Here is a 217,951-nt window from a genome sequence, read left to right on the forward strand (position 1 = left end):
TTTTTAACACAATTTTTCCACAAACCTTTTGAGAAAATATTCTAACAACAGAAACCAGAACATGGCTACTATGACCAGAGGACAGTCTCAGTGTTTGGTCTCTCTCTTTTTTTTTTTTAAGATTTTTTAATTTTTATTACACAGTCAGATATACAGAGAGGAGAAGAGATAGAGAGGAAGATCTTCCGTCTGATGATTCACTCCCCAAGTGAGCACAGTGGCCGGTGCTATGCTAATCCGAAGCCAGGAACCAGGAACTTCCTCCAGCTCGCCCATGCAGGTGCAGGGTCCCAAAGCTTTGGGTCATCCTCAACTGCTTTCCCAGGCCACAAGCAGGGAGCTGGATGGGAAGTGGAGCAGCTGGGATTAGAACCGGAGCCCATATAGGATCCCGGTGCGTTCAAGGCAAGGACTTCAGCCGCTAGGCCATGCCGCCGGGTCTGTTTGGTCTCTTTTGATCCTACTTCTTGTGAGACAGCACAATTGTAAGCAGTTGAGTGGTAGGGAGCTCATTGTCACCCAAGGCCTGAGCCTAAATATCTTACTTTCCAAACAGCCCTTGTTGCCTTTGTATAAATAAAGAAGTTCAGAAATACTTTGTGTCAAAGTCAAGCAACCAGGTGTCATTAAATAAACAGAAAGGAAACCAAAAATCCAATGGTCACTGCAGGCCTTATGACCAAGAGGGTTAAGTAGTGGCTTGGGACACCCCCCTGGCATCCACTATTGGAATGCCAAGTCACATCGTAGCTACTCTGCTTTCAACCCAGCTTTCTGCTAATGTATCCCGGGAGGCAGCACTTGGGGTCCCTGCTAGCCACGAGGGAGCCCTAGATGGAGTTCTGGGGTCCTGACTTCAGTCTGGCTCCATCCTGCTCGTTGGGGAATGAACCAGCAAAATCAAAGATCAATTTCAATCTCTCTCCCTCCCTCCCTCCTTCTCTCTCCCTTCCTCCCTCTCTCTTCTTCACTCCCTCTCTCCCCCCTTGCTCGCGTGTTCTCTATATTGTTCTGCCTTTTAAGTAGATGAAAATAAACAAGTATTAAAAAGTAAAGGTCATTTATTTCCCAAGTATGGTGCAAAGGCCACTTACATCAGAATCACCTGAATAGCCTGATAAAAATGCAGCTGCAGCGTGCTGTTCTCTGAATCCACTATAGCTTATAAATGATTAAATTTTAGCCCAAATATATCAAAATGCTGATCCTCTGTGGGCCTGGGCTCAGTCAGGGCCGAGCCAGGCGGGGCTCTTCCTCCACCCCACAGCTCTTGCACTGGCTCCTGCTGCCTCTCAGGCACCGAGAAGGGGAAGAAGCAAAGCCAGCTTGAGAAACTGTTTTGCTCTTCACCATCTGTTTACCATTTTCAAGCCATCTGTCCCTCTTCATGCACTATTTTGGCTATTAAGGCACTGGAAGGTGATGATTCAAGCTGGATTCTAGACCCAGAATACCAGGATTTAATTCTGACTTTGTCACTTCCTAGCTGTAAAAGCCCAGCTAAGTTATTTATCCTCTCTGCGCCTTGGTTTTACCATCCATAGTAATAATAGCTCCTGGAGCACAGAATACATCATGCCTAAATATAACTACAGCAGACCAGAGTATAGTTCCCTCAATATGAGGGTACTTTACAAAGTTCATGGAAAATGGAATCAGATAGTATGTACATTTTTGTACAAAAAAAAATCTGAGGTCCTCACATACAAAGGAGCCTCTTAAAGTTCATGGGAAATGAGTTTTCCCAAAGAGTCTATGTGTGGACTACAAAAAGTATTGCACCAAAATGAACATCGCTCCTAATTCTATCATTTTTACATGAACTTTTTAAGTCCCCTGGACAGCTTCTTTGACATCTTGATTGTTTTGAGCTGATTATTTTGAGGAACTAAAGCTACAGGAGTAGCGCTAAAATACTGTTTAGAAGATCAGTATTTATAAGGGTGTCTTCCTACCTCTACTAGGAGAGAAAGGGCACATAAACCCAGAGTCAATCTGTGCAGAAGGCAGCAACTTAAATCTGCATGCCAAACTTTATCGTGGTCTGATGGTACACTTTCTGGACCTCATGTCTTAACCAGGACTTTCTCCATGTCTGTGTCTTTGTTTCAGGGAAATGATGGTGCTTGAGCCTGAAGTTTAAACGCTTTCTTGGAGATCTCTCTAGAAATTTACTCAAGGTCTGGGTTTTCTTATTTGTATAAACAGGGTCTATATAACAAATTTTTATGTTTTTATTGTCATTTCTTCTTTTGTAACATGGTGTCCCAGTTAAAAAGAATTGGAAAAATTTTTTCTTTTCCTGTATGTCTACTCTTGTTAGAAAGATTATGCTAAATAATATTAAGTTGCATCCATTTATCTAAAATGGTTCATGAGAATTCAAATAATAATGCACAGATGATAAGTGATCAGAAAATAGGAAATATTAATTACCCTTATTACTGACATGCTCCTTATGGTTATTCCTTTAAATAATAGCTATCATGTGGCTAATACAGGAACATAATGGTGCAGTTACAGTCTTAAGCTACTGGCCCAAAACTTCACTGTTTGGCCATATGAGTCGAAGGTCACTTGAAGTGCTGCCCAATTTCAATGAGAACTGAACTTGGCTAAGGCAGAACCATACAGCAGAGGCATGAGGAGAAGCCAGCCGTGCCTCTCTAAGCATGCAGTATGTCATCCAAGGGTGGTTTCACCTAGCTATCTGACCAGACAATTAAAGATAACACTTTAATAATGCTTCCCTCCCCAAAAATCAGAGAGATACCAAAACAGGTCCTGGGGTTCTCAGGAAAGAGACATCTCCCTGCCACCCCCATCTGATTTTGTTCTTCCATAGTGCACCCCAAACTTGCCTCTGAGAGCTCTAGTTAGGTGACTTTTGCCGTAGAAGTAGATACTGACATCACTTCAGCACAGCTTGCTACAAAAAGGGAGAACGCGATTTCTCAAGCATTTATAGCATGAATCTTGCCTCCTTAACAGAAGATGACATTCAGAAGTGGTAACTACCAAGCTGAAGTCTGTTATTTAAATAAAGAGCAAACGTTACTTGTCACGGAGCTGAGTGTGTTGAAGTGTGCCCTGAAATGAGAATCACTTTAGATAATTATTCTTGCTTTTAAGAACTCCTGAAGCTCACCATGCATGCTGAGTTGGTAAGTCATTAAAACCGCTGAAGCTTGTCATGTAGCAGTGCACCTCATACCACAACTATTTGTCTACCCTGGGGGACAATGTACCTAGGTTAGAGCCCCAAGTTTCTGAAATGCTGTCTACTTATTAAACTGGTATTTGCACTGGAGGCCACAGGGCCTGTACAAGACACTGCTCTCCTGGGGTACTTGCTACCTGTCTGACTTAGAGCAGTCCTTTGGCAGTTCAGTTGCTCACCAGGGACCAAGGGAGCAAAATACTTAACCACATGAGTTAGGAGGCTTTCTCTGGCTGTCAGTTATGGGAACAAAAGTTACCTAACAGAAACTCCTCAGGTGTGAGCACAGGTGTGCCAGGCATCCAGGGCCTGCTCCTGCTTTGTTGGGCTTTCTTCACAGCTGTAGCAATTCGAGAGAAACATCCAGACACCATGAGATCCAGGGTAAGGAAGAGGGGTGTCTTTCTGCCTGGCTCCTTTGCATTCATGGGGAAACTTGCTCTGATCCCCTGTTTCTCACACAGCAAGGTGTGGAAGGAAGCAGTAGGTGGCTGTTGTGTAGGCAGCCAACCCTGTCTACCACACTGCCTTAACCAACTGAACAGATGAAGTTGTGAATAAAAATAACCTACAGTGGCACCTGGCACATGAGAACAATAATAGCAGTTAACACTTTTGAGAACTTGTAGTAGTCACTCTGCATTAATTATATAACCTAGCCATTATACCCATTGCACAGATGGAAATGTAGAGCACAGGTGGGTTCAGACATTTGACTAAAGCAGACTCTGCATTCAAGCTCAGCAGTGTAATGTCGAAGTCTTCCTCTCAGGTATTCATTCTCTCAGACTTGCTGCATTGGAGTGATAGTTAAATCCATCACCCACCTTCTCCCTAATCTCAAGAAATGTATAAATTTCAACATAACTGATGTTTAAAAAAATAAGAAAAGCAATATAAGATAGAAGCTCATTGTGACAATCATAAAAACAGAATAGAGAAGTAACTGATGCACTGAGTTAGGGAAAGTAAATAGTGTAATGCTGTTACTGTTCTCATGTGCCAGGCACTATGAGTCTTTTTGTTCTCAACTTCATCTGTTCAGTGCAAGAGCTTGGTAGAGGACCAGCATTGTGGCACAGCAGGGTAACTTGCCACTTGCATTGTGGATCCCACATGGGAGCACCAGTTTGTGTCCCAGCCATTCCACCTTCCCACCCAATACGCTGTTAGTGAGCATGGAAAGGCAGTAGAAAATGGTCCAAGGACTTGGAACCCTTCCACCCACACGCGAGACACCCTCATGGCCTCTCTCAGCCATGTGAAATACCCACGTCAAGTTCCCGGCTCCTGGCTTCAGTCTGGCCTAACATTGACTGTTGTGGGCATTTGGGGAGTGAACCAACAGATGGAAGTTCTCTTTCTCTGTGTCTCCCCTTTTTTCTATGTCACTCTGCCTTTCAAATAAATAAAATTTTATCTTAAAAAAAAAGTTTGGTATGGTGGTGTTATGTTGGACAGAGGACCCTGTCAGCAAGGCCCAGGACCTGGAGCTGGAGCTTGGGAAGGCCATGAAGGACATGCCAAAGGACTGTGATACCCCATGGTTTCCTAAAAGGAAACCTACCCTGCTGTGACTTGGGCAAAAGGAAATGGCCTCGGAATCCAGTAGTTGGGACACTGGAAAATCACAGGAGAGGCCCAGGCATGTTAACCTTTAGAAGCGACTAGAAGAAGATGTGTTGCAGTAGATCTTAAGAGTCATTAACTCTGTGCATGACAAACCTAAGTCCATTGACAAATTTAAGATTTAAAATTAAGGAGAATCAAGATGGCGGAATAGGGTAAGGACACGTTTATACAGACGGAAAAACATTTAACCAGGATGAAGCAGAGAGGACATATTTCAGGAAATAGGAGAGGACAGAACAACAGCAGAGGGGTACCTGGAGACTGACAGACACAGGAAAGCAGCGGACACAACGGTGTGGTGTTGCAAAGACTGATATTCCAGCACGGTAATCTGAACTCCACAGCAGCCAGAACTCCTCCAGCAACCAGGTGGGAAGAGTCTTTCACTGGGAGCTTGGGTGGTGAACCCAGACAAAGAACTGTCCGTTCTGCTGGTCCGTTTGATTTGACCAGGAGCAGAGACAGAGCAACAGATCTCAGACGGGCAGTGCAAGAACAGAGTGGATTTCACAGTCCAGTCAGCCCCCTAGAGCTGAATTGGGCACCATTTTGCATAAGGAGGAAAGGGCAAGGAAAGGGACGGAGCTGGGAGTGAGCTCATTTCTATCTCAGTGAACTGCAACGACGTGGCATTCCACAGGTTCCACTCAGGGCAGGTCTGGGATAGCCCTCGGATCTGACGGCCAGCAAATCAAGAACCTTAGTGGTTGTATGGCAGGCGCCATTTTTGGCACTGTGGCAATAGCTTTGGGACTGCAGGGACAACAGTGAACTGCGCATGTGCTGATCTCGCGAGAACTTGCGGAGGTCCGAGATTGCACTAGTCCCGCAGGAAGATAATACTGACGGTGTCATTGTACAGTTCAAAATAGGTCCGTGTGGCACCCAGACCTAATGTCCAACAGGTTCCGACAAGATCAGCGCCACCAACAACCTAATTATATAGGACACCTGGTGTCTCTCTAATCCTGGGACCTGCTCCAACCGGAAGTGGGAGAAAGGTTGCAGAGACAACGGTGCAGCCTCAGCACGGTATCACAGGAGGTAGAGAATGGTGAGCCAAGAGCTGGGGCTGTGGAGACCACAGTGGAAATCTGACATAAGAACCCAGACCTGGAACTTGCTGGAGGTTGTGGCACAAGTGGATGCAAGAACAGTTGTGTGCTAACGACAACAAAGAAAATCGCATCATAGACCTGTGGGTGACACAGCTTAGAAACCTACCCCAAGGAGAAGACTCTGCTAACCAGAAGTACAATAATCAAGAGCAAAAGAAGAGACAAAGGCACAATGAATATTGCCGAAAACTCTCCTGCAAGGGAGCAAAACCCTATGCCAATCTCAGAGTTAACTGAGGGAGACATCGAGAAAATGGGGCACACAGAATCCATAAGACTCATTTTAAAGATTCTGATCAACAATGAGAAGCTTATGCAAGAGTTCAAAGAATTTAAGGAAGCAATAAAGCAAATCAAGACTGGTATATCAGAAATTAAGAACACAGTAGAGCAAATTAAGAATACAGTGGAGAGTCTCCAAAATAGAATGAAGCAAGCAGAAGAAAGAATCTCAGAATTGGAAGGTATTTCCTGTCACCAGGGGGAAGCAAACAAAAAGCTGGAAGCAGAGCTGAATCAGGCCAAAAAAAGTATTCAAGAATTGAAAGACACTATTAAGAGGCCAAATCTAAGAGTTATGGAAATCCCAGAAGGTGCAGAAAGAGAAGCTGAGTTTGCAAATGTATTTAATGAAATAATAAAGGAGAATTTGCCTAATCTAGAGGAAGAATTGGGAAACAAGTTCCAGGAGGGGCACAGAACTCCCGACAGGCTTGACCAAAAGCGGTCTTCACCACGACATATGATCATCAAGCTCTCTTCAATTGAACATAAGGAAAAGATCCTTAAATGTGCGCATGAAAAAAATCAGTTGACATATAAAGGAAAGCCAATTAAGCTTACAGGATATCTCTCACAGGAAACTCTACAGGCAAGAAGAGAATGGAGTGACATATTCCAGATTCTAAAAGAAAAAAATTTTTGGCCCAGGATAACATATCCAGCAAAGCTTTCTTTTGTCTTTGAAAATGAAATAAAATTCTTCCACAGTAAAGAAAAGCTAAAAGAATTTGCCTCTTCCAAACCTGCCCTACAAATGATACTCCAAGATGTTCTCTTGGCAGAGAAGAGGAATAGCACCTACCAAAACCAAAGGCAAACGGGAAGAACATCCCAGTAAAATGACAACAGAAGACTAAACCAATGAACAACCCATTCCTAAAATGACAGGACCAAAGTACCACCCATGTATATTAAACTCTGAATGTAAATGGCTTAAGCTTAATCAAACATCATAGAGTAGTACACTTGATTAAAAAACAAAACCCATCTGCTTATTGTCTGGAGGAGACACACTTCAACAAAGATTAGCGGAAACTGTATCACATGGGTTTTGTTATTCTCTGTTAGTTTCATCTCTTCAAAACACTTCTTTCGGATTAAATCATTCAGTGACTCGTATATCATACGGTAGCATCATTTTCTTCAAGAAGATTCATGATTTTCATTTTTTCAGCTACACATTAGTCATTTAATAGCATGTTATTTAACTTCTTGGTGTTGTTAATTTCTTTTTTCTCCCAGATGTTGATTTTGTTTTGTGGCTCTTCATTTAAGAGGTTGTATAGTAGCTGTGTAATGGAGACTGTCATATCTAGTAACATGTCATTTAACTTCAGGCATTGTAAATTTCTATTTGTTGATTTTGTATCATGACTTTTCATTTAAGGGGATGCACAGTAGTTGTGCAATGGAGACTGTCATATCTAGTAACATGTCATTTAACTTCATGGCATTGTAAATTTCCTCTTTTCTTTCTATTGTTGATTTTGAAACATGACTTTTCATTTAAGGGGATGTACAGTAGCTGTGAAATGGAGACTAACATTCAGATGTGAGGATGTAGTGTGGTATGCATTTCTGCTTCCAGACAAAGATGGACTTACAATGAAACTGTTTACTATATCTTGACAATGGGATTCTGGACTCTCTGCCATTGTCCAGGCCCACAATGATGGACATATGACTGAGTATGAAGAACTATATGTTAGTAATGATATAGAGGAACTGGGGGGGGGGGGAACTGGGGAGGGGATAAGGGAATATGAAACTGTACTATAAAATAATAATAAGAATAATAAAATGTATTTAAAAAGAAAAAAAAGAAAGTAAACACATAGGTATCACCTAAAAAAAAAGATTTAAAATTAAGAATTATTCTAATGTCCTCTTATACTTACAACTCCAAATCTGTAATGTTAAGAACATAAAAATGTTTAATCTTAGTGGGTAAGGTCCAGAATTCCTCAACCCTAATTATGCCACAGTTCCTTTATATACGGATCATACCCACATACCCACAGTAATGGTGCCCAAGCTTTCTTCATGACTTGGCATGTTGACCTAAAACATGATATTCTAATGAAAAATACTGAATTTCCAATCAGTAAGGACATGAAAAAAATGGAATTTATAATACATGACATTTCTCAGAGGAATAAGTAATGAAGAAGGTGATTTCTCTTTATATCTTTTTACCATTTCCTATAGAACCACCTTTCCTGCTAAGCACTTATTCTGGGCAGGGTCTGGGGTTATGTTCTGGTCCTACACTGGGTGTGTGTATTCAATCCAGTCTTGTCTCTTAACAGGTTCCAGTTCTTATTTGTTATGTACTTTCTTTAGTCTTTAAAAAAAAAACACTTCCAGATTTCTCTGAAAGTGATATTTGTGTATCAGGTACTTTCCTGGGTTAAGAAAACAAAATCAAGTTGGGGAAGGGTGGTCTGTTTAGAACCCGTGATTGAGTTCAAATCGTAGCATTGCTTCCCGTCATGGGTACCTGTGGGCCCAGGACTGAACTTCTGGGGCAAAGTCCTCACATGGGCAAAATACTCACATTCTGATGAGAGCCAAAAAGTAAATACCAAAAAGTATAGGGACAATTTCTAGATCCTTGTCTGGCACATAATTGGTGTTTTCAATGTTAGTTTCTTCCTTCCCTCTGCTCTTTTCCCTTTGTGGGGATGGAAGGGAGGTTCAGACGAAGTGAAGAGCACTTGTAGAGTTTTCATCTTGTCTCATCGTGCCCCTAAGGACCTGTGTTATTTGAGCCTTTAGCCTTTCCTAGGTTCTACTTTCCCATCTGTTAAAAGAGGAAGTTGGATTTGATATGCTCACGTTCATTTGTGCATTTAAAATTACATTTTTATTCTATACTATCTACCTTCCCCAACTTCCAAGTCACAGGAATTTCCCCAAAGTTTATCTGCCACACACAGGCTCCTGGGTCATCTTCAACTGGGTGTGGTCTGATTTCTTCCTTTCGGCTTTACCTGCGGGTTCCCTCCTGCTTCTGATGTGTTGTGAAATGGCTGCTATCTAAGATTAACAACTACCTACTGACCGCTTAGGAAGGGAGGGTGGCAAGGACCCAGAGATAGTGATCTCCCAAGGACCAGCAGCAACCAGCCCTGTCTAGGCAGCCAGCAATTCAATCAAAGCAATTAGTAGCCAGCAGGTCAGTAGAAAGAGCACAAGCCAGGTCACCTTACCCTTGGGTTTGTGCCTGCACGACTCGCAGGCTCCCCGGAGCCCCTGGCAGAGGAGGGGGAAGAGAGGCAAAGAAGAGCCCAAACTGTTCACTGCTGCCTCACTTCCCAGGCTTTTCCCAAAGGTTATACTGGAACAGTCTACTGGCTAAAAAGAAAAAGGAAAAATCTTGGACAAAAATTCCTTTCTTCCCAGCTTCCTTGGAATGATTCCCATATGCTTTAGGTTCAACAATTCATCTTTAAGTTATCTTACAAAAGTTATCATGAATTTGTGAAATCTGCAAAAATTTTGCTCATCATACTATGCTGTGCCATACAACAACAAAAATAATAATAATAAAAAGGATGTACTAGCAAGAGACAGAAGGCGTTGTATTAATAGTCTAACCCCAAACATGGAAAGTTATTTATCTGGGGAAATCTTCACAATCATGCTAAGTGGCACACACACACACACACACACACACACACACACACATTTGTTCTGTCTCTAATATCTCTTTTTGAGTCACAAGAGGACCTGTTGGGAACCTGTAATGGAGCCTTTCTTGTCTGTAATGACCTCCAGTTGGTCTGTGGGGTTCACTCATCCCTTCTGTCACACACCAGCTCTCTCCGCTGCCTGACCTCCACCTCCGCCGTAAGAAGTCAGCATGGCCAGGCCATGCTGTCCCCTCTAGCTGTTCCATTGCATCCATCCCCAGTACATCAGGACTGTGCTAACCTCTTGGCAAAGCAGGCAATCCTAAGTCATAATCTTCTCTGAGTTTGAAGCAACCGTGCATGTTCTGAGAGCCACATAATCTTTCTTAGCTGGTCCCTTTCATTTCTGGCCATCAACTCCTATCTAGAAGGTGTGAAGTTCAGTTCTTTATCATTAACTAGAATAGACACTACAGAACCTTCTATTCTGCTTCCTGCTTTTGTCTTTTTCTCTTGCAAAACAAACTTTTCACTGTCCTTGACAGTAAGCATTGGAATGAATGCAAAAAGAGGTAAACCCGTAGTGGAATGTGTTTGAAGGCTGGGAAGTGATAGAGTAATAGATTCTGCCAAATGTGTCCACTTCCTAATGTTGGGACCTGCTCTGTTTCTTACAGGTAGAGGGAACTTTGCAATGAAGGATCTTGAAATTGCCAGTCTCCAAGCTGACCCCGGGAGACCCAATGTAATCACAAAGGTCCTTCGGAGAGGGAGGCAAAAGAAACCAAGCCAGAAATGGGAGCTGTGATGAAGGGAGTTTGAAGATGGCAGAAGGGATTGCTAGGCCAGGAATGCCAGCCTCTAGAGAGATCAAGGGAACTGGTTCTCTCCTACAAACTCCATGGGGAATGTGGCGCTGCTCCCATCTGGACTTTGGTCTTGTAGGACTCGTTGCTGACCTCTGACCTCTAAATTGAAAGGGAAAGGGCAGACTGGTTACAGCACTAATGAAAAGCAAATACGTGAAGACAGGAAATGGTTGTTGTTTTTTGTTTTATTTTATTTATTAGAGAAACAGACTGATAAAGATGGACACAGAGCTCTCATCTCCTAGTGTACTCAAATGCCTGTAATGGATGGGGCTGGGCTAGGCTGAAGTTGGGAGGCAGAAATTCAGTCTAAGTGTCCTACATGGGTGACAGGGACCTAGGTACTTGAGCCATCATCTGGTATCTCCCAGGATGCACATCAGCAAGAAGCTAGAATTAAAAGCCAAACCAGGGCACACACGGGCAGTTCAGTATGGAATACAAGTGTCTCAATTGGTTTCCTAACTGCTAGACACAGCACCTGCCTGAATTGTCATTTATTCCAGAGCAGTCAAACCTGGCTGAGGTGTAATGGCTGCTGATGGTAAGAATGTTTTTCTTTACCTGTACCCAAATCAACACACATAACTTCTGTAATAAAAATAATATTACTATTTTCTACAACAAAAAGACAAGTGAATCACAGCATGAAAATCATAAAATAAATGGGCTTGAATCAGGCCTCTGTAGCTTCGGGAAAATGTAGTGTGAGATGCTGCTGACGTACACTGGATTGAACCGGGCCGTGATGTCCAGGAACACTTAGAGCGATTAAAGCATTAGTGAGGAACATGGGGTTGCACATCATACACTAAGAGAATGAATTTAGAAGTAAACAGAGTTGAAAACATTTTTTTAAGATTTATTTTTATTGTAAAGTCAGATCCGATTTACAGAGAGAAGGAGAAACAGAAAGATTTTCATCTGCTGGTTCACTCCCCAGATGGCCAGAGTTGAGCTGATCCAAAGCCAGGAACCAGGGGCTTCTTCTGGGCTTCTTCTGTGCATTCAAGTACCTATGGACTTGGGCCATCTTTAGCTGCTTTCCCAAGTCATAAGCAAAGAACTGGATCAGAAGTGGGGCAGCCAGGACATGAAACCATGCCCATATGGGATGCTGACACCTCAGAGTGGAGGATTAACTTGTTGAGCCGTGGTGCTGCACTGGTCCCAGCCTTTTTTTCACACATCAATAAAGAAAGCCCCACTGCAAGTCACATGCTTACATAGGGTAAATAAAAAGCTGCATGGAAATGAAATGAAAAGATAGGTTTATTTTGGTGACAAAATTTTTTTAAAGATTTATTTATTTTTATTACAAAGTCAGATATACAGAGAGGTGAGACAAAGAGGAAGATCTTCCGTCCAGTGATTCACTCCCCAAGTGAGCTGCAACAGCCGTTGCTGTGTCTATCCAAAGCCGGGAACCTGGAACTTCTTCCGGGTCTCCCATGCAGGTGCAGGGTCCCAAACCTTTGGACCATCCTCAACTGCTTTCCCAGGCCACAAGCAGGGAGCTGGATGGGAAGTGGAGCTGCCGGGATTAGAACCAGCACCCATATGGGATCCCTGTGCGTTCAAGGCGAGGACTTTAGCCGCTAGGCCACCGCGCCAGGCCCAACAAAATTTTTGAAATCAGTGCATATGAGCTTCAAAATAGTTCATGGAAAAATGAATATTTTGAAAAACAGGCATAGATAAATTTTTTAGTTACATTTCCCCATGAATTTTTTGAGCACTTTATTTGGTATTATTATTATTTTGTTTAGAAAGCCAGATATACAGAGAGGCAGAGAGACAGAGAAGATCTTTCATCTGCTGACTTACTCCCCAAGCGGCCACAATGACTGGTGCTGTGCTGATCCAAAGCCAGGAGCCAGGAGCTTCCTCTGGATCTCCCATGTGGGTGCAGTTTCCCAAGGTGTTGGGCCGTCCTCGACTGCTTTCCCAGGCCACAAGCAGGGAGCTGGATGGGAAGTGGAGCTGCTGGGATTAGAACCGGTGCATGCAAGGCAAGGACCTAAACCACTGGACTACTGCGCTGGGCCGTTTTTGGAGCACTTTAAATGTGATTTTTAATTTTGGAAAATGAGCGGAAGGAAACGAAATTAGTTTTAACAATATATGCCATTTAACTTAGTATAGATAAAATATTATCTCAGCACATATTCAACATTAAAAAATATTAATGAGGTATTTCACATTCTTTATTTCATGCTACATCTTCAGAACTTGTATATATTTTACACTTAAAACCAATCTCAGTTTAAAGCAATCCAATGTGTTTAGCCATATTTAAAGTTCTCAGACAAAAAGCTGGCTAGTGCTATTGTGCTGAATAATGCAATTCTAGATTTAAAAAACATTAGAAAGCCTTAATTACTGAATCAGGGTATGGTTCTAGACAAGATCATAGTTCTAAAGAAACTACCTATAAAAAATTTTTAGAGAAGCAGGCGTTTAGCCCACCAGTGAAGTTACTACTGCCCCACAGCGGAGAACTCCAAGTGGACTCCTTCCGACCACAGAAGGCAGCCATGATGCTCCAGGCATTGGTTTCTTGCCACCATATGAGATGCTAATTGCATTGCTGGCTCCTGGTTGCAACTCAGACCCAGTCCTGGCCATTTGGAGAAAGAGAGAGAATGAGTGTGTGTGTGTGTGTGTGTGTGTGTGTGTTCCTTGGCCTTCCAAATATTTTTAAAAATCATTTACTTATTTGAAAGGCAGAGTGAAACACAGAGAAGGTAGCGGGTGGGGAGACAGAGAGGGAACGATTGATTTCCGTCTGCAGGTTCACTCCCCATGTGGCTGCCACAGCTGGACCTGGGTCGTGCCAAAGCCAGAAACCAGGGACTTCATCCGGTCTCTCACCTGGGTGCAGGGACCCGATAACTCAGACCATCTTCTTCTGCTTTCCCATGTGCTTAAACAGGGAGCTGGGGTAGGAGTGGAGTAGCGGGGAACTTGAACCGGTATACATTTGGTTGCTGATATTGCAAGCAAGAATTTAATCCATTATACCGTAACACCAGCCCCTCAAATAAACTTTTTTTAAAATGAAAAAATGACATTTGTGGGGCAGTTGAGAATATTTGAATTTGGATTAGACAAACGGAAAGATAATTTTTCTATGGTTATTAGCTATTCTTATGGCATTAGAAGTTAGCTCTGGGAGGTATGTGGGAGGTTGCCCACGCACCTTGGAGATTTAGGCTGTAGTGTGAGGAGTCAAGTATCTTGGTATCTGCATCCCATTCTTGAGAAGGATATCAAGAGTCTGTAAATACAGGAAACTGAGTTATTGGCTCTAAGTGGAGGATAGTTCAACTTCTGTGTCTGAAATTTATAATAAACTAAACTCCAAAGACAGGCCGTTAACCTGTTGATGCAGCTAACCTGCTCACCGATTATGCTAACACATTTGTTAGGAGTGAATATTTATGGATGAAGCCTGATTAGTAGTAAACACTGGATCTGAAGGATGACCTTATATTGACCTTATATTGACCTTATATTGTTGCACAAAGCAAGACTATGCTGGCTTTTTTTAGCAGTAACTTTGTATGTCTTAACTATAGGCCTGTTCTGTAGGAATTTGGGTCTTTGAATCAGTGAAGGAAGGAGCTATCATTTGGAGAATTCTATCAGTTTAGTATCTGTCAACTCCTTGCAAATCCTGGCATCTTGAAAAAAGAAAGTCTCGCGGACTCATGTCCCCAGCTGTGTTGCTCCTGGACCCTGGTGGAAAAGTCTTTTTTCCAGCACAGGTGTTGTCACGGCCACTCCAGGGTTGATGTAAAATGACACAGAATGATTGGGAGGCTAGCTAGCACTGAGAAATAGCTCTAAAAATATGAAATGTAAGACAATATCTCAAAGTAGAAAAATCCAAATGATACTTGAACAGATCATCCTCATGAGTGAAGAACAATGGATGCCCCCAAAACTCTGTTCTGGAACAGTGTTCCTTTATCCTCAGAGACAAAAAGATAACGGAACTGCACTGGGCCACTTGTCAGCTTAAACTCTAAAAGTAAGCAAGTTTTCAGCATTAATGGGATAAGTAAAAACAAAACTCTGTTAGCCCTACTAAAAACCCAAGGGAAGAAGGACCGGGTGCATGTACTCAGCAAATCCTGGTTGGATTGCATTGACTTTTCTGTGTGTTCAATGACAGTCAGGAACAGAATATAAATTTCTTGTTCCAAGACACAAAACTCAAAATTCAGTTGTTCCTAAACATAAACACTGTGCAAATGGAGAAATGACCATCTGTCTGAGAAATTCTATTCTGGTAGGTTCTACGTTTTATTCTGCCAGATATCTTAATATTCACAAGGAGGTGGCACTGGCTTCTTGTACCCCCTTTGTTTTTCATACTGCGAAGTCTCTTTTCCTTATGACTACTTAACCACAGAACTCTGAGATTGTTTCTCCTTTTGCATTTAAGTAACGTCTATCCCCCTTACTCATTTCCCTGAGCTGGCTTCCTAAAACCCCTTTGATACTAAAAATTTATTACATATCTGCATGCATACACACACAGATTCAAACATGCACCTAAATACACCACACCCAGGAAACCCACGCCTAACTCCCAAATATCCTTAGATTGCCCTCCAACTGCTATGGTTTCATCAGACTCTGAGCCTCACAACCTAAGAACATCTCATGAGTCTTGTCAGGTTTGGACCAACTAGTGTGAAGAAAACCAATGTCATCTTTAGAAAAAAGTCAGTTCTTCTGAATATCTTTAAGTTTCTAGATTGTATGCCACAATTTTGATTTTTTAGCCTCTCGGGGTGTGGACTAATTGGTTCTTTCAGAGTGTCACTCAGTCTCCCCTGCTAAATTCATCTATAATTAATAGCAGCAGGGTTCTGAAAAGCATGTGAGTCCTCAAAGTAGCTTTCTTCTTCGCAAGTTAACCATTTGCTGCTACAATCGTAAATGTAGGCTCAATCAATCCTTTCTTCATTTGTATATTAAAAATATACAAACTTACTCTCATGCTTCTAGAATTACTGATATCTAAAGGTACTGAATGTGGCTCAGGGACATTTTATTCCACCAGTTATCCAGTTTAAAAGCATCATGCTCAGTCATCATGAGCTGGTGAAAATGGCCTCAGATGCCACCATCTGGGAGTACCACTGTGAAGGCCTGGGCTTCAGCTATGAGTGACTTGATCAGTGTATTAAGAAAATAAACAAAGAATTAAACCAATACCTTCAGCATTCAATGTTTACTTTAGTGCTGAGAAAAGCTACAAAACCAAAAGTTGAAGGATTCCTTACCCCTTTCCAGTTCCTGTCGCCTTTGGAACTAGTATCCCTGGCTGGGGCAGCACCTAAAAAGATGGAAATGAGCAGGCCATAGACCTCTGAGACCTTATTCCTCCAGAAATTCATCAGACCACTCATCAATGGGCTTATGATTCTGTTCTCACTGTAAAATGAACTGTCAGAAGTTTATTGACATTTATGGTCAAGGTAAAAATGGGTATATGTTTTCAATTTGCACTCCAAGTCCTTGGTGAAAAAACCAAAGTTTCCTATTCAGGGCCACATTAAAGCTCTCTTCTGGATCTAGGCAGTCCTTCCCTCCTTAAACTGTGAGATCTGGCACAGCTCAGGCCAGGAGATGATTTCTAGGGCACAACAATGTTCACTAAACCATCTTTCAAAAACTACCCAACTTCCTGCCTTTTGTAAGTAAGTCAAATATCGCAGCAAAAGGGTAATGATGTCAAAAATAAAATTCCGTAATACAAATCAACTGTGAAAGCTAAGCAGGCATTTTAGAGAATCTCTGTTAGGAAATCAGGAAACAGAAATGGGATGAGGACAGGCAAAGCCAAACGCCTTCATGCCTGTGACATAATCATTTTGAGAAAGTCTTGATGCTCTTTTGGCAAGTAAGACTCTCCATTTGCTAATGACTCACCCTATGGCACTTACTTCTGTGCCTTGGGGAGGACTCTGCTGTAGAACAAACCATGAACAGGCCTGGATTGTCCTCTGTGGACTCAGAGGAACCAGCTACTCAGCTACTTGTCCACTCCAAGGTCAGGAAAAACCTGGAAATATTTGGAATTTTCCAGTCCTCTTCTCTGAAGGTCTGGGACTGCCTTGTTCCAGACAAACTTCCAATTAGATAAGCACATGACCAAGGGACTGTGCTGACCACAGATCTCCAAGAAACCGTCTTTAGATGTCGACAGAGGTCTAGGGAACTACCCAGGCATCATGAGACAAGTTTCACTTTTAAAGTCAGTGCTAGAATTGATAATGCCCTCCCATGTCCTCCAGGTCACTGCAGACTGAAACCTGAGTTACAGCTCCATGAAAAGCAGCTACAATTCTGTGTTTTCAAAAGGAGTCAAGACAAAAAAAAAAAAAAAAAAAAAAAACAAGATAGAAGGAAGAAGGGAGCTGGTAAATTGGCAACTGCGTGCCTGAGTTGCATTCCTGTCCAATGATGATACGGCTGTGTTCCACATGAGGTACACCTGTAGCTACAGCCATGTCCTCATGAGGCACTAGCTGAGAATAAACGTTAGTAAAGCTGGGGAAGGGAAACTTCTTGCTTCCCTTCCAGACAGACCTCACACCTAGCAATGCTCACTAGGTGTTTTAAATGACCACTGACCTGCCAGTCAAAGTACAGTGCTGCCTGTATGCCAGACAGCACATTTTCACGTGCTTTCTCCCTGAAAAACGAGCCGTTCAGAGAGGGGTGAAACTGAATCCCAGGGGCTGAAAGGACTTTTGTTGTAGACAATCTCTTGAAACCTTAATTTTCTTTAGCTCTGGTTTCTTTCGTGTTACTTGACAATGACTTACTGTTCAGAAGGAATTGCATCTGCCAAAAACATTGGGCCTTCAGAGACGGATTCAACAGCCTGCCCTGGATCTTGGAAACCAACTCCAAGGTTTAGAATATCCATGGTCTTAGCAGAGTGTTCACACACAAAATGTTAAGAAAGTTGTTAATCCTGAGAAACTCAACTTTCTGCAGTTCACAGTAGAGGAACAAAATCACCTATCAGAGGAAGAATCAGAGTGAGATATACTGTAATAATCTCCAGGAACCTGGGCCTATCGTGCTTCTTTTTAGCAAAATTAGAGTAGACAAACCATCTCTCTTGCCTAATTTTCCTTGGATTCCCTTATGTCCACCCTGTGTCTGTTTTGTAGGCATGCTTGGATGGTTGACCATGTGGTCCTTCCTTAGCATAGCAGCCATAGTTGTAAAGACAGGTTTCACTCTCAGAGCTGCCAGAAGTAGCCACATCCACACTGTGTATATAGTAAGATAAAACGTGGTACACAGATGCTCCTAAAGAACACAAAGGAGTTTGAGACACTGTGGGAAGAGCAGTATGTAAGTCCATATGCCACTTGTGAGTCTTCCAGGGAAACTAGAGACCAGGAAGGAAAATGGCACTGCTGAGTCAGGGCACTTTCTGGAGCATGACTTGCCCTGGGTGGACAGCAGGTGCGGGGGCTTTTCCCTTCAGGGTCCAGATCTGTGTTAGAACTATAAGCAAGCTGGGTGGTGTAACAACACAGGAAGATCCCAAGAACACCAGGTTCGGGGGATAAACCAGGGAAGAAGGGTCTAGTCTGGGCTGGGAATTTGAAAGACTGCATAAAATCATCCGAAGGTGAGAAAATGCAAGATTAATCTTAACTCCTAATTTGATCAATTCAGGCCACATGCTGAATTTATGTCTGTAGTTCAGAAAAATAGACACATCTACTGAAAGTAGATTGAGATTATAGCATAAGGTGATTCAGAGTTCCATCCTGGAACCCCACAAACCATATTAATAAGCTAAACTCTCTGCAAACAAAAATAACTGAATAAGTAGAACTTATTGGTTTATACTTACAAGGATCTATGACTGAGGCTTGGCTCACTTGATCTAATAATTCTCCATTTTTTAAAGGGACTCCTTTTGGAAAAGGAGTCAGGAGATTGTAGCAAGAACCACATTTCTGGCCCATTCTGATAAGGAAAGAGAGATATAGACATGCTCTTTCATGAAGCATAATACAGTCAGGTTGAGACAGGCTAGAAACAGTCAGCAAAGCACCTCCTGATTGGGCACTTACTCATTTCCTACCCTGTATATCTAGCCCCAGTTCCAAACCAATTGGCACAAGAAGCTTGCAGACCATAATTGCAAGACTGCCTGCTCCCCTATTAGGGACTTAGCCAATCTGTACACATGCTCAGAATAGTTGCATGTAACCAAAAGCTGACCTTCCTGGGAAGGCAGTAGTGATTGACACTGCTGTGTTGAGTGCATTGTGTACAAAACAAGGTATGGCGCCTACGCAGAACACCAGGCTGAGTGCAAACTGAAGTGTGTTGTGCCAGAGGGGGATTTTCTACTCCTCATCCTCCCCACCCTGAAAACCCTGCTCAGAAACCTTCACTGGTGCAGATGGCAAAAGCTCTTCCTGCCCCCACTGTCTCCCTTGTGTTCTAGCATAAGCCCCCAATCAACTTTGTCTGGCTTGCAGATCGACCTCTTGTCAATTTCAATCTGCAAGTGGGCCAAAGAACCTCAAGTTTGGAACATATTAAAAACTACTATATTAAGGTAACATGGCTCTAGCCAACTTATTAATAGCTCATCAGCAACACTTGTGCTTTCACTTTTCAAACAACTTGAAAGTGAAAACTTGAAGTAGTGCCAGAAGTCTCAAGCCAGTAACTTCTCAGTCATCTTAGGACAGCTCTAACTTGAGTGAGGCCAGGAAACTAGACCACAACTCTGACTGCTAGGATGCTCGAGTTTGTGACTTACAGATGTTACGACAATTATAAATGGTTACATTACATGAAACATCGGCAATCGAAGTGTAGTTAGAGCTGACTGATCTCCCTTATCCCACCCAGGAAGCACTTTATACCAGATTATAACCAGCAAACAATGTTTTAAATAAAACATTGAATGTATTGCAAGAGGGAAGAGTAGCAAAGCCGGATTCGCTCGAGCGCCACTCTAACTTCTCAGTGGCTCTGTATTCTTGTGTGAGTTTCTTAACCCTTCTAAGCCTTAATTTTACATCTATATAGCAGGGAAGAAAGTAATGATAAGTTGTGCTAAAGTGAAATTGTGTATACCCATTTATAAGAGCCGTGCTTGAAATATAGGAAATAGTCAATAGATTGGGGCAAATAAGCACCATGAAAACTTAGGAAAACAGAAAAATGCAGAGGAAAAGGTTAAAAAATTTTCTTCAATCACAGAATTTAATTCATCAAAAGTTACCGTGTATAACCACCCTTTATTTGCTTGCTCGCTTGTGCCTCTGCCAAGTTTGCCAGGCAGTCTACTGGATTTCCTTTGTAGCCCAAGGGCTGTCAAGTGCTTTATGCTGGGCCTCTGGGTATAATAGTTCCAAGTTTGATTCTAACATGGGGCGATAAGGAAAAGTATTTCTTAGTTACTATGCTGACAATAGTTGGACAGTACATGCTGCTTTTGGGACACCTCTGTGCTAGGTCCTTTCACCTCAAATGACCCCTTTGGAACCCTGATGTATTCAACTTCTGCTTCTTGTTTTTTAAATAGATTTTAGTGTTTAAAACAATTTTAGGTTGCAGTAAAATAGAGCAGATCAGAGACTTCCTCCTGCATATGCTCAGTCTCCCCATTATCAACCCATGCTGAAGAGTGGGACATTTGTGCCCAGCAATGAACCTACACTGAGACATCGCTATAGAGTTCAGTCTTAGTGCTGTGTGCTAAGTTTGGATGTTTGGTGACTCGTGACCATCAGGATAACATTGTTCTAAAGAGACTCCTGCATTTATGTCTCCTCCCCAGACAAGCCTTGACTTGACATCCCTCTCCACCCACCCTACCCCAACAACTGACCTCCAGGAGTAATTGTCCCTTATCACATATCCAAAAGGATATGAAGGACAGGAAGAAGCTCTTCCTCCAAATCCACCTTTTTCTCCTAACATTTTTTTAGAAATTTATTTAATTTATTTGAAAGAGTGAGATTGGGAGAACCAGGAAAAGATATTATCCATGTGCTAGTTCACGCCCCAGATGGCCTCACTGGCCGGGGCTGGGCCAAGCTGCAGGCAGGAGCCTAGACATCCATCAGTGTCTCTCCTGCATGATGGCAGAGGCCTAAGCATCTGGGCTATCTTTTCTAGGTGCATTGGCAGGGAGCTGGACTGGGAGTAGAGCAGGCCGGAACAGGTGGATGTCACACACTGCAGCTTAACTTGTTGCACCACAATGCCAACTACTACCGCAACATTTAAAAACAAACAAAACAAAATAAAGCCAGCCAGAGGTAACTAACTCCTCTGGATTCAAGAAAGGGTGCTTTAAGTTTAAGAAAGGAGTAAGCCTAACCCCCCAGGGCCAACTCACCCAGGAGGCACAGTGCCAAATCCCCCACCCCAAAATCTTTCATGTTTAAAAAAATCGTAAGAAAACTATGATAATACCAGATGTATAATTATGAGCCCAATCTGAGTTCTCATCATCTTTATGCAAATCATAAAATGTCTATATACATTTTTGTGCTAGAAGGGGCACAGGGATATCCAAATGTGGCCCCACCATCCCTGCTGTAGTTTAAAGTAGTCCTAATGAAAGACCTGAGATAAACTCCCGCACCTCCCACCTCCCCCTCCACCACTGGCCCCTCCCCACTCCACCTGTTTACTTCCCCCCTGCTAGCACAGGATGAAAGTCACAAGCACGATGATTTTCCAGAAGGTTTTTAAAACTGCCACCAACATTGATTATATATAACTTGTTTATTTCACACACACTTCATAAATCTAACCCAGATTTCTCCACACACCCCCCAACCCTAATCCAAACTACACAGAAGCTAGCACAACAGCAGGGTCACACCTGCAGGCACCAAATTAAGATGTAGCATGTGGCAACCTTCCGCTGGCAGCACAGTCTCACTCCTGGGGCACTGGAAATCACACCTAAAAGCACTCTGGCTCTAGTTATTACAACACGCGATAAGGCTTTTTACAGGTTAATTAACCTGAAATCAACAAAGCTGAAGACTTGCTTGACTCATCAAGGATGAGACCTTGGTGTATCTTTGTGAAATCACAACGGTGATTTCTGCAGCTGCACACTTTGCTCAAGTATCTGTCATTTAATGCAAGGTGCAGGCAAAATGGGTGGTGTTTTCTTTGATGCTAAGTTTGGCCTATCCAAGCATGGATACTGAGAGATGACATCCAACCAGCTGCAGATTAGAAGTGGATACAGACCAGTCTTGATTCCTGCTTGTAGCAAATTTCAGCTTCATTTCTCAGGCAGTGGTTCCCATTTGCATGATGCTTTCATGTGACTATTATTTGCGAAGCATGAACTGTCTCCACAGCACATGGAGTTGTCTGCAGGATCAGACACAGCACCCTTAGCCTGGCTAACAGAGCCTCATTTTCCACTTCCAAAGCCAAAGGGAGATGCTTGCAGAAGACAGATCATTCCTTCCCAAGTTATACGTTCTTAAGGCTGCTCTCTGTCTGGGAGACTTTTACTCCCTGTTCCTATAACAAAGAATCAGACTGAATAAAAAGATGCTTAAGCCCTGTGTGGGATGTGGAAGATTATACTTGGTACGGGGGCAGTGGGAGGGGGTGTTGGAACTCCATCGTCAAACTCAAATGTGAAATGTTTGTAACTTAATGTGCAAAATGGACTACATTAAGATTCCTTGAGTGTGAGTAAAGTGTAGCTGCTTTGCAAAGGAAAACAATTTCTTGCAGACCTTACGGAATGTGTCTGTAGATGATCCCAGTTTGAGAGACACCCACCCACATTAACTTGCAATGAGTTTTCTCCACTGCTTACATGGGAATTTATTAATACTCAAAGGCTTTCATTTCAGTACCATGCTTATCACAGTATTTTTAAATGCATATTTAATTAAATAAGTTTTTTTTAAACCCAGAAAACCACATCCTTTGGTCCCACCATTTGAATCTTTCTATGAACTGGTTTTTTGGGTTTTTCTTCCAGCTTTTAATCATGTATCTTTGTAGGTGTCACAGTATTAAGAGGTACTAGTGCAGAAGAAAAGTGCTAGCATTATGAAACTGGTTTTAGCATTGAAATTATTGCTGTAGAGATTGCCACGCCAGTCTTCTGAAAAGAAGCCCTGAGTTGAATTTTAATTAACTCAGCTGCCTTTTCAGAGCCACTCATCTCAAGCCCCCGAAGGCAAGCTTGAGGAGCAGTGTTAATTGAATCACATCCAGTGTGGCCCCAGGGACTGAAGGAGCTCACACAGGGGACTTTTCAAGGTGTGAAATCTCCCGGTAAGATCATAAGATCGAGGCAGGCTTGAGAACCTTATTTATGCATTGCTAGGGGTGGGAGTGGAAGATCAAAGCTCCTGAGTGTTGTGGTTCAGCAAAGTTCTCCGCTCTGGCTCTGCCGTCTTCACCTGTGCTGAGTCCCCATCTCTAAAGCACCCTGCCTCCCTCTGCCCTCACTTGCGCACAGCTTGCTATGCTTCATCAACCCAGACCTGTGGCAGGAGCCCCTTGGATGAGACTGGATGGCATGTAAGGCGGTTACTGCGACAGGCAAGCTGATGGCCCCGCAGCCAGCACAGGAGATACTCGCAAAACACTGGCTTCAGTGCTTGCCACAAGCAGACAGAGATCATGCTGTACAATCACCAGCAAAGATCTATGAGATAGGGAGATAGGCCTTGTCTGGACCCTTTCTTTCAAACAGGCTTAGAAAAGCTGTTAACATGTTTGCTACACACACATCTGGAAGACAAAGAGATACTGTTTGATAAACTTGAAGGAAGAAGACTCACCTCAAACTGACCTTTGTTGGCTCCTTCCCCTCAGCTGCTTGTTATGCAACTCATTCTTTAAGCATCAGAAAATTCTGGGCCCAGTGGGATGGCTCAGTGGCTTATCCTCACCTTGAACACGCCAGGATGCCATATGGGCACCGATTCATGTCCTGGCTGCTCCACTTCTCATCCAGCTCCCTGCTTGTGGCCTGGGAAAGCAGTCAAGGATGGCCCAAAACCTTGGAAGACCCTGCACCCACATGGGAGACTGTAAGAGGCTCCTGGCTCCTGGGTTCAGATCAGCTTGGCTATGGCCGTTGAAGCCACTTGGGGAGTGAGCCAATGGACAGATCTTTCTCTCTGTCTCTTCTCTTTGTGGAGCTACCTTTTTGACCAAAATAAATAAATCTTAAATGCTATTTATCCGTGAAAACAGAGGTGTACCAAAAAAAAAAAAGAAAGCAAAACCAAAAATGACAAAAGGGAGAACAATGAAAAGTAAGAATCCCTCCGAGCCGCACAGTTCTCTTTTTTCAGAAGCAGTGGTTCAGAAGAGGTAGATCTGGACCTGTATTTGGTCAGCTATGATCCGAGTCCAGGAACAGATCCATGTGGTGGGTTCTGACCAGTCTTATTTTTTAAGGAAAAAAATGTTTTTAATATTTTGTCCATTTGAAAAACATAGTGACAGAAATGAGGAGAAAACTTCCATCTGCTGGCTCATTCTCCAGATGCTCAGAACACGCGGGCTGGGTCATGCTGAAGCCACGAGCATGGGATGCATACCAGCAGGAAGCTGGACTGGAAGCGGAGGTTGAAATGGGAGCAGGATGTCCCCAGCACTGAACCTCTGGCTCTGGGTAGATGCCATATAAAAATAACCTATTTGAAGGGCCAGAAGGAAGCCCACAGCAAGGGTAAATGCTGTTTCCTGCTGTTTTACAGATGGCACAAAGATACTTCTGACAGGGTCACAGTGTTGAATGGCTTCCTGCCTGGGCAGCCAGGTCCAAAGCCATTTGAAACCACACAGCTGGCAGGCCCTGTTATGTGGCTCCATTCTACTAAGACTCTCCCACTCTTGCCCGTCTAGTGGCTGGAGGAACCCTACTAGAGGAGGAGTCAGATCCTCCCTTCCTCTGCTCAGAGTGGTTGGAGAACCTCCCTGTCACAGCGAGGAAAAGCCACAGGATAACACAAGCAGGGTTTTCTGTTTTCTTGTGTTAGCACCCTCAAAAAACAACACTAAGATCAGAATTCTCCAGATATTGAGAGCCAATTTGGGCCAATCCAACTGAATATACAGGCTCTGTGATGTCAATTTATGTGACACGGCGGGGGCGGGGGGTGGGGGTGGGAGGCTCTGAGAATGCAAAACACCCAGGGGAAGGCAGCATCCTTCAGGTGCAAACAAAGGATGGGATTGTGCATATAGGGTCTACACTGGGGCGGATTGAGCCCAACAGACAACTTGTATGGCGTTCTTAAAATTCCCCTTGGAGAATCCTGGTGCTTTGGGGAGAGAAAATACTTCTGAGAACAGCCTGTATACAAAGATGCTCAGAGTGCTGCACCCAGGATGGAAGGACAAGCAGAACTTAAACCACAGCCCCACATCTGATGGCACAAGGGCCAGAGAAGCCACTTCTCACGGCCTTGGGCCAAGAGGAGCCATGGCTGGGACGGCGTGCACTTAATGGAACGTTGTGAGGACAGCTCATCACAATGATAAAAATTATGAAGCCTGTTCTCCGCAGCTCAGCAACAGGAGCAGGGCTCAGCAGGAGGGGGAGGATGGGGCCACAACCCTTCCCCTCCTCTTCTCCTTGTCTCTCTCCCCATCCCAGATGTTGGGTGCAACTAAATGTGGTGGCTTTGTCCTTACAGGTTCATGTAGAAGCCTCATCTGGGACACCCCAAAGGGTCTTTCGATTGAAATGGCAGTTCCTGGAAACTGGGGCACAAACTGCAGGCATGTTTATTGTTTGTTCATGTGGTTACTCTGCCAGATATATGTGTTCCTGTGCATGAACATCTCACCTGCTTTCTTTCTGACCAAATTGTCTGTGGAAGAACAACACCTAACACCAAGGGGACATCCAGTAAAATAGGACTGGATAGGAATAGTAAAGTGGGCCAGGCAGTGGAAGCTATGTAGCCGATTGGTTCTCTAGATACAGGTCAATTCTAAGAGGTCCATGTGGAACCTCAAGCCTTGTTCATGCCCTGCAGGGTGACCCACTGGTTTAAAGGTACTTGGTATGACTGGCTTTGAGTGTCTTTCCCAAGGGAAGAGATGGAAAGCAAAAAGCAAAAACAATGCAGGCTTGGAAGGGCATAGAATGAACAGCAATCACCAGGCGTAACCAAGGAAGTTACTACCTAGGAGGGCAGCGAGGATGTGGCAGGACTGGCTACGTCCACCAGTGATGATTCAGGATGCAAAGACATCTGCACTTTGGCCACTGGAGATTTCTAGGCAGTTTGGAAGTGGAAAAGTATGGAAGTCTTATGACATAAGGATCAAACAACAGCAGGATCTATACTGAGGAAGGCTGGTTCCAAGAGATGTCATGGGTCCAGACCCCCCCGTGTGGTCTTAGAGATGGGGAGGAGACCTTGCGGGACAGGGTAAGAAGGTAGCAGACAGAAGTGTGTGTCTGAATCCTAGATGTCAAGGGTAGATATTCAGACTGGAGAGTTTTATATGACTGTTGAAGCCATGGAAAGAAGGGAGAACAACTAATTTGAATAATGGATCATGTAAAACCTCTGCTGAAACTTAATAACCTTTCCCTTGGGAAAAAACTATATACAAAATTTGGGCATCATTTCAGGGACCTCCCATACAATAAACTCCATCCTGCAAATCTAATTAAATGGTCTATGCACATTATTAAGAGCCCTTGATTGAGAGAGGAAAGAATGGCAAAGATACCAAAGGAATGACCTTAACCCATGGGTGGACAGAGAAGGATTTGATGGTCCCCCAACCAGTTGCTATAGCAAAATCAACTATTATCTATCATAAACAAAAGAGAAGCAGAGGTGGGCAGTTCAGATGTTTGTTAGGAACCTCACAGACCACATCAAAGTGTCAAGCTCAATTCTGAGCTCTAGTTACTGATTCTAATTTTCTGCTAAGGCAGACCCTGGGAGGCAGTGAAGATGTCTCATGTGGTTGAGTTACTGAAGTGGGAGAACTAAATTGGGTTCCTGTCTTCAGTCTGTCCATCCTGATAAGTAGAGAGTGAACCAGGAAGTGGAAATTGTCTCTCTTTTTGTCTACTATAAGAAGGGAGGGGAGGGTAGAAAGGATTGTGGTACAAGGACTGGGACTGGAATTCTGGTGTATCAGGTTAAGCCACTGTCTGCAACACCAGCATCCAGTATGAACACCAGTTCAAATCCCATCTACATCACTTCTAATCCAGCTTGCTGCTAATGCATCCTAGAAATCAGGGGAAAACAGCTGGAGTGCTTGTTCCCTGCCACCCATGTGGCAGACCTGAATGGAGTTGCAGGCTCCTGCATACAAACATTTGGAGAGTAAATCAGTGGCTGCATGATCTCTCCCTCTTTGCCTCTCCCTCTGTCTGTAACTGTCTTTTAAAGAAAAAAAAAAGAGAGAGGACTTCATTGTGGAGATCTGAGGTGCTTGCATGACATCTGGGAGACAGCACATGGCAGAGGAAAAAACATGAGGACCCTTAGATTTGGTAGATGCTTGGGAATGACTGGTGGTTGAGGCAGGAGCAAAAGCCCCACAGAGCGTACAAGTGGGCCTAGAAACAGCATCCTATGCAGGTGGAAGTCGGAGTTCTCAGAAAACTCAAGAGGAAGCATCTGGCTGGGAATACACAGGCCTTTTCCTTTAAGAACACACTTGGCAGGGTTCAGTTCTGGAATGAATGCATAGTGCTCGCTTCAGCAGCACATATACTAAAAATGGAATGAATTTATAACCTCTGGTTCTTCTGATGACATGCGCTATGGACTTCAGATGGGAAGATTCACCTGAAGATGTGTTTAGTATTATGTATGTATACTATTTGCATATAAAACACATACCTACACAGCAATATAATTATGCACTTATAGAAAAGTATATATTTATAATGTGTTTACATATTCATGTACAGCACAAGTCTCTACCACTCCCATGTCAAATTTAAGGCCACTATTGTCCAAAGACTCTTGCTGTGTATGGAACACAAGGGGCTCAACTGTCAAGGGTGAAGAAATAGAGAAATGCAGATAGGCTCAGATAGTCCTCATATAACCTCAGAGAGATCATAAAAGCTACACGGCATATGCCAACAAGCTTAACTACTGCTGTCGACTGGGAACTTAGGGGAAAATAAACTTGTACACTGTCTCCAGAAACAATTTGGAAAGATCTGATTTTTCTTCTTTGAAGTTACCATATTCCACATCGCAAAATCAAATCAACAGCAATTTATTGGTAATGTTCCATGGGTAGTGCCCAAAGTGGATGTTCTGTGGAAGCTAAAGAAGCAGAAGGCCTGATCTTGACCTCAAGTAACTTATAGGTAAGTCATAAAGCACAGGCAAGGATACTGGATATGGCATGACAACATAAGGCGTAAGTAATAGGAATATACTTAAAAGTGTTCCTGGAAAATGGAATTAAAAGTTAAATTTATTCATTTTGCTGCAAAATACTTTGAAATCTCATGCATAGGAGAAACCTTCAAAAAGTTCATAAAGAGTCTGGCCTGATGGTTCAGTGACTAAATCCTCACCTTGAATGTGCCAGGATCCCATGGGTGCCAGTATGTGTCCCAACTGCTCCACTTCCCATCCAGCTCCCTGCTTGTGGTCTGGGAAAGCAGCAGAAGATGGCCAAAAGCCTTATGACCCTGCAACTGCATCGGAGACCTGTAAGAAGCTCCTGGCTCCTGGGTTCGGATCAGCACAGCACCAGTCATTGCAGCCACTTGGGGAGTAAACCAGCTGATGAAAGATCTTTGTATCTGTCTCTGCTTCTTTCAGTGAAATTGCCTTTTCAATAAGCATGAATAAATCTTAAAGTTCATTAAAAACACCTATAAAAAATCTGCATAGATTTCAAACATTTTTATAATAAAAATGAATGTAACTTTTAAAAATTTTTTTACTTTAAAAAAATGTCCAAAAGACAGAATGACACAGAAAGATATATAGAGCAAGAAATAGAAAGATCTTGATTCTGCTAGTTCACGCTCCCAAATTTCCACAACAGCTAGAACTGAGCCAGGCCGAAGCCAGGAACTCTATCCAGGAGTGGGGAGTTCTCCCAAGTACTAAAGCCAGCATCTGTTTGAACCAAGTATGTGTTAGTAGGAAACTGGATAGGAAACAGAAGCAGAACTCCATCCCAGGCATATTGATATGGGATGTAGTTGTTCCAAGTGACAGCTTAATTTGCTGTCCCACAATGCCCACCCTGAAAAGAAACTCATCTTTTAATTCCATTTTCCATGAACTGTTTAAAGTGACCTCATAGCTTTAAGATTTTAAGAGAAGAAGTTCTTTCTGGGATGGGTAGGTCAGTACAAGATTCACCTGGTAATTAGAGATTTCCTTTATAAACAAAAGCAAAGTTAGGAGATTGAGAACCAATTCGTTAGAGACATAAATGTGAGTCTTTGCCATCCACAGACATCCACAGCAGGGTTGTTTTAGGTTGTAGGGTTTGGCCAAGGGAACGGTTATAATAGATGGCCCTAAATCTTCCTGAGCCTTAATGCCTTTGAGCAGGGAAGAGCATCATTACTTACCATCTATCCAACACCCACCTGCTGCTTCTCTCTGCCTGTGGTTGAGACTTCAGTTGCTTATACTGCCAACTGATCATCAAGATACCCCTAAAATTTTCTTTCTGCTGTCTGGAAGGGAAGACTTTCTTTTGAGTTGTTCTTTGTTTTGCGCGTGATATGACTTAAATGTTAGGCAAGGATCCTGCCCCACTCTGAGTTTGATTGAAAACCAGGAGACAAATTTCGGTTCCATCGAGAGCAAGTACATCTTGCCCTCAAATGATGTTCATTTCAGGCTCCTTATTTTTCATCTCACACACTGGCCTTTTGGGCTTATGTATTATTGTAAGTTATCTTTAATTCTCTGTCTAGAACAAGGTGGTGAATGAGTAAGAAGTGAAGTAGGAGTCTATAAAGTGTCCAGCTCTCTGGCTGGACAGGCCACTGCTAGAGTTAGGAGGTGTGCGACAATGATAATGAGTGTTATTAGGACAGTCCTTCCATGATGACATGGAGGCAGACAGAGCTCTTGCCCAAAACCATAGGTCTCTCTGCTATTTACTACTTGTGTGGTGTGAGGCATACTATTCTCTAAACCTTAATTTTCCCCTCTCTTCCGTGGAGACCTCTTTGCCTTGGGGGAATGGACTCAATGAGATAATACATATAAAGCACTGCACCACGCACTCCTTCGACATTAGCCAATGTGATTATCACCATCCTCCCTTGGACAAAACCAAAGAGGGCAGCCCCGTCAGCTGGGCACCTTGGCATTGGAAGCCAGTTGCCCCCACCGCCCTTACCCCTCCTCCTCTGCCCTCAGGTGCCAGGCATCTGTCTCCCTATGCGGATCAGGCCTCCGGGCGCCCCTCCACCCCCACCGCCCGCCTTCAAGGCTCCCTGCACGCCTCTTCAGCCCAGTCTTGCTCACTGCCACCAGGAAAGCCAAATGCGCAGGTTAAGGCAACTAACTCCTCGCTGTGCCTCATTTCCTTACCCCGACCACGACCCCGCGCTCGGATGGATAACTGCGAAAAAGGCCTGCGGGCGCGAGCGGGTCCCAAAAGGCCCCCGAGGTGAGCCCCCACCCCCCACCCCGAGCTCTCGGCCCAGGTGGAGGCAGCCCGGCTCACAGCTGCTCTACGAGGCACGGGCTTGATGGGATAAGGGGAGGTGCCCCGCTCTACGGTTCGGGTTGGCCTCCACCCTCTGGCTGGGAGAGGTCGGCGACAGGCAGTGGGGGAGGAGAGAACTAACTGCAGGAGGTGCAGCTGAGGGCGCTGCGGAGTTAAGGGGGCAGTTGCCTGCGAGGAGCTGCTGGGCTCTCGGCGCTTCCCCCAGCCGCAGCGTCAGGTGGTGCGCCCGGCCAGGGAGCGTGCGCGCGCGGAGGAGGCGCGCTCGCACAAAGTTTGTGCCTGCGGGTGCGCCTCACTCCGGCTCGCCCGGCTTGGTGAGCGGCGGCCGGGGGGCGGCGAGTGCCCGCGGGAGAGGCCCGATGTGCCGCGAGTCGCCGTGCCAGGTGACCAGCTCCCGGAAGGCCGGTCGCGGCCATGGGCACTCTGGGCAAGGCGAGAGAGGCTCCGCGGTGAGTACTCGGCGGCCACGGCCGCCCTCGGAGTGCCAAGCTCCTTGCTTGGGTTACGGGCCACTGCGCAGGCCGCCCCTGGGATCCTCTCTTTGATGGCCTGATGGCGGGGTGGGGATGAGGGCTGCAGGCGATGGTACTCCAGCCTGGAGAATAGGGCCCGGGGTGGGGGGGTCTCTGCGCGAATCGGATCTCGGTTAAAAGTTGGGCGAGGAGAGCGCGCGAGGCAAACGCGTTCAAGGGTTTGATGGTGGGGACCGCTGGCACTGTGAGGGCTTCGCGGCAGAGTTCGCTTGGCGGGACTTGAGCCCTTCACTGACCCGCGCCCACGCGCTGACCTCCCCAGGACCCGCCCGCCATGCACCTAGGGCTCCGACTCGTGGACTTTCCGCGCCTCCCGCACCTGCAGCTGCGAGCGCGCAGAGCCCCTTGCAGCGCCCCCTGGCGCTCCTCCCGCAGCCCTGCCCAGACGGCTGACCGGGTTTGCGGCGAGCGAGCGCGCGCAGGTGGTACCACTTGAACGCCTTTGCCGGAGACGGTTCCAGATCCGTAGGTCAGCGAACCATAGAACCTTCTGGGCGGAAACCCGCGCTCTTCTCCTCCCCCATTATGCATCTAGGGAGATGTTTGCGGAGGATCTTCAGATCCAGAGGAAGGAAGAGTGCTGGTGAGGGAAAGGGCTCTTGGCAGGACGCACAGATGGGGCAGAGGGGCAGGCAACTTTGAGTTTATCCCCAGAGGACCAGAAGCAGGCAAGGAGCTGAACACCCGCCTAGCCGCGGCGAGTGGCTGGGTAAGTGGTTCACTAAACACTCGGCCCCTGCAGACTGGTGTGATGCCGCCGTGCCCAACCTGCACAGCCATACCCGCTGGAGGCAGGAAGCTGGGTGCGAGCCTTCTGTGCCCGGCTTCCCTGGCCCTCCCTGTGCTCTGCACAAGGCTGAGTCTGATTTACGCCGAAAGGGGAGGAGAGGCCGGGACTGGAAGGAATCCTCATTAGATGCTGATGAAAGTCACCTGCACTGCAGAGATGGCCGTGGAAGATCTAGTTCTCCCTTTTCCAGGCTCAGCCTGGAGTGGGACTCGCCCGTTAGACACTTGTGCGTGGAGAGAGGCTCTCCCCACAGTCAGTTCGGGTTTAACTGTGGGCAAACCCCATGGAGCTTGGCCGCCTTGAAACTCAGGAGACATTTTCAGGTGAATGTGTTTCTGGGAGGGAAGAGTTTTTTATTTTAGTTCACGAAGAGCCGTGCCAGGAAGGCTTTGGTTCCCTTGCAGACTTAGAGGCCTTTCCTCCTATGGGTTGTTTAAACACCCCCAGTTCCACCTGTTAAGAAAGCATTCTTAAAGAGACAACGATTTGAAGTTCTGTTGCAAGGGAAGCAGTCTGTACAGTTTATCCTGGTCTATGTAGGGGGTGAATAATGCCCATCTTCCTAGACTTCTTGGGTCGCGGTTCGGTTTTTAATTTTTTTTTCCTCTCCGTTGATTTTGCCTGAGCCAGCTGTTTCCCTGGCCACCGTACTTCCAAACCTGCAATTCTCTCTTTCCTAACCCTAAATGTCTGCTTCCAGTTCATCCTTTCCACCCAACTCTACCCTAGCCTCTCCCAGCTCTGGTTAAAAAAAAAAAAAAAAAAATCTCTTTCTGAGAATTGTCTTCTAAACCCGAGTGGGTTATACCAGGAAACACAGCTAGAAGCAGGGCAGGCCCTGGGTCCCTGAGGGTGATTGCCACCAACCAAGAGACAAAATGCATTTTTTTTTTCCTCCAGTGGTCTGTCTCCCCAGCCCCCACAGGAAGAGTTCTGCCTGTAAGTACAGCCTCTCAGTGTAGTGGCCTCCTCGGCTTCTAGGAAGAAGGAAAACAGAGACACTTCTACAAGGAGTGACTTTGTTGTTTCTGCTGGGTTTTGGCTAGGGCCCTTGGTGGTGAGACAGCAAGCTGAGTAACCTGCAGTGCTGGCTGGGCAGCCGCACTGTTGGCATGCAGGGACGGCAGCTCTGCTGTGGGGTACGATGTGGGGCACGGGATGCTGCTGCCGACTTCTCTTCCAGTCGCCGCTTGGCTGACCCTTCCAGGCCTGGTCTGTCCCATCTTGAGGCAAGGGGTGTAGAAAGTGACCACCAGAATCCCCTAGATTGCTGGCATCCTGGTGGCAGTTAGGGGACCTGCAGAAGGAGCCTGGGCTTAGTCCACCTTCTGGGATCAGCTCTGCTATGCAAGGATTTTCCATGGGTCTCCAGTGGTGCTGGCTGCTCAGCCTCCATGTCGTGGTCTAGCCTTGCTGTACCCAGTCAGGCATACAAAATGTTTAGCAAATGAATGCAGCCAGAAAGACACTGGGTACAAATCCCAAGTCTAGCAGAGAGAAGTTGTACAACCTTGACTGTGTCTTTGAGCCTCTTGTAGTTCATGTCAGTATCGTGAAATGGATATCATAGCTTTGTGGGCTGCAAGCTCAGAGCTGGTGTAAGCTTGCAGCACACAGTCCGCTGTAACATAGGTACTTGGTTCAAGGTGGCCGTTCTAATGTTCTCCGATGCTGATCTGATTCTGAGGCTGTCCCACAGCTTGGGTAGAAATCTCTCAGGGCCAGAGACTTGAGTCTTGTAATAGCAACTTGGTGGTTCAGGAGGCCTTGCACTCACAGATGCCCAATAAGTGGTGGTTGGTTAGATTTCATTGGTAGCACCCCAGGTTGGAGCAGAGCTCAGGGACCACTGCAGGCCAGCGCCCAGGAGGGGTGGGAAGCAGAAGCCCAGGGTTGGAGTGCTGCTTCTTGGCAATGGTCACCTGTGGAGGGGCCCATCGTCGAGTCTGGTTTCCCAAAATCTGTGTGTCTGGTGTCTGGCCTCTTGCTGTGCTATTAAGGAACCTCCAGGTTGCTTTTATATCACAACAGAAAAATGAATAATGAATATGTTTTATAGTTTGCCAAAGTGCCTTATCATAAACGCTATGGTTCCTTCTGGCCCATCACAATGTCTTGATCAGAAACTAATTAATGAATTGATGACATTTTGTGTTTGTTCAGTGAATAGCTAATACATGGAGTTAGAGTAGATTTCCTTTCTCTCCCATCTCCCTTCTTTAGCAGTCAACTATTAAATAGCCACAGCAGGAAGAAGAGATGAAACACTACATTCAAAAAAAAGTTACAGCAACAGCACCCATCACAACTAAACTTTCAGGAATATAGACATGTGTTTGTGCTCTGTGTGTACTTTTAAAATAGAGACCAACATGGAATGCTTAGCCTTCAGAAGTCATTTTGTAAAATGACTAGTGCCAATGAAAGCATAACAAAAGATAAATGAAAGTGATGAAGGCCCCAAGCCATGGACTCCTAAGCCATTTCTAGATGCACCCAAACTTTTCCTTTTAATTCAGGCTCAGAGTTCTCATAGCTTTTTTTCTTTTGTGATTATTTGAGGATCCAAGTAAGGACTGGATAAAGTAGTGGTTAGTGATAAAAATGACTCAATGTAACTATGTGTATGATCACCAAGGAAAAACTGAATCTGAAAAGCCACCAAGATTGTAAGAAAGGCAGGACTAAGTTAAAATCCATACACCCTCAACTTAACCTGAACCTCACTCCCTAGTGAGTCCCAATGGGTCTTCAGTCTTTAACTTCTTTTCCAAGGGTCTTGAAGATGCTTCCAGTGCTGCCTGATCTTCCATGGTAGATCTGGGCTGGCTTGAGATGAGTGAATTTAACTGAAGATGAGGCCAAATTGAAATAGTTCTTAAGGTCTGAAGCCAATGATCTGGCAGCTAAAATAAAAGGTTACTTGGCGCTAAGGACTGCCAAGCTATACTCGGTCCTCTACCTCTTCCTGGTGAGCCATGGAGCCATCCTAACGCCAGGGTGAGGAGCCTGAGGCGCAACCCTGAAATCTCACCTTGTCATTTGCTGGGGAGATGTCTCTTTAACAGCCAGCCAGTCTGTTTGGTGCATTGGCCAGGTGGGAGGGATATGTCTTCCTAGCCAGCTCCTGGGAATAAGTGTCTTATCTGTACCCCTCTGCTCTCCCAACTGCCTTTCCAGCCTCAGGCTGCTCTGTGTGCCCTCACTGCCTTCTCTCTCTCCTCAGGAAATCTTCCAATGGCTGCAGAGCTGGCCCTAAAGCAAGACTAGAGGCCAAGCCAGCTGCCAACACTCTGCCTTCCCATCCCAGCCTGGCCCAGATCACCCAGTTCCGAATGATGGTTTCTCTGGGACACTTAGCCAAAGGAGCCAGCCTGGACGAGCTCATTGACAGCTGCATTCAATCTTTTGGTGAGTTGGCTAATTGCCCACCTACCTAAAAACTGCTACAGTATTTTGTTCATCCTTCAAAAGTGCTTTAAAAATAGCTCGTGAGCCTTGGGCTTGTTGGAGACAGTCAGCACTGTCTGTGGCACATGACTGTGTGGGTGTAATAGGTCGTGATGAGAGGTGCGACTTAAAGTGAGAGAAGTTCCTGCGCGGAGTTTGCCTTTCCAGTTTGTCTTAGGATGGAGGTTTGCATGGTGACAGTAAGGATCATAAACCGACCCTGTGCGTCTGGTACTGCAGCACTTGTCTGTCCTTGTGTTGTTACGGCTTCCGAAGACAATACTGTGTGAGCGCACACTGCTGTGAGACAGACATGAAAGTCCTCACATTATTTTGACAGTGATGTCCATCGAGGGGTAGTTGGGTTGGGAGAGGGGAGGACTGTGTCAGGCCAGAGTGTTCCCAACTTAAGAGGTATTGTGTGGTGGTTAATAGGTGGAGGAGCTGGAAAATACATGTGCCTTATCTGTGCGCTCCCAGCACCTGTGCTCACCAGGAAGGGTGCAGCCGAGAAGCAATGGTGTGGAACTCTTTTAAGTTCATCAGTCCTGTCATTCTTTTGACCATTGTTTGCAAAAGGATTGAAAAGTATTAGATGCATGCTTCTCGCCATTAAAAAAATGATTACAATGGATGGATTTCAAAGAAATCCTGTATTCAAGGATTCCCAGTGCCCCACTCCCCGTATACCCCTGTTTGAGTCCCACCTGTCACAGTGACACAAGTGAACTTATGGCTCTGCTCAGAAGCACCAGCCCCCCTGACCCCCCCAGACCTGGAAGCTGCGAGAGGCCTGGCCAGACTCCAGCTCATACTAGATTTCTTAGATTCAGGACTTGGGATTGTTCAATGCTGGATGTGCTGTGTGCTTAGTTTTAGAATGGGGAAAGACTTCACATCTTAGGAGTACCTAGTTTTTGTGCTTTAGTATATTGAATACTTCTGATTCTCAAATGCTACTGTGCCAAATCATGTGCAGGTGTTTCCCGCCCCCCCCCCCCCCGCCCCATCTTGTAATATAGATCACTGGGCCCCACTCCCAAAGTTTCTGCTTGATTGGTTCTAGGCAGGGCCCAATAATTTGCATTCTAACAAGTTCCTAGGTGATGCTGCTGCAGCTGATGCAAGAAATGTTCTTTGAGAATCATTGCTTTAATGTTCTGATTGTTGTAGACTTAACTTGGCAAAGAGGGAGAATTTTTTTGTTGAATGAAATATTATCTAGGATTTATTTTTTTTCACATAAAAATTGAATTTATTTTTTTTAAACTTTACAAATTCGTATAGAGTGGGATTTTCCCCCCCAAACTCCCACCCCCGGCAGATTTTCCCCATGTTGCTACAATGGTATAGTCCTTCATAAAAAGAGGAAGAATTTTTTATTACTTGCTTAGCATTAATTCTCTATTTGAACATTAATCTTTTGTTAAGGATGAATTTGGGAGCAGAATAAAATAACTTTCTATTCCAAAATGATGTTCAGGAGCGTACACACAGGTAGATGAGCTAGAACACAGGGAAGGCCAGTGCAGCCAGGCCAGCGGTGATGAACGTTTAATTGATCATGGTCTTCTATGGGTGTCTGCTCTGCAACCTAACTTAACAGTGAAGTTCCTGACCGCAGGTTTTGGTAGTCATATTTACTGGCCCATTGCAGAGCCCTGCAACTGGCTCATAAGAAGGAGCTTTTAATTTCTGTTTCACTCTTGAGACAACTCAAACCTGAAATGTGTTTCTCACACCTCTCTTCGTTGTGTTCTGATCATACAGAGCTTGGGCTGTATGAAGGCTGTTATTCTAACCTTTCAATAATCATAGTATTACTCTGAAAAATATTTAACTGAAGCCCTTCCCCAGAATTGCCAAGCCTAATCTACTGCCTTCGATAAATTCATACAAGGGCAGTGCTGTGTTAGTTGTCGGGAATATGTTGAACTGGAGAAGAAAATAAAAAACAAAAATCCCAAAGCTGGACCCAGTGGTAGCTTAGTGCGTACATCCTTGCCTCGCATCCACTGGAATCCCACATGGGTGCTGGATTGTGTCCCAGCTGCTCCACTTCCCACCCAGCTCCCTGCTTGTGGCCTGGGAAGGCAGTATAGTATAGTCCAAGTTCTTGGGACCCTGCACCCCCGTGGGAGACCTGGAGGAGGCTCCTGGCTTCTGATTGGATTGAATTGGCCCCAGCTGTTACAGCCATTTGGGGAGTGAACAGCAGATAGATCTTTGTCTCTCCTCTCTGTAAATCTGTCTTTCTAATAAATAAGTCTTTTTTAAAAATCCCAAAGCCATAAGAATCCCATTGTTTCTGATTGTCTTCTATTTATTATCAAGATGCATTGCTTAAACCTTTAATTGCATGTGACACTGTGCTAGCCATTGGACCAGGAGAATCAAGGACCCAATGTGAATACCATCAAAGATCATAATACCTGAGAAATGCCTGAGAAAATATAGGGAGAGAGGACAGGGCACTAATCAATGAAGGTAAGCAGGAAGAGTAAGTTCTTTATACCATGGAGAGTTCCAGTAGGCCCAGCACATGCAAAGACCCCGATTGAGAATAGCACTGTTACTTTTCTCTAGTCGTGGGGATGCTGTAGGAAGGAAGGCAAAGTCTCAGGGTTTGTGTGTTAGGCAGTGCGGAATTCTTCTCGCGGAATTCACCAGAAAGAGGTAAAGGTGAAAGACATTCTGTGTGCAGAGGAACTGGGCGACGGCACCTTTCATCTGTGATTGTAACCCTCTGCTTCTCTCATGTTGACTGTGCTGATCTGCTGGCCAGTGTCAGGGCTGCAGTGCGCGGGGCCGGGCATCAGCTGGTGTGCTCTGGCGTTTCTATGAGATCCTGAAGAGGTGATCTGAGGATACGCATGAAGAGACAAAGGCTCCCCTTGAACCTTGCTGAACTGGTTGTTTCTCAGATTTGTATAGAAAAGTGTTAGTTTTAAACACTGCCAGTTAGGGTCAGGCATTGCGCAGCAAATTAAACCTCCTCTTGCAACACCAGCATTCTGTATGTATGTGAGTTCAAGTCCCAGCTGTTCTAGTTCCAGTCCAGCCCCCTACTAAACAACCTGGGAAAGCAGTGGAAGATGGCCCAAGTCTTGGGGCCCTGCGACCCATGTGGGAGACTCAGATGGAGTTCCAGGCTCCTGACATTGCCTGGCCCTGCACTGAGTGTTACAGTCACTTGGGGACTGAACCGTGGATTGAAGATTTCTCTTTCCATTTCTGTCTGTAACTCTGCCTTCCAAATAAGCCTTACAAGAAAGAAAAGATTAGAAAAATCAGCTTAGCTTTTTGCTAATGAGGTTAGCTGTCTTCTCATTTTAATACCTATCAGAGAGGGAAATGCTGCAGAAATATGGGTGATAATAAATTTTATTATTACTACTTGTAATCTCTTGCTTCAGACTTGATTTTAGCTTCTTCTCCCATCAGTGTGGGATAAATGTATTGGAGATAAAGAATGACAATTCATGTTCTACTGCCTTTTCCACCTTACTATGTAGAGGCCGTAGGAGGTTTGCATTGGCTATAACTGCACTGCCCAGTATAGCAACCTATAGCCAGCCACATTTGGCTATTTTCATATACATTTTTTAAATTATTTTCACTCGAAATTCTGATTTTACAGCAAGAAAAGAGGGGGGGTCTTGTATCTACTGGTTCAGTCATCAAATGGTCACAGTGGCCAGAGTTGAGCTAATACAAAGCAAGGAGCTAGAAGCTTCTTCTGGGTCTCCCGTGTGGATGCAGTGGTCCAAGGAGTTGGGGTATACCTCTGCTATTTTATCATGTCACCAGCAGGAAACTGGATCAAAAAATAGAGTAACTGGAACACAAACTTCCCATTTGGGATACTGGTGATGCAAGGTAGAGGATTAGCCTGTTGAGCCACAGTGCCAGCCCCTTTCATATTCCTTCCAGTGAATGAAAATTAGATCGAGTATAAAAGTTAATCCCTATGCCTTGCCAGCCGTACTTGAAGTGCTCAGTAGCCACAAGAAGCTAGTTGTTGAACACAGTAAACAGTGTTTTTATTGTCTGTATGTTGGGCAGTTATAGAGAGGCTGGTTGGCTTGAAGAAAATAATCAATAGGCTTTTTGGTAACAGTGGGCTTTGGATTTAGCTAACATTCAGAGGTAAGAGTGAATCCTATTGAAAGCATCATGGACCTGCAGAAGTCTCTACTGATGGCTGTCTTGTTAACATTATTAACCTGTAATTACCACCCACACTGTTCCCAGAGTAAGACGTTAGAGTACTGTTCAGGATCGGGAGTTTGTACATACAAGTTACAGGTACTGTAGAAGATCTAGCAAGGCTCCCAATGCCACGTGCAAGGTGATAGATCTGTGGTTAGAAACTCAGAGCCTTGAGTCATAGTTCATTGCCTGAACCATGAAGCAACCCACTCCCACCTTCTGCTTTGATCAGAGGTCATGCTCAACACTCTCAGAACATTGCTGCTAGAGAATGGACTCCTCAGCTAAGCTAATGAGGCACATCATCCCAGCCTGGTCAAATGTATGTGAATCACACCTTCTGTTTCATGGCAGGGCAAACCTGTGAGATCCTCTGGGTTTTTCACTTCATAAGAGGGCTGCCATCACTGGGAATTCAAGTGGAGACCTCAAACATTGAAAGAAGGTCCTTCTCCTTGTCCTTGCTCAAAGCTAGAATGTTGTGGGCCAAGGAGTTGATTAGCACCCGTTAGGCTGAGCAGGAACTGGGCAGGAACAGGAACTGGCCTTGTGGCTAAAAACACCTAGACTAATTGGACTCATCTTTATCCAATATCCTGCTAAATGAGGATGTGGGGGGAAGAATATATGAGGAGAGGTGAAGGAGCAATAAAGGGAGACTTCCCAGAGACTTCTACCATCACTGTCCGTGCTTCCTCCCAGACCCTCTCCGTGTCCATGTTACTGGCTCTGCTGGATGCAGCACCAGAAAATTTCTGATGGCATCAGAGCAAAGCAGTGAGAGGTGTCCCAGGAAGCCCACTCTGCCAACATCCCTCCTTGCCCCCAGGTGGGGTATAGATGGAGACCTAGCATCTTGCCTTGCCTGTTGATGGAGGGAAAGGGTATCCCAGTATCCTATGTTTATATAGACTATTGCTTATTTTTTTTTTAATTTTGTAGGTGTTGATCTTCTTCTTCAGTAAGATAAGTTTGAAATAGACAGGTCAGGTGTTGTTATCTGCCCTGAACAGAGAGGGAAATAAACCAAGCCTGTGAGAATTGAAACATCTTGCCTCAAGCCCCCTGTCTACATAGGGCCCATGCTACTCGAGTTCTCCTTGCCCTGCCCCTAGCAGTCACTGCAACCTGAGCTGGCGCAAGCTCAGCTGTGTGCCTGTGCTCAGAAGAGGTCGGCTTGCCACATTGGACTGGCCTGCCTCCTGGGCCCAACACTGCAGGCAGGTTGGATCTGCTCAGATTACAAATTGAATCCTTTATTGTAGGAAATACTCATTTAACTCATATCTGCTCCAGGTGAATGTCTGAAATTCTGTGCAAAGCTTAAGTTCACAGATTACTGTGTTGTACTAATGCTACCCACAGGCAACCAAAGCTAAAAGTCCCCCAAGTCGATACCTGTGTACTCCCCATCATGGAACAGTTGAATGTTAAAATCAGTTAAGTGTGAAACACTACACCTGTTTGTTGGGACCATAGTTCCTTGTGTGGCAAAGGGATGGCTGGGTCTTTCTCATCACTCTGCAGCCTTGAGCCTTTCAAAGCAAGTAACATGTGCAGAGGCAGCAGAAGCACACGACCAAAGTCAAGGGCCATGACAGCAGTGGGCATCTAGTTATAAGATCAGGCAACTCTGGGCCTCATGCAGTGGTGTAACAGATTTGCTGGCACGGGCTGCTATGATCCAGCCACCTGTTTATGGGCCTGGGAAAGCAGTGAAGGATGGTCCCTACATCCACATGGAAGGTGGGGAAGAAGCTCCTGGCTTCGGATTGGTCCAGCTCTGGCTGCTGTGGTCGTTTGGGGAGTGAACCAGTAGATAGAAGATCTCTGTCTGTCTCTCTCTGACTTTCCAAGTAAAATAAATATTTATTAAAAAAAATCCTCTAAGGATCAAAGTCAAATGGTATCAGGAAGAAGCCTCTGTCTGACCCACTGCTGACAGCTAGCCGTAGGTACAGAAACTGGAGGCTCCCTGTCACGGTGAGTCGTGGCCACCAGAGTTCATTTGGACAGGCTATCTGTCAAGGTGCTCCACCCGGTGGCATCGGGCCTCGGCAGCTCCCAGAAATGGCTGTTCTTGGTCCCATGGAGGGAATTGGTGTTACCTAATGGGGATGCTGCAACTTTGACAGGCTCGTTTCACCCAGAGCCCCAGGCAGGTGCATCTGCCCTCTGGTGAGCAGGAGTTACCATCACTGCCAGGCCAGAGGAAGTGGGACTTCCCTCTGCTCTTCTCCACTCTCCTTTGTGGTGCCAGTTATAGCACATCTCCCTGAGCAGTGGAAAACGGAGGTGGTTTTCAAATGCTTAAAATGTCTCAGGAACCCTAAGCAGTTTTTCTGAGCAGATCCACCTGGTCAGATGAGTTTTCATGCGAGAGAAGGAGGCAGGTTCAGGCAGCGAGCTGACTGTGGTGCAGCATTTAGTGCCAGCTCTGTAGGGGGCTGAGCCTTCTCCTGAGCTGACCCAGGTCACTTTCCTGGATGATGTAACATAATGGTTAGGGAATGAGGCTCAGGGAAACTCAATGGCATGTGAAAAGTTGTCCTGGTCGGTGGGAGAGCTGCTAGATGGGAACCCTGATCAGTCACCCCTGAGACTCATGCTCTTGGCACGGTCCCCGAGAGCCTCAGCTGTAACAGGAACATTCGTCGCCATCAGGGGAGTGGGTTTAACATTCAGATTCCTCATGATCAAGCTGCGGTTGCCAGCCAGCCAGCCAGCAGTCACTGTGGTGCTGCACGGTGAGCCAATGTGGAGTAACAGCACTTGCTTGTTGGGCTTCTCCCTGCATTGTGGCAGGCCCTCTAAGAAAGCCCGACAGGTACACTTCTCTGTAAAAGCATTGGAGTTGGCATGAGTTTTTCAATGCAGTGACTAGAGGAGCCTGGGAGAGGGGACAGGAGGGGATGAGCCTCTGTACACACTGCTGTCAGGCCTAGGAAACATCAGCGCCATGGCCACACAAGGCTGACGGCAACATCATTTGGTCTGGTCCTACCATGGCAGCCTTAGGCAGGGCTTGAAATTCAGTAAATCTAGAGCAGGCTGATTTTTTCAGTTTTGTTTAAGGATTGATTGATTGATTGATTTTAGAGTTACAGAGAAGAGGCAGTAGATGGAGGGCCTCCAACCACTGTTTCACACTGCAGGTGCCCATACTTCCAGTGCTGGGCCAGGCCGGTGCCAGAAGCCAGGATTCAAGAGCTTCATTTGGGTCTCTGACATGGATTCAGAGACCTAGGCACTTGGGCCACCTTCTGCTGCTTTACCTGGCCAATAGCAAGGAGGTGGATTGAAAGTGAAACAGCTAGGACCTGGCGCAGTAGCCTAGCAGCTGAAGTCATCACCTTGCACGCACCAGGATCCCACATGGGCACCGGTTCTAATCCCGGTGGCTCTGTTTCCCATCCAGCTCCCTGCTTGTGGCCTGGGAAAGCAGTCGAGGCCAGTTCAAAGCCTTGGGACCCCGCACCATTGTGGGAGACCCGGAAGAAGCTCCAGGCTTCAGATCAGCTCAGCTCTGGCCATTGTGGCCATTTGGGATCAATGAATCAATGAACGGAAGATCTTCCTCAATATTCCTCTCTGTCTCTTGTATGTATATCTGACTTTCCAATAAAAGTAAATAAATCTTTAGGGAAAAAAAGAAAGGAACATCTGGGAGTTGAGCCAGTGCCCGTATGGGATGCTAGTGTGGCTGCATGTGGCAGTTTTACCTGCTACACTACAGTGCCTGCCCCCAGCAGGCTAATTTTTAAGCTGGTAATTTTATATGACCCACAAATGATGGTGCAAATACTGAAATGGCCTTAGCAATAAAATAGGTTCCTCAGCTCTGCTTTAGAGAAAGTAATTCAGCCAGATCCATTGAGAGAGAGGCCCTGGCAGTAAAGAAGTTTGCAACCACTTCTACTGGGTTTTCCTTGCTTATTGTGTAAACCAGGCGTGAGAGTAAGTCGTAAAACTGGAGGGCGAAAGTAGTTTGCTGTGTGCTGAAAACATGAAAGATGATGGGGATAATGAGGATGCGTGTCTTACTTGTGTTTTTTTAGTAGAAAAGTGTGAAAACGGAATTTTCATTGTCCCTAGTATGTATTGAAACTGGCTTGCACGAACTCACAAGAATATATTGTTGAATTTTCACTCATTGTGCAAGCTAGTTTTAAACATAACCATCATCAAAAAATAAAATAGCTAATCCAGTCCTTGCTGTGACACCACAGGTAAAACTACATCGTGCAAGTCTGGCATCCCACGTGGTGGCTAATTCATATCCCAGTTGCTCCACTTACAGTCCAGCTTCCTGCTAAGGGCCTGGGAAGATCAGTGGAAAGTGACCCAAATGTTTGAGTCCCTGTTCCCCATGTAGGAGACCTGAAAGAAGCTCCTGGCTTTGGTGGGGCCTAACACTGGACATTTGTGGCCATTTGGGGTATAAATCAACAGATGGAAGCTCGATCTATTTCTTCTTATGTATCTGACTTTCAAATAAGTCTTCAAAAGTTAAATATAGATTTATAATTAGGTTAAAGTAAGAAATACTCAAAAGTCATCACTTTCTGATACAATAACACACTGTGTTGCCTGGCTTGGAGGTTCTGTCTGCTCGGCCTAGGGTAGATGGAAGCCAGGCTGCCAGGTGTCTGTTCTCAGCTGCATATTCAGGGAAGTCCTATATTGGGTGTGTTTGTGCCAGGAGAGTCAATGACATGGGAACGTTTCTTCTTGACTCCCACCCCAGGGAGCCCATTGTGCCAGCACACCCGTGTGGCAGGTACAAGGCATGCTGACATAAACAAGGTGTTGAGGTGGGAGTGAAACCTAATAACTGGAAGTTTACTTTTCATCCTTGAACAAGGGCACAGTCACAGTTGGAACATAGTTACTGTGTCGTCTATGGTATCTTATAAAATGAGGTTCTTCGTGTGTTCTTCAAAGAAGAGGAACAATGCACCTTGGAGATAGGGAAATGCATTATCAGTGAAGCTGAGTTTCCTTTAGGAAATCACAATGGAATTTAAAAAGAGAACAGATTCTTCTTCTGGAATTGAAATTGTCACTCTGAGTGGTTTGAATGCAAACTCTTGGAATCTTCAGAAAACTGCCCCTTGCTCCTGACCAGCTAGCCCGGTTCTCCTGTGCTCTCTGGGTGTCTGACACCATCATTTCCCTTTTTCTGCAAGCAGGCACTACTAATGATGAGGAGTCCAGAAAGTTTATGGGAATTTTTAATTATGAAGAAACTGCATGGATTTCAATTTTTTGCATCAAAATGGGCTTTTATTTTCATTTCTTTCTATGAACTTTCGGGAAATACCCTCCTGTGTAACCCAGCTTCTGTTGGAATCTTTCCTAAGTTTCTGTATTAACTCAATGTCTAATCTTCAAGTTTTTCATTGTTTGCCTGTGTATTACTTGCTACATAATGCTTTCATTATAGAGGTTCATGAAAGATTAAATTATTAAAAATAACTCTTTGAATATTCTGTGCTTTTGGCATCTTTTACCCTAGTCTTGATTCCATTTTTAGGCATGTATTTTACATTATAATAGGTAGACAGTTTACATTTTATGTAATTGTATAATTTACCTTTTCATTAATTCTAAGCTCTTGAAAATTTTTTTTTAGATTTATTGATTTTTTTTTTTTCATTTGAAAGGTTAACTTCACAGAGAGAGAGAGGGAGATTCTTCCATCTGCTTGTTAACTTCTCAGGAAGCTGCAATGGCCGGAGCTGAGCTGATCAGAAGCTGGGAGCCAGGAGTTTCCTCCTGTCTCCCACAGTGATGCAGGGTCCCAAGGGGTGGGGCCATAAGGAGGGAGCTGGATTGAAAGTGGAGCAGCCAGGACTAGAACCAGCATCCTTGTGGGATGCCAGCATTAGCAGGAGAATGATTAGTGTGCTACACTGTTACACCAGTCCCCAGATTCCACTTTTCTGAGATTGCCATTGCTTAAAATCACAGTACTCGGGTAGCTCACTTTATAAATTCTAGTCTCCTTTACCATAGGTGTGATATTGTTTAAATGGTTTTTGTTTTTAAAGACATACTTATTTAGGGCCCAGTGTAATGGCTCAGTGGCTAAATTCTCACCTTAAGTGCCAGAATCCCATATGGGTGCCAATATGTGTTCCTGCTTGTGACCTGAAAGAGTAGTCGAGGACAGTCCAAAGCCTTAGGACCCTGAACAAACATGGGAGACCCAGAAGAATCTCCTGGCTCCTGGCTTCAGATCAGTCAGCTCTGACCGTTACTGCCATTTAGAGAGTGAACCAACAGATGAAAGATCTCTCTCTGCTTCTCTCCATAAATCTTATCAAGGTCCTGGTGCAGAAACCTAGTATCTAAAATCCTCACCTTGCATGTGCCAGGATCACATATGGGTGCCGGTTCTAGTCCCGGCTATTCCACTTTCCAACCAGCTCCTTACCTGTAGCCTTGGAAAGCAGCAGAGGGCAGTCCAAAGCCTTAGGACCCTGCACCATTGTGGGAGACCTGGAAGAGGCTCCTGGCTTCAGATTGGCTCAGCTCTGGCTGTTGCAGTCACTTGGGGAGTGAACCAGCGAGTGGAAAATCTTTCTCTCGTCTCTCCTCCTCTCTGTAAATCTGACTTTCCGATAATAATAAATATTTTTTTAAAATAGAGATGTTTATTTGAAATGCAAGAATTGCAGGAGGGTGGCTACAGAGGGAGAGAAAATGAGATTAATCTACCGTCTGTTGGTTTGTTGTGCAAACGGCCACAAAAGCCTAGTTTTTGCCTGGTGAGGACCAGGGGCCAAGAACTTCATCCAGAGCTTCTGTGGAGGGCGTGGAGCAGAGTCTGGAGTGCTTGGACCATCATCTGCTTTCCCTGATCACATATTGATGAGCTGCGGCTGAGACACACACCTTCATTGCAATATGGAATGCCAGCGTTGCAAGCGAAGGTTTAACCCTCTGCCCCTGTAGAAATGATTTCTAAGACTAAAAATGTCTAAGAAAAAGCATAACAAGTCTCAGTGGTGGTATTGACTGTGAACCTGAAGCGAGTCTGGAGATTTTGTGTATTTACGGAAAGTGTCTTTGATCTGAATCCATATCCTCAAGGTAAAGACTTTAAAACCCAACCAGATTTAAACTTTTTCTTTCTAAATTGTTGATAATCAACTGCTTCTGTTATTTTTACGTAGAATTGTTCCGTTGTGATAAAATAGGCATAAGATGAAGTGAATATTTACATAGATTTTTAGAATATTGTTTGGTGATAGCTGACCTTTTGAGTGTTTGCTATGAACAACCCAGGGCTTATACGAGTATTTATATACATATTCTCATTTAATTCCCATTATAAGTTCTTGCATGCACAAAGATCTGTCAGTTCTTATATTTTTAAAGTTTTAATAACTTAAAATTGTTCATGTTGACTATAGAAAATAATAGAAAAAATTCCAAAGGTTGTGCCACCCAGAGCCAGCGGTGCCCAGGCACCATTCTGGGTTATTTCTTCCTCTGTTCTCTTCTGTGGGTACTTCCGTGTACCAAGGGTGCATTAACTTTCTGATGACAGAGCCACTGTAAGCAACTCTTTGCTTTCCATAATGCACATCTTAAACACTATTGCCATCAGCATTCGTGTTTACAGAGGTATGCTAGCACACAAGGTTGCTATTCCCTCCTAAGAAGGATTTTTTAAAAATAATTCTGGTGTTAACTCCTTCAAATGTCAGACCTTAAAGGAAAGGTTGCTTGGCAACTGAAGTCATGCTAAATAGGAGTTAAGGGCAACTGGAGTACTCAGTCCTTTGCAGTGCTACACGCTAACTGCACTAGCCATGATTGGTTAGAGTTGTAATAACTGAAAAACAAAAAAAGCTACTTCTGCTACCTTAAAATTCTGGGTATGAGTTTATGCCATGTATAGTGAAGGTGAGATTTTTTTCCCCCTAAAGAGAAGCTTTACTTTTAGAAGCAAAGAAAAACTCTTTCAAAGGGAGTCCTGATTTTTCAGTTGCTACATGCACATTTATTGATTCTATTTTAAGGGCAGAGAGACCAGAGAAAGCTCCCTCTTACTTGCTGCCTCCAGGCAGCAGCAGCTGGCGCTGGGCCAGGCCAAAGCCAGGAGCCCAGAAGTCCACTGGGCTCTCCTGGATGGGTGGTGCTTGACCCTTGCCTTGCTGCTTGCCGGAATGTGCACCAGCAGGAAGTTGGAGTCAGGAGCAGGATCAGGACTCAAAGCCAGGCACTGGATGTGAGATGTGGACCTCCCAAGCACTGGGCCTGCTCCAGGGATCTGTGCTGTGACAGACAATGGAGGTGCTGTGTTGTCTAACTCAATTGGTTATTTTTTTCCAGTGTGACCTGAAGTCCTGGGGCACTTGGCTGAGGTCCTTACTGTCATCTTCGAGCAGGATTTGCTGCCCTGATGCAGAATGGTTGGGATGGACCCCAGAGATTAATTCAAATAGACAAAAGGGTGGGGGTAGAGGGAAGGCAAGGTTGGTGATATTCCAGTGGATCTGATATTGGGATAAACAGGGTGGCAAAGCAGTGAGGATGAAGCAACACGAGAACCAGGAGTGGTACACCCTTGGCCCAGAAATGTACACTTCCTGTGGAAGAGCAGAGGGAATTGTGTCTGTCTCCACCTCCACTGATGCATTTGAAGTGTCATCTGTGACTTGCCTTTGAAATTTGTGAACAGCTTTGTTTTAGGTAAGAAACAGAACATTCAGGAAGCCAAGAAGTGCCCCCAGAACTATCAGAGGAGTACACTCCATCCTGTTGCTGGCACCTCAGGTCACACTACAGCCTTTGGAGCATTCCTAAATTAGATGAGCAGTCAATCGTTTGGGTTAATTGTTCATGCACTTATTTAATTCCAGGTGCCTAGGGACTATTCCTGTGCCCTGCCTTCCTCCACTCATCTCTTTAGCACCTCAGATTACGGATTTACTCCAAAGAAACCTGCCGTGGGGGCTCATACTTGTCTTTCACTGCCAGGCTGGGGAGGTCAGATGTGGGATCCTCCCAGTTTCCTAGGGGCTGTCTGACTGGCCCAGAAAGTGCTCTCCACCCTTAACCGTGGTGCTGCCCCTTGTCCTTTGAAACCCAGTGGTTCAGGGTCCTGTCGGTAGTTGTCAGCAGGTGCCAGTGTCTACCTGAGATGGACTTGGTTTCAGTTAACTGAGAAGGTGCACCCTGTAAATAGCAACCAGAAAGGGGACAGGAGGAGACCGCCTGCTTAAGAGACACTTCAGCTCACTCATATGTGGGATCTTGCTTTAAATATTGTTCATGTGTGTGTACACATGAACATGTCTTGTAATTAGATTTCATTATATAAACTTATATATTTGGGAACTTGGATCTGGGTCTTGTTAAGGAATCACGCTTGGTTTTATCTTAAACATGCTAAGGGTGGAGTAGTTCGTTTCTTATTTTTAAAAAAATCTGAGATAGTTACTGGTGAAATGTCATGCGTGAGATTTGCTCTAAAAGTGCATTGGGAGAGGGTGGTGCGGGCACTGTGGCTGTGCAGGTTCAGCTGCGGTTTAGGATCCCCGCATCCCGTACAGCAGTACCTGGGGTTGAGTCCCGTCTCCTCTTGCTTCTGGCTTTCTGCTAATGCGTCTGGGAGGCAGCGGATGATACCCCAAGGACTTCAGTCTCCACCACCCATGTGGGAGACGTCAATGGAGTTCCTGGCTCCTGGCCTCAGGCTGCCCAGGCCTGGTTTTGGGGACGCTTGAGGTTGTGTAGCAGTGACTAGATCTCTCTGGCTCTCTTGGCCTTGTGTTTTTCAAGGAGATGGATAAGAATGTGGGGGCAGCGTGACATACATGAATCTGAGTCGGCCATGTTGGGATCATTGTTAGCACTGGGTGAGCACCTGGGAGAGTCCCTTGTAGTGTTTGTTTACTGTGGCATATACACTTACTATATTTCTTACAGTAAAACATCATAAAACCTAGGAAAGATGACTGAAAGTTGTAGGAAGTTCAAAGGAATTGATTGCTTAATATTTTGGGAGAGTGAACAATGGTCATGTCTGTTTTGAAGAGGAGGAGGGCAAGTAAAGAATGAAAATGGTGTACTTTAGTGGCCCAGCATTGAAATAACTTCTCTCTGTCCTGTTGCTGACACCTCAGGCCACATTCAGCACATTCCACGCTCAACACTGAGGTGTTGGGTTCGTGGATGTACACACACACACACACACAGTCTTAATCTTCAGTCCTACTGTCAGCACTAGAAGTCGTAGTGAAGGAGCAGTTCAGTGAGCGGGTACCCTTTCCTCCCCACCCCACTCCCCACACACAGCTACTTCTCATCAGGGAGATGTCTTAGCCTTGGCCTAGCCTAGTCTAAGCCAGGCAGTACACAGGGCACAGCGAGAGGCCCAGGAGGCTGGTTAAATGGGGTTCTTTCAAATTCTTAGCCGAACTCTGCCATTTGTCCAATGTTGGCCTTAGGCAAATTGCTGCAGCATTCTCAAGCACAAAATGGTTAGTAACAGCAAGGTTGTTATAGGTTGTTCTGAGTTTGAGAAGCAATAAAGCTCTCCCAGTTTGGCTTTCTCCGGAAAGAGCTCCTGAGGCCAGGAAAGCTGCTCCTAGGGAGTTGGGGAGGCAGCTTCCTAAGGGCACACTGTCAAGAGGTGACTATTCTGGGAATTCCAGCTGGGGACTCTGCAGAACTCTCCACCCAAAGGACGCAAGCAGGGTGTCCCGCACTCCGTCCTGTTTGTCGTTGACTCATGGCTCTGCTGCTAGTGGACAGCACTTCCCTGGCACATCTATCCTGCTTCACACACAGGAAGGGCCAGCAAGGATCTCTCAAGAACTTGCCAGTGGGTGGAAGTTGATGCACACAATGATGGGAGAGCCTGAGAATAAGTGGGTGGGTACAGGCAGACTGTTACACAGGCCAACACTCAGGGGCTGGTGTAATGGCCGCTCTTCGTTTCACCAGCATCTCAAATAGGCACCAACCCAAGTCCCAGCTACTCCACCTCTGATCCAGCTTGCTGCTAATGGTCTGGGAAAGAACAAAACTAGCCCAATTGCTTAGGCCTCAGTACTCATGTGGGAGACCTGGAAGAAGCTCCTGGCTTCTGTCTGGCCCAGCCCTAGTTGTTGCAGCCATTTGGAGAGAGAACAAGCAGATGCCTTTCAAATAAATATTAACAATTATTTTCTTGTTTTTAAAAATATGTTTATTTGAAAGAAGGGGAGCCAAAAGGAGGTCTTCCAACTGCAGGTTTACTCCCCAAATGGACATCTGGCTAGAACTGAGTAGACCCGAAGCCTGAAATCCAGGAGCTTCTCCTGAGTTTCCCACATAGATTAGGCATCCAAGACCTTGGGCCATTTTTGTGCTTTCCCAGACTGTAAGCAGGAAGCTGGGTTGGAACTAGAGCCTACGAGACATGAATCAAGGCCCATATGAGATGTTGGTGCTACAGGAGGAGGATTAGCTTATTGAGCCACCATTCCAGCCCCTCAAATACATTTTTCAAAGTAACTGTTAGATGGGCAGACACTCATAGGCTACATAACATGCAGATAAAGAGATCCAGAGCTGGCTTACATGAAACCTATCCATATGGATAGGAAAATGGGCAGGCATGGTTTGTAGGTGTGACTGCCTACAGTGGCAGTGGACATTCTCATCAGATTTAAACACAGTCCATGTATTTGCTAGCTGTCGCGGCCACTGCAGCATGAACCAGGGTTTGAACACGGGACGATGTGTAACAAGGAGAGACAGAAGTTGTTGAAAGTGAGCAGGTCATAGAGGAACAATTCTGTGCCTGTCCCAGCAGCTTTTAGTCCTCTGGGAACGATTCTTAATTCTCATGTAGGTGTTTTGTTTACTGGCTAATCACTGACCCAGCCAGAGGCCCTCAGGTGAACCCTGGCATGCCCAGAGAGAGGAGGAAGACCTTGGCCATGCGTGCTGCCTTAGGCTCTGGCCCTGCCCACTTACCTTCTCACAGTTTCTCCTCTCAGACACCCGAAGCTGGTCTGTGTCCTCTGCTGGCGAAGACTTGCCCTAGCGACTTCCACAGCAGAGCATAAGAATAACACCTGCCTCGAGGGCTTCAGCTTTTGGCCGACTGCTGCTTTGCATGCAGAACGCCTTAGCAGAGCTCTGTTCTCAGAACACTTAGGTTCTGCCATTAGTTAAGACACTGATGGAAATCATAGTAACGTAGATGGACATGATTGATCTTGCTGAGTTTTTACTTCAGACAAAGAACTCGGATAGGAAGTTAAGGATGAAATCGTACACTGAAGTTTAAAAATATTGCTTGCTGTGCATCCTGGGTGAGGGGAAGCTGGATCAAGGGTAGCTCTTATGAGAAACACCAAGCGATTTTCATAGGTTGTTAAATTCAATACGAGCCGGTTGTGTCACATGTCTTAAAAAGTTGAAATAATTGGAGATTTCACTAACAGAAGTAGACACCCCGTGTCGAGGGAGGCATGCTGAGAGGTGGTTCTAGTTCTGGCACACAGTAACTTGGATCTGTAGTGAGCTTCTTACAGCTTCTAAACATAATTTCCATCAACACAAAAATTACACCTACTTTCCCTGACTGTTATGAAGCCTTACTTGCTAGAAAGTTAGAACTTACGTGAATAATTTCATTCCAACAGATACTTAAAATATTAATATATTTGTTTGCAAGGAAAGAATCTTGATTGAATTTGAACTGTAATACTGCACCAAGGTGGAGGAATCCACCAGGGGAGAGGGGCGTGGGGAGGGGGGAATTCCCAGAGCCTATGAAACTGTCACATAATGCATAATAATTAAAAAAAAAAAAAAGCAATTGCAGGGGCTCGGCAGCGTGGCCTAGTGGCTAAGGTCCTCGCCTTGATCCCATATGGCTGCTGGTTCTAATCCTGGCAGCTCCACTTCCTCTCTGTCTCTCCTCCTCTTAGTATATCTGACTTTGTAATAAAAATAAAATAAATCTTTAAAAAAATATTAATATATCACTCCCTCACATCAGTAATGCACCTTTCTGTAAAATTCAAAATCATAATATGGAGTTAGTGGATAGAGATACCCGGTTAGATTGGCAGCATCAAAAAAAAGTGGGATTTCATCAGAAGATGTAAAACTGGGCAAATATGTAAAGCAACCATTTCCGGGTTTGGAACAACAGGATTGACTTGAGGTTATGGACAGAAGGAAAAGATGCGATGAATTCAGAACTTTAATTTTCTGCTGGGGGCACTTTACTAACCCTGGTGCTGGGAACGAGGCCCAGGGAGTAGCATCCCCCCCCGCAGAGGAAGCAGTGTGTGTCTATGGCTTCTAGGGTGGATGGATTTGTGCAGTAGTGTATAGGAGAGAAGGGAGCACCAGAGACTAAACCGCATGTGACTGACGGTGAGACTTCATGACACTACATAGTTTCTGAAGTCTTTGAGTCAAACGGAGTCCTCTAGTCTGGGAAATCCTGTTGTTCCAATCAGCCAGAAGGTGTGGTGGCACACTGGGAGCATTCAGGTGCAGGTCCGCCTCCTGGGAGCTGGGCTGCTTTAGCACTAGATTAAGAGCTCTTATTTCATTGTTACATGATGGAACTGCCCAAACCCAAGTCTGGACTAGTTTAGTCTAACATTCCCATAAATTAAATGCTACTAAAAAAGGACCTAATCTGAATTATTAATGTAACATCCACCATGCCCAGCATGTATATAAAACAGGAAAATGAGCCCTATAACCAGAAGAAACAAGCTCATAGAAATAAACTCAGAGATGAACTAAATGTTAGAATTAGTAGAGAATTTAAAGCAGCTATTATGAATATGCGGGGGGATTTAACGTAAGATGAACAGATGGGTAACCACACAGAGGAATGGAAACAATAAAGGGAACCAAATGGAAATTCTAGAGCTGAAAAATAAGATGTACCAAAAGAGAAAAGTCACTGAATGTGCTTGGTACCATGTTGTTCACTGAGAAAGAGAAACAGGATCAGTGGAGGCAGGGCGGGTCGGTGTTTTAGAGAAGACTCCAGGAGTGAGAATCAGTTGGAAGTTTCAGGTGATATAACTGAGGTACAAGGAGCTGAAAGGGATCAGAATAGCCACAGCTAATGTGAAAAAAAAATGAAGTTGGAAATTCTACACTAATTTTCAAGACTTGCTATAAAGCTGAATTAATAAGATCAGGTTGCACACACAAGGGACAGATAAAAAATCAGTGGAACAGATGTATTCATAATCAGTTTATTCATAAACTAACATCTGTAATTGATCTTCAACAAAGGCATGAAATCAAGTCAGTGGAGAAAGGAATGTGCTAGGAGTAAATAATGATGGGATAAATTGCATCCATGCAAAAATAACCGAAATGAACTGTGGCCTGTACACACAACATATGCAAAAAAATAACTTGAGATGCGTCAAGTTACCTGGCAAGCTGAAATGACTTTAAGCTAAATATAAATTTAGAACAATAGGGTCTCTAGAAAAATACTTACAAGATTTTTTTTTAAAGATTTTTTTATTATTATTATTGGAAAGCCGGATATACAGAGAGGAGGAGAGACAGAGGAAGATCTTCCATCTGACGTTTTACTCCCCAAGTGAGCCGCAAAGGGCCGGTGCGCGCCGATCTAATGCCAGGAACCAGGACCTCTTCCAGGTCTCCCACGCGGGTGCAGGGTCCCAAAGCTTTGGGCCGTCCTCGACTGCTTTCCCAGGCCACAAGCAGGGAGCTGGATGGGAAGTGGAGCTGCCGGGATTAGAACCGTTGCCCATATGGGATCCCGGGGCTTTCAAAGAGAGGACTTCAGCCGCTAGGCCATGCCGCCGGGCCCTATTTACAAGACTTTTATAAGCTTAGAGCAGATATTTAAGAAGAACCATAAGTGATCTATATTTAATAAACTGGACTTCATAAAAAATGTATTAAAACATACCACGAAGACGGTGGCTGCACAGGGCACAGAAGAGTGTGCCTGGGCCTCTGTGTCTGACAACGTTTCTTTTTATAAGAACGTAACATAGGAAATTTCCCACATGAATTAGGGCCGTCCGGCCTGAGCCAGATTTTCTGATGTGCTTCTCAGTGTGCCTTTTAATTGCAAGTGACCAAGCCCCGCCAAGGGGGCTGGCGTTTTGGCACCCGATCACCTACTTACCTATTACATCCTTTGGGTCTAGTCCTAAAGGCAGCTCCGAGACCTCACTGCTGATAGCCCTACTCCAGGACAGGGAATGAATGGGAATGAGCCTGGTGAAAGGTGGCTGACTTGATTGACAATCCTGAGGAGGTCTGAGCCATGTGCTTGCGTCCTGTGCTTTGTCCCTGACTGTCTTGGTGCGTGAAGGAAGACCTTGGAATTGGTTTGGGGTTTTGTGGGAGGAGAGGGAGATTGGTTTGTTGTTTCTTTTTAAGCTACTCAGGATGTCCTGAAAAACTCAAGTTTAATAGCTCCATTTACTTCTGGAGAAGCCTGGACCTACTCTGGGGGGGGGGGGAGAGGAATCTCTCCCCCTTCTCTTAATAACTCCACCTTTCAAATAAGTATTTTTTTTTTTAAATAAATGGAACATTAAATCTTGCCCTGAAACTCTCCAAAGGGTAAACAGTAGACATAAGGCCTCTTCACTAGAAAGAAAAACATTCCCCCACTAGAGCCCCACATTTTACCCATTATGAATTCTCTTTCCATTATGTTCTCTGTTCTCATAATGAAGATTGTTATGCAAATATGACTTGTTTTGACCTCTCAGCCTTTCCTGTTGTTTACTTAGGTGATCAGGTGTCTTCTAGTGCTGACAGGTGGAAGAGAGGAAAAAACGCACAGTGTGGGGAAGGCAGTGAAGTCCTTAGCTACTTCACACTCCACTCTGTCTTGGCTGGTTGCAGGGTTGTCCCTTTCCGTCAGTCACTTGCATGGATGGGGCAGATGTGCTGGCAGCTGTATATGAGGCACAGAATGAGACAACCCTGTTTATTTCCCCCCTCCCATGATAAACTCCTTAGCCATGCGGGTGAAGCCAAAGCCTTGCTGGCTTCTGAAACTTTTTGGAGGGAGCAGGGTGTGGGTCTGCGTTTCTTCCGCAGGAAGTGAAGGATCCAGCCTCCTGTGACAGGTCTGGGAGGCCCTGGACTCATGGCTCCTTCAGCCTAACAGGTGTCTTTTGAAAAAGACGTGGACTGGGAAGGCAACTGAGGGGGAAGGTGCTAGTGATGATAAAGTGAGGGAGGAAGAATAATACCTGCGCATCCCTGAGCTTGCTGGCCAGATCAGTGGAGTTGAGGGAAAGCCTGCCTTTGTGTAATGAAACCTCAGGTGTGACCTTGTGCCGCCATAAGTGTGCATGTGTGGATGGACTCGCACTCACACCATAGCTCTTCCACGGAGATGATGTCCACAGGGGCTGTGTAGCAGGGAAAGGAAAACAAGGAGAAATTAGAACAAAGCTCTAGGTTTTTCAGAAGTGACCTTGAAAAGAGCCTTTGGGCATAAATACAACAACTGGTGGTTTTAACAGAACTTTGGGCAGGAAGTGCTGCTTTACCCTGTCTACATATGACCTGCTTTTGTGATTTGTAAGAGAATGATCAGAGGTAGGGCAGCACTCCAATCTAGTGTGCGTGGTTACCAAAACCATGACCCTGTCTTACCCTGTCTACCTACTGGTGCCTTCTAATGTGACCAGGCATCCTATCCCCAATATATACATTTAACTTCCCCATGTCAAAACCTGAAATGACGCCTTCCACAACTCAGCACACCCTTCCCTCCATCTTAGCCTGTTGAAGTCTGAACCCCTCACCCTAAGTGCCACCTTCTGGCTGCAGGTTTGGGTGATTCTTCTGGTCAAATGTGGCCTTCCCCTCCTAGAAACTTAGTGTTGTGTTTGATTTGCCCCATCCTGTATCATTATCTTGCCTGCTGACATGGGGACAGGATCCTGGTTATTTCTACAATTCCTACAGCTGCCAGCACTGTGCTCTTTGACAATAAAGAACACTGTATGCATGAAGAAAAAAATCCGAGTCTGGATTTTCTAGCTCTGGCTGGTGGTCATCCTATCCATGGGCCAGTTATTTCTGCAGAAGTGATACTCGAAAGTTAATGACGATGCGGCACAGGTTTTCATCACAGTGAATGGTGCCAAGTGGACACAATGGATATCATCCTGTCTTTGAGCCGAGCCGTCTGTAAGACACATATTTCCCTTCCTTATTCACAAGGTGGTTGTGGTGACCAAATGACAGAAGGCGTGTAAAACTCTTTTGCAAAGTGTAGCAGGAAATGCAAATATAAGTCAGGGTTGTTTGGTGGGTTTTCCGGTACCCGTATGTGGGACTGGCTGCAAAGCCCTCAGCCTTGCCTTGAGCCCTGTTCTGCCTGCCTCAGCTCAGAGCAGACTTCCAAGGGCACACCCAGGGCTGATTAAGCAATTGAGCAGAACACCACAAATTTGTGAAACCCTGGAGTTGACCTACTAGATCCCACAGGAACTTCTTCAAGCGTGGCCCCCTTGCCTTTTTATGCCTAGAAAATTCTTAAGTGAATAAGTTAAAGGTGAAAAGCCTAGGAAGGCTTTTAGAGCTTCAGTCTTAAGTTCTCACTTGAAGGAAGATGTCCGATTCTAGTGCACAGTGACCTTAAAATTCAGCATCCTCCAAGGTGACTGGGAACCTCAGCTGCCTGTGGTTGTCACGTGGCACAGAGCTGCTCCGTGTGTATTTGCAGAGGGAACGGATGCCAACACATTCAGCTGAAAGGATTGGTCAAACCTTAGTTCCTGCCTTGTCCCTAGACATTCTTGTCTCCTCTTTTTACCCTCTTTGTCTTAAAAACTGTGTTAATTTTCTCACTGACATCTCCCTCATCCTCTCATGTCTCTGGATTCTGGGGCCACAGATCTTGAGCTGCTGCTGCTCCCTTCAAAGGCATTTAACACTTTCCTCACTCCTAAGCACCAGTCACTGCTGATTGCTTATTGGTAGTTGGTAGTTGATGTATGTTCTCTATAGATGGAGACAGTGCCATTGTGGTATCTCCAGCGGGGTCCTAGACACTGCAGGAAATAGGCACAACCCAAAGGATTCCCACGTCAAGGCCAATGTAGGATGATCAGAAATGTGAATAGCTCTAAAACCTACAAGCGGGAACAGCATTGTGGCACAGAGGGTGAAGCCTGCACTTGTAGTGCCAGCATCCCACACGGGCAGCAGCTCAAGTCCTGGCTGCTCCACATGCAATCCAGCTCCCTGAGTGTTGCCTGGGAAAGCAGGTGGGGGATGGCTCAAGTGGTTGAGTCCCTGTCACTCATGTAGGAGAAGCTCCTGGCTCCTGGCTGTGGCCCGGCCCAGCCCTATAGTGATCTCTGGAGTTAACCAGTAGATGAAAGAGCTCTCTTACACTCTCACTCTTTAAAACACCCACCCACACACAAGCAGAATGTGAAATTTCCCGGGACAGTCATTTATAGTCGTTAGGGTGCGCATTGGGCGCCATGGGTACATGCTTCTTGGAACATCCCCTACTGATGTGTCTGTCTTCCAGGAGGAAGCAGATGGTGGCCCAAGTACTTGGGTCACTGTTACCCAGACGGAAGGTCCAGATTCGGTGCCTAGCTTCTGGTTTGGCCTGCCCAGCCCTCAGGGCTGTAGTTACTTGAGGAGGGAACCAGCAGGAGGAAGATCTATGTCTCTGGACTTTCAAATAAAATTAAAATTAATAATAATTTATAGTCTCTTCCTGCTACTTCCTAGCAGTGGGACCATTGAGCAATTATTTTACAACTGAAAAGACATCTCCATGAAATGTTGTACTAGCGCTAGAGAATCTATCACAGGGCCAGCCCACCTCTGGCCCAGGAGAGGTTTGCCATGTGTAGTGGAGGTGGTTCCCATTATTGCCTCGTAGCTTGCAGGCTTGCTGCAGACACCCTTGGGTGCTGAAGCAGTGGATGCACTTTACATCCTCACCGTGGGGCAAGGTAGGAGTCTAGAGACTGGAGCTCCAGTCCTCACATTGTGCTCGTCAGATGTGTGGCTTTAGGCAGGACACAAGCCATCCCCTGTGTGCAATGAAAGCGTTCTCCATCTCCCAGAGGTGTCGTGGGCTCAGATGAGGTACCTCATGAGCAGAGAGCGGCCATCCGTAAGACACTTGCACATGGGGGTCATCAGCATTTGAGCATCGGAGTGAGAGTTTCAGCTGCCTACGTGATCGCTGTCAGGCAGCCCAGGTATTGGGACCCGCAAGTCAAGCAGACATCACAGTGTTTGAACCCAGTTCAGCTGCTTGTCTCCCCAGAAGATATCAACACGGCTTCCTTATCTTGATTGATCTCCTGGTGAGTTCTCTGCTAGTGAGTGGAGCATGGAAGGAGACTGTCAAACTTCCCCTCTGCTGATGAGCGTGCCCAGAAACGATCAGGGCTCCCCTGAAAGGGTGAATTGTAAAGGTGACTGTACTCCTGGAAGTCTGGGATCTCCAAAGGGACACCTGCATCCTGTTAGGAGAAAAAAACTCCTGCTTCCTAAAACATCAGGAGGCAGACAGGAGAGAGGGAGAATCTTGGAGTTTTGAGATTTTAGGAAAGACGGCTACCTTCGAGGCATATTGTTTTGTTACTGTCTATATTGAAGTGATATGATCAGGACCCCCACCTGATACATTGTAAATTCCTATCGCTTTCTGTTTTGGGTCACTGTTAGCACCTAATTGTGTACTTGCTCACTGTCAAGTAGCTTTTGATTCTCTTACTATAAAATTCCCACAGTTATTTCATTCAGGGCGCTTCTTGCTTATGGCAAGAGGTGGCCCCTGGACTAGAAATTAAAATAATTTCACTCGCCTTGGAGTCTCGCTCAGATTCATTGAACCCCAACATTGCCCCAGGGCCAGACATGCTTGGTTACAGTCCCAGGCTTGCCATGTGGCCTTACCCCCTCACTTGAATTCTTCTGTCAGGAAAAAAAACCAAGAACACCCAACTCACAGAGCTAATATAAATAAGGGCTATCTTGGAGCAGTGCCTGACACACAGGAAGTGGTTCAGGTATGTTAGCAAGCAGGTAGCCTGTGACAGGACATACTGCATGTCTTCCAACCGTACCAAATACTTCTGGTGAATTGTGATCGGTAATCACTGGTGAGTTTCATTGTCGCCTTTTGCCCATGTCTGTAAAGTGGTGAAGTATCAGCTCATGGCTTTGGATGTTTGGAATCACATTTGGGCTCCTGGCTTCTGAGTAGAGGTCATTTTCTTCTGAGATTGTAAGGCTCCTCACCTGCTTGTGCTGTTGTACAGTACTCTCTCTGAAGGCACTGGCCAGCCTGTCATACAGATTTCTTTCTAGTGCCTCTGTAAGCTGGGAAAAACCCTTTGGTCTTGAGAGTGCAGTGAGGACGTCTCTTGAGACACTTGCGCCCCATACTGAAGTGCCAGGTTCAAGCCTCAGCTCTGTTACCAGTTACAGCTTTCTGCCAGTGCGCATGCTGGGAGGCGGCAGGTGGCGTACTGGCTTCCCTGCCACTGACCTGAGTCCTAGGCTCCTGGGCTCAGCTAAGTCCTGGTTGTTGGGGGGATTTAGGAGATCAGTCAGCAAGTGGGGAATCTCTGTCTTTCTCTCTGCTCTCATATTTATGCCCTTTTAAAAAGCAAAACACTTAGTATTGGAATGAAGCTTGGAAGAATACCAGCTGAATACCATGGAATAAGGCCAAACTTGAGGGGTTAATTAGTTCTGATTTCGTTGGCACAAATGGTGTGGCTGTGACAAATCACAGTGGACAGCCACTCTTGGATTGTGGTCAGGTCAGTGATGACAAAATCCAGTGCTGGCAGGAATAGCCAAGGACTGATAGAATCAAAGGGGGGAAAAACACGAGATAGTGTCCTAACCCCAGTGAGAGAGCTAAGAACAATTGAACAGTGTCATGATGCTTTACAGTTTATTAAGCACTTTAATATATTGAATCAGACATCATCAAATCCTGATGACAGCTAGAGAAAGGAAGGGGAGACTTTCAGAACCATTTCTGGTTACAAAAGTCTTCTCAGTTTCTTATGTGTGATGGTTTGATAATGTTCTGGGGACAGAGCTGCTTGCAGAGTTAAAAGCAAAGCACCTTTTCTGTGGTGAAAAGCTATTTTGAAATAAGGCACTCAGTGCATTGAGATTTTATGTCAGCATTCACTGTTTACTGCACTTGTGTTGTACACTGGAATGAGATTATCAGTAAGCTAGGCTGACAGATCTAATAGGATCAAATCCTGCACTGGGATAAGTTTTCAGGAGACAGCTGAAGCCCCGTTAACTAGTTCTCAGATGAGCCTTACATATTTCACTCTAAGTAGTTGGAAAAGTCCCTCCAAGTTGCCTAGTACCTATTGGCCTGCCGCCAAATAGGCCAGAGAGCCCCAGATTTTAAAGATGAGGACATAGTTGATAGGGATGTGTTCCCACAAGCAAGGTAAGAACACTGTCCCAGATTTTCTTCCTGCCTTTTTTGTGCCTCTCTTTCTCAGGGGACATGGCCCTTTGTTAGCCTCTCTCCCAGCCACCTGCTGGCAGCTCTGTGTATCCCTCTGGGAAACTGGACCAGAGTCCTGCCCCTCCTCCCCCCCCTGTTCCTGTGGTGCTGTGGTGGCAGTGGTTAAGGTTGGGGAGCCAAGCAGGCTATTTAGATGACAGCTCCCCAAAGAATGAAGTGTAGCATAAATACCCAGCTAGATAATTAGGTGGTTACCCTGGGGGTTGGTGGATGCCAGGAAAAATAGTCTCCCGGATCTTCTGCCCACAGCTCTGAGAGTCTGAAGCCTTCAAGAGGGAGCTCCCTGCAACGTGCCTTGGGCCTGTCATTCCCCCTGCCTGCCTTTGCCTGTGGTGCCCGGCCCCGCCCATATAATTGTGTCCAGAGTACAAAATGAAAGGGGACAGCTTCACCCATGACTTCTCACACTGCTGCTTCTTCAGATGTGACAGGTGCAGAGCCAGGCAGCCATCCCCAAGGACGGCCGGCTGGCTTGCCCAGCAGAGCCAATGCAGCTAAAAGCTCTTTCTCACTTTAGGCGATTCATGCACTTGGTTAGACATTTATAGATTGCAGTCACTCATCCAAAAAATCTAGGTCATACTTTACATAGAGCTGCACGCCTCAGAAGGAAAGCCATGCCCAGGGAGGAGCGTTTCTGTTGACATCTGGCTGGGCTGCAGGAGTGGCCCGGCACTGCGAGCGCTCCGGGAACTTGGCATTTTCCGCTCTGGCTGCGAGCTCATTGGCTCTGCAGGTCTTGTTCCGCAGGCCAAGCGGTTGCCTTGTGCTGAAGCCATTAAAAGTGGTGAGTTAAGGGTTCAGAGCTTCAGGGCAGTTTAGAGCGTGTGCCACGGTTCTGGTAAGAAGAGTTGGGTTCTGTGTAGGGCCTCTTGGGAAGAAAAAAAGAAGCGCAGGTGTGGGCAACTGTTTTAACCTTATTCAGACAGCTGACAGTGGAGTTCTGCCTCCTACTAATCCCCAAGAAGGAGGTGCCAAGGAAGGAGCCCTGGGCACGGTGCTTGGGGGTCCTTCTTGTCCAGGTACTTCCAGTCCGGAGCTCTGCCGCCTTGGCCGAGGCAGTCTATCTCAGCCCAGGTTCCTGCTGCTCCCTGGAGTCGGAGAGCTGACATGTTCAACAGAGGTTCAGCTTTGTGTTGAACCTCGGTGCCGTAGAAGGGCCACCTGTTAGCAGGGAGAAGAGTGCAGCTCAGCTGCTGCTGTCCCACCCCAGGGGTGCTTTCTGGGGTGCACGCTCCTTCTGTGCGTGTCTGCAGGGCCGTGTGTGCACCAAGCCTGCACAGCTTGAGAAGCCAGATCCATGTTCCTGTTGCAGCCCTCTCAGCCGGTGGGACAGTAAATACACATCCACAGGCAGAAGGGAGGAGATCCAGGTTCTTTCGCTTCCCCAGTGTTTTTCAGGCTGGCATTTCTGGAATGAGCCTGGAGGCCTGGTCAGAACTCCACTTTTGTCCGGGAGGTAGTTTAGCCAGGTGTTCCAGCCTTGACCGTAGCACTACTTGACAGTCTCATTCCCCCGGGGCCTGGGTGGAAGAAGGGAAGAGTGAACCCTCAAGGTTTGTTCCACTTTGACAAGATTGTGCTTTAAGCCCTGTTGCAGAAGTCTGAAACTGCAGGTCACAGTAATATTGAAGCTGTGTGTGTTATCCATGTCAGTCGCATCGCAAATAAATAAAACAAGAAACAAGGTGCTCCACAACAGTGAAGCTTCCCTCCCCTTAAATTCTCACCTTACTCTACCATTGCTGTCCCTGGATTAGAGCACCAACTTTGTAAAGGAATCTCTGCCGTGATGCAGGTGTCTCCAAGAGGATTCACCCTTGAAGCCCTTCTCTCCTTCAGAGGAATTTGTGGACCTGAATGAATGATCCAGGCGAGGCCCACAGGGCATGAGATTAGGAGTAGAATTGTGATCAGTGGTTTCAGGAACCCCCGGGGAGCAAAGAGACCAGGCAGAAAGGAACCCAGCGGACACTCAGCAAGCGGCAGCTCCCTGGAGCCAGGCCTGCGGAGGTCTGTAAACAGGCTATGTGTTGTCGGTGGCCCATGCTTGTCCCCAAAGCTGTCTGCAGGCCAAGATGTGCCGCCTCCCCGCCCCCACCCCCGGCATTAGCAGGCTTCTCTGATGCTGGAAAGCCTAGACAGACTCGCTGACTCCCAGGAGCTGCCCTTTCGGTGACCTCATTAGTGTTTTGAGCTTAACTGTAGTGGGAGTATTTACGTATATATAAAAATATATGTGTAGACACACATATCTCTGTGTTTATATATATAACTATGTTTATATTATAGAATGTATTATATAACATGTAATTTATCATGTATTATATGGTATAATATATTATATAAAATTTAAATATATATTTAAATTATATATAATATATAACATATTCACACAGAGACCACAGACCCAGGGTTTCCTTATCCCAAGAAAGCTGCTCATTAGGGTCATGTAAGCATACAATACAGCAACTGTACTTGAACTTGTCCCATGAGGTGCTTTCTGCCCACTGTGCTCCGCAGCTTGGGGGCAGGAAAGACAGATCAAGCAGCCTTGGCTTTGCATCTTCGGCTGCTCAGTAGCAGATGGCAGAGTTCAAAGCACGCTTCAACCATTTCCCCCCTTTGCAGGAGCTTCCTGTCGCCCTTGCCACTGTGGGCACCAAAGTGAAAACTGAACGAACAACAGCAGCACCAGTGAGGCGCTGTGCTGCTTTCCGATTTAGTGTGTGCACAGCCGTGCTGTCCAGCGGGCTTTAGTTTTCAGGACATGTATTGTGTTGTTTCAGCTGGTGTGTGTCTGTCTATCCCTGCCTGGATCTGTGGTCTCTTCCTGAGACACGAGCCTCCAGACACAGCCTTATCCCTGTGCAGGCTCTTGGTCCAGTCCTGTGCCCTTGGCTTGCTGATCTGGCCTTCCAGGCTCTGACTGCAGCACACTCACGCCCCCAAAGCCCCCTGCTTACCTGCTCTCAGTGTACTCTCTAACATTCTGCCTTTGGTGCACTCAGCAACCAAAACGAAAGGGAAGAAAAAGACTGTTCTGGAGTTTGTCTGGTGTTGGACTTGGTCTCCCATTTCCTAGACATTGTGCAGCTCGTGCAAGCTTCACTGCACAATAGTCCCTACTGTTTCTTCTAAAGATTTATTTATGTAAAAAGAGAAGTGGGGTGGAGGGAGTCTTCCATCTGCTGACTCACTCTCCAAATAACTGTGTCAGCCACAGCCAGGACTGCGCCGGGCTGAAGCTGGGAGCCTGAACCTCCACCTAGACCTCCCATATGGATGGCAGAAAGGAACCCAAGTACTTTCGCCGCCTTCTGCCACTTCCCAGCATGTTGGCAGGAAGCTGGATCAAAACCAGAGCAGGCCACAGGTCAACATGGGGGTGTGTGCAGGCTAATCCTCCACCTTCAGTGCTGCCATCCTGTATGAGCTCCAGTCTGTTTTCCGGCTCCACTTCCCATCCAGCTCCCTGCCTGTGGCCTGGGAAAGCAACAGAGGATGATCCAAAGCTTTGGGTCCCTGCACTCGCATGGGAGACCAGGAAGAAACTCCTGGCTTCGAGTCAACTCAGCTCTGTCCATTGTAGTAGCCATTTGGGAAGTGAACTAGCAGAGGGAAGACCTTCTCTCTCTGTCTTTCTATCTCTGTCTATAAAATCCACCTTGCAGATAGAAATAAATGCATTTTAAAAAGAAGGAAGGGAGAGAGAGAAAGAAACCTGAACTTGAACCTGGACTCTAATATGGGCAGCCAGCGTGGCAGGCAGCAGCCTAGCGCACAGCACACAACCCAATCCTCCTGCTCCACCTCTTGTCAGCAAGAAGCAGAGTCCAGGATGCAGAGTCTGTCCTTGGGAGATTCTGAGTACCAGGGAATAGCAGTTTGCCTCTGAGAGGCAGGCAGTCCATTTAAGATCATGACACAGAAGGGGAGAAAGGTCCATGGCTGCGTTACAGGCTGAGTGGGAGCAGGTGGTCCCTTGGGTTTCTAAGTTCCATCCTTCTCTGTATGGCTGTTGGGAGCCCCTGCTGAATCACACAGCTGGACAGGATCCATGCTTCTCTTAACCTTCCCCCCACTTGGCAAGTTCTTCGTGGGTCTCCGCTGTTGTGGAGTGTGTGTCTTATTCCGACGCTAGAGCTGCCAGTTCCTCCCTCACAGATCTCCCTTAGCACCTAGAACAGTGCTTTCCTCAGGCAGATGCCACGTTGGTACTTGCTTGAAATGGAGGAATGAAATTGTGCCATGCAGAATAGCAGGGGCACCACAGCCTCTCCTTTAGGGATACGACTACTGACCTGTGTGGCTTTAAGGGAAAAAAAAATCACACATTTCATAGAAGGTAGAGGTAGAAGAGAGCCAGTGTCTTTCCGCTATAGATTTTGTGATTGAGCAAAGCATTGCTGCTGCCAGCATGGGACCTAGCGGTGGAAAGGGGCTTTTGGCTCCTAGAAGCTGATCCTCCAGAAGCCACCCGGCTTTTCTGCTTGCTGTGTCGACCAGGTGGAAGAGCCTTCAGTGAGCTGACTTCTCCAGCAGTGTGCGTGTGCTCCCAGTCAAGTGGCAGTGCACTTGAAACTGGCATTGTGTACCTCCCTGAGGCTTCAAATCTTTTATTATTATTTTTATTGGAAAGGCAGATGTGCAGAGAGGAGGAGAGAGAGAGAGGAAGATCCCCCGTCCAATGATTCACTCCCCAAGTGAGCGCAACAGACGGTTCTGCGCCGATCCAAAGCCAGGAGCCAGGAACCTCTTTTCGGGTCTCCAACATGGGTGCAGGGTCCAAAGGCTTTGGACTGTCCTCAACTGCTTTCCCAGGTCACAAGCAGGGAGCTGGATGGGAAGTGGAGCTGCTAGGATCAGAACTGGCGCCCATATGGGATCCCAGCATGCTCACGGTGAGGACCTCAACCGCTATGCTACTGTACCAGGCCCAAGATCAAATCTTCAGAGAAGACTTGCTGAAAGTGTGAGGGGAAGAAGGTGGCAATAAACACAGGCTTATTTTCTCATGCATCACACACTTCACTTAATTCGAATTCTGAGTATGACACCTGCAGCTCTAAAAGCCTGAAGTGAAATTATTCATTGTCATATTTAAATTGGCTTACAGCAGTTATATCCAAATAAAATCTAGCTGCCTGGGAGGCAGATTCCTCCCCCCACCCCCCTGCCAGGTACTCACTTTGATAACCTGTTTACTAAAGGGAGGCTCTTCCTCTGCAAAGGGACAAGGGAAGGAGGGAGAAGCATCCTTAGCGAGGTCATGTGGCGGCTGATGGTCTTGTTGGGGAGGGCTGGTGGTAGGGATGGGGGCAGGTTGCTACATCGAGCCGTTGTGTGATTGAAAGAGGGGCACCAGGAAAGAAGTGGAAACGGGGTTGGGGACGAAGGCTGGAGATGTTGTTTTTCTCTGCTCCTTCCCTTGCCATGTCTCTACTGAGTGAGTCACCCCCTCCCAGCATTCCCAGCAGTTGCCAGCGCTCACCCCCATGGAGAACATGTGAGGATGAACAAGCTGCCCCGTGGGACTGGTGCTGAAACTGTGCCAGAAGAGGTGCCGGGCCCGAGGGACGTGCGAGCATGCTGCCGGGCCTTCGGCACAGCACCCCGGGCTCCGAACCTAAAGGCGACTGCAGGATCTCTGTCAGTCTGCCCGGCTCGTGAGAGCCTCTCAGAAATCGCCAGAGTTAGACATGATTCTGCCCATCGTGCATTTCCCCTTCACAGAATCCTGCCAGCATGCGTTAGTCTGTAGCCATAAGGGAAGGAGGAATTCGTACGGCACATCAATCTTAGCCTTCCATTTAATACTTGAATGAACCTTTTAAAATTTTTTTTTTTTTATGCATTTGAAAGGTAAGAAAGAAAGAGATCTTCCTTAGCTCCCCAAATGGGTGCAGTGACAGCCAGGTCTGGGCCAGGCCAAAGCTGCAAGGTAGGAATGTCATCTGGGTCTCCCATTGTGAATGGCGGGGGATTCAAGCTTTTGAGCCATCTTCTGCCTTCCAGGCTCCTTAGCAGGAAGCTGAATTGGAAGTATAGAGTATGCAGGATTCCAGTTGCCACTGTGACAAGTGGGATGCTTGTATCCCAAGCTATGGCTTAACCTGTGCTACAGTATGAGCCCCAGTGCCTTTACTCAGTGTAGGAGGCAGCGGGGGGAGAGAGAGCGGCCGCGATGGCAGGGACTAGGAATCCAATCCGGGCCTTGCTGTGGGTGACAGGAACTCAAGTACTTGAGCCATCAGCTGCTGCCTTCCAGGGTGCACATTAGCAAGAAGTTGGTGTCAGGAGTGGAGCCAGGTCTTGAACTCAGGTACTCTAGTATGGGATGTAGGCCAGATGCTACTCACACTCCCCCGTCAGGCTTGTCCTGGACCAGTGGCCATGCAGGATGTCCAGCCGAGTGGGGAATCCAAGTTCGGGCCTTTTCCAAGTTCTTTCCATCTGGTCACTCAGGTGTGGAACAGTGACCTCCTCTCCTTAGGCTTGATTTTCCTCAGCTAGAAATTGTAAACAGTGCCAACATTTTCAGGGTTGCTGTGAGAATTAGAAATAAGATTGCTAACATATTAAAAACAGCCCCTGGTAATTAGTAAGGCTCCAGTGAATGACAGCTGCTGTGCCAGGGACAATGCTGACTAAATGCCACCCTCCAACCTCCTCTTGAATACCTCTGTGCCAGGATTTTTCTGCTGTTGGACAGGCCTAGTGGTTGGGATGTTCGGCACGTACGCTGTATGTGTTCCCTGTCATTTCTGTCCATCCACTCGGTGCTACCTTTTGTGGCCCCATGGAACAACTCTAAATCTTCTTCCAAAATTGTATTTCAAATATCAACATACAGTTCTTTGTTTTAAAAAAATACTTGTTTGCTTGAAAGTCAGTTACACAGAAAGAGCTTTCCATATTCTGGTTCTCGCTCCCCACGTGACTGCAATGGCTTTGGACTGGGCCAAGCGGACGCTGGGAGCCCACACTCCACCCAGGTCTCCCATTTGGGTGGCAGGGGCCCAAACACTCGGGTGCTGCTTTCCAAGATGCATTAGCAGGGGGACTTTATCAGAAGTGTAAAAGTCGGGGCTCGAGCTGAAGCTCCGTGGGATCTTGGCTTCCCTCTGTGGCACAAGACCACCCTGAAGGCCAGCTGTCATGCAGTCTTCAGTCTGCTCCATGGTAGCCACGTTCAGGTCCTTGAATCTTTCCAACTGTGATTTAGTTCTGATCTCTGAGGAATCAGTAGAGCATCTTTTCTTAATATTTGAGCGAGCATCCGTGTGAGATGCTAAAGCCAGCCCTTGAGGAAAGTGAAAACTGCTCGTCGCTCTGTGTGTCCGAAGCCCAGCGGAGCAGGCAGATATATGCCCTGCAGATGTCTCCCTCTGCTCCTCTGGATTCTGCCACATTCCTCAGGAATATGAGCTCCACTGCCCCTCGAGGAGAGGGGTTTCTTGCAAAACTGTATTGTCAGATGATGCAGTGAAAGGTCACGCCCTGGAACTGTGAAAGATTAGATGATATTATTGCAAATACCCGCTTGTCTTTATCAGCGCTATTTTCCATGTGGCTTTGAAGTTCCTGCCCTTTGACTTGTTAAGTGTTCGTTATCTTCCAAAAAGAAATAACAAGATGATGATTTATTTATTTGAAAGGCGGAGTTATTCAGAGAGAGGGAGAAACAGAGTTTTTGGGCCCAGCGCAGTAGCCTAGCCACTAAAGTCCTCAACTAGTACATGCCAGCATCCCATATGTGCACTTATTCATATCCCAGCAGCCCCGCTTCCCATCCAGCTCCCTGTTTGTGGCCTGGGAAAGCAGTCGAGGACAGCCCAGAGCCTTGGGACCCTGCACCTGCGTGGGAGACCTGGAAGAGACTCCCGGCTACTAGCTTCAGATTGGCGCAGCTTTGGCCATTGCAGCCACTTGAGGAATGCATCAAAGGACAGAAGATCTTCCTCTCTCCTCCTCTCTGTATATCTGACTTTCCAATTTAAAAAAATCTGAAAGAGAGAGAGAGCGCGCTTTTATCTGGTGATTTACTCCCCAAATGGCTACAGTGATTAGGGTTGGGCCAAGCCAGAGCCAAGAGCTCCAAGCACTTGGGCCATATTCCACTGCTTTCACAGATGTATCAGCAGGGAACCGGATCGGAAGTGAAGCCATTGGGTCTTGAACCTGCACCATATGGAATGCTAGTACCACACAAGCATTGGCTTTACTCATTATGCCACAGTGCAGTTTCCATGTTCATTGTCTTTTAAAAATGTTTTTTAATTAAAATTTATTTGGGGGCCTGGTGCGATAACTCAATGGCTAAATCCTCACTTTGCAAGCACTGGGATCCCATATGGGTGCCAGTTCATGTACTGGCTGCTCCACTTCCCGTCTAGCTCCCTGCTTGCACTTGGAAAAGAGGTAGAGGATGGCTCAAGACCTTGGGACCCTGCACCCATGTGGGAGACTTGGAAGAAACTCCTCGCTCCTGGCTTCACATTGATTCAACTCCTGCAGTTGCTGCCATTTGGAGAGTGAATCAGTGGATAGAAGAACTTTCTCTGTCTTTCCTTCTCTCTATAAATCGGATTGGCTTTTCCAATAAAAATAAGTTTCTTCTTAAAATTTATTTTCATTTATTTGAAAGGCAGAAAAACAGAGATCTTCCACCCACTGTTTTACTTATCAGGAGTGGCCAAGCTAAAGCCAGGGATCTGGAACTCAGTGCTTCTCCCGCACACGGATCCCAGGGCCGCGAGGAGCCACCTGCTGCCATAGCAGTGTATTGGCAGGAAGCTGGAATCCAAAGCAGAGCTGGGGCCTCAACTCAGATGCTCTGATATGGGATGCCATCATCTGAAGTGGTATCTTAACTACTGTATTGAATGACCTCCCCAAAGGTATTTTCTTGTTTTTAGTTGACATAGAATGTACATATCTATGGAGTACAGAATGATTTTTTTTAAGATTTATTTTTCTTTCTTTGAGTCATCTTTGGATGTTTTTTCCCAGGCCATTAGCAAGAAACTGGATGGGAAATGGAGCAACCAGAATTCGAATCGGTGCCCATATGTGCTACTGGCATCACAAGCAGTGACTTAACGCACTATGCCACATTGGGCTCTGGTGTGAATTTTAAATACAAGTGCAAAATACAATGGGAAGATCAGTATTTGTCATATCTTTTTAAAGATTTATTTATTTTTATTACAAAGTCAGGTATACAGAGAGGAGGAGAGACAGAGAGGAAGATCTTCCATCCTATGTTTCACTCCCCAAGTGAGCCGCAACGGGCCGGAGCCAGGAACCTCTTCTGGTCTCCCACGTGGGTGCAGGGTCCCAAAGCATTGGGCCATCCTCGACTGCTTTCCCAGGCCACAAGCAGGGAGCTGGATGGGAAGTGGAGCTGCTAGAATTAGAACTGGCACCCATATGGGATCCCGGGGCGTTCAAGGCGAGGATAGCCAGTAGGCCATGTCACCGGGCCCAGTATTTGTCATATTTATGTAGTTAAATAATTGGCATATTTGTTACCTGACACATTTAGCATTTCTTTGTGGTAAGTACGTTCAAACTCCTTAAACTAGATTTTGTTTGTTTGTTTACATAAACAGTTGTCAGTCCTGGTTATCCTGGGGTGTGACAGAACCTTAGAAGTTACTCCTGGCCCACTGTACCCCTGTATGTGTTGGCTGTTCTCGTTCCCTGTTTCTCCCTCTGCCCTTGCCAGCCTGTGGCAGCAATTATTCTGCTCTAGATCTGTAAGACCAGCTTTTAAAAATTCGGCGTGTAAAAGATAGCAGCGTTTGTCTTCCTGTGTTTCACTCATTTCCCTTAACATAGTGCCACGTGTGTTGCCACAGATAACAAGGTCCCATTCTTTTTTTTTTTTTTTTAAGATTTTTTTAAATTGGAAATTCAGATATACAGAGAGGAAGATCTTAAATCCACTGATTCACTCTCCAAGTGGCCGCAATGGCCAGAGCTGAGCTGATTTGAAGCTAGGAGCAAGGAATCTCTTCCAGGTCTCCCATGCAGGTCCAGGGTTCCAAGGCTTTGGGCCGTCCTTGACTGCTTTCCCAGGCCACAAGCAGGGAGCTGGATGGGAAGCAGGGCTGCTGGGATATGAATAAGTGCCCATATGGGATCCTGACATGTTCAAGGCGAGGACTTTAGCCACTAGGCTACCACACTGGGTCCAATATCCCATTCTTTTGATGGCTGAATAACACTCCTTGTGTCTGGATCCCAGTTTTGGAGTCCCTTGCTCTGTCCTTGAATACCAGGTTGGCACTGCAGTTGGCCCTTGTGACTAGTGCCCCACACACGCGGGAGTCATCATGTGTCTTCAACATACAGATTTCAGTTCCTTTCAGCATGTATTACTGAGTAGTGAGTTTACTGGGTTATGCAATGGTTCTACCTCTAGTTTTCCAAGGGCCCTCCGTGCTGTTTTCCATAATGGCTGTTATAATTTACATTCCCACCAACAGTGTCTGAGAATTCCCCTGTCTTTGCATACGTGCCAGGGTGTGTGTGTGTGTGTGTGTGTGTGTACCATTCTAATTGTGGTTTGACTTTGCATTTCCCTGCTGATGAATGATACTGAATGTTTTTTCATGCACTTGTTGCCTACCTTCTAACTACATTTCAGCCATGTGGCTGACTGGCCAAAGGAGACAGAGAGAGAGGACCATGGCAGTGCCAGTTCTAAGCATAGGCCTGAGAGACCCTGGATATTTCCAGAGACTGCTCCATGCTATGCAGTTGCCATGAGAAGAACCTAGCCCCATGAGGTGTGTGTGAAAGAGGGCTTGCCATGGTGCCCAGCCTCCGGCAGCTCACCTCCAGCCAACTTAGACACTTGAGCCCAAGAGGCTGTTGTCTTAAGTTACTGAGGTTGAGGTGGTTTGTCATGCAGGACTTTTGTGGCAAGAGATAATTATTGTAGAAATCATGTGGTCCAGAAGATGCAGAGAATGCGATGTTAACCCTACTTCACTAACAGAGTTTAGAAGGATTCCTGAAAGTTCCATGAACTACAACCAAGTTAGGTAAATATGGCATACAAATGATTTGCCAAATTGTATCTTTGAGTTTCTTTCCCAACTCTGGTCAAGAGGAAAACAGTAGGCATATTTTGTATCATCCATGAAATAGTGACAAAAGCAAACCCAGTAGCCACAGAAAAATCCCAAGTTAGGGTTTCCTGTTAGATACCATCCGCTCTTGTGTTTAGCCAGAATCTAATGGCTGTCCACCATGGGTCAGCATCGTTCTCTGCCCTGGAAATTTGGTTGTTGAAAAAATGGACAACTCAAATCTCATGACACTTGTATTCTATTAGAGATTCAGAACACTTTTTTTCAAAGTCTGTCCAGAAGCCAGAGAACTTGGGATTAGATGCCATGAAGAAACTCAGTAGTGTCATGGCTGTGTTAGGTAATTCAAGGAGCTCAGTCTGAGAATGTGATGTTGCAACTGAGGTCGAAATGACCTAAGAAGGCCCCAGGGCAGAAGACCACACTAGGGCAGCTAGCGGGTGTGAAGGCCCGGAGGTAGGACTAAGCTGACAGTGTCTGAGGAATACAGAGAGGTGTGGAGAGGAGCGGCGTGTGTTGCTTCCAAAAGCCCATGGAGTGAAAAACGAAGCTTATCTGAGAACCACATAATACTTTTCTTCGTATGCGTTTTTTCATGAACTTCTTAAAGATACATTACATGCATAGCTTTCCAAATTTTTGCACCAAAATAACATTATTTCTTAATTATTTTCTTTAAAAAAAAAAGAAGCAGACTTACTTATTTGAAAGGCAGAGTAACAGAGAGGTAGGTGCCGACAGAGACCGTCTGTCCAAGCTTCACTCCCCAATAGCCACAGCAGTTGGGGCTGAGGCAGGCCAAAGCCAGGAGCCAGAAGCTTTATCTAAGTGTCCACATGGGTGGCAGGGACCCAAGTACTCAAGCCATCTTCTGCTGCTTTCTCGGTGCGTTGACAAGGAGCTGGTTTCACACTGCAGCAGCCTGAGCTCAGACTGGCAGTCCAGTGTGGGATATTGGCATTCCAAGGACAGCTTAACTTGCTACACTGCAGAGCCAGCCCTTTTGATTCCACTTTCATGGGCTTCTTGGTGTACCCTCATATGGTGTGACATGAAAATGGCAGTGTTAAAACGGGCCCGGGTGCTGTTGTAACAATTTTGGCCACTGTAAGGAGTTTGTTTCACTCTGACTATAATGGAATCCATTGCAGTCTGTTAACACTGTGACATATGTATGCATTTAGGGAGCACATTCCTGGTGGAGAATGGGTTGTGGGGGAACAAGAACGAAGCAGGGGAGAGCCCTTTAGGTCACTGTGTTGTAGTGGCTCCAGCTAGGTTAACAGCAAGGGTGGAGAAAAATGAACAGGCTTGAGATAGATTTTGCAAATCAAACTACAGCTTTCTGATCAATTGGATGTAAGGTCCAGGGAGAACTGTAGGATGACCACCAGGGTTTGGGTTTGGGTTACTGGGAGGCCTCTTGGCTGCACTGCTTCTGGAGATAAACTGTGGAGGAGGAATCACCCGGAGCAGGAAGAGGTCAGGAGTTTTACTTGCCTGAGTTATGTTTGAACTTAGACATCCAAGTAGATTTGTTGAGCAGGTAGCTAGAGATGCTAATTTTTTGATCAAGGCTGTTAAGTTGGGCATATAGAATGTGTAGATGGTATTTGAGCTAAGGGGCTAGAATAGGTTCACCTAGAAAGAAATCTAACTTTTTTTTTTAATTCAGAAATATTAATTTAAAAAAATGGTCCAAGTGGGAGTACTAAGCCACTGAGTACAGTGACATTTAGAAGCTCAGCAGAGGAAGAGCCCACAAGATAGCTGAGAGTGTGAGGCTGTGGAAGCCAAGGGAAGAACATGTTCCAGGAAAGAGTCCTCAGCTTGGGCTGCGTTGGGCTGCGTTGGGCTGCGTTGGGCTGCGTTGGGCTGCATGTGACTGAGTCATGGAAGGATGAGAGCAGAGGGGTGGTAACTGCCCAACTGGCAGTGCGGAGCTGGTCAGTAACCTTGAAGACCAGAGATTTGCAGTGGCAGAGCCTGAGCTGGAACGGAATGATTGAAAAGGAGATGGAAGGTGAAGAAGTGAAGACAGTGGGGTTTTGGCTGAATGGGGGTTTCAGGGTATGTTTTCTTTTTGTTTTAAGTGGGAGACACAGGGGACTTACTTAAATGCCAGTGGATGAGTTCCAGTAGGGAAAGAGGACAGCTGTTACTACATGAGGCCGAGTGGACACACACAAGGCCAAGGTCCTTGGGAAAGGAGGAGACGCAGAGCACAGTGGAAGTGCCCGCCTGCATACAGAGGCACGTGCAGGTGCCACAGCGGGGGTACAGGCAGCTAGGGAAGCAGAGGGCTGATTACTTGGTGGTTGGATTTGTTGATGAGAAGGTGAGCCCCACCCCTCCACTTTAGGCATTTGAGGAGCCCGACTACACTGTTCTTTACTGACCACTGGGTACGGTGGAAGCAAGAATGAAAATGATAATCCTTCTTTAGTGATACAAATTACAGAGCAGTACCAGTGAAAAACAACCTGTGTATATGCTTCCATTGGACTCTGTTCCCTGTATCACTCAAGTTTCCAGGCAGGAACAAAATTCACTGATTTTTCTGTAAATGAAAGCACCTTCATAAAGGGACTCCTTTGAGAGGTGAGGGTGGGGGGGTTAGAGCTGACTGGCAACAGTCAGAAGCCATTGCCACCTGGAGGGTGATTAATCAGTGCAAACTGGAGCTGTGATGGAGCGTCAAGCAGTGTGAGTTGGAGACAGGATGTTCCTGCCGGGGACCAGCGTCAAAGCATAGGCGAGGAATCCAAGAACCACCCTGCCTCCTGTGTCCTCCTGCCTTGATGCTTCCCTGTGACTGGACCCCACCAGCTGGCAGTGGGCGTGAGAGGACCTGGGCAGTGGGATTCGTGGTGAAGGGCAGTGAGTAGATGGGTCAAGGGTAACCCTCCCAGCCCCTGGGCCCTGACCACTCCTCAGGGAATCTGCACCCCTAAGAGCAGTGTGTGGAAGCTTTGGTTACAAGCAAGTTTTACAGAACTTAGCTGCCCACGCTGTTGGAGGCAAGTCGCCATGGATACTCACAGCCCGGCGCCAAGCTTCACTCTTTTTTGACCCTGTCACCTAGCAGGCGCACATCAGGCACCCCACTTGCACAGGTCTCTTCCAGGGGAACGCACCGGGAATGTATTCATGGAGTCTTGTGTTTTTGTAAAATTCATCAGAGCACATTATCTTAACTGAAAAGTGTTAATATGCTCACTTTTCCCACTCTATTCTTTATTTAATGATCTTGACCCCCCTCCTCCACAGTACCTGGATCTTGCTTCTGCTTTTGGCCAACTCAAGAGCATAGATGCAGATTTTAGACCCCAGGATTTGTATCACTTTTAGGCAAGACTGGCTGGTGGGCATCAGAAGGGGCGTTTTGTAGGGGTGGACTGATGAGGAGGATGTAGGGGGTTGGGGGAAAGGAGAGCAGAGCAGGAGGGACGTGTAGCTTGAAGAACCACCTGCTGTCCATCTGCTCGTCCTGGGGGACATGGGATACTTTCTCCTTGGGGTCTCACTGATGACGCTGTTCTTTCTGTAGATGCAGATGGCAACCTGTGTCGGAGTAACCAGCTGCTGCAAGTCATGCTGACCATGCACCGAATTATCATCTCCTCAGCGGACCTGCTCCAGAAAGTCATTGCCCTATATCCTTTAGCATGGCAACAGGCAGTCCCCATGTGAGACTTGATCAAAACGTAGTTTGAAGTGCGCTTCAGTATTGACTGGTTCACGTCAGCCTGCGGTGGTAAATGGAGGAGGGCAGGATTCCTGAGGCTCTAGTGGGTGACCCAGGAAGATCAACTCTGGCCCCCTTCAGCTTCCCTTGCAAGTAAAATCCGTCAAGTCCTCACCATTCCTGCTTGTCTTGCACACACTGGCCAAGACCTAACAGTACTCCACGGGGAGATTCCCTCCTGACTGTCCTGCCCAGTTGTTCAACTGGCACTAGGATCTGGGGGAAGCTTCCCAAAGCTACAGTGCATGAAAAAAAACACACGGAGGCCTGGTCACTTAGTGGAGCTGTTGCCTGCATGTCAGGTGGCCCTTGCTACCTTTTAACCTCTGTGTAGGATGTGAAGGAGGAGGGGGAGAAAGTGTTTACTTACTCCTTCCTGCTGATGGGGCTGTAGCCCCTTGAGAAGAACAAAGGGCTCAGCTGGTGGGGTGAGACTGTTTAGCACCTGGGGTGCAGGTGCCACCTCCGACTCATGCTCACTAATCTTCCCCTCCTGGTCATTCCTCCTGTGTCTTCTCTGGCATGCAGAAACCGTTGTAACGCTTGGGTTAAAGTGAAGTCTTTGGGATAGCATCTCTTCTCTTAAACTCTCATCTCAAAGCGAGTTCCTGGAAGTATCCCACTGGGCAAGGTGCAGGAAAGCCCTGGGTATGTGGTCCATAAATTAGACTCAGAGTCCATGTGCATTTCATTTGTTCCACAGAACACCTGCTCTCAAATGAATCCATGCCTCAGGACTAAGGCACACGGGGGATCCCACGCTAACACACCATGGATGCTGCTCACACAACGGGATAGGTCCTGCTGGAGCCATCTGCTCCCCCACTTCTCACAGAAGCTTCCTCTGCCATGGCTGTCCACTCTTTACTGGGAAGCTATAGCCCTGTCCCCTGGCCCAAAAGACAGACGAGTCTCCGCGCTGAAAAGCACACGTCCCTGCCCCTGCTGTTGAGTTCCATTGTTAGGGTTAGAAAGTTGATGCAAATTTCTCTTAAAATAGTCTGCCTGCACTGTCTCGATCTCTGCACTCCCACGCACACCTTTGCTGCAGCCTCTGCCCAGGGTACTCAGATTTTCCTCTGATGTCACCGTGACCTCCGCACTGCCAGGCCTGATTGATGTCTTGTTTCTCAGCCTCCTAGGTGCACAGGGCGTCACTGCCTTCCACCTGCCTTCCGTGCAGTCCCAGCCCCCGGCTGCCCCTTCCCCAGCTCTTTGTTCAGGGCTGCTGTCCTCATGGCCTCCCGACTCGGCCGCCCCGTGGCTTCTCGCCAGGATTTCCACTGCCATCCTTTCGAGTCTGTGGTTCTGTCTCTTGAGCCACTGTTTAAAATCTGGACTAGCTCGTCCAGCTGTCACTGATTTTCATCTGTTACAAGTAGTCCCATGGGTGCTTTAACTTGGCTGCTGCCTGCTTGGCCTGCTTGGAGATGTGCATTTTCATTTTCAGTTTTGAAAATGTTCACGCTGTGGTCCCTGACCCAGAGGCACTCACAGCTCCTCCCTGCCGCTTCCCTCCTTTCTGCCTCAGTAATGACTCTTAGCGTTTCCTCCTCTCCATTCCCAGGCTGCCTCATCAGGCCAAACCTCTCTCTCGAGCCTCCGCTCAGCATCAGTCTTCTTATGTGCACGGTGCCCTGCAGTTTTTCCTTTTCACAGGCGCAATTGGGGTTGACCATCGCGTCGGTGCCTAAGCAAACTTCAGGGTCAGTGTCGCCCTCCTTAGTGGGAATAGGCTTTCCTGGGTCTGACTCCAGGAAACCCTCCCGGATTTCTCCCCCAGCCTTCCCCTGCACTTGGCTTTCCCAGCACCCCAGAAATGGGGCCGCTGGCACTTCCCATGCCCATTTCTCCCTGCTGTTTCAGGACCCCTCCAAGAAGCCCTCCCTGATGTTTCCAGCCCACTTCCCCATGAAAAACACTCGCAGCGTTCTCCACCCATGTTCTTTGGGTTAAAGTTTTGTACAGCTGCCGTGGCTGTATTTCTGCATTTCTTACATCAACGTGTGGCATGAATACAATCCACCCTTGGGAGCTTTCTACTGGCTGCAGAGAGCGTGAAGTTAGTCATAAAAACAATGGCAAGAGTGCTAGAATATTCATTAAATTGCCAATTGCTTACAAAATTTTTTTAAAATGTATTTCCAAAGTGTACATGATGTGTTGTAACTAGCCTACTTCCCTGTCATCTCCTTCAGCTCCTCCACGAGGCTGTGTGTCCCTCTAGGCCGGGAACCAGGGATGTTTGTGGCTGTCTCCTGGTAGAAGGCATGAAATGCTATGTTGCTATGGGTGCAGAGTACTTGGTATGTTTTTCAGTAACTACCAGGACCAAGTGGCGCATCTAGACTTTGCTGAGGTTTGGAGAAGCACCTGAGGCCAGGAAAGGGATTCTGAGAAGAGCATATGAAACATGACAGCCCCTAATAGAAAACCAGTTTAACCATTACAGGCAACATGAGTTTCTCTTGTTTTGCACTTAGTTTCCCTATTATCTGACCCAGAAGTAATGAAGTTTTTAATTAAGTAGTCTCCAGTGTTTTCCTGTTTTTCCACTGTTAAAAAAGAGAGAGGTGTAAAACCATCTTTGAATGGTCCCATTACCTGCAAGACGCAGGTACCTGCTCTTCGTGTCCACAGGGATAGCAGTAAAGGCAAGAAACCAATGACATCTGTGGCTCCCTGCAAACCTTCGCATTCACCCCGGGTCAGCACACACCGGAGTCTGCACCTGCCAGAGGTTGGTGGCATCTCCTTAAGTGAGGAAGTGGCACTGGGATCTGGCTGGCTTCCAGGGACCTCTGCCCATCTGAACGGCTCAGAATGGCCCATGGTCCTCACATTTAGTGTGGCCTGGCTGAATTTACACAGAAGATGCTGTGGCCCACACTGCCAGTGTGAGCTGTCAAGACAGGCACTGGAGAGAATAAAGGGCAGCCAGGAGAATGGGAAACTCCACACGGAAGGCCAGCATGTAGCTTTCATTTCTCCACTCAGTTTTTAAAAGCAGGATGGCTTTGTGCCTTCCTTTAAAAAATGGAATAAAGATTCTTAAAACACGAGAATTTCGGCAAGTTGGATAATAGAAATGTAGAGCCTCAGAGATCTAGAATGTGCCTTAGTGCTTGGCTGTCTTTGCACTGAAGTGATACATTTCATGTCACCCTGTTCTCGGTTCTGCTTGTTGCAGCCGCAGGCAGGCATGGAAAGTGTGTGGTGCGTGCAGTGTGCTCCTCGCTGGGGCTGCTGCTCCGGATGGCTCTGTGGATATGTGAGGTTTGTGCTATTTTGTTTGTTTTGTTTTGGTGCTGATCTCAACAGTAACATTCATAGGCAGTAAAGATGTTAACATTTTGTTTTTTCAGTGAGAAGCCACTTTATCAAAATTACAAGTTGTACAGCCATAGTTCTGCAGGGTTTCTGTGCAGCTGTTACCTGTCTTTGCCTTAGTCTAGCATATTTCAGGGTGCATTTTTAAGGGCCTCTAAAACCTGGTCGATTCAAATAATGTGAACTTGATTCAATATTTCCAATACTGTTAAAGTAATATTTTACCATTTGTATGTTAGATTATTTTTTCAAATAGTCCAGATGCCTCCCTGAGTCCAAAAGTTTTTATAACTCTAACGTTATTTTGAAATTCCAAAGCTATGTATAAAAATTAGTGAGATTCAATTTAAAACCACAAGTCCAAGGCACTTACACATTCCTTGCCAAAGTTTCAAACTGTCATTCTAACATGTTCTTGAAACTTACAGAAGTACAAAATGTCAGTTTCCTTTCTAATGAAAAATCAGTGCTAAGAAATTGACCATCTCTGTTTTCTGTATTCAGCTTTTTTTTTAAAAGATTTATTATTTTTATTGGAAAGGCGGATATATAGAGAGGAAGAGAGACAGAGAGGAAGATCTTCTGTCCGATGATTTACTCCCCAAGTGAGCGCAATGGCCAGTGCTGCGTCGATCCAGAGCCAGGAATCCAGAACCTCTTCCGGGTCTCCCACGCAGGTGCAGGGTCCCAAGGCTTTGGGCCATCCTCGACTGCTTTCCCAGGCCACAAGCAGGGAGCTGGATGGGAAGTGGAGCTGCTGGGATAAGAACCGGCGCCCATATGGGATCCCGACGCATTCAAGGCGAGGACTTTAGCCGCTAGGCCACGCTGCCGGGCCCTGTACTCAGCTTTTACTCAGGAAGACCACGTCCACCCCAATCCCCTCTCAATTTCAAGTTCTACCCTGTTGCTCACCAGATTCCTCCCTTGGGCCCAGCTGGGACCCACTGCTCCCTAAGCAGCAGTTCAATGGGGAAGCAGGTTTGTGAAAGGGGTGGGGTCTGCTTGCTGCCTCAGTGTATTGATGGAAGATGGCAGAGGCTGCCCAGGTTCATCTCTGGACTAGGTCTCTTGGACTCTCAAAATAAATGAATGATCCTTCCATGTCTCTGAAGATATGCAAGCTTGATGAGCTGTGCCTGTTCTATTCTTGGAACAAACGAAATAAGGAACCTTCAGGGTCTTTCCCACTGCATTTAGGATTAATCACAGTCAAAAGCAGAGCCAGGATTGGAACCCAATTACCTGCTATAGGATGTGGGCATCCCAAGCAGTCCCAACCACTGCACCAGAGGTGGAAGCATTTCAAAGAAGAGGCTGCTGTATAACTTGCTGTCCCGGGTGGATCCACAAGCAGTTGTTGATCCTTTACTTCTTAAGTCGCTGGTTGTGAGTCCTTCCCAGCTCTCCTTCTGCAAAGAAGATGTCTTGGCTTTATTCCACCTGCCGTTTGACGTCTTGCAGGTGAAAAGCTGCACACAGCAGGCTGGTTTTTATCCCATGGCCTTAAAGGTGAGGCATTGCATTTATTTTTTGCTTAAAATTCATTTTATTTGAGATGCAGAATTACAGAGCGAAGGAAAGACAGAGATCTTCACTGGTTGGTTCACTCCCCAAATGACTACAATGGCTGGAGTTGGGCCAATCTGGAGAGGAGCCAGAAGCTTCTTTGGGGTCTCCAATATTGGTGGCAGGGCCGCAGGCTTAGGCCACCCTCCACTGTTTTCCCAGGCATAGTAGCAGGGAGTTGGATGGGAAGTGGAGCAACCAAGAACATAAACTGGTGTCCATATGGGATGTCAGAGCTGCAGGTAGGAGATTCGTTTATTTGACCACAGTGCTCACCTCCACATTTAAATTTTAAGAAAAATTATTTCCCTGGGTAGCTACAGCAAAGAGATGTAAAGTTACTAAATTTCTATAACGGAAAGCTTTCATTTCCCTTAACCATAGCCCCACCTATAAGGATGCCTTGGCGAAGAATTCACCAGGGCTTTGTCTGAAGATCTGTTATTTTATAAGGTAAGGTTTCTACATGAATGGGGAGATTCTGCTGGGTGGAGTGAAAGCAGGGACTCGAGCGATGGGACGCCAGCTCTCTCCTGGTCCTCCCTGCCTCCCCATCTTCACCAGCACAGGACACCTGTGCAGACTGAGCAGGGCAGTGCGTAACACTGGGAAACCCTCAGCAGAACACATGGCGATTTTTTTTTTCTAGTGTATCTGAGCGTATCTTGTTCTAATGTTTTGCTCAGTTGTGCAGCACTTTGGTATTAAACGTCATAGAAGAGGGATTTGTAAAGTGAGGTTTACTTATTTTCTACCTAATTATGAAAGTGATATAGCTCCTTATAGAACATTTAAAAATTCAGAAGATAGTAACTTTAATTTTTCATGCAGATTTTTAAAGCATAGCTGAAATCAATATGTATACACTATCGTTCTTGCTTTGGAACAATAATAGAATCTTACCTGCTTACCGAAGAGTTTTTTGAAACATTCTTTAGTGGCCCTATAATATTCTAATGCAGAGATAGTTTACAAAGACATTTGCTTCATTTTTTGGACAGCTAGGTTGTCTGTAGTTCTGTGTATTTCTGATGTATAGGGTAGTGCTGTTTGTCACAGCTTCTCTGATTACGGATGCCTCACCTCATCACAGCCTGTGTGTGAGCAGGGACCATCCGCTTCCCTCTGCGTCCTTCAGTTGATAGGACAGATAGGGCCTGTCTCCATGAGCCCTCTGGGGAGCTGCGTGGCCCGTTGGCTACAGTGCCGGCCTGTTTTCTCTCACGCTCCCTGCAGGTACTGGATCACAGAGTTCTGGATCATGTTTAAGATGGATGCCGGCCTGACCCACACCATGGAGGAGTTTCAGGAGCTCGTGAAAACAAATGGCGAGGAGTTACACTGCCGCCTGATTGACACAACCCAGATGTGAGTGTCGGAAACCCACCCCACCTCCCTCCTGAAAGGCAGTCTGGACTGCTTTGCTGGACTTGACACTGAAGCCCCCAACATGTTGGGCAGGTCCACATGGCCTCACCCGAGGGGAAATCTGACACCAAAGAGGAAGGCTGAGAGGCTCCCTGAGAGGCCACCATAAGTGACTGCTATCCAAGAGCAGAAAAAAGTAGGAGCCAGTCAGAAAGAAATCAGGTAGCAAGTTACTGACTAAAAAGGATCCAGCTCCTAAGAAACTGAAAGTGCAGTGACTGAACTGCCACTTGAGATGCTACCACCAGGAAGCAGCTCTCAATTTGCAAGGTTACTAGGAGGAAAGAAAAAAAAATAACAAAAAGCAGCAGCTTGAGCAGAAGGGTTATCCACCCATGGGTATCTGGAAGATGCCAAGCCATGCCAAGCTTGGTCTCAGGAATATTTCCTCTTTTCCTTGGATTTCTTCTGTACGAGACGAACCCACTCTGGAAAAGGTCTTCATAACGTGGGGGAACATGGAGTGTGCCCATAGCATGATAAGGTTTCCACAGAGTAGTGTCTATTTGTTGGGATAGCCCCAGTCCCCAAGACCACAGCCCTTCAGACCTGAAACCCCTCCCTGAGGTTGTCTTCTGCAAGAACCCGGTTTCTCTGGCTGGGAAGCAGGCTCAGCAAGGCCGTGGCTCAGGGGACAGGTGTCAGGTCAGGAGCCAGGTCAGGAGCACTGTGTCACGTAGCATAGCAGTGATGTCAATGTAACGTTACGTGGCCCCACAGGGTCCTGTCAGTGTGGAATGTCTGTAATTTTTGAATCATACAAGTTGGAAAGAGGCTTTGCAGAGAAAACACTTTTGATTGTCAGAGTGAAGAACCCCGAGGCCAGAAGGGACTCGCCACCCTAGTCTGCTTGTCCCACTCCGGCTGCTCTGGCTCTCCATGGCCACTGTCCGCCACAGCGTGTTCTGTAGGAGCCAGTGTGTGGGAACTTACTGACCACCTAGGCCTGAGGTAGAAGCAGCTAAATACTTCTTGGCCATGCATTTCAGAGGCTGAAGTGTAGCCAGAAAGGCTACAAAATTTCTAGCATTTCCCAAATGCCTTGGATCAGAGAATCTTTTTATATCTAGAGGGAAGTTTCCCAGGAACCCAAATTTGGGGAAAGCACATTTGGAAATCTCTGCCTTTCACAACTGGGGTGCTTCCCTTTGCTTTCCTAGCATGGGAAGTTGACCTGGAGTAACAAACGCCTCAGTTGGTTTCAAGGAAACACACAGGTGGGGGACACTTGGCGGAGCCAGCTGGGCGTCTTTGGTCGTGGCAGTGGCTGAGGACATTGGACCTCTCAGGAGTGGCTATGCTTCCCGCCTGGGTTCAGAGCAGCCTGGGGTTCTTGCTGCACTTCTGAGATCTCCTGCCATGCAAACTGTCCCAAAAGAGGCGCCACCCTGGTCCTGGCACAGAAGCCTAGTGGCTAAAGTCCTCACCTTGTATGTGCCAGGATCCATCTGAGCACCGGTTCTAATCCCAGCTGCTCCACTTCCCATCCAGCTCCCTGATTGTGGCCTGGGAAAGCAGTTGAGGACAGTCCAACGTGTTGGGATCCTGCACCTGTGTGGGAGACCTGGAGGAAGCTCTGGGCTCCCGACTTCGGATCAGCTCAGCTTCAGCCACTTGGGGAGTGAATCAGCAGATGGAAGAACTTCCTCTCTGTCTTTCCTCATCTCTGTATATCTGACTTTCTAATATAAATAAATAAATAAATCTTTAAAAAGAAAAGGGGGGTGCCACCTCAATCATGATAGTGGAGGAACACTGTAGGGGCATGGAGAGAACAAACAAACCAGGAACCAGAACCAAAGGTGGAAAAGGTGGTGCCTGAGCCTTTGTCATTTCCCACTGGATTAAAACAACTGTGTGGGTTTTTTAAAAAGATTTATTTATTTTTATTGGAAAAGCAGATATACAAAGAGGAAGAAAGAAAGATCTTCTGTCCGCTGATTCACTCCCCAAGTGACTGCAATGGCCAGAGCTGAGCTGCTCCAAAGCCAGGAGCTTCTTCTGGGTCTCTCATGCCGGTACAGGGTCCCAAAGCTTTGGGTCGTCCTCGACTGCTTTCCCAGGCCACAAGCAGGGAGCTGGATGGGAAGTGGAGCTGCCAGGATTAGAACCAGCACACGTATGGGATCCTGGTGGCACATGCAAGGCAAGGACTAGGCTATTGTGCTGGGCCCAAAACAACTGATTTTAAACTTCGTTGAGAGGCAGAGAGAAAGAACTCATTTCTACTGCTTCATGCCCCAGATGTCCACAATGACCAGGGCTGGGCCAGATGAAACTTAATCCAGATGTCCTTTGTGGGTGGTGAGAGCCCAGTCACTTGCTTCATCGTTGCTGCCTCCTGGGATCTGTATAAAGAGGAACCCAGTCGGGAGCCACAACCTAGAACTGAACTAAGGCCCTATGACGTAGGACACAGCAGCGTCAATGGCAGCCGAATAGCGACCCTTACCTGCCGTCCTAAACCCATTTGCGATATTCCCCATTGTACTTGTACAGGGCTTATTGGCTGCCAAGCTTGCTTGTTGCTGCCACAGAAAACAATTCAGTTGGCGAAACTCTGAGGATGCATTGTTTTAGCCAAGACAGCAAGCTAATAGTGCTTTGTCTATTCTTAGGGGAAATATTCACGGGTTTGTTCGCAAAGGGCAGTTTTAATTTGTTCTTTTTCCTTTTCACATTTCCCACAAAAGCAATGCGCGTGACTGGTCCAGGAAACTTACTCAGCGGATAAAGTCAAATACCAGCAAGAAACGGAAGGTATCCCTGCTCTTCGACCATCTGGAGCCGGAGGAGCTGTCTGAGCACCTCACCTACCTTGAATTCAAGTCCTTCCGGCGGATTTCGGTATGTACCTCAGGGGCACAAGGAAAATTCTGGGTCGGGGGGAGCTGTGAAAATAGAAGCCAACCACCCTTCCACTTGCTGACCCTCAAGACCCCTTCTGTGTTGCTGGGCATTCTCCTCAAATATCACATTCGGGGAGATCAGTGTCATCTAGACCACAATATTCCTAAATCCCTGAAGTAGGGCTGTTGTGTCCTGGCAAGTCACCATGATTCCGCAGGTAAATTACGCTTACCCAGACTGTGCAGAACCAGAGGCACCCGGTGGTGGAAAGGGAAAGACACTTTACTATTCACCAAGAACAGGGTGAGCCTATGTTCACCACAATTCACATAACTCCATCTGATACCAAACAGTGTTGGCTCTGTATGAGAATAGCTCTCAGCATGTCAGATGACAACAGACCCGGCCGGCCATTGCGTTTTCCCTGGAGGTGAAAGACTTACTACCCAGAACCCCGCCACCTCTGACAAAGTCATCAGGTTTGTTCTTGAATGGAGACTGCCTAGTTGGTAAACGCATTTCTCAGAACGACCCGTGTTCCCTGTGAGGGGATGGTGATCCACAGGGCCGACTTGAACAAAGCCAGCACAGCTTGTCAGAGCGGGGCTGTACCTGCGTGCTCCTCACTCACCGGGCACTGAGTACCGGTGGATCTGGATGGAAACATTCAGACCGGGTTCAGAAGCCACTTCTATTTTCAACCAGAATGGGGACTTCACTCTTCTTTGCACACAGCTGTTTGCCTAAACTTGCCCCCCACACACTTCCACTGGAAAGTTAGTATCCAAGCATTAACCTGCTCCAACCCCTACTCCCTTCACTGCCACTCTGGAACCCCAGGCTCCCCACCCCACCTCTCCCCTCCCCCCTGCGCCCCCCCAGTGTGAGGCTCCACTTGGGGACTTTCCATTGGGTAATGCTGCTTCTGTCACAGGACAGGAAGCCAGTCAGGGCTGAGAGCCACTGAGAAGAGCCATTGAGCACTGGAAACCTGAACCCTGCTGGGGCCAGACCAGCAGTATGACTTGCCTGCTAATGAGCAAGGCAGGACAGGAATGTGAGCCAGTCTTGGGGTGGGGCAGCGTTGAGCAGTGTTCTCTGTGAGTGAAGATACAGGTCTGAATTTTTGTTTCTTTTTAGTGACAAGAGTCCCTTCCTAGAAGGCTGTTTGAAAATATTTATATCTAAACTGTTTCCCAAACAATTATTTTCTTTTTAACTTAAGGCTAGAGGGAAATTCATTTCTCTCTGAACTGAAAAGCATTTGATGTTTTCTGGTTTATTACAGCACCTTTTGGGGAGAGGGGTGAAATTATTAGGATCATTCTTTCGGAAGTCTTTGGTTCAAGATTATAATTATTGTGATGGGTGGGGAGGTGGAGGATATATAAATGCATCCATTGGGGTGAGTCACGGCAGCTTTTTCTTAGTGGGAAGGTTGTGCCCTCCCTGCCCCTTCTATAGTTCTCTTCAGGAGTGACTTTGGTTTTACTCACATTTGCTGTACTAATCAACATTCACAGCACAGTCAGGTGCAGCACAGTGAATTCATCACTATACTGTTCAGGTTAGGAGGTCTTCCCATCAGTGTATTCACTGCTGTGGTAGGACTCAAGGCCTCCTCCCACTCACAACAATCTTTGTGGTCCAACAGAGTAAAAGTTGTTGGTACTCACTTGACATGTTTAACACGGAGCAGCAGTGATCACCTGTCAGAGCAGCCCAGGGACCTGGTTAGTGGAAGCTTCCTCTAAACCTGCGTCTCTACAATCTCAGCAGAAGTGGGAGGAGGACGGCATGGCAAGTCGTCATTCATGGGCTCGTCAATCTTTCCCTGCAAGGCCGCATCACTTCCCCATCACAGACACACTTGCTTTCAAAGGGGAGCATTCTGAAGGGAAATGGCCGTGGAGACTGCCCCCCAGAGAGCGGGAAGAGCAGGTGATCCCCTCTTCTTGGCTCTACAGGGGTTTTTTTTTTCCATTTCTTTTTAATAAGACTTTTATTGAAAAGGCAGATTAGACTTAGGAGAAGGAGAGTCAGAGAAAGATCTTCCATCTGCTGGTTCACTCCCCAGATGGATGCAACAGCCAGAGCTGAGCTGATCCAAAGCCAGGGGCTTCTTCCCGGTCCACCATGAGGGTGTAGGATTTGGAGCCATCCTCTACTGCTTTCCCCGGCCATAAGCAGGGAACTAGATTGGAAATGGAGCAGCCAGGGCATGAACCGGTGCCCATATGAGATCCCAGCACTTGCCTGGTGAAGATTTAGCCACTGAACCATTGCGCTGGGCCCTGGTTCTACTCTTCGTGCAGAGAGGGAACTTTGTGACAGGGGCATGCTAGCTTCTGTCACGAGGTAGGCCAGATCCAATTACACATAGGCTGTCAAACCATAGCCGATGCCATTGTCAAGTTGGCGGAACCATATTGACCAACTAGAGTTGACCACTTCCTCTACTCACTCGCTTGCCCTCCATCAAACTGTTTAGACGAAGGGAATCTACACAGATTTGTTTCAGCGTGAGCCACTAATAATCCCATTAGTACACCTTACATTTGCTGGCACTCTGACGTGTTTTTACAAATCTTTCATCTTTATAAAAATCTCATTTTAAATCAGGCAGATTGTCTCATCATAGGAAAGAAATTAGTTTCATGAGAGGAATTACTGTTTCCCCCCCTTATATTTAGCAGCAGAACTGGAACTAATACTGTCATTTTTTTTTCTTTCAGACTGCATTCTTTTGGATTTAGAAGGAACAGTATTAGGATCTGTGGATATACAGTGTTTGGATTAAGTAGGGTGTACACATATCCACTTAGGTCTAATGACTTTTGATGTAGTCTGTTGTCCACCATTCCTGTTGGCCAAGTGGTACAGTACAGGCAAGGAGCCCTGTATCCCATGGCAGTTTGTAGCCATCTTTAATTGCAGCTGACTTACCCTTGTTTCTCATGGTATCCCACAGCCCAGTCCTAAAGGTTCTTTATTTCCCCTCCAGTTCTCTGACTACCAAAACTACCTTGTAAATAGCTGTGTGAAGGAGAACCCCACCATGGAGCGATCTATTGCCTTGTGCAACGGCATCTCCCAATGGGTACAGCTGATGGTTCTCAGTCGCCCCACCCCGCAGCTCCGAGCTGAAGTTTTCATCAAGTTCATTCAAGTGGCTCAGGTGAGTGTCTACTTTCAGATATTTAGCCTGGGCTATGAGATAAATAACCTCTCCCCACCTCCCACCTCCAGCCAGGCCAGTCCATCTTTTAGAACTGTTCTTCCCTCCTGAAACAGGTGGTGTTTGATCCATTTCTGAATCTAGATGTGGTGACTTCTCCGTTCTTTCATTCAAAGACAACATGGAGAAGGCCACACAAGACTGTCTTAGGGGTCAGGACAGGTTTTTAATGTCAGCTTGGATGTTTTAACATTTGCTAGAGATGCTGACATTGTTTTCCAAAATCTGGCCCACAGGACAAAAGAACACAGTTCTGGGTTGTTCCGGGTTGCTCCAGAGCAGGCCTAGTAGGATTATCTGTAGGACTAGAGACTCATGCCGGACTTCATGCTTCAGGGTCAGAGAGTAAACATTTGGTAAGAGAGAGAACAGACACTAATGCCCAGATTTGAAATTACCTAGAAATTCTTTAACCCCATCACTGTCTTATTTGGGTACTGGCATTGCACTAGAGAATTAAATTCCTCACCCTCAAAAATAAGCCTAGCAATTTTAAGGAAATGAGAATTTACCCTTAATGATATATTCTTCTAACCTGGATGGTACAAACTAGTGTTTTCTAACTCTGCTACATGGAGCATCTGGTCTGATATTAACTAAGACTACTAGAAGCAAATGAATTTAGCTCTAAGCCCAATCCCAGGTCATGGAATGTGACTGTGGGAGTTAGGGTCCAGAAGTATTTGTGTTCCCAAAGTATGTGTGATTCTTACAAACCATTGATGTAGATGGAGATCCACTGACCAGACTGTGGAACCACTAACCGAGCAGAAAGGGGGCAGTGGAAAGAAAATCATAGCGCCTGATCACTAGTCTTTGGTGTAAGACGACTTGCCGCAAAATCTCTAGGCTCCCCCTTGTAACTAACATGTAATGGTGACTTTCATCTATTCTGTGTCACAGAAGCTCCACCAGCTACAGAACTTCAATACATTGATGGCTGTGATAGGTGGGCTGTGCCACAGCTCAATCTCCAGGCTGAAGGAGACCAGTTCACATGTCCCACATGAAATCAACAAGGTCAGTGCTACGGTCTTCTGGGGCCCCTCTGAGCATTCCCAGGCCTGGTGCCAGCATTCCGTTCTTGGGGGCAACTGAGAAAGTGTTTCCAAATCGTACTGTCCTTTGTGAACCAGGCAAAGGTCAATCAAGCAAATCTATGGTTCTCCATCCTGGGGGTTTGAGACTGTCATGTTATCTGGTCTCAGACTACACTTGCTCCTGCTGAGCCTATTAACACAACATGTGCCTTCTTCCCATGAAACTGTAATACACTATCTTTAACATTGATATTTGTGCTCTAGCTCTTTGCTCCAAAATGCTTTCCCAGAAAGAACAGTGTTTCAGGGTCCATGTTGCAAATAGCAGGTCAGCATACAGTGGTTTATCCACAACCTTACACACAGTGCTTGAAAAGTAGCATTCTGGTTAATGGAATTTTTCTAGATAAGTAATAGTTTTTCAGAAACCATTCTGTAGTAAATGTTTTATGGAGGAATAGTTTCTTTAAGTGCCCTATGCATTTTCCTACATTCAGTTTTACAGAATTTACCTACACTTTTTATGACTTAGATCGCAGCATACTCAGGGTATAACCTGTCTTTGAGGACCTTACTCTACTCAGATCTGTCTTCCCAAGCTGGAATAGAAGCATCTTTCTCCCTTGGGGGGAGATGCCGGAGCCTCGTTACCCCTATCCATTTTTACCAGGTGGTTAGCCCCCTTTTAGAGGAGGTGCCCATCTCCAGATACTGGAATCAAAGGGAGAACTTCAGCTTTAAGCCTGACTGGGGAGACAGTAATAGATTAATATGCCTTCTTGTCATACAGTTCACAAGACAGAGCTTGTTCCTCCTCGCTGGGCTTCCCTGCAGCAATCCTTCCTGTCTACACTACCTGACCCCCCCAGGGCCATGTGTCATAAACTAGTAATTCCATTAATGAAGCCAGGGCCTCCCAGTTAGCTGAATTTACCATCTCAAGGGAATACAACCAGCCCCGTTACATCTGTGCTGGTCACTGTCCTGTGAGCATGTTCCATACTTCACGCTTTCTTGCACTGGGTTGCTGGAGGCATGTAGGAGGCTCTCCTGAGTGATTCAGGGGATCTGACTTCAAAGCCTCAAGCTCTTCAAATTTTATATATGGAACGAATTGCAGGCCCAAGGCCTAAAATGGTTATTTCCTACATTAACATGATTGACAGATAGTCTGTCATGTCACCTCTTTGGCTTCTGAGAAAGCTAGGGGGATGGGGCTCTGTGAGCTGCTTCCTCACATGGACCAGGTATGTTTGAAAGGAACACCAGATCTAGCTGTTCTCTTTCTGGCTGGCAAGCAGCAGTCTCTGCTTCTGGGGCTGAGGCAGTACATGAGCTATGATAAACTTTCTGGTATAGGACCTCTACCTCATCCTCTTTGCTTGGAATTGGTCTATTCATTGTCTTTGGTTCAGGGTTTCAGAAGTCTGTGAATAGAATGTCACTTGCTTCCAATGCATAGGCCTGTTGTTAGAATCCTGAGAGAAACCCCCAAGAGTACTTCATAAAGAACATGTCAGACTCCTAAAGACCCACACCTATGTAACACATGCTTTCCCCTATGCCAGCAACAGTCAGCACTTCTGACTTCACATTTCAAGCACAATGCCTCTGGAGGCCTTCCGAAGACATTAGGTATGGTAACTGCATGGCTGAGTAGAGCAACACATTTACTCTTAAAGATGATTTAATTATTCACTTATCTGAAAAATGGAACGAAAGAGAAGTAGAGATCTTCTGTTGGGTCACTTTCCAAATGCCCACAGCAGCCACAGCTGGGCCAAAGCCAGGAGACCAGACTCCATTTGGGTTTCACATGTGGGTGGCAGGGATCCCAAGTACTTGGGCTACCTTCCGCTACTTTCCTAGGAGCATCAGCAGGAAGCTGGATTGGAAGCAGAGCATTCTGACATGGGATGCAGGCATCCAGAGTGGTGGCTTAACCGTCTGTGCTACAAAGTTCACCCCATGCTTGTAACTTTTTTTTTAGGTGCTTGCATTGTTTTTAAAAACTAACTTTTAGCTTAAAAATGCTAGAACCCCTTAAAAATTTGTGTTAAAATCAAGTAAAGCATGTCTTCTGTTTATAAAAAGTTAGCCTTTGCCTTTTTGATGAATAGCCCCTTGCCTAATGAATTAGGGATGACAGTGAGCAAAGCTGGTAATTACAGACAATACAGCTTGTCCAGAGTGACTCTGATTGGTTTGTTGTTCTTTGTAGGTTCTGGGTGAGATGACTGAGCTGCTGTCCTCCTGCAGAAATTATGATAACTACCGGCGAGCCTATGGCGAGTGCACCCACTTCAAGATCCCCATCCTAGGGGTGCACCTCAAGGACCTCATTTCCCTGTATGAAGCTATGCCTGACTACCTGGAGGATGGGAAGGTCAATGTGCACAAGCTGCTGGCGCTTTACAATCACATCAATGAACTGGTCCAGCTTCAAGAGGTGGCACCACCTTTGGATGCCAACAAGGACTTAGTACACCTGCTAACGGTAAGATTCACACTGGAGAATGATTACCAAGCACTTTGTCAGGTGCCACAGGTGCCACACTATATACCTTACCATATATTAGTTTGGTTAATTTTCAAAAACTGTTAAGAAGTAAAGTTAGGCACAGGGCATAGGTTGCCAGAGGATTGAACATGCTTGGGCAGCACAGCCCTGTGCTGAGACTCCAGGGGCTTTGCTCTGCAGATTTTTCTGAGTATTTTCCTATTCCTGCAGAAGCTGTCCTAAGTTCCCTGGGAGGGGCTGACAGCAGTTAGAATACAAGCTTGACAACAGATGGAGACAATGTGCGGTCATTTCAAAAGGAAAAGGGCGAAGCAGTGAGTAACACAACAGAATTATTGTTGGGTCGGTCATCACTGGCTTTGATCCCTTCTCCCAGATACTCAGCTAAGGGTAAATACTTACCTGTGGTGCAGTCCTCCTCTGTAAATCCATAGGGCCTACTCTTTAAGGGGACGTTAACTTCTTTTCTTGTTGTAACATTACAGAGTTTTCAAATAGAATAATGATCAGAACCTCTTGAGGCCTAATTTCACTTCTTGCTGAAATCCAATCCTGGTTTCTGATTTTAGCTCTTTCTGCTTATTAGCCAGGTGACAGACAGGTCACCTCAGGCACAGCATTTATATACGTATATATATCATATATATACGTGTGTGTGTATAAACAAGTTGGCTTGCAGCTCAACTTTTTAAATCGCAAATCCTGCAATGAATAAACTGCATTAAAAAAATATGCACGCAACCTCATCAAGTTCTAGAGCACCTAAATCCTGGCCAGACTTAAGGTTAACATTCTCTGAGATACGTCCTCTAAAATGTTAGGCTCTAAGATGTATGAAACTTATGGACTCCTATTAGCAATTAATAATACCTGCTTTAAAATGCATTCTTTTGGATTCAAACTTTTATAGTTTCAGGCCATGCAACCCATTCTGTCACAATGTCTGCTCAGGGAGAGAAGTGAAGTGTGGGTCAACTGGACAGAAAAGGCTTGTGCCCTAGGCAGTAAGGCATAGTTAAAAGCAGGGCATCTTGGAACTGCTCCAAAATTTAAAAACATTTTAGGAAAAAAATCAATGCTCGTCCTATAGTTAAGAGCCTTAATCTACTGGAGAGGAAAAACAAAGCAATATGTCAGCCCTGGGAAAGATGCATTGTATCCTAGCAAAAAATACCTGTTGTCTTTTGATCCGCAGTTATCCCTGGATCTTTACTACACCGAAGATGAAATCTATGAACTTTCATATGCCCGGGAACCAAGGAACCACAGAGCCCCAGTAAGTTTTCACTTTATACCAGCTGCTCTCGTTTTTCAATGGAACTAAACGTTAACCTTAAGACGAACAGTGTCCAACCTTGTGCTAAGAACCGATAAAGCTTCCCAACATTAAGTATGAGAAATTATTTCTGCTTGTGATTGAGTGGAACCAATGGCTAGTGTGCTGAAAGGTAACTTAACTCCAAGCCACAGCAGCATTCAGATTAGTGAAATCAACAGTTGTTCACAGATGAAAAAACAGGAGATAGTATTCAGGAGTGACACCACAATCCAAAGAGCATCCCACATATTGTTTCTAGGGTTCACTTTACTGATGACAGCAATATTATGTACTTCCAGATGTTGACAGCTTGTTAGGAAAGCCCCATTATCCTGTAGTGGTCTGGTCAGAAAGCAATGGACTGGGTCTTTGAACCTTCTAGTTGGGAAGTCCTCAAATAACAGAGTTCTGATATTCATAGTTATCTGGCCACCCCTCTCCTACAGACAAGTGAACTCACTTCAGCCTCCCTGGGAGACTTCCCTACAGAAAACGAGTGGTACCTGGGGAATAGCCATCTACACATAAGAAACCCAGCTCTGTTCAGGTGGCTAAATTTCATTGCATGTATACAGACAGATCAAGTTCTAGCTTCCAATTAAAGATATTCACCGAAAACATCTAATAGATTACATTTTCAGAGTGTTAGAGGTATGGAAAAGACTATTTTGTGCTAAGTTTGAAATATTTAAGACTAGATTCCATCTCAGCTTATCCAGACTTTCGATTATTTTTCTTGTATGTCTGCTTGCTTTTTATCTAGATTTTTTCCTCATCTACATCTCCACTAAAAGTGTCTAGAGAACAGACATTTAAATGATGCATATTATTCTTTGTTGAAAGCTCTAACAAAGGGGTTAATGGAGAGGGAGCTGAAACTCAGGCACATTGAGGATGCTTAATTATGGGAAGTGAGAGATGATGTGCAGTTCACATTGAGAACTGTAAAGCGAAATACTTGTGTCAGTCAACATGATGATTATAGATGGGTTACATGTAGACTTCTGTTCCTTGCCACTGCCCACAGTGGAGGATTGTCCATGAAACTGTCAGGTAGTGAAAGGAAGAAGTGATATTTATAATATCACATTGAATGTTTCATTTTAGCCGCTGACACCTTCAAAGCCTCCAGTGGTAGTGGACTGGGCCTCTGGAGTGTCTCCAAAACCTGACCCCAAGACTATTAGCAAACACGTCCAGAGGATGGTGGATGTAAGTACAGCTGACTTCTAGCAGCCATAAGCTGGGTATTGCATTGGCTTAGTTTTCTATGTGGGGAAAAGGAACAGAGTGGAAACAAAAAGGTGAGAAACTTAAAGCCTATTCTGTAATCGCAGGAACCACTTCTCATTTTGTAGCTGGAAAACTGAAGAAGTTATGTTTGTCCCACACACTTTGGCCTAACATGGGGGCAAGTATGTTTCTCCTGAAAGATTTAGCATATGACTGAAAGTTTAAAGGTTATTGGTTGGTTAGGGACAGAGGGGTATTGGGCATAGTCTGAAGGAGGATAAGCAGCTCAATGTAAAACTTGCATATTTGGCTGTGCTTGGTTAAGTTCTCTGTGCTACATGCAAAAGAAGGGAGTGCAGACTTTCATAGTTCTGCATTTATCCTCAAGGGCCATTCCCATGTAAGAAAAAACAGAGCAGAACAATGAGAACAGGGAGAGAATGCACTGCTCACTGCGCTGCTCCCAGGCACTGCTCAGAGAAGGGGCAACCGAAGTAAAGAACATCCCACTGTGCAATGAATTTCCAGGACACAGCAGCCAAGGTGAAGGTGCAAGGAACATGCTAATGACATTCAAAGTACATGGCCATCCTTCAGCTGCTGCACCATCCAGGGGCTGGGAGGTGACCTGTGTCTTTGCCTCAGCTGAAAGAGCAAGTTTCCTTGTTCCTCTTGTTCAGCTATTGATAGACTTTTATCCCTCCACTCAGATCATTAACCGTTTGGTTACTGGGAGAAAGGATTGGTTTCTAGCTAGTAATCATCAAAGAAACTCTTTTTTCGCAGTCTGTCTTCAAGAACTATGATCATGACCAGGATGGATACATTTCTCAGGAAGAGTTTGAAAAAATTGCTGCCAGCTTTCCATTTTCCTTCTGTGTGATGGACAAAGACAGGTGAGGTTTCGTGTGGAAGGCATGGTGATGAGTGCACTGGGGACAACATGCTCCCAGGTGTGCCACTAGGCTTGGTAGGCTTCAGTGTGTAGCTGCTGTGATTACTTAATATTGTCACTGGGAGAACAATCAAATGAAGGCTTCTCTTTACCTTTACTTTGGACCACAAATAAACCATGAAATAGGTATGCTTTTCCAAACACCCCAGAACGGAAGGTTCATAATGTTCCAGTCTGAATCAATCATCAATTATGAAAAGGTAAAATCTTCCTTTTTGGCTTTCTCCTTACAAATTATGAAAAATCACTGATAGAACTTTGAGAAAAATACAAAAATTAACTATCTTAATTCTCTACAGGAAGTCAAATATGATTAGTGAGTTCAGGTTATATATACTATGCTGTCTAAAGTCAGACATCATACCAAAAGGTATTTTCTTCCTATAATTTTATAGCATTTCAAGTCAAACAAAATGGCTAAATTAGCTAAGAAAATCTAAATCTGTGGAAACAAGTAAAGCTGCCTTACCTACTAATTACATGCTACTCTAGACCCTTGATACAAGAAATATGTTTGGAAATAATTATAAGGTTAAACACACAGAATAACTAAAAGCCACCTTACCAACCCATGTCCCTTACTCACTGCCTTGCTGTTGCTTGCTGGCAGGGAAGGCCTCATCAGCAGAGACGAGATCACAGCCTACTTCATGAGGGCTAGTTCAATCTACTCCAAGCTGGGCCTGGGCTTTCCGCACAACTTCCAAGAGACCACCTACTTGAAGCCCACCTTCTGTGACAACTGTGCTGGATTTGTAAGTTCTTACAGTGCTTCAGGGTTGAACTTGGGGAGGGATGCAAAGCAGTTTAAATGCATAAGACAGGCATAGGTCTAACATGCCCAAACACCTGGATACTAGCATATGGTCATGTGTGTGGTTATCCCTGGCACTTATCCAGTCTCATTTCTTCCTCCCTGGTATATGCAGCTTACGGTAAATGGTACAGAAATACTGAATTGGGTAATCGGCTTTTAAAGAATTACATTTACATACTGTTTCAAATATCAGAAAAGAATGAGATCCTCGCCTCTTCCTTACAAAAGAAACTACCTTTACAAGGTCGTCTGAGTTCACCGCTTTTTCCATCCTTGATCCATGTCTTTCTCGTAAAGCTGGATTTTCTTTTCTGACCAAGACCATACACACTTGTTTCTCAGTACAGAACCTATGTGTCCTGTGCTATATCTGCTCCAAGCCTGGAGAAGTCAGGGGAGTAAATCCATTGCAGTGAGCTTCTGGAGAACAAATGACTGATCAGCACAGAATTTGTTTTCAGTTCAAGTTCAGGAGGGACAGGATCTGAGAGAGAAGGTAGATGTCTTTCCCACTTAGAGAGTAGCGTGAAGGAAAACAATGTTAACTTGGTCCTCCATCTAGTGTGAGGCTGCAAGAGTGACATATTCTGTTTATCTCACAGCTCTGGGGAGTGATCAAACAAGGATATCGATGTAAAGGTAAGATAGATTTTTTTTCCCCTGGTGTTAGGGCTTATTCTATAATTTTTTTTTTTTTAACACATAGTAGTTGTCTGTTCAACTTACAACTTGTCAGCAGTATCCTAAGCCTTATCCTTACATTCCTTATTGGCTTCCCTACAGTATCCAAGAGACTTAGCACTTCATGAATTGTGCAGCAATACCTGGACAGCCAGTTTCGTTTTTCGTGGCTGGGAAACATCCAGCCCACAGTTCAGCAAACTCCTCTGGTCTGGCCCTGCCAAAGCAACCACAGACAGGACTCAAATAGAAATTTTAGCACAGGATTTATCAAATGTTATTTGAGAGAGCTCTTCCCTCCACTGTTCATCCCCAAGTGTACACAACAGCCAGCACTCGGCCAGACCAAAGCCAGATGCCAGGAGCTTCACCTGAGTCTCCCAAATGAATGCAGGGTCCCAAGGAACTGAGCCATCTGCTGCTGCTTTCCCAGGTGCATTAACAGATGATAGCTAGGTCTTGAATTAGCATCCATATGGGATGCCAGCACTGCAAGCAGCAGCTTAACATCACAATGCCAGCCCACAGGCTAATTTTTAAAGTTGTTAACTTTATATGACCCACAAATGTTACACATGTCCAAATGGCCTTTGCCAGAGAAAAGGGTCCCTATTCTTGCCATATGACCCTCTATCTCGGTTGCTATGGGAAAAGGGGTGGCTGATAAGAGACCCAGCACAGTAGCTCAGTGGCTAAAGCCCTCACCTTGCACACGCTGGGATCCCATATGGGCAGCGGTTATAATCCCAGCGGCCCTTCTTCCCATCCAGTTCCCTGGTTGTGGCCTTGGAAAGCAGTCAAGGATGGCCCAAAGCCTTGGGACCATGCATCTGCATGGGAGATGTGGAAGAGGCTCCGTGCTTCTGGCTTCAGGATTGGTGCAGTTCCAGCCGTTGCAGCTGCTTGGGGAGTGAATCAGTGGACAGAAGATCTTCCTCTCTGTATATCTGACTTTCCAATAAAATCGGATTCTTGATCATCACAACTGGGTGAGAAAAGCTAACTGGGTGTTGTCAGCTATCACTCTTATCAGCACAGATATCTGAGAAAATAATCGCAGGAGAGCCCACTGCAGAGAATAAGACCTAATAGCTTAGAGCATCCGGAGGAGCTCTGAGAGTAAGCAGAATGATCAGGACACTGCTTTTCAGATTCCCTGGCAAGACTGAGATGCAGTGTTTACCAAGTCAGAATGCTAGGTGCATTAGGGGTTCTAGCTCCACAACACAGACATACCCGACAAGAGCACAAAATGGAGAAAAAGACTTCCTAACCAAAGTGTCTTGTCTGCAGACTGTGGGATGAACTGCCACAAACAATGCAAAGACCTAGTTGTGTTTGAGTGCAAGAAGCGAGCTAAGAGTCTAGCAGCTTCCACAGAGAACAGCATTTCTGTGGGATCAATGTCCAACCTATGTCCACTGGGGACCAAAGACCTTCTCCATGGTAAGTAGGCACTGGAACATTGACCATGACAACTGAAGGGAGAGCGAGAAGATAGAAATACCTCATGACTTCTTACAATACTGTGATCTCCTGAAACTCATCTACAATTTTAAGGGTTTGCTCTCTTGCTGTTTTCTTAGTTTCTCCCAAAAAAGGGGGCTGTCCTTAATATCTCTGCAATAAAATGTCTCATGTCTAGGAATCTGACCAAAATAAGCACAATTAACAGATGTAATAATATTCATACTTTATGGGCTAGGGTAGATCAAATCATCACACACACTTTTCCAGAAATAATTTTAGTGATTATCATCTAAATATTCTAATACTTTAATAATTAGTTGTAATTTTGACCTTTATTAGTACAAATGCAACTATGTCCTCAAGAGAAACTAGGATCCTTAAAAGCATTTCAATTGCTAGTATCTATTAGTTTACAAATACTAATTAGAGTATTTTTAAGAGGCTATTTTCACTATTCAGTGCATTAACTATAAAATTTTAATAGGAAAAAAATTGTTGCATAACAATTTCATTTCCCAAATTATTTTTTTCATCCCAATCTACTAGTTAGCCTTTGCAAAAATGTGAACTTACATAATCTGTAGTTTACCTTAAAACTTAACTTTTACCTCTTTCTCATAATCTGGTTTTCCAGGAAATTACCAAATTGGGTCCTGGGCTTCAAGGAAGAAACAAGTATGACACATTTGTCTTTTTCTCATTGGTATTTTGAGAAATACAAAGTTAAACCTTCCCTTTCAGACTTAAGTTCAGAGACATTAAGGTTAAACTTAGTGAATGTTTCAAATTGAAAACTCTTAAATTTTAGCAGTCACAAAGTATTTGTAGGACATTTCTAAGAATCCTGCTGTCTTGTGAAATTTTACAGTATTGACACAGGGACTCCACTGACCTGCAGAAGCAGAAATTCTCCCGCTAAGCAACCGCTGTGCACACAGGAAAAAATGCCCTTCTTTTGAGAGGGAGGCAGTCTGCCCACAGTAGCCATGGCTTTGCCTGTGAGCCCCTGAATCCCTGCTTCTGTGTGCTCTCTAAATTGAGTGCCTGCAAACAGGTCCCCTTTGGACTTACGGAATTCCTGTAACAATGCTAAAATGTCATGTATCTTCCCACAGCACCCGAGGAAGGATCCTTTACATTTCCAAATGGGGAGGCTTTAGAGCACAATGAAGAGAGCAAGGATCGCACCATCATGCTGATGGGAGTATCTTCACAGAAGATCTCTGTGCGACTGAAAAGGACTGTTGCCCACAAGGCCACGCAGACCGAATCGCTACCGTGGATTGGCAGTGAGGGTCCTTCTGGTCCCTTTGTGCTTTCTTCTCCAAGGAAAACAGCCCCAGATACTCTGTATGTGCTTCCCAGTCCCACATCCCCATGCCCTAGCCCAGTACTGGTCAGAAAGCGGGCGTTTGTCAAGTGGGAGAATAAAGATTCTATCATAAAATCAAAGGAGGAGCTACGTCGCCTAAGACTTCCAACCTACCAAGAGCTGGAACAGGTATCTTCCTTTTCATTTTTTCCCTTAAATTTGGAGAGGTAGAGTTAAATACGGAAGAACATGTGAACTGAAGAGTCTGAATGCAAATCACATTGTTAGGATAAACAAATCCTGGGAGGAGCAGTGAAGGAATGAGAAAAAGCCAGAGTCCACCCACCCTCCAGAGAATCCACTAAAGGTCATAGTCTCCATTACACAGGAAGTACAGGATATACAGGGTTTCCTATCATCATGTAAGCATTTCAGTGTTGGCACCGGTGCCCAAAGCCCTATTCATAATAGGCTAGTGAGAGTAACCAGTTTCTACAGGTTGTCTGTAGGATGTTTTTCCTACCAGTTTGCACAGCTACTCTTACACCAAGTCACCTTCACAAGAGTTAAGGAAGCCAGTTGAGAGGCCACAGGGCCTAGATTTAGTCTAAGCGGTAAAGATGCACTAAGTAAGGCAGGAAATAAAAAGTTAACCACTTTACTCCAAGCTGAGCTCCAAGTAAGCCCAGGTTACAAACCTTTCTTTGTCTCTCCAGGCTTAGTATTTGGTTTCAAATCAGAGTCCCTTTCAAAGGCTAATACCTGCACTATGAACATTTGAATTCCACTTAGCCAAACACACCTAGACTGTTTCACCACCCCACCCCTCAGCCTGTTGTAGACAGCTTCACAAGATTCCAGATAGCAGGACAGGATGAGAAAGGGAGATTAGGATTCCTGCCCCAGAGCAGCATCCCATGGAATCCCTTGCGAGACTGAGAGGAGTACTCCCCACACTGGCACTGCTGCTACTGTAGAACACATTAGGATACTTTGGCATTCAACTGGAACTAAAGCCTGAATAGCCTGCCAAACCAACACAGACATATCTTCAAGAAAAAATTTTCACTACAAAGAAACATTAAATAAAAGTGATTGTAAATACCAATGCAGTGACGTAGGAAATATGAAAGATTCCAAAAAAAGAATATTGACAAAAAATTCTGTAAGGTAAGAGAATGTCAGAACACCCAAAGAAACACAACAGAGCACAGAAAGTTTAATGAAATTCAGAAAACAACTCATAATAAGAATGAGAAATTCAGCAGGCAGAGATTATGAAAATAAATCAATCTTGGAAGTGAATAACTCAGTAAGTCAAAAATATAATTGAGAGAGCTTCAACAACAACTAGCTAAATCAGGATAAAGAGTAAGCCTGAGGAGAAGTCTTCTGAAATCTGACAGACTCCCCCTCACCTTTCAAAAAGGAATGAGGGTGGCCTGTGAGACATTTGGGACACAGTTGTACTAACAAATTTTTGAATGGTAGGAAATATAAGGGCAAAGAAAGGAGTATAAAACTTCTCTAATCTTCAGAAAAATTTGGCTAACCCAGTATAGTCATAGTCAGTCCACAGGATTCAAAAAGATATGACCAGAAAATATCCAAACTTTCGAAGTACAACAAAGTGGTAATTTAAAAAAATGCAAGAGAAAAGTTCCAAGTCACACCATTAGATGAGCAGCATATTTCCCAGCAAAAATATTACTGCCAGAATATTTTTGAAAGGAAAATAAATTGAGTGTTTGAGTATCTGATGGGTACTTATACACTGTTTTCATAATAATTATCTCTAACAGTTTTTTAAATGACAGGACTAAAATAAGACAATAAATTTCCCAATTAAAAATACCGAATGATTTGAAAAAAAAAAAAAAGTCACTACAAGAAACTTGCTTCACCGCATAGGCAAGAAAAGAAATGATGGAACAAGATAGTCTATGCATGTAGAAACCAGAGTGGGGGCAGAATTAGCTACACTTAAAGTTTCGGTCTGCTCTAAGACAGAAACTGCAAAAAAGATAAATTGACCATTACCTCACAGCCTTTAAGAATCTATGAAAATTGTAAACTTACAAGCACTTAATGCCTAAAGCCTAACTTAGAGTTCATATATATATATATATATATATATATGAACTCTAACAGGAGATAAGCTCTAATACAGTAAAAGTGGCAGACTTTAATACCTACTTGTATCAACAGCTTACCTAGACCAAAAAAGAAAAAAAAAACAGAATTCAATTACTCTGCAGGCTAAAGGGATGTGCAACATTTACAAGACATTTTATCCAACAGCTGTTATATATATTTTTTTTCAACAAAAATGGAGTATTCTTTAGGACAGACAAAACATTAGGCAGCAAAATTGATCTCCATACACAACAAAATTGAAAGCACATCTTTTCTGATCTCAGTGAATAAACTACAAGCCAACAACAGAAGAAAGTTAAGGAATTTTATGAGTGTGGAAATTAAATATGTTTCCAAATGAATAATGTTTACCTAAAGAAAAAAGATAAGCCTGAACATTTCTGGAAACAAATTAAAACAAGTAGCATTTAAAACTTAGTACTGCTTTTTAAAAATCTTTTAAGAGGGAAGTTAATAGTAACTACATCAATCAGATAACCTAATGGTGTACCTCAGTGACCCAGAAAAGCAGGAAGCAAGCAAATTTGACACTAGTAGCAGGAAATAAGCTTCAAAGCAGATATTCAGTGACACCAAAATAATAAAGATTGTTGAAATAAAGGATCATTTTAAAAGGATAAATTACTACACTTAAATTAGACAAACCGAGAGAGAGAGAGAGAGCATTCGAAATCAGATGAACAAGGAGGCGTTACAACCAACACCACAAAAATAAAAAGGGACCAAGAGGAACCATTATCAACTATATGCCAACAAATTAGAAAATCTAGAAGAAATGGAAACCCTTTTGGATACAGATAGCAGAATATGACCAAGACATAAACATGAGAGTAAACATGAGAGTAAACTTGTAATCAAGAGTTTCACAACAAAAAAGCCCAGGACTAACAGGCTCTGATGCTGAATTCCGCCAAACTTTCAAGGAAAAGCTAATATGAATAATCCTCAGAATATTTCAGAGAATTGAGGGAAGGAACCCTTTAAATATACTGTATAAAGCCAGTATTACCTTGATTCTAAATCACCAAAACACATTAATAAGAAACTTAAGACCAATATCCCTCCTTAATGAACATACACGCAAAATTTATCAACAAAATACTAGTAAGTTGAATCCAGCGATACTTCAAAAGATCCTTATGATTAACACATTTATCCTAAGGATGGTGCAATGTATACAAATAAGTACACATATTAAAAGAATAAAGGACAGCAGCAGGCATCATGGTTCAACAGTTAAGACACTGCTCAGGATGTTCACAACCCATGCTAGAGGGCCAGGCCCTAGTCCTGGCACTAGTCTACTCCACATTTAAGACTTTTTTATCTTTATATGGCTTGCAAATGATGTAAATATCCAAATGGACCTACAGCATAAAGGTTTTCCACCTCTGATATAGGCAGTGACCTTCAGATAACACCCCAAAAGCTTAGACAACAAAGTAAAATGAGAAGTGGTACAATATCAAATTAAGAAGCTTCTTCATGCAAAGGAAATAGACAGCTGACTGAATTGGAGAAAACATTTGCAAACTATTCATATGACAAAGAATATCCAGGCTATATAAGGAACTGAAAGATCTCAACAACTAAATCATCCTATTTAAGTCATAGGTGGGGGATATAAACAGTTCATGAAAAATAAAAAGGCAACAAACATGAAATGCAAGTCAAGACTACAATGAAGAATCATCCCCCTCCAGCTAGAAAGACTTATCTAAAATAAATAAATGCATATGAGTATATGAACACCGGGAACCATAATACACGGTTAACAGGAATATAAATTAGTGCAGCATGGAGGGGCTTCAAAAACCTAAAAATGGCTTTCTTATAGGCCCCAGCTATCCTATCTTTGGATACATATCTTATGGAAATGAAAGTTGAAAATAAAGGAGATAATTGCAATCCCCATGTTCACTGCAGCTCAACTCACAATCAACTTAGGTGTCCATCTGTGGATGAATGGATAAACACGAAGTGGTCAACACATACAAGGGAATATTATTCAGCCATAAACATAATGACATTGTCATTTGCAGCAAAGTGAACAAAACTAGAGATTTAGTGAAGTAAGCCAGACATAGAAGTACAAGTATCATGTATTTTCTCTCATTTTAAACAAGTCAGTATGAATTTAGAATAGTGATTACTACACACTGGAAATGGTTGAGGGAGGAGGAATAAAAGAAGCATGGATAGAAAATAGTGAAATACAACTAGAGCTAATAAGGTCTAGCATTCCACAGCACACTACAGTCAACTATTTCATAATAAATACTGCATAAAGAACTGGAAGAGCTGGTAGGATCCAAACAAAAATAATGCTATACACATGCTCAATACCAGATATTTTGTTAACAATGTAGAGTATTACATGGTAATCGAAAGCATTTTAAAAAGACACAAAGTGAATTTCTTATAGCTCACCACTGGAAATACCTCCCCCTTAATATAAACAATAGGTCTATTACCTAAAACTTCAGGCAATGTACCCCCATCCCATGCATATACAGGGTACTTGCAACAAGTCTGTAAAATAATGGTACTAAAAGATTAACTTGGGTATAAAAAAATGTACATTTTGAAGATTCTTCACATGCATGGATTTCAAACTGTTCTAAACCAAAACAAACCTCAAATTCCATTTTCCTGTGAACTTTCTGAAGTGCCCTTTTTCTGGAAGTTATAAGAGCAGCTTAGCCAACAACAGTAACCAAATGCACAAAAGCAGTCCAATTTATAAAACTAACAATTATGGCACCAGGAAGCTGCTTCTTGGTAGGCGTACCATGCCCTAATGATTAGGTACTACATGGAGGCATTTGGAAAGACAAAGTTTACCAAGAAAAAAAAGGAGTTGAGTACTATGGTGGAGAGTTTGAGAAAACAAGATGTAAACAAGAAAGCAAACTAGCAAAGTAGGAGACGGGAGCAGAAGAAAGAAATTCTTTCATCCAGGGACAGCTGATAGTGGTCTAAATACCCAATTCTGTAAGGACAGTTATCAATCCATTTCTTCGCGTTTAAAGCACACAGCTTACAAGGCAGGCCACCTTAGATCTCTTGCCACAGAACAATTTCTTCACAATTACTGGCAGCAAGTTATTTTAGACACAAACAAGAACACATTTGTTTCAATTACTGTTCTTTTCCTGAAGGGGACAGATGCCATCTGCTTTTTTCCCAAAACATCACAGTTTGTGGTGTTTTTGAAAGCGTTAACAGTACAAACATAAACCAGCATCAGCCTGGTTAAAATTCTATGTTTCATGGCCCACAAAAACCTCGGGATTCCCTGGATTGCCCTCATTGTATGTTCTCCATCAGATTCCCATGAATAGAGAAACACTGGAAAAAAGTTACATGATGAAAGTGAAAACCTTGATTAGGTGCCCAGAGCAGGGAACATTAGAAGGAATATATGAAACAGGTTTTCTGGATAAAGAAAAATGCAAAGTATTTTTTAAGACCTGTTTCAAATAATCAAGCTAATTAGGTGGTAAAACATGGCTTACACACAACCCTTTAGTAGAAAGTGCTAAATCCAGCTCTTAAGAACACTGAAAATAATCATGACATATAAATTCAGTAGAATCGGAAATACCTTGTACTTAGATTTGTTTTCTGGTCCCAGTTTCTTAAACCAGTTGTAAATTCTAAGACCTTTTCGGTGGTCTGTAAAATACAGGGCTGAGATATCATGATAAAGTTTGCTTCCAATCTTGATATTTAAATATCTCTGAAAAGGGACAATGTAATTGGCAACAAAGAGGGTAGTAGAAAATTTTCAGATGAGTCCGGTCCAGCCTAACTGCTACCCAGTAAATCTTACCATCTTCCCAGTTGCCTTTTTACTTTTATCTGTGTCCAACAAACTTTAAGGTCCCGAATTCACTGTGTATGTTTTAAAAGCACAATAACGTATCCCACTTTCCCAGTAAAATTCACATGCTTGTCTGATTCAACAGAATTTAGAATATGTATTAAACTATTCATTTATCACATTAAATGTATGTGGACCTCTGAATCAGCATGGGATAAAGAAAACGTATATAAAGCTCTTAGGGTTGGACATATCTGGGTTCAAATTCTAGTCTGATACTATGTGGCAACATTTTTTGCTTCTACAAAATTGAGATATTGCCTGCAATTCAGGATATCTGTGAAGGTTATAGTCCATTATCTAACACAACACACAAAATGAATAACTGACATTACACAGTAGCTAATAGACAGCTACCCAGATAGTTCAGGTTGAGAAACAACCAACTGCATTAAAAATACTCAGACATTCCCTACACATTATTTCAGGGTTATCTCCATGGTTTAAGCTGTCTAGAAACCAAATTATATACCTGTACTTAAACCTCTACAAATGATATCGCCAAAGTCCGGTTTAGGAAGTTGGATAAAACTGCAAGTACGTTTCAGTGACTTAAGGAGAAAAAAACCCTTAGATGCAATAAGTCATATAATCTGTCACAAAATTCTCAAGAAGGCCTCCTGCTATGTGACATCCAAAGATTTTCTGCTAACCTATCAAAGCCCAGGAATGATTGACTGCCTGCGAGCCACTTGCATTTGCTACCATAACAAAGATGAACTGCTGTCTGCATATGCTTTCCATTTGGTATTTAACTTGTTTCCTATTTAGGGCAAAATAACTGTCTTGAAAATAGTTTTTAATTCTTGGCCCCAGTGAATAGAAGATGCCAATCAAGTGTGATATTCCCAATGTGACTGATTTTGCTATTCACTGCTGCTTTATTAACATACCTCATTCTCCTTTTCCTTTAGGAAATCAATACTCTGAAAGCAGATAATGATGCCCTAAAGATCCAACTGAAATACGCACAGAAGAAAATAGAATCCCTTCAGCTTGAAAAAAGCAATCATGTTTTCGCTCAAATGGAACAGAGCGATTGTTCTTAGCCCAGAGACGAAAGCAACACAACCCTGTAAATGACGATAGCACAGATCTCATTTCTTAGACTGAAAGAACTGGGACACTTTACACTGTCTTTTAAGGCGTACTGTAAAAAGGAAAAGCCAGTTACTCCATGCAGCCCCTGCCAAAATTCTGAATGTACACGTGACTTAAAGGACAACTGAAGACATTTTTGGCCATTCATACTACGAACCTTATCTGGAACTAACTCCAAAAGTGTGGTAAACATGACTGTAGTTACCAGAAAGGTTACTGACTGTCTCATTTGAGATTCTTTCTCAAAACTAAAACCTCTGGAAAAGGAATTCACTTCCTCCACATGTTTTCTGTAAGCTGAGGGATTTACCCTTTTCCATCCAAAGCTTGCTTAATATGAAAAAAGAAAAAACAATCCATATTCTGAAAGATTTATGTCCTCTAAGTCCCAGCATTCTTTGAACTGGTTCCTACTTCACTACCTCACATCTGATGAATTACAATTCGCCTCTTTTACCTCCTTCCTCACTACACTCATAAACACAATAGCTACTGAGAATTTCTAGAAACGTAACCAAAACTTTCTCGGGTATATTAAACATGCCATTATCCAACTTCAGGTCTATTCATACTTGTGGTCTAAAAGTTATGGTAAAATAATCTAAGTAACTGAAAACATAGCTAACACCATCTCATATACTACTGGCTAGTTAGCTAAAATCAATATACTGAAAACTTGTCTTCATTCTACAGTGGATAGAATTAGGCATTTATGCCACTTTAAAGAGATAGACTGTAAGGAACGGTTTAATTCTTCATTTTCCATCTTTGTTCTTGAAGTAAACTGAAGTACTCTTTTTGAACTCAATTTGTGCTTATCTGTCTACTGTTTAGAAATATGCTAACTGAATTAGTAGCTTACATAGAGCTGACAGCATGTATATATGTATATAATGCGTACATACAATAACAAGCATGCATGTAGCTTGGAATTTTGTTTCTACAGAAAATGTGCAAGTGAATCAAACAAATTCACAAAGCTCAGTTTCTTATAAGATGGAGAAGTTATAAATTGCATCCTGTACAGAATTACAAGTAACAGTCCTATTTTTCTGTTATGAGGGTTCATGATAAATGGGCTCATATGGTTGCCCGGTCAGCTATTCAAAAACTGATTTTAGTTTGGAAAAAAAAATTTTATCTGACCATTTTGTTTCCTAGGACTTAGCTTCCTTGCTTGGGAACTCTGGTACTGTATTGAGTTCCAATTCATACACAACTTGACCAATTGCCAAGAATATAATCTTAGTTAAAACATTCAAATCTAAAACCAACAGCTCAAGTCTAATGAAAAGGCAAAATTTGGCCATGTTGCCTGTTCAGAGGAATCAGATCACTTAGGAACTTCTCTGATAAAAGCCCAGTTTTCACTTGTTTACCTCTTTGCACTGAGTTTTAGTGATATAGAACTAGTTTACAGTGTTTATGTTTTAAAGCAGCACTTTACACACACATTTATCCTTTTCTAAATTCAAATTTAGAACTCTCAAAGTCCAGGTCCACCATTTTATATATAAACTTACTCCAGCACTTTGCTACTTGCTTCATATGGAACCAACATGAATTCATGACAGATTTTAATTTAGTACTCGACATTCTTCACTGGTATTTTCCTCTGATTCAGACCAAAGAGGGTATAGTTCAATTATTTTTAAATATATCATGGAATGTAAATGTGTTCATTTCACCCTTGATCCAAAATAAGGATCCTATTTTATATAACTAATCTACAGGATTTCAAAAATCCCATCAGTGAAATTAGTCTGGCTGGAGGGTCTCAAGATTTCAAATCTCATCACTAAAATGGGTAAAATGCAGCCGCTTAAGCACAGATTCTCTAGTTCATCAAGAGCCAAAGAATTATAGTGGATAAGTCAGGATTATTCATGTGGAGCTAGATGGATTAGTGGAGCCTAAGAACTAATGTGAAACAAGTTTTTGTTTATGAAGCCAAGGGTGTAAATTTGTGTAATGTACTGACTTAAAATGTTGGGCAAATATTTGTCTGCCAAAAACAAGGATAAATTTTATTAGTAGTGATGTTATCTGTCATTTTGTTAATGCACTTGCCTTTTTACTTATTGGTGAATTTCTGTCAAAAGATGTATGTTGTAAACAAACTGCAAGGAAAAAAAGTGTACAGATTGTAAAGGGTTTTTTTTATATATACTTAGTGTACTAAGTTTTCTTTGTGTAATATTTATATGATAAAAAGACATTAAGATGCCTACAGCCTTTCTTGTGTGTCTCCTAATTAATGAATATGCGGACACTTCACCTAAATTTGTAATATAGCCACAACTGAGACAATTCCCATGTTATTAACCAGTTTTCCTGGGAGGAGGAATACAGCAACTAAACTATTCAGTTTTAGTTATACATACCTTCTTACAACAGGAAGTAACAGCACTGAATATCCAACCTTTTCCCATCTTATAATAGAGTGATCTCTAAATGTCAAAGTCCATAAACACGCGAAACAAATCCGAGTTTGTCATTAATCTGTGGCTTTCATCTTTAATTTCAGTTCCATCTGACCAAATTAGCAAGTAAATAACCAACACCTGGAAGCTGTGATAATTTAAAATAATATTTAGACACAGCTACAATTCCCCATTTACTCTCATCCAAAATTGTTTACAATAGGCAAATAAAGGAGGGGAGAGGTGTTTTTCTATCAGATTCCACCTTGGACTGTACCCTGGGACACTTTGACAGAAGTCTACAATCTTGGCAATTCATAGTACTTCATACAGAAGAACGGGAGTCAAAACGACAATGTGATCCGAAAGAAAAAACTGCCTCATCTTCACGCCAGTTCTCCATCCCAAAGTAACTCTACCCCATGCTCCTTACGAGATAGTATTATTGCTCAAAATGTTGTTTTGGCAACATATCCTTTTTAAGTTGTTGTCTTTTGTCATAAATACATGTAATAACATGTTTTTGGATTAAAACCTTATTTTTCCATTTTAATGAGGCAAAGTTTCCTTCACTTGTAGAACACAAGGAAGACACCAATTTTCCCTTTTAATAACAGTATATGAGTAACAATATAGTGATCATATACAGGAGAGAGGACACTTCAAAAAGTTGACAGAAAGTGGAATGAATAAGTTTAGTTTGTTGAAAAAATTAAAATCCATATATATCAGGGTCTTTTTTCTCATGAACTTTGACTTGTTGAGTGCCTGAATTTCAATTTTTTGCCTCAATATAAACTTACGTTTTAATTCCACTTTTAATTCCAGTTTTACCCGTGAACTTTTTGAAGTCCTACGCATATTTTTGAAATGGTGCTGAATAACTAATAATCCAGCCTTCCAGTAAGATGATGACTATATATGCTAATGGGTGCCAGGGACTGCAAAAAGGGAGAAGGAAAAAGGGAAACAAAATGCAGTAAAGAGAAAAAAGATGAAATTGAGAGCCAAATAAAAAGAGTAAAATGGAGGTATTAGAAAAAGTATTAGATTTTTGGAAATTCTAAGTGCCATGCTTTCTATTACACAGTCGTGGTACATGTGATTTATAAAGCACTTTCACACAATGCCCCCTTCACATTAAGGCACCAAATCACTTTAAAGCATTGCAGATGTTGCTAAGCAAACTGTTAAACCAAAGAAATGTTTACTATCAAAGATGATGAGGAAAATCCCACCATAGAGCAAAGAAAAATATCAGTATCTCAATTATTTAGCTTTTCATTCAAATGAGGCTTACAGTAATGTGTACATAGGAGTGGTTCTAGCTCAGGAACAAGAACTAAACTTAGATAAGACTTAGAGTGATTGAAGTGAATAATCCAAACAGCATCTCTGGAAGCACAAAGAAATCTTACAAAAGATTGCCAAAATATTCTGTTTCTGCATATTTACCATATATTTGTGATGGTAAAAAGGTTAAAAGTAGTTGTAATTTCTCACTGTATCAGCAACTAATGTCCCCAATAGGAAATGAGGCAGAAATGTCAAAGTTTTAGATAAATATTTTTCTTACTTAACTCTTTCAAAATATTTTACTGAAGTAGTCTTAGGCATATAATTCTTCAAAATTTTTTCTTCAGAGTTCACTGCTACTGACAAAGTCTTTTTCTTTAACTATCACATAGGAAATTACCATTAAATAAACACAAATAAACCTGTTTACAAACAGCCAAATAATTTTATGTTTTTCTATTCTGAACACATTCCTTCAAATGGTCAGCTTGAAAAATACATGTTTAAGATTACAGCAGCACACATATTTACCTTTAAAGTTTTAACATTATTTTCATCAAAATTTGCTAAAAAACGAAACAAAACAAAAAACCCTGCCGTAGCTTGTCCCCTTGTTACAATTCAGCCTTTTTATCTGCTAAGTTGTTTAAATCACAGAAAGTTATTATGCATAGGTGCTTCCCAGCAGCACAAAATCAGAAATTTTATAGTGGGACTGAAAAAACATTTTCTCTAACTCTCTAGACTTAAGAGAAAATACACCACTTGGCCCACCTCTTGCACCACTCACAACATGTCCTCCATCAATTTTCAGTAAGTTGAATGTGTACTTTTGGAAACAGAAGGGGGCAAGCACCTTGTTTGTCAACTAACAAAGGAGGAACGAACAATCCTTGAAAGCTAGCTCAGGTAGACTGAGCAACCCAGGCCGGGGGGCTCTTTCATGTGATTTCACAAAGCCAAGCCTTGCTTCAACCACCAGAGCAGGAATCCTCATCCTCCAGATCTAGCTGTGAGTCAGAGCAGCCTTCCTACTGCACCAGGAAATCACTGCGTAAATCCCATGTCATGAAGCTTAGTAGGCCTTGTGATAGTCACATGTGTAAGGGCACAAATGAAGAGGCCAACTTACAGGAATATTTTTCATACCATCACATAGAAAGAATTGGTAAATGTTCTTGTCCTTTAACTTTTTCACTTTTACTTGAGAGGCAGAAAGAGATGAGAGTGAGAGAGACCAATCAACTGACCAACTGACCTCCTGCCTGCTGGTTCATTCTCCAAATACCTGTAGCAGCCTGTACTGGAATAGACAAAACACAAGAGTTTAGAAATCTGAGTTTCCAATGTGGGTGGGTGGCAGGAAACAAGTACCTGCTGTCTTCTAGGATGTACATTAGCAGGAACCTGTACTAAAAGCAGAAACAGGACTTGAACCAGGTACTGTGCATGCAAGCATGAGCCAAGCACTTAAACTAACCAAGGTTCCAAATCTAACTGAAAAATCAGATCTGCATATTTCCTGGGGTTGATGGGGGTCTGTAAGTCTTTAAATTTGTGGTTAGAATGCCTGCATACTGTACACCAGAGTACCTCAGTCGGACACAAGCCTGGCCCTTGACTCTAATCTCCTGCTGGGAGGAGCCGTGGCTCAAAAAAATTAGATCCCTGTCACACCAAGAGGGAAACAATGGCCCTTATCCCAACTCCTGGCTTGTGCAAGCATTTGAAAGTGAACCAGCAGATGAGAGCTCTGTCGATCTTTCTCTACGTATCAAACAAATAAATTAGAAGAAAAGGCAGACGTGGGCTTCAGTTAATGGAACCGAAAGGTGACAAGAATCATCTCATCCCATCAAAGAAAAAACAAATCACAACTACCACTTATCAAACACAATTATCAGTCTCGGTCCCTGTTTTGTAAAACAGAATTAGCAGTCATAAAACACACCCACAGGAATACAGGTGAGGCAAGAATCTCTATTCCTTTTCATTACAGATGGAGTCTTTCATGTGTCAAACCTGAACAAAATGCAGGTAGCAGTTTACGTTCAATCATGACAATAAAATACTTTCCATTTTTTACAATTAAAAAATTTTTTCTTTCCTTTCTGTTTTTTTTTAAAAAAGACACAACATGCTCAAGGGTACATAGAATACGGAAAAAATGACCACTTGGAGAGATGAATTGATAGTATAAAACAATGTTCTTACATATCAACCAAATTCAAGAATGATACTCTTAGGGAGCCTAAAAGAGTGTTCACTTAACAGATCTTCAAGTTGTTTAGAATACTATGCCTAATAAAAAAACTGAGCCCTGCTATCTGATTTCTGAATTTAGTATCTTCTATATCCACCACCACCACCTCCTCCTCCTCCATATGGATCTCCATAACCCCTTCCACCATAGCCCCCTCTTCCACCATAGCCCCCTCTTCCACCATAATCTCCCCTGCCTTGGAAGCCTCCTCTACCTCCTCCTCCCCCACCTCCTCCTCCTCCCCATCCTCCTCCCCCACCTCCACCCCCTCCCCAACCTCCTCCACCTCCTCCACCTCCCCAGCCACCTCTTCCACCCCCACCACCTCCTCTGCCACCACCTCCACCACCACCCCAACCACCCCTCCCCCCGCCTTCTTGTCTCTTTTGCCAAGGAGGCATTTCAGGTGGTGGTGGTTCAATTTCATTCGGCCGTCCTCCTCTGTCAGGTACCCTTCCCATCAGCACCTGTAAGAAGAAATATTTTCTTTCAGTGTCTAATATTTTAAAACCTAAAATTTACATAAAGCTTTCAAGTGATATTAAAGCTATTGTTTCCAATAAAGAAATAATATGCAAATATTTCAAAACAAGAATATGTTCTCAGATATGACAATACAATACTAGAAAAATAAATTATGTATGACAAATTCCTCAGAATGTGTTTTTTTAATTTAGGAGAGTTATCTTTGAAATTTAAGGGTTAGCTACTATTCTCTCATTTAAATTTCTTTAGCAAATTCTATAACAAATGTACCCATCACACGACAATAATTTTATAGCAACATTTTCAATATAAACTACATACTCTAATTAACTTCACCCCCATTTATGTAATGATTATTTTCCACTGCCACTGATTTGATTACAGATTATCCAATAAAAATTTTATTTCTAAGAATTTTATTTCAACAATTTGAAGGACATGTAACAGATGTAATAAGGTCAGGGTTGAATGTAGTAACTAATCCTAGATATTACTACAAAGAACAATTTTCAACAAACTATTCCTTTTTTTCTTTTTTGAAAGTCAGATATATAAAGAGCAAGATCTCCGTCCATTGATTCATTCCCCAAAAGGCCACAACGGCTGGCCAATCTGAACCCAGGAGCCTCTTTCAGGTCTCCAATGTAGATGCAGGGTCCCAAGGCTTTGAGCCGTCCCGGACCACTGTCCCAGGCCACAAGCAGGGAGCTGGATGGGAAGCGGGGCCGCCGGAATTAGAACCGGCGCTCACATGGGATCCCAGCATGTGCAAGGCAAGGACTTTAGCCACTAGGTTACCGTGCTGGGTCCAAACTATTCTTTCTTTCAAAAATTTAAACTCACTTAACACTGAACACTGATAACAGTTATTATATTATCATAGGTCAGATATCCCTAATCTAAAAATTAAAAATACTAAAAACTGCAATTTTTTTGTGCACCAACATGACATCAAAATTGGAAAACTCTAACTGACCTCACATGACTGGTCTCAATCAAAACACAGACACACAATAAACGGGGTACAATATTACATTCAGGCTATGTATATATGTGTAAAATGTTGTGAAACATTAGTGAATTCAGTGTATAGACATTCGACTTCCATCCTTGGGAAATCAGTTTATATCAGTATTCAAGAATCTGAAAAAAAAATCTCGAAATTCCAAAAACAGTGCTAATCAAACATTTAGTTAAGGGATACTCCAACTGTAAAAGGAAAATAAAGAATTGATATGCTTCCTTTAACCATGTTTTATAATACTTCAATAATGGGGATGAAACAGCTTAGTTTAGACCTCCAAACTATAGAAAAGCTACTGTAACTGTTCATGACCAAAGGGAAAGATAGACAGCTAAGAGAAGACAATAGCAAGCCGCCTGCTCGTGTCTTTCAAGAAAGACGTAAAATACTGCCATGACAAATATGCCTTAAGAATCTACTGGATTCTACTTCTACTGATCTAAACATTTTAAAGCTCACATGTAAAAAACAAAAAGCACAGTTTACTTACTGTGGGATAAACTTCAGAGTACATAAATAATCTTTTAATGCCATCAATATCACAATTACCAAAGCAAAAAAACAGGTTTATTTGGTTGCTAATCTCAATGATCCCTTCACCAAATAAGTTGTCCTTGTGCCCATACAGAGATGCTGCTGCAAGAGTTGATCCTAAGATCACTGTCAGATAATAAGATTATAAATTGGAAATTCAAAAAGCAATTGGGGGCCCGGCGGCGTGGCCTAGCGGCTAAAGTCCTCGCCTTGAAAGCCCCGGGATCCCATATGGGCACCAGTTCTAATCCCGGCACACACACTTCCCATCCAGCTCCCTGCTTGTGGCCTGAGAAAGCAGTTGAGGACGGCCCAATGCATTGGGACCCTGCACCCGCGTGGGAGACCCAGAAGAGGTTCCAGGTTCCCGGCTTTGGATCGGCGCGGATCGGCCCGTTGCAGCTCACTTGGGGAGTGAATCATCGGATGGAAGATCTTCCTCTCTGTCTCTCCTCCTCTCTGTATATCTGGCTGTAATAAAAAAATGAATAAATCTTTAAAAAAAAAAAAAAAAAGCAGTTGGGCAGTGTCAACGTAAAGAACTACCAATCTAGCAGTCCTAGATTTGTATTCTAACCCCATGTGAAATACTTTAAAAATTTAAAGACAAAAATTCATTCAGAGAATACAAGGGGTTGATTCAAAATGGAAGCTCAGAAGTAAATATTCATCATGCTTAATTTTGCCAAAATTAGCAGACTTACTGCCATCCTGTGTTTCACAACACAATGAGTATAACCGAAGACCATTATTGCTTAGTGAAATAAACCAGCATAAAAAAGTGAATATCATATTTTCCCTGATTTGTGGTTAAGCAGTATTTAGAGACTAAAACAATTTTATATGAGCAAAACTGACATTTGGAGATTTCAATACTGTTTACAACCCTTGTCTATAATCTGTAGTAGTGGACCTGATGCGGTGGCCTAGATCCCACATGGGTACCCACTGGTATCCTGGATGCTCCATTTTCCTTCCAGCTCCAGGCATGTGGCCTGCGAGCAGTCGAGGAACGCCCAAAGCCCTGGGATGCAGCAGCAGCATGAGAAACCTGGAAGGAGCTCATGGCTCCTCCAGCCATTGCAGCCACTTAGGAAGTGAACCAGGAGATGGAAGATTTTTCTATCTCTCCTTCTCTCTGTAAATCTGAGTTTCCAATAAAAATAAATAAATCTTTAAATATACATTTATACATACATATAAAATCTTTAGTAACTGAATTTTCTAGCTACAAAATTCTTATCTAATGGAGGATTAAGGTTATGATTACAAGCAAAATGAAAGTATATCATTGCAAAAATTACTAAGAAAAGGATGAGAATGAGAGGGTGGATGAAAAATATCAACATGTTCTTAAAACTGTACATGAAATTATTTTATTTATATAAATAAAAAACATTTAGTAAAAAATTTATGATCAGGAAAAAAATAACCACCGTCAGAGTATCTTATTTCAAGACACACTAAGAAACAATGTTTTAAAAACACTTATGATTCACTCCCCAAGTGACTATAATGGCTGGTGCTGTGCCAATCCAGAGCCAGGAGCCAGGAACTTCCTCCAGGTCTCCCACATGGGTGCAGGATCCCAAGACTTTGGGCCATCCTCGACTGCTTTCCCAGGCCACAAGCAGGCAGCTGGATGGGAAGTGGAGCTGCCGGGATTAGAACTGGCGCCCATATGGGATCCCGGGGTGTTCAAGGCGAGGACTTTAGTCACTAGGCCACAATGCCAGGCTCAAACTTTGCAACAAAAATTTTTAAAAATCTTAACAAATCAAAAACCTAAAACCCTTGCTTCCATAATTTTCTCTTTTATAATACAGCTGGGATGGCAAGTTCTACCTAAATGAAGACAAATGCTAGTCCAGCCTTCAACAGTATTCTAAACCAGTTTACATTTGTTACTGTTGTTGTAATAACTCAGACTCCTTGAGCCTTTATATAGCTTAATACCACTATCAGAGAAATGGGTCAATACTCCGAAACAGTAAACAGGAGCTTTTAAAAATACCCAAGCCTTTCCAAGGCAATTCCTCTAAGCAAATGACAAAGCCACAGCAGTATGGCTCCATAGCAGGTACTCTGAGTATGCTAAAGGTAATAAATAGAGGCTGTCAATACCTGGAATGATCCCATTAGACTACCATTGACCAAGAAAAATTAGAAAGAAGGTAAACTATTCTTGCTAAATCTATTGATAAAAGCAATTCTTAGATCCTTTGACTCAGTTAAGACTTTAATTTATGCATACAGAAACTCAAGAGAACACACACAAAACATAACTAAGCCTAAAAGAACTGAAGACTCCCTCCCATTCTTTATGAATTCATCATGAAATAAAATTTAAAAATTGTGAATTGAGGGCTCGTGGCGTGTCCTAGTGGCTGAAGTCCTCACCTTCAACGCACTGTGATCCCACATGGGCACCGGTTCTAATCCCGGCACACCCACTTCCCATCCAGCTCCCTGCTTGTGGCCTGGGAAAGCAGTCGAGGATGGCCCAATGCTTTGGGACCCTGCACTCATGTGGGAGACCCGGAAGAGGTTCCAGGTTTCCGGCTTCAGATCGGCACAGCACCAGCTGTTGCGCTCACTTGGGGAGTGAATCATCGGACGGAAGATCTTCCTCTCTGTCACTCCTCCTCTCTGTATATCTGACTTTGTAATAAAAATAAATAAATCTTTAAAAAAAATAGTGAATTGAAAACAAATTTCTTCCAGCATGCTGAAAGAAAAACCAACCTTATTGATGGCACATGCGGTCTTCTCACGGCTGGTCCCACTGCTTGTCCTAATGATCTTAGACAGATCTTCACGAGCAGCGAGCAGGTGCGCCAAAGTGACTGTCGTCTTGGGTGACAGAGCGTAACGCTTGGGCTGGTAAATCCTTGCTATGTCATCTGTTTTTACCTAAATTAAAAAAAAGGACGACGAAGATTTTAACAAAAGGGCATAACAATCACTCTTCAGGCAGAAAAAAATAAAATGTTTTAGCAAGGAAATAGAAAGTAGCAAAAACATCTAAATAGTCTGGTAATTTAAATGTAAAATGAAAAAAAATAGACTGATATGGTAAAAAAAAAAAAAATACCTAACTGGGGCCAGGCTTATTGGCACATAAGATAAAGCTGCCACCTGCAGTGCCAGCACAGCTCCACTTCTTAATAGTGCATCTTGGGAAAGCAGTGGAAGACAGACTAAGTCTTTGGACCCCTGCACTGTTGTGGGAGACCTGAAGTCCTGGCTTTGGACCTACACTGCTCTGGGCACTGCAGCCACATAGAGGGTGAACCAGCAGATGGAAGACCTCTCCATGTCTCGCTTTCAAATAAACAAACAGATCCTTATTTTTAAGGGTGCCTGGTGCAGTAGCCTAGTGGCTAAAGTCCTCGCCTTGCAATGTGTCACCAGGATCCCACATAGGCACTAGTTGCCATCCTGGCAGCCCCGCTTCCCACCCAGCTCCCTGCCTGTGGACTGGGAAACATGTCTAGGATAGCCCAAAGCCTTGGAACCCTGCACCTGCTAGGAAGATCCAGAAGTTCGGGGCTCCTGGCTTCAATCAGCTCAGCTCTGGCCACTGTGGCCACTTGGGGAGTGAATCATCGGACAGAAGATCTTCCTCTCTGTCTCTCCTCCTCTCTGTATATCTGACTTTCCAATAAAAAATAAATCTCTATTTAAAAAAGTCCATTATTATCTTAAAAAACTCAAAACACCTAAAAGTGGTTTTAACCAAAAACATATGGATGACTTTTAAAAAATAAAACATCGGTACACTGTGTAAAAACAAGAGGAAAAACTGGTGCTCATTTTAGCAGCACATACACTAAAACCTGAAGGAAAACTTCAATAAATGGTTAAAACGTCTCCCACGGAGTGCAGGGTCCCAAGGCTTTAGGCCGTCCTCCTCTGCATTCCCAGGCCACAAGCAGGGAGCTGGATGGGAAGCGGGATTGCCGGGATTAGAACCCTGCACCCACGTGGAAGACCCAGAAGAGCTCCTGGCCCCTGATTGGCTCAGCTCCATCCATTGCAGCTGCTTGGGGAGTGAACCATGGGACGGAAGATCTTCCTCTCTCTCCTCCTCTCTGTGTATCCGCCTTTCCAATAAAAATACATAAATCTTTTTAAAAAAAGGTATATATATTAGTACCAAAAATGTTTATATGTAATATTTAGAGAAAAATGTATAAAGGTTAATTAAATTATGTCATCACTAAATGATAAAATACAATTCAGTCATAAAAAGGAATCTCAAAATAATGATGTAATTCTTTATTACAAGAATTACTTTGGGACACTTTGTAAGCAGGCTAACTGAAAAAAAACAGACACGAAAAGGCAGACATTATAGAATTCCACCCATAGGAAGCATCCTCAACAGGTAAATCCATGGAAACACAAAATTTTATAGAATTTACTTCCAGAGAACAGAGGGATGATCAAGAAACATGAACACTTTTAGATGGCATATTTACAGTTATAAGGTAATAGGCAAAATATATTTAGTGAAAAAGGTAACCTTAAAATTGTATTAGAGAAATTAAATATTAGAGAAATTAAAATTAGAAGATTAAATTAAATAGAGAAATTAAAACTAGTATAATCTTACTAATAAATGGGTATAATCGTTTTGGAAGACAACTCTGGAGTCTATAACTCTGAGAGAAACCTTACATCATACATGATCTTTAATCCAGAAATTTTACTTTCAGGAATATATCGATCAGTTAAATTTAAAAAAAAAAAAAAAAAAAACTAGAGCAAACTGCAACATCCAGCAACAGCACATTTTTATGTGATAAAACATTTAAGATTTAAAGTGTTGTAGGACAATATTTGATGATAAGCATTCAGCAGTATTAGGCATTTTTCTATGAAAAAAATAAGGGAAAACGATAAACATGTACCAACTTTAACAAGAAAACAGGGTATGCTACCCACCCCCCTGAAAAATGCCACAACCGAGTTCCAAATAGCTTGAGGAAAAAGCAATCTACACAAAATACCAAAATATTTCCTGAATACATGTTTTCCTTAACATCCCTATTCAAGTCTACAATCAGATCAATATTTTCATGAGTTCATGACTCAGAACACCCAAGTACAGTATGTCAAAATCAATTGTTCTGGATTACGCTAAAATCATAAAGTCAACATTGAAAACATCCTTGTTAGTACAGTAACAGGACTCATAATGAGTCCTATAATCCCAAATTCCTTTGTGTCATAAGAATGCTACCAAGTTAAGTTGCAGACTCAACACACATCTTAAATTTCTGAATGTCAGTCAATCTGGTGCCTCCCAGGTATCTGAAATCTATTCCATTTCTTGAGGTAGGCCACTACGTCATCTTGTTTATACTCCATAGCTCCTAGAGGAGACTGGAGTTCCAGTACACCAACAGTTACTCCAATGACATGGACAGGCACAACCCTAGAATATTTCCTTGTACACATGGAGAACAGAATCAGGTTTTCACCACTGGAAAAGCCAATTAGAAATACAGACACAGAAACCTTCTACAACTAGTCAGACACTTCTTCACAACCAAGCACATTAATGCTTAATAAGCACAAGGTAATGAGTTTTCAAAGAAAATAGGATAGTCTTCAAAATCTGCTTCATAACTATTTTATTACTATGCTAAAGTGTTTCTCTGAAGAAATACCTGCACCAGCGGTCCTACTCTAACCACTCTTCATTTTTCTGTATATGTCTGCCAGACTCTACATAATACACACGAAGGAAGATTTATACATGCATGAGTCACTGAAAATACAAAATTGTAAAAAGATACACAGATCGTACAACAAAGAGTGAAAGAGAGAGATGCAGAAAAGGTAATCCGGATCTCAGATAATGAAATTCAAAACTGAAAATCAGGGTTAACACAAGGTCTATCTGTAAAAGAGTCCATTTCTCAAACTGGATCCATACTGCTATTCCTCCCCCGGTCAAAAGAAAAAGCAATATATAGGACAAGTTTCTCTTCATGAAAAATGAACAGCTACAGAGCAAAGACTTCTACATGGTAGCATTAAGAACTGCTTAATTGCCAGCTTCCAAGACTGATGTTAAGCCTATCAATAACTATAATTCACAGTTTATACTTCTCTTAAAGATTAACAACTGAGGACCACCATGCAATAGAAAACAGCCACCAACATGAGAGAGTTAAGAAAAAACAGATGAATCAAAAATCACTCCAGAGATTGTTGAAAAAAAAAACAAAAGGATGAAGGAATAAAAGGATCATTTTTTAATTTCCACCTTTATCCCCCAACAAAACACTTCAGAATCACACAGAAGTCACAGGAAGATTTTTTTAAAGCCACTCAAGCAGATGTACCCAGCATGCCCCATAACTGACGAATAGGAATTTTATAAAGACAGACTGAAGAAAAGTGTACAATCTAAAAGTCGGCAGATTGAAAGCCCGTCTAGTGATTAGCATAACGAAAAGAGACTGAGACCAGCACAGACTGTGAAGCCCAAAACTCCAAGAACAGACACCAAAATGTTCCAGAGAAAAATCAAAGGCCACTCAAGGGAAACAGATTGGCATCAGTTTTGTTGCTGTTGTTTTTTAAGAGCAAAACTACGCAGCTGAAAAAAATGGCAGCAACACCTTTCACCATTTTTGGAGAAAAACATTTATCTAGGATTTTACACTTATCTAAACTATAAATCCAGTGTGATAGCAGAATAAACATTTTCAGAATGTAAGGATCAGATAATTCTTCTATGAACACTTTGTTGTAAATATACTTGTGGAACAAGCAAACATACAATGAAAGAGCAGGCTGTGATTTTCAGAAAACAGTCAAGTATTATCTAGTCCCATCCCTACACCCTGCTTTGTTGATTGGCTGCTTACTATCTCTCTGACTACCTCATAAAATACTCCTTCTCTGAATATCTTGGCACAAATCATGTCTATGAGGTTTTGTTTTTTGTTTTTTTCTTTTAATGTGAAACACTGGGAAGAAATTATTTGCAAATAAGGAGTTATACATGACTGGAATTATTATGTAATAACAGTAAATGCCCTTATGTGGTTCACAAACGGAGCATGGTTACAGAAGCGCTGTAAGAGGCTACCACCTACAGGACACAAATGGAGAGACAGCCTTACCTTTGCTCTATCGGACCACCCAAAGGACTGCACTGTCACATCTAATCGCTTCATTAACATCCTCCGGCGGCATTCATATTCACAGCAAAGGGCATCATTGATTTTTTCCAATTGTTCCTAGGGAATTTGGGAACAAAAATCCAAAACGTTAACTTTTGTCCTTGCACACAGAAAATAAATTTGAGAACAGTAATAAACTTGATCATTTTCTCATCCCATGAAACATTACAATTATTTAAACAACTGAATATTAAACAACTGAATATTAACAGAACATGAGGAATATTCAGAAATATTCAGCAATATTCCATCGCTGGTAGAGTTTACTTTTCAAATACATTCATTTAAGTAATACATTTACTTATTAATTAGAATGAACCAATAAGAAGGTCCAGTAATTTATATCAGTAATTTATCATCATTAATTATATCAGTAATTTATCTTCTTGTTGGCATTGAGAAACTATCCTTTTCAAATCACAACTGTACTAACATGGTTGCTATAAATATTCTTATCCAGATTTTTTAAATTAATAAACAATTCACTGACAAAAGGTTAAAACGTAGTATTCTAACATACCAATCCAGTTTAACTCTCCAGAGTGATAAATGCATGTTACACATTGTAAAATCTGCATATCTATTTGCTTAACTAAGTCATATCACTAATAACATGAACTACTAAGAAACAGGATTTACCATTTGTTCTGGATTTAAATCAGTTTTCAGCAGTGGTTTACCCACATGGTTTTTCTGGACTTTTGAGAGAATATCCTTTACCTAAAATATAAAAGATTGTAAAAATGTACATACTTAACTTAAAACAATTACATTATTCTTATGCTGTTTTGAACACTAGAAAATAACTAAAATGTTAAAGCGAAATTTTTAAAATACATTTTCACATAGCAAGAATATCACCACAGTATATAATATCTTGTGTAAAGAAGTACTACTTTTACTAATTTCAAGCTATAGAACATGTCTTTTGAGGAATAAAAACAGTGTATACAGATAAAGAAGTACATATTAGATTCTATTCTCAGATTCTCTGTCGAAAAAAATTTGGGAGTTTTTTCTTCCTTGTAGATTCTTCAACGAGATACTAAAACTTTTGACAAAATATTGATTTTTCTCAAGTATATATATATGCACATTGCAACTGTAATTATTCTAGTTATCACTGTTCAAAAAAATTATAATCACTATGATACATTTTTATTACATTTTTGTAAATTATATTTGGTAAATAAAATACTATGTATTTTCCATTTAGCAATACCAGGGGTCCATTCCAAAAAGAAACTGAAGAACTGTTTCTTGAAGAAACTGATTGAGGCACTTCCCTAATTAAAAAGCATTCTTTAGCTAAACAAAACATTTCAAACTGTTTGATGAAAGATTTAACTCTTTGGCTTTAAGGTAACCAGAGGAAAAATCAGGAGCAATTCAGACTGTGAGGAGCATGAGCTGCATTTAGCACCGGGAGTACCCTTTAAGAACAACAATGCAGAGTCAGCAAAGCTGAGGCAATGAGCAGGAATGACTGTAAATGGGCGTAAGGCTCATTTTCAGAGAGTCAGAAATGTTGTAAAACTGGTTTTCTGTGATGACCATACAACTCTGTAAACAGACTAAACTCACTGAATTACACCTTTAAAATAGGTCAATTTTATGGCATACAAATCATATCTCAAGAAAGTTAGTCTTTAAAATTAGCCTGTACAAAAGAGGAGCCTGAAAGCTTATACCTGGTTGGCTTCACGGCAATTATACCTCCATAGTGATAGAATTACTCATAAAACGTCTACATATTTTATGGAATTACTTATTTCCAAAAAAAAAAAGCATGTCATTTCTGTAGATTTCCCAGCTACTGTAAATCTCCCCCATGTATTACTAAAATTACTAAAATGTTCATTGCAATGCCTCCCTCAAGAGGGATTTTGAAAGCACACCTGCAGTGCTATACATGTAATCCATTTCAAGGATTTCAACATTATAGATTTTTAAAAATTCAGAATTATTTCTTGTAGATTCAATTAAAACAGGCTCTGGAAGGTGCCTGCCTAGGTTCAAAGTTCAGATTTTCAACCACTCAGAAACATGCTAGTTATTAAATACTTAGTACATCAGTTCATTACCTGGCTCCAGACTCTAGCTTCCTGCCAATACAAACACTGGGAGGCACCAGTGACGGCTCAGGGACCTGGGTTCTAACCATCTATGTGGAAAACCTGGAATAGGTTCCTGGCTCCAAAAGTAACCCACTACACAGCAGCTCGCTCGCTCTCTCTCTCTTTTCTCAAACAGATGTTTGAAAAACTACATAATAAATAAATTTTGCTTACTTGACTCTGTAGGATAATTCTACCTCTATTGCACTGCATTGCAACTCTGGTTAGGAAAGCAATGCTTAAATTTGCAAAGTGATCTTTACCACAGAAAACTTTGCCAAAGTTTAATTGTAATCACACTGATATCATTCCTGATATCAGCTACAGAGATAATAGTTCACATATAGACCTTATACTTAAAGGAAACATTTTTACTATTAATACTTAAACAGAATTTACATGTTAGTGGTTAATACAATTTGGGGGAAATAAAAAAGAAACATACAGTACCTTTGATTCCACTTGGTTTAGCATAAGTGCAATGTCAGAAGTGGCTGACTTGGGTACACCAAGGGCATCACACACAGCTTGAACTTCCTGAGAGATTTCACTAGTTTCATCTAATTGAGTTTTTTTATGTTTCTTGTTCTGCAATATCTGTAAAGCTTGAAGTTCTGTACTTAAAAATACTACAATAAAAGATAAAAACTGTTAATACATACACATGACTTTAAGATACTCTATTAAAGTAAGCTACTCAAGAACACTATCAACTTACAAAGAGCAATACCCATAGTTACAGGATAGGACACTGCAAAAAATAGATAAAATGAGAGGAAATCAGAGCTAACACAATATGAAACAGCTACTCTGTGGAATGCAGTCATTTAGTAATCTAAATGGTTGGCTGATTTCACCTTTGGAAGAATTAGCTACCGGGGTCAGGCAGTCAAGGATCCAGAATCGCAATACCACAGCTTCATTCTCATCTACTTTACTAAAACAGGCTTACTCTAAAATTTATTAGGATATAGATACACAGATACAAATTGAACACTGGTTAAAACAAAATTTACTCAATCTTATCAGGCAAAAGAAGAATGACTTCTCTTATTTCATACTTGCTGGTTTTAGTTCTATTTCAATTACCTTAAATTATCTACATTGCTATTTCAATAAGTACACATACATATTTACCCAAGGCCTGTTCTGAATCAGGTACCATGGTGACAACGGAACATAAAGCCAAATAAGTAGTAGTTATCCTCAGTCCAAGATATCATATATCATTACATGCAAATCAGCAATTTTAGAATGTGTAAGACTTAGACAAAGTATCTTCTGTCATCTACCTATCTATCTGGGAGGGCAGGAGATAAGGAGATAATCTAGTCTGTACAAGATAGTGCAATGTAAACCAAACACCCCAGGTTGTTGACAAGTCCCAGGACTTCCACCAAATCATTCAATCTTTTCAACAACAATACTTATAAATTACTCAGGGCTGGTGTTGTGGTTGAGTGAGTGGGTTAAGCCACTACTCACAACAAGAGCATCCCATATGATCATCAGTTCAAGTCCCAATTGTTCCACTTCCCATCCAGCTCCCTGATAAAGCACCTGGGAAAGCAGCAGAAGATGGCACCAATTCTTGGGCCTCTGCACCATGTAGCGATCCTACTGGCACTCCTAGCCTTTGTGGCCTGGCAGCCATCTTGGGAATGAACCAGCAAATAAAAGACCTATCTCTCTGTAACTAGGCCTTCCAAATAAGATTAAAATAAAACTTAAAAAAATCCATAATTAAAAAAAATTAGTCAAAAACCTTTAGTGATTATAGCTTTAAATAAACTTTTCACTACAGTAACTAAACTGTAGGGTTTTCTCTTCTATTTATTTAACTATTAGGACTTTTGTTTTTAGCATGTTTAAAGTTATGCAAACACACACACAGAAAGCCTCAATTTAATACTGCAGGTTCAACTTCAATTGATGAGAAGCAACTGACAAACTGTATAAAAATGTAGGTATCCAAAAAAAAAAAAGAGTAGGTATCAGGATCCCATTCCCCGATTCTGAGCCATCTGACTTAAAATGAAAAATGGTATTCTGTTATTTTAATACTGGGTGATACTGTACATCTTTTCATGTTGCAAGCAATTTGTGAACAAATTTTTCCTGCAGAATGCCTGTTGCTGTCCTAAGTACTAAATACATTTTTCCAAGAAATTTTCACCTTATTCTCCTTGATTTGTAAAAGCTCTTCACATAGTAAAGAATTTGGTTCTTATTATTTTACACATGTTGCAAACATTTCTAAGCAGCTTTATTAAATGATTAAAAAGGATTAAAACAATTAAGTATGATTCAAATATTTAAACTAACGCAAAGAAGGAGGATACGCTCCTAAGACGCTGATCTTGTACAACTTTTCTGACACAAAATCATATAGTATCTAGACCAGATGTCTAAGATGATAGGTTCTAAAGCAAAAGTAACCCAAATTAAATTATTTTAAAATAGAAAAAAAAATCCAGATGCCTCTAAATTTCAAATTTACTAAAGAAAATGTTATACCAATAAGCAGGATATAATACATTTAACCTAAACTAATTTTTTTTCGAAAAACAATCATGCTAGAAAAAATAAGAGAACACCACATTAAAGAGAAAGAGAACAGGTAATATCTAGAAGAGGATTCCAATCTTAAGAGAGCAAGTAAATGAGAACACAGTGGGTGGGGGAGGGAGTGCAGGAACATACCCCACATATTTATGTATCATCTTCTCTGGGGAATTAGATTATTAATGATTTTATTCTTTGCAATTTCATCTAACTCTCTAAGGCTTCTACAGTGAGTAGGTAACTTAACCATAGATTTATCTCTGTAAGCATTTTTAAACGTACAATTCTCTCGCATTAAGAACATCTGCAAGGGCCCGGTGGTGTGGCCTAGCGGCTAAAGTCCTCTCCTTGAAAGCCCCGGGATCCCATATGGGCACTGGTTCTAATCCCGGCAGCTCCACTTCCCATCCAGCTCCCTGCTTGGGGCCTGGGAAAGCAGTGGAGGACGGCCCAAAGCTTTGGGATCCTGCACCTGTGTGGGAGACCTGGAAGAGGTTCCGGGTTCCTGGCTTCGGATCGGCGTAGCACTGGCCGTTGTGGCTCACTTGGGGAGTGAATCATTGGGCGGAAGATCTTCCTCTCTGTCTATCCTCCTCTCTGTATATCTGGCTCTCCAATAATAATAAAATCTTTAAAAAAAAAAAAAAAAAAAGAACATCTGCAAATGGGTGTGGACTGGGTCTGGGGAGTGCCAGACTGGGCCACATTCCAGCACCCACTAATACTCACGAGAACCAGGGTGGGTGCAGAACAGGCTAGGCTAGGCTCGGCTCCTGCTGAACCATGTGAGAGCTGTGTCTGGTGTGTCTAGGCTGTAGCACCCAACAGTAACAACCCAAATGCGTGTGGGTCAGCTAAGCAATAACGTACCGGCCAGGACAAGAGGTAGACTAAGTTAACTTGGGCCAAAGACTCACCAGTAGGCATGAGATCTGCCAGTGGAAGGAGACTGGATAGAGGAGCTTTGGGAACTTTTGTCAGCATACAGTCCCTGCAGATGAGTGCAAAAACCAAGGCAAGAAGCAGCCCAGACCATGCCAGGTTACTGAACCCACCAGCATACATGTGATTCAGCTTTGGAGCTGAGCCAGGATGGGCCAGTTCATAACATTCACTAACAGATCTGAGAATCAGGATGGAGTGTGGGGTGGGAATAATCAAGCCACAACTCTAGCCAGTCCACATTAGGGCTGGGACTGAGCACTGGCTGGACCAGGCTAAGTTGCATCACTCATTAGCATGAGCTGGAAAGGGAAGCAGGCTGGATCAAGCCAGGCTGCAACACCCACTGGTGGATGCCAAAGTGAAATAAGCCATGCCAGTCTGGGCACGGTGGGTGCCAGGTCCATGAGCCTTGGGGGCTGAAGGTCCAGTGGGGCCTGGGTCGCCTGGCCTGGGTTCTTGGGCCCACCTGCTAAAACTGCTTCTCAGTGGAAAAGACGGAATAGTGGACACCTGGCCCAGGTATGCATCGAGTATTTGGCAGCCCATTGAGGCCTGCAAAAGATATCTGTACTATGCCTGAGGAAGGAGGGCAGAACAAACTGATTAACTACTCCATCCAAACGATGACAGCAAATATCTCAGCGAATGAAGGCTCCAAGGTTGATTATGTCAGTCAATGGATGTTGCAAGGGTTCCTTCATCCTTGGATCAGTGACATCAACATATTTCAGAACTATCAAACCACCTGGGCAGGATCCTTGGCATGTGTGCCACACTGGGACTCTGAGTTGATATTAGGTGGTTGTTTCCCATCCCTGGTACTGGGGCAGTTGGGAGGCTGGCAATGGCTTCTCCTTGTCCACCTCCACCCACCCCACCCCCGAAACAGGAAGAAGAAAGAAAATTTGGAAACAATGATCACACCCACTTTTCCCTAACCCTTGATCCTTCTCACCCAACTATTTTAACATCATCTAAAAATGTTTTTAAAATTTTAAGTTAAAAAACAAAAAAATGTGCAATGTTATGCAACCATCGCTACCCATTCACCTCTAGAACTTTTTCATTCTTCATTACTAAATCAATGTAACCATAAAGCCAATTCCTCCTTCTCACCACCCTAAGTACCATTAATCAGAAAGAACTACACTGACTTTTCTTATATTTTTATTTGTATCAAAAACCTGTATCTCTTAGCTTCCTAGCAGCTAAAACAAAAAGGAAAACATCATCAACCACATAAGTAGTCTCACTGACATTAAGAGAATGCAAGCTACTCTAGGCCAGTGTTTCTGTGCTTCTGTTGTGACTCAAACTAAATGTTCCTGTGACCTCCCATTAGTAACAGTGGCTCATCAAGTCATTGACCCTCACCAAATGGAAGAAACACAGAAATAGTGCAAAACCTGGGAAAGGGGTACACTACTGTTATTCCCACTCAACAGCTACTAGATAATTCAAATGTCAACAGTCTAATATTAGCAAACACAGACACACAATCTCCCCTCTAGTAAAAAAAACTTACACTAGAGCCTAAGAGGAATGCATGACATAGATCTTAACTGAACAAACAGGAAAAAAAAAAGATTCTAAAAAATTATTTCGAGTGCCTATTGCTTGTAGAAACTTAATACTATAAAAACACTTTGAAAAGATCCAACACAAACAGATCTATTATTTATGGTAATTGTCTGACCAGATGAAATCTACACTCCATACTCTCCATTGATAAAAACAGGGCCACACCAGAGAGCAAAGGCACAAACTATATCTTGCTTCTTTTAACTAATAAATTACTACTTCCTAGAGCTGCTTTTAGTGCAAGTGTAAGTAATTAATAAATATTTTAAACAAAGTTAAAATTCAATGCCTAACAATGAAAACAAGATCTAATAATCTTTTTGCAAGCTAATTTCAGAGTCTTAAAACTGCAAAGGACTTTGAAGATCACCGACTATATCCATCAAGTTATAAATGTTAAGAGATGAGTCAGGTTAAGAAAAACTAAAGCACATGTAAGTCACAGGTATCCCCTGTTAGCCAAGCAAATTGCACAGATTAGAGTACACTCAAAGAATTTATGTACAGATATAGGAACTTCAAATTTTAGCTCAACTACTAAAATATTTTTGTCATAAAATACATCAAATGCTTCACTAATGAAACTGCATAAATCCTAACTTGCAGTAACAAAAACCAGATCAAATGCATGCATTTAAATGTCAGAGGAAAGGTAACTTACACAGAAGTTTCAAACAGTCGTCCTTGTTTTTTAAACGGTCTTTAATTTCTCCTGATACAAGTACAGAATACGGACAGGCCATTTCTTTTAAAAAACCACTTATTTCAAGCTGGAAGCTTTCCAGATCATCTCTTCCTTTAAAAAGACAAATCATAAAACATTTACTGAGTAAAGTACATAGAATCCGATACTAACAAATTTACTACTAGTTGATTTAAAATTTACAGCCAATTTAAAACTTTCACACTTAGTCCTTAGATATATGATCCCAAAATTCAGTCAAAGTAAATGTAATGATTTCTATATAGAGAAATTACTCTTAAGAAAATAAACATCCGGGCCCGGCAGCGTGGCCTAGCAGCTAAAGTCCTCTCCTTGAACGCCCCAGGATCCCATATGGGCGCCAGTTCTAATCCCGGCTGCTCCAATTCTCATCCAGCTCCCTGCTTGTGGCCTGGGAAAGCAGTCGAGGACAGCCCAAAGCTTTGGGACCCTGCACCCGTGTGGGAGACCCAGAAGAGGTTCCTGGTTCCTGGCATCGGATCAGCGCAGCACCAGCCATTGTGGTCACTTGGGGAGTAAGTCATCGGGCAGAATATCTTCCTCTCTGTCTCTCCTCCTCTCTGTGACTTTGTAATAAAAAATAAACAAATAAATCTTAAAAAGAAAAGAAACATCCATTTAGGAAATACCTACACATTAAATTGTAAGATTTTTTTCATATTTAAAGACCTGAGAAGGTTTATCCAGTGGACTTTACATAAAAACAGATGTCAGAAAAATTCACATTAGCAACTAACTAAAAGCATTATTGTGGCTACAATTATTATTTGGCTTTACAGTAACTGATTCATTTCCATCCTATACGTATTCAGATAATAAGTAAGGTTATCTAATTGAGCTATACTCCTTTTCTTCATTTCATAAAATAATTATGTAGAAATGTGTATAATGTTTTAAATTCAGATTATTTTACTGTGCTTCAAGTGAATTCTTAGATTTGGCAAAAATAAAATTAAAAACCTAAAGGCAATGACAGTTTTTCCTTTTGCTACCATGTAGCAATACTCATACTGTCTACCAAAAACTCAAGGACTTGGTACTAAAATGATGTTGAACTGAACAAGCTTTACACGCCAGTATAGAAGATTTTTTTATACAGGTAGTTATCTCTGAATCCATGCCCTTGATCACAGACGTATGAATAAAGTTTAAATTAACAATTAGACATATTTTTAAAAAGCAATTCAAAATAAGCAGCAGTCAAAAGGAAAGGCAGACCTATAGAAGGAAGGAGAGACAGAGAGAAAGATCTTTAACCTGCTGGTTCACTCTCCAAGTGGCTGCAACAACCAGAGCGGAATGGATCAGAAACCAGGAGCCAGGAGTCTCTTCCAGGTCTCCCATACGGGTGCAATTCTTGACTGCTTTCCCAGGCCACAAGCAGGGAGCTAAAAGGGAAGTGGAGCAGCTGGGACATAAACCAGCACCCATATGGGATCCTGGCACATGCAAGGCAAGGATTTAACCACTAGGTTATCAGACTGGGCCCCAAAGGTTAACTTTTAAATAACCAAATTCAGGGGCAGGAACTGTGGTACCATGAGTTAAGTCACTGCTTGGCACTACTCACTGCCTAGGACTGAATCGCACCTCTACTTCCACTACAACTTCCTGTTCATGTGTACAGGAAGCAACAGATTCTGGCCTACACACTTGGGTTATTGCTAACCACATGCAGATAGAGATGAAATTTCGGGTTCCTGGCTTCAGCCTAGTCCAGCGTGGCTATTGCATGCACTTGGGGAGTAAACCAAAGATGGAAAATATCTATGTTTCTTCTCTGTCACTCAGCTGTCAAATAAATAAATCTTTTAAAAATATATCAACAACAGAATGCTGCTGCACTTTCTAGCCCTGTCTATGCCTACAATATCAAGAAACAAATGGAAGAATGATGGACTTGTGACTGTTGTTGAAGAACTATATTATTGTTGTAATATAGGGGAGAAACAGTGGCAGGAGAGGGTTGGGAAAGGTAGAAGGGGAAATCCCTGAGCCTAAGGAACTATTTCAAAAAAAGTAATAAAAACAAAAAAATAAATAAATGCAACCACGTTCAACCCTGTTTTTTTCCTAATACTAAGGTTAAAACAGCAGATAAATAGTAATTACTTAGTTTACAGCAATTTTAAGAATTAAGCATGAATTCATACAAAATTTAATAAAATACCATACTGAAGTTCTCAATATTAGCAAGTTTTCTTTGTACAATGTGCACACTGTAAAACTGCTAATTATTGTTTTATAAAAAGTAAGTAAAAAATAAGGGCAATACCAGCTGAAGTGATACTTTCTTCCAAGTTGCATAAGGACTTTATTTGAGAGCCTAGCCAAACACACAGCTCTGCAAATTCAGGCGAAGACAGTCCACTTTCTGCTGCCTTGGTAAGGATCTGCTCTTCTAACAGTGGTCCCTTGTACCTACAAAAGACATAAAAGTTAAAAATCAAGAATCTCTTCCAACACTCTGCATCTCTGCATCAAGGCTTGCTGTTTTCACAACTAACAGCCGATAAACTTAGTATTCATAAGATTGTCTAGGGCTGCTTCTACACTACAGCCACAGTATGACAAACAGGCCATAGGAAGGGTGAGGTGGCCAACGGAACCTACAGTATGAACCAGCTGGCCTTTTACAGAAATTTCTAGTGGATTCCTTTTCCATCTAATTAACATTTAGCTTATTTTCTACATCATTGCATTTTATAATAAAACTACCAATCTTAAGATAATACCATAAGTAACACGTCAAACATGAAGGAAAATTTACTACCCTCATATTACTTGTAAGTGTAAGAAAATACATTAGAAAAAGCATAGCAGCAAGTTTATTAAAAACAAACAGATAATTTTATCCTAAATAATTTCTTTAATAATTTCACTTTCAAATATTTCTGCAAACTGTCTCTGGCTAGCACCTTAAATTTTCAAAACTTCATATATTGGCTTAATTGAACCAAATATCAAGTTTCTATTTCATTGCTACTTTCTGCATTTCAGCTTTTTAAATACATTATATACTCATTGATTTTTTTTTTTTTTTAAGATTTTATTGTTATTGGAAAGCCGGATATACAGAGAGGAGGAGAGACAGAGAGGAAGATCTTCCATCCGATGTTTCACTCCCCAAGTGAGCCGCAACGGGCTGGTACGCGCCAATCCGATGCTGGGACCAGGAACCTCTTCCAGGTCTCCCACGCGGGTGCAGGGTCCCAAATCTTTGGGCCGTCCTCAACTGCTTTCCCAGGCCACAAGCAGGAAGCTAGATGGAAGGTGGTGTAGCTGGGACACGAACCGGTACCCACATGGGATGCCAGTGCATTCAAGGCAAGGACTTAAGCCCACTGAGCCATCGCGCCAGGCCCAAAACACATTGTATTAAAAATCAATGAGTAGGGCCCGGCGGCGTGGCCTAGCGGCTAAAGTCCTCGCCTTGAAAGCCCCGGGATCCCATATGGGCGCCGGTTCTAATCCCGGCAGCTCCACTTCCCATCCAGCTCCCTGCTTGTGGCCTGGGAAAGCAGTCGAGGACGGCCCAAAACCTTGGGACCCAGCACCTGCATGAGAGACCCAGAAGAAGCTCCTGACTCCTAGCTTTGGATCGGCGCAGCTCTGGCCACTGCAGCCACTTGAGGAGGTAACCAGAAGATCTATTTCTCCTTCTCTTTGTAAATCTGCTTTTCCAATAAAAATAAATAAATCTCTTTTAAAAAATAATGTGTTTTAATCCACTGAGTTATTATTCTTCTGATATTCTATCTCCAGTTAGTTAGTCATGTTGGTCAGTGATCACTGACTTGGCTCCCAATATTCTTGGAAAATATTCCTTTCTTTCTATTGACAAAATATTCCTGCCCCAGACCTATAATCAAGGGTTTTTCCAAGTCCTGATTCTTTTAAATGGCATTTGTAATATATAATCTGGTACTAAATGTTGTCACTCTTTTAGTGTCTTCTTATTTGGAGTTCATATTGCCTTTTCCAGTTAACATTCAGAATTAGAGTGCTTGTTTTGTTTTACTTCTTTTCCATACAATTTTCTCTTAAAAGGCATTTTCATTCCTAATTATATTTGCATAATTGTATTATATACAAAATGTAAGTTACATAGTTTCAAAACAGAAAATTCAGCATTATTAATAGTAAAATTACTAAAAACAACTTAATTTTTTTGAGTAAAGGAACAATTTGGGGTTTTTTTTCCTCTAAGCTTATTTTTTGATTAGTAGCCAATGAGTTGTCACTGTACAGATTTTACCATGGTTCAAAAACTTCAAATGTGATCAAGTCTTGTGAGTCAAATTCAAATGTTTTAAGTGGTTTCATTTTTGAGAAATTTTCTATTTCATCTTTCCCAAAAGGTAGATGTTCATTTCCAGATGCATTACTATTCAGCCACACTCTAAAGCAGGAGACGGGTTTTTCACTGTAAATATTACCCATGAATTCATTTTTGGTTATCTGGAAATTGTTGGCAATCGTGATGGCAAAATTTGCATAACTTGTAATTCTTAATTCAGTGTAGATCTAACGCTCTAATTCACAGGCTATAAAGAATGTCATTCAGCCTTTCCTTGGTTTCCAGGTTAACCACACGACTAGCAGCCTTGGGTTAACCATAATGCTCCTAACTTCTATTTTGTGTCATCTCTAGGCATGTACGCCCCAAACATCGAGTCCTATTAGAGCCAATGTAAAGGCTTTACATGAGATGTGTTCATTGCAGTATGTTGCACATTTGGCTGCATTTCTGTGCAACAACTGATTTGGAAATAACGTTTTCAATTCTTTTATTTCAGATATCAGAACAATTTCATGTGAAGTAACAAAATAACTTGACTGTTGAATACATATGCAGCCATGACCGAGCCTTTATATTTAGAATATAGTACCGATCATTCTCCAAATGCCTAACATTTGTCTATTCTTCCATAGAGAAGAAACAAAACAACAAGCAAATAACCACATGTTGGAGTGAGTGCCTTAGGGAGAACTCTGGAATTCAGCAAGAGACAGGAAGCTCACAGAACACAGATTGAAAGTGGTAGCCCAGGTAACTGCAACCTGAGCCAATTAGGTGGAATCCTCAGTCCAGGAAAAGTATAAATAGATTTCCAGCAGACCCCATCACCACAGACAGCACATACTGGCAATCTTGGCTGCAGGAGGAATCTGCAGGGCTTGCAGCCCAGCAGTGCAAGCTACACAGTAAATACACAGTGGCTTGCTTCAGAAAACGAACTCACTGCCATCCCCCAGCAACCCTCAGAGCACAGGAGTCTGCCACAGGAGACACAAGACCCCAGGTACTGCACCAACTGTAGCTCAAAACGTCCAGACTCAGTTTGGACACCATTCCAGACACAAGCCAAGCACCATCCAACCCCAGTCACTGGCCCATCCACCTCTGCTGGGATGCAAAGAATTCCCCCATACCTGTTCTATTGCCGTCTGCTTGTAGCGGAAGAAGACAACTAGAGACTACAATTAAGTATCCAACTGGCACTGAAGACAAACTAGTCTATCAAACTGACATCTAAAGATGCATCTTCAGAAAAAATCCTAATCTGTCAATATGCAAATCAACATGGAGGCACAAGAAATATGAAAAGGCAATATGACTTTCCCCAAGGAAACAAACATGTTTTAGTATCAGACTCCAAAGAAAAGAAGTTTGATCAAATGTCTGATAAAACTTCAGAACAATGAATGTAAACACACTCAAAGATACGTAAGAGAATATAAATAATTAATGAAATTAGGAAATTAAAGTTTAAGAATGAGAAAACTGACAAATAAATGATGATCTTGGAGAAAGAACCAAGAAGCAATCTTAGCTCCGTAAGTCAAATAAAAAATATAGCAGGATAGATCAAGCAAAGAAAGAATATCTGAATTTGAAGACAGGCCTTTTGGAATACTCCAGTCAGAAGAAACAGACTCCAGAATGAATACTAGTAAATGTATAAATATTTCAATTGTGGAAATTCCGGAGGAACAAAGGAATAAAGACAGTAAAGCAACAGTGAACCTAATCAAGGAAGGGATGCCTGAATATTTCCCCAGTATTCAGAAAGATCTGACCATCCAAGTCCAAAAGGTCCATAGGACTCTGAATAGATACGACCACATTGAAGCATTTTACAGTTAAACTCTCAGAAAGTGTAGCAGAAATTTCCAAATTCTGCATGAGGAAAGCATCAAGTAACACTTAGATGACTGGCTGATTTCTCGCCAGAAACCTTACAGACCAGAGGGAAATACAAGGTTACATCCATAGTCTAAAGCAGAATACTATATCCAACAAAGTTCTCCTTCATACATGAAGCATAACAACTTTCCAGATGGAATGAATCAGCACGCTTGCCTTACAAAGATATTTAAGGGAACCCTACATAGAGAAATAAGGATAAAAATGCACTATATGAAAGTTAAAATTCACACGTACACACACACAAAAGAACACAGAATATTCAAAATTAACAGAAGAAATAATTTTAAAATCGCAGGACTAAAATAATTACTTATCAATAATCTTGAATGTAAATGGGCTATTTCCCAATTAAAAGATAGAATGGCTGAATAGCTAAGTCAGATCCAACTTCACCAGGAAAAAAAAAAAAAAACCACATGATGGTAGTGTTGTGGTATAGTATGTTAGGCCACCATCCGAGAGGGCAGCATCCCATTGGGTGCCCAGTCCAGTTCCAGTGCTCCACTTACCATCTGGCTCCCTGACAGATTGTCAGACCTCGGAAACAACAAATCATGACCCACATACTTAAGTCTCTCACATCCACATCAAAGACCTGGGTGAAGCTCTTGGCTCCTGGTTTCCACCTGGCCCATCCCTGGGCTGCTGTGGCCATTTAAATGGACCAGGGAACAGAACATTTCTTTCTCTTTGACTTTACCTTTCAAATAAATAAACCCTAATAAAGAAAAAGACATAGACTAAACAGTAAATGGATAGAAAACAGATTAAAAGATGATTCAGTAGCTATATCAGACAGAATACTGTAACAGAAAAACTGAATAAAAGACATATAAGGTAATCAAATAATTAAGAAATCAATGTGGGCATGGTGTGACAGTGTAGTGGTTAAAGTCCTTGCCTTGAACAGGCCAGGACCCTATATAGGCACCGGTTCTAATCCCGGCAGTCCCTGCTTCCCATCCAGCTTCCTGCTTGTGGCCTGGGAAAGCAGTCGAGGACGGCCCAAAGCCTTGGGACCCTGCACCTGCAAGGGAGACCCGGAGGAGCTCCCGGCTCCTGGCTTCAGACTGGCTCAGCTCTGGCCGTTGTGGCCACTTGGGGAGTGAACCATCAGAAGGAAGATCTTCCTCTCTGTCTCTCCTCCTCTCTGTATATCCACCTTTCCAATAAAAATAAAAGGAGCTTTAAAAAATAAATTAAAAAAAAGAAATCAACGCAACAAGACATAACAATTATATGCAACTAATTTCACATACCTAATATTATAGATCTAAATAAATTTAACAAGAGAGATGAGCTCCAAAACAATTATTGTAAGGGACTTCAACATCCCACTTTCATCAACTAACAGACCAAACAGCCAAAAAAGAAGTAAGACTTAAGCTATACCACAGAATGAATGGATCTCTTAAATGGTTTCAGAACATCCCACGAAACAACTAAACAATACACACTTTTTTTCACTAATTAATGCAACATTTTTCTATTACAGACTATACATTAGGCCACAGAACAATGACCAAGAAAATCATATCATGTTATCTTATCTGACCACAATGAATAAAGCTAAATCAACAAAAGAAACTCCAGAAATTATCAAAATACATGCAGACTGAACAGTTTGCTTCTGAAAGAACAGAATCAGAAGAAACAACAGCAAAAATCTTTTGAGATAAAATAAACACAGCTAGCAGATAAAAAAGCAGCACTAAAAGGAGAAGAAACAAGAGATAATGCAACTTATACCATAGAAACGTAAAGAACTATTAGGATATACTATGAACAAGTATACATCAAATTGAAATATGTATAAGAAACATGAACATTCTGGATACATGTAATTTGCCAAAATGACTGAAGACAAAACCTAACCAGTCCAAAATTGAAGACTGAATCAGACATAGTTTCCTAATAAAGAAAATTCCAGAACAAGAAGAGCTGAATTCTACCCAACTATTAAGGAAGAACTAATACCAGTTCTTCTCAGATTATTCCAAAAACTTGAAAGGGAGTGAACTCTTTCAAATTCATTCTATAAGAAAGCATCATCTTAATTCTAAAACCAGACAAGGCCACATAAAAAGAAAATATATATATATATATATACACACACACACACACACACTTCAATGTGCAATTAACATATGTAAGAATTCGACGAAACAATAACAAATTAAATCCAATTAAAAAAACACATCAAAAAGATCATTCACAATGAGATTTATGCCAGGGATGGCTCAACACATACAAATCAATAAACGTATCAAATATGAAAATCATAAAATTCATATGATCAGCTTAACCCAGAAAAGCCATTTGATAAAGTTCAACACTAACTCATGATAGAAATCTGATACAAATTACATATGGAGAGAACAAACTAACAATGCCTGTATATGACAAGCCACAGCCAACATCATACTGAATTGCAAAAAATTGAAGACAGGGCCCAGCGGCGTGGCCTAGTGGCTAAAGTCCTCGCCTTGAAAGCCCCGGGATCCCATATGGATCTAATCCCGGCAGCTCCACTTCCCATCCAGCTCCCTGCTTGTGGCCTGGGAAAGCAGTTGAGGACAGCCCAATGCATTGGGACCCTGCACCCGCGTAGAAGACCTGGAAGAGGTTCCTGGTTCCCGGCATCGGATCGGCGCACCGGCCGTTGCGGCTCACTTGGGGAATGAATCATCGGACGGAAGATCTTCCTCTCTGTCTCTCCTCCTCTCTGTATATCTGACTTTGTAATAAAATGAATAAATCTTTAAAAAAAAAAAAAGAAAAAAAAATTGAAGACAAACAATTGAACCAGACAAGGATGTCCATTCTCACTGCTTCTACTCAGTGTGGTACTACAAGTCTTAACTAGAGTAGCTAAGCGAGAGAAACAAAAGATAAAAAACAGGAAAGAAAAAAAAAACTATTGCTGTTCCTAGCGTCATATTAAACTGCAAGATTCCACCAAGGGACTATTAGAAATGATAAATTCAGTTAAGTAGCATGATACTAAAACAAAATGCAAAAAAAAAATTGTTTTTATATACCAGTAACAAACTCACTGAGGAATAAAATATAAGAACAATTCCATGCACAATAACTATACAAAGTAAAATACATTTGAATAAATTTAACCAATGACATGAAAAACCTCTACAATGAAAATCACAAAACATTGCTGAAATAAAGTGAAGGCAGAAAAAAAAATATTTGCCACCTCATGGCTTCAAAAAATTAATATCTCCCGTCTCTAAGCATATATGTTAGCAGTATCAAAAGAGTAAAACAGACAAGACTCAAATCAGACACTCCAATATGGGATGTGGGCATCCCAAGTACAGGCTCAATAATGCTGGCCCCAAGAGTTAATATTACTAAAATGCCCCAAAAATCCCAAAGCATTTACACAATTCTCATCAAAACAGCAATGACATTCTGGAAACCACAATCCTAAACATGAAAACAGAAACGTCCCTGAATAATCAAGCTTGATCGTAAAGAACAAAGCTGGGGCCTTAGTACCTGATTTCAAGGCACACTACAGAGCTAAATTAACCAAAACACATAATAACAAGAAAGAAAAAAAAAAAAAAGATACACTGACCAATGGAACAGAGACCCAAGAAATGAACCTAAATCACAACAAAGGCACCAAAAACATCCACTGGAGAAAGGACAGATAATTCAAGTAGCACAGCAGGGGAAAATAAGTATGTACAGAAAATGTGGCTCTCCCACCTCTTACGCCGTACAAAAACCCTCTTAAAATAGACTACAGATGCAAGAGCAAGACCTGAAAGTATGAGACTACTAGAAGAAAATATAGGAGGCACACTTCAACTAATTGGCCCCAGCACTTATTGTTTTGGATTAAGACCCCGAAAGTGTAAGCATCAAAAGTGAAACTAGACAAATGGAATTTAATCAAATTAAGCAGCTTCTGCACAGTAAAGGAAACAACCACCAGAGTAAAGAGACAACTGATACATGGGAACAAATATCTGCAAACTATTCATTTGATAAAAGATGAATATCTAGAATATATAAGGAATACAAATGACAAAAATCCAATTATTGAAAAAAGGTTAGGAATAGACATTTCACAAAAGTAGAAATATAAATGGCCAACAAATACATTAAAAATGTCCAATATCACCAGCTATCAGGAAAATGCACATACAATGATGTGGAAAGATATCGTGAATCTTTGCCAGTGTGGAGCCAGAGCTAGCTGAAATTCCTCCAGCAGGGCCCCAGGAACAGTGCATATAGGAATGCATGGACAGAGGTTAACACACTGAGGGAAGGAACCTGCTAGACAACAAACTGTACTAGGGGACTGTCTCCTGCAGTTGAAATGTAAATGCCGCAACCCCCGATGCCTACCTGACAACCTCCATCTAAAAGTCTGATGCTGACCATCACGGTAGTCCACGCGTGTTATTATCGGCTCCACGCAGGACAGCAAACACAATGAGATATCATCTCCCTCCAGTTAGAATGACTATTATCAACTAGACAGCAACAAATGTATGTGGGGAAAGAGAAAAGGGAGTATTTCCCTTGCCCATCTGTATAAACATACAATGCTGATGGCAATGCAAATTAAAGCAGTCCCAATGACCAACAGAACGGACATTCCTCTAAAATCTAAAATTAGGGACCAGCGCGGTGGCTGAGCAGTTGGGGTCCTCGCCTTGAACGCACCAGGATCCCACATGGGTGCTGGTTCTAATCCCAGCAGCCCCGCTTCCCATCCAGCTCCCTGCTTGTGGCCTGGGAAAGCAGTCGAGGACGGCCTAAAGCCTTGCTGCATGGGAGACCTGGAAGAGCTCCTGGCTCCGAATCAGCACAGCTCTAGTCGTTGCGGTCACTTGGGGAGTGAATCATCGGACAGAAGATCTTCCTCTGTCTCTCTGTCTCTCCTCCTTTCTATAAATATCTGACTTTGCAGTAAAAATAAATCTTTAAAATAAATAAAATAAAAAAAGATATACCATATGACCAGCCTTCCCACTTCTAGGTACGCATCCAAAGGAAATGAAAATGAAATATGAAAGATACCTGCACCACCATCTTTTCTGGAGCACTATTTAAACAGCCAAAATAAACCATCATATTAATCATTCCTCAGTGTGTGGATGGATAAAGAGAAGGTGGTATTGGCAGTGAACTTCCAGCAGCCTAGCAGTTGCTGGGAGTACCCAAGCCAGGTCGGAATCAACGCTTAAGGCCCTGGCCATAGCCACGGCTGCCACACGGTGAGCTAGTCCTGGGCTTGCCTGGGTCCAAGAGGCTTCTCCCTTTCTGGTGAGTACACTGGGAGGGGATCATCTGGGAACAAAGATGGGGCTAGACCTCTATCCATGCAGTGGGAGGGACCCAAGGGAGTTCGACCTTGGGGTCTGGATGCTAAGAACTTCCAGCAGCCCAAGCCAGGTCGGACTCCATGCTTGGGGACCTGGCCACAGCCACTGCTGCCATGCAGTGAGCGAATCCTGGGCAGCCAGTGTGTCAATAGATGCCAGAGCCAGCCTGCTGACCACCCAGGGGCAAGCCCTGGGGTCTTGGGGTTGAGGAATTGCTGCCTAGGTACGTCCATGAATGAAGTCACTATGCATGTTGGTGAAGAATCAATCCAGAGGGACTCCCAATGAAGGGTAACTTTTCCTTGAAGGTAGAAGAGGGTAATGAGACCTGCTGGTTTGAAGGGGAGAAACTGGAAAATCTGTATGGGTCAGACTAATACACCAGCCTGATACATGGGTCGTGGATGGGGCTAATTAGCATGGAACATGGCTGACCACTACAAGCCAGTGTACATGCAAGCTATGGCTGGGGGCGTGTATAGCAGGGCCAGATCCTAGCACCTGACAGAATGTTGGATCAGGGGATGGGTCACATTAGGCAGGGCCATGACACTAAACAGTACACGAGAGAACCATTTCCGGGGGTTGATTCTGTGGGGGATGTGTGGGCCCAACCCTGCGGAAATTCTAGCCCCACTGGTTAGCTCAAGGGTTGGGGTGGTGATGGGCTGCTTTAGGTGTGATCATGGAACCTGCCATCACTCACAGGTAAAGGAATTGACAACAGTCTGGGCAGGTCCACGCTGTAGCACCCGCATGTGCATCCTAAAACAGGGCAAGGGGTGGGCTGGACCACAACAGTCACCAGCGCATACAAGGCCAAAATGGAAGGACAGACTACACCAGGCACTGGCCTAACACCAACTGGCATGTATGAGAACTGGGTGTGGGAGTGGGTCAAGTTGGGGAACTTGGGAAACTCCCCTAGCGGGTCATAACTCTCACTGATGATCACATGGTCCAGGCCTGGGGGTCGGACAAGCTGGGCAAGTAGCTCCAAAGGCTGGCTAATGTGTGGGTTGTTTATGGAAGGGGGCTGATGAGGCAGGGCTGAGCAAACCTTAGCTCACAAGTAAGAACAGAAATCAGGATGGAGCACAGGTCGTGTCGAGCTAGGCTCTTACTGGTTTGCATGAGCCAGGTTGGGAATAGACTGAGCAGGATCAGGTTCAAGCACCCACCAGCAAGAATAAGGATAGGGTCAGGCCAGGACAAGCCAAGCTATAGCATCTAAAGGCAAAGGCCTAGACAGGTGAGGGGCTATGCCAGGCTGGGTCAGAGCAACCAATGGCGCGCACGTGATCTATGGTTGGGAACAGGTCTGTTTGGGGAGTCAGGGGACACCCTGGCTGGGTTGGAATTCCTACTGTGGGGTCCAAAGTGGGAGCTGTGTTCTGGTCTGGATAAGGCTGCAGTATCCCTCGGCACAAGCATGGACTAGGGCTGGGCACACCAAGCCAGGCTAGACTCCAGCACCATCTGGTGCTCTGGAGGACTAGGTTAGGTGTAGAACGGACTAGGCTAGGTGTCTGTCCCTACTGAGCTATGTGTGAGCTGTGTCTGGGTGAGGACCAACTCGGAATGGGTTGAAGGCCAGTCAAGAAAAGCCACTATTCCTGCTAGAACAGCAGGTGGATTGAGTAGGGCTGGCTCATGGACCCACTGATGTGCCCAAGAACTGACATTGGGAGAGGTTCTGATGGAGGAACTTGGGCAACTCCTCTGTTGGGACACAGACCCTGCAGGTGAGTGCAAGAACCATGATAGGGAGCAGTCCAGACCAGGCCAGGAAAAGGTACTCATCAGCATGCATTTGGCACAGGTCGGGGGCAAACCACATTGAACCAGTTCGTATCACCCGCTGGCAAATCTGAGCACCCAAATGATGTGGGTTGGGCCACCTTCAGTTGCAACATACCAGTTTCACTCAGCTGGGACTGAGTGCTGGCTGGGCTGGGCTAAGCTGTAACCCCCTCCAGCCTGAGTGGAATAGGGGGTGGGCTGGGCCAGGTCAGGCCACAGCACCCACTGGCAAATGCTGAGGCGAGGTAATCCATGCCAGACTAGGCTGCAGCACCCAACCAGCACACGTGAGGACCTGGGGGGTGGGGAAGGAAGGGGGCAAAGCAGGTAGGGGACATGTGGAGGGCTCCCATGCTGGACTGCCACTCCCACTGGAGAGCATGAGTTGGGAAGGGGGCTGACACAACCAGGAAGGGCTACAACTGTGGGGCTCATTTGAGCTAGATCAGGGAAAAACCAGGCTGAGATGACTGTTCCTACTGGTGCATGCATAAATCAGAGAGTGAGGGTTGGTGGGGCTTTGCCACAGCATCAGCCGGCAGATGCTAGCACTGGGGGCTAATTCTTCTGTCAAGTTAAACTGCAGAACCACCCAGAGAGTGCATGATCCTGGAGTGGGTCCAGTAGGGAAATAGTGGGCACCTCCTTCTTGGGTTATTACTCCCACTGGAGAGCATAAAAACCACGACTAGGGCGGGTGTGGCTAGACAGAATAGCACCCACTAGTATATGTGTGGGCTGGAAAGTGGGCCTCGTTCAATGCTCATTGACATGTATGAGAGATGAGTGGGGCGTGGAACAGACTGGACAAGTCTGCTTTACATACTGGCAAGCACAGGAACCAGGGCAGGAGGCAGGCCTGGTGGGGGTTATTGGAAATCGCTCTGACTAGGCAGCAGCTCCCACTGGTTTGCGTGAGGGCCGAGTTAGTGGTGGGAAGGATCAGGCTGGATTTCAATACCCACTGGTTTGTGTAGAAGACAGGGCTGGAAACAGAACTGACCCAGCAATTGCAACCACCATCATGTGCATAAGCTGAATGGGGTGACAGACTGTGCCGGGCCCTGTACTGGCAAGCACACACAACAATCTGGTCTGGGATCACCTGGGATCACCTCAGACAGTTTCTTTGGGGATCTCCCCAATCGAACTGCCGGACTCAGAACCCCAACCATGAAGAGAAGTGCAGGTTCCATGGTTTGATCATAGAGGGCTACATGTCAAAGCTGAGCCTTCTCAGAGGCTCAGATGGAGCAGTGGACAGTGTACCCAGTTGCACATGGAGGATATGGTGATCCATTGGAGCCTGTAGAGGATACCTGCACCACAACAGAGGACGGAGGACAGAGCAAATCGATCAACTACCCCAGCCATGTGTTGGCAGTGAAAATCTGGGCAAACGAAGACTCTAAGGTGCACTATGTCAGTGGATTCTGGAGAGATTTTACTGTGCTTGGAATGGCAAGACCGGCAGCAATTCAGAACTGTTCAACTCTCAAAACCACTTGATTAGTGCCCTCACAGCATGCCACACGTCGAGACCCTGGGATGGGTGGGAGGCTGGGTGGGGCTTCTCCCTTTATCTCCTCCCTTGCCCCAGATACAGAAAAAAGAGAATGTGTAAACAATGGTCTTACCCACTTTGCTGTAGCCCTTGACCCTCTCTGCCCTAATCTAACCAACTATGTAAAGATTATCAAAAATTTCTTAAAAGATGGTATTTATATACAATGAAATACTATTCAAGCATAAAATTAGAAATTCTGCCATCTGAAGAAAAAAAATGGGTGGACCTAGGCATTACATCAAGTGAAAAGTCAATTGCAGAAGGACAAGCATAACATGTTCTCTTCTATTTGTGGAAGTTAAACAACAAAATAATAGATGATTTGTACTAAGAAGAGTGATTATCAGAAGAGGGAGTAGGGTGAGGACAATGAGGTAACACTACCAAACAGAAACATCACCTTGTAGTGCTCCACAGCACAGCGGAGCGAATATGGTTCACAGTAACATACACTGTAGGAAGTGAGGAAGGTGAGGACTTTACAGCAAAGCAGAGTAAGCCACCTTGTGCAATACCTGCAATCAAACTGGAGGAACTGGCTTGAATCCTCACTTCACTTCAGATCCCGCTTCCTGCTAATAAGCACTCATGGGATGATGGCGCAAGTACATCGGCCCTGCCATCCACATGGGAGACCCAGAAGGAGTTCTGGCTCCTGGCATCAGGCTAGCCCAGCACTAGCTGTTGTGGTCATTTGGTGAGTGGCCCACCTATGAAGGGCTGCAATCTCAGTCTTTCCCAATCTCTTCTCTTCTCCCTTCCCCCTACCCCTTCCCTTTTACTCTCTTCTCGGTCCCTGTGCCATTTAAATAAATCTTTTTTTTTTTTAATTAAAGACTGAAGGAGAACAACTCACAACCACACACACAAGTGGTTTATGTTGCTGAATGTGGTGAAATAATGACTGGATCCCACAAAAATACAGACATTACAAGCTAATCAGAAGTCTAAAACATAATTTTGGAAAAAGAATATATTCCGGTAATGATGTATAATACCTTTCCTTATAGTTACGAAAGCTGGTGAGGATATGGGAAAAGGGGAACTCTTACTCACTGTTGTGGAAACATAAATTAGTGCAACTACTGTGGCAAACAGTGTTTTGTTTACTTGGGTTTTTTTTTTTTATTTATTTATTAATTTCAAAATCAGAGTGAAAATGATAGTAGAAACAGAGATATCTTCCCTCTGCTGATTCACTCCCCCAAGTGGCCACAGTAGCCAGCACTGAGCCAGAAGCTTCACCCAGTCTCCCACACAGGAGGCAGAGGCCCAAGCACTTGGCTTGTCTTCCATTGCTTTTCCCAGGCCACTAACAGAGCTGTACTGGAAGTGGAGCAGCCAAGACCAGAATCAGCCCCCATATGGGATGCTGGTATCAGAGGCAGCAACTTTACCCACTTTGCCACAAAGCTAGTCCTGAAAATTTCTTTGCAAGGCCTGGCATGATGGCTCAGTAACTAAATCCTGGCTATGCACGCCCAGGATCCCACATGCGTGCCAGTTCGTGTCCTAGCTGCTCCATTTCTACACAGCTCCGTATTATTGGCCGGTGAAAAGCAATTGAGGATGGGCCAAAGCTTTGGGACGGTGCACCTGTATGGGAGACCCAGAATAAGCTCCTGGCTTTGGATCAGCTCAGCTCTAGCCGTTGCAGCTACTTGGGGAACTAACCAGTGGATGCAAAATCTTCATGTATTGCTTTCTCTCTGTAAATCTGCCTTTGCAATAAAAATTAATAAATTTTTTATAAATAATTCTTTTTAAAACTAGAAATAGGGCCCAGCACAGTGGTCTAACAGCTGAAGTCCTCACCTTGAACACACCAGGATCCCATATGGGCTCCAGTTCTAATCCTGGCAGCTCCATTTCCTACCCAGCTCCCTGCTTGTGGCCTGGGAAAACAGTTGAGGATGGTCCAAAGCTTTGGGCCCTGCACCCACATGGGAGTCCTAGAGGAAGTTCCTGGCTCCTGGCTCCGGACTGGCACAGTACTGGCCATTGCGGTCACTTGAGGAGTGAATCATCAGACGGAAGATCTTCCTTTCTGTCTCTCCTCTCTGTAGATTTGACTTTGCAATAAAAATAAATAAATCTTTAAAAAAAAATTAGAAATAGGGCCGGGCGGCGTGGCCTAGTGGCTAAAGTCCTCGCCTTGAATGCACCAGGATCCCATATGGACGCCGGTTCTAATCCCGGCAGCTCTATTTCCCATCCAGCTCCCTGCTTGTGGCCTGGAAAAGCAGTCGAGGATGGCCCAATGCACTGGGACCCTGCACCCGCGTGGAGACCTGGAAGAGGTTCCTGGTTCCTGGCTTCGGATTGGCGCGCATCAGCCTGTTGCGGCTCACTTCGGGAGTGAATCATCGGACGGAAGATCTTCCTCTCTGTCTCTCCTCCTCTCTCTGTATATCTGACTTTGTAATAAAAATAAATCTTAAAAAAAAAAACCTAGAAATAGATTTACCCTATGATCTACCAACCCCATTTCTGGGAATGTTCTCAAAAGACCAGAGCATGTTGAATGAAATAGTTACCTGTACCACCATGTTATTAGCAACATGGTTCACAACAGCCAAAAAATATACTCAACTAAGGTGCCCATTATCAGGTGTATGGGTAAAGAAATCATGGTATGTAAATGTCGCTGTCCCGCAGCGATGGACTTGGTGCACAGAGCCGATAATAACACACGTGGACCCTGACTGATGATCAAAGCCGTAGTTTATTAGTGGCATCAAACTTTATACACTGAGGGCCATACAGGATAAGGGAGGAAGTATTGAGCTGATCAACAATACCATCAATGCTTTTGTTTGGAACTCTTTTGTCTTGTATATTCCACCAGGTGTTCTCATATACATACTGTCCACTCAACTGTTCTTATGCAAATGATATCCAATAAGGTATACAAAAGGTAGCCATTTGGTTATTCTCCTCCAAATATTATCCAACCAACTGTAATCCTGTGCTCACTGACCTTGGTCACAATGTCCTCCTACATGTATACATACACAATGGAGTATTATTTAGCTATTTAAAAAGAATGAAATTCTACCATTTGCATCAAAATGGATGCAACTGAAACACGCCATGCTAAGTGAAATAACCTGGACAGAGAAATACCACGTGTTCTTCCCTCATTTGTGGAAGATAACATGAAAAAAAAAATTCCTGTGAATTAACAATACTGCTGCAACCATTTTGTCACTTTTATATTTTTGTCAAACCAATGTTCAAGAATGATATACTGCAGGGTGGCGTTGTGGTGTAAGCCACCACTTACATCCTATATAGGCAGCTATTCAAATCCCATTGGCTCCTCAAATCCCATTGGCTCCATGCAAATACACCTGGGAAGGCAGCAGAAGACATCCCAAATACTTGGGCCCCTGTATCCACATGAAGTCCTGGGTAAAGTTCTTGGCTCCTGACAATTTGGGCAGTGAACCAGCAGATAGAAGATCTCTCTTTATCCCACCTCCCCCATCTCTGTAACCCTGCTTTTCAAAAAAATAAAGCTAACAAAAAAGGAATGATATACTGCTATAGGTTTTAATGATGTTATTTTAAAATCACATATGAGTAAAATGTTCACATTTCACTTGATTACTGTTTCGTCCTTGCCTATATGCCAGCTGAATATAGGGCATTCTTCCTTTTTACTGGTTCACTATTTAATGGACAACTAAACCTTTGACTATAACATAAATTTAAATGTTACCACAAAAGGGAGGAGGAACAGACCATTATTCTTAGAACTGTATCCAAAAACTACATAGAATCTGTTCTTCTGCATTGAAACACACTAACATGACAATTGATGAGAAGTCTGTTAGTCAATTACGTGCTTATTGTGACTCTGAAAGTCTGTTTGAATAAGCTCCTTAAAAAATTACACACACGGGCTTGGTGGCCTAGTGGCTAAGGTCCTCGCCTTGATCCCATATGGCCGCTGGTTCTAATCCCGGCAGCTCCACTTTCTTTCTATCTCTCCTCCTCTCAGTATATCTGACTTTGTAATAAAAATAAAATAAAGCCTTAAAAAAAAATTACACACACACATGTTCACATTCATTTACATATCCTAGATAGGTGTTTGGAGATACTATTAAAATTATTTCATTGGCAGTAATACTCAGCTATCTGGATTAATTATATCTTTGTTAATTAGTCTCTGAGGAAGGATATTTGGGTTGTTTCCTTTACTAGTATTGCTTGGCAACTTTTTGTCGGTGTGTGTCTGCCATAGGTGCCTAGAAGTGGGATTCCTGAGCGAGAGGCAAACAGAAACATAACTCTGCTGGATACTACTACTCAGTCTTTCTCCTCAAGGTTATAACAACATCAAGACAATTAGAATAACCCCTCTGCGTAACTTATCAAAGTTAGAAAACCTAGAATTTTGAAACCTGGTAGCTCAGTATAATGGGTTTTAAGTTCGTTTTTGAAAGGCAGAGTTAGACAGAGAGACAGAGAGATCTTCCATTTGCTGGTTCACCCACCCAAATGCCACAACAATCAGAGCTGGGCTGATGGGAAATAAAGGACTTCTTCTGGGTCTCCCCCATGGCAGGCAAGGGTCAAGAACTAACACCATCTTGAGCTGCTTTCACAGGCAATCAGCAGTAACTAAGAAGCTGGTGCGGCGCTAAAGGCCACAGGCCCCAGCTCACTTGTTATGAGTTAGGCTGTGCACCTGTGCATATGCTTGAAAACCATGTTTTTCTCTGAATTTTCTGGCTTCATTTATGAATGGTAATTTTTAAAAAGGTTTATTTGTGGAAAGGCAGATTTTCAAAGAGAGGAGAGATGGTGAGAAAAGGTCTTCCACCTGCTGGTCCACTCCCCAGATGGCCTCAACAACTAGAGCTGAGCTGGTCGGAAGTCGGGAGCCAGGAGACTCTTACAGGTCTCCCAAGCAGGTGCATGGGCACAATGACTTAGGCCAGCCTCTGCTGTTTTTCCAGAGATTAAGCAGAGAGCTGGATCAGAAGGGGAGCAGCAGGGACATGAATCAGCACCGATATGCTGGCATCACAGAGATGATTAGCTTTTTGAGCCACACTGCCAGACCCAAATGATATTTTTACTGCTTTTTAAAAAAATTTATTTATTATTCTTATTGAAAAGGCAGATTTACAAAGAGAAGGAAAGAAAGAAAGAGCTTCCATCTGCTGGTTTACTCCCCAGATGGCTTCAGTGGCCAAAGCTGAGCTGATCCAAAGCTAGGAGCCTCTTCCTGGTCTCCCACAGGGGTGCAAAGTCCCAGGCACTTGGGCCATCCTCCACTTCTTCTCCAGGCCACAAACAGGGAGCTGGATGGGAAGTGGAGCAGCCAGGACGCAAACTGGAGCCCATTTGGATGCCGGGTATGCAAGGGAAGCCAATTGAGCCAGCAGGCTGCCCCTCCCCCTCTCCATATGATAATTTTTAAACTCCCATTTTGCAGGTGAAGAACTGAAACCTCATGTTAGGATAACCACCTGACGTAGCAGGGAAGCCACAAACCCTAGCATATATACCTATAATTAATCTAGTCTTTAGAGCAATGCTTGAAAGTTTCTATTATTCTGATTTAGAGCGATCTTTCAGAAGATAATGAAGTAACAGCACTATGCTTTAAGTACAAATTTGATCCCCAACCATTTAAACTCTTAAGCCTCTTTCTTGGCTTAAAAAGAAACTTACTAACCTGACCCAAATGATACAGCCAGATACAGGCATGGCTGCAATTAAAACCTACAGTTTCCCCCATCCGGTTTCTTTCTGCAAGAAAGCAGTAACTCTTGAATAAACTTAACTAGTTCATATTGGGGATTAGTCATTCTTCACTGTAATTACAATTTTTTATGAAGGATTACTTTCATTGGAAAGGCAGAGTTATAGAAAGAAAGAGTCGGAGAGAGATCGTCCGTCCATCTGCTGGTTCACTCCCCAAATGACTGCAACAGCTTAGCTCTGAAGCCAGGAGCTTCCTCTGGGTCTCCCAAGCAGATGTAGGGTCCCAAGGCTTTGGGCCATCCTCTGCTGCTTTCCCAGGCCACAGGCAGGGAGCTGGATGGGAAATGGGACTAGAACCAGCGCCCATATGGGATGCTGGTGCTATAAGGGGAAGCTTAGCTTGCTATGCCACGGGATCAACCCTGCCAATTAAGGGATAAATTCACAATTCCTAATAACTTGTCTCATCAGGACTGGGGTGGGGGGCGGAGGACAGGGATATATTTAACAAACACCTAATAGCAATCGTAACAGCAACCAACATTTGTAAACCGCTTCTGTACGGTAGGCCAGCACTCAGTACTTCTGGTATGTAACATCCCCTGATTGCCATAATCACCAACTTATCACAGCTGTAACAAAATCCGGTTCTCAGGTGTTTCTGGAAATACATCAGTAACAAGCCAGGCACCTGTTTTCTAAAAGCGGACTTGGAACAAGACCGAAGTTGAGACAAGTAACTTGGTAGCGCCAAGAGACCCTGAAATGAGTTCCAGGGCTATGAGGAGGCTGAGGGGGTCCCCAAGTCTGGGTGTTGACGCGCACCCCGTCGCCCCCCAGCTCCCACCGAGCCCCCCCGGGGTATCTGCCCTGGAGCCGACGACCTGGTCAGATGGCCCCTCTCAGCCCCGAGCCACAGGAAGGCACACGCCGGCCCTGTGCGGGCCGCTCGGCGTCCACCCGGCCAGCAGCTCCGAGGCCGGCAGGCTGCAAGCAGCGGCCGCGCTCCACCCGCAACGGCTCTCTCTCCCCCGCCTCGGCTTAACTCCGTCGGCGCCGGCGGGAGCGCGCCAGGGAGAGGCCGGAGGCCCGGGAGGAACAGGCCGAGCAGCGCCGCGCGGGGACATGTCCCCGGACACTCACCCCAGCGCCTCGAGCGTATCCAGCACGTCTCCCTCCATCGTGGGCTCGGGACCCGGCTCGGGCCCTCGCATGGTCCTGGGGCCCAAAGCTGCTCAGCGCTCTAAGGCGCCCGCCGGAAACCAACATCGCCGCGCCAAGGTTCCGGCCCGCGTCCTGAAGACAGCAGAGCACAAGTTCCAGGCAGGAGCAATCAACTCCAGATAGCATTTAAACCCGCTTCACGTGAGAGTGGTTCCTGTCTTAAATAAAAACACTGAATAATAATACTAAAAGGGTTGCGTGTGTGCGCTGTTCCTGTCTGTGCGTTGAAATCAGCCTTAGCAAACCAGTGGATGCCAAACCATCAGATGCCAAACCTCTTTTCATAACAAAGAATCCTGACGTTCAGTTATAATTATCTTACACTAAAAGTAGTCTATCGTGCGTTTGCTCGTTTTTTTATATCATTATATAGAGTAGTTCTGTAGCTTTATAGAAAGGAAAGGAATGTAACAATTTTTTTCATGAAAAGTATCAGACCACCGAATTATCAGATGCTTGCAGCTCTATGTGGAATCTTAAATGCAGATTCAGACTAGGTGTTGTAGTAACAAAACAGACGTTGCAGAAGCAACACAAGAACCATGAGCAGAGCTAAGTAGTTAATATGACTTTCCAAAATTCTGACTTCATGCCACATGACGTTCTAATCAAATATAACACACTATTCCTTCTGTGGAAAATGCTCTGTATGAACAATGCAAGGCATTTTTTTATTATTATTACAAAGTCGGATACACAGAGAGGAGAGACAGAGCGGAAGATCTTCCACCCAATGATTCACTCCCCAAATGAGCGCAATGGCCAGAGCTGTGCTGATCCGGAGCCAGGAACCAGGAACTTCTTCCAGGTCTCCCACACGGGTACAGGATCCCAAATCTTTGGGCCGTCCTCGACTGCCTTCCCAAGCCACAAGCAGGAAGCTGGATGGGAAGTGGAGCGGCCAGGATTAGAACCGGCGCCCATATGGGATCCTGGGGTGCCCAAGGCGAGGACTTTAGCCACTAGGCCACAGCACCGGGCCCAATGCAAGGCATTTTTAGGGTTCATTTATGAGAATGATTCAGGGTTTGCAGTCAGATTATTATTAACGCACATCACCTACACATTACCCCAACAGAGCTGTGAGTATACATTGTCCCCTGCATGGCAGAATACACAACAACCCCGGCCCCAGTCCGGAAGCTGGTAGTGTTCTCACCTCCCTAACCACCGTCAGGGGCAAACTGCTTACCCGTAAGTATGTAACTGCAAAATGTCCTAAATTACTTGCTGTTTCATTAATCTGAATTCACTCCCAACCAAGAGGTGATACTGCCTGAACCAGAGTCACAAAAAGCTACTTTATGTGACCCTGGTAAAACAGCTGTGAAAAGCAAATCCTGTTCTCTAGGGAATTCTGCTGTCGTGTTTCCTGAAAAAATAAACAACAAAACAGAGCATAGAAAAAAAAATGAAAGGACTTTTTAACAGCATGACAGATATCTGGGAGAGACGGAAACGTGTAAGACAGTGAATGAAGTCACTGTATGCCAGTTCAGAGACCACTCAGGACACAGGACGGCAGTGCAGAGATCCGCGCCAAGCTGTTGACAAAACAAGCATTGACTCAAGACCACCGCTAGCGCCGGGCAGATCCACACAAAGCGAATCACAACCTAGGAAAACTGCAGTAGGACAAACTGAAAACAAACACTAAAGTGGGAATTAGAAAACCAGTTGGTGGAAAAAATCATAAATACATTTCTGGAGAAAAAAATAGAAACAAGGAAACAATGGAATGAGATTTATCATATATTTAAATAAGAGCCAACTTCAGAATTTTGTACACGGTGGAAATATCCCTAAGAACTAACATCAAAACAAAGACGTCTTCACTTAAATCAAGACAGATATAAATTGTCTGCAGCAGATCCACATCAAAAGAAGTATCTTAAAAAAAATGCCTGCAGGTAAAAAGTCTGCTACAAAAGGAAAATAAAATGAAGCCCAATAGTGCAAAAAGGAATAAAGAGAAGTGTTGGAAAGGAATCTGTAAGTAAAACTAGAGACACAATGTCTATTCAAAACAGGTATAGTGACGTCTTAGAGATTTTAAAATACAGAAAGCGTCTGGAGATGAACTGGGGATTGAGTTTTAAAGAACTGATTCTGTCACTGTCAAGAAAGTAGTAAAATGTTTAATTTATGGTAATAAACCAAAAGTTACAACCCCACAATTACAATAACCAACCAGTCCAGATCCAGTTAATGCAGGTGGGAAGGCAGCAAAACATTGCCCAACTCCTTGGGCCTCTTCACACACATGGGAGGCCCAGGGAAAATTCCTGTGTTCTGATTTCTAGCTGGTGTGGTCATCTGGGGAATGAATCAGCTGAGAGATCTCTCTCTTTCTCTGTAACTCTGACTTCAAATAAAAATTTGAGGAAGACTTTTAAAAAAATAGCTCTAAGTACAAAAAATATTACAGAGATAAATAAGGATATATATGTTTAAAGATTTATTTATTTTTATTGCAAAGTCAGACATACAGAGAGGAAGAGAGACAGAGAGGAATATCTTCCGCCCAATGATTCACTCCCCAAGTGACCACATTGGCCAATGCTGTGCTGATCCAGAGCCAGGAGCCAGGAACTTCCTCCAGGTCTCCCACGCGGGTGCAGGGTCCCAAGGCTTTGGGCCATCCTCCACTGCTTTCCCAGGCCACAAGCAGGAAGCTGGATGGGAAGTGGAGCTGCCGGGATTAGAACCGGCACCCATATGGGATCCCGGTGCATTCAAGGCGAGGACTTTATCCACCAGGCCACCCTGCTGGGCCCAAAAGAAATGGGCCAGGGCAGTGCTTGGTTATAGCAGAAAGCTATAACAATCCTAAATGCTTAGTTTTAGTTTCAAAAATAAAGCAGTAATTCAACAACTTAAAAGAGAAACTAGAAAAGCTGTAGTCACAGAAGACTTCTTAATGCTCTCTCTCATGAGATAATACAGCAAGCAGTCAAAAATCAGGAGGTACACACCAGATCTGTGAAACCCGGTGAATATAACTGATATGCTTATATCACTGCACCCTAGAACTTCAGAACACGTGTTTTTTCAAATACACACTATTTATAAAAAATTGACCTTACAGTGGAGCTCAAAGTCAGTCTCATCACATTAAAAAGAATGTGTTCTTTGACTAAGTTGAAATTAAATTAAGAATCAATAAGAAAATAACCTTAAAAATCCTCCCAAATATTGAATGTCTGGAATTTAAACAGTATACTTTTAAACAATATGGCATCAAAGTGGAAATTGGGGAATGTCTTGAACTGAGTGAGAGCGCCAACAGAACACATCGACACCTGGATGACACTGGCCATAGCTCCTCAGCCTGCAGGATCCTGAGCCCGGCTGATGAGAGAGTAGTGGGCCTCAGATAGAGGCATAACAAAGGCAGGCGGTACACTGATGACCGTGATGCAGTAGCCAGTTAAGGGCTCAGAAAGACACTGAAGGAAGCATACGAGGGTCAGTTACAGCATAGCAAGTAAAAACCTGTGATGCTGGCATCCCATATAGGCACTGGTTTGTGCCCCAGCAGCTCCATTCCTGATACAGCTCCCTGCTGATAGCCTGGAAAGGACAATGGAGGAAGGCCAAAGTGCTTGGGTCCCTTATATCCATGTGGGAGACCTGGAAGAGGATTGTAGCTCCTGAGTTTGGTCCATTCCAACCCTGGCCACTGTGGCCATCTGGGGAATAACCCAGTGAGTGGAGGATCTCTCTCTCCTCTCTTCCCCCGTCTCTCTGTGCCTCTTCCTCGCTCACTGTCTCTCTGTAATTCTTTCAAGTAAATGAAGAAATCTTTAAATTAAAAAAAAAGAAGGAAGCACATAAACTTTGTATCTAACATACACATAACCCAAAACTCCAAGCCTGATCTGGCTTTAGCGTACCCCTTTGCAAATTCGTCTATCGATATTGCCCAAACTGTTAATAACACTGGCTACCGATCAGTTTTTCCGCTGACCCACATCACTAGTTCCCAGAGGGTTCAGTAGTTTTGCATGGAATTGAACAGATAGAATAGAGTAGAACAGAAGCATAATATCTAGAAACCTTCACCTTGGTACCTAGAACTTCATCACTAAATGTCCTTGTGAGTGGATATAGCAGATGCCGCCTTCTACCCAGTACTGAATACCCTGTCAGAAGAAAAATCTTCACTAGTTTAAGATGGAGTGCTACTTTCTATTCCAGCTGGGAAGAATAATGACTGCAGTCTAGGGGACAAGAGGGTTTTTCACTCAATTGGTTCAATATTATGCACCCCAGCATAAAATAATTACTGTAAGCCCATAATTTCAGTGGATTAGGATAACTTAACATTTTTGCCTCATATTGTATCTTACTCCAGAGGAGTATTTGGTGCCATAGCATTGCATTCTATAATTCCTATGATAGTCTTGACAACATCAATTCCATATGCTCATTGGCAATGTGACTTTGCCACTACCACCAAGAGGTACAGTTGATTTTTTTTCCTTGAATCAAGGCAGGCCTGTGATTAGTTTACTGTTGCCAGAATGAGACTCTGTGCTCCTTGATTTAAGAATATCAAGACCCATCCTTGAATCTGGCAGTAAGGTTAGCATCCTCTGAATACAGGGAGGTAGAAAAGAGATACCCATGGCCCGGCCCGATAGCGTAGTGGTTAAGGTCCTCGCCTTGCACGTGCAGGGTCCCATATGGTTGCCGGTTCTAATCCCGGCAGCCCTGCTTTCCATCCAGCTCCCTGCCTGTGGCCTGGGAAAGCAGTTGAGGATGGCCCAAGGCCCTGGGACCCTGCACCCGCATGGGAGACCTGGAAGAGCTCCTGGCTGGCTTTGGATTGGCTCAGCTCCAGCCGTTGCAGTAGCTTGGGGAGTGAACCATTGCATCAAAGGTCTTCCTCTCTGTTCCTCCTCCTCTTTGTATATTCACCTTTCCAATAAAAATAAATAAATCTTTAAAAGAAAAAAGAAAAGAGATACCCAAACTGGAAAACTGTACTGAGAAGAATGGAATTAACTAATGAGAACCCAGGCAGCAAATGCTGTCTTAGCAGTTTAGTATTTACCCTTTCATGATACATTTTAATGCAAGTAAAGAATATGTAAACATACCTAGATTCATTCATGAAGTCAACCATTACATGAGTAAACAAGTAGGTAATTTTTAAAGTCATTCTTATTTTTTTAAAGTATTAAAGTACATCTCATAAAGTTAAGAGGAACCTCTCTCCTGTTTTAATTTTTCTATCAATATGTGAACAACTGAGTTCACATTTGTATTCATCTCCTTCAAATCACAAATATTTCATTTTCCAGATCCATAAAATGATACTAGGAGAATGGGCCTGTTTTCAAATGCAATAAGAAGGCAAACAAAATGTATTTTGTGCAGGTTGAGTTACACAGGATCCTGAGGAGTGCCTAGTAAGAGAAGGTCAGGTCTAGATTGGCAGATGTTTCTGCGGTGGCAGAGGGAAATGGAGATTAACTCGGGACTGGGTCTACTGTAACATGCAAGGGTCCGTTGTGTAATCGCAGATCCAGGACACGTGTAACAAAACAGGGGTCATTTAGAACAGGTTTCAAGGCTCTTAGAAAGAGAAGCTCTCTGTTCTTTGGGATTGTTCCTGAACTTGAGACTGGAATAACCATCACCTCATCAAGAATAAGTCACAGCTGGAACATTGGGACACAATCTAGCTCTATCTGAAAGAGCAATTTTTTTTGCATTCCCACCGAGAGGCCAGTATACTTCTGTGTTTAGCTATTCTTGACTAATACAAACCTAATACTTTTCCATGAGGTTCTTTAAGTCAGCTTCATTTCCAGACATGCTCACCCATATGCACAGATGTACACACTAGCATGGGTGTAAGAGGCGTGTGTCTTGGTTATGCTTGGATGCAAGATGACTGTCCTGCAAACCATGCACAATTAACATTTCTACGAGATTATGTTTCTTTTTTTTTTTAAAGATTTATTCACCTTATTACAGCCAGATATACACAGAGGAGGAGAGACAGAGAGGAAGATCTTCCGTCCGATGATCCACTCCCCAAGTGAGCCGCAACGGGCCAATGCGCGCCAATCTGAAGCCGGGAATCTGGAACCTCTTTCCAGGTCTCCCACACGGGTGCAGGGTCCCAAGGCTTTGGGCTGTCCTCAACTGCTTTCCCAGGCCACAAGCAGGGAGCTGGATGGGAAGTGGAGCTGCCGGGATTAGAACCAGTGCCCATATGGGATCCCGGGGCCTTCAAGGCGAGGAATTTAGCCGCTAGGCCACGCCGCTGGGCCCAAGATTATGTTTCTAAGTAAATAGGAAGTAAACTTCTGATAGTCCATAAATTAGCATCTACTCATTGAGTTCGCATGTGTTTCACAGATGCTGAGCTATACCCTGAGGAGGAAATAAATAATCAGCCACCATCACGCATGCCTTCAAAGACACAGCTGCCTATTGAATCATAGTCAAGACTAAAAGTCACAAAGGCAGTGAGTCTTAAAGCACCTTGGGGACAGATGAGGCAGCAGAGGCTGGAGCAAACTGCCCCTTCTTGGCCCAGGATGGAAACTGAGTTTGGACTGAAGGATTAAATATGGATGAAAAATAAGACATTTTTAAAAGGAGCTAAGGAAAGAAGGTGGGAAGTAATTATGGAAAAAAAAAAAATGTCTACGGTTTGAGCCAGGAGGTGCGTTCCTCAAGGGAGAGTAAGAGAATATAAGTCTAGGAGCTAAAATTAAAACAAAACAGCAAAACAAAACCTCAATCCACATACAGAGATGTTAATGACTATAGGTGGAGAGGAATTGGAGGGATAAAGGGAGTTTGCATTAAACAAAAACCAGGAAAAACTGGAGGTGGTTTCTTAATTGTGACAAACACTCTGAGATGTTAATAGAGAAAATAAATGGGGTATATGTGAACTAATTCACTAAAACAATAATTTTTAAAAATTAAAAACAAAAACCATGCATTTGGAAATATTGGTTCAAGCCAGTCTTGAGATGCCAGATTTGGCAGAAACTTGGACATCATTAGAGTTCTGACTGGAGTAATATCAAGACAGAAAGAGGGGATTTTAAGAAAATGTTTTTGGAGGGGCCTGGTACGGTAGCCCAGTAGCTAAAGTCCTCGCCTTGCGCATGTGGGACCCTGTATGAGCACAGGTTCTAAACCTGGCAGCTCCACTTCCCATCCAGCTCCCTGCCTGTGACCTGGGAAAGCAGTCGAGGATGGCCCAAAGCCTTGGGACCCTGCACCCACGTGGGAGAGCTGGAGGAAGTGCCTGGTTCCTGGCTTTGGATTGGCTCAGCTCCGGCCACTGCGGCCACTTGGGGAGAGAATCATCGGGCAGAAGATCATCCTCTCTGTCTCTCCTCCTCTCTGTAGATCTGACTTTGCAATAAAAATAAATAAAATCTTTTTTAAAAAAATGTTTTCAGAAATCCAATATTTTTGATTGGAGAAGAAAATGGAGAATACTGGATCTTGTTGCTCTTGTCTAGACACAAAGTGATGAAAAGCAACCAGAGGGAGGACCTAGAGATCTCCTGGCTAAATTAGGACATGGGGGGAAGAGTATATAAGGAAAGGTGAAGGAGCAATAAAGCGAGACTTGGCAGACCATCACGGGCTGCACTCCGTAACACTAATGACAGCAGGACAAATTTCCCGTTCCCTTGTCATAGATCTTGTTATTATTAATTTAGCCCGATATTTTTCTCCTAGAGAGTGCTAGTCATAATTGTTTTGAGGAATATTTCAAATGGATCGCAAGACAAATTCTAAAGTCCACAAGCTAGCAGTGAGCAGGACTGTGATTTCTGAAACTAGGCTAATCTTACTTCGGATCTGATATGTTTAAAATACATTTTTTTCCTTCCCCCAAAGATTCAGTACCAAATTATTCCCTGATCTAATAAAGCATAATTTAAAGCAATTTTTAAGAACCAAATAATTTTTATGTCATTCTTAAGTACATGCTAAGAAAAATTCATGTTCTTAGAATTGAAATAATCCTTCAAAACAGAATTAGTATCTTTACAAATGATATTTATTTTTTGTACAGTCTATGATGAATTTTCAGTTATTATACTGTCTTGAAATACTGGGATGGATGTTAATGTTAAGCACATTGAAGTCATATGCCCTTATTGGCTGAAAATCAGGGGTTGGAAATGAGAAAGTACTGAAAGGACATCGTGGATATACAGTCAAGGAAGAATTCTGGAGAAATGCTTTGAGCTTTGGTATATGCAGATGCTACCAGATTCAAGGACTTTAGCTACTAGGCTATTGCGCCAGGCCCTCAGCTCTCTTTCAATCCTAGCTTCATGCTAAAACGCAATCAGAGAGGCAGCACACCCTCAAGCCCTGCACAAAACAGTGAAAATTGAGATAGAATATCCTATTATATTAATGTTACAGTTGATGTCACAAATTTTAAATCACATAATTGAACAGTGCTTAAGGCACTTAAACAGTTTGTAACTAATTATTCCAACGACCAATAGTAATCTCAATTTGGCAGGCAATTACTCTGAACCTCACTGAGTGGCCAGTCACTGTAGCAAGCACTCGACCCCCAATCCCCCTAACAGCTCTGTGAGGCTTTGTAACTCTGGGTGAATTCATCTGCAGCGGAGTCGGGAGGTGAGTCAGCTGGCCTCACACCGAGTCAGCAACTTGCCTTTTCAAAATTCAGAGATATAATAACAGCACTTAACATGCAAACAGTATTCAGCATTTTCTAACTCATCTCCCACTCCCCCTCAGTGCACACACACACAAACACACACACACACACAAATCACACAGTAAATAAATATTGCAAGTTCTGTTTGTATGTATATACATCTCACTTCAGCCACAGACACATATACGTCATATGTGTTTGTGTATTTGCAATGATATTTATATCAGTATAGGAGGATCTATACTACACACATACTGCAAATGCAGCCACATCACTGGGGCACTGAGCCAGTTCAGCAGAGTTTCTATTTACACAGAGGACCCGATGAGGCCTAATGAAGAGTAGATTCACTAATTGGCTCTGTCAGGACAGATGGCCAAGTCCCAGGATCAGACTCAGAAGTGGCCACGGCCCAGTGACCAGCCATCAGCCATCCTTCCAGGAAGACAGTGAAGGAAGTCATGCTGAGAAGACAGAAAATGTCAGGACAACCAAGACCTCCTGAGCAGGACACAGGGTGCCCCCTTTCACTGGTTTTCTAGCTCATTTTGCTTCCTAGCCTATAAAGAACAGCAACGACAACAACAATACAAGCTATCCAACCAAACAGAAGATGTGGGAGGTATGATATGTGAGAATTCTGGGACCAACTTTTCTGGATAGTAGAGGGTATTCTTTCTATTTTCACCCACTCTGACCCTTTGTTGGCAGGGATTTGACTTGAACCAGATGACCAAGACATATCAGAGCCACAATGGGGGCTAAAGACATTTTTGGAGGAACTGTGCCAACTCAGCAGTGAGGCATCTCATCCAGGAAAAGCACCATCTAGCAAAGATCTGAGATCCACGTGATGGAATAGAAGCAGAAGGGTCTTAGGGGTAAGGAAGAGGGTTGTGGAGTTGTGTGAGAACACATGAGATATTCAAGCACAGAAGGAAACTGAATTAGAGGCTTATGCTCAGTTGTCACGATCCATGCCCTTCCATTAAATTATTTATTTATTTTATTTTTAAATATTTATTTTAGGGTCTAGTGGCTAACTCTTCACCTTGCATATGCCAGGGTCCCATATGGGCTCTTGTCCCTGCTGCTCCACTTACCATCCATTTCCCTGTTTGTGGCCTGGGAAAACAGTAGAGAATGGTCCAAAGCTTTGGGACTCTTAACCTGCATGGGAGACCCAGAGGAAGCTCCTGGTTCCTGGCTTCAGATCGGCTCAGCTCCGACCATTGTGGCCACTAGGGGAACAAATCAGTGAATGGAGGATCTTTCTCTGGTCTCTCTTCTCTCCAAATCTGACTTTCCAGGCCCTGCGTGATGGCCTAGCAACTGAAGTCCTCACCTTAAATGTGCCGGGATCCCATATGGGCGCCAGTTCTAATCCTGACAGCTCCACTTCCCATTCAGCTCCCTGCCTGTGGCCTGGGAAAGCAGTCGAGGACGACCCAAAGCCTTGGGTTCCTGTACCCATGTGGGAGACCTGGAGGAGGTTCCTGGCTCCTGGCATCAGATCGGCGCAGAACCAGCCGTTGCAGTTACTTGGGGAGTGAAACATCAGACGGAAGATATTTCTCTGTCTCTCCTCCTCTCTGTATATCTGACTTTGCAATAAAAATAAATACATCTTTTTTAAAAAATCTGACTTTCCAATAAAAATAAACACATTTTTAAAAGATGATTTCTTCTATTCATTCTAAAGACAGAGTTAGAGAGCGGCAGGGGGAGAAAGACAACTCTTCCATCTGTTGATTCACTCTCCAACTGGTAGCAATGGCCAGACCTGGCCAGACAGAAGACAGGAGGGAAGAACTTCATTTGGGTTTCTCACATAGGTGCATGGACCTGAGTACTCAGGTCATCTTTTGATGCTTTCCTATGCACATTAACAGGGAGCTGGATCAGAAGTGGGGCAGCTGGGACTCTAACAGCTACATGGAACACCAGTGTTGTAGGTGGTGGCTTTGCTCACACTTCTGACCCCCCCCCCCTTCCATGGAGATGTATCTATTTACTGATTCATTCAACCAACACTTACCAAGCATATGGGCAAGACTTTCTGCTCAGCCGCAGAGTTACAAAGAAAAAGTGGTCCCGCACTCTAAGGGCCAATCTACCATTCAAGGTTTCTAGTAACTCTTGAGATACATCCAAATGGCTTCAAGAAGTTCCAAGCTGTGCTCAGCTCTCACAGCTTCCCCCTCTGGAGCACACGTACAGAGGTCCGCACTGAGAGTGGCTCCTTGGGGGAGCTGTGCCCTGGGTGGGTGTCCTTCATGGTTCTGTGCATCTGACTTCACGTCACTCACTGTCCAAACAGGGAAAGGATTCATTTGCGGAGAGCAGAAACAAAAGGAACATGGAAAGGAGAAAAAGGAAATGAACAATGTTGATTGCCTATTGTTTCTATGCACCAGGGACCTGCTTCTCTCATTGTAGAGTAAAAAGGCCTGAAATCAACGGATTTCAAAGCGCTGCAGAACTTGCTGTGACACACACACAATGGAGCGACCAGCTGGCAGGAGTTGATGCAGTCGTGCCAAGCATTAGGAGCAGAAATCGCTGCGCAGCCACTAGGGGGACCTCAGCTCCAGGGAGCAGAGAGCTGCTCCCCATGCCAAGGGGTGCTTCCCTTCGCGTTCCTTTTCGCCTTTAAAACTCGTCACAATGGAATTCCAGAGCTCATTTTCCAAAACTGCACTGACAGGAGAACACCCAGGGTTGCAATGCTACCTTAAGAAAAATCATTAAAAAACAGAAGGACGTGAAATGAAGCAAAGCAGCTTATGTGTCCATTGAGAGAGCAGGACTTTGAGGGTTTTATTTCAATATGCCCTTTTAAGTCTATCATAAAATTCATTGGTCACAAAGTCGGGGCAAAATTAAGTATCAAACAGGGCGGGCAGACCCACAGGCTCCTGCCACAGCACCATCAGAAGCCTTAGCGCCACACACTTGCGCTGCATGGGCTGGGCAGAAGATGCTTTAGAGGCGAGAGAGATGTGGAGAGGCTGCTTGTCTATGAGACCCGAGTCTCCCAGCACAGAGAAGCAAATACACCTTGGGCCTGACTTGTGGAAAGAAGGAAACCCATAAAACCATAAAACATAGAGCTCTGTTCACAGTGACATAAATGTTACTTTCACTTTTTAAAAGGATATGCCTGTTAAGGGATTTCATTTGAAAGAACTCCTACCAGTGTCTTTAAAATAAGTAAAATTTACCAATATCTTAGGGGAAAAAAATCCCTTTTGAGCAGTGTGAATAACCTACTGGAAGAATAGGAGAAGCCAGCATAGTCTTGGCAAGAAATAAGTGCCATTAATTTTTATTCCGAAATTACTTTTATGTATTAGCAATCATTTCATAATGCTGATGAATAGAATATTAAGTGTTAAGCAACATTTCAATTTGAATTTAAAGGCTAAGGTCAGCAAAAAAAAGTCCCTGAATTTGAAAAGACAATACATGTGGATGTATCAAGGTCAACTTTAAAAGCAACGAAAAATCTGTTCAAGTTGTTTTCTCCTTTGCTTGTAATATTTAACATTTCAATCACATGACTAGTGAAATATAAGGTTTTCATCTGCATCTCTGAACCCAGGTATACTGCAGGAACCCAACAGCACTTACAGTCATGTGTATTTACGTGCAGCACATCTTTCAGGAAGCATTTGAACCCCAAGTGTATCTCCTCTGGTTTAAGCTGAGGACAACAGAACTCCAAGGAAAAATGAAAAAGGTAGAAGTTGAAAGTCCCATTGACTCAGAAATAGCATCTGCGTGAACTGCACAGCATCCAGAGTGCTAAGCCCCGAATGCCTATGGCAGCATGTGTGCGGGGCTGAAGCCTTGCCAAGGGGGCTGCGAGAGGCTAGGCATCCAACAGAAGGGTACGGGGTCTGTTGTGGCAACTGAGGCTCAAGTGGAGCCGCGGAGCCCCAAGTCCCTTGCCCCCTATCTACCCGGACAATGTAATCTATTTACACATTGTACTTCTGAGTAAGATTTTATCTGCAGGAAAATCACGCTGCTTAAAAACCACATTAGGGCAGGTGTTTGGTGTAGTAGTAGATGCTGTTTGTGATGCCCACACTGCCTACTGTGTTCAAGTCCCTGCTGGTCCCTTGGTCCCATGTTCCTGAGACAGAAGGTGGTGGCTTAAGTAGGGAGATCCAGATGGAATTCCAGGTTCTTGATTTCAGCCCGGCCCAGCCCTGGCTATAGTGAGCATTTTGGGGAAGTGAACCAGCACATGCAGATAGCTCTCTCCCTCTCTCTGATTCTCACTCTGTATCCCACTGTGCCTTTCAAATAAAATAAGTCACTATATAGATCATTTAAAATGTGAATTAGAGGATCAAAAAGTGTTAAAATGGTTATCTCTAGGTGTGTTGTGGGGGGGTGATTATTTTCCTCTTTGTATCCTTCAGACTTTTCAAAACAAAAGAGTATCGCACACAAAGTTACACTGAAAGAAAGGCACAAGCCTTGCTTACTTCTCTAAATAAAAGTGCTGGGAACAGGCTTTCTGCTGGGATCATCACGTTTTGAATGTGAGCTGCAGTTTTCAAACACAAAGCACAGCTATTTTGTCTCTTGAGTCAAAGCTGTGATAAGGGGGAAAGATTTTGAAAGCAGGAATAGGAAAAGACTACAGAGAAAAGTGGATGCTATTTCTAGGCTAAAGTCTCCCTGGCAACACAGTCTTCAGAAGCTGGGTCCCCCATGTGAACTTGACAAGATTGACGAATGCTAAATCCAGAGAGCCCGTGGGAGCCAAAGTCCACAGAGACCCCGAGACTCTGAACTGATGCTGCTGGAGAGCTGTCAGGTGCAGCGCACACTCTGCAGACAGTGGTATCTGACAGTGCAGCACCGGGACCTGCAGAGACCTGCGGGAGGACAGAAGGTCACAGAGCTGGCAGCTTGGCCATAAGAAGAAGGTTCTTTAGCTACAAGAGGACCCAAGACCTCCAGGACTGTGGCTAAATAAAAAGTACTGCTTCTAGAGACAGTATAAAGAGAAGGTGACCTGAGTCTGTCGGGGCATGGCAGGAAAAGTGTAGAATTCATTTTTAAATGGATTTTGAAATTGGGTGACAGGAATGATCTACAAGTGAGAAGCTCTACAGCTATCACCCCCCCCAAAAATCCCAAAAACAAATAAATCTAATGTAATTTAAATAAAAATGCAAATGATAAAAATGGCCATAGCTTTACTGACCCAATATTGAGAAACGATGAATACATGTAACCCATGAATGCATGAAAATTATGCAACAGAGGCATCTTAGACACACAAAACACAAAACCAAGAAATCCACAAGAAAAGTGAAAAAAGAAAGAAAAGAAAAACACCCGTTGGAGACTAACTATAAGCTGGAATAAGGATATTGAGCAGGCTTCACAGCCAGCACAACTTAAAGCAGTGGTTCTTTCTTTTTTCTTTTAATTTTATTTTTGATGATTACATAATTGATTGGGGTGAGAAGAGTCGAAGGTTAGGGAAAAGTGGGTGAGACCATTGTTTACAAATTTTATTGTTCTTCTTCCTGTATCTGGGGGAGGGAGGAGAAGAGGGGGAAAAGACACACCCAGACTCCCAACTGCCTCAAGTACCTGGGAATGGGGAACAGCCACCTGATGTCATCCCAGGGTCCCCAATGTGGAATGTGCTCTGAGGGTTCTGTTTAAGTGGTTCAATAATTCTGAAATGCTGCAATCTCAATGATTCAAGAGTTAAGAAATCCTTCCAAGGTCCATTGGCTGATTTATTCCACCTTTGAGACTCCATTCATCCATAAATTTGCTATTAAGCTTGGCTGGGATAGTTGACCAATTTGTTCTGCCCGTCTTCCTCTGCTATGGTACCAGATGTCCCCTGCAGGCTCCAATGGACTGCCATATCCTCCATGTGCATCTGGGTATGTCATTTACCGCTCCATCTAAGCCACTGAGGAGGCCCAGTTCTTACACATGCTCCACAGTCAGCCCACAAATCCTGCAATTCTCTCCATGGTAGGAGTCCAAAGGTTCCACTGGGAGTATCCCCTAAGGAATCTCTTAAGTGATGCCAGACTTGACTTCTGTGTGTGACTGTCAGTATGGGTCCATCTCTGTCACCCACATCAGCCAATGCACACACTGGTAACTGCAATTACTGGGTCAGTTCTATCTCCAGCACCTTCTCTTATGTAAACCAATGGATGCTGCAGTCCAGTCAAATCCTGACCGCCAGACACTTGGCCCTCATGCGCACCAGTGGGAACTGCAGCCTAGTTGGAGCAACCCCCAATAACCTTACTAGATCTGCCCCCAGTCCTGGTTCCTGTACTTGCCAATATTTGCAGCTGACTGGTCTAGTCTGTCTCACATCCCATTTAGCTTTCATAACCTCAGTGGGCATTGAGGCCTAGCTCAATCCAACCAACCCCACTATCCAGCCCATACTCATACTGGCAGTTATTACCACCTGTCTAGACAAGCCTGCCTCTAACAGCCCTGATTCTCATACTCACCAGTAAGAATTGCAACCCATCAGAGTGGTGCCCACAGTTGCCCTAATGGACCCACTCCCATTCCCGGATCTTGCACTCTCCAGGTGGTTTTGCAGTCTAGTTTGAAAAAGATTTGTCCCCAGTTCCAGCACTTGTCAGCTGATACTGCAGTAATGCCCAACCAGCCTGCTCTTACTCTGGCTTATGCATGCATCAGTGGGTACCATCAGTTAGCCCCGCTTATCTCTCCCCCAACCCAGTTCACATGCAGGCCAACAGGTGTTGAAGCCTTGCCTGGCCTGGTCTGCCCCCAGTTCCAGTTCTCACATTCACCAGCAGAAGCAGTAGCCCAGCAGGGGAGATCACGTTGCCCACCCCCCTTCCCTGCTGGGATCACATATCACTGTCCCCTCCCAGGTCTCATGTGTGCTAGAGGGTGCTTTGGCCAAGTCTGGCATGGCCTACCTCACCTCAGCATTTGCCAGAAGGTGCCATAGCCTGACCCTGCCCAGTCTGCCCCCAGTTCCAGCTCATGCTGGTGGATGCTATAGCCTATTCCAGTCCAGCCAGCCCCTAGTCGTGGCCCTAACGTGAACTAGCCAGCGTTGTGGACCGACTCGGCCTATCTCGCAACCCATCCTGGTTTTCAGATCTGCCAGTGGCTGTTATGAATTGGTCTGCCCCAGCATTGATCCACACTGGCCAATACTGTAACCTGGCTTGGTCAGGGCTGCTCCCAGCCTTGGCTGTTGCACTCACCTGCAGGGATTGCATCATGACAAAGTTTCCCAAGCTCCTCCATCAGGTCTCCTCCCAGTGGCAGATCTTGCGCCAACTTGTGGGTCCTTGGCTCAGCCTGGATTTAGTCTACTTCCTGTCCTGGCAGAACAATGTCCTTGACCAAGTGGGCCACACCCATTCTGGTTGTTACTGTAGGGTGCTACAGCCCAAACTCACTTGGTCCACATCCAGACACAGCTCTCACACGGTTCAGTGGGAGCTGAGACCTAGCCTAGTCCATCCTACACCCTCCCTGCCTCTCACGAGCACCAGGGAGTGCTGGAGTCTAGCCCAGTCTGACACACCCCAGGCCCTATCCACACCCATCCCAAGGGACACTGCAGTCATGTCTAGCCCAGATCACCACCCCCATTCCGGTTCTCATGCTCACCAGTGGGAACAAGGACCCAGCTGGAGTGTCCCCTTAGCTGCCTAGTCAGGTCTATTCCCAGCCACAGCTCTTGCGCATGAAAGTAGTTGCTGTGACCAAGTTCAGCAAAGCTCATCCCCTGTCTTGGCCTTTCATGGCTCCAACCGTTACCAGCCTCCCATTCTGGCTCAGGTCCTGACTGTTTCTCAGGGGACTACTCTAATGGTAAGATGGCCATCTGTCCTGGCTTGCACCTGTGGATCCTGATGTAATGATAAAAGGTACCCCTTTCCATCTCAGAATGGCCCAGGTTTGTGATTACATGGCTTACCTAGTAAAAGCCTGTTGACCATTTCCCCTGCTTTTACTCTGGCCTGCTTCAATACGCTCTCTTCTCAGAAGCCAAAAACGCAAATCACCTATGTCATTCCTCTTCTTTAAGAATCTTTACCGAGTTTTCACTGCTCTGAGATGAAACTCAAACCACACACAAGGATCATCCATGCCTGTCTTTCCATCTTCACCTTACTCTATTTCCCTCCTTCAGTCTCTGTTTCCAGCACAGTAGCCTCTAACCAGCCCCTCCATCTGTCCTCCAGGCCTTCAAATCTGGGTGCCTTCCTGGACTGTATGCTATTTCCACCCTACTAGTGCCATACAGTCCCCTTTTTAAAGTTAATAATATTCAAAATGAGTTCTAAGATACTCTCAGGTTCTTATTTTCACAACTGCAAAAGCTTCCATCATGTGATGTGACTTAACTGTTCCCCTATTTGTACATTTAGACTGCTTAATATTTTTTGCTGTTATTAACAAAACCACATTAATGAATGAGTTATAGCTTTTGGTTACAAAGACAAACTATCTCAGATTAAGGTGGAAATTTATTGAAATAAATCACTTGTTATGTTTTGCTACTAACGAATACTATAGAGCTATTCTAGTCAACATATAATAATATAATCAATGATGTAAATTTTATCTTTACTTTCTTTCCCCCCTGATCTCTCCTGCCCTGCTTTGGATGCGGAGGAAGCACCTTTTCTAATTTCCAGTTCTTTAGGCAGCTGCACTACTGGAGGGAAGGGGACAGGGCAGCAAGAAGCTAACATGCGAAGTGTTGGTGGATGCAATGAGAAGGGGGTACTTCTTCCCAGCTCCTGATGTTGCCAGAGAACACTTCTGCCTCCTTTGCAACCCCTTTCACAATTCCTGCATAGGAACGGGAGTGGAGCAGTGATTTACTTAACTAAAATCAAGACATGTTTGCATTTACACCACCATTTCTGAACCACACCTGCCTCCAGTATCTGCTGTGCTCAGCACCTCTGTTAAGCAGGACCCAGCCTCACTTGGTGGACACCTAGAGGCCTGACACTAGAGTTCAGTTAGGAAATCCAGTAGTCCGCCGATCAAAAACAAATACTCTCCAACGTGAGCACCATCTCTAAGGAGAGTATTTGGGTCCATCTACTTAACTCCTATTTTTTATTGGTTCAGAATGTGGATGTTTACTTTACTTTAAGCTTTCAATAAGTTAGATATTTATAATAATATCATGCTATTTTCCAAACTCTGAAATAAACCTTTTATACAGTTGGGCTCTGTATGAACCTACCTGTTTATAACCATTTATCTCTCCAAATTGGGTAATCTTGCTACATTCTTGTTTTGGAATTTTGCTTGACAAGGAAGCAATTGGTGCCAGCCTGGTTGCTGCTTCTAGAAATGTGAATTTTTCACCTGAATTGGGGTGGTAGCTCAAAAAACTAATCCTCTGCCTGTAGCACTGGCATCCCATAAAGGGGCCAGTTGTGTCTGGGCTACTCCACTTCTGATTGAGCACCCTGCTGTGGCCTGGGAAAGCAGTGGAGGATAGCTCAAAGCTTTGGGACCCTGAATCCACTTGGGAGACCCAGAAGTTCCTGTCTCCTGGCTTCCAGCTGGTTCAGTTCCAGCTGTTGCAACCACTGGGGAGTGAACTAACAGTTGGAAGACTTCTCTTTCTCTTTGTAAGTTTGCCTTTAAAAAAAAAATAAATAAAATTTTAAAATGCTTTTCCCATGTCTGAATGTTTGAGTCATTTTTCAAACTCATTTTTAATTTTCAAATTCTGGTTCTGCCTCCAGAGGTGGTTCTTGTTGAACTCAGAGTGCCTGCATGTAGCACAGCACTTGCTCCACGTGCACACCACGCTTCCTGTGCTGACCGCAACAGCGTCAGTGACGTCTTTCTCTCGGATCACGGCTGACACACACGTTGTCCTCTTCTGCTGTGCTCTGATCTGATCTCTTCTCCCCTCCTGCTTTCATTCTGGTTCTACTCCAATCTTTTGGGGAACCTAAAGTTGATGTTCCATAGCTCTGATTCCTTTTTTACCATGTTAATTCTGCCTCTGTGTGCTTGGCACGTACACCTATTCAATAAATACTTGAGTAAATAACAAATAAACAAAGACTATGCGAATTGTAGTTTTTCCCTTTTCTCTCATGTGCCACTTTTTATTTAATGCCTTTGTTTTTTTTAATCTCATTTTCATTCTCTTTTTGGACTTTTGGGCTCAAAACTAAACTCCTGGAATTGTCTTCCTGCATCCCAGGAGAACAGCAAACGATTTCCTCCTGGTTTTTGTGATAAGCTTGTGTTTTTTTTTGTAACTTTGAGTCTTGAGAAAAAACGTTTTCTCTTTTTGCTCAGCAGTATATCCCATCCTACAACAAAGTGAGCTCCATTCAGATGCTGCGTGAGTTAGCACAGAGGTAGGATGCAGGTTTTACAGCCACCCCAACCCCAACCTCCAACTGTGGTGAATTGATCAGTCACCTCAGACCTCCCTGTGTGGCCAGAATCACCTCAGAGCTCAGTCTCAGTGTTAGGGTAATGAGTTGATGGACTTCCCACTATCTAGCAGGATCTCCTCTGGCAGGGCTGGGCTGGAGTGAAATAGAACCTTCCCTTGTCCCGTGCATGACTCGCGGGTGCTCGGCACACATGGAGTTCATAAAGCCCCACGGTTTCCGCAGCTGCCAGAGCTTCCCGCCTGCTTCTACCGCAGCACCCCACTGGTGGGAATCAAACCTCCCAGGATGAAATCCAGTCCTCTCTTACTTCCTGCCTAGTTGTTTCTTGAAAATATTTCATTCTGCTGAGTACAGAAAAGTCTCAGATGGGAAACCAGGCAACACCGGCTACTTTGAAGGAAAGTGCCCTTACAGGGAAGAGAAGGTTGCTCAGTTTCACAGATCTGATTCTGAATGACAGAACAGAAAACCAAGTGTGTCGTCCACCTCAAACATTCCAAGTAGTCTGCCAAGTGCATTTTCTAAATCAATTGTCTCGGGCTTCTGAATCATAAATGTCAGGACAGGTTTTGTGGGGCAGTGGGTTATGTCCCTATTTGAGACACTGGCATTGTGGTATCTGAGCGCTGAGTCCCAGATGCTCTGCTTCCAGTCCAGCACCATGCTAATGCATCTGGTAGACAGCCGGCAGCAGCCTTTTTGGGTCCCTGACAGCCATGTGCGAGAGATGGATAAAAGCCCAGTTCTTGGCTTCAGCTTGACCCACACCTGGCTGTTGCGGGCATTGGAAGGGTTATATCAATTGGAAGGGTTACACCAACTCTGTGTGTGTGTGTGTGTGTGTGTGTGTGTGTATTCCTCTACCTTTCAAGAAAATAAACATAAGTAAATCTTTTTTTAACATTGTAAAAGCCTTCCAGACTTTGGCACTGGATTATCTGGTTATCATCCAATATATGAAGACAGTTCTCAAAACACAGGGCTTGGGCCCGGTGCTGTGGCCTAGTGGCTAAAGTCCTCGCCTTGGGCACCCCAGGATCCCATATGGGCGCCGGTTCTAATCCTGGCCGCTCCACTTCCCATCCAGCTCCCTGCTTGTGGCCTGGGAAAGCAGTAGAGGACGGCCCAATGCATTGGGACCCTGCACCTGCGTGGGAGACCTGGAGGAAGTTCCTGGCTCCAGAGCGAATCATCGGATGGAAAACCTTCCTGTCTCTCCTCCTCTCTGTATATCTGACTTTGCAATAAAAATAAATCTTTAAAAAACAAAACAAAACACAGGGCTTATTTAATCTGACTAAGGGAGGTCACTCCTACTCATCATGAAGTTATTTGTAAAGGAATGCTAAATGTTATCAATACTTTCTCTGGATCTATGAGAAGAATCATATGTTTTTACTTCACTATTTTACTAATGTGGTAAACTAAATGTATGGATTTTTTTTCAGAATCTGCAAAATTTGCATTTCTGAAATAAATCCTTTAGAGAGATGTCTTAGCCTTGGTGTTACTAATGTTTTATGAATATGGACTAAAGTCAGGAGTCGGCAGCCTCTTCCAGGTCCTCCATGTGAGTGCAGGCACTCAAACACTTGGGCCATCTCCTGTTACTTTCAGAGGGGCTTTAGCAGGGAGCTAGACTGGAAGTGGAGCAGCTAAGATGAGAATCAGCACCCATGGGATGCCTGTATCATAGGCGGTGGCTTAACTCACTATGTCACAACTATAGGGCCCCTTTTTATATTATGAAAGAAATTGGGCTTTAATTATTTTTTCTAGTATCTTTATCAGGTTTTGATATCACAATTAGGCTGGCCTCATCAAGCTAGGTAGCAAGTAATCCCTGTCATTTCTCCCTAAGAAAATGTTTGGTTTTATTGTTGCTTTGTTTTTGCAAGATTGAGACTGTTGCTTTGTTGTTAAATGTTTGATGTAATTAATAAGTGATGCTATATAAGCCTGTAGCTTTCTTTTAATCACAGATTCAATTTATTTTAATTATTTATTACAGTCAAAGGCTTAATGTCCCACTAAATAAAGATTTCAATAAGTAAAAAGTAAAATGATTATAGTCCAGTGGGAATACAGGCAACGGCTATAAACAATAATCAAATGAGAAAATGTCCAAAAAAATGTCTGTTTTTGCCTTTAATTTATAAGATACACAGCAATGGGGACTGTGGCCAAGAGACAAAAGGTTAATCCTCCAACTTTAAGTACTGGCATCCCATATGGGTGCTGGTTCATGTCCCAGCTGCTCCACTTCCCACGCAGCTCCCTGCTTATGGCCTGGTAGGTCAGTGGAAGATGGCCCAGGTCCTTGGGCTCCTGTATCTGTGTGAAAGACCTAGAAGAGACTCCAGGCTTTTAGCTTTGAATTGCCTCAGCTCTGGTCGTTGTAGCCACTTGGGGAATAAACCAGTAGATGGAAGATCTTTATCTGTCTTTCAGTAAATCTGTTTTAAAATAAATAAATAAATGAACTAAAAAAAAAAAATAATACAGGGCCTGGCGCAATAGCCTAGTGGCTAAAGTCCTTGTCTTGCATGTGGGATCCCATATGGGCACCAGTTCATATCCTGGCTGCTTTTTCACTTTCCTTCCAACTCCCTGGTTGCGGCCTGGGAAAACAGTGGAGGAAGGCCCAAAGCCTTGGGACCCTGCACCCCCATGGGAGACCAGAAGAAAGCTCTTGACTCCTGGCTTTGGATCAGATCAGCTCAGCTCAAGCTGTTGCAGCCATTTGGGGAGTGAACCAGCAGACATATCTTATACCCTGTTTCTCCCTCTCTCTGTAAATCTGACTTTCAAATAAATAAATACATAAATAAATAAATAAATGTTAAAAAATAAAAATAAAAAATACTATATATTCTTTTTAACATTTTTGGAACAGCCACAGTTCCAAACACTGCATATTTATTCACATGCTGTTAATAATTAAATATTTTCTCACAAGTTAATAGTTCTCAAACTTGAATATGCAATAAAAATCACCTGTGAGGTTTTATCAGGACACCAATCTGGATTCTTCCCTCCTGAGCCTGGGAGGCAATCCAGAATTTAGAGTTTTTTTTTTTCTAAAGATTTATTTATTTTATTACAAAGTCAGATATACAGAGAGGAGGAGAGACAGAGAGGAAGATCTTCCATCCAATGATTCACTCCCCAAGTGAGCCGCAATGGCCAGTGCGCGCCGATCCGATGCCGGGAACCTGGAACCTCCTCCAGGTCTCCCACGTGGGTGCAGGGTCCCAAAGCATTGGGCCGTCCTCGACTGCTTTCCCAGGCCACAAGCAGGGAGCTGGATGGGAAGTGGAGCTGCCGGGATTAGAACCGGTGCCCATATGGGATCCCGGGGCGTTCAAGGTGAGGACTTTAGCCGCTAGGCCACGCCACCAGGCCCCAGAATTTAGAGCTTTTAACTTCTTTATTTACTTATTTATTTTAAAGAAGAGAGAGAGAGACAGAGAAACAGAGAGAGGATTGTCTATCTGCTGGTTCACTCCCCAAATATCCACAAAAACCAGGGTTAGCCCAGGTCAAAGGCACATGTCAGAAACTCCAACAAGGCTTCTCCTGTGGGTAGCAGAGGGCCAACCACCTAAGCCACGACCTGATTCTGGAGTGCATATCAGCAGGAAGCTAGATTGGTATCGGTGTGGGGGCTTGAACCTAGGAATTCTGTCATGGATGCAGACTTCATGAGCAATGGCTTAATTGCTACACCACATGCTAACCCCCAGATTTTTCATTTGTAGCCAGTTCCTTAGTGTTGTTGATCCTGCTGACCTGTGACCATGCTTTGTGAATCACTCTTCTGCAAGATTATTTCAAAGACTCAAAGTATTGGACATCTTTGTTAAAGAGGACCAGACTCTGGAATAAAAAGCAGCCCTTGATATATCATGAACTACTAAAGAATTCCCTGGACTGTGACTGCCAGCCAGTCCCCTTCCTATGGAGAATCACTTTCCAAACTGACACCCAAGCAAAGAGTACTGCTTGATTATTTTCTAACAAAACAACCCTGCAGTATAATCAAGTGCTAACACAGTACCATCAATATGAATTTAAGCCATTAATCATGCACAATCACATGCACATGTGCACAGGGGGAACTTGACCTTGACCTCAGACCTGCATCAACATCAGCAGAAACACCAGTGGAAACACAGACTCCCACTCTATGCTAAGAAACTGGAGATCAACATGCGATCCAGTGGTCTGCATTTCTTCATGGCAGCCATGGTAGGGGCAGATGACTCGCATGGTGGGATGCCACATGGGGCACCTGCATGTGGTGCTGGAGTACTGGCTCCCTTTCAGATTCCAGCTTCCTGCCGATGAGCAGTGAACTACAGCTAGAAGACGGAAATGTCTGTTTTTCTGTCTCTTGTCTTTTTATCTTTAAAAAGAATGGAAATAACTAAGTAAACAAATAATTTTAAAAAGTGTCAGTGGCCATTTTTTATGTGCCCTTTCATGTTAACATTCTGGTCTGAGAAATAGGAAGGAAAGAAAGACCACTAAGGAAGGCCTCTGGAAGATGAGTACAAAACCACTAAAGTGGTGGTTTGATCAGGAAGCCCCTGAAAGCAGGAAATAACACACAAAAAGGAACAAAGAAAGTGAAATAGGGGGCTGCCTACCACCCCAACTGCCAGCTAATGAGGCACCTCCAAGGCATACACATTCTTTTAGAAACTTAGTGTATATAACTGTCATTTTTTAAATTCCCATAAAACTAGAATACAACTCAGGCAGCGGAACTTTAGGGAGAAAACTAGCAAGTGAGGTCCTGAGATTGGAACCTGTGCTTGCCTGCAGTGCCTTTGTTCTTTTCCTATTCTGCAACCCTCCTTCAGCGAAGCCAAGGGTAGGTGAGTGTCTCCTTGGAAGGGCACGGCCCCAGATGCCTGCAGACGCATGGCTGTGCAGTATGCTGATGTTCCAAGTGACAAAGAAGGTTAAGAATGGCTGAGTCACCGGTGCTTCTGGTGATACAGAAAGACAGTGTGAATAACCAGAGCTCAATCTGAGTTTTCAGGCTGAGTTGTTCCATTTGCCCACTTGCAAAGGTTCACTCTGCAGAGAGTTGTTCAGCCAGCCCTTCCCATCACAGTCACCATCAAACACTGACTCTGACGATGAAAACCCACCGGTACCATGAGCAGCAAAGCCTTTGGAGTCTGGGAAAACCCAAAACTAACATTACCAAGATCTCCCTTCTTCTAATTTTTAAATTAATGAGTGCTTCTTGGAAAATTTAATCCACATGTTTTGGGATCATCTGTACTTAATCATCAAAACGTAGTTTTAAAAAAATTATTTGATGTCTAAGAAGGTTGATGAGCTTTTTTCCCCTCCTCTTTAAACATAAAGCATATCCTTTCCCACCCCAGCCTCAATTTCTGAAGCTGGAAGTTGTATTTTATTAATAAAAACTAAGCTAACAACCTGAAAACAAGCAACCTCAGGGCTAACCTATCCGCCCATGAAGAGTGACAAGTCTCACATCTGGGCAAGTATGTTCTCCTGTTTCCCGGAAATGTCTGCTAGTGCTGTGGGAAGCAAGCCCACCAGGCCACAGACAGCCTCCCCTGCAGACAGTCGTCCTCCTGGCAGGGAACACAAGATGGGTTCCAGACCCTTGTTTTTTTGTTTTTTAATTCAGAGAGGGCTCTGCCTATTTTCTCAGGGCAGCATTCTGGAAGCCCAACGTAGTGATTCACTACCGTGAAATCCACAGGATCCCAAGCCACAGTGAATTGATTGCACAGAGTTTTTGTGTCCCTTCTGTGGAAACGTTTTGCTGGGCAGAGCTCCCCAGGCTCTGTGAAGTACCACCCCTCACCCACAACCTCCTCAGGGGACACCTGAAAGGAGAGGAGGAGGGGCAGGTAACATCCATAGGGCAGTTCCAAACACGGAGAGACCACTGATTTGTAAGCCAGACCCATTCTTCAGTATTACATACCCTTAACTCCCTGCTGTTCATTAGGTTGATTTTAATTGCTTTACTATTTTTTTTAACTTGGAGCGATCAGTAAATTACTAACATCTAGCCTCTGTTTTCAACAGTTCTTTATAAACAAATTCAAACTCAGAGTGAATTGTTCCTTAATATGAGATCATACAGTAAATGAAAACAAATAAGTTAACAAGACTACAATTCCTCAGTTCGGGAAACATAGAACTATCATGTAATCCATTAATTCCATTTATGAGTATATATTCAAAACAATTAAAAGTATAGTTTCAGAAAGATAGGTATAATCTTATATAAAATGTTCAGAGCAGTATTATTCACAATAGCCAAAACATGGAAGCAACCCAAGCAGTCACTAATAAATGTATGGATAAATGTGATACATACATACAATGGAAGATCATTCAGCCTTAAGAAGGAAATTCTGGGCCCGGCGGCGTGGCCTAGCGGCTAAAGTCCTCGACTTGAACGCCCCGGGATCCCACATGGGCACCGGTTCTAATCCCGGCAGCTCCACTTTCCATCCAGCTCCCTGCTTGTGGCCTGGGAAAGCAGTCCAGGACGGCCCAATGCTTTGGGACCCTGCACCCACGTGGGAGACCTGGAGGAGGTTCCAGGTTCCCAGCTTCGGATCGGCGCGCACTGGCCATTGCGGCTCACTTGGGGAGTGAATCATTGGATGGAAAATCTTCCTCTCTGTCTCTCCTCCTCTCTGTATATCTGACTTTGTAATAAAATAAATAAATCTTTAAAAAAAAATTTAAAAAAAGAAGGATTTTCTGACACATGCTAAACATGGGTGAACCTTGAAGCATAATGCTATGTGAAATAAGCCAATGACCAAAGGATAAATACTGCATCTTTGCACTTACTGAAATACCTAGAGAAGTCAAATTCATAGAGACAGAAAGCTGACTGCGGGTTTCCAAGACCTAGGGAGAGGGAAATGGTGAGTTAATGCTTACTAGACGTAGAGTTCTAGTTTGCAAGACGAAAGAAGAGTCCTGGAGATGGAGGGTGATGATGATTCACAACAGTGTTAACATATTGAATGGCAAAATTTATGTCATGTGTATTTAACCACAATTCCTACAAACCAGGTGACTACTTGGTGCAGCAGCTAAAATGCCATTTGAGATGCCATGTTTCTTGTCATAGTGCCCAGGTTTGAACACTTCCTTCCCTTTCAAGTTCCTGCTAATGCATACCCTGGGAGGCAGCAGGTGAGTTCTCAAGTACTTGAGCTCCTGCCATTCGTGTGGGAGAACAGGATGCCCTTCCTGGTTCTTGGAATCAGCCTAACGTAGTCCAGCTATTGCAGGCATTTGGTGAGTGACCCAGTAGACTTAAATCTCTTTCCTTTCAAAGAAATAAATCAGGAAGTAACAATTGTTTCAAAGAAAGGAACAAAGAAAAAGGAATAGATGGGCTTGGGTAGGTGAGGAACAGCTACAGTGACTCTATTTTGTAGCTTATTAGTACCCAGCTTGAGAAGCTTAAATCTGTCACATCTATATCCTGGACATTTTTCTGAGTAAATTATAAGACTAAAATAAAAAGGGAAGACTTTTTTCTTCCCTTCCCTTGCCTCTTTTTTCCCTCCCATTTCCATTTTTGTTTGTTTCTTTTCAAGACAGAGTTACAGAGCAGAGAGAGGAAGAAATAGATGCAGAGAGAGACATCTTACATCTTCCGGTTCACTGTCTAAACAATCATAACAGCCAAGGCTGGACCAGAGAGAAGGCAGGAGCCAGGAGCTTCATCCCATCTCTCACGCGCATACAGGGTCGCAAACACCTGGGTCATCTTTCACTGCTTTCCCAGGAGAATTAATAGGGAGTTGGGTCAGAGGCGGAGCAGCCAGGACACAAACCAGTACCCAGTACCCTTATGGGATGCCAGTGCTGCACGTGGAAGCTGCATGTGTTACGCCACAACACTAGCCTCTAATGTCACTCACAGTCTTTCATTTGTTCATTTTTATCATTATCTTTATGTCTTTTAGAAATTTTTCTTATATTTTGGGAACTTATTGAAAGAATAGAATGACAGAGAGAGGAAAAAACAGCAAGAGATTTTTCATAAATCAACACATAAAATCAATAGTATTCTGACCTACTAATAATGTTCTGATTGAGAAAGAATATTAGATCAATTGCATTCAAAATAGCTACAAAAATTTAAATACCTTGGAATAAATTTAATTAATACATGAAAAGTCTGTACAATGAAAATTACAAAACATTAATGAAACAAATAGGACGTCCTACACAAAAAAATATTCCAGGTTCATAGATTGGAAGAATTAATAAACATGGCCATTCATACTACCCAAAACAGCTCACACATTCAAAATGATCCTACTGACAATTCTTTTTTTTTTTAAGATTTATTTATTTTATTACAAAGTCAGATATACAGAGAGGAGGAGAGACAGAGAGGAAAATCTTCCATCCAATGATTCACTCCCCAAGTAACTGCTGTGCTGATCCGAAGCCGGGAACCAGGAACCTCTCCCGGGTCTCCCACATGGGTGCAGGGTCCTAAGGCATTGGGCCGTCCTTGACTGCTTTCCCAGGCCACAAGCAGGGAGCTGGATGTGAAGTGGAGCTGCCGGGCAGTTGATCGATTAGCTCTGTCCTCCGTCCTCTGTTGTGGTACAGGTATCCTCTACAGGCTCCAATGGATCACCATATCCTCCATGTGCAACTGGGTACACTATCTGCTGCTCTCTATGGTCAGACCATGGAACCTGCACTTCTCTTCATGGTTGGGGTTCTGAGTCCGGCAGTTCGATTGGGGAGATCCCCAAAGAAACTGTATGAGGTGATCCCAGAGCAGATTCTTGTGTGTGCTTGCCAGTACAGGGTCTGGCACAGTCTGTCACCCCATTCAGCTTATGCACATGCTGGTGGTTGCAATTGCTGGGTCAGTTCTGTTTCCAGCCCTGTCTTCTACACTAACCAGTGGGTATTGAAATCCAGCCTGATCCTTCCCACCACTCACTCGACCTTCATGCAAACCAGTGGGAGCTGCAGTCCAGTTGGGGTGACTCCCAATAACCCCCACCAGGCTCACCCTCTGCCCTGATTCCTGTGCTTGCCAGTATGTACCTCAGACTTGTTCAGTCGGCCCCACATCCCATTTAGCTCTTACATATGCCAATGGGCATTGAAGCTTAGTTCAACCCAACCAGGCCCACTTTCCAGTCCACACACATACTGGTGGGTGCCATTCTGTGCAGCCAGGTCTGCCCCGGTCCTGGTTTTCATGCTCTCCAGTGGGAGTAATAACCCAAGAGGGAGGTGCCCACTATTTCTCTCCTGGGCCACTCCAGGATCATGTACTTTCCAGGTGGTTCTGTAGTTTAACTTCACAGAATTAGCCCCCGGTGCCAGCATCTGCCAGCTGATGCTGCGGCAAAGCCCCACCAACCCTCACCCATTCTGATTTATGCATGTACCAGTAGGGACAGTAATCTCAGCCTAGCTCTTCCCTGTTCTGGCTCACATGAGGCCCACAGGTGTTATAGCCCCTCCCAGTCTGGTCAGCCCCCTTCCCAACTCATGCTCTCCAGTGGGAGTGGCAGTCCAGCATGGGAGCCCTCAACATTCCCCCTACCTGCTTTATCCCCTCCTTCCCTGGTTCCCTCATGTGCTGGTTGGGTGCTGTGGCCCAGTCTGGCATGGCGCCCCCTTGCCTCAGCATTCGCCAGTAGGTGCTGTAACCTGACATGGCCCGGCCCACCTCCACTTCCAGCTGATGCTGGTGAGGGTTACATTCTAGGCTCAGCCCAGCGGGCACCCAATTCTAGCTGTAATGTGTACTGGTATGTGTTGCAACCACCTGGCCCAAACCCACACCATTTGGGTGCTTGGATTCGCCAGTGGGTGATATGAATTGGTTCAGCCTGGTTTGCCCCCGACCTGTGCCAAATGTACTGCAGTGGGTAACTTTCCCTGACCTGGTCTGGACTGCTCCCTAACATGGTTCTTGTGTTCACCTGCAGGGACTATGTCTTGACAGAGGAGTTGCCCAAGCTCCTCCATCAGAACCTCCCCCAGTGTCAGTTCTTGGGCACATCAGTGGGTCCATGAGCCAGCCCTCGCTAGTCCACCTCCTGTCCTAGCAGGAATAGTGGCCTTTCCTGACTGGCCTTCAACCCATTCCGGTTCTTACTGTTGGACGTTTCAGCCTAGCCAAGGCTAGTCCTCACCCAGACACAACTCACACATAGCTCAGCAGGGGGCAGACACCTAGCCTAGTCCGTTCTATACCTACCCTAGTCCTCCAGAGTCTAGCCTGGCTTGGTGTGCCCAGCCCTAGTCCATGCTTGTGCCGAGGGATACTGCAGCCTTATCCAGACCAGAACACAGCTCCCACTCTGTCACGAGCACTCACCAGTGGGAACCACAATCCAGCTAGGGTGTCTTCTTAGCTCCCCAATCAGGCCTGTTCCCAACCATAGATCACGCGCATGCCATTGGTTGCTCTGACCCAGCCTGGCATAGCCCCTCACCTGTCTTGGCCTTTGCCTTAGATGCTGTGGCCTAGCATCCCAATCTGGCCCAATCTAGCTCGACACGACCTGTGCTCCATCCTGATTTCTGTTCTTACTTGTGAGCTAAGGTTTGCTCAGCCCTGCCTCATCAGCCCCCTTCCATAAACAACCCACACATTAGCCAGCCTTTGGAGCTACTTGCCCAGCTTGTCCGACCCCCAGGCCTGGACCATGTGATCATCAGTGAGAGTTATGACCCGCTAGGGGAGTTTCCCAAGTTCCCCAACTTGACCCACTCCCACACCCAGTTCTCATACATGCCAGTTGGTGTTAGGCCAGTGCCTGGTGTAGTCTGTCCTTCCATTTTGGCCTTGTATGCGCTGGTGACTGTTGTGGTCCAGCCCACCCCTTGCCCTGTTTTAGGATGCACATGCAGGTGCTACAGTGTGGACCTGCCCAGACTGTTGTCAATTCCTTTACCTGTGAGTGATGGCAGGTTCCATGATCACACCTAAAGCAGCCCATCACCACCCCAACCCTTGAGCTAACCAGTGGGGCTAGAATTTCCGCAGGGTTGGGCCCACACATCCCCCACAGAATCAACCCCCGGAAATGGTTCTCTCGTGTACTGTTTAGTGTCATGGCCCTGCCTAATGTGACCCGTCCCCTGATCCAACATTCTGTCAGGTACTAGGATCTGGCCCTGCTATACAGACAACCTCCAGCCTTAGCTTTCACATGGACTGGTGTGGTGATCAGCAATGTTCAGTGATAAAAAGTTGTACACAGGACTTACAGAATAGGCTGATATATCAGTCTCACCCATAAAGATCGTCCAGTCTCTCTCCTCCAAACCACTAGGTCTCAGTACCCTTGCTTACATTCAAGGAAAAGTTACCCTGTCGATGGGATTCCTTCAGGATAGATCTGCATCCCACAAGCACAGTGGGCTTAACATGGACGTACCTAGGCAATAAATCCATTCACCCAAGACCCCAGAGTTTGCCACTGGGTGGCCAGCTCACCATGTGGTCGCAATGGCTGGAGCCAGGGCCCTAAGCATGGAATCCAACCCGACCCAGGACCTCCCAGCAGCCAACAGGCCACTGGAAGTTCTCCCACCCAGACTGAAAGGTCACACCTTCCTGGTCATTAAAAATTCTTTTTTTTAATATTTTTTAAAATTATTTTTTAATAATCTTACTTAGTTGATTAGGGAACAAAGTGTCAAGGGCTACAGGGTGAAAGTGGGTCATACCATTGTTTCCACATCAATAGCATTTTACCCTGTATCTGGGGTCAGGGAAAAAAACAAAGGGAAAAGCCCCACCCAACCTCCCACCCATCCCAGATCCCCAACGGGAGGCGCGCTCTGAGGGTTCTGCTCATACAGTTTTGATAGTTCATCAGTTCTGGATTGTTGCCAATCTCTCAGTTCCAATTGCAATGAACCCTATTCAGAATCCACTGGCTGACAGTCTCTTCATGGTTGGGGTTCTAAGACCAGCAGTTCAGTTGGAGGGTTCTCCAAAGAAACTTCATCTGAGATGATCCCAGGCCTGATTCTTGCGCGAGTTTGCTAATACAGAGCCCGACACCGTCCGTCACACCAATCAGCTTATGCTCATGTTGGTCGTTGGGATTGCTGGGTTCGTTCTGTTTCCAGCCCTGTCTTCCTCGTGAACCAACGGGTGTTGTAGTCCAGTTCGATCCTGCCCACTTCATACTCGGTCCTCACGCAAACCGGTTGGAGCTCCAGCCTAGTTGGGGTGACTCCCCATAATCCCCACCAGTTCTGCCCCCTACCCTGGTCCCCATGCTTGCCAGTACGCACCACAGGCTTGTCAAGTCTGTCCCACATCCTGTTTAGCTCTCGCACGTGTCGATGGGCATTGAAGCCCAGCTGAACCCAACCAACCTACCATCCAGCCCACACACCTACTGGCAGGTGCCCTTCTGTACAGCCACCCCTGCCCCTGTCCTGGTGTTCGTGCTGTCCAATGAGAGTGGTAGCCCCGAGGGAGGTGCCCACTATTTCCCTTCTAGGCCACACTCACTCCCAGGTTATGCACTCTCCAGGTAGTTCTGGCATTTGACTTGACAGAATTAGCTCCAAGTGCCAGCCTCTGCCAGCTAGTACTGCGGCTAGCCCAACCAACCCTCACCCACTCTAGTTTTTGCTTGCACCAGTCGGAACAGTCAGCCCACCGTGGCCATTCCCTTATCTAGCCCACATGAGTCAGAACAGTCAGCCCACCGTGGCCCTTCCCTTATCTACACCCACAGGTGTAACAGCCCTGCCTATTCTGATCTGCCCCATCCCGACTCATGCTTTCCAATGGAAGTAGTTGTCCAGCAGGGGAGCCCACATTCCCCTGTCAGCTTTGCCTCCTCCCCCTGATTATCACATGTGCTGTTTGGGCGCTGCAACCACATCTGGTACGGCTCATCTCACCTTGGCATTCCTTATTGTGTACTAGTATGTGTCGCAACCGAACCTGGCTTGACCCACACTCTGTTCTGGCGCTCGGACTCACCAGCGGGTGATGTGAACAGGTTCAGCCTGGTCTGCCCCCAATCCATGCCATGTGTATACCAGTGGGATAATTTCCATAGCCTGTTCTGGGCTGTTTCCTATTGTGCTTCTTGCGCTAACCTGCAGGGACTATGTCCTGCCAGAGGAGTTGCCCAGGCTCTTCCATCAGAAACTCTCCCAGTGCCAGATTTCGCGCATACCAGGGAGTCCATGAGCCAGCCTTGTTCAGTTCACCTCCTGTCCTAGCAGGAACAGTGGTGTTTCCTGACTGTTCTTCAACCCAATCTGGTTCTTATTGTTGGATGTTTCAACCCACCCATGGCTCTTCCATATCCCCATACAGCTTACACATGGTTCAGTAAGGGCTGAGACCTAGCCTAGTCTGTCATACATTTCCCCTGGTCCTGCAGAGCACCAGATGGTGTTGGAGTCTGGCCCGGCTTGGTGCTTCCATTCCCATTCCACACTTGTGCCAAGTGGGATTACACTCGTATCCTGATCAGAACGCACCCCCATTTACAGCCCATACACTCTCGTGAAGGTCAGTGGCTGCTCTGATTCAACTTGGTAGAGCCCCTCTCTTGTCCTGTCCCTGTAGATGCTGTGGCTTAGCATCCCTGTCTTACACAGATCAGTAGGTGCAAGGACCTACTTAGCTTGACCTGTGCTCCAACCTGATTTCTGTTGTTTCTTGTGAGTTAAGGTTTGTTCAGCCCTGCCCATTCTGTCCTCTTCCAGTGGCAGCACGGCCCACCCCACATCCTGTTAAAGGATGCACTTTCATGTGCTGCTGCCTTGACCTGCGCTGACTGTTTTGGGTTCCTGCACCTGTGTGTGATGGCAGGTGGCATGGTCACATCTAGCTTAGTCCATCCCAACCCCAGCTTGCGAGTTAATCAGGGGAACTTGTATTTCCACAGGGTTGGGCCCACACAACCCCATAGAGTCTACCCCCAGGCCAAGTTCTCTCGCTTGCTGGATGGAGTCTTGACCATGCCAAATGTGACCACTCCACCACTCCACCAAACAGTTGGGTAATGGTACCCATCACTGCCAAAGAGGCCCCCATCCATAGCATTGGTGTGGGCTGGTGTGTGATGATCAGTGATGTTCTAGGCAAACAGGCCATTTCTGTATTCCGAATTGGGTTGGTGTATCTGACTAACCGTAATTGTCTCCTGGGTACTTTCCTCCAACCCACCAGGTCTCAGTTCCCACGCATGCCTAAAACTTCCATGACCCTGTCACTGGGAATCACCCAAGATTCACTACTCACCTACAATAAAATTGGACTTAGTCATGGGTGTCCCCAGGCAGCAAACATATCTTAACAAACCCCAGAGTTTGCTGCCGGGCGGCCAGCAGGCAAAGCCTGGCACCACATGGTGCACTGGCCGCCCTGGGGGAGGCCGAGAACTCATTCACTGCCTTGCGGCAGTGTCTTTGGCGTGAGCCCCCAGCATTGGGTCCGACCCGGCAGGGGCACCCCCCATAGCCGCCACACTGTGAGGAGCGGCACTTGCCCCCAAACCCAAGGCCCGAACCCCTCCCCGGTCACTAAAAATTCTAAGGTAATCTGTTATAGAATATTTTATAAATCCCAAATTCATATGGGAACACACAAAATCTTGAATAACCAAAGCAACATTAAACCTTCAAAACACAGCGGGAGGCACCACTGCATAGGGTAAGATAAACATCAGAGCTGTTATAAACAGCAGCTCAAAGCTGACATAAAAATAGACATGTAGACCAACAGAAAAAAGCCCTAGAAATCAACCCACATATCTATAATCAACTAATCTTCCACAAATTAGCTAAAATCACTTTCTGGAGAACAGATAGTCTATTCAGCAAATTGTAATGGGAAAATTAAATTTCTTCATGCAGAGGTTTAAAGCAAGAGCCCTACCTTACAGTCAACAAAAAAGTCAACTAAAAATGGATCAAAGAGCCAAACTTAAAATCTGAAACTTTTGAACCACCAGAGGAAAGCATAGGAGAAGCATGGGATAACATCAACTTTGGCAGACTTCTGGGTGAAATTCCAGAAGCACAGGCATAAAAGCAAAAAATAGAAAAAAATGGGATTACATCAAGATTAAAAAGCTCTGTGTGGCAAAGCAATCATTTAACAAACTGAAAGGACAATCAATAACATGAGAAAAAATATTTGCAAACTATGCATCTGATAAGGAGTAATAACCAGGATTTATAAGGATCTCAAGAAACTCCACAACAAAATAAAAAATTCAGTTAAGAAATGGGCAGATAGGAGCATTTTTTTCCAAAGGATGAAATACAAATTGCCATTAGACACATAAAAAAATGTTCAGGGTCACTAGCTCTTAGGGAAATGCAAACAAAAATGAAAACAAAGATCACTTCACTCCAGTGAGACTGATTATCACCCAAAATTCAAATAATAATAATGACAAATGCTGATGAAGTTGTGGAGGAAAACATAAAAGATTGCTGATAGGAATGCAAATTGTTAAAACAATTATGGGAAACAGTATGATGATGTCTCAGAAATCTAAAACGGATCTACTACATGAATAAGCTATCACATTCCTGGGAATATATCCAAAGGAAAGGGAACTAGTAGATGAAAGAGGCATCTGCCCTTACGTGCTTACAATAGCTCCACTTACAAAAGCAAAGATAGGGAATCAACCGCGATGTCCATCAACTGATGATCAGATAAAGAAAATGTGGTGTTCATACACACAAATAGATATTACTCAGCAACAAAAAAAGAATGACATCCTGAGAAGAACAGGAGATCATTATTCTAAGTGAAATAAGCCAGACTCAGGAAAATAATAGCAAATATTTTCTAATATTTGTGGAAGTTAATATATAGGAAGTATAAAAATTATGTGGCTGTCATATCATTTGGCATATATTCATACATACTGATTCACTGAATGATACCAGGTAAATAGCAATATACTCTTTTATTCTGATGTTATGATTAGTGACATGAATCAATCATGTTGTGATACTAATATCTCTGCTTTCAAGGAAAAAAGTGTGTATTATACAATGCCTATACCTGAGGTAAACATGACTAGATATATTGCAAACTATGATAAAAAATTTTTTTAAGAAGAGAGGTATCTTTCATCCATTGGTTCACTCCCTACATGCTTCAACAGGCAGCTCCTAGATTAGGCTGAAGCTAGCAACCATAAACCAGGAACTCCCATGCTGGTCTTCTACATGGGTAACAGGGGCACAAGCACTTTGGGTTATCTTCTGCCTTCCCAGGTACATTAGCAGGAAGGTGAATTGGAAACAGAATAGCCAGGACTTAAAACAGCAATCCAATATGGGATATCAGTGCCGCAAGCAGCTGCTGACTGTGCTGCACCACAGTGTTGACCCCAGCTTTCATGTTAATGGAGACTTGGCACCGTCTTCTTGAGAAACTGACTTTGGGAAGAAATCACTTAACTAATTCATTCCCACCCTCAAGCCACTGATCAAAATGTTTTGCACAACAAAGTAGCAAAGTGGTCAGCTATCACATTTTTATCCCTTGGAACCTACAAAAAATTATCTGCAAATAAGTAAAATCAATGCCTATTTTATTTTTATTTTGATTTTATTGATACAAGACCATAAACTCTTGCTATAGACTTTAAAATATGATGACCTGAAAGAGAAACCTTCAGGAGCTGACCTGGTACTTCCACCTTATCACTCACTCCAACCCAACCCTCCAAAGCAGCAGAGAAGGTAAAAGCAGCAGAGAAATATTTTCCTTAATCAAAGAATTTGGGAGCAGGTTGTACCTTTATATGTGTTGCCACTAAAATGCGGTTGTGTTTTGGTGTTCTGGCAAAGAACACCTGGCTTACCTGTGCTTGGACTTTGAACCTTCAATCCTGACATTTTGATTGAGGCAAGAATTAAGACAGATCATGTAAAAATGAGAGAAACTATGTAGATGTAGAGTATCAGGTCATCCAGAACAAGGGAACGTGCCAACTTCAGAAGACAGGGAAACAGGGATCTTGAAACTGGCCACAACGGCAAGGACAACCAACAGAGGTAGGAAGTGGAGAGACTTGTGTGGAGGGACAGTTTGTGTGAGAATATGTAAAGAGAACTAGAGACTCCTGACGAGGAAGCCAGCAACTCATACAGTAGTACACAGAAGCTTTTGATCACAGCTCAGGTCCCGAGGGAGAAGCAAGCAAACTGTTGTATCCACTTTGATTATGTGTTTGGAAAGTCAAGGAACGAAGCAGAAAGCTTGAAAACTGACCAAAGAAAAACATGGAAATATAATTTGGGTCTTTCCCATGAGAGAGGTGAACGAATGACTGGTGAGGAGACCTCTGAGCCATTCTCTGTCACCAACCAGAATAACATTCAACACCCCACAAAAGATTCCAGCTTGAACAACACACCCAGAGAGAGAGACCACAACCCTTGACCAAACAGGAAGCTTATCCTAATGTCTACAGAATTCAAAGTGTTTGTGGAAGGTAGAATTCTTGCCAGCACACAATGAGTCAGATGCCATTACCCAGAGTGAGTAAGGGAAACCACTTTGGACAATGTGTTGTTTGGAAGTGAGAATTCTTTTACAACATTTGAGCCTGGGAACATGGTGTGCTTTATATAAATCAGAAAACAAATAAATGATTTCAAGGAATTCTCCCACTTGACCAATTCAAAACCCCAGGCTGACAAACCCAAGTATCAAATGGATTCAATGAACATTCATTTGCTCCAACTTTAAAAAAAATATGATACACATGAAACTATTTTAGAAGTTTTTTCCCTAAAAAAAAAAAAAAAAAAGAAAGGAAAAAAATAAAGAAGGAAAAAAGGGAAGACATGTCACAATAATTTGGTTTTCAACCACTGTGCCAGTGTAAAATTTCAAATTACATCAAAAGAGGCATCAGAAAGAATTAATCTTTCTCCTTTTTTGTAGGAAGAGGAGCAGCAAACACCATATTGATGTAATGTTACAGAGTAAGGCTGGCCTTATCCGAAATACCTGATAATAGTTTATTATTACAAGCTAAACCAAAAGTACCTTATTTTTTACATGGGGGACTGAATATCATTGTTTTCTAGTCTCTCTATATATCTTATACTTTTGCATATAATTTATATATTTTTTATATAATCCTTTTTTATGAAGTTTATTAAAAAGGTGAGAAAATCATAGATACACTAGACCATGTTCAGAGATAGAGTGGGCTTGGAGGAAAAAAGTGAGGGAGAGAAAAATGTCTCCACCTTCCATTCTGTATCTGTGAGGAGAGAGCACCCCCACCCCATTGCCAGGCTTTTTAGGAAGGGGAGCAGCCTAGGAAGGGGAGCAGTTATATGACAGCACCCCAGGACCCAAGGGGGAAACACATCCTGATAGGTAGGTAGCTAGGATTACAAAGAATGGGGAAAGTGTGGCTTCCAGCTTTTGACCTTAAACTCACTAATCGTCTCATTTCATTCCTCCTTCAGAGATTTCTGACCTTTAAGGATGTAGATTTATCACATCTTCTACAGCTACTTCTTGCTGCTCAGTGGCATAGGACTTGCCCATCCCAGGTTTGGAAATTTCTCGCTATGTCATCTAATGGGTCCTTCTCACAAGCCAGAGCCTTGAGGATGGAAAGCTGTGCATGGCATAGTGGCAGCACAGAAGTCAAGTTCTGTGTTACTCTGAAACCCAAGGACAACAGAAAGCCATACTGCTTGAGCACTACTGTTTTAACTTTCTTTGTCATGTGCAGCCAAGTTAATTCTACATAACAATCTATTTTAAAGATGTTTTAATGGGGAAGTGGTAAAGAAGTCTAACTTCTCTTAATATGAATGTATTAAACCTGGACATTAACCCAGTTATCATCAACCACCTAATCTGTGATCTAATCATTTGATAATGGCACCCCAGCTCCACTTCCCTTCCAGCTCCCTATTGGTGGCCTGCAAAAGCAGTAGAGGAAGGCCCAAAAGCTGTCTACACCTAAGAGACCTGAGAGGCTTTTGAAAACGAACAACTGAGAGCATTGAGGTTCCTAGCCAAGAACCAACTCTCACAAAGGCTAGAATAGGTGTTTTCAATGGGAAAAGGATTTCATTCTTTCTTTTTTTCAAGGTAAGGGCATTATTTGAGTTTCCTCTTTAAAATGCAGGACTTTCACATTTTTCTGCAAAGTTTCTCCTATTTTCATTCTAATTCCAAACAAATTGAAACATATATACTATGGGTAGGAGTAGACTCATGCAGCTACTTTTATTTTTCTTTTTAAAAAAAATTTTTTTTTATTGGAAAGGCAGATCTACAGAGAGAAGGACATACAGAGAGAAAGATCTTCCATCAGGTGATTCACTCCTTAAGTGGCCAAAACAGCCAGAACTCCAGGACTGGGCCAATCTGAAGCCAGGAGTCAGGAGCTTACTCTAGGTCTCCCACACGGGAGCAGCATCCCAAGGCTTTGAGCCGTCCTCCACTACTTTCCTAGGCCACAGGGAGGGAGCTGGATGGGAAGTGCCGGGAGTAGAACTGGTGCCCATATGGGATCCTGGCACATGCAAGGTGAGGACTTTAGCTACTAGCTTAAAGAAATCCTAAATGGCACTGGTTTGAGCATCACATAAATATAAAAGTAAATATTGATGGAAAGATGTACAGGTCTGTATCCACATTTGCAGAATCAGTCTTCTTTCCACCAACACTTGTGGGAGCATGGGCATTAAGTACAGCAGGGAGGTGCTGCTTGGGACACCGGCATGGCTTACTAGAGCACCTGGGTTCAAGTTCCAGTTTAGCTTTAACTTTTAACTTGTGCAGCTGAGACAGATGATGTTTTGTTGTGCACTGTTTGGTAAAAGTTTGTCTTACTGTTTCTCTACTAAGATCTCTTTTCAAAATGTTGTTTGTTACTGTAGCACTTTTACAACAAAACTATACTTGAACAGTTCCAAACTGTACACACTGTATGAAGCTTGTCCTTCTGATTTCAGCTTCCTGTAACTCACAACCTAGCAGGCAGCACATGATTCGAGAACCTGGGTCACTGTCACCTATAGGGCAGACCTGGATGGAGTTCCTGTCTCCTGGAGTCACCCACTGCAGCCCTGATTCTGAGGCATCTGGGGAATGAACCAGTGGATGAAAGATCTGTCTGCCTCTCTGCTTTCAAATAAACAAAAGAAATAAATCTAAATTGAATTATGATGCCTTCATACTATTACTAGCTAATACCTTAAATAACAATATAGGGAGAGGGTCATTATTGAAGACAGGGAACAGAAATTCACACGTTGCCGGAGTCCAGCTCCAGCTGAGTTCAGAGAGAAGGGTGCATGGATGAGGCGTAAAGAGGAAAGAAATGGACCCCTAAGATTTCATGATCATAATGGACAATGTGGGAAAGCTGTCAGTTTTATTTATACAGAAACAGTCAAACTCTGGTTCAGACTTTTTACATCATGGTCAAGTGGGTGTTTCTAAGGATAATTCTGTCATTTGTTTCACCTAAAAACAATAGAAGTTCCTACTACAATTCTTATTCTACAACTCAATTTTGTATCACAAAGAAAAGGAGAACCTAAAGATCAAGGAAAGAATGAAACCCTAAATACAGGTCCCTACATTAGCTTAAGGTCAATGGGGACAACCAAGACAGTATGAATAATAAAAGGCCCTTTTGTAAGACGTTATTATTGACATTAACAAAAGCCAACTCCACAGTAGCAAACAATGCCTGAATGGATTAGAATTCTTCCACAGGGTGGTCAGGTGTCCATGCAAAGGAAGGTGGAGCTGCATTCAGGTGGTTGTAGAGACATCCACCAGGCCCTGCCATACAGTGGGAAGTTCCTTGCGGCCCTGCCTGCAATGGAACAATACTCTTCACACCTTTGTGCCCCCACATCCACTGCACAGACCACAGCAACACTTCAAAAGGTCGTTTTAAAAAATCTTTGATTCGGGGCCCGGCGGCGTGGCCTAGCGGCTAAAGTCCTCGCCTTGAAAGCCCCGGGATCCCATATGGGCGCCGGTTCTAGTCCCGGCAGCTCCACTTCCCATCCAGCTCCCTGCTTGTGACCTGGGAAAGCAGTCGAGGACGGCCCAATGCATTGGGACACTGCACCCGCGTGGGAGACCCGGAAGAGGTTCCTGGTTCCTGGCTTCGGATCGGCGCACATCGGCCTGTTGCGGCTCACTTGGGGAGTGAATCATCGGACGGAAGATCTTCCTCTCTGTCTCTCCTCTGTATATATCTGGCTGTAATAAAATGAATAAATCTTTAAAAAAAAAAAAAAATCTTTGATTCGGGGCCCAGCACAGTGACCTGGCAGCTAAAGTCCTCACCTTGAACGCACCAGGATCCCATATGGGGTCCAGTTCTAATCCCAGCACCTCCACTTCCCATCCAGCTCCCTGCTTGTGGCCTGGGAAAGCAGTTGAGGACGGCCCCAAGCCTTGGGACCCTGCACCTGTGGGAGACAGGGAAGAAGTTCCTGATTCCTGGCTTCGGATTGGCGCAGTACCGGCCGTTGCGCTCACTTGGGGAGTGAAACATTGGATGGAAGATCTTCCTCTCTTTCTCTCCTGCTCTCTGTACATCTGCCTTTCCAATAAAATAAATAATATAACAAAAAGAAGGCCTCTGACATGGGAACTCCTAATCTAGGTCACCTTAGCTGACACCTGTGTACTATGCCTCCACAACACTTAGACCTCACTGATGTGAGAAATATTTGTGAAGCTTAATTTTTTCTAATTTTTAAATTAAATATACATTATTATTTTTATTATTTTATTATTACTATTATTTTCTTTCATATTCCAAGAAATAATTACTTATTATTGTGGTCATTGTTTCCTACTACAGCTGATACTCTAACATTAAAAAATATATATATATATATATTTAGCAGACAATAGTGTCCTGTTTTCTTAAAATATTTGCATCGAAAAAAAATTTGTATCAGCTGAGAATTCCAAAACCACTTAACTGCGCCCCTAGAAGTTCTACAAATAGCTTTTAGTTTGTTCTTGCAGACGTGGGCTCTTTGGAGACTGTAATTTTTCTTGAAAAAGGAACATAAACACCTTTCATCTTTCTTCCTTACATGCCTCCCTCTCTTCCGTTCACCTAGCTTCCTCCCTCTCCTAATCCCCAGTTCAGTTCCAGGATTGTGTAGATGAGGAATGTAGGTAAAGAGGTGACTGGTAATTTCAGGATTTCAGGGACCCATGCAAGAAGACCAGGTAGTGAGGGCAGTGGTATCTCAGGAAGGGTAGAGGATCCACACAGGGAACAGATGTTAAGCAAGGTATTGAAGATTACCCTAAGTACACACATGTTAAGAATAATGGGCTAGGGCCCGGTGGCGTGGCCTAGCGGCTAAAGTCCTCGCCTTGAACGCCCCAGGATCCCATATGGGTGCCGGTTCTAATCCCAGCAGCTCCACTTCCCATCCAGCTCCCTGTTTGTGGCCTGGGAAAGCAGTTGAGGACAGCCCAATGCATTGGGACCCTGCACCCGCGTGTGAGACCTGGAAGAGGTTCCAGGTTCCCAGCTTCGGATCGGTGCTCACCGGCCCGTTGAGGCTCACTTGGGGAGTGAATCATCAGATGGAAGATCTTCCTCTCTGTCTCTCCTCCTCTCTCTGTATATCTGACTTTGCATTAAAAATAAATAAATCTTTAAAAAAAAAAAAAGAAGAATGGGCTCTATGTACCACATCGGGGACCCTGGGATTGATGGGAGCCTGGGTTGGGCTTCTCCCTTTATCTCCTTGCTTCCCCCAAATACAGGAAGGAAAAAAGAGAATGTGGAAACAATGGTCTAACCCACTTTCCTGTAGCTCTTGACCCTTCGCACCCTAATCAACTATGTAAAACTTAAAAATAAAATAATAAAAAAAGCATAATGGGCTTAAGTTCTCACTGATAAATATGTAAAAGGGGAAGACTGGAATTCATTGTATGGTATTTTATTGGAATCAGAGATGTAAGAATGAACTCGTGTTTCAAAAACATCAATAAATAGGGCCTGGCGCCGTGGCCTAGCGGCTAAAAGTCCACGCCTTGAAAGTGCTGGGATCTCAAATGGGCACCGGTTCTAATCCCAGTGCCTCCACTTCACATCCAGTTCTCTGCTTGTGGCCTGGGAAAGCAGTCGAGGATGGCCCAATACTTTGGGACCCTGCACCTGTGTGGGAGACCTGGAAGAGGTTCCTGGTTCCCGGCATCGGATTGGCGCAGTACCGGCCATTGCGGCTCACTTGGGGAGTGAATCATCGGACGGAAGATCTTTCTCTCTCTCTCCTCCTCTCTGTATATCTGACTGTGCATTAAAAAAAATAAACAAATCTTCAAAAAAAATTAATAAATAGGGCCCGGCGCCGTGGCCTAGCGGCTAAAGTCCTCTCCTTGATCGCCCCGGGATCCCACATGGGTGCTGGTTCTAATCCCGGCAGCTCCACTTCCCATCCAGCTCTCTGCTTGTGGCCTGGGAAAGCAGTCGAGGATGGCCCAAGGATCTGGGACCCTGCACCCGTGTGGGAGATCCAGAAGAGGTTCCTGGTTCCCAGCATCGGATCGGTGCGCATTGGCCCGTTGTGCTCACTTGGGGAGTGAATCATCGGACGGAAGATCTTCGTCTCTGTCTCTCCTCCTCTCTGTATATCTGACTTTGTAATAAAAATAAATCTTTAAAAAAAATGGAAATCCATGCATTTCCCATGAACTTTTATGGGATCTTGTATATGAACTAATCACAACGAATGGATCTTATTTGGAGCCCAATGAAAACAATCAAACCATTCAAAAGAAATTACGCGGCAAATAGATACAAGTGGCAACCTGGACATCTGTTGATATGATGGAGATACTGTTTTTACGGTGTTACAATAGTATTGTTTATATTTTATTTTATATTTTTGTACTTTTATTGTTTATATTTCCTTAGATAAGATAGTGTACCCAACTTTTTACAGTTAATATACTACAAATTTCTAGATTCCTTAGAATATTTTGTGAGCAGTTATGTACATAAAAGGTTCTATGTATATTATATATGTATGAAACACTTCACCTCCTTATATATATAATTTAAGATACATGATTATATATATAAGACATAACAATGAACCATGAACTGGTAATGGAGGATTTGAATGCTTTATCTTCATCTCTGTATCCCACCTAACTTTCACAGGTTTGAACATTTCCACAATAAGACATGCTTCAAAAACTAGCTTACACTCAGTTGAGCAAAGGCTGCCGCATTCAGTGTTGGCAGCACGAGAACATCAATAGATGCAGAAACGGCCCACTAGGCCTCGCTGGGTAGCGGTGTCAGCAGGAAGAAAGGATATGTTTGTTCTCTAGTCCACACATAGGTATCATCTGATTGTCCTACACGGTGGGAAACAGACTTTAGAAATCTGATACAAAGGCAACTTGTGAGGCTCCAGACAGACATGGCATTCAAAGCGTCGCACCACGGAGCACAGAGTCTTCTCTAATTTAGAGGATGGTGCAACTTTCAGTTAGGAGACACAGGTGAGTGGGAGGACAGTATCAGCCTGGTTTCCAGGGAACAGCCTGAGCCACGGCCGCCAGGCGGCGCCCTGTCACTGTTACTGTAGCCTCGGGGGTGGGTGGGCAGGGCTAAAAGCACTGGAGGTTCTAGTAAGCGCTTTGGAAGAAGCTCAAAGTATACCTCACAATCATATTCCAGCTTTTATCCCTCGGGCAATCATATTCCAGCTTTTATCCCTAGGGCACGAGTAGCCTCAGGAGACACAGCTTATGCAATGCAGGACCACACAGCATTCTGCCCAAAGCATTGATAAATTCTTGATAGCCCAATATGCTGCTGGTTAACATCCCATCAGTGGCCATTCCCTGATTCTAGCCAGTTTGTGCTAACTTGGTATTATCAACCCAAATCCAAGCTTACCAGGCAAATAAGCTCAGTTTTCAGTGGGTGCACTTCAAAATATTGAGTGACTTTGCCTCAGGTCACATTATTTTGGGATGGCTAAACATGTATTTACACTGAGGCTATTGTGGTGGTGTCGGGCACGTGGTCAGCTGTCCCGATTCAGCCAGAACACAAGCAGTCATCCTGCAGGCCCTGAATTACTCTCAAGCACAGACACAGATCACCCACACATTCCCACGCTGCAAGTGTACTGACTTTATGAAGAAAATGTCTCTTCTCTGGCTCTCCGGCTTCCTCCCTGGTGATTTCCTGGCTGGGCTTCTGCAGGAAGCAGATCTGCTACTCTCCCACAGGAGGCCAAATGTCAGAACAGAAAAAAAGGATGCTGGCAATGAGGGGGCCCAAAGAAGGGATTGGGGACAGGCGGAACCCAAGATTCTGAACAGATAACTTCATGGGGCTGGAAAGGGGATAACGAAGGTTTTTCAAAAACATTCATTCACCTCAAAGTTTCTGGCCCCAAGGTGTCTACGTTTCTTTCTGAATTCTGGTCTCATCCCCATATATTCCCTCAGTGCTAGTTCTAGAAATCAGTGAGTGATAGGTTAGCACGGTGCTGATCCCATGGTGTCACCTAGCCACATGCTGTTCATAAATAGCCACGATCACCTCTTCTCCAAAAATGGTTAAAACTTTTTTTAAAGGCATCAGGCAAAAAGCTTAGCTTTTTCAGAGCTAGTGTGAAATACTCCCTTGTCTCAGCTCTGCTATTCCTGGCCTTCCTCTTCCTTTTCTCAGTTTGACCTCCTAGCATGTTTATTGTTCATACTTTGCCTTTTTTTTAAAAGATATTTCCTTCTGAAGGGTCACACAACAGCTGTTCAAGTAAGAGTCTCCCAGTAGTTTAGTGAACTTCATTTGGCTCAAAAAAAAGTCAAAACTCAAAAACATTCCTACTTAACCCTTATCCCCCCATACTTTAGAAGAAATCAGAGCTACAGAAAACTAAGAGAAAAAATCCCCTTTAGATAAGATAGCACCAAATGTACAGCACTATGGTAAAAAGTTTTACCCTTTTATTATAACTTCAAATACAGAAAAAGAAAAGTCCCATTAATTAGGCCTAATACCTAGCAAGTTTTAATGAATGCATAATCCAACATATATTTTCTTTAAAATCTACTCTGTTTATCTGTTATATCTCAAATACTGAGCCATGTAATGATACAAACATGAATAAGGCTGTCATTGGGTCCCAAGGGAAGTGAGAAATATCAGGAAATCCTCATTGTACACTGGCTGATGGCATTCAAAATAAATTGCATCTTCCAAGAACACACTGTCATTGCTGCAAACAGAGTGTCATGGGTGAACAGCCTTTGCTTGAGGACCCTGGGGACAAACGGCAGTACCGTATTTTAACAGAATTGAGTGTTGGATCCTAGTCTTGAACAAGAGGGCTCATGTTGAATCATGTGCTTTGATGAGGAGGGCTAGAGGATTATGAAGGAAATGAGTCCTAGTTTGCCCACGTCAAATGTGGGATGTCAGTCAGTATCAGGCCACAAACATATTTACATTCAAACTGAGTAATTGGAGAGTTTAATGAAAGGACAAAGAAACCAACAAGTGGTGGCAAAGAGCCCTGGAACTTGCCATAGCATCCATGGTTACCACTGCTAACCTCCAGGGACAACAGGAGGGAGGGTGGGTATTAGAAGCCAGAGAGTAGCTGTAGCTTTTGAGGAGGGTTGACCTCAGTTCAGGGAAATGTCTAAGGCATGATGAGCAACAAGGGAATGCTTACCCTAATGTATGTCCTCCTGCCTTCTACCTGCTGTCCAGGGGCAAACTCAACTGGAAGCCAGAGGCTAAGAGGCCTTGGTGATTCAGTACACATGGGCCAGCCTCACACTAGAGAGGAGACAGATGGAAAGTGGATCTGAAGCAAAATATACAAGGTATGCAGTATTATATAAGTGGTGATGTTAAGAAGGCTTTGTTGTTGCTATGCTAAGAATCAGGTGAGTATAAAACTTGGAGATACATCTTCAATACATGGCACTGGAAAAACTGATCATCCACACGGTGAAGAATGAAGCTTAGACCTCCCATTTCTCACCATGTACAAAACTAAGTCTCAAAACAATCAAGTCCTTCTTTGCAAAATCTAAAAATATAAAGGCCATTAGAAGAAAGCATGGAAGACATACTCTGTGACACTGCGCCAGACAAGGACTGTTTTGGGGGGTAAGAACCCCAAGAAAGATAGACATCAAGATGAAAAACAGAAGGGATTATATATCAAACAAAGGATTTCTACAGCAAAGGGAACAATCAACAGAATAAAGGGATAATCTAATGGGAAAAAACATTTTCAAAATATATCTAACAAGGGACTAACTTCCAGAATACTTGGGCCTAGTGTAATGGCTCAGTGGCTAAATCCTCACTTTGCATGTGCCAGGATCCCATATGGGTACTGGTTCGTGTCTTGGCTTCCCTACTTCCCCCATCCAGCTTCCTGCTTTGGTCTGGGAAAGCAGTGGAAGATGGCTGAAAACCTTGGGACCATGTACCCATGTACGAGACCCAGGAGTGCTGGAGTCTGTGCAGTGGATGTGGGGACACGAAGGTGTGAAGAGTATTGTTCCATTACAGGTAGGGCCACAAGGAATTTCCCACTGCATGGCAGGGCTCAGGGGGGTGTCTCTACAACCACCTGAATGCAGTTCCACATTCCTTTGCATGGACACCTGACCACCCCTTGGACACCTGACCACCCCTCGGAAGAACTCTGTAATCTATTCTGGTATTGTTTGCTGCTGCAGAGTTGGTTTTTTACTATCAATGTGAGCTTGGAAGTTGATGTTGCTGATAAGTCTTGCCAAAGGCCTTCTATAATTCATGCTGTCTCTGTCTCTGCTGCCCCCATTTGATTATCCTTGATCTTTAGGTTCCCCCTTTCTTGTGATGCATTTCCTCCCTTAAATGATTAAGACTTAAGTTGTAGAATGAGGATTGTATTAGAAATGTGTTACTGATTGATATGCACCGTCTATTGAGAACTTCTATTGAGAGCTTTAAGGTGAAACAAAGGGCAGAATTATCCTTGGAAACACCCACTTGACCATGACATAAAAAGTCTGTGCCAGGGCTTGTGACTACTGCTGTATAAATAAATGGGACAGCTTTCTTGCATCATCCATTATGATCATGAAATTGTAGTGGTCCATTTCTTTCCTCTTTACGCATACTCCACGCACCCTTCACAAGTTCCAAATTCGACTGGAGCTGGACTCCAGCACAGAAGAAACTCCTGGCTCTTGGCTTCAGATTGGCTCAGCTCTGGCCGATATGGACACTTTGAGAATGAACTAGCAGATGGAAGATTTATCTGTCTCTCCTTCTCTCTGTTAATCTGCTTTTCCAATGAAAATAATAAATCTTAAAAAAAAAATGCAGAACACTTGAGTAACTAAACTCCATAGCAAAATAAGATTCAAGTATTTAGTCTAAAGAGCGGCAAAAGACTTGAACTGACATTTATAGAAAATTACACAAGTAGCCAAGAAATATATGGAAAATTATCAGAGAAAAACAAATCAAAACCACAATAACATCTCAATTAAAATGACTATTATCCAAATGACAAGAATAACAAATGGGGACCAGCATTGTAGCAGGGCAGATTAAGCCTGGCAATCTATGTGAGCTCAGATGTTTCATCTCTGATCCAGCTGCCCGCTAATGCACCTGGGAAAGCAGCAGAAGATAGTCCAAGTATCTGGGCCTACCTGGGAGATATAGACCAGATTTGCAGGCTCCTGGCTTCAGCCTGGCCCAGCCCCGACTGTTGCAATCATTTAGGGAGTGAAGTAGTAGGAGACAGATCTGTCTCTCTGTCCCTCCCTTCCTCTCTCCCTGTTTCTCCCTTCCTTCCTCCTTCTCTCTGTAAATCTGAGTTTCAGATAAATAAAATTAATCTTTTTTTTAAAACAACAAATGCTAGTATGGATATGAAGGAAGAGAAACTCATACACTGCTGAGAGGAATGTAATGCCGTACAGCCGTTATGGCAAACAATGTGGATGCTCCTCAAGAAAACAGAATTATGATCTAGTCCAATAATTCCACCATCAGTTATGTAGCCAAAAGGAGTGAAATCAATATGCTGAGAGACATCTGCCCTCCCAAGTTTATTGCAGCACTGTTTACAACACACAAGACATAGAATCAACATACATATCCAAAGAAAAATATGATAACTCACTAAACTAACCGAATATTATTCAGCCAAAATTGCACATGGAATCCTGTTACTGACCATACTAGGATAAGCCGGGAAGACAATATGTTACGTGAAATAACCTAGGCATAGAAAGACCTCACCCATGTGTCTAATTTAATGGTGCTGATTTCATAGAAGGCAAGTAGAAGAATGGATATTGGAGGATAAGAGTGCAGAGAGGAAGATAGGGAGAAACTGGTCAACAGGTATGAAGTGGTAGCTACATCAGAGGAGTAATTGCTGGCATTTTACTGCACAGGTGAGGTTAATGGAGTATCAAATATTTCAGAACAGCTAGAAGATATGGTTTTCACAGCTTTAACTAAAAAGAAATGATAAATGTTTAAGGAGAGGAATATGATAATTATCTTATTTGAACATCAGATGATATATATGTGTATGAAAATACTATACTGCATTCCATATGCACCTACAATTATTTTGTGTCAATTATAAACAATTTTTTAAATGAATAAATACATTTGGGAGCTTTTCAGTTAAGGCATAATCATTAAATTTCATATTTCCTGATTAAATAATTCCAAGCACATGAAAAGATTTACTAACTTAGCAGAAAAGGAGGCGCTACAAAGGGCTCTGCAAAGGAGCAGCCAATGAGTTTTAAGGAAACCAGCCAGTGGCATTCCTAGAGCTAATTCAATGAAACATTAGCTCTGTGATTATAAAGTAAATTGATACCAGGTTATCACAAAAAATAACAGAAAAAGAAGGACCAACAAGGAAAGAGATGAAATATGTGAAACCTGTTCTCTTTATATAGACAAATAAATACTTCAAGAAAGAAAGAGGGGTTACCATCCTGACTGAAGCTAAGAACTAGAGTAGGAATGTCCTTCATGTAGATACATAAATGTAACAAACACCACACACAAATATAACCACTAAATTAGATGAGTAGCATTTATTCAGAACTCCAAGATGCAATAAAACAGCTTTATTTCAGTTCTAAGAATTTTGGGGGGCTAATTTTGTCTTACCAACAAAGGTGAAATTTAATTCAGACCAATAATTTTTCTGGTCCCTTCTAGGTAACTACTTTCAGCATTTCATGGCAATCCGAATTTTTTTTTTCATTTGAGTTTTCAGAACTAGAAGGGCCCTTAACATACAGAGATGAATAGGAGGATGCCCTCTTTCCAGATAGCCTCTCTAACTGGACCACCCAACACGCAGGGCCAATGCTTGGGTACTGGGTGAAGCAAGCATATTTTACATATTTTCAGCACTTTTAATTTTCCCTATGTCTTCTTCCTTTCAAACCCAAGGATCTAATGATCTCCTAGTCTCTCTTGGTGGCTACTGCCACTGAGTACAACAGACACGATAAACCTTGAGTTGTTCTAGTCTTACAGCATATATGTGGCTCAAGGTAAGACCAGGGGAAAATGGCAATGCTTTATATTACTCATTCTTTTATAAAAATAGATATTTTTATGGTAGGGATTCAAATAATGAACAGAAATTAAAGGGATTCAAATAATGAACAGAAATAAATGTAGTCCCTGGTCAAATAGCAGTCACATATTATATAGTGCCAATCACACAAATAAATGTCAAGTTGCATGTATGGAGTTGTGAGAAAGGAGTCTAGGAAGATTTTTCCTGAGGCGATGATATAGAAGCTGCCCATAAAGTAACTAGGAGCCAGAGAGCAAGGAGATGCAGAAGAGGTTGTCAAGCTCAGAGATTATGTGAGCAGAAGCCCCGGGTGGAAAGGACTATAGCTTGAAAGATTGACTGTAAAGTCAGACTGGCCAGAGCCCTGAGAGTCCTGGGGCTGTAGCGTCCAGGCCAACGAGAAGCCTTGGAGGGGTTCAGGGTGGAACAGAAGCACCAGCAAGGGATCAAAAGTGGTGCATTGGGCACTGTAGGTGGAACAGACTCATGGGGAATTCCAGGCAGGAGCTGATGGCAGCCTCAATTCAAGGGAACATAGCAGTGAGCAGTGGCCTAGTAAAGGGACTGTTGGAGACAGTGGGTCACAAAGAACTCTGAGTTTCCAGATATGTAGATGGGATGATAATCACTGCGTCATTGACAAAAGAAGGCCGAGGAGACCATAAGCAATGGGAAGAGGTTGCTATTCTTTATATTAGCTTTCAATAAAATGTTTTCACCTCTTTAGGCTACTACTGGTACAAAACAATCACCCATTTTGGTAAGGAGTCAGAAGGTTACTGAACGTGGTGTTTTCCTCTTCATTTCAGGCAAGATTTTGCGTGAAATGCATAAGCATTTTCAAAGCATGTTTCCGTCCTGCATTTTACTTTATATCTTCATCAGAATTTCATCAGTTCCCCGTCACATCCTTATTTAAAGATTGGTGCAGTCACAATCTTGATCCAAATGTGTTGTGTATCTCTGGACACATCCTCAAAAACCTGCAGCGGCTAAGTCCATTATGAAACCTTAGCCTCTCAGAGGTTTAAGGAAACATTAGCTCTCAGCTACTTCCAAACCATTTATTTGGTTGAGGCTTAGAGAGCTAGCTAGGGGCAGGGCCAGGATTATCATCAACTGAAACAAGCATGTATCCAATTAATAATGACAAGATTTGTTCAGTATTATAATCCTTTCACAGAGGGTTTTGAAATGAATAGACAATTTAGGACTAACCTCAGCTTACACACCATGCTCCTGTTGTGCTAACAGGACAGCTCAGTTTTGCTGACAAGTCCTCAGTCTGCAAATGGTGTGTGACTGGCTGCAGTTCCCTAGGGTGTCGAAAGATGGAGAAGGCTTAGTCTCTTCATCTTTACCTTCTCTCAGAAAACTGAATTCAAGCCTCCAAAAAAGAATGCAAAGAGTAAGTGAATCAAAAATGTTTTACTCAGTAAGGACCAAGCATAATTATTTGAAGGTGTGCTCCACTTTTACAATCCTGGTGGTTGCCTGGAATTTTTTTTCTTTTTAAGATTTGTTTATTTTTATTGGAAAAGCAGATTTACAGAGAGGATATACTGAGAAAAAGATCTTCCATCTGCTGGTTCACTCTTAAAATGGTCACAATGGCCAGAGCTGAGCCAATCTGAAGCCAGGAGCCAGGAGGTTCTTGCAGGTCTGCTACAAGGGTGCAGGGTCCCAAGGCTTTGGGCCATCCCCTATTGCTCTCCCAGGCCACAAGCAGGGAGCTGGAAGGTAAGTGGAGCTGCTGGGACATGAAGCAGCACTCATATGAAATCCCAACACTTGTAAAGGGAAGATTAGCCAATTGAGCCATCGAGCCGGGCCCAGTTGCCTGGAATTTAATGGTTGTGGAATTTGAGAACAAGAAGACGGCTTGAAGGAAAAAAGGAGATGATGGATGATATGGTGGTGCTGAAAATAAATGCTGAGCTTCACATATACAAAATAAACCTCAAAATTCCTCGGACTACAATAGTCTTTGGGAGAAATTTTGTAAAGATTTTTTTTTTTAATCGGAAAGTCCTATGTACAAAGAGGAGAGACAGAGAAAGATCTTTTGTCCACTGGTTTATGCCCCAGGTTGCAGCAACAGCCAGAGCTGAGCCAATCCAAAGCCAGGAACCAGGAGCTTCTTCTGGGTTTCCCATGTGGGCGCAGGGGCCCAAGGCTTTGGGCCATTCTCTGCTGCTTTCCCAGGCCACAAGCAGGGAGCTGGATGGGAGGTGGAATAGCTGGGACATGAATTGGCACCCATATGGGATCCCAGTGCGTGCAGGTTGAGACAGTAGTCGCTGGGCCCTGGGAGAAATTTTTGCAACTTCTTCATCCTTCATACTTCAAACTTGTACTTGATGTTGATTTTAATCTGATATGTTTTGCAGAGAAATGGTAGAGGGAGGCAATGAGAGAGGTTCTAAAATTGACTTGTCCCAAATTAAATCCTACGCTCATTCTCTGGGACCCTGCTGCCTCTGTCAGTTGTTCAATAAATATCCACGGAGAGCTGAGTCAGCACCAAGCTTTGTGCTAAGGCCTGCGATATCACTCCGGCATGAAAAGGGCAGGCTCCTGAGGTGACACAGGCAGTATGCAGAAGTCACTGGAGAGAGACTGGTGCTCACTGGCATGTGAACAAGACTTGGAGAAGACACTAGGTGAGACTACTGGGGAAGGCCCCTAAAGCAGATGGTGTCTCAGTTTTATAGTAGCAAACTTATCATCTCATAGGCAGCCAAGAGTAGTTTAGGCAGAGAGAACAGTGTGTGCCAAGGTGTGTACAAAAACACAGACCTGCTAGGAATAGGCAATTAGGCGATGGCAGAAGAGGAGCAAAGAGCTCACAAAGGGTTCCTGGGTTATAATGCAGAGTAATGGTGGAAATGATCCATTTCAGCAGGCTTCACAGATGCACGGAGTCTTGACACACTAAGACACACTTCAAAACAGCAGTGGTTGGCAAGAACAGAGGCTGTCTGACACTTGTGCTGTGCCTCAGCGCTGACTTGGAGTTTCTGGTTTGTACAGGTGTATGGTGCTCCATCTCTGCATGTCTCCTTACTCTGGGACCTGGCTGGAGGAGCAGCCCTGGTCAGGGGTGCATGAAGGACACCTTTCAAAAAGCAAATGATGGGCCCGGCAGCGTGGCCTAGCGGCTAAAGTCCTCTCCTTGAACGCGCCGTGATCCCACATGGGCGCCGGTTCTAATCCCGGCAGCTCCACTTCCCATCCAGCTCCCTGCTTGTGGCCTGGGAAAGCAGTCGAGGTCGGCCCAATGCTTTGGGACCCTGCACCCTCATGGGAGACCCGGAAGAGGTTCCTGGTTCCCAGCTTCTGATCGGCGCAGCACAGGCCGTTGCGGCTCACTTGAATCATCGGATGGAAGATCTTCCTCTCTGTCTCTCCTCTCTGTATATCTGACTTTGTAATAAAAAAAACAAATTAATTAAAAAAATAAAAAAGCAAATGCTTAGAAATTACATCCATTGGGCCAAGTAGGCTATGTGATCAAGTCAAAAAAGGAATAAGGAGTCATACACTTGGCCTTCAGGAAGGTGTAAGAAACAGAGGGATACTGAAATACTTTCAGAGGAGGAAGGGGTGATTGGCAATAGCAACACACTACAGACAGACTGAGTACAAAGACGAGACTGTTGTAACAGCCCAGATGAAACTCACAGTATTCCATTATCTATCTCAGTGTAACACGTTTCACCAAATGCACAAATACTTCAAATGTAAAGCAATAATGATTATTTTTGTTGCTGGTTTCTGTGAGTCTTGAACTCAGGGAGAGGTGAGCAGGGCTGTTCTGGCTTTGGAGTGTACTGTGCACTTACAGTAGGGTTTGAGGATCTGGGACAGAGAAGTGGAGCAGAGGAGCTCTCCCTTATGTGGCTTCAGGGACCCTCGGAGTCAGATGACTTGATCATTCTCCATCATCCTGACCCAGAGTACTCAGACCACTTCTCATCTTTTAAGACCCGGTCTCAGAAATTACAAATTTTGTATAAGGCCTGAATAGTAAATGCTTCAGGCTAAATGGGCTACATGTGGATTCTGGTGTAACTTCTTGAGACCACTCAACTCTTCCCTTGATGCATTTTGAAAGCAGCCAGTCAACAAAAAATGGGCATAGCTGTGTTCCAGGAACATTTAATTTACAAACAATGGAATTTGAATTTCACACATCATTAAATGTAATCTGTCTCAACCACTTCAACATGTCAAAACTATGTGGCTCACAGACTATATATAGAGAGCAAGCTGAGGATGTTCACTGACAACTAAAAACAGATTATGTTTATGAGAATTATAGAGGTGGATATTTGATTGGCAGCTGAAACTCACAAATCCAACCAGATACCCCCCAAAGTATGAATCTAGTGGGAAGAAAAGCTGTCTTGAAATGGACCCTTCAGAATCACAGCATTCAGGGATGGCAAGAGACTAGGAGTCAGTGAGAAAGGCCTAAGGAACAGAGCAGTCTCTCCACCTTCTTTGTCTCCTTGAAAGCTTAATCTTCTTCCTTTATCCCTTTTCTATCCCCCCAAACCAACTTCCTTCTGCAGACACTACTTCCAACTTCCAAAGTTACAGGCAGCAAGCAAGGCATGTTAATATTTGAAATGTGAAAGACACATTTCACACACTCCTTTCAATACCATTCATTATGACATGTTAAAGGCTGCTGCAAAATACATATCTAATACAGAAACTAACACAAAACTAACCATATGAATTAATATATATTTAAAAATGCTATTTACACAGTATTAAGAAGAATCATAAGTTTTCTAGGGGAGGCATTAAATAAGAGACTTTTAGAAAGAAGTTAAAAGTTGCCTAACTACATTTTAATTACTATTTTTTTTTCTGGAAAGGTAGAATCACAGAGACACAAGCAGAATGTTCATTTGCTAGTTCACTCTTCCAAATGGCCCCAATTCCCACGTCTGAACATGGTTGAAACCAGGAGTCCAGAACTCCATCTGGGCAGCAGAAACTCAAGTACCTAGACTATCACCTGCTGCGGTGGAGATGTGTCATAGCAGAAAGCACAGAGGAAGCAGAAATGGGCCTCACAGCAGGCACTCCAGTAAGACAGGAGCCACTCAAGCAGCGGCTTACTCCACTGAGACACAATGCCGGCCCTTCCTAACTGCATTTAAAAAAATATTTATTCTTTATTGGAAAGGCAGATTTACAGATATAAGGAGATACAGAGAGAAAGATTAGAACTGGCGACTATATGGGATCTCGGGCGTGCAAGGTGAGGACCTTAACCACTACGCTATCACGCCAGGCCCAGGATAAACAACATTTAAAAAACATTTAGTGCAAGGCCAAGGGAAAATTTTACTTGTTAGGGACCAGTAGATATGTATGAGAAAGGATTGCTCTGGACTGGGAACATAAACTTTTCTATTGATCTCCTTGCTTTTACTGAGGCAGAAATCTTTTCTGAGAAAACCTGGTTGGTTAGTAGTGATGATAGTCAAGGCAATGGAGGTTGATGTTCTTAGGAAAATATCTTAAAATGTTTTTGTTATGAAAAGGTCATGGGGTCCAATAGGGGAATGAAGTCTTCGCCTAATGATATAAGAGGTCATCTCTTCTGTGTACAGGAAAATCTTGCCATAATTTTATGCTATTTTAGTGACTAGAATTAACAGCATAAATATATATCCGTTTACCTTCAACTGATACAATGTTTATATCCAGTCTAAGAACCTTATAATTACATTTCTTTTTTTAAAATTTATTTATTATTATTGGAGAGTCAGATATATAGAAGAGGAGAGACACAGAAAGAAAGATCTTTAGTCCACTAGTCCCTCCCCAAGTGGCTGCAACAGTCAGAACTGAGCCAGTCTGAAGCCAGTAGTCAGGAGCCTCCTCCGGGTCTCCCATGTGGGTGCAGGGTCCCAAGGCTTTGCGCCGTCCCCTACTGCTTTCCCAGGCCACAAGCAGGGAGCTGGATGGGAAGCAGCGAGGCCGGGGCATGAACCGATGCCCATAGGGGATCCTGGCACACGTAAGGCAAGGACTTTAACTGCTAGGCTATTGTACCAGGCCCTATAATTACATTTCTTCTCTCAAAGTCTTTATGCTAATTTTCTACACATAGTATAAGCAACATACTATTTAGTTAAAGAGTCAGTACTTTCGGGCCCAGGGGCATGGCCTAACAGCTTAAGTCCTCGCCTTGAATGCGCCAGGATCCCATATGGGCGCCGGTTCTAATCCCAGCCGACCTGCTTCCCATCCAGCTCCCTGCTTGTGGCCTGGGAAAGCAGTAGGGGACGGCGCAAAGCCTTGGGACCCTGCACCCATGTGGGAGACCTGGAGGAAGTTCCTGGCTCCTGGCTTCAGATCGGCACAGCATTGGCCGCTGTGCTCACTTGGGGAGTGAATCATCGAACGAAAGATCTTCCTCTCTGTCTCTCCTCCTCTCCGTATATCTGACTTTGTAATGAAAAAAATCTTTAAAAAAAAGTCAGTACTTTCTAATAAGTTAAATACAAATAAAGGCTTTATTTGAACATGTAGTTATTACATCTAGCATTCATTCATTTCCTTAGCCCCAGATTTTTTTTCCATATGGTATCATTTCATTCTGACTGGAAGATTTTATTTATTTATTTGAACAGTTCTATCTCATTTTTAATTTTTTCCATTTATATAAAATGAATACATTTCACATTTTATAGCTGTTGTAAGGGGACTCCGATGGTGATAGAATCTTTCAGCTTTTAAATACCGAAACAAGTCTACTTCACCTTTGTTTTTGAAATATACTTTGAATACAGAATTAAGGTCTTATGCATTTGTGCTTTGTTCATTGAATCCATTTTACTAGAGGTCTTTTCACTTTCATTAATCTGTAAAACCCCTGTAGGCTACACCCATCTTCTACTTTGTTTGCTTTCTAACTCACAAAATTCTAACCTCATTTCCTTGCTTTGCTCTCCTGCACTATTCTTTCTCTAATGCCATGCTCAGTAATGGCAGGACTCTTCTTCTCATTATTGAAATGTAAAGTTAAACCTTTCTCTCCAAGGACTGCTTTGGCTGCATTTTACATGACTTGGTGTTTGACACCTGTCATTTCTGTTAAATTCTGGTCTAAGTAATATTAAGTTTTCATTATTACATCTTTTTCTTAGGGCCATAAATTATTTAGCAGTACTTCTAATGTTCCTTACATTTTTCAGTTATTTTTTCCAATTTCATTGACTTCAGAAATTACTCATGATCAAACATTTTAAACTACCTAAAAACCAGGTTACAGTTCAAGATAGTCTATTTTTGTACATTTTTTTAGTCTAAAAATATGGTATATTCTGCATTTTGAGGCAAAGGCTTCAAAAACTCATAAACAATTTGCATGATCTTTCACATACACAAATAATTCGAGTCTTTCACTTTGATTTCCCACTAACTTTGTGAAGACCCTTAACATGTATTCACCAAAACAATCATAATTAGTCATCCTTTGTGAGCCACAAAAAGAAGATCAAGGCAAAATCACTTATTGACCAAGTTTACAGCTATCTATAAACCTGACTGCTTCTCAAGACTGTGTGCTCTACTTCGATGGTTAATAGTCACTTCAAATGTGATTCAATGCCCCCAACCCCCATCCCAGTTCCAAAATTCGTTCCACGGTTGTTCTCATAATATCTCTGCATATCTTTTCTTTCACTGACATCTTCCTGCCACTCTAATCCACTATGTAGTACTGTTGATGCCGCCTTTAAAATACTTACGTCCACTTCTTTTTTATTTTCACTACAGATATCCTGAGCCAAACACAAAAACCTACTACTACTCTAACAGCTTCCTAACTGGGGTTCCTGCTCTTTGTTTTATCACCGTCTTCCCCCCATTTTAGGTGCCAGAGTAATCTTTCAGAATTGTGTATTATTAAACACCATTCCCCCACTTAGAAACCCTTTGATTAGTTTTTCTTATACTTAGAACAAAATCAAATCTCCTTACCTTGGTTCACAAAGCCTAGATAATCTGGCTTCTATCTCTCCCATGCTCACTTGGGTCCTATTCTGTTCTTACATCTCTTCTTACAAACCAGAAAGCTTGTTCTCACCTGAAGGCCTGCAGGAGATAGTAGACAGCAGGTTATGCCGCTGTGATTCACAATTTCCAAATCCCACACAACACCCACTGCAGTCATGTAGCTTTCTATAGCAACTGTTGAGCATCAGGAGGCTCCATAAATGTTTGGTTTTACCCTCTCAGTCCATCGTGATTCTTGAGATGGCGGACACAAATGAGTATGAGTACTGGGAATCATTCCCGTGACTTACTCTGCTGCCCACCTTTCAGAACTTGTCCATAACCCCACCTACTGGCAAGTTGGTGGGGAAGTGCAGTCCTCCTGTGTACCACAAAGGCGTGACGAGTCAGACATGAGTGAGCAACACTAGCCTCCCCACCAAATAGTTTCCTACTACTGGAATGCACTTTCCTCTAATTCCCACACAGCTGGCTCTTTGTTGATATGATCTCAGATGTCACCTTATCAAGTTGTCACAGCCATGTAGGTATTTGGTGTTCCTACAAACTATTAATTTTCTGTATATAATGTCCAACTTCCTGATTTGGTTTTGTTTGGTCACTGAGTACCTTCTTCTTCATGCAGAACATTAATGCTGTGAAAATAGATGACTGGTCTGTCCGAAGCAGGAATACACAGATCTTCAATAAATATCTGGTGAATATTTTGATGAGTCATTTAAAATGCAAATTTGATTATGGCAAGTACATACAATATCCTATTTAGTGGGTTTTTATCATTTCCAGCAGGTTTAAACTTTCTGGCATAACAAACAAATAAACTTAGCATCATGTTTGCTTAGTTTTCATTTATCCCCAGAGATTGGTGCTGGTGATCTGGTAACAAACTTAGAATCTCAGCCCCATATCCTGTCCTTCTCTTCTCTGTACTACGGCTAGACAAAATCATATAAAAAACCTAAGACAGCAAGCACATCTATGCTTCTTCACAGAGATCATCTTTAAGGTTTAAGAATTAGTGGGAATGGAGATAGATTAATGGTCTAGAAACCCAAACTGTACCAAGAAAAAGATTAGCTTTCCAATTTACTTTCACAGCCAACTCAACATTGTAAAATACATGAGGAAAATGTTTATTGCTTATTACTTACATTTACAAAGTGGCAGATCATGTTACCAAAACAAAACAACCAAAATACAAAGTATGATGGGCTTAACAAAAAAGGATTTATTTCTTTGTTGTTGTATAAATTTTACTTTCAATAATTTTTGCATATTTGATTGGGGTGCAAAGGGGCAAGGCTAGAGGAAAAAGGGGGTGAAACCATTATTTTCATATTCTCTTCTTCCTTTATCTGGGAGAAAGGGAGAGATAAGGGGAGAAGCCACACCCAGCTTCCCAACCATCCCAGGGTCCCCAATGTAGAGCATGCTCCAAGCGTTCTGCTCATGTGGTTTTGATAGTTCAACAGTTCTGTGTTGTTGCCGATCTTGTCACTCCAATCACGATGAAATCTCTCCAGACTCCACTGACTGAAATAGTCCACCTTAGAGACTCCACTTGCCCAGGTATTTACTGCCAAACCTGTCTGGGGTAGTTGAGTGATTTGTTCTGTTGTCCGTCCTCTCTTACAGTACCAGGTGTCTTCTACAGACTCCAGTGTACTGCCATACCCTCCATGCGCATCTGGATATGCTATTTACTGCTCTAACCCACTGAGGAGGCCCAGTTCTGACACATGCATTCCACAGTCAGACCATGGAATCTGCAATTTTCTCCATGGTTGGAGTTCTGAGTCCAGAGGTTTAGTTGGGAGGATTCCCAAAGAAACTTCATCTGAGGCTCTCCCTGAACTGAGTCTTGTGTGTGCCTGCCAATACAGGGTCTGGTATAGTCCATCACCCAAATTGGCCTTTATGCACAGTGAGTTGCAATTGCTGGGTCAGTTGTCTCCAGCCCTGTCTTCTATGCAAACCAATGGGTGTTGCAGTCCAGTCCAATCCTGCCCACTGCAAACTTGGTCCCCATGCAAACCAGTGGGAGTTATAGAATAATAGGAGATACCCACAATAACCCCCACCATGCTTGCCTCATGCTCTGGTTTCCATGATTGCCATTATGTACTGCAGATTGGTTCAGTCTGTCCCACATCCTATTCAGCTCTCATATGTATCAATGGGCACTGAAGCTTAGTTTAACTCAACCAGCCCCACTATCCAGCCCACACATGTGCTGGCAGGTGCCACTCTATCTAGCCATGCCTATCCCAGTCCTGGTTCTTATGCTCACCAGTCAGAGTGGCAACCCTAAAGGGAGGTGCTCACCGGTTCCCTAATGGGTTCATTCCCACTCTTCGATTTTGCACTCTCCGGGTGGTACTGTAGTTGAGCTTGACAGAGTTTGCCCCCGTCCCATCATCTGCCAGCTGATGCTGTGGCAAAGCCCAATCAACCCACACCCACTCTGGCTTATGCATGTACCAATACGTACAGTCTCCCTAGCCTGGCTTGTCCCTGATCCAGCTTACATGCAGGCCAACAGGTATTGTAGCACTGCCTGGTGTGGTCTGTCCCCATCCCAGCTCTCATGCTCTCCAGTGGGAATAGTGACCCAGCAGGAGAGACCCCTGCAGCCCCCTACCGGGTTTGCCTGCTCTCCCCCGGGTGTCATGTATGCTAGTTGGGCACTGTGGTCCAGTGTGGCACAGCCCGCCTCACCTCAGCATTTGTCAGTGGGTGCTGTAGTCTGGCCCAGCCTGGCCTGTCCCCAGTTCCAGTTCATGCTGCTGGGGGTTACAGCCTAGCCAGACCAGCCTAGCCACCAGTCCTAACTCTTCCTGGTAGGTGCTGCAACCTGGCCCTGCTCAGTCTGCTCTCATCCCTAGCTCATGCAAACCAGTGGGTATGGCAGCCTAGCCCAGCATGACCTGCACTCCATCCCGGTTTCTGCACTTGCCAGTGGGCTATGGTTTGCTTGGCTCCGCCCAGTTTGCCTCCTTTCAAAACTCACACACTTGCCAATCGATGAAGCAACCCTGCCCAGCCTGCCCAACACCCAGGCCTGAACCACGTGCTCATTAGCAGAAGGTATGACCCACTAAGGGAATTTCCCAGGTTCCCCCCACTCAGGCTACTCCCAGACCCAAATCTCACACATATCAGCAAGTGCTTGGTCCTTACCCAACATGGCCTGCCCGATCCTTCCTGGCCTTTGTATGAGCTGGTGCGGCCCAGTCTGCCCCAAACCCTGTTTTAGGGCACCCATGCTGTTGTTGCAGCCTAGACCTGCCCTACTTGTTCCCAGCCCCAGCACTGGTGAACATTGGTGAGTTACATGGTCACACCTAGCTCAGCACATCACCACCCCAACCCTCAAGCTAACCAGCTGGGCTTGTAGTTCCATAGGGTTGGGCCCACTTGTCCCCCACAGAATCCACTCCTGTACCTGGTTTTCTTGCTTGCTAGTTGGTGTCATGGCCCAGACTGATGTGATCCATTCCCTGATCCAGCACTCACTGTCAGGTACTGGCATCTAGCCCTGCCAGACAGGCCCCCAGCCACAGCTTGCATGTACACTGGCATGTGGTGGTTAGTCATGTTTCATGCTAACTAGCCCAACCCAGGACTCCCATGTATTAAGCTGGTGTATCAATCAGACCCATAATGATCTTCAGGTCCCCTCCAAACCACCAGGTCTCAGTCCCCTTGCGTAACTCCAAGTACAGTGGCCCTTTGCTGAGTGTCCCTCGGGATTAATTCCTCACCTACACATGCAGTGGCCTTACCCATGGATGCCCCCAGGCAGTAACTGATACCCCAAGACCCCAGAGCTTGCCACTGGGCAGCCGGTGGGCAGAGCCCAGTACCAGTTGGTGCTCTGGCTGCCCACAAGCCCAGGACCCTCCTCCACCACCCAGCAGCATATGGGGAGCTAGGATCCCCAGTAGGCAGCCTGGTGCAGCACAAGTTCTCTCAGCCACAGCTATGTGGCTGGGAGAGTAAGGCACCTGGTGTGATGCTCAGACTCACTTAGGATTTAGCTGTTATTTAGATAAAGTCCAGTAGAGTTTGGGTTGTCCTCTGTCTTGTAGTTATTACAGTTACACAGGACATCTAAGAACCTCTGCTACCAGGCAAAGGAGACAAGGCACACTGGTTCTTAACCACTTTGCCTTCAACACAACACATGTGACTGTTATTCCTTGAATTACGTTGGCTAGAACTACTCAACTCCTAGAGGAAGCTGTAGAAATGGGAAAAGTACAATCTCAGCTTTAATTAGATCATCAATTATTCCTCTGATGTTTCCTATACACTGTTATTCTTATCAACTACATCCTAAGGTAGGCCCACTTAGTCCAATCAGCCCAATAAGAATCCTTCATGCTCGACAGCTGATCAAATTTCTCATCCCTTACTCCCCATTCTTGTAGCCTCCCAACAAGAATGCAATCAAGTTGGTTTACCAGAATTCCCTTTGCTGTTTTCTGATTTCCCTACACTGTCTCCACCTCATTCCTCCAGCTAGCTATATTCAGGGTCGAACCCAATCTCTCTTCACTATTGCAATATCCTCATTGCTTTTTTCCCTACACCTATCACAACAGTTTTGAAAAAAAAAATCCTGCCTAATCATGTTAACAGTAATTTTTCTTCAACACCACAAAGAAAACAATTCTTAAAGGAGATGACTTCTTCCTAGTATGACCTTCTTGTTGCACCCAGTCTACTGTGCTGGAGCTCCAAGTCATGTTTGATCTTCCTTCCATAGACTCATGAGCCAACGGTCAACTTACTTGCCCTCTCCTCTAACACATCCAACATAAAATGAAGCAAAAAATTTGATATTACAATGAAAATTCTCATTCAAAACAAGGAGGCATAGTAAGCAAAAGTGATCAACATATTCTACAGCAAATTTTCTGTTCATTTTCCTTTAGTCCAATGATTTGATTTATGAGTGATATATCAGCTTTCTTCAGTTGTTATAATAAATTATCAAATTCTAAATTAACAATGGTAGAGTTCAGAAACGTGTAATTAGAAGCCCTGGGCTGAAGTTAAGTTATCAGCTGGCTGTGCTCCTACTGGAGGCTCTGGATAAGAATCTATTCTTTACTTCTTCCAGTTTCTGATGGCCAGCATTCTTGGGTTTGTGATCATATGCCTCCAATTCCAAGGCCAGCATATTCAAACCTGTTAGGTCTATATATTGCCCTCTCCGTTCACCTTTGTGATTATATGGAGAGTGCACCTGGAAAATCCAGGCTGAACTCCGCACATCAAGATCCTTAATCAGATCTGCAAAAACTATTTTTCTGATAACAGATGTTTCACGTTCTAAGACCTGTTTGTAGACTACTTCAAATAACATGCTACAGGAGGATATTTCTTTTTATTTTCTTCCTCAACTGTGCTTTTGTAGCCTACTTACTTCTCAACCTGTTTCTTGCCTGTATAAGTTTAGTGGTACAAGAGTGGTGTTGTGACTCGAACACCATTTTTTTCTAGAGTTTGTGTTCTTGATTTTATTTTTTAATTCTTTGTATTAGATAACTTCTTGGAAGACACAAGGGAATTTGGAAGTTAGATAAACCTATTACCTATGAATAATTTATTTGTGACTAAAAATACTCATGCACAATTAGGTCTGTTTTCACCAAAAATTTAAGAGAAAACTGAAAGCCCAAGAAAAGCACCATTCATAAAGACAATGCTTTTTCTAAATGGCCATGAGGAACTACTTTCTTAGATATCTAAGGATTAAATCTGAATTATGCTACCAGAAGTACAATCAATGGCACATGAACAGAAAGTAATGGTTCTGTGTCAGTTTGCGCTAAGCACAACAGACCTCAGAACCCTGTTACAAAGGCTCATCATTATCTCCTAGTAATTTTCTTTCTTTTCAAAGGACAAACTTAACATCTTTAAGTAGTTCTCTTGTTGATGGATGTTAAGAATCTAATTCCACAGGCTGTTCTTAGAAGATTCAGCATTACTGTCATTTGTGGCTCACATAAGATAGGTCAGTGAGTATAACAGAAAATGCAGAAAAATGAGAAAATACTGAGCAAGAAGTTGCAAGACAGGGACTTAAGCAGGGGACAATGAAGGAACCCCAAAGATATAATGGAAGAATGAAGGTACGGGAATCAGAAAGATTAGTATTTAAATTGCAGCTCTCACACTTAATTTCTAATTAATAATATCTGTGAGTACACTGAATAGCAAGAACAAGCAGAAAGCAAAAGAATAGTATGAAGGAAATAATTGTCAAGAAAAAAACACGTTAACAACTAATGCAGAAACTGTGATGATGAAAACAACAAATACTCACTGATTATAGTGGAGCATTCTAAAAATAAGACCCAAAGGCCAAAGAGTGGAAGTTGATACATTAGTGTGGACAAGTTGGCTGAACTTTAGACTTGAGATGATCCAGCCAGTGACGAGAACCACTCAGATTTAAAATTTTTAATTTGATTATCCAATAGAGAAATTTGAAACACGAGGCGAAAGACAAACTCTTTAAGCAACAGAATGAATTGTGATCATTTCCTAAAATGGGAGTAGGCTAGAGGCACAGCAAGTATACAGAGGGAAATGAAAAGTTTTTTTACTTTACTAGAAAATTAAAATGCCTATGAGACATTCAGGTGCAGATATCAAGTAGATGTAAGTGTGGAATGTTGCCAAAATATGCATGTTTATTGTGACAATAAATGAGAACCACTAAGATGGCAATATTGGTAGGGTAAAAGAATGCATTACTATGTCCAAGAAATTTCAACTTAAACGAGTAGAGACGGAAAAAAAGGATCCAACCAGGATTGGGGAGACTAGCAAACGGGAAACCAGGACAGCACAGTGTGAAGGAAGCCTAGTGAATATGTCAAAGCTTCTTCACAGAAGGGATTTCACCCAAATAAAGGAAATGACACAAGAGACAGACAACAGTATGACAGGAAATAACTGCAAGCTCTACACTTAACAGGTCACTATGTAGACTATAAAAAGGACACAAAGATGTAATTAAAACAGGAGCAGTAGACTAGCATAGCTGGTAGACACGGCTTGCGATGCCCCCGTTACATATGGGTGAGAACTGGTGTCCAGTGGCTCGACCTCAGATCAGGGTTGAAGGCCTGGGGAAAGCAGCAGCAGATGGCCCAAGTTTCTGGGCCTCTGGCACCCCAGTGCAGTTATCTGGGAAGTGAACCAGCTAATGGAAATCACTTTTTCCTCTCTCTCGAAACTCTTTCAAATACATGAATAATCTCTGAAAAAATAAAACCCATGAGCAGTAGATATAAAGGAAGACATAGAAATGTCTAATAGGTACATGAAAAAATGCTCAATATCAACAATCAGGTTTATGCAAATCAAGACCACAATGAGATCTCATCTCAATGATACAACTGTGTTTCCTCAAATGTTAGGACATGCCCAATTAAAGGCACAAAATTAAGCTTGCCAGCCTTTCTTGGAGAGAACATGAAAAATCATCTCTGTAGGAGATAACAAAACATGAGCAACATACTGTTGAAAATCCCTTCTCCATGAATTCTTCCACTCACAGATTTGGAAGAGCTGAAGAGACATCAATCCTATAATGGGAAATTGGAGGAAAACATGGAGGGCACACTCAAAAGATTTATCTTTGACAAGTGAAAACTGCATGATCTGTGTCACAATACATTTTAAAAAGAAATAAAATTCCCACACATTTACACTGAAATCTTGTAATTTGGCAACACAGTAAGTGATTAAAAAAAACCAAAGCAAGCCTTTAATTAAGGTTTCACCTCCCAGAGGTGACACTCATCATTTTGGCGGAAAAGGGAACAGCACTACCTTTGTGATTCAAACACTTGCAGTAGCTCTGATAAAGCCCACTCAGTTCCAAGGACAGGCATTGTGGGTTCCCCATTTGAAGGGCACAGGGAAAGAGCACAGCATACCAAAGATTCTTTGAGTTTTTCCTACTGCCTCAAGGGGAAACACAGGAAACAAGGGTGACTTAATGAAAAAAAAAAACATCCCTTAGGGGACACATCACCGACCTGGCCAAATGAACAGTCTCACACGCTGTTTCCCATTGAACCTGCTCACAATGCACACATCTTTAAGTATTTCTATAATTTTTACTCACAATTTTAACGATCTCTCCATACATACTGTGGAAAGAGTATAAGAGAATATGAAATGGATGAAGAGTGAACCTTCAATCAAAGAGTGGGAA

At 43.8% G+C, this 217,951-nt stretch overlaps 2 protein-coding genes across 3 annotated transcripts; one reads left to right on the plus strand and one right to left on the minus strand.

Moving 5' to 3' along the window:
* The first annotated feature begins 30,729 nt into the window (after positions 1-30,729).
* On the plus strand, positions 30,730-106,965 carry RASGRP1 (RAS guanyl releasing protein 1). Of its 2 annotated transcripts, none has more exons than XM_058666092.1 (17): positions 30,730-30,936; positions 35,037-35,221; positions 75,678-75,783; positions 81,165-81,227; positions 82,011-82,142; positions 84,896-85,049; positions 88,057-88,230; positions 89,194-89,310; positions 91,552-91,827; positions 93,047-93,127; positions 94,277-94,381; positions 95,189-95,298; positions 95,968-96,112; positions 96,777-96,813; positions 98,149-98,301; positions 99,441-99,826; positions 106,595-106,965. In XM_058666092.1, the coding sequence occupies exons 1-17, from the start codon at positions 30,902-30,904 to the stop codon at positions 106,727-106,729; spliced, it is 2,394 nt and encodes a 797-aa protein (XP_058522075.1). In that variant the 5' UTR covers positions 30,730-30,901; the 3' UTR covers positions 106,730-106,965. The 2 variants fall into 2 exon arrangements, with proteins under 2 accessions (XP_058522075.1, XP_058522076.1); XM_058666093.1 differs by lacking the exon at positions 30,730-30,936 and adding an exon at positions 31,329-31,489.
* A 5,322-nt stretch (positions 106,966-112,287) lies between these two features.
* FAM98B (family with sequence similarity 98 member B) lies at positions 112,288-151,940 on the minus strand. Its single transcript, XM_004578186.4, has 8 exons — positions 151,759-151,940; positions 132,220-132,365; positions 129,882-130,016; positions 124,580-124,758; positions 122,652-122,732; positions 121,953-122,069; positions 117,553-117,720; positions 112,288-113,230 (listed from the first exon to the last, which is right to left on the minus strand). The coding sequence occupies exons 1-8, from the start codon at positions 151,827-151,829 to the stop codon at positions 112,841-112,843; spliced, it is 1,287 nt and encodes a 428-aa protein (XP_004578243.2). The 5' UTR covers positions 151,830-151,940; the 3' UTR covers positions 112,288-112,840.
* Between the last annotated feature and the right edge of the window lie 66,011 nt (positions 151,941-217,951).

This window comes from Ochotona princeps, chromosome 6 (genome assembly GCF_030435755.1).
Source record: "Ochotona princeps isolate mOchPri1 chromosome 6, mOchPri1.hap1, whole genome shotgun sequence".
Lineage (NCBI taxonomy): Eukaryota > Metazoa > Chordata > Mammalia > Lagomorpha > Ochotonidae > Ochotona > Ochotona princeps.

What these genes read in the sequence shown, in the direction of transcription:
- FAM98B (XM_004578186.4), bottom strand. Translation starts at nt 151,829, where the DNA reads ATGCGAGGGCCCGAGCCGGGTCCCGAGCCCACGATGGAGGGAGACGTG. An exon ending in GATACGCTCGAGGCGCTGGG is followed by an intron (nt 132,366 to 151,758) that starts GTGAGTGTCCGG and finishes TGTCTTTTGTAG; the next exon opens with GTACAAGGGACCACTGTTAG. An exon ending in GGTGGTCCGATAGAGCAAAG is followed by an intron (nt 117,721 to 121,952) that starts GTAAGGCTGTCT and finishes TTTTTAATTTAG; the next exon opens with GTAAAAACAGATGACATAGC.
- RASGRP1 (XM_058666092.1), top strand. Translation starts at nt 30,902, where the DNA reads ATGGGCACTCTGGGCAAGGCGAGAGAGGCTCCGCG. An exon ending in AAGATCTGTTATTTTATAAG is followed by an intron (nt 81,228 to 82,010) that starts GTAAGGTTTCTA and finishes CGCTCCCTGCAG; the next exon opens with GTACTGGATCACAGAGTTCT. An exon ending in CAAGGAACCACAGAGCCCCA is followed by an intron (nt 93,128 to 94,276) that starts GTAAGTTTTCAC and finishes GTTTCATTTTAG; the next exon opens with CCGCTGACACCTTCAAAGCC.